Source organism: Meles meles, chromosome 17 (genome assembly GCF_922984935.1).
Source record: "Meles meles chromosome 17, mMelMel3.1 paternal haplotype, whole genome shotgun sequence".
NCBI classification, from domain to species: domain Eukaryota; kingdom Metazoa; phylum Chordata; class Mammalia; order Carnivora; family Mustelidae; genus Meles; species Meles meles.
The window spans coordinates 56367815-56611607 of NC_060082.1; the positions used below are offsets into that span (position 1 = coordinate 56367815).

General features: G+C 41.8%; 2 protein-coding genes across 3 annotated transcripts; one reads left to right on the forward strand and one right to left on the reverse strand.

The window, feature by feature from the left end:
* Positions 1–110367: 110367 nt before the first annotated feature.
* On the reverse strand, positions 110368–150995 carry DTL (denticleless E3 ubiquitin protein ligase homolog). The gene is made up of 15 exons (XM_045981980.1): positions 150842–150995; positions 145202–145327; positions 144323–144421; positions 143224–143285; positions 143018–143138; positions 140099–140164; positions 138394–138506; positions 137072–137145; positions 135354–135457; positions 134979–135083; positions 131854–131966; positions 125242–125331; positions 122460–122595; positions 112622–113454; positions 110368–110478 (listed from the first exon to the last, which is right to left on the reverse strand). The coding sequence occupies exons 1-15, from the start codon at positions 150891–150893 to the stop codon at positions 110380–110382; spliced, it is 2193 nt and encodes a 730-aa protein (XP_045837936.1). The 5' UTR covers positions 150894–150995; the 3' UTR covers positions 110368–110379.
* Positions 150996–151260: 265 nt separating this feature from the next.
* On the forward strand, positions 151261–242990 carry INTS7 (integrator complex subunit 7). 2 transcript variants are annotated; one of them, XM_045983453.1, is made up of 20 exons: positions 151261–151442; positions 163021–163150; positions 165671–165817; positions 172429–172566; positions 179389–179435; positions 182809–183008; positions 183503–183625; positions 199520–199637; positions 205060–205194; positions 208052–208149; positions 210675–210914; positions 212686–212823; positions 213921–214127; positions 225253–225447; positions 225965–226068; positions 227328–227396; positions 233851–233983; positions 237119–237217; positions 238969–239154; positions 241493–242990. In XM_045983453.1, the coding sequence occupies exons 1-20, from the start codon at positions 151349–151351 to the stop codon at positions 241778–241780; spliced, it is 2889 nt and encodes a 962-aa protein (XP_045839409.1). In that variant the 5' UTR covers positions 151261–151348; the 3' UTR covers positions 241781–242990. The 2 variants fall into 2 exon arrangements, with proteins under 2 accessions (XP_045839409.1, XP_045839410.1); XM_045983454.1 differs by lacking the exon at positions 163021–163150 and having other exon boundaries at positions 151306–151442.
* Positions 242991–243793: the final 803 nt, after the last annotated feature.

Genomic DNA, 243793 nt, shown 5'->3' on the forward strand with positions numbered 1-243793 from the left:
CACAAGTAGTCAGAGAGGCAGGCTGAGAGAGAGGAGGAAGCAGGCTCCCCACTGAGCAATGTGGGGCTTGATCCCAGGATCATGACCCACGCTGAAGGCAGAGGCTTAACCACTGAGCCACCCAGGCGCCCCTAGAGCTGAGTGTATTTTAATCAGAATTCAAACGGCAGCATACTTTCTCGTTGCACTGGCTGATGCCTGTGAATTCTCTTTCAACACCTTTTGAACTTTTTCCTCCATGCCATTGACTAAATAAATCAACAGACCAGGTTCACTGTCCTGTACAATGCCCAACAGTCTAGATTTGGCTGATTTTCTCCTTGTGGTATCATTTACAGACCACTCATTTCTACCCTTATACGTTGCCTTACACCGTCTTTAACTTAACTTTTGTGGGAGTATGTACTGCTACTTCCAGTGCAAGTACAAGCTCCCAAAGAAAAAGTAAGTGTGTGTGTGTGTGTGTGTGTGTATCTGTGTGTTTTGGTTTCAGTGTTATGAAGAGTAGTTCACATACCAGATCCTCAATAAATACTTGCTAAAATAGCTTTTTTTTTTTTAAGATTTTATTCACTTATTTGACAGAGAGAGATCACAAGTAGACAGAGAGGCAGGCAGAGAGAGAGGTAAGCAGGCTCGCTGCTGAGCAGAGAGCCCAATGTGGGACTCGATCCCAGGACCCTGAGATCATGACCTGAGCCGAAGGCAGCGGCCTAACCCACTGAGCCACCCAGGCGCCCCTAAAATAGCTTTTATTAAGCTCTATTGTCTGCAGAATTGTGTACTGGAGAGAGACATACAGAAAGAAAGAGACCGATTCCTAACCTTGTGCTTCCAGTGTTGTTAATTACATAGGACAGTGGTTCTCCACCTTGAACAAGCATCAGCATCAACTGAGGGCTTGTCAAAAACCTGGATTGCAGTCCCAGAGCTCCTGATTCAGTGAGCCTGGGATGGGCCCCGAGAATTTGCATTTCTAACAGGCTCTTGGGTGATGCTGCCGGACCAGGGAACTTTGAGAACCACTGAAATCAGATGTGAGCCTCAGAAAACCTTCTACAGTCCCTGGGGCCCGTGATGCAGTTTTGATTCCCAAGGCTGCCTACTTCTGTGACACGGTGGGTGACCTGGATTGTCTAAACCTTTCAGTGGGGAGTAGCTACTTTGAAGATACGTTTTCTGGCGGAGAGGGGTGAAATAAGGGAGCGGACTGTGGATAGAGGAGTGTCTTGCTCACATGGAGGGAAGGATCCGCTAGGTCCTGTGAGTCACAGGAAATTTGAGAGGAGCAGGCAACAGGGGTCTGGACCCTAAAAACCTCAAGCCAGGGGCTCTGCGTATAAAGTGTATATATGCAGCTTTGTCCTATACGGGGGTTCATAGCGGCCGTGAATCCGGACTGTCACAGGCAGGATGGGGCTGAAGCTTTTTGCTCCTGCTCTTTTTCCAGTGTTGCATCCAGACATGGATGGAGAAGATGCCCTTCGGAAGGAGTGGGGGAAAATGAGAAAACTCAAAGTTTTTTTTTTTTAAGATTTATTTATTTTAAAGAGAGAGCAAGAGAGAATGAGAGGAGAGATGGAGAGGAGAGAGAGAATCCCGAATAGATTCCCCACTAAGCACAGAGCCCTGTGCGGGGTTCGATCTCATGATCCTGAGCTCATGAAGTGAGCCGAAATCAAGAGTCAGATGCTTAACTGACTGAGCCACCCAGGTGCCCCAAACTTCAGTCTTTTAAGAACATCCTGGAATCAAAATCATTAAATAAAAAAACCTTGTTACTTTCCCTATCCCAGGCTTATGTCTTTCCCTGAAGATAGTAGTGTTTTCTTTATTTCACTCAATAACAGAATAATTTCTGTTATTTCTTCTTTGTATCCCTTACCTCATTCTTCTGGGACAGACTCCCTTATCTACCTCTTAAATGTGGACATTCACCCTGTTCTAGACTTGGCCCTCATCTCTTCTCGCTATACATCCTCTCCCAGAGAAACATTAGCTACTCTTTAGCTTCAACTGTCCACCCATATGTTCATGGCTCTCCCCAAAATAGCTACAGCCTAGACCTTTCTCTTGAGCTCCAGACTGTAACTCCAGCTTCTTGCTAGATGCCTCCAGGTAGAATGCTCAGTATGTCCAATCTAATTTGGTTTCTCCATCTCACCATTTATCCCTTCCTCTGGCCTTGGAACCCCATCGTCCAAGATGGGGTCACCATCTCTTGAGTTGTTCAAGCTTGAGATCAGGGAGTTCTCTTCAAATCTTCTCTTTTCCTCACCTGCCCTCTATCTAATCATTCATCAAGCCCTATATTTTCACTCCTGTAATGTCTTTTTAATTTCAGATCCTCCCTGCAATCTCCCCGGCCTTTGACTTAGTTTCAGTTCTCATCGTCTCTTTCCTGAATCCTTGCTAATGAGGCACCACATTCTTACTATGTGCCGGGAGCAGTGCTCAAACACTTAGCTACCTTCTCTGATTTAAGTACAAGTGCCACCCCCGTTTTACAGACAAGAAAATCAAAAGGCTTCAAGATACTGAGAAACTTGCCCAAGGTCCCCTGTCCACTGGTAAGTGCCCTGTACTGATGTGGGAGAGTGTCAGGTGCATACTGGAAACAACTGGGGAGATTTTAAAGCCTACTGTTTACCCCATCCGCATCCCAGATCAATTGAATCAAAACACCAGCTACCTCTATGACTTTCTACCCAGATGTTCATGGCTCTCCCCAAATATCTCCAGCCCAGACTTATTTCTTGAGCTCCAGGCTCCTTCCTCAGGTGATGCTCCTGGGCAGTTGGGCTTGAGAACCGCTGCTTGACTGCCCCGTGCATTTGATTGCCCCATGCATAACTAATCACCCTGCTCCCCATGCTGCCCCACTTCAAAGCTGCCTCCAGAATGCTCTCTAGCTGTCCTTTCGAAACCCCACCAGGATCATTCTACTCCAGGGGCTCCCCTGTGCGGGTGCAATGAAGCAGATACATCTCAGTGGTGCATGCAGACCTCCACGGTCTGAATTCTCATCTGTGAGCTCCCTTCCCTTACTCTCTACTTGCAGCCACACCGCACACTTGAGACTTCTAGGACTTCGCACGTGCTGTTTGCTCAGCCTGAAGTGGCCTTTCCTGCTTTTTTTCCCCCCAGCTTAACCCTCTAGCAAAGAGCGTTTCTTTTTTTTCTTTGCATCACATTTAAAATGTCATCTCTACCACTTTTCCTGGGTAGTGTTAATGGCTTATCCTTTGTTCTCTTTGTAATTTGCCTCATTACTCTGAGCTGCATTGATTTATTTACACCCTTGTCTCCTTCAAAAGACTGAGTCTCAAGAAGAGCTGTGTCTTGCTCATGTTTGTCTGCATGATCTAGCCCGCGTTAGGCACTCAGTAATGTTGAACGAATGAATGAATGAATGAACGAACTTCAAGACTCTTGCCAGTGCACGCTGCCTCCCGTTGTTGGGCTGTATGGTCAAGAGCAGAGTCTTTGAGTCAGTTGAGTCCAAATCCAGGTTCTGCCCCTTGACTAGCTGTGCGGCCACTCCCCAGAAACTAACTTTATCCCCTGTTTATGGTTTAGTCTCTTCATCTCTGAAATGGGCATTTTGATGGTCCCTGCCTCACAGAAGGGCTATAAGGGTTCAATGAGATTAGTCCACAGCACTCGGTAATGTCCATTATTATTATTTGCTTAGAAAACAGCTTTCTAGCATATCATTTGATACCACTTATGAAAATTACAACTATATGTGTGCACGTGTGTATGTAAATATATGTGTGTGTGTAGAGAGAGAATATATAGATATCTGTATCTATATATAAAGAGACGTGGAAGAACGCTTGCTAAGGTGACATTGAGTGGGTTTTTTCCACTTACATTTTTATTTATTGTTAGACTGTTTTACAATAAATATTGATTTATACACTTAGCCACTTCAACTCTCCAAATACAGACACCCACACACACATACACACACACACACACATTCTAACCTGTAATTCGCATATACAAACCCCACAAACACACACATTAAACACACAAACCCACATACTTCCTCAGGAGGCAGAAACTCTGAGTCCAGATGTGACCAGGCCTCCGGCACGTGGAGAAGGTGCCTGTGGAGAGGACATGCAGAGCTCGGGCCATCTCTGGCTCTCAGCCAGTAGGGAGGGGCGGGCCCTCTGCCAACTCTGGAACCAGGAAGTGACATTCCAATTCATCCAAGCCTTCAAGTAAACACCCAACCTGGGCATCTGGAGAGAGGGATCCCCCCCCCCCTTATGAAATGATGCCCCTTGGAGGCACAGCCCGGCTGCATGAGTCTGTTTCTCAGGGTGGAGCAGAGGGGTGAGGAGTAGAGACCTCAAGCCCAAGGCACAGTGCACAAAGGACAGTCAGGAAGTTTCCAGGGTAGAAAGGAACCAACTAACTGCTGTCAGAAAATGATTTATTTTTATTCCCAACAGTTCAGGAAATACAAGAGGAACTGGATAGAAGGAGCTCCATCCCACAGTTTAATTGGAAGTTCTTTATTTTTCCACTGAAAGAGAAAACTTGTAATGATTTTTTAACTGGCTTTGATGCTTAAGCCTCAGTCTTGGTGGAGTCTGATAATAGAGGTATTACCCCATCAGCCTGCTCCGTGTTGACTTGTGTCGTGACCAAGAAAAACCAGGTGTCCCACGGCCTTCAGAAATCAAACTTACTTTCCCGTGGAAGGGAGCAAGTGATGCCAAGTATTAGGACAGAAATGAGGGAAATTTCTGGACCTGTGATCCGTCCCTGACCTGTGGAGGAGGATCCAGAGAGATCAGCAGCCAATGGAAGGATGGAAGACTTACCCAGGGCCGGCCCCAGGACTGCATTCAGGTTCGAGTCAGTGTGGAGAGGTCACAGGTCAAGGAAAAGAAGAGGGAATCCCCAGTTCCCTAAAAAACACGATCTCTACCCTCAGATATTTACATTGTACTCAGCGAAATGAAAAGGGCACTTAGGAAATAATTAGAAAAAAGTCTCCTATTTCCTTTAACCTTCTATCTCAGGCAGGGTAGACCCTGGGTCCTGAGAAGTTTACAGAAATATGTCACTGACCAGGGCCACCACCACGTGCATGTCCCACCTCCTTCAACACCTACAAGCCACTAACGATCCCAGTCCTCATCAACTAGAAGAAGAAGGAGTATAACCTGAATGTCCAAAATTTTACTAACTTGCAGCCCTGGTGAAAGAGGACCCCAGCCCCTCCTTTCACTGCCCCAAAGTTCGTTCCTTCCTTCCTTCTTTCCTTCCTTTTATTAAGATATCATTTACACACCACAAAATATACCATTTTAAAGTGCACAGTTTAGTGGATTTTCGTATATTCACAAGGTTTTGTAATCATCACCACTAATTCCAGAATGTCACCATCACTGAAAAAGGGACTCTGCTCATGAAGCCGTCCCTCTTCTTCCTCTCTTGCCGTAGCCCCCGGCAACCACTAATTCTACTTTCCATCTCCCTGGATTCACCTGTCCTGCACCTTCCCTGAAATAGAATCATACACTATGCGGCCTTTTGGGTCTGGCTTCTTTCAGTTGTGTTTTCAGGGCTCATCCGTTTGTATCAATGTCTCAATACTTTATTCCTTTCCTCGGCTCTTTCTGGGCATTCCAGATGGTTGTCCCAATGTGCTCAGGCCCAAGTCTGCTTGGGAACTTCGGCCGGGAAGCCACTCGGGAGAAGTGCCTCACAGATGCTGCCTCTGGCCACTTAGATGTCCTTCTCTCTTCTCAGTAGTGGTATTATCGTCTAGTGTTCTTCAAACTGGAAACTGTTTGGTGTCAAATGATCCTCAGTTCCTACCAGTCCTTCCCTCTCTGCACCGGGGCTATACCGTGTGCGGATTCGGGAACCTGGTCTCCCTCCCTGCCCGGGGGCTGCCCCTGTTCCCCGGGCCTGTAGGAAGACCCCACTTTCAGCGTGTAATGACAGGCTCCTCTCCTGCCTGAAGGGGGGCCTGGCCTGCTCCCTCATCTCTCTCTAGTTCACTCGGCTCCTCAAGACCAGGGCGGGAAGGAGCCCAAGACGAAACAAGCATGCCCTAAAACAAGAATGGGGGTGAAATTGATCTTTACGGATGTGTTTCTGGGAAAACCCAGCAGGGAAAGTAGCCTGGGGTACACGTGGAAGCCAAAAAGGGAGGGAAATCCAGTGAGATCCCACAGAGGGCAACTGGAGCTCAGTCCCGCTGGGGATCAAGGGTGCAGGCAGACCTTGGAGCAGGTGTTGGTCCCTTGCCCCTGTCAGTCACTTGTGGGGGGCTGTGTACCTCCTGGGCCCTGAGCTTACAGGTTCCCCTGGCAAAGGACGTCCTGACAGCCTGAGGGCAGCCCTTTACGGTGGAGACCCAAGGGCTGGTTCTTAGAAGTGAAAGCACACAGGCTCAGCTACCGTCCCGGTCTTTTTTTTTTTTTTTTTTTAAGATTTTATTTATTTATTTGACAGAGATCACAAGTAGGCAGAGAGGCAGGCAGAGAGAGAGGAGGAAGCAGGCTCCCCACTGAGCAGAGAGCCCGATGCGGGGCTCGATCCCAGGACCCTGAGATCATGACCCGAGTCGAAGACAGAGGCTTTAAACCACTGGGCCACAGAAGCGTCCCCTTCCCTCCCATTCTTGACGACTCCTTGTCCCCCACACATCAGCACCGCGCACAGGCCACCGCAGAGCACCACACTGAGACTCCGCAGCTGTTTCTTAACAGCTGGATGAGAGCTCGGTTGATGGCTCGGTTGATCAGCCGGCAGACAAACTTCATTAGAGCCCTCAAAGTCATTTTCTTTACAACCACAAAACCCTTGAAAAACTAGAGGGTATCACACACATCTCTGGCTAACCCTTTGCCGCTTCCAGCACAGACTGTGGGAAAGAATGCAAGCGAAGGCGACAGCTGCGGGGCTGGGATGTAAGTCCGCTAGATGTCAGCCAGATTCGGGCTCAGCGAACTCAGCCCCGTGGGGTTCTGGGTGAGGAGCTCCACGGTCAACCAAGCGCTCCAGGTTTGACAAGCCAAGGATTCAGGCTCACGTTGTAACTCTCGGCCTGGGTGCTAGAAGAGTCCCTCTCTGGCACCTGGAATGGGCATCATCTTCCTCCTTGTCTATGTGCACAGAAGCCAAGGGAGCAGCGACCAGGGCTCTCTGACTGACTTGGGCGTGTGACTGAACCTCGTTATCGTTCTACTTTCTCTGCCGCTTTACCAAAGTCCCGAGGTCAAGGTAAAGATTACATCAGCGGATGTGAAAGGGCTTTGGGGAACAGACTCCACCAAGGTCATGAATTATTTCTTTGAATGGCTTTTGGCTTTGTAAAAGGAATCTTGGGCAACTGAGAAGAGTTTCAAGGAGTGAAGTCGAGAAGCTTCCCTTGAGACCTCGGGGAGGTCTGAACCTCAGCGGGAGGTCACCAGGAGCCCAGACCTGGCCTGTGCCCGCCCACTCACTGACCTGTCAGGCTATAGCCCGACTGCTCAGAAAAGGTCCCCCAGGGGTCCCAGCAGCCCAAAAAGAGGTAAGGAGAGAAGGCAAAGGGAGACTATAAGAAAGGGTGAGGGGAAAATGAAGGAAAGTCAACAAGAGAGGGAAGGGGTAGGAAGCAAAGAAGTCAGGGGCAAAGGAGAGATGGGAGACAGAGGCGGCCATGTTGGAGGGGGCTGGGCACGGCTGGTGGCCGCCCCCCGGATGTCTGCAGCCTGCACTTCCAGTGCCGGGTCGATGATGGAGGCCACATTCGCCACATCTTTGTCACAGTCCTGCCCTCCACCCTCTGGCTACCTTCCCACATCATTTGAGGAGGAAGAAGTCCAGGAGGGTCTCCAAGGCAGTATGACCTTGACTCCCTCCCACCACACCCCACCCCACCCCAGTCGTCCTGCAGGCTTTGGGCAGAAGGTGGCCAGGAGAGTCAGGAAGCTGAAGGCCTGATCTGGGCCGGCAAACAGAGGGCCCTCAGTGAGTGTGCCAGCCCGTAAATTGTCCTTTTGTTTCACAGGCTTTACTGAACACGGTTTTACTTCATGTGACTGTGCTATTTCAGGAGGAGTAAATATTGCCGGCGGTCTGTTTAAAAAGGCCAATGACCTGAAATGTGTGTGTGTTTTCCTTTTCTTTTCCATTTGAATTATCTCCAAAAGACAGGTCTGCCCAAGCACCGTGTTGATTTAATTCCTTGGCTTTTATTTCTAACTTTCCCTTTCTGTCTCGTGATATATGGAGCTGGCAAACAAAGGGAGAAACGAGAAGGGGACAAAGACACAAGAGCTGACCTAGGCCTGAGGGAAGAGGGGGAGATGTCCAGGGTGCAGCCCGGAAGAGGGCAGGAGCCATGGGCTCTCTGCTGCCTTCGCTGCTTCCGGAACTGGTTTCTGACCTATAATTACAGCCTCTTTCCTCCGATTTCCTCTGTGAAAATAGCAACATTCAGACTAAGCGCAGAATAGACAAAAGCCCTACATAAAGGATCAGGGATTTATAAATACAGTTAAAATGATAGGATTGTTGCCCACACACACCCCCCACCAATCCCACCCCCGTCTAGTTCTGCAAGAGTGGGTTGGGAAAGGAGGGCATGGTTGTCGAAACTTGTCTCAGGTCCTAAGCTACCCACACGCACTCTTTCAGGGGCCTTGTCAAGGAGAGGTTTGCTACAGGTTTTTTCCCACTGGATGCCCCTCACTGTAAGAGCGGATGTTGCTTGCCAGACGCATTCCCCTCTCAGGAGTTTTAGGTAGACTTTTTAAGGATTCTCACTCACCATCTGATTATTCAGGGGGAAGAGGATATCCTTGTTTCAGCAAATACCTCCTATTCTTCTGGATTTTCCTCCCAGACAAACACTGTATTCCCATTGGACTTGTCATGTTCTTATAGGGCCTAGCACCCTGGTCCCAGCTTACCCACACAGGCCCTCCCACAAAGATCTCTGAACTTGGGGCAAGTAAGAGATCACCAGGAAAGTTCCTGCCTGGTGATGGAGACTGTCAGGTAGAAATATGGCCATGGAAAGTGGAGTCATCCTGTTGCAGGGCAAGACAATGAAGAAACAGGGTCCAGAGGCAGAGACAAAGGCCTGTCCTCTACTGAAGTCTTTGGTTCTCATGGTTCCTAAGGCCTAGTTCCATGTATCCCTGATCTTCGCATAGTTTAGATACTCAACCTTTCCTTGAATTCCGTGAATTAACACATTCCCTCTTTTGCCTCAGCCAGTTCAAGTGGGTTTTTTTTTTTTAAGGTTTTTTATTTACCTATTTGACAGAGAGAGAGAGAGAGATCACAAGTAGATGGAAAGGCAGGCAGAGAGAGAGGGGGAAGCAGGCTCCCTGCTGAGTGGAGAACCCGATGTGGGGCTCGATCCCAGGACCCCGAGATCATGAGCCGAGCCGAAGGCAGTGGCTTAACCCACTGAGCCACCCAGGTACCCCTCAAGTGGGGTTTCTGGTGTGTGCAACCAAAACTCCTGTCCAATATGATAACAGCAATGCCAAGAATTCTCCAGGGAAGTTGACAAACCAATATTATCCATGCAACTCCTCAAAACTGGTTTCGTGAAGGGCTGAGAACAGTGTTTATACCGTGCTGACTTTGACTTACTGTCACTACTCCCCAGAAAGACGAGCCTTGGGAAAAAGAGCAACAACACTCAAAGCAGCATTCATGACCCAAGTGCTGAAGAAGAGGAAGGAATCTGGGGACCGGACTTGTGTCGGGGCCTCTGTCTTCATGTATCATCACGCCTAAGCTTTCCAGAGAGGAGGTTTCCCGACGAGAGTAGCAGAATTATCTTCCTATCACCCACCACAATGTTTCAACTCCCACTCTGGGGTCTACTGGAGTTAAATCCAACTTCCATGCCTGCCTGTTCGTAGAGCCAAAGAATAGCGACAGATCATGGTCAGCGGAATGGCCCTTCCTATGCTCGGGGCTGTCCCCTCCACCGTAAATGATGGCAGTCCTTTCTGCATCAACAGAGCAGATGTGACGACCTGGCATGACGGGGTAGAATGTGTCCTGGGCTGGGCATCAAAGACCTGCATTCCAGCTGTGTTTGCGCTACCAGGCACTTAGAAGACTAGCTAAGTCCATGGGTCCAGTTTCCTCACCTGCTAAATAAGAAATTGGGTTAGATCATCTCTAAACTCCATTCTCGTTCTCATAAGTCCTTATTCAAAGGTAAGTTCCTGGCCTGGAATCATGCTCCTCAATGAATGCTATTTGCTTCCCACCAAAAGCAGAAGGGACAGAGAGGAAAGACAACAAGACATTCGGACTTTTTTTTTCCCCCCTCATGTTTAAGGTGAGAATTTACAAAATTAGGTTATTTCAACGTACTATTAGATTCTTAACTAATCAAGTTTATTAAACAAGAAATACATGTTTCCTATAGAAAATGTAGATCTAAGTAAAAAGGAAAGAACTTAATCTATAATCCTTCCTATCAAAGATAGCCTCAATTAATATTTTGTGTGTGTAAATGAAAAAATTTCCTGTCCACATATATACATACTTTTATGAAAATAGGATCAGAATATCCATTTTGTTTTTCAAGCTGGTCTTAATGACATACTGAAAACATCTTTCTATGTTAATAAATACACTTAAATTGATTTTAATTGCATTGATCTTAATGGCTGTATAGCAACCTGTTGTTTGGGTGTACCTTAATTTATTCAACCCATACTTTAGGACTGGATAATTTTATTTTTCATTATTATAAAAATCTTATATATATATATATACTCATGCATATATACACTTTGTGTGTGTGTATGTGTATATTTTTTTAAGAGTTCTGAGTGAACAGACAGTACAAATGAATATGATTCGGGTTTCAGAACAGCGACATCCTTCCTTGTGGGCTCATGTGTTATTCAAGCTCTTTCGGGCTGCAGGGAAGCATTTGACTCCTCTGTCCCACATGACCTCCCACCACCCTGGTCACAACTGATTGGACTGGCATTCTCTCCTCCCCAAAAGCAGCCACCTGGAGTCTGGCCAAAGGCCTACGAGGGGCCTGGCAGGAGTCCTGAGCGCTGAGAGGGAGTCCTTTCCTGGGTGCTGCTGGCCAAGCTGAGCAGATTCTCCCTCAGGGCGTCGCATGCTTGATGGATGGGTGACCTCCGTAGGAGGGGCAGGCCCAGGGACAGATCCGTGGGTTAAGCCCCGTGCACTGAAGTCACTAGTGCATTTCCTACCACCTGCCGGAAGAAGGAATCTCTTCCCGTGTGATTGCCAGGGGTCACCTTCTCTGGCTCCAGGTAGCTTACAAAGGAGGACAAACATGGTCTTTGGAGCCTGAGAGCCCGGGTTTGGATCCCGGCTCTGTACTTCTTACTGTGTGATGTTAGGCTCGTCTCTTAGCCTCCCTGTTCCTGAGCTTCCACATGTAAAAATAAGGCCAATAAGGTCAACTACAAAAGGTGCCTGTGAAAATGAAATGAGTTAATATATGTCAAAGCTTTGCGAAGAGTGCCCGGTACACAATGGGAACGGCTCTGCTGGTACGTTTGCTCTACCTAGACTCTCAGGCATCTTAGGAGTTTACAGGTCACTGACATCTGCAAAGACACACTGGTGACTTCAAATACCCTGCTATCATTAGTTTACTCTTTTCCTTCTGCCAGATTCCTAATCTCCTTAAGGGCTTGGCCTCTGCCTTAGTTTCCCCCTTGCCCCCCACAGTGCCTTGTGCAGGGTAAGCGCCCAGTACGTGATCGATTCTGCCATTTAGTGTGAGAGCATTTTCCAGGCAGCCCCAGCACAGCCAGCTTGGACCAGCATAGTGGTCAGCCGGGCCAGCTGCCCAGCCAGCCCCCTCCCCACCGCAGCCTTCCCAGAGCTGCTCTCCCCGGAAGGCAAACAGCCACCAGCAGCCCCAGTGGCAAGCAGAAGCTTGGTGCTCGGTGCAGAGCTGTAATCTCAAGACCAGAAATTGTATCTTATTCAGTTTGCAGACTTAGAAAAAACATCCCTGCCAAAGTGAACCCAGAGCCTCCTTGCCATGAGCCAGAGCTGACAAAATGTGGGGTTACAATCTGTTTGGGGGACTCCTCCCTCCAGGGACACAGCACACCTGCTTGTTTCTAGCTGGGGGGTGTCTCTGAGGCTAGAGTCCTGGACAAATAATGGAATGAAGGCAGTGAAGGTTGCTGGCCCTTCTCACTTCTTAAGTCTCCTCTGGACCCACATGTTCACTGACATAGGCCACCAAACGTGGACCTTTAATGTCTGAGGCTGAGAAGTTCCTGAAGCCCTGGTTTCCTATTAGCTGGAGAGAGGCTTAGCTGAGTAGGGCAACTAGAAAGGCAGGAATTCCGGAGGACAGGCAGCAAGTTTAGTACAAAGGTGTTAGGGATTATTCAGCATTTCCCTCTGCCAGCCTTAGGCTGGGTGTGTTGTGTAGTATTAATAACAATAATAGTAACAGCTAACACACACATACCACCTGCCAACTACTATTCTAAGCATCTCACACATATTAGCTCATTTAACCATTCCTCCGAGTCACTGGAGTAGGTAGGACGATTACCTCCATTTTACACGCAAGGAAACGGAGGCACAGAGAAGTTAAGTAACTTCCTTAAATTCCCACAGCTATTCAGTGGCATAACCAGACTCGTACTTCATCCTGCTCTTAAAGCTTTTTGATTAACTGTTAAGTACGATCGTGTATGCACGCGCACATGCAAATCTCAGAGGAACTCGTAATAGCTCATAGGTTAATGTGGACCCATTTTATGGAGAAGAAAACTGAAGCCCAGAGAGGTAAAACATGTTCAGGTCACACAAGCAACAGGGGGTGGATTTCACCCCAGGCCTGTCTGGCTGCATGACACCTCGACACAGAGAAGACCACGTGAAAGGACAGGAGAATGCTCTGTGGCCTTGGGGAAGGAGGCTGCTGAAGACGGAAAGAACTGGAGATGTGGCGGTCGGGTCTGCTGGAAGTAGCGTCAGGTAGAGCAAAGGAGCTGGACCTCTGACTTCCTGGTTCTTTGCTGCTTCAAGCCCTACCAACGAGCTAGCTGGGAGAGCGGCCTGAAGTCCCGCAGCACATCCCTTTTAGAAAGGTGGACCCAGGGCGCCTGGGTGGCTCAGTGGTTTAAGCTGCTGCCTTCGGCTCAGGTCATGATCTCAGGGTCCTGGGATCGAGTCCCACATCGGGCTCTCTGCTTGGCAGGGAGCCTGCTTCCCTCTCACTCTCTCTGCCTGCCTCTCTGCCTGTGATCTCTCTCTGTCATAAATAAAAAAATAAAAAATAAAAAAAATCTTTAAAAAAAAAAAAAAAAAAAAAAAAGAAAGGTGGACCCAGCGGAGCCAAAAACTGGCTCTAAACGAAGCCAAATCTCCAAATGGAAAAATCTCAAAGCTTTTCTCACTCTCCATGTTCACTTTCTAAGCCATCTAACTTTTTTTTTTTTTTTTCTGTTTTTCTCTCCCTGCTGAGTTTTTTTCGGTCCCCCTTCAAACGATCTCTGGCTCAAGATCGTTGAGATTCTAGAATTACAGAACTGTAGGGAACCTTAGCAGTGATCTAATGTCCTTTGTCAAGGCTTCTCAAGGCAACCGTTGCTTCTCATTGTACGTTTAAACCATTTCTTCCTTAGGGAGAAGACTTGCCCCTTGTTAAGGGGACTGAGGACCTGGTTAGTGGCGGAGCTCCTTCGGCCACTTGTCTGGAATCGTGCAACGGAGGCCGATGCAGAAGCTGCTTCGGCTGCCTCTAGAGAGACGGCTTTACCTGCCAGCTCCTTGCCCCCGCCGGCAGCGGCAGCCAGGTCCTCACCGGGGAGGGTCACAGGATTGAACCCTCCTTTTCCAAATCACAAGAAGATCAGGGAAGATCACCAGGAACACAGAAATCATAGGCTTTATTAAGAAATTCACAGATCCTTGGGGTGCCTGGGTGGCTCAGTCAGTTAAAACATCTGCCTTTGGCTCCAGTCATGGTCCCACGGTCCTGGGATGGAGCCCCAGGTCGAGCTTCCTGCTCAGGGAGCCTGCTTCTCCCTCTCCCTCTGCGGCTCCCCCTGCTCGTGCTCTCTCTCTCTCTCAAATAAATAAATAAAATCCTTAAAAAAAAAGAAATCCACAGCTCCATAATGGTAATACCATGAGACTGTACTCACGGATACCCGTACATAGCTTTATGCAAGCACACAAAGCATCCACAGACCTCACCGAGGAAGGGACCCAGGAAAAGAAGCAAGGCCTAGAGAAACTGCAGGCCTATAGGCAGGAGGGTTTATTAGCTGAAGGCAGGTGACGCGGGTTTTGCAATCCAACTTTCCCTTTTCTACGTGGGGGAACATAACCAGTGACACACCTTGGTGTTCTCAGACTTTGTTCTCACCGGGCAGCTGTCTGATTGCGTGGCTCCCCACACTGAAGAGGAAATGAGTGAGTTATACTTTGTAAAGTTATACTTTACAGATTCTTATCTCCTTGTCACCTTATCAGCACCAAGCCTTAACTGATGCCCCAGCTCCTTTCAGATGGCGTGAGGAAGAGGAGGAGTGGAGGCTTAGGTTGACCTCAGCATCTCTGGTCCCATTCACCGTGGGGCTGGGTTCCCAGCTATGACATTGCTGAGGCTCTAGGCTCCCAGTGGGGAGAAAGGACCATGCACCAATGGGCACTTCAGGACACCCATGACCTTAATTACGCGCCAGTTGTCTCTCCACAGAAGCTAACAGCTAGCATTAGATAAGTGTCTGCTAAGCGTCAGGCATTCTGATGACTGCTATGCATCCCTTCCCCAGTGAACCAGTACCTAGTTATCCCCATTTTGTACATGAGGAAACCATCAGAGGTGAAGTCATTCTCCCAACGTTGTCCCGTTCTATTGTGATCTCCACGAGAGAAAAGCCTGCTTTATTATTGCTGCCTCCCAGAACAGTGCTAGGCGTCGGGACGATGTTTAGGAAGAAGTTTGTGAATGGAAGGATGAATAGGGAATAAATGGTGAAGCAGAGAAGACTATATTTTCCAGAAAGGTTTTCCAGGCTCACTGAAAGAACTGTAATAACCCGCAGCTCTTTTAACCTTCTCTGGCTCCGTGCATTTGCCCATTGATTGTTTTCAGTGGGAAGTGTCTTACTACTCTGGGGGTGTGCAAGGTTGGTTGCTAATTTGGGAACACTTGTGAATCCCGGGCCCAGAGTCATGACCAAGGCTGGTGAGTCATATTCCCCACACGGAGCACCCTACACACTGGCTGTCAGAATAAAGCAGAAGTTGCCATCTCGTCCCCCGCTCTGCCTGTCTCATTTTACCTTCTTGAGATGACGAAGGATGTTCTGCAGAGGGCGGGGTCAGGGTAACAGTAGACTTTGGGATATTCTTGCTCTCTGGAAACCTGCAATTGCACAAGCTCTGTTGGAAGCCTCACATTCTACTGGAAGAGTCTGCCCCCCCCCTCGGATATCAGTGTGACCCTCTAAGTGGCTGTGGCGTCTTTATCGTAGGCAGTGTCTGCAGGAGCTTCGCTAGGCCATTCCAGGCAGGTGCATGATATAACCTGCCACCAGGAGACAGTTAGCCTCTGTAACAAAGGATACATTTCCTCATTCCTTACTCAGAGAGGAGTTTAAAAATATAAGTGCCCCCAAGAGAGGAAACACATCGATTCAAAGTCACACAAAGTTGCAAAAAGCTGACGGCAGGCCCTTCTGGAACAGAAAGAAGACAGAATTTGGAGGAATTAAAACAGGGGCAGGAGAGGTTTGGCATCACAGACTGTTGGGTACTTAAAATACAATCTGGGGTGCGGGGGGCTCCGTCTGCCTTAAGCTTCTGTCTTCGGCTCAGGTCATGACCTCTGAGTCCTGGGGTCGAGTCCTGTGTCGAGCTTCCGGCTCAGTACGGAGTCTGCCCCCCTTATACAAATAAATATTTTTAAAAACCCATCTACTGACTCGCATTCGCATTGTGGGTTATTCGGGCTCCATTGCATGGCTGGGGTAGACGACTGAATCCTTGCCTCCAGGTCTCTCAGGGGGAGAAATATAAAGCCGGAGAGAAAAGAGAAAAGGTCTTTGGCTAAACTCGATCGCTTGTTACCTGTGAGCAATACTAGGATCAAGTTCTGGTAAGCGATGAGGCTAAATGCTAGAGATTTTCATTTTCTCTTCCAATTTGAACTTTCATAAATTCTGCCATCCTCTTTCTTATAGAGAGCCAAGAGTGTGTATTATCTGGGTGTGTGAGGACACGCGGACTCCGTGACTAGCCCCATGACACTCCCAAACACCAATTCCTCTGCCAACCGTGACCCACTACTTTTACTCCTCTTAACCACACTGAATAATGCGGGTATAAAAACAGAGGGAGAAACGATGCTTTTAAAAATAGCTCTGACTTACTGGTCTTTAAATAACCAAGGGCTGTGGTATGAGAAAGGGCTACTTTGGATCTCCATCTCTACCGAGAGCAGAACTTGACAAAATGGCCTCCATGGACTTGAGGAAAGGGATTTGGCCTTTCTGAGTGAGAACTCCTAACGATAAGAGAGCTGCTAAACAAGAGAATTTCCTTCTCTGCCGCAGCATGGATTCTTATTTGGCTGATCTGGTCACTGAAATTCAGCCCACCTTGACCCAGAGGGATAGAGTCAATCCTTGTCATTCGAAGTGCAGTCCCCGCACAGTAGCACTGGCCTCCCTGGGGAGCCGGTTGAAGAGGCAGAGTTGGACACCCCGCACTCGACCTGCTAAATAAGAACCCCCTCTAACAAAATTCCAGGTGAAACACAGCTACCTAACAGACCGAGAAGCCCTCCACTAAATGACCTTTGAGGATTCCTTCTACTTGAGGATCTCATGGGCCAACTCCTGGTGGGAGGCCGTGTGGCCCCTGTGCAGAGGCAGACCTGGTAAGGGAGGTGTGAGGTGTGCCTATGTTCTCCTCCCGAGCACAGCTCTCCGCTCGTTTGCTTCTACAGGACGTATTTCTCCATGACCTCAAACGCACTGCAGCTGCCATCCCTCTGAACACACCCCAGGTTCCCTGTAGCAGAGTCCTGTGGGGCCCACAGCTTGAGATCTGGTGTGTGTTCAGAGGGACGGCATCTGCCGTGCCCCTTGAGGTGTGTCTCCCTCAGGCCATCCATGACACCCAGAGCAAGCAGTGAGGCCATCGGTCAGTGGTTTGTATAGATCCTAGCTCTCCCTACACAGAACCCCCCGTAAACCTCCCTGTTCATTCATCTCAGCCTTATAACAGCCAACATCACATCTGTTGAGGAACGACAAGGCAACTCATACATTTTCCCCAGAAGGATTTGTGAAAGTCATTATTGCATAAATGATTCAGAAATATCAATAAGGGAGCATGGGATCTCAAGACAGGGTGACCCACTCCCTGACTCTGAGGCCCTAGTTCATGGACACACACACACGGGGAGCATGTCTACCCCAGGTGCTGCCCTCAACTACTGATTTGATCCATTTGGGCTGCTATGACAAAATCCTACATCTGGGAGACTTACATGAGACACATCTGTCTTCTCACAGTTCTGGAGGCTAGGAAGTCCAAGATCAGTTCTTGATGAGGTCATTCTTCCTACCTTATAGATGGGCACTTTCTCACCATGTCCTCCCATGGCCACTCTTCAGAGTCTATATGTCAACGAAGAGCTTTTTTGTCTCTTTCCTCTTCTTCTAAAGGCACCAGTCCCAGCATGGGGCCCCACCATCATGTCCTCATCTAACCTAATGACCTCCCAAAGGCCCCACCTCCAAATACCATCACACTGGGGATTAGGACTTCAGCATATGAATTTGGTGGGGGACACAGACATTCAGTCCCTAACAACCACCAGTGTAATAGACTTCAGAGAGCCTCTTTCCAAATCTGTCAAATCGTCACCCTTGAATGATATGCTCTTGGCCAATACTGATATTTTTTAAGTATACTAAGACTAAACTAATTAGAGAAATAAAAAAATTAAATATCTTCATAACAACTAGCAGAGCTGTAAAAATGCAATTCATCAGTCCCTAGGGTCTCTCCATTCCACCATTGCTGGTCAAAGAGGACCTGCACTATTTATTCATGGTAAGGAAAGCAATTAAGATCAGGGGCTCTAGAGTGAGAATGATCTGGGTTCATTGTGATTCTAGGGCTTTCTACCTATGACCTCTCCAAGCTTTGATTTCCTTGTCTATAAAATGGAGGGAATGATAATAACTTCTATCATTATGTATCATTTTACAGGTATGTGAGGGTTAAATTAAATAATACATGAAATGCCCCGCTGCAGAGCAGACACTAAATATACAATGGCTATTACTATTTTGCTGCAGTTGTTATTATTGGACATGATACTTAGGTCTTTCTGGCTCATATGTGTTCTTTCTACCTTTAAGTTGAGACATCCAAGAAGCAAGAGTTAAGTTTCCCTCGATAGACTCCCTCTTACCTTCCTGAATTTATAAAAGGTCTCCTGCTTCCTGTAGCTCATGGAGCAGCCAAGGTAGGGTTCTGCCCTTGGACAGCCTAAGAACTAATGTTCTGATGACTGGCTAGAAGGATTCCTCCCGAATCTTGAACTCCGGGTAAAATGTGCAGCACAAGGTTGGCCTTGTTTGCTAGGAGGCCGGGAGATCTTCCCCTCTCCAACCCCCTGTTCTACTCCAGTGAGCACAGATCTTCATCTATACTTCTTCACCCCTACCTGCCTCCTCCCCGTACATGACACCTCACCCCTGAGCATACATCACGCACTGGCCTTCAAGAGTGATCTTTCCTTCATTTTAGCTTTCATTTCTGCCAGGATGCCCTGGGGTCAGCCATCCGAGCAGGCATCTTAGAACATACCCAGTACTTCATGGATGTGTCACCCGTATATTACTGGAGTAGAAGCAGGTGTCATTTCTCCCCTGCCCACATGGTCCTAACCGTACCCACTGACATCAAAATCTGTTGTACATCTTGGCCCTGGACCCTGCTCCTCCCCCAGCTGATTACCCAATTATGTCTTTCCGGAAGCTTTCTGCCTTCTTCCCCAAGCCAAGGGCGCCTGAATTTACCTCTATCATTACCCACTGCATTGGAGTGATTTGTGTCCCTGTCTTCCTCCCCCATGAAGACAAGTTCCCAGAAGGCTGGGGCATGTGATATCCATCTCTGTATCCCCAGCATTTACCATTGTGCTTAAAACATAGTAATGTTTTAACATGCAATAAATGTTGAAGAAAGAAAAAGAAGGGAAGAAAAAGGTAAGAAACAAGAAAGAAGAAAGGAAGGATAAGAAAAGATGAGAGGCATAGGATGGAGAAAAGAGTGAGAAGAGGCTGGATCGAAATCTGTGGAATTCCCAGTGGCCCTAAGCGTTGACGCTAAAACCCCTCCTCCTCCATATTAAATCTTCCAACTTTTCCCTCCCTGTTAATATAAAAATAGAATGAGTTTATAGGCACTCATTAAAATAGTTGGCTAAATAATCATGATGGTTTCTGGAGTCCATGGCCGTCAGCAAGCCCTGTAAAGGACTCTCTAACTGACAGCAGGGCATAAAAGCGTCATCAAACACAAACACTGTCCTTTTTCCTGGTTACAGGCACACAGTCCATTCAAAGGTCAAGGTCAGTCACTTCTTGTGTACGTGAGGCCTCTACAGCTGACAAACATTTCCACACACATCCAGGGAGAGGGGAGAAGGACCAACAAGCTCTTAGGAATTCCCTGCCGGTCACAATAACCGTACAGATGTCTCTACATACGGAGAGAAGCAGAGAGGTAAACAGCAAAACAAAAAAACGGCCAGATAATCATGAAAGTGTCTACATGTGTGCACACACAGACACACTCAAGGGAGTTTAACTTTCCTGATACTGTTTTGCTCAGATTAATCATTAAATGGCCCTGTGTACCTTGAATAGAAGCCAACTGCTCAGCGAAGGGAGGCGACAGAGAAGCGTATCAATAGAATCAACCTGGAATGCCGATTAGGCAGCCCACCAGGCAGATAATCTTGAGTTTCTTGCATTAACTTTTGATATCTTGTCTGCCTTTGTCTAATTTAGAATTTTAGAGACGGATTAGGTACGAGATCTGGAGAAAGTTTGCTCTACAAACCTTGGCTTATCCCAGTCAATTGGGTCCTTGTTCTCTCTCCACTTAACAGAAATAATAGTTGGACCCTGAAGCCTGAGCTACACTCTGCTGGTTGTGTTTGGAGGACAACTCCTCTTGGCTTTGGGAGCTAACGCATGTGTCCTCTCCTTTCACCAGAGCATGGCTCCTCATTAACATCATGAAATCCCTGTGAACAAAGAGTGTGTATTATCTATGATTCACTTTGCGGTCAGGGATTTCATTACTCAGGGTGGAAATCACGTGGGTTGGGGGTATTGGAAAAATGAGTGTAGTTGTAGAAAAAGGTAAATAACTATAGATTACTTTTTAAATACTGTCACGTGTTAATCTAGTCCCTGGAGAGAGAGAGAGGGAGAGATTAAAGTAGAGTTAGCAGCGAGTCTGACGTGAGCCAACCTAGCGCTCAGGCAAGGAAGGCAGGAAATGGGAGAAAGGGGCATGAGAAGGAAGAAGGCACATGCCACAGTGGGAATTGTCTTCCCCAAATCCAAGGAGAATGGGGGCTTTCAGGAGATCAGGTGGTCCTCCCTCAGGTACCTACCAGGCCTGGATGCAGATGACTACCTGGGCCCACCTCCTTCCCATTCTCTTCTTTTTTCCTCCTTCCCTCCATGACTCTTCCTTCCATCCACTTTAATTAACCATCTGCACATCAGGTACAATGCAGGTCATGGAAATATGGAGGAAACAAAAATTCCTAACCTCGAGTTATTAAGGAGAAAGACTAGTAACCAACGCATTCGACAAATTAACAATGCAGTCACATCCCAGCACCAGTGGGCTTTGCTGGAAGCTGTGGCCCTTTCCACCTGAACCCAAGGCAGCCCTCCATGTAGCTGTCTTCCAGAACAATGAGGTTCTCAAACTTCTGCACACCTACCACTCTAGATGAAAAGAGAACGAGACATTTCAACTAAACTCAATGTAAGCATGTTAATTGGATCTTGTTGGGAAAAAAAATCTATTAGAAGACATAGAACAGGGGCGCCTAGGTGGCTCAGTGGGTTAAAGCTTCTGCCTTCGGCTCAGGTCATGGTCCCGGGGTCCTGGGATCGAGCCCCACATCGGGCTCTCTGCTTGGTGGGGAGCCTGCTTCCTCCTCTCTCTCTCTCTGCCAGCCTCTCTGCCTACTTGTGATCTCTGTCTGTCAAATAAATAAAATCTTTTTAAAAAATCTTTAAAAAAAAGACATAGAACATAAAATAAATCATAAAAATAAATCTTAAAAAATAAGACATAGAACATTTTGGAAAATTTTATGTAGATGGGGAATTAGGTGATTATCATTCATTTTCTTAAGTATAATAAAGACGATTGTGAGTACGTAGGAGAACATCCTTATTTTTCAAGAGATAAGTATTGGAGTATTCAGGAGTCATGTCTACATCTTACTTTGAAATGGTTAAGAGAAAAAAATATATATATATTTTTAATATTTTATTTATTTATTTGACAGACAGATATCACAAGTAGGCAGAGAGGCAGGCAGAGAGAGAGGAAGGGAAGCAGGCTCCCCGCTGAGCAGAGAGCCCGATGCGGGGCTCGATCCCAGGACCCTGAGATCATGACCTGAGCCGAAGGCAGAGGCTTTAACACACTGAGCCACCCAGGTGCCCTGAGAAAAAGATATTTTTATGGCAAAAGGTAAGCAGCTGTAGAATAAATAATTGTGGAATTAAGGAGACGATGGGAGCGCCAACTGTGCTGTTCTTTCAACTTTCCTACACATTTGAATCTTTCCATGGCAAAAACAATGAGAGGATTCTCACCACTGGTTGGCTGTTTCACTAAGGATTTTAGTAGAATAAAGTCATTTCTGCGTCCGTTAACCAATAAATCACCACAGGTCACATTTACCATGTACCAGGAAATTCTGAGTTAACACGGGTTTTCTCCTTGAGGCCACACAGCAACACCGCATGACGGGCTTTTCTCGTCACAGAGGGCAACCGAGGCTTGGCGGGATGAACAGCTCGCTGCTTCTCCCACGTTCCACAGCTGGTAACTGTCAGTGCCAGATCCCAGCTTGGCTTTGATCTGGTTCCAGTCTACCCACTCTTAACTGCTACTCTCCACCCAGGGCCTCCTGGGAAGCACCTTGACATGCAACGTCTGGGTGAGGTAATGGTGCCAGAAATCAGGGCCGCGAAGGGCCCTCTCTCAACCTGTGAGTACAAACAACCTTTGTGAGAGTCTTTCCTCCTTTGATAGAGACAAGAAGGGCCTCCAGGGGCTGCCAGGGTAGGAGAGCCCATTGGTGAGGGAGCAAAGGGTAGAGAAAGAGGAAGTGGGGAACAGAAGCATGGCTAACCCTATGGACCCACAACGGTTTGGGGGCAGATTAAAGCTGTTAGGCAGGTATTTCTGTCTGGAGCAACAGACAAAGTATTTCCTGTGTAGTAGAGAAGTTGCTACAGTCAACGCCGCTCCACATTACTTCTGAAGGCTGGAAAAAAATCAGAACTGAGCCATAAAATGATGTTTTCTTCCCTAATGGTTTCTTTTTATCTTTTCTTTTTTTAAGATTTTATTTGAGAGAGAGCAACAGAGAACATGAACAGACGGAGGGGCAGAGGCAGAGAAAGAAGCAGACTCCCCATTGAGCAGGAAGCCCGATGTGGGCCTCGATCCCAGGACCCGGGATCATGACCTGAGCCCAAGGCAGGTGCTTCACCAACTGAGCCACCCAGGCACCCCACTAACAGTTTCTTAATCAAGGTGTCATTATGTCTCAAGTTCCTACTGCTGACCCACCATCTAGGACACGCACTGTGATTTCTGAGAGTGAGGCTGGGCTGTTTTGAGTCATTTTTACCCTCTCACCCCCTTATGACGAGAGCCAGAAAGAGTGGAGGGCAGGCTGTGCCCAGCCTATTGGCGTCTATAGGATTTTCAGCCATGCCTCGACCTTACTTGCCCTCTGCTCCAGTCTCCTGAGTAGCCCGTGCACAGGGCAAACCACAGCTCGATGGTAGCCTGGCAGACCCACCGTGGAGGAAACTCGGGTCAAGTTCTATTTTGCTCTTGGTGTATGAAATGTAAAAGTTAGAGAAATCATGTAAAAAGTCAAAAGGATGTCAACTTTGCAAACACTGGTCTCCCAGGGATTTGGCATTGGAACAAAAGTCACTTCCTTTGGTGCCCTTTTCAATACAGCCCAGCTTTTCCCATGAGGACAGAGGTACCTCAGAACACCTCTATCTGGGGGGTGTTCTGAGTAACTCGGGACCAACCGTTTATGTAGGAGGGCAAAGGGTCTCCTTGGACAGAACTTGGGGGCTGCCTCTGGGAAATTTATTTTTTTTAAACACACACAATTGTGCCAACTGATTTCAGGGCCCGTTTCTAGAAGCTTCACAGCATTGTGACAATCACAGAGCTTCCCTCAGCCCCGGAACAAGGGCAGCCCATGCCAAAGCAGCCCTCGGAAGACAGAGGTGAGGTCAACTCTGATGATTCCTGTGAAGCAGAATCCATTTCAACTGAGACAAAAAGGAAATCATTTCCCCAACTGCAGAAGGCGACAGAAAGGACAGCTAATTTAACAATCCCAAAATGAAAGGTGCTCCTAGGGGGAGAAATGGAACAATGGAAAAGTATTTGTTGGAATAAATGGTTTCCATGGGGCATTGCCCCCCTCAAGGTCTCCCTCAACCCATCTAGTTCTCTTGCCTGGAACCCAGCTTGCACGCCGCCCAGCTGTGAGCATCCCACGAGCTGCTGCTCTTTCTTCCTTGCCTATAAGCCTCAGTGCCCCCCAACCTACCCACCAACCCCCAGCGCCAGCCCCCTTCCTCCGGCTTCTCTGGGCTATAAGACTCCACTCTATCAGCGATCTTTCTAAACGTAAGCATGAGCCCATTCCTCGCCTGCTTCAAACTTGTAGCTGGCCGCAGATGCCCTACATGAAGAAATCCCACACAGTCTGGCATGGAAGGTCTTCAGGATCCGTCTCCTGCCCCTTTTTCCTAGACTCACCTTCTATCCCAGCCGGCATGCATCCTTTGTTCCAGTTACACAGACTTCCCTAAATTCTCACCCTGTCTTTAATAGGTTGTCTCTGTCCATACCCTCTCACTCACCGTCCCCCCATCCAGAATGTCGTTCCTCAGTCCACAGACCACACTGAAACTTCAAGACTCAGCTCCAACATTCCATCCACAATGGACTCCGCCCAGAACGACCTTCTTTCTCCCTCTCCCTCTTTCTTTCTCTCTCTCTACACCCCAGATGCCGTGCACACACACGCACACACACACACACACACACACTTGCACTCACACGCACACACTTTCTCTCCATGCCCCCAGGTTCCTTCCCCAGCCACCCAAACATCTCACCCCTTTCCAAGGCTCGGCTCTGTCCTCTGTTCACACACCTGCTGCCCACACAGGCTGTGAGCCCTTCCTTGAGGACAGGGTCCACACCGTGCTCTTCTCTGTGTTTCTGGTTCTTAGCACAGTGTCAGCCGCCCAGTAAGGACTTCATCATGTGGAAGGAATCTAGACTCTATATCCTCCCCGGCCAGCAAGGCCAGGCTCAAATTATGCCTTTCTTCGGTCTTCCCAGACACCCGACAGGAAACATTCCTGCCTCCTCAGAACCCTGTATCCTATATTGTCTGTAAATTGTTACTTCTCTCTTCATACACACACACACACACGCACGCACACACACACACACACACACACACAGGATTTGGTAGGATTGAAAAAATTTGTCCTTTGAAACTACACTAGGCTCTCAGGAAGTAATATTTTACTCCCTCTCTTCCCTGATCAGTCTTTGGTTTTGTTTAGGAAATATTGTTGATTAATTAATTTGTGAGTGGTCCTTTAGGACATCAACACCAATCGTTTAAATTCTCTTCGTTTATAGAGAAAATGTAGCCGAAAGACTGACTTCATTTACCCCCTGTTAAGAAGCCCAGTGTTTCGGCAAGCTGAATGCTCTGTTTGCAGGGAAGCCACAGGCTAATAGGATAAAAAGGCCTGGCCCTGGGTCCTGGCCACCTTCTCCATTGTCTGTCCTTCTGCTGGGCCCCTTCCCAGGCTGGGCTATTTCCCTTCCCAGGGCCAAAGGTTTACACACTGAAGTCCTCTTTGATTTTTCTGTGGAATAATCCTTTCAGTGTCTGGTTCTCTGCTGTCCCAATGATGTTTCATCAACAAGGCTGGTAGCTCTCTACCTTACCATGGCCCTGTGACCCTAAGTGGGGAAATTCATAGACATCGCTTCTTTCAAAGTGACCTTGGAGAATTTTTTTTTTTTTTTTTTTTTTTTGGTCTCACCATTTCAGAAATTCTGAAAGGCAGATCTGGGGAAGGAGAAAGCTATGTAGAAAAACTCTCACGTAGCTTCCACCTGCCACTTCTTTGTATCACCAGCTCCCTGAAGAGACCAGTTGCCTGGAGGCCTTTGGCGAAGGACGGTGGTTTGCTAGACAGTGTTCCTGGGCTGCACTGGAACAACCTCAGAGTGGCCTCAGAGTTGGGTCAGACCAATGGGAAAGCAGCTGGTGTCTCTACCGCCACTCTCTCTCCAACTCTATGACCCTGTCTTATCCTCTGTAGCCATCCTGACATAAAGTACCCCTCAAAGACTTTGGCGGAGGGCCAAGTATTTGTTAGTTGATGGGAAGGAGTCTGGTTTCCATGTTAGACATTGGTATAGGCTCCCTCCCACCACCCCTCTTGCCCATATTCTTCACATCCCTGCAATTGATGGTGGGTGAGATAGGAATCCAAAACCACACGGCTGTTCAGAGTCAAGCAGTGGTGAGGCATTGAGAATAAGACGGCAAGGTCTGGGACTACTTGCTGGATAGATGGACACACGTGGGTCCAGGCCAGTCTAGGAAGGCCAACGTGACATAATTACCATTAAGCAAAGATGGGCTCAACCTAGTCTCCAAGAATCCAGGAGCTTCTCCTAGGCAGTCAGCCAGGAGGCTAATGGCATCTTGGGGCTTTGACAGGTATGGGACCTCAAGCTGGGGGTTAGGTCCTGGGGCAGGAAATAAGCTATTGGATCTTATGAATGGAACGTTGAATGATCAGGCAGGGACTTGGTTAAAACAGACTATTACAAAGCAGATTGATAAGGAGGAATCAAGATACTGAAGTTAAATCTTTGCTCACCAGCTGTAGAGCTGCTTTGGTGGTGGGTGGCAAGTGGAGAGACTAGAGCCAGGCCCGGTGCCAGACCCGGGCAAGGCTTGAGTCTGCAGGTGGAGTCCTCCCTATTCCAGATGACCAGCACCCTAAGGACAAGGACCACGTGTGGCTCACTCTCCAGTCAGGAAGTGCCTGGCACATAGTAGGTGCTTGCTAAACACTCATTGAGTGGATGACCCTTGTGTAGGTTGTTGGGGAGAACAATGAGGACGCCGGACAGCCTTCTTCAATCAGAAAAGCAGAGTCAGTCCCTGTCCTGCAGGGAGCACCGTCACCAGAGCTCTGTCTGGACCCTTCCAACTCTAGCCTCTGGACTTATTTTAACAAACGCTGTAACACTTGCCTCAGTCCAGCAAAGTCAACTGACTTAATTCTCAACTCTATGAGGTAGGTTCTTTTATTAGCCCCATTTTATAGGAGACAGAAGCACAGAGAAGTCAAGTAACTTGACCGAGGTTTCTTGGTCAAATGATGGGGTCTGGTTATGAAACCAGGCATTTTGGCTCTAGAGCCTGCGCTCATGTAGACTAGCCTCTAGGGGATCCAGACTCATCACTATCCATGATTTGAGAGCTAGGTAGTGCCGACCTCTGTGGACTTCCAGAACCATTCATTCTTCCCGTTAAGTATCCTGGTTAGTCTGAGCTGCGGGCAGTGGCTACCAGATGTGGAAACGCTTCCCACTGCCGTAGCATGTCTCTGAAATGCAAATAAGACACAGCTTGGCAAAGTATGGCCTTGTAGAACTCCTCCCTGCCCTGGGCCTGGACTCCGTCAGGGCCAGCTTCCCCTGGCTGGAGGCTGTGCGCTCACACAGGTCTCTGCGCTCAAAAGGACCTGCTTGGTGCAACGCTCTTCTGTCGCCACCTTGGAATTCCTTACAATTTTTGAACAAGGGTTCGAGATTGTTACTTGGCACTGAGCTCTATAAATGATGCAGCTGGGCCTTCTTGTGTTTCTATGTCGTCCATCAGATTCAACCGGATTTCCTTTCACTCACTCTCCTTTTCTTGTTTGCAGGAAGGAGACTCATGCCCATAAATTCAGGGCGCCTGGGTGGCTCAGTCAGTTGAGTGTCCGACTATTGATTTTGGCTCAGGTCATGATCTCGGGGTGCTGGCATGAAGCCCCCTGTTGGGCTCTGTGCTGAGTGTGGAACATGCTTGAGATTCTCTCTCTCTCCCTGATTCTCTGCCTCTCCCCCTGCTCACACACTCTCTAAATAAATAAGTTAATTAAATCTTAAAAAAATATATCTGTAAATTCCTCTCATTGTTAGGTGTTAAGAGAACATGCAGGTCAGCTCCAGTTTTTGAGAGTCTCTTATCTTAATCTGCTTCTCCTAGAAGCCAATTTGAATTTTTCTCTCATAAGATCTTTGACGCTGATCCTTCCCCCATCCCTCCCACCCTCTCCTCAAACTGAGATCTTAATCTTATAGCTCCCTGCCCACCCGGGAGAGAGATAAAGGAGTGAGGCCGAGGTGGGCTGTCAGGAAAGAGACACCCTGATTCAAAGGGACCATCCCCAGTGTTACAAGATAAATGGAGGCATATTAAACTGTTCAGAAGTTTAACTTAAACAAAGATCAATTTGGATTAGGCAGCATCAAACCAGAAGTGGTTAGGAGCATGCCACCAAGAGGAAGAAAGATTTTTATGGAGCAAAGTACAGAAACAAAGAGAGAAAATTTGTGGATTGGCGGTAACTTAAAGCCGAGTGGGCTGCTTGTAACTGCTTGTCCTTAAGGTTTTGATTTCATCACCTTGAGGCATTAGATTCTGGTTTGCTTTCACTGGTTGCGGGGGCATTAGAACCACAGAAGTCTGCTGGCCTCCTTGCTTAATTAATTTGACAGTAGTCTAGATTACAAGAGATTTTAGAGACATACTGACCAAACTGTTTAGGTTCTGATTCAAACAAACTGATTGTAAGAAGATATGTCTTAGATGATCAAGAAACACTGAATATGGACAGGGTATTAAAGGATACTGAGGAATCATGCTTTTTTTTTTGCTGGTGTGTAAAGGCATTGTGGTTATGTAAGAAAATGCCCTTATTTCTTTTCGAGATGCAAACTGAATTATTTAGGAGGATTGTGACATGGTATCTGGGGTTTGCTTTAAGATGCTTTAGAGGAAAGAAGGTTTGGAGAAGGAGGGAGATGAAAGAGCTCTGGAAAGCATTGAAGCTTGTTGAAGTTGCAGATGGGGTTTCTTGTACTCTTGTCTTTGTTTATATTTGGACGTTGTCATAATAAATAGTTAAACATGAAAGAGAGGAAGAGTGAGAGAGAGAGCGCGCATCTCGACCACAGTGTGCCCAGAAGAGCAGAAGCAGATGTTCACTGTTGTTCTCTTTTCCTGGCTCAGGGGAGTCTGACCTCTGAATGAGATGTTTTTGTTTTGTTTTGTTTGTTTGTTTGTTTGTTTGTTTTATATGTGTGTAGACTACTCTCAACTTGGCAATGTCCTCCGAAACATCACCTTCTAGAGCCGGATCCGTGACAGCGGGACTGGCTCTGCCCAGCCATCCTCCTCCCTCCTTCTCCTGCCCGTTCCCTCTCGTGAGTAAGAGCTTATGAGGATACTAGTATAACTGGAGCTACAGAGGCTCAAACTTGTGACCTTGACTTAGTAGCCTCCTTCCCTCATTTCATCCTATCCAAATCCTGTTCCTTCCCCCGCCTTGTTCCCATGCTACCTCCTCTGGGAAGCCTCCTGTAACCACCCGGCCTGGCCTGATCTCCTCGTCCTCATCTCCCACAGCAATTACAGTCCAGCACCTAGCACTTAACTCATCTATTTTGTCCCGAGTTGTTCCTGGATAATTTTGCGCAACCCATTCTTCTCTCCCCTGCCTTCCAGCCCGGCGGAGTTCAGGGTGGTCTGAACAGCTCTATTCCGCACTGAGCCAACAGGACACCATTTGTGTGTATGTTCATTCACTCATTGTCCCATTACTGAGCAGCTACTATGTGCTAGGCATGGTGCTAGATGCTGGGGATTTGACATTGAACAAGATAGATCCGGTCTCTGCCCAGGAGTGCTTTCTGTTCAAGGTGAGAGGACATAATTAAGTTCACAACAAAGTAATCCTAAGTGGCGGTGAGTGCCGTGAAGGCAGTGCCCATGGTGCTCTGAGTATGCCGAACCAGGGACCTGGGCTGGTTTGAAGAGTCAGGGAGGCTCCCCCATGAGGAAGTGACTATAGGAAAGACTTGAAGGAAATGTAGTAATTAGCCTGGCAAGGAGGTGGGGATGAACATTCCAGGCAGAGGAAACAGCATAGAGGAGGCCTCTGGGGGGGAGGAGTTTGGCATTCTAGAAGTCCAGTTTTACTGATATGCAGAGACCAAGATTGAACATAAGCATGCTTCTGGAGTTGAGATGAATTCTTAAGCACATTGGAACTGGGTTCTTATTATCATGTGAAGTAGATTATTGTGGTAATAACCTCCCATTTGTTCTCGTCTCCCTGCTTTCATGTCTCTGCAATGTGTTCCTTTCCCAGAAGCGGCAGAATCTGTTTCTCTATCTGTTTAATCTGGGCTTGGCTGTATGACCTTATTGGACAAATGGGATACTAGCAAATTTGACACAGAAGAGGCTCTTGCTGGTGTGAACTCTGGATCAGCATGTGAGCAAACCCGTTCCTGCCACACTGAGATTGAGAGGGACTATAAGGAAAGAAGCTCTGGCCACACCCTTGGTCCAGCATTCCACTTGAGGGCCCCGGATATATAAGTGAGGCCATCTCAGACCATCTAGCCCCAACCAAACCAGCCCAGACCAGAAGAACCACCGAACCAACCCACAGAATCATGAACTATAATAAATATTTGTTATTTTACATCACTAGATTTTGGGGGTACTTTGTTATGAAAAGCTAACTGATACACCATCCTTGCAGCTCCCATCTTAGATACGCCTGGCAACCAACTGTCTCCTACATTCAAGGCATTTGTTAGGGGCCCAATAATAATAAAAATTCAAAGGTTACAATCTAGTCGGGGAGATGTGCTACCTGTAAAAAGATAAGTAACACTGCAGTTCAAAATGGGAAATGCTAAGGGAATTCTATGAATAGTGCTATGCGAGTAAGGAAGAAGAAGTGATCCCCAAGGCAGAGAAAATTTCTGTAGGAGCTGGAACTTCAGCTGGGTCTTAAAGGGCCCTGATTTAATCTTAGGTGACTGGAGAGGAGCGAGGGGGTGGATCTCTAAGACAGAAGAATGCAAACAACATGTGCAGGAAACTGGTGAGCAGTGTGGTTTGGCCAGAGCATAAAGGAAATCAATGAGAGATAAAGTTGGAATGGGGGGAGGCCAGGCTAAGGAGAGCTGGAAACCTGGGGTTAGAGGGGATAGATTTAGCAAATAAGAACACAGGGTGCTCAGCCGTATTTGGGACACACTAATACTCAAAAATGACTTGTTGCTTATTTGAAGCTCAAATTGAACCGGAAGTTCTGGTTTTTAATCTGGCCACCCTAACTAGGGTGGCACTCACTTGCCTAGAGAAAGAGATAAAATGAGTGAGTAACATGGGCAGGATGTAAGGCAATAGAGTAGGGTGGGGACCACGGCAAAACAGTGAGAGCACACTTATTTCACGGAGGGGATCAGCTCGAATTTACTGCTGGCCAGTTGTTGCCAAGTGAATATGTAGGTCCAACATTTCCAGCTCGTCCAATATTCTCAAGAGAAGTTGAAACTTTGCATTTCTATGTGAAATCTCCTAATTCTTGAACATAAACAAATATTTCCATATTTTAAAAAAATCTGTGTGGGAAACAATGAACACTGTTATGCTGTAAATAAACAAATAAAAAAAAAGAAAAGAAAAACCCTGAGAAAAAAAAAAATCTGTGTGGGCAAACCAAAACATGTCTGCCAGCTGTATGTAGTCTGAGAACCTCTGGTTTCCAATCTCTATTTGAAGTCTCATATACCTAGTTTCGTTTTGTTTTGTTTAATCGCAGTAATATATGCCTATAAAAACGTCAAACATCAAAACATTAAAGTGAATGGGAAAGCTTTCCTCCCTCTCCTTTCCTCAAATCCTATTCCCTTTCCCTAAGGGAGCCCCTGTCAACAGTCTGGACACACATGCTAAGGATTTTGAACTTTGTAACCGGAAAGCTGGGGGTAAAGGCAGAATCACAAATTCTGGTAGACCTTTCAAATCGATGTACCAAAGGTATGTGTGTAAGGAAATGTGCACAAGAATGTTTATGGCTGTGAAAAATTAAAAATGTCCTAATTCCCATTTTAGAGAACTGTATAAATAAACTGTGACATATTCATGACAAAATCCTCTAACTAGGTATTTATGTATCAAATGGACAGATTCTCAAAATCATCAGGGGAGTATAGAAAATACATTACCTAAAATTACTTTCCCTATTTTTATCTCTATTTATCAATCTGTCTATCCATTGATTGATCAATTGATTGATCTATCCAGTCCAAGTATGAAAATATAGGCCAGATGGAAACCTGTCTAGTTCCCTATAATGATTTCCTATTGCTGCTCTAACTAACTGATACAAACTTAGTAACTGGAAAAACACCACTCTATTATCTTACACTTCCTAAGGTCAGAAGTCTGCATGGGTCAGCAGGGCTGTGTTCCTTCTGGAGGATCTGGGACAGAATCCTTTCCTGTTCCAGCTCCTGGCAGCTGCCCACATTCCTTGGCTCTTGGCCACATCTCCTCAACCTCTGCTTTCATCATCAGGTCTTCGCTGACTCTGACACCCTCTAATGAAGACACTTGTGATTACATTGGACTCGGATGGATAATCCAGAATAATCTTTCCATCTCAAAATCCTTCATTTAGTTACCTCTGCACATTCCTATTTCCCACATAAGGTCACATATCCCTAGTTCAGCTCATGGATACCTTTAGGGGGCCTTATTCAGCCATGATCGTGTTTATCTGGGGAGAGGGGGGAAAGAGGATCGGGGACACAAACTAAGAGAACTTCAACTTTGTCTGCCAGGTTTTAGTTCCTTGCTTTAAAAGTCTTCTGAGACAAATATATCAAATTGTAGTTTTCTGGTTATGGGTGGTGGTAAGTGTGAGTTACATTGTTCCCTGTGCGTATACTATTCCTGCTATTCATTTTGTTTCAAAATTACCCCAAAAAAGCAAAAGGGGGTTAGGAACGGAATGTATTTTCTCCTACTTTATAGCCATGAAAAGTGTGCTGTGCTACTGTGTGAAACTATAAGGGAAGAATCAAGAAGGAAATCGAAGAAAGAAGGGAAGAAAGGAAAGCAGGAACGATGGAAGGAAAGAAGGAAAGGAGGGAGGGAGGGAGGACGGAAGGAAAGAAAAAGAAGGAAGGAAGGTTTTTTAGACCAGACAGAAGGGGCGGTAGAGAACAGCTAGGCCAGTGGTTGTCTAATAGCCCGGGGAAGGCCTTACCTGGGGCAATACTTCAAGACATTGCTGGGGCCAAGATCAAGGCCTTTAAAGGAACCCCCTCCTTCTACTCACCATTATGCCTCCCCACCTTCAACCAAGACACATCTGTTTTTATCTGATTTTTTTGATGGCGTTTTACACAAGATGTCATCATCCAAAAAGATGTTAAGTAAATACATACACACACACACACACACACACACACACACACACACACATGCACGAATACACAATTTGAGAACCACTCACCCCCCCCCCCCACTCTTCATTATTGTGTGATTGGGGAATCAAAATCTGGAAAGGATGAAGTGACTTGAGACCACATAAAAGGTGTTACTATCTCAGTAAATCTCTTTTCTTTGTGAGTCAGAGACCAGGCTGTTATAAACCCACAGAGGAAAGCCTTAAGATTTTCCAGTAACTGGAATTGTTTTATCTGAACCCGTTTCCTGGAATCATGGATTCCTAGGACAGGGGTGTGGAGACAATGAAGGAGGGGGTGTTTCTTGAGGAGGAAAGATCCTTTGTACATCCTCCCTGCTTCCAGAAGAATATAGAAACTGCTGAAAAGAGGGTTATTAGGAAGGGAAGGATTAGTAATAAATCTTTAAATCTAAAGTATAGTTTAAAAAAAATCTGGTTTCCTCAGAGCTCAGGTGGACACACAGAGTTCTTTTCTCCTCTGCCTCCGTTTCTCCTCTCGCTTTTATTAAATATACGTTTTCCTTATTCTGTCTTTCCAAGCCTGCTTTTTGTCTCTCTCTTTTGTTTTACTTTTTTATTATATTTTATTTGATGTGAAAGGATAGGGCTGGAAATCATCCCTCCCAGGCATGGGTGTGTGTGTGTGGTGGGGCCTCCGTCCCAGAGGAGACTTTGCCAGCTGCAGAAGGAAGGCTGTGTAGCAGTTCAGAGGGTCTGCCAACACAGAGGAGAGCAGAGAAGGCAACCAGTCGGCCCGAGGACACCTGCACGGCGATGTGCTATGTAGCACAGAACACAGAGTGAAGGCATCCCCAACTGGGGGCCATCAACCTCAAGCTTCTGAAGAGATTTTCCCCAGCAGCGGTTGAGTTTGATTTCTGAGTGAAGAGTTGTATTAAGGTGTTGACCTCAAACCTCAAACCAGTATGTATAGATTAGTTTTGGGTGTATTGAGAGAACCAGTAACTAACATTTTTTGGACCTGTAACTGTTGGGTGGCTGCTCTTGTCCTGGGCATTTGTGAACTCCAGTGGGACCTGTTGGTGTCCCCACTCAACTTCCATTTCTCCCTATCTTCCTTGAGAACCGAACCCCGATTTTGTCCATCAATTCTTTCCTCTTGAGAGTCAGAGAAAGGTGACCCGTCTCCAATTCCAAAGGTAGCTATTAATGGGTCTAAGCTAATCATCATATTTCCATTTCCCTTGATAATGACGGGCTTAGGAAAGATCATGTGATACAATTCTGTCAAAAATCATCCTAATTGATGTTTATAGTTAGTATTTATCTCCTTAAAAAAAAATCTCCTTTTGTAGTTAGTATTTATCTCCTTTATTTGAGAGAAAGAGAGAAAGCACAGAGGGAGAGTGAGATGGAGAAGCAAACTCCCCGCTGAGCAGAGAGCCTCATGTGGGGTTTGATCCCAGCACCCTGAGATCAGTATCTGAGCTGAAGGCAGATGCTTAACCAGCTGAGCCACCCAGGCGCCCTGCTATCTCCTTTTTTATAGATTATGGGTTAAGAAATGCACTTAAATTAATACAGTTGATAATCAGCTTAGCCCAAATTCAATCTAGTTCTGATTTGATGGAAGAAGATGGAACCAAGTAGCACCTTAACAGCAAGGGCAGAATTTTGTTCACCAGGATCTAGTACAGTGCTTGGACATAATAGCCATTTTGAATAAATTAGCCCAGATCCCAGGTTTATTTTATACCCTGTGAAACTACATTAGAAGTGACAGGTAACTTCTATTTCTTGCAGTATAGTAGGCCAGATTTCCTAAAAAATCCCATCACTACCAAATACATAAATTATCTATAAATACTAAAAAAAATTTTTAAACTTTAAAAATGTACTGTTGAGCTGATATGCTTGTGTGTGTGTGCACATGCAAACACATGCACACACACACAAAGAAAAAGAGAAACTGAAAGGCAAAAAAAGAATAAAAATCAAAGGAACAGCAAATTTAGAGAGGTAAGTGAATACTAAAGCCAGAAGCACCCTGAGGAAAATCTCTCAATTTCTAGCAACCACAGACCCCACAGAAGCTGAAGGCTCAGATCAGAGACTCCAGCTCAAAGCTGGTCTTCTGAAGGGCTGAACCACAGTGTGAGTGGGGTACCTCCGAAGGGACTTAACAAAGAACCACGTGTGTTGGCTTTTGCTCTCAGTTTCGGAGGGAAAAAAGTGCCCCCGGAGATATGTATCATCATACACCAGCCCTCAACTCAGTCTGGGATCCAGATTCACCCTACTTGTATATTCTGAAAATCTCCAATTGAGAATTTCATTTTAATTGATCCTGGGTACTCAGCCATCAGAAAGGATGAATCCCCAACTTTTGCATCAACATGGATGGGACTGGACGAGATTATGCTGAGTGAAATAAGTCAAGCAGAGAGAGTCAATCATCATATGGTCACTTAGTTGTGGAGCATAAGGAATAACATGGAGGACACTAGGAGAAGGAAAGGAAAAGCGAAGGGGGATATCAGATGGGGAGAAGAACCATGGGAGACTATGGACTCCGGGAAACAAACTGAGGGTTTTGGAGGGGCGGGGGTGGGGGGATGGGTGAGCCTGGTGGTGGGGATTAAGGAGGGCACGTACTGCACGGAGCACTGGCTGTTGTACATAAACAATGAATCATGGAACACTGCATCAAAAATTAATGACGTCCTGTATGATGACTAACACAACACAATTTGAAAAAACAAGTATTTGATCCTGAGTCGATAGTGATTCCGAGTGCCCAGAAGAAGCAGGTGTAAATCCTTGATGGAGGAAGGACACCGCCCTCAGCCCGGCCACAAAGCATTCCACCAGGTAAAGATCTAATAAATATCAACTCGCAGCTTTCAAAAACAAATCGCTAAACACACAAGGAAATGAAATATCATGAGTGAGAGTCAACAGAAGAATCAGGTTACGAAGACTTCAGATATTGGAATTATCAAAGCAGAATATAAATTAAATATATTTAGTGTCCATGGAATAAGAAAGAAGTCTTGGGGGTAGAAAGAAGGTGAGAGAATGAAGAGGATGTGATGCTTGCGTTCTTTTTTTTAAAAAACATAGTTAACAGACACTAAATACTCAAAAGATCCAAGGACATATGCATGTTTTTAAGATTCTAACCATGTAGAATGTAAGGAAATTTGAAATGCGATAAAGAATTTACTAAGTGTTGGGGTCCCTGGGTGGCTCAGTGGGTTAAGCCTCCGCCCTCTGCTCTTGTCCTGATGTCAGGGTCTGGGATCGAGCCCCGCATCAGGCTTCCTGCTCAGCAGGGAGCCTGCTTCCTCCTCTCTCTCTCTGCCTGCCTCTCTGCCTACTTGTGACCTCTGTCTGTCAAATGAACAAATAAAATCATTAAAAAAAAAAAAAAAGAATTTACTAAGTGTCTCCAATAGAAAGCTGTGCACGGTTTCAGGTATTCCCTTTAGGATGATCTGATTCTAGCCTTTCATTGCCTTTGATTTGTTTTATAGCTCTGTGAAGAGTAGAGCGCAGATAGCAAGGCAAAACAATGTTTGCCCACGGATACCTGAGTGAATTCTGGCCAGTGGAGAGACAATATCCCCCTCTCCACGCTAGAAAAACCAGTTTTGCATCCATTTACACATTCTTTTCAATATTCCTGATCCATAAATATGTCGTCCTTTGGATCCCTTTGAGCCAGGTGTAACATCTGCCTCGTCCTCTCATGAGTTATGAGTTTAAACAATCTTTACTATGTGCTCATTTGATATCTGCCGGAGTCACGATTTTCACCTTTTTAAAAAGTCGTCCTTATAACAAGAAGTATAGCAAAAGAGAGTAAAACATGGAAAGTCTCCTTCCTTTTCAAGCCTTGGAAACCCACTAATAACCTGGTAATCCTGGAGAGCAAGTTGGAGAAAAGGTGGCGACCAGTCACTTAGAGGGCTCCCCGCCTTCTGGGCAGAGTCTACCACTGTTTTAGAGGCTGTTCCCAGAGTTAGTTTCGCTCAGTTTTCTTTGGTGTGGGACTGCCTGGGTTCAAGTCATGGCTCCAGCAGTCAGCAATCCAGTGACGCACACAGTGTGGCTTTAGAGAATGCCTCGGCGGGGGGTCCTTCACCAGGCTTTCACATTGGAACCAGCAGGAGTTTATTAAAACACAAAGGCACAGGCCTTGCAGTCCTCATACTGAATGGAAAATGCTAGAGTCTGGGCAGACTTCTTTTCCCAAGAAGGGAGGGGAAACAAACAAGCCACAACTGGCCCCCCACCGTGGCCGGCACTGGTTCACCAGAATATTGTTATCTGTGGGGTGCCAAAAATCCCATAGGACCAGGCGGTATGGTGGGCAAGGTGCAGGCTTTGAAGCCAGGCAGGGCTGTGATGAAGTTCAGACCCAGTCCCTTGCTGGCTGTGTGACTTTGGGGAAGGTGCTTCATCTCTCGGAGCCCGTTTCCCTGCCTGTGTAGTAGAGATCATTAGAGCTTTCTTTAAGCCTTTGGTGAGGATTAGTTAGGCCCAGCGGCACCCGGTGGTCCACCAGTATTAGCACCACTTGTCTTTTTAGGATGGAGACACAGGGAGCTGACCTTTAGGCATTGAAGGAAACTGCATTTTCTGTACGGGAAAGAGCTGCCACGCTGTTGGTCAGAGTTCCCGGTGGGTGGGCCACTGAGAATTGGTACCAGCTCACAGGTGCTTGTAGTAGGGGGGCCGGTGGGACAGCGACAGGCAGTGTCGGCAGTCGGGAGAGGTTCATTGGCTTCTTCCTTATTAAAAAATAAACTCCTGTCCATTTCCAGAAGCAAGGAGCCTTCACAGTAGGTATTCCCTCCCTACAGAACATCCTAGCTCGGCTAAATCCTACTGAAGAGAGGGGAGAGCTCTGTGGTTGGTGGTGGTGGTGGCTGGTTGGTGTTCCCTTCAACACAACCAGGGGAAGAGTCCCTGTGATGTCTCCCTCCATTCGCTCCCTGAGTTACAGTCTTGTCACAAGATGATCTCATTCTCAGCTTTGAATGATGTGAATGACAGATTCACACACACGACACAAAACAAAAAGTAACTCACAGCCAGAAGAAAAGAGGTTCTGAGGCCTCTTTGGCCTCATGGAGACCAAAGTCCAAGCAATCCTTCCCTCCCTATTTCCCAGATCCCACCTCAATACCCCTGCAGTGGCTCCCCATCTGTCCGGGCAAGGAGAAAGCCTTCAAAGGGGAAATCTCCCCCGCAGCTCTTGGGGTCAACCAGCTCAAGATATGGTCAATCTTTACCAACATCTTTCTAGCCACAGGACATTCTAACGGGGGATATTGGGAACGGGGATGGGACAAGGTGGAGCTTGGAAGTCAGTTTCAGTTTCTTTGCTGATGTGTCTGTATTATTCACATTATGACTTTTCTTGCTCCGGGGCTCTCACTGACATTTTGCCTTTATGTCTGATCATTGATGCCTCTTGCCTTGTTTCCAAGAGCACACGCACCCCATCTCTCTGTCAGATGTGCAGCAGAAACATCCAGGAACCCCTAGTGGAATGTGAGCTTCTCGCCTGTCTTATTCCCCTTCACATCCCCAGCACTTAGCATAGTACCCGGCACCAAGATGGTCCTCAGTCATGGGTGCTGAACCAGTGGCTCGTTCCTGCCTTGGAAGTGAGACGCACTTCGAGATGGGCAGCTCTGCTTCTCTAAAAGATGGCTCTGTCCATCTCTGGCTGAACCGGGCAAGCGAAAAACAAGAGGTGGTTTCCAGCTTGAAACCATGGTTTCCACGACCTCCAGCTTCTCCCCCAGGCCGTGCGAGAAACACTTGGGATTTGGAACCTGAAACCTAAATTCAAGAGACAGACTTCCCACTTAGTAACTGCATAAACCGTGGGCCATTTTCTTAAGCCCTCTGAACTTCAGTTTGTTTGCTTGTTTCCAGGAAAATATAATAAGAGTTTCCTTTCCTGCTTCATCATCAGAGAAGTTGTGACCATTACACAAATAAGGTCTATGAAAATGCTCTATCAAAAAGCATATGGGGGCACCTGGGTGGCTTAGTCAGTTGAGTGTCTGACTTCTGATCTCAGCTCAGGTCTTGATCTCAGGGTCTTGAGTTTGAGTTCCACATCAGGTGTGGAACCTTTATTTTATATATATATGTATATACACATATGCGTATATACATATATATGCATACAAAATATATTTAAAATAAGTATATTAATGACAACTGTTATTTTTTTATGAACTGATTTTACTAGAGGGTTCCAAGTGTCATGGTTCCAAGGTATTAGATACCCATTATACGCCAGGGGTTTCAGTAAGTGCCTAACAGAGAGGTGAAAAGAGCACTGTGAAGGCGCCCAAAGAAATGAGCCATTCACAGACCGCACGCAGTCTAGGGGTGTCCTGGATGTTTCTATTGCTAAAGCACCCCATAACCTTTCATCCTGTGGAGTCTGAACCTGTAAATAACACCCAAGTCATTCTTGTTTTGCTTCAGGATGCCCCCAGGCTGAGTCTGTGAATGTCTCCTTTCTTTATACCAGTACCGATCACCATCTCCGGGAATACAGACCTTCCTTGACTTACGATGGGGTTACACCCCAATAAACCCAACGTAAGTTGAAAACATCGTAAGTTGAAAATGCATTTAATATATACCTAACCTACTGGACATCATCGCTTAGCCTAGCCTAACTTAAACATGCCCAGAACACTTCCATTAGCCTACAGTTGGCCAACATCATCTGGCATAAAGCCCATTTTATAATAAAGTGATGAACAGGTCATGTAATTGACTGGATACTGTACTGAAAGTGAATAACAGCATGGTCGTCTGGGTACAGAGCGGTTATAAGTGTGCCGGGTGTTTACTCTCGTGATTGTGGCTGACGTTAACATCACGAGAGTGCCATATCGAATATTGCTAGCCCGGGGGAAAGATCAAAATTCAAAGTATGATTTCTACTGAATGCTTATTGCTTTCTCATCCAAGCTGAACCATCTTAAATCGAGGGCCATCCATATTGAGAAATAACCAAGCATGAGGTCCAGCAGAAACCGCGTATGGCTCATGGACACTGCGTGATTTCAAGCATCAGAGTCCGTTCTAACAGTAAATACCACACTGGGGAAAATTAATAGAAAAGCAAGGTTTTTGATATTCCCCTCCTCTCCCACTTCAAATCAGATGCTATAGATATGCCAAGTCCTCTGCTGGTAGCCAGCCCCGCTGAGTCCTGGCACTCACTGCCTCCTTCTTTGCTCTGCGTGTCGTCCCCCACACAGTTTTGCTCCCAGGAGTCAATCAGAAACAGTGGGCGAGGGAAAAGGAAAAGAAAAGAGAAAAATTAAGAAACTACCCCTTTTGTTAGGAAGCAGTGTGCTGTTTTGGATTTAAATTTGTCTGAAAATAGACCATTCAGTCACGCAGACAATGATCAATCATATGTAAACACCAAACACTCAGGCAGGTCTTATAAACACGGCAGTCAATGCGCACATGACCCGTGTGTACTTGGAGATGGCGTGAGGAGACCGTGAGCATAGCCTTCATGGTTAAGACGTTGGGATTGAGCACTAGCTCTGCTGATTACTAGTTAGGTGACCTTTTCTATGATTCGTTTCTTCCTCTATAAAATAGGAACAATCCAGTACTTGCCTCATGGGCCAACGTGAGGACTGAGGAAAGCAGACTCTTGTTTATAGCGGCCTGAAGGGAAAACAGTGACCCTCATCAGACCCTTTTTCTCTGCTTTCCTCTCCCCTTGTCCATGACTTATCTTCTCTCTCACAGCAACACCTGATTCAATGCAGACTCCTCCTCCTTCAAGGCATCAAGCCCAAAGGACTTGCCCTCTCCTCCTTGTACTGGGCGGGCGGCGGGGAGCTATGTTCTTGGCTTTGAGACAGATTCTTAAACTGTCTTCTGCAGTTGCAAGTGACTCAGTCGTTGCTTGGAGATTTAATTAACCAGCAATAAGAGGCTTGAAACAGACAAACCTCTGGGGACTTTTGCTCTTCTTTGGTTGGCTGTGAGCAGGGTGAGAATGGAACAGCAAGGAAACTTCCAGAATTTCACTGACCAATATGGTAGCCGCAGAAGCTACTGAACACTTGAAATGTGATTGTCCAAATTAAGATGTGCTGTAAGTATAACATACATACCAGATTTTCAAGATTTATATGAAAAAAAGAATGCAAATTTCTCAACAATTTTTATACTGATTGCGAGTTGAAATGATAATATTGTTGATATATTGGCTTTACTTATTTTAGTGTAGCTACTAGAAATTTAAAATTGACCTACGTGGCTGCTGGGTGGTGCTGTTCATGACTTAATAATGACTAATAACATGTCAGCATTTCTAAAAAGTGACTTTAACATAAATCTCCTTTTACCTTTATGAAGTAGATATTATTATTACAAATGATCAGATAAGGGCAGCAAGACCACAGTCCATTCTGTGTTTGGACAATCAGTAGACTTGCCTGGTTGGAGCAGATCTAAGCCAGAGGATAATCGGATGGAAGAACACTGACTTGGGAATCAAACCTGGCTTCTCATCCTTCCTAGAGCATTAAATAGCTGTGTGACTTCCAGCAAATTACTGCCCCTCTCTGAACCTCAGGTTTTACTTGAAAAATAAAGAGATTGGGTAAATTAGAATTTAAAAGCAGGAAATTAGTAGCTGATGGGCCAAATATAGCCACAGATTTGTTTGGGTGTTTTGGCTGACACAGTGTTAGAGAATTTATGTGTTTACATACTCCTAGGTAGGGATCAGGTGCTCCCACTGACCGGGGTTCTGAGCATTCCCTTTGGACTCACACTCCACCACTTTACACACTTTCATTACCTGCCTCAAAAACCAGGAGCCATTTGAGTTTGCAACCCTTGGCTGCAAATTGTTTTTTTTTTTGTTTTTTTCTTAAAAATTTTACTTATTTAGAGAGAGTGCCCATGTGTGTATGTGCGGGTGTGTGCAAGCTGGAGGGCGTGGTGGGCAGAGGGAAAGAGAGAATCCCAAGCAGACTCGAATGAGCACAGAGCCTGAAGCAGTCCTTGATCACTGGACCCTGTGATCAAACCAAACCGGATCCCATGACCGGAGCTGAGATCAAGAGTCAGATACTTAACCAACTGAGCTACCCAGGCACTCCTTAGTTGCAAATTTTAAACTCGGGGTGGAAGGATTCCATGGAAAGACTGCTGACCCTTCCTTCTGTGCATTCTAATGCCACCATTGTTAGAGCTGGGTGGCCTTCAGTAGCGGTCACCAGTCTACTCTAGCCCAAATTTTGACCTCTTCTGCTAGTTTTGTTTTTTTTTTAAATGACGTTACCATCTTGAATTTCTAACAAAAACAGCATTATATCCTCCTATAGAATCATAACTATTAACCTAGAAGGAAACTTAAAAATAATCTATTCAGGGCAAAACTTTCATTTTATAGAGGAGGAAACCAAAAGAAATGGAAGGCATATAGTGCATTTATAACTTGCGTGTGTCAGTGACTCTCTCATCTGTCTTGGCAAATAAGACAAAAATAAGATAAAATTTTTAAGCTATTTTTAATTAAAATATTATGCAATGCCTTTACATGAAATCCAGGTAGAATTTTCTCCTTGTTCTCCTTCTCCTTCTTTTTTAAATAAAAATTCAATGGGATGGCTGGCTAGGAAAAGAAATAGCAATCTAGGACTGCTTCCCTTCCCTCGTGATTATGCTATGTAAAACTTGCGACCAAAAAAATAGGTAAATGTAACCCATGCAATGCAAGTAGATAGCTAAAGGGTTTTAAAGCACTGAAAGAAGCCTTTTTGCAGGAATAATAGCAATTTGGATGTAAGCTACTGCTTCTGCATATTAAACACAAGCCTTTGTCTCTTTCACCTCAGTAGTGTGAGAAAGCAAAATCTGATTTGATAGAGGATTAGGAAAAGACCATAAATAAAAGGGTGTGTTGTTTCCTGAGGGACAATCTTCCTAATGGCATTCTGCCCAGAAGCCCTTTCTTCTTGGCTGACCCACGTGACCAGGATACGTTGAGCAACCAGACTGAGACCTGGGAGGGTGGGGAGAGACCGCAAAGCTGATCGATGCCTCCAGGCTCCAGACTTGAGCCAGTCCTGACTCTGAGGCCAGACTGGTCAGTGCTGCTGTTGAATAAACACTGTCACGGAAACTACACGTGATCTCTGTATGGAGAAGCTCAAAGTCAGTGAAGGAGCAGATCCCTCCCAAGCTTAGCCAGTCACAGGCACCGCAGAAGTGTCTGAAGGAATGACCAAACCCCTGTACCACTCCCAGGCTTCTCTTGCCAGGAGCGGCGTCTCATCTTGGGTACATGGCTGGATTTGGGCAAAGAATAGCTCCTTGTATTTTTCCCAAACACATCACACATCATGACCATGATCTCTACTCTCGGAAAGCCAATGTCCAAAAGGGGAAAAGACAGATCTGTTTTTTGTCCACAAAAATATAAAAAGGTAAATGCTAGAGGTCGCCATAGGGATTCAAGGAGAGGGGGAAGCAAAAAAACAGCCTTTGCAAATGGCAAATGCCACTCTAACCAACCCAAGTTCACAAAAAGAAGAAAATTAATAGTATAATGGCTTGGGGGAGATAAAGGTTTTCTCAACACTCCCTGTCCTTTTCTCCTTTGTCACTTTTCTCTAGCAGCAGGCCCTTAGTTTGCCTGTTTCTCCAACAACCTGTCTTTTAAGATGTCTCAGGGAATCCCACTTCTTTCAAGAAGCTTTCTCTAAGCCTCCAACCCATAGAGTTTCTGCCTTTACTATCTGTACTATTCGCTTGTCACTTGAATATGGCCTTGAGTTGCTTTTCACTATATATATATTTTAAAGATTTTATTTATTTATTTGACAGACAGAGATCACAAGTAGGCAGAGAGGCAGACAGAGAGAGAGAGGGAGAAGCAGGCTCCCTGCTAAGCAGAGAGCCCGATGCGGGGCTCGATCCCAAGACCCTGGGATCATGACCTGAGTTGAAGGCAGAGGCTTAACCCACTGAGCCACCCAGGCACCCCGCTTTTTACTATATTTATACACCTGCGCCTCAGCTTCCTGACTTGACTGTAGACCCTTCACTGGCTGGGTGAAGTGTGAGTGATGGGTCTCGCTGAGCAGAGCACAAAGCTCTCTAAAGGAGACCGGGTCAACAGGCCTTCCATCAGCCACGGCCGGGAGCCTCCCTGCTTCCCCTTCCCAGCATGCCCAGGGACACCGCTTCACTGCCACACCAGGTTCCCTTCTTTGTGGCCAGACAGGAACCACATTCACCTGTCCTGCTTTTTCCCTCACCTGAGGGCCAAAAAAGAGATGTTTATCTTTTTATTCAAGAGATAAGGTATCAGGGAAACAGAAAGTATTATCAGCTGTTTAGGGAGGTTTATAATAACAATTGCCATTATCCAGATAACTAAGATTTTCTTAGAAAATCAAACCTTTCCCTGCTGAACAGAGTTAGACTGTTAAGAAAAACAAAATAAAAAAAATAAATAAATAAAACCGAACCAAACAAAAATAGGAAACAAAGAAAAACCTTCCATAGTTTCCTTCTGGAGGTGTTTAAAAAAAAAAAAACAAAAACACAACAAACTTCTGTTTATACAATCCACAAGTTAAGTGCAGGTAGATTCACAAAATAAGCATTAACAATAAACGTAAGTCTGGGCTGCAGTGTCTGGGTGGCTCCGTTGGTTAAGTGTCTGACTCTTGGTTTCGGCTCAGGTCATGATCTCAGGGTCCTGGAATTGAGCCCCGCATGGCATCGGGCTCTGTGCTCAGTGCAGAGTCTGCTTGAGGTTCTCTCCCTCTCCCTCCCCTCCGCTCCTCCCTCTGCTTTTGTATGCACTCATGCTCTCTCTCATAAATAAATATTTAAATAAATGAATAAAAAAATAAATAAAATCTTTAAAAAAAAAGATACAGTCCAGCCTGAACTGCACACTTAAATGGTTAAGATGGTAAGTTTTTTGTTACGTGCATTTTTACAATTAAAAACTTAAAAAAGTACAGCCTGTATACAACATCAAGCATTACAAGAAGGGGAGCAAGTTGAAAATGGACAACGTGAGGGTACAGACCGAGGGTTGAAGATGGGTGAAGCTCTTTCAGCCTAACTGAAGGGCCAGGGCAGTCGGTATCCAAGCAACACCCTAGGTTAGGTGAGGAGGAAAAATAATCATTAAAATTAAGTATGGTACAAAGTTGGTATAAAGTTAGGCACTTGTTAGGAAATGAAAATTGTCCTTGGAATTCCAATGGGATTGGACGCATAACTAAGTGCTAGATTCATGAGATGGCTGTTTTTATTTATAATTTTCTGCCTTTGAGAAAGAAAATGAGGTGGAGTCGAGAATGATAATAATATTAGTCGACTATGTGACTTCATTCTTTTCCCCCTAAGTTAAAAGTCAGAACGTGCCAAGAACATAAAATTCCAGCCAGACCAATGAGGTAAGGGACAAAGGAAGGAAATGGTCACTCAGACCGGGTGTCTTTGATGGGCACATCTGCAGAGAAAGTCAACAGCCCTCCCTGCTCAAGACATTCTTCAAAAAGCTTCCCCATTAAACAAGATGGGATCGGGAGGGAGACAAACCATAGAGACTCTTAATCTCACAAAACAAACTGAGGGTTGGGGGGGGGGGGAGATAGGGTGGTTGGGGGATGGGCACTGGGGAGGGTCTGTGCTATGGTGAGTGCTGTGAAATGTGTAAGCCTGATGATTCACAGACCTGTACCCCTTCAACAAATAATACATTATGTGTTAATTAAAAAAAAAAAAAAAAGCTTCCCCACTGTTGCAGCATCTCTCAAATATATCTGACTTGGGAACACTTTTTATACATAAGATATTGAGAAAAATACCTATAGGCTCTCCTGAATGCCATCATAATAATGATGATAATAGCTCGCATTTGCTGATAACTTACATACCAACACTGTTCTAAACACTTTAATATATACTAACATTGGGGTGCCTGGGTGGTGCAGTTGGTTGTGATCTCCGGGTCCTGGGACTGAACCCTGTGACATGCTCCCTGCTCAGCACAAAGTCTGCTTGTCTCCCCCTCTCCCTGCCCCTCGCCCTGCCCATGCACTCTCCCTCTCTCTCTAAAATAAATAAATAAATAAATCTTACATATACTGACATTTATCCTCAAAGCAACCTGCAAGGTAGATACTGTTAACATCTCCCATTTTACAGATGAGGAAACAGAGGCACAGATCGGCATGGAGTGAGTTGTTCAAGGTCACAGATTTAGTGAGGGGTCATGTCAGGATTTGAATCAAGGTAAAGTTTGAGTCTAAAGCCTGTGTGGACCTTAACCACTGTTGAGGACTAAATGACTGTGCCCACCATCCCCAAAATTTGTATGTCGAAGCTCCAGCCCCAATGTGATGGTATTTGGAAATGGGAGTCTTTGGGAGGCAAAGGTTTAGAGGAAGTCATGAGAGTGGGGTCTCCATGATGGGATTACCACCCTTATTAAAAGAAGACATAAGAGAACTCTCTGTCTCTGTCTTTGTCTGTCTGCCTGTCTCTCTTTGTGTGTACAAAGAGGTCACGTAAGCACACAATAAGATGGAGGCCTCAGAATGAAACCCACCTCGCCAACACCTTGATCTTGGACTTCCAGCTCCAGAACTATGAGAAGTGAATTTCTGTTGAATAAGGCACCAGTTTATGGATTTAGTTATGGTGGCCCAAGAAGACTAAGGCAACCACTAGATTCCATCCTCCTTCGGCTCAGCACAGGATTGTAAGGTGTGGGTGTGTAAAGGTTCAGGCCACAAGATACACTCAATAGTATTACAACGAATGCTGAAATAATACACAAGATACCTCACTGGCGGTGATTATAGATTGGTAAGCACTGCTACCTCCCTGAGCTCCCACTGAAGTATGCAGTGCCTTGCCTGCCCCCGAGGCTTGCTGGACACATCATTTCTAAAGGCAAGGGGAGAATGTAGGGTAGAAAACCATACAAATAAGTTTAATATCTTAAAAAAAATAAACACTTACATTTAGAGTACTTTTAGAGTGACATAAAAATTGCAAAGATAGTACAGAGAGTTCTTATATACCCCTTGCTCAGTGTCCTCTATTGTTCACGTTATACTAGCATGGTAGGTTTGTTACAATTAATGAACCAATATTGATACATTATTACTAACTAATGTACATTCTAGATTCAGATTTCCTTCATTTTTACCAAATGTCCTTTCTGTATATCAGGATCTCATCTAGGATGTCACATTACACCTCCTTCTCATGTCCCGAGGCTCCTCTTGGTTATGACTCTTTCCTAGACTTTACTTGTTTCTGATGACCCTGACAGTTTTGAGGTATAGGGTTAAGTATTTTGTAGAATTTTCCTCTTTTGAGATTTAGCAGATGTTTTTCTCATGATTAGGAGGATTATAGGTTTTTAGGAGAAGGAACACAGAGGGCAAGAACCATTTTCACTGTATTGTATCCAGGGTACATACTTACAACATGACTTCATCTCTGTTGATGTTGACCTTGATCGCATGAAGTCGTGTTTGTCTGATTTCTCCACTGTAAGGTTACTGCCTCTGCCCCTTTCCATACTCTACTCACTGGAGGGAAATCACTATGCACAGCCCACACTGGAGGAGTAGGGAGTTACTCTTGACCTCCCCGAGAGTGGGGTGTCTCCTTGGCCCTGAGGATGCCTCATCCAGGGAGGAGAGATGCAAATGGAGGAAACATGTTTCTCGGTACAGGACTGTACTCGGAATAAGAAAACTCTAAAGCATGGACCCCAGGCCAGGGTCCCTCTTGCCTGGGCAGACAGGATGCATTTTATAAGAATCTAATCATTGCCATGGATAAACTACCAATGGAACATAGTATGCATTTGGGGCACACGGAAATAATGTAGGCATAATACAACTTTGAAGGTAGCATCAAGCCCACACCTCGGGAGCTCTCCGTCGAGAAAGAACAGGTGTCACAACAGGTGGATGTCATAGCTTTCAGCCCTAGCAGTTACTGTGCTCCCACTGTGGCCCTCACTGACCGGTTCCCGACATGCCGGGTAGGACTTCCGCTGTGTCTTCTGAGACCCTTCCCTACAAAGGCATTTTCTTATTCTTCCTCATCCTTCATTGTTTCTTCTCACCTGCTTCCCCACACTCTCAGAGCCTTTCTTCTGGCACTTTCTCCAGCAGACCCGCCACTTTTCCGGTCCTATTGCCCTTTGCCGTCAGCCCTCAAGCCCACGTGGCCAAGCCCATGCGGCTGGTCCCAGAGCTGCTCCGTCTGGCTCGTGCGCTCCGGAGGCGCTCACCTTTCCTGCTGCTGGAAAGCGCCCTCCCTGAGGCCTGCCTTCCGTACTGTGCAGCCGTCTTCAGCCAATTCCACACGGCAAGGGAAGCTATTTATGCCTTTCGGAAATCTCATCATTTGGGCAGGAAGTGACTGACTTCCTGGCAAAGAATTCCCAAGAACATCTTCCCAGAGGGGAAGAAAGAGAAAACATATCTCTGACGTACATAGATGGTTTCCTTACTTGTCACGGGGCCTGCCCCAGCCCAGTGATACGGCTCAAGGCTGAAGCGCTCCGGCTGGTGAGAGAAGCCCACCCTGTGTGACCCATTTAGGCTTGGGGCCTTGGATGTGGCAAGCGTGTGGCCTCGCCTGAATCAAGCTGAACTTCCTGGGGCTGGAACCCAGTTTCCTATTTACTCTCTCTGCTCCTGTTGATCTTTTCACAAGATGCTGCCAGACGTTGGTTAATGCCTGAAAGTTAATTTTTTGCTACAGCTGAGGATTCAACGTACGTCAGAACGCTGAGTCAAGCAGATCAAAGATGGGGTATGGAGAGGTAAGCGAACTTTCTTAGAAAGAGGAACAGCCTCTCAGGGAGCCAGAAACTACCCTCCCACCCTTCTCCAAGAAAACCCATGAAAACCCAAAAAACAAAACAGTTTACGGTATTGACTGGAACATACGAGAAATTCGTCTCGGGATTATGTAAGAGATGGCAATAAACTAGGCTCTTTCCAGAGGGACATAATGATGTAAAAGGACCAAAGGGCCAAGAACAAGTGCTCTGCCTCTGGTTGTTGGAGAAGCTGTGAGGGTTTGTTATACTCTCGCAATGACTGAAAGTCAAGTCACTGCTGACTTTGGTGTCATACTGAGCCTTAATAATAATTTTTTTCCCAAATATTTTAGTACAAATTCTAGTAGTCAAAGACATGCCTCCAACTGGAAAAGACAAAGAACCACCGCACCACTACCATGAAGACTCAAGAGGACCAGCCCCAGGGGCCAACTGAAACACGAGTGCTGCTCTTCGGGGTAAAATTTCCTCTTCTTGCTGGAACCTTCTTGCCCAGAATTGCTGGCTTCCTGGCAACACAGAAAGCTTGCTGGCCAAAGAGATCTTTCTCCTTGCCTTGGTAGTTCCAAGGTATAGTCTAATCAATCTAATTAACTAATCCATGCTAACATGCAAATGACATTGGTCCCTCCCCTCCATTCACCATACATTTTTGCGGCAGTCTCAGAAGACCCTATCCCTCTAGTGTCTGGGAAGGTGGAAGACTGACACGTGACGAGACCTTGTGGGGCAGATCCTTCTGCACAGGTGTGCTTTGGGACCCTCTTGGTCTCTCCTGGCACACTGGCTGTTCTCTGTATACAAACAGTGCTCACTGTAGCTATGGGCCTGATGGGCTGGCTGATTGATAGACTTTTCTGGATGAAAGATGAAGGTCCAAGGTTGTTTTTCTCAGTGGTGTCTTTTAGGATGGTGTTCAGGAAGATTGTCTTGGAGGAGTGTCTGGTATAGCCATGATTCACACCATAACTCCCTTTCCCCTTGAGAGCCTAAAGTGTGAGCCTGGCTGAAACAAGTGGCTTTCCTTCTCCCAAATCAGGAGGTTGGGAGACATATTATTCACCTGTGTTGGTTGAAAAGTTCCATCTATTGTTTTCTATATGTCCTATTTATTCTTTCATCCTCTTTGTCTTATTTTGGATTGGTAATTTTTTTATGATTTCATTTTATTTCCACTATTGGATTATCAGCTATAGCTCTTTAAAATTTTTTCTGGTAGTAGCTGTCTATGGTTTGCAATATACATCTTATCACAGTCTACCTTCAAATAATTTTATAATTTTACATCACTTCACATATAGTGAAAGCAACTTACAACAGTTTATTTCCACTTCTTCCCTCCTATCTTTTATGTGTTGTCATACATTTCACTTCAACATAGGCTCTAAACCCCAGGATACATTGTAATTATTTTTCCATGAATCAATTATCTTTTAAAGAAATTTAAAAGCAGGATAATTTTATTTTATAATTGTCCTACTATTTGACATTTCTGGTGTCCTTATTCCTTTGTGTAGACTAAATTTCCATCACCTTCCACATGAAGAACTCCCTTCAACACGTCTTCTGGCAACAGTTTCTTTTGGCTTTTCTTTGTCTGAAAGTGCATTTATTTCTGCTTTTGTTTCTGAAAAGATATTTTCATCAGGTATAGAATTCTAGGTTGATAGTTTTTATTTTCAACATCATAAAAAGGGTCTGCTGTCTCTAACTTGCAAAGTTTCTGACAAGAAGAGTGCTATCATTCTTGTCTTTTGCTCCTCTGTACTTTCTTTTTTCCTCTGACTACTTTTAAGATTTTAATTTTTATCACTACCTTTTAGCAATTTGTATGGTGTGTCTTCATACAGTTTTCTTTGTTTATTCTGGCTGGAATTTATTGATCTGCTTGTATCTATAAGTTTATAGTTTCTAATAATTTGGGGAAATTTTCAGCATTATTTCTTCAAAAATTTTTTCTATTCTCCCTCCTTTCCTGGAACTCAAATTACAGGAATGTTACACTTGATACAGACTCATGGGCAACTAAAGTTCTTTTTTTTTAAAGATATATAGTTTTTTTTTAAGATTTTATTTATTTGACAGACAGAGATCACAAGCAGGCAGAGAGAGAGGAGAAAGCAGGCTTCCCGTGGAACAGAGAGCCTGATGTGGGGCTCGATCCCAGGACCCTGGGATCATGACCTGAGCTGAAGGCAGAGGCTTTAACCCACTGAGCCACCCAGGCACCCCTCTTTTTTTTCCCCCACTCTTTTTTCCTTTGACTGTTTCTATTTCTATGTCCTTAATTCATTGATGTTTTATCTCATCTGATCTGTTTTTAATTCCAGTTGGTATATTTTTCCTTTAGATATTGCATTCTTCCATCTCTAGAAACTTTATTTAGATCCTTTTTGCATCTTGCACTTTTCCCTTCATTGTGTTTATGTTTCCTTCTATCTTCCTCAGCACATGGAGCATATTTACAATAGCTGCATTAATGTTCTTGTCTGCTAACTCCCTCGGCATCATTTCTGGGTCTGTTTCTAGTAGCTTACTTTTCTCCTGGTTATGGATGGTATTTCCCTACTTGATGCATGTGTGGCAAGTTTTGATTTGTTGTGGGACCTGGTGAATTGTATGTTGTTGGGTACTGGGCTTGTTGCTATCCTTGAAGTGGTGTGCTGCTTGTTCTGGCATGAAGTTAAGTTCCTTAGAGTTAGTTTGAGTCCTGCAAGGCTTGCTTTAAGCTTTGTTAGGGGGGATCCTGAACAGCAGTGAGTTTAGAGCTAAGTTAGCACCACTGCTATGACAATGTCCTCCTGAAGACTCTCCCTGAAGCTGTGTGTATTATGAGGTCTTTCCACTCTGGCTAAAGGGAAAAGAATTCTGTGGGGTCCAGGAATTGGTTGGGGAGGGTGCTCTTGCTTTCCATGCTTGTGCTCTGCTCTCTAACCACCCTTCCTACCAGCTTCATGTGGGATTCTTTCACACATACACAAATCAGTACTCAGCCAAACCCTTGCTCTATATTCTTTCAGAGCTCTCACTTTGAGTAGGTCTGTTCATTCGGTTACACTGCCTCTCAAACTGTAGCCATCTTGGCTTCCCTGAACTCCAACCTCTCAAGTCAGTAAGACCATTAGGCTGTTTGGGTTCTGCTTCCTCACACTGTAGCCTAGAAATTCTCTCCAGCTAGTAAGCTGAGGAAATATTGGACTGACCTTGTTTTTTGTTTTTTTGTTTTTCCCTTCCCTAAGTGACCAGAGTCATGTGCTATCATCCAAGGCCTGAAACAATTGTATCATAGTCTGTCCAGATTTTTAGCTGTTTAAGTTAAGAGTAAATATTTGGAGTCCCTATTATTCCATTACAGCCAGAAGTTGGGATATAATGATATAACATATGACATTTTATATCATGATGTTTTCACTTAACAGCAGATGTTGGTCATTTTCCCATTTTATTGTATAATTTTGGTAAACATTGTTTTAAACTGTGTATACATTCGTGTACTTATCAAACAGCTATCAGTTGAGCAGCTCCTGTGCTCCAGGCTCTGCATAAAGCAATGAACCAAACAGGCAAGACTGGCACTGTCACAGAGGTTTTGCTCTAGTGGAGGGAAGACAGGTAAGACATAAGAAATAAATGAGCAAACCACAGAGTGATAAGAGCTATAAAACAGGGCAATGTGTCCGAGAGTGACAAGGACAGCTATTGAAGATGGATGTTTAGGGAAGTCCTCTCTGAGATATGGAACCTAAGCTGTGACTGATTGAGGACCAGCCTTGGGCAGAGTGTGCCAGGTGGAGGGGACGTAAGTATAGGAGCACTGGGGAAGTAGCAGGCCCAGCATCCTGGAGGAACAGAGAGGAGACCAGTTTGGTGAGAGTATAGTGGGCAAGGGGGAAGAGTGGTACCAGATAAAATCAGGGAGAGAGATAGGGACCAAGTCTTTATGGGGCAAAGAATACCATGCAAGTGTGTAATTTCTTTACTCAGTTATACCATTATATAATGAACGTCCTTATCCTGTCCTGTTGAAACTTAGTTTTTTTACATTTTGAAATGTTTTATCATAAACGACACCGCAGCAAACAATCTTTGTTTTCTCTCTTTTTTTTTTTCTCTGTAGTTAGTATTCTTTTAATATGGTGACATTCCAGAACTGGAATTAAAGAGTCAGAGGTCTTGTAGTGGAGGCTGTTGGTACCCTGGGATCCCTTTTGCAGTCAGAGGAGTCCTTCCTCCAGCCCCTGTAGGTGTTGCCGACAACTCACACCTTGACCCACTCGAGCCACCTCCCCGCATGTCTGGGAATGACACCCCTCCACAGCCTACCGGCCAGTGTATGGGCTAGTATGGGGATATGAAAACATTCACCACCTTGCCTCCATGCAGGACAAACCATGATGCCATTTATACTCAGGAGCTCCCAGAAGAACCAGGTTAGGTTCACATTTCTCCTGAAGCCACACGCCTGCTTAACTTCTTCCCCTTCCCTATCCTGCTCCCCTCCCTCCTTTCATGACTCTTCTAGAACACTCTCTCCAAAAGTTACCTGCACAAGGATCTGCACATGAGGCCTTCCTCCTAGGGAACTCAACCTGCAACAGGATATGAACCTTCTGAAAATTTCTGGCTTACTAAATCCTAATTAAGAATTCTATCTGTAGAGGGGTGCCTGGCTGGCTCAGTCAGAAGAGCGTGTGACTCTTGATCTCAGGATCATGGGTTCGAGTCCCATGTTGGGTGTAGAGAATACTAATACAAATAAGTAAATTAAAAAAAAAAGAACTCTATTCTTTTTCGTAGAAACAGAAACACTGTGTTCACTGAACACAATATGAAATATACCTTTCCTATGAAGGGGATGAAGGAGGTGGGAGGTAAGTATTAAACGACACTGAAAGGCCCTGAGGTGAAGGGCTAATTGTTGCTGACGACCACATGTAGAAGGAAGATTAAGATTCCGTCGGCTTTGGACAGGTAAGGAACACAAGTCTGTGAAGATTCAGGAATAGCCAGACTCAACCTCAATGAGAGCAGCCCATTTGATGACACCCAGGTGAACCTGTTGCCCCTGTTCTCAGCAGCAATGAGAGCCTGCCCATCACCTCGCTGGTCCCAGAACACATACCTTATTTTCCTCTGAAAGAATCTGCCATTGGATCCCAGAGGCCCCGTGGCTTTAGGATAAGATGACAAGAGAACAGAAACACTAAAGCCAGGAGTGGGAGCAATGGTCAGAAGAAAGCCAGGGATGAGAAGAGAGATGAGAATGAGGGCTCAGTCCAGGGGAGGAAAAGCCAGGGCATTCTGACCCTTCAGTCATGATTCTTTTTTCTCTCTCCTCTGTGGATAAAGAGAACAGTCCACGAAAAGCTCAAGATCAGCCGTGGCTATCGCTCCCACAACCTCCTCCCCAGCCCCTGCTCCTCTTGCCCACTCCCCCCATGTCCCCACCACATCCCCACCATTTGAAGAAAGGATCCTGGACAAAGGACCCCATGCAGAGTGTTTAGAAGTACCCTCTTATTGAGAGTCTGGGCAGATTCCAACCTGGCTTCCAAAGTAGATGGTAATTCTACTGCCAAGCATTTCTGAAGAGGCCAAGGTCTAGAATCATTAACAAATTCATCCAGACATCAGGAAACTGAGAAAAGACGATGTGCAGGAAGGCTGGATTCTTGTGCTACGTCAGGGGGAGGACAGCAGTGAGTAGAGACAGTAATCCCCCCTTATCCATGGTTTTGCTCACAACAGTGTCAGTCACCCTTTGCCAACTGTGGTCCTGGAGCAATGATCCTCCTTCTGACGTGTCATCAGAAGGTTGGCCGTAGCCTAATCGCAATGTCTATGTCAGTCCCCTCACTTTGTCCCATCACAGAGGCATTTTTTCATTTCACATCATCACAAGAAGTGTGAGCACAGCACAATGAGAGAGTGTGAGAGCACGATCACATCCGTATAACTTTTATTACAATGTATTGTTATAATTGTCCAGCTTTAGTATTAGTTATTGTTCTTCATCTCTTTCTGTGCCGAATTCATAAACTTCATTAGAGACAGGTATGTGTAGAGAAGAAACACAGTACCTATAGGGTTTGGTAATATCTATGGTTGCAGGCATCCACTGGGGTCTTGGAAAAAATCCCCCATGCATAAAGGAGGACTGTGAAACACACCCGAATATGCCCCTGTGTGCTGAACACACACTCCTTCAAGCTCTAACACGGCATGTCCCTTGAGTTGCCCAGATCCATGGATGGGTCTCACTGAGCAAGTCAGGGGTCTAGCAATAACTGAAATTTGCACAGGACTTTACAGCTTCCAAAATACTTGCATAAAACATTATTGTTTAGCAGCATCTCATCTGTAAGCTCTAACTCTGGTTATGCTGTTGCTTTCATTTCCCCAGATGAGCACATGGAGAGCCAGAGCAGTTAATAACTTGCCTAAGATCCAATTGCCAAGAAGAGACAACCCTTTTATGTGAGTCTGAATCTTGTATAGTTCTCATTCTGTCTGCCTGCTTTGTTCCCCTCTCTGCTCACTGGAGTCTTTCTGCGTCCTGGTGTTCAGGGTTATGGGATGTGATAGCCTAGAAAAGGCTCTAGGGAGATGGTCATTCATGAGTTCCAGAGCCCGCTCTCTCTCTCAGGGTATCTCCCCATACTTATTGGATGAGGAGCATTCAAGCCCACCCTTTTTATTTTGGGGTACAGCTCCCAACTTCCTGGGCATAAGAAGAACTTCTTTCCCTCCCTGATTTGTGACTCCCAAGATGGCACGGCCTCTCCACACTGATGGGAACACGGAAAGATGGCAAGACCTGAGAACATACCCTTGGGAGCAACAACAGTGAGCCTATGTAACAGCCTGGATAGGAAGTGAGTGGGGGGTTCCACTGGCCGTGGTGAATGTTAAGAGCATTTTTTCTTAACCCTGCCCCACTGGTTGCCCTTTCTTCTGCGCCCCCAGAGCTGCCTACCTAACTAATCTGGGAGGATGGGATGCCGTTTCTTTCTCTCATTACCCTAAATTAAGTATCATTAGGAAGGTAAATGTTCTGCCTAAAACAAATAAATCACCTAACACACTCCAGAGAGAGATGTAAATTATGAGAATTTCTAGATAATCTGTCTCTTCAGATTCTCCACACCACTGTCAATTTCCCTAGCACGAATAATTGAGAATTAACATACAAAACAGACTCACCTGACGCCCAGAGCCTCGGGGTTTACACGGACTTGCAGGCCGGCTGTGAAGCTGCCATGGAAGGAGGTCTGTGGTGATAGCGTTTGGAAGGATTTGTCATCCCAAGGAACTTGGTGGTGGTATTTTCAGCATTTGCACGCTCTGAGTCATAGCAAACATGCTGTGCGGTGGGGATAGACCCAGCTCTGGATTGGATGGCTTCCCAAGGCAGAGTCAACCAACAGGCCCGGGAAGCTCGTTAATCTCTTTGGGGCGTCAGTACCATAGCCAACCCAAGCCATCGGTGAGCAGCAATGCACGGCTAAGATCCCTAGGCTGGGACGTGTGGGGGCAAGACTTGCCCAGGAAAGGATATAGGAGAGCCTCCAGACGGGACGTCCACTCCCCGGCTCCCGGGAACAGAGGCAGCGTAGTCCGGGGAGGGCGATGGTGGGAACAGAGGAGCAGTGACTTGTACCCCCTCAGAGGAGTCATGCCTGCCATTCCTTGGCACCGCAAAAGCAAGTCAAGCAGCCACGCCGGTGCCTGCAGTTCCGTTGGCTAACCTGAGAGGTCTCTGGAGGGGGATTACAGCTAGAAGGTCCTGCTTCTCTGGTCAGCAACGCTGAGCACTGAATTTGGAGCAAAAGCCCTGCCTCGGGTTTGGAGGCAAAGATACAGCGAAGAAGAGGCGTTTCCCCCTAGGAACTGCTGTGGCAATGGGGAGGGGTCTGGGTCAAACGCCGAAGACCCGGGAGGTATCTAGCGGCAGGCTGTGCCGGTGCTTTGCCAACTAGCATTCCTCCCGTCCCTCCCACTCTGCCACTCCAGTCTGCGGGCGGAGATGGGATAAACACGCATCAGAATGTACCAACGCGAAGCAACAGGAAAGGTAGTGATGGAGTCGGGTCTCCACTTTTCCGTCTTATGCGTGATCTTTGTAGGCCTCAGCCGGGCCCGGACCACCGACGGGAGGGCTGAAGCCTGGACACCGTGTCCAGAGGGCCTATGTGTGGGAGAAGACAGGTGATTCGAGTCAAAAGTCCAAAGTGTTAGTTCCACAGCAGACTGGAAGGAGAAAACTCTATGAAAAGAACTCTTTTTTTCTTACCGGAGGCTGAGAATCTGAGGAGAGACTCTGCTCTTGTTTCGGTCAAGATGTGAACTTCCTGAAGGCTGAGAAGATGATTCAGGTGTTCTCCCTGGAGAGGTGATTGGCAGGGAGAGAGGGACAGGTGCAGGTGGTTGAGGGCTGGTTTGGGATTCATTGCCTTGTCTATAGTGACGCAGGCAGCCGAGGGCCCTGCCTTCTGTGGGCCCAAGGCCTGTGACAGGTTTCGCCATGCAAACACGCAGGCAGTTGCCGTGCGGCTGGTCTGACGTGCCTCTGCAACTGCTCCATTCATGTCTCAGGGGACGATCATTTGGGGCTCAAGATAGGGAAGGAGGGACGTAAGGTGTTCTCCAGCTAAGCAGATTCAGCCAGGGCCAGGAAGGTTTTCTAGAAAAGCGGGATTTCAAATCTGCTTGACTGAAAAAAGGAGCTATCTTCCATCTCATGCACCATCTACAAAAGCTTCTTCGTGTACAATTACCTGGTCGGCAGTGGTTGTATATCTTTTAAACATTCCAGTGGGTCAAATCTCCTTTGATGGATCGCGGTGAGCTGAGGTGCGGAGGGAGCTCCCGTTGCCCAAGGAGGCCGGGTGGTACCCTGAGGTGTGCTCGGCTTTGTTGCCAGAAGGAGCTGGCCTCCAGCCCTAACCTGGGCCACTGATGAATCATGGTTCCTTGAATAAGTTGCTTGACCTCCCTGATTCCACAAGATCCTTAATTATAGAATGGAGACAGTCCCTCCATGGGGAGGGAACTGAGAGTTAAATGGGACAGGATACAGCACTCAGCCAAAAGTAGCTTCAGGCGTTTCATTTCTGTGTGCGTGCGAAGAGCGGTGGGAGGGCAGGACCTGGATGGAGCTCGGTGACAGGTGTGCCCGGTGTGGGGCCTTCCCTGTGCTTTCCTCTAACGAAGTGCCACCTGGAGGGGCGCCAGCCTGAACCGAAGTGCCTATCCGAGATGGTAGCTCGTCCAGAGGCCTCCTCCGCATAGAACCAGTGGTGGGGCCGGGGTGCACGGGCTGTGAGGCCCACGTCTCAGCACTGCCTCTGGCAAACAGGGCCACCCCCTGAGCCCAGGCTCTGCAGCTCTGCCTGGACAACACGCGCAACGTAGACGTGGGATCAAGGCCCAGAGGTGATACCTTGGCCCTGCCTGTGGAGTGTCTCCTTGGGATTGATGATAGAGAAATGAAAAATAATATTGAGGGGGGACGGATTAGTTAAGATCACGTACACCAACTTTTAGTAAGCACTCTCATTTTTCTTCTGACTTTTCAGGATGACTTGTGGGTTCTTGCATGAGAACGTGTCCCTCGCAGCTTAGTGTGTCAAGCAGGAAAGAGGAATCCGAAGTCCCAGCTTCCAGCTCCAGCGCTTATAAAACAACAGAGACCTTGGGCAAATCCTTTCATCTTGTTGAGCTTCAGTGATCTCATCTGTAAAACAAGGGGGGGGGGCTGATGCCTCTCTCACAGGGTTGTCGTTAGGATCCAATAAAATAAGGAATGTAAAGGCCCTTGATGAACCGGTGGCCAAAGGAATATACATGGTGGCTAGCTTGTGTGTGTCACAGGTCACTGACCTTCTGCTTGAAGCGTCTGTAATTATCGGGTTGACTTCCTGCACTAACATCTGAGACTATTTCCTTCTCGGCTCCTCAATCCCTACCCCAGTCTCTCTCCCCCATCAGGTCAAAAGAACTGAGACCCCGTTGACCCCACTGTGCCTGTGGCAGATCAGACGTTCCTGAATGGTCATTACGGACTCTTGGGGACAGAAGGGGATGATCCCAACTTGCCGGTGTGAGCAGGAGAGTCTTTTCTCATTGCCCTGCAAACACTCTCAAGACTTAGGTTGTTTCAGCCTTTTCTTCAAGAGGGGTCAAGAGAAAAAAGAAAAGAAAAGAAAAAGGAAACAAGAGAAGACAGAAGAAATAGGGACACAGGAGCGTAGGGGTATGGGATGGTAACTGTCATGGCGTCCGAGTTACTGGACCCACCAACTGTCCATGAAAGCTTTGAATATGACAAATGTTTCATGCAAAGTGTCTCAAGTCCCCTCTCTCTGTCTTGCTCATCAAACACTACCAAGGTTGCAGAAGACAAGGCTATTATAGCCACATGACATGAAAACTAAGAGGGTGTGCGGTTTCTGGCCATTCTGTGTGAATGTGACTTTCTGGTCACTTCCTCATCTTGCTTTTAGCATAAACCACCCTGTCCTACGAGTTTTCTTTCACTAAAAAATTAAAACCATTTTTCTGACTATAAAATAATACTTACAGGAAACCTATGAAGGAAATGATAAAGAAGAAAAAAAGGCTATAATTCCACCACGGCCAACATCTTGGGCGTATCTCCTTTCACAACCACACAATGCGGGTGATGGTACGTATACAATTTTGTGTGTTTTTTCACTTAATGGTTATGCCATGAGAAATTTCCTGTCATGCTGAAATTCTGAGAAAATCATGGATTTCAATGGCTGTAGAATGTCCACACGTATAGATGAATCATAAGTTACCGAACGGATTCCCTATTGTTCAACATTTAGACTGTTTTTTTCCCATTAAAAATAACATAGCTATTAATATCCTTGTACATAAGGGTCCATGCCTCTGATTATTTCCTTAACATAAATTGCTAGAAATAGAACCGGTGGGTCAAAAGAGGAGGAATATTTTTAAAAGTCTTGATGTATGGTGCCAAATTGCCCTCCAGAAAATACGAACCAATTTGCCCTTCCAGGAATAGTGTGCGATAATACTCATTTCCCCACACTACCGACAAGGCTGCATATTATCTGTTTGATATTTATTTTTATTTTAAAAAATTTTTTATTATCTCCGTTTTCATCTTTGCTCTGTTTTTAAGATTTTGTTTATTTATTTGAAAGGGAGAAAGAGAAAAGTGTGTGACCTAGAGCACAAGAGCAGGGGGAGGGAGAAGCGGCCTCCCCAGTGAGCAGGGCCTAGGAGGGGCTCGATTCCAGGACCCTGGGATCAGGACCTGAGCCAAAGGCAGACGCTTAACCAACTGAGCCACCCAGGCGCCCTTTATCTTTGCTCTAGTAAGAAGTGAAATGTGGACATCTATTTTTCATTCATTAATTCACTCAGGTAATAAGAATTACTGGGCATCCATGATATGTCAAGCACTGTACTCGATACTGAAGAAAGGAGCTCACAGTCTAATAGAAGGAGTGGAGTATGGGGAGCATACAAGATGCTCTGAGAACATTAAGGAGAGACCTGAAGCCCAGATGGGAGGAATCAGGGAAGGCTTCCTGAAGGAGGTAGTGGCTGACAGGAGTTATAGCCATAAATAACGCGGTTGAGGGGTTGGGAATTTCAGAGGCAGAGAGCTGCATCTGCAAAGTTATAGTGGGCAAAGAAAGTGTGGTGCTTGGAGCAGTTTCCTACTGCCTTAGAATATCTAGAACTTAGAGAGGGACAGAGAAAATGCAGAGGTGAGGCCAGAGAGCAGGAGCCATAACACGTACAGTGAGAATGAAGGTGACTAGTTTCAGGGTTCACCGGTGTGTGGAGGGACAACCCCACCAGCATCAATATCCTGCTCTCCCGAGCTCTGCATCCCACCCGTTTGTCTAAAGGAAGTCAAGATCATGGCAGAAAATCCATGTTATTTTCAGAGTCTTTTCCCCCAAGTGCTTAGGGGACTCATTATGGAGAACTTCCATGTTTTGATGAACTAGTCCAGGTTATCACTTGCCAGTGGGTAGACAGGCCCAGACCTTCATGCTTCAACAAGGGTGCCAGCGCGAAGGCGGGAAGATTCGGCCTGTCGCTGGCACAGATGCCTGGTAGTCTGCGGAGCTTTATAGTGTCGACATTGGAGCATCCCTGTAAGGACCAGGGATTATTGCCGCGGCTCTAGCAAGTGCTCTGGGGGGAATGCTCCTATTGGGTAAGGTCAAATAAGGTTCCACAGCCAGGCTGCCTGATTGCACTATAATCGCTTTCCAGATGCCCACATAAGCCCCTTTCCTTCCAGGATCCGCACATGCTGCCCGAGTGTCCAGTGAGACAAGTTCCAGAATTAGCTTCTGCCATGAACCCAGAATACCATTCCCCCTGGTCACTCTGGCCTCAGTTCTGGATTTGATTCAACGGGCCAGACGCCTTCTTCTCTATGATGACTTAGTTCTCCACACCCCGCCCCCCCACCACTTTCGCACCCCAGCTGCTTATCATCATGCCTCCTCAGGCACCGCCCCCTCCCCAGGCCAGTCCATTGGAAGGCTGAAACCCAGCCAGGAATAAGCGTCAGACCCTTTGTCATAGGCTGGACTGTTCAACTTCCGTGTAAATCAGTGGGTGCGATTAGATACGTGGAGGGAAGGGAGTTCTCGAACTGTGTGGATCCAAGGCATCTAAATACCATCTCCAGGTCAAGCAGCACACCTGGCTTTGTTAAGCCATTTAGATTTTATTCTGTACACAAAGGGATCCAATAAAGTTTTCATACAGTATATTAGTATACAAATTGCACTATACTAATTAATGATTAATATCCATAATATACAAAGAGCTCTCGGAAACTGATTTGCAAAGACAAACCTGGTAGAAATGGTTAATAATATGAATATGCAATTCATAGAAGAGAACATCCAAATGTCCAATAAATACATCTAAAAATACTAATGAAGGGTATTTCAACTGCCTGGGTGGCTCAGTCGGTTAAGTGTCTGCCTTCGGCTGAGGTCATGATCTCAGGGTCCTGGGACTGAGTCCCACACCGGGCTCCCTGCTCGGCAGGGTGTCTGCTTCTCTCTCCTTTTCCCACTCTCTCTGTCTGTGTTCCCTCTCTAGCTGTCTCTATCTCTGTCAAATAAATAAATAAAATCTTAAAAAAATAAAATGCGAATTAAAATTAAAGTAGTAAAGTAATATCGCTTTATACCCTTTGGACTGGTAAACATTAGGAACAGTGATGACACCTGCTACTGATGAAAATGGAGAGGAAATAGATCCTCATAATATTGTTGGATGAAAATGTGCATTGCTACAATCTTTTTGGCAATCAGGGGAAGACTATAAAATTTTAATACATATGGCCTTCAACCCAGCAATCCCACTGCTAGGAATCCAGTCTGTAGAAATAAATCATAGTACAAAGGCCACACGTACAAAGGCATTTATTGCTGTACAGTTGGTGGTTAGCAGAACACTGAAAACAAAGTGAACACCCACTTTTAGGGCAATGATCGAATAAATTATAGTGTATACTTACCACGGGGAGTAATGTAGCCATTTAAAAAGTATAGGCTAGATGTATAGGGATTTCCATGATGTGTGATTAAGTAGAAAGAGCTCTATGCAAAGATGGACGTGTCCTCTCATCTAATTTGGCTGTTAATAGCAAAACAAGAACCCTAAAATCTTGTGTGTGTGTGTGTGTGTGTGTGTGTGTGTGTGTGTGTGTGTGCGCACGCACCTTTCCCCCTGCCCTGTCTTGCAGAGAGGAGTGGCCAATGAGATGTAATGGGAGTTTGGGGCTGAGTGTTTGGTGAAGTTCTTATTTGCTCCTGGTCTTCCCCTTTACTCCCTCCCTCCTCCCTCCCTTCCTTCTCTTCTCTCTTTCTTTCCTTCCCTTCCTTTCTTTCTTTCTTCTCTCCTCTTCCTACAAATTTATTCAACACACAACAATCTCTTCCAGCAGGAAGGAAGTGGCTGACCACATCCAGGACCAAACCCACTTCTAAACTGGCCTTCAGTTGGGGACACAGGCCTGGCCTCAGCGAGCTTGTCTTGTCGCAGCAGGGAGCCCAGCGCTGGGGCGTAGAGTCTCTGTCACTTTCCCTGCGGAGAGTCTGGCAGGTGGCTCTTCCTCCAGACCTGTGCCTGCTGGTCCCAGGACGCTGCTCTGCAAAGCGGCTCTCAGCGGGCAGGTGGAGGCGGTCGTGGAGACTCTGGCTGCCCTGGCTGGTAAGGGACAGGTCGGAATGTCTCCCCGCAGACCATTTCTTTACCGAGCTCCATGATCTGAAGGACCGCATGGCCTTCATGACGCGAAGATGGGCACATTCTTTTCTACCTGCTCTCATCTGTCAGGCGTGTGGACGTCCTTCTTGGCCACTGTCCCTCCCTCCTTGAAAAGAAGTTCATAAATGGCAATAGGGTTCTTCTCAGGCATCCGCACAGCAGCAGCTGCCCTGTTTGCCTCAGGGGTGGGGACTGGAAGGCCGACTTCCCCTTTTCTTATCTGAAATAAGGATATGACGGCTTTTACAGCCGTTTTATGGCCTTGCAGTTATGACAGTGTGAAAGATTGCAAAGCAGATAGTTGGAAGGAACCCGGCTCCCTGGCCACTTTATGGGGCCCTGGACTTCGTATGTGTGAGGATAAACCCTCAAGGGATGAAAGCTCTGTAGCTGAGTCACTGGTAGGAGGAGCCAAACACAATATACAATGATGTGAACATGGAGAGAAGGTGTGAAAGTTCACAGGCTGAGTTCTTAGCATTGATTCACTGCAGTACGGCTGAGGTGCAGGAAGTAAAGAAAGAGCAGGAAGGTATGGAAAAATGGAAAATGTATTTTTTTTAAAGTGTCTTCTACTTAAAAAAAAAAAACAACCAGCACTATGATATTATTGTACAATTAGATGGTCACTCTTCCTGGGTCCTCTTTGTTCCTACTTGAAATTATTCTTCCCTTAGGGCCATCCTGTGGCATGTGAATCCCAGAGAGGGGACAAGGTTCAGGCTCTTTTCTCATATGTTTGAGCAACATTCAAAGACTGACGAAGAAATAGAAGTGACTCAGGGTAGCAAGATTTCAGGTGGTCATTTCTTAGTTCCTTATCTTTGAGGATTGTCTTATTTTTATATTAATGTATTATTTATATAATCAGAAAAAAAACAGCAAAGCTGTTTTCATTGCAGGACAACAAAAAGGACAAAGAGACTAGAGTGAGGCAAGGTTGCAGGCACAGTCACCTGGGAGGGTATTTTTTTTTTTAAGATTTTATTTATTTATTTGATAGACAGAGATTGCAACTAGTCAGAGAGGCAGGCAGGGAAAGAGAGGAGGAAGCAGGCTCCCTGCTGAGCAGAGAGCCTGATGTGGGGCTCGATCCCAGGAACCTGGGATCATGACCTGAGCTGAAGGCAGAGGCTTTAACCCACTGAGCCACCCAGGTGCCCCTGGGAGGGTATTTTTATAATCCAGGTAAGAAATGATGATGGGCTGGGGAAGCCATTGAGTGAAGGACATGTAGCTGCTTCAAATATTGATGCCTGGGTTTGTTCCCCACTGAATCAGAATCTCCAGGCGCATGTGACGGGATTCTGAGGTACAACCGGGGCTGAGAGACGCTGGTGAAGACCCCAACAAGGGACCGAGAAACAGACTAGGTTTGAGGCTAAGAAAACATGGTCAGCGAAAGAGGAGGAAAGCAAAGGAGAATCTGTCCTAGAAATCAGCAGAGAAGGAGGTTTCTGACAATCAGCACCGTGCTTGGGGCAGAACTGGTGCTCGGTAACTACTTATTGACTGACTGACAGAAGGAAGGGATAATGGTGCAAAATATTGCCAGAGAGTCAAGAAAGAGAAGGGGTCTAAAGTGTCCATTGGCTATGACACTGAAGAGGTCATCTTTAGCACTTGTGGGGGCAGTTTGCGTTGTTGGGTAGTGAGCACTGGGAGCAAAATTGCGGTGGGTCGATGACGGAGTAGAAACTGACCAGCTCTCATATAAACGGTCTTGGTTATGCTTTAGAAACCACATTTCTAAAACATTTTGTGATATTGAAAAATGCTCCCTCTACCTATAATAATATGATTCCGACTGGGGTAAAAAGTAGAGGCATAAGGAGCTAATTTAAGAACTTACGCTCTGGAGCCAGACTTCCTAGGACTGAGTCTAGAATGTGTCCCTGACTCGATGCACAACTGTGGGTGGGTGTCTCACTGGATCCTGGGAAGCCTGGCACTCGGAAAGCATCAGCAGAATGTCAGCTATTAAGTGTTAGACGGAGATCTGTGCACACGGAAACCCACAAATGAGTGGCAAGATTACAAAGTTTCCTTTCAGTACAGTTTGTGCAATATTCTGTAATGATCATGTACTACCTTTATAATTAGAGAAACATGTAAGATGATGTTTAACAACAAGAGTAACAAAAGTTTTGCTGTTCAAGAAAAGATAAAAAGAGGCCAATAGCTAAAGTAAGTAAGATGGATATTTCATGTGCTCCTGATGGGACAGACATTTGCCTGTTCATGACTTTTGAAAAAGCCTAGAAGGGGTTGAGAGTGGTGATTGTGGCAACAATGCTTTTGTAGGGCAAGACGGAAGGGAGCCTGAGTGCAGCTTGAAAAATTAGCCTTGGACAGGATATGTCTTCCTGTGATTATGAAGGGAAGAAGTGAGTAGGGATAAATGCGGTAATTCAGGGGTGCCTAGTTGGCTCAGGCAACAGAGCGTGCAGCTCTTTTCTTTTCTTTATTATTTATTCATTTATTTATATATTTATTTATTTTAGAGAGAGAGAGAGTGAGCAGGGGAGGGGTAGAGGGAGAGAAAGAACCTCAAGCAGACTCGGTGCTGAGCACAGACCCCCGACAGGGGGCTTAAATCCTAGACCCCAAGATCACAGCCCAAGCTGAAACCAAGAATCAGGTGCTTAACCAACTGAGCCACCTAGAACATGCAGCTCTTAATCTCAGTGAGGTCATGAGTTTGAGTCTCATGTTGGGTGTAGAGATCACTTTAAATAAATAAATATATAAATAAAAAATTTTAAAATGCAACAATTTGTAGGTGCAGAGGCAGGAGGTCGAGGAAGTTCATGACTGACAACTTCGGTGTCTATTTTTTTAAAAAAGATTTTATTTATGTATTTAAGTGTGTGTGAGAGAGAGAAGAGCTCAAGCAGGGGGAGTGACAGGCAGAGGGAGAAGCAGGCTCCCCGTTGAGCAAGGAGTCCAATGTGGGGCTCAGTCCCAGGACCCTGAGATGGTGACCCGAGCTAAAGGCAGACGCTTAACTGACTGACCACCCACCCCACCCCGGGCATCTCAACCTTGATGTCTATCACTGAAGCCAGCCAGGGTGTCTTCTGAGAGGGGAGATTTTGATGAGCCATAGTGAGGAAGGAAACGGACAACACAGTGGCCCCAAGCACCCAGCTCTGATGGACATGTGACTCTCCCAAGCCCCTGACCTCTGTTACCTCTCAGGGAGCAGATGTATCCACTGTTCTGTTGCACGGTTCTGGTGTGTCTGTGCCTTGCTCTGGATCTGTGGTTTCATTGCTTCCCCCTGTGAATTCTACTCCATCACCCTCTTATTTATAGAAATGCTACTCAGTCTGCAAGGCCCAGCTCCTTTACTCATTTATTCAGGTCTTAACTGATCCAATTTCCAGTTAGTCTCTCAGAACCGCATCCCTTCTAGGGTCAGGTACTTGCAAAAGCTCCATTTATGCCTTTTCTCTTTGATACCTGGGCTATCTGATCATGAAAGAGTCATTTCAGGACAGAAACTTGCCTTGAAGTCTGACTTCCTGATGATTTTTGATTGGGGGCCAGTATTATATTCGGTCTCGTATGAGTGTACATGTGCTTCCTCTAGTTCTGCTATTAGGGATTTAATTTACTGGAGGGGAAGCACCTGTAACCCGTTTGGAAAATGTTTAATGGCAATTCTCCCGGACGTGACCCACTTGACAGTAAAAGTTCCCGTGGAATCACTGTAGCCCAGTTCATGTGTAGATACAATCAGGCGTTTGGCTGGCTAGTTGGAAATGACTGGGTTCTCTAGAGGACTTAAACTCCGCCATGCCTACTCTCTGATTGTTATCAGGATCTCCAGGGTTTCCACCCCTCCATCTCCACCAACACAGCACACCTCCTAACGGCGCTTTTCTTCCACACCCTGCATGAAACCTATGGCGCTCTTAGCATCCAAGGTCCCTCACTTTCCTGTTTTATCTTTGCTCCAGGTCACCAGTCTTGAATCAATCCAGGCATCTCTTTTGCTTCTGTGTCAGGCTACCGAGCCTTTCATCAGGGCCTAGGTTTTGGGCGCCAAAGTGGCCAGCAGGGATTAGAGGGACCCAAGGACAAGGAGTCAGCCCTGATGTCACTGGTAGGATCAGTGAGGCTGCAGGACCAAGGACTGGTCTCAGAGTAGCCAGGACTTTGGTTATATATAGGTAGATTGAGCAAAAATGTAATATATCGAAGATAATGAGAGCCAATTCTCTCACTGTTAGTGAAGGGAGTTACAAGTATGGAAAAGGGAAATCTAAGATCAACCCTGAAATGCTGGATTGGTATTGGAGGTATTAGTGAAATCTCATGGTTTTTAATAGGTAGATATGGAAATATAGATGTGGATTGTGCATTTATATTTATAGTTATATTTCCTAGCTCTGTCTACTGAGAGGACAGGGGCCTAGAAGCAATGAATGACACTCTAGTAGGAAGAAGCACACTGAGCACCTAAATCCTGGTTTATGAATGTCTATCACCTTGCACAAAAATGAATCGAGGCATCTTGCTGAAATGACTGGTTTCAGGATAAGGGCAGGGAAATATAAGATGATCCTAGGGCCTGTTACAAAAAGTAACAAAGTACTAACATACCAAAAGGACACAGGAGATAATTTGAAGGGATTCCTACTGACCAAATGGGGAACAATTTGAAGATCAAAAATAAAAATAATTATAATAATAGTAATAGATTATAAGTCATTTAATAGTATTCAGTGAGTCCATACAATTGGCTTTTAACCAAAAATTAACAATTTGTGTGGCTTATAACTTATAAAAATAATTAACATTATAACAATAGCATGAAAGTCAGAAGAGTACTACTATTGTATGTTTCTTACCTTATACATAAAGTGATAAAATTTTATAATATTATTTCAAAATATGCCTGTGATAAGTTATGAATGCATATTGTAATTTCTAAAGCAACCACTATAATAAACAAAATCCTATGAGAAATAGCTAAAATAGAACACAAAAATGTTTTTCTATATATGAAAGAAAGCACGAAGGAGGTAAAGAGGAATGGAGAAAAGATGGGATAAATTAAAAATAAATAACAACAGAGTGGACTTAAACCCAGTTGTATCAATAATTACACTAAATATAAGTGGTCTAAACACTACCATTAAAAGATAGTCTGTATAAATCGGACGGTCTAGGAAAGCATCATTACAAAGGTAACATTGAACAAACACTTGAAGGAAATGAGGGAGGAACAGATGCAGATAACTAGGGTCAGAGTGGTTGCAGACAGAGGAAGAACATGTACAAAACAGATACTTTTTTAAAAAAGAGAGCTGATCAGCAAACATTGCTCAGAGCCGAGACTATTTGGACTCTCAATAACTGAAACATCCAGAAATATTCCTAGGATTATATATTGGTAAGTTATCATGGGCTTAATGCTTCATAGAAATAGCCCTTAAAACATGACTGGTTCTACTTCTCAACCGGGCCTTTTTTTTTTTTCTTTAAAGATTTTTTTTTTATTTATTTGAGAGAGAGTGCATGAGAGAGAGATCACAAGCAGGGGGAAGAGGCAGATGAAGAGGCAGTCTCCCTGCAGGGAGCCCCATGTGGGACTTCATCACAGGGGACCTGAGCCAAAGGTAGATGTCCAACTGATTGAGCCACCTAGGAGCCCCTCAACCAGGTATTTTCTGAGCCACTTATTCTCTGTGTTCTGGAGCAAGCCCCATTTGGAAAAGGTACCCGGTCAAGCCTTCAAGGTATATGGTGATAAATGATCACAGAGCCATGGATTTAGGGATTGGAAGATAACTCACAGCCCATCTTGTTCCAACCTCATACCTGTGGCATGGTTGACGGATATGAGTTGGAGTCATACCCAACGGAACGATCTCACATCTTCTAGGGAGGACTCTGCCTCTGAGGGAAGACTCTATTAGAAAGTTCTTTCTTCTGTGGAACACAAACCTGCTTCGCTGTACTTGAATTTTTTTCTGCATGTAAGCAATCCTGATGAATGTCTTACCACATCTAGTGAGACATAAAGTAGGAGGCTTTCAAGTCGACCATAAGTTTTTTGGCTTTCATCACCTTCACAGGGCCTGTCAAATGGTTTAGATTTCAAAACTTAAACCCTTGGCCTTCACTAAACCTTCCCAGTACCTTCTGTCAAGAGGCTTCCTGGACTTTTGAAGGGAAAGTAAACCAAATGGGAGTTTGTTTCTCATCAGTTGAGTCAAAGTGCTTGCAGAGGCCAGCTGGTCTATTTTTGTCTGTAGGTCATGGATGGTTGCCAAGAATGAGCAGAGGGGTTTGCCTGTTGTAAAGACCAGAGACAGGGGTTGGTGAAGATGGTTACTGATGCAGAAGGAAAGCTCATGAACAGGACTCTGAAACTGGGAGTGTTGTTGAAATGGCCCTAGCTCTGTCTTCAGGCTCAGACCTCTCATTTTTCTCCTCAACTGCATCCTCTTCTCTGTGGGCTCAGGACTGCTAAGGGACTCATTTCTCTCCTAACAGAAAGTGGATCTCAAGCTTTTGGTTGGGCCAGATCTTGTAATGCCCTCATCTTAATATATGATGCTCTGATTTTTGTACTCTGAATCCAAAGTGTCCCCTCCATCCTCACTAATGGAGCTCAGCTTTGGCTGGACGCAAAGGCTGGGTGGGAGGACATAGCCACTGGGGGTAGCACTAAATGTCGAAGGGAGCCAAGTCAATCCCAGGGGTTGCAGACTGACTCAGATTCACAAACTGAGTATAGCCCAGAAAACACCAACTCCACAGGCCCCCGAGTGCTGGGGTTTCAGAAGCCATGGGACCAGGTTGAGCTGGTATTAAAGGAAAGCAGTTTAGGAACAGGCCAACACAGTGTCCTGAGTTACTTTAACGTTCACACTTTCCTTAAGGGTCTGTGTGTATTAAATACTTACACATGAAGGAGAGTAATTCAGTGTGACCTTTTTTTAAAATAGGGATTTTTAAATATAGATTTTAAAAAATATAAGTTAAAATATGGATTTCTAAGTCTTGCTCTTAGAAATGCAGATTTGGTCAGCCTGAGAGGGACCCAGAAAGCTGTCTTTTTTTTTTTTAAGATTTTATTTATTTATCTGACACAGAGAGATACAGTGAGAGAAGGAGCACCAGCAGGGAGAGTGGAGAGGGAGAAGCAGGCTTCCCACAGAACAGGGAGCCTGATGTGGGGCTCTGATCCCAGAACCCTGGGATCATGACCTGAGTTGAAGGCAGACGCTTGATGACTGAGCCACCCAGGCACCCCCAGAAAGCTGTCTTTTTGAAAATTTCACCAGATGACTCTGGTATCTGGGACTCGTCAGCTTAAGGAGTTGGAGGTCTGGCAGATAGCTGTGCTGAGTCTTTTGCCTGCGGACATTTGGAATTCCTGCCCTCAGCTTTGGGAATGTGCTCACCTTAACTTGCCTCTCACCTACCTTGCTGTTTCCCATGACTTGATTACCTGCCTGCCTAGTCTTAGCAGGTCTCAGGGCTGCTGTGAAGAGGAAGTGAGCAAATGTTAAAGACTACTTAGCATTGAACCTCATACTCCGTAATCACTCAGTAAAACTCTGTTGTTATTATTATTGTCATTTCTGCTTAAAACTGTATGGTGTACCCAACTGTATGACTCATTGGGCCATGCGATTATATCCCTTAAAGATAGCAGAATTAGGTCAACCTGCTACTACCATTAATCCCTGGAATCCCTGGAATCTCTCCTCCTCTAGGAAACTTCCGTTTGGCCCCACTGGGTTCTCACTTGGTGCCAGTTTGACTTTCTCAGGTTTCCTTTCTTTCTGTTCTTTTGGCAGGATCTGGAGCAGTGTAAGGCCCTTTGTATTTGTTTGGAAATGCTCTTGACTGGCTGGGAGGAGTTGGGCCTCCCACTCATAGTGTTTTGGTGGTTTGTTTCCATTCTTTGGGGTTGTGTTTATGATTGTGGTACAACTACTTGGAACTGAAATGCAGTTTCTTTGGAGACAGGGGTATTCTGTAGACACAGTGTGAAATTCCTTGGGCTGGGAGGGTCCCCAGAATGTAATGCAATATCTCTACTGGTTCTAGAACTACCCAAAGTAGGATAGGATCCTACTGTTACAACTAGAACTAGGGTAAATACAGGATTCGCTAATTTGTTCGTTTTTGTAGCTCATGTTTATGAGTCCTTTGAATGTGCCAGGCCCTGTACTAACGCTGACAAGAAAAAGAGGACCCCTACCATTCCAGCGCAGATCCTCTCTGTACCCCCTCCTGTCCATAGATTACAACATCAACAACAACAACGCCTACTGTGTGCTAGCTCAAAGGTTAAGAGGATATCCACTAGCTTGCTTTTGTCCATGGAGGGTTAGTTCCTAGACACCCAGTGGATGCCTGAGACTACAGATAATACCCAACCCAGTGCATACTGGTTTTTCCCATACGGACACACATCTATAACAAAGTTTAGTTTATAAGTTAGGCACAAGAAGAGATGAACAACCTCCCCAATAATAAAATAGAACAGATACAACGATATAACTAAACATGATGTTGAATGTGGTCTCTCTCTTTCTAACTATGTTGTTGTAACATCCTCACTTTCCTGTGATGACATGAGATGATAAAATGTCTGCGTGATGAGATAACGTGAGGTGAATGGTGTAGGCATTTGCGAGGTAGCGCCCGGCCACCCCTGACCTTCTGATGAGATGTCAGAAGGAGGGTCCTCTCCTTCCAGATCACGCTTGCCTGGGGGTAACTGAAACCACGGAAAAGCGAAAAGGCAGATAAGGGGGTGGTGACCATAGTTCTGGTCGGCCAGGAGTTCCCAGTGTGGTAGGAAAGGAAACTCGGAAGCATATAACTATCCTGTTTCAAGTCCTGCTTGGCAACAGTGAAATGTATGTATTCTACCAAAAGTTTAGTGCTAAAATATAGCTAGAAAAGAAATGTGTGCAAAGTACCAGAGCATAAGAATTCTATGTGTGGTGCTGTGCTTCTCAATACAGCAAAAACAGCCTCTGCTTTTATGGAGCAGAGTCTGAAAGTGTAGACTTAAGAGAAATCAGAAGTTCTATCTTGGCTCTACTACTTACTTAGCAGCTGTGTGACCTTGGGCAAATTACCCTCCCTCTCTGAGCCTCACATCGCTCATCTATAAGACAGAGGAAATAACATCTACCACATGGATTACTGGGAAGAGTAAATGAGACCTTTTTGTTTTGTTTTGTTTCTAAAGAACTTTCCGTTTAGTCCCCTTTTATTCTCATCGACCACCTTTCATAGTATAGACTGTTGCCCTAGACCGTGACTTCCCAAGGACCGTGACTGTCATATTCAGCTTGTTACCTATGGCAACCACTGCGCTGCGTGTGGCGTTGCCCTCAGTTCACACCTGGGTTAGAGTCCCTCACAATGGCTGCTCCTGCTCCCATCCAGGGGCGCTGGCCACTGTCCAGGGGCTTGTGGCTCGGTGGGGTGACGTTGGTCCTCAGCCCAGAAGAATAATCTGTGTGCCTGAGGGCATGAAGCAGGAAGCGGGCGTGGCCAGGCTTGCTCCTCCTCTCCTGCAGGTGCCTGACGGGCTCGCTCTGTTTTAACCTCCTCCCACGCCCAGATTCTCAACCCCAGCCCCTGGCCCTTCTCTTACTGTCCACGTTGCACTGCCTTGTCTCTTGGCTGCTGATTTCCTCCCCGACCTGACTGTCTACACTGGCTCTCTGGGCCTCACTGGTACATCTGCCTCAGAAACCCGTGGTCACACCGGAGCCATCCCAACTGACTTCTAACTCTCTCACCTGCACTCGGTGCCCTCGTGGACACCTTGCCACTAGTTTTTCTGCCCAAGCTGGACTTCTGTCCCGCCCTGACCCATTCAGCAAACAAGCATTGAGCTCCTAAAGTATGCCAGGTTCTCTGTGCTAGGGAACCCCCCCGATGAGAGACACGGTCCTGCCTTGAATGACGTCTGGGACGGCCCCTGTCTTTGGAAAAGGGTTGTCCAGCCTCCACAATGAGGTTTTCTTGCCCAGTTTGATGAGGAGACACCAAGGTGCCTTCTGGTAGGGCCCTAGAGCCCGCTCACTTTTATTTTAAAGAGTTTTTATTTATTCATTTGAGAGAGAGAAGAGCTAGTGAAAGCATGAGCAGAGGGAGGGTCGATGAGGGAGGGAGAAGCAGACTCCCCGCTGAGCAGAGAGCCCGGTGTGGGGCTCGATCCCAGGACCCCGGGATCATGACCTGAGCCAAAGGCAGATGCTTAACCCACTGAGCCACCCAGGCATCCCATGTGTGTGTTTAAGAGAGGATATATTTTCATTGTTACATAAATATTTTTTGTATAAGAATGCATAAAGAACAAATTATTATGGGCATATCTGGGGAGGAGAACAAGAAGGTACTAGGAAGCTATATTTATTTTATTTTTTTATTATCTTATTTTATTTTATTTGGAACCTATATTCATTTTAAACTCTACAATGGGTACTTAAGTTACTTTCATAGTAAAAATACAAAGTTGACAGGGTACATATGTTACTTTCATAATAAAAATGCAAATTCTTATAAAGTCATGGCAAACCAAATACACTTGAATTAGGAGTTTGCTCCCAGTCTCCCTCTGGGGATAAGGTGGCATGCCTCATCTCCTCACTCACTACCAAGTCTGAATCTGACGAGGAGCACAGGAGATGATGGGCAAACAAAGACATAAACACACCAACATCACATGATAAAAAAAACTTCTCTAGGTTTCCAAATGGGACAATTATAAGAGCAGATGCTAAATTTTCTAGAGATAGGTCTCTCTTAAAAAGGTTTGGAAGGACAGAGGGAGAGGGAGGATCTCCAGCAGGCTCCACGCTGAGTGCGGAGCCTGATGCACGGCTTGATATGGGGCTCGATCTCAAGACCCTGAGATCACTACCCTGAGACCGTGACCTGAGCTGAAACCAAGAGTTGGATGCTCAACCGACTGAGCCACCCAGGTGCCCTTAGAGAAAGATCTCTTTGAAGCTGCAGACTCGGCACTCATATTGGAGGGAGCGGGTGCCCTCTGTATTCTAAAAACTATTGCAGGACAGTAAATTCTTCCTCCCACTCCTTTTTCCTTCTGCGCTGAAAAAGGAGTGCAGTTGAAAGCTTTCCTTCTTAAGATAAGTATCTTCCAAGAAGGGAAGGGCTGAGTTTTAGGTCACTTGTCCACCCACTGCCTGAGAACAGGTCACTTCCTCAGTCCTTACTGTGGACCCCGCCTGAGAGCATGGGGGAAGGACTATTCTTTCGCTTGGTGGTTTGGTCAAATGGCCTTTGAGGGGTCAAGTCTGTCTGGAGACCTGTTGAATTTCCGTGGATTTTTGTTAACTTGAAACTTCTCCCTCAGGGAAAAGGAGGGAACAAAACAACCAGGTCAAAAGATTTGAGAGGGTGGAGAGGGTGTTTTTTTAATAGAGAGAATCCCTGTCAGACTCATTCCGTTCCCGCTCTTTTCCTACCTGTCAGGATCACTTAACCTTTCTGGCCTTGGAGAGCTTTCCTTAACAGTGAGGGGGCAGATGGGGGAAAATGCTAGTAAGTGGCCAGACTCTATAGGGTCTGACCCAGTCTTTCTGCCTCAAAAAAACCTGCAGTCTCCTGGCTCATCCCCTCTTCTCCCTGTGGGAATTCAGTGCCCCCTTCCGGTCCGGCTTTTCTCAGCTGTAAGCACCCCTCCCTCTACCTTCCAGACTGTTCTTGAGTCACTCCACACACCACTCCCATCCCACCCACCCCCGCTCCCTGTTCAAATACTGCCCCTCTTTTCAGGTTGCCCTTTCGAACCTTTCATGAGGATCTCCCTGGGAACTGATATTATGCTAAGAAGATACTGGATTTTAAAAAACACTTCACAAACAGTGTGCAAAACATTATTATCACTGATGACCTTAGCCAGGGGGCACATTCAAGCTGTAGGCTTAGCACTGTGGCAGCCTGTGGTGGAAACCGGGCATTCTCCTGGCTGGCTTTTCCACACAGGTGACCTAGAGCAGCAAGGGGGACTGATAGCCTGGTGAGCCAAGAAGCTCTCTCGCTCAGGGTGAGAGACGCCAGCCCCAATCAGTTTGCTGGCCAGAGGTGCAGGGAGAAAGCAGCCTGTGGTTTGCACGTCAAACCCCAATCTGTTTTGCCTCAAATACGAAGGGCTCACCGAGAGGAAGTCAGTTCTTGCCACAGCTTACCTGACGCCACCAAAACTCTTGGTTGCTCTCCCTCTCAGAAGACAGCAGGCTACAGTGTGGTCGCGGGACAGAATTAGGACATTCATTCAACCAGTACCTCTGACCAGGGCATTCTGGCTGTCACCATCTGACCCAACCTCTGACCCAGAGGTTCCTGCTTCCAGGTTTGTTAGTAGAAAGAGAATCTGGGCTTGAGTGAGAGAATCATAAAACTGTTAAGTGGTAGAAGGGAATCGAGGAGAAATCCAACACTCTCTGATTAAGTAAATGAGGCCTAGCGAGATTTTAGAAGTGGTTTCCAAATGTCAATCCTTATATCTGTCTTCTGGTGGGGGGGGGGAGCATAAAAAAAGATAAAGAAGTGAGTTTTAAAAAATTTTTTAAAAATTAAATTTATTCAATTTAAAATATGTGTATTTTGTTCTGATATTGTGGTCTTCTCTGTTTTTTAGGATTTAAGGTACTTTTTAATACTCTAAAGAGTATTACCTCTTGTTTAAAAAAACATTTGTTTAAAATCAAATGTAATGACTGTACTTGAAATTTCAAAGTTCAAATCACCCGGGGTTAGGTAACTTACCAAGGGCCCTATACATCTAGTCTAGGGCAGTGCTAACTTTGAATTTCTGCTACTCATTGTTTTCTTCTAAAGCCACAGAGACACTTAACGTAAGACCTGGGGTAAATGATTTACATCCTGAGCTCCAGATTTTGCCGTCTGTAAAATGAGGGATAAAAAAAATCTGCCCTGGGTCACCAAGTATTCATGAGGCAAAAACGAGGTAAGGGAGACAAAGAAGTCTGGGAAATGAGGTTTTTACGCTGACCAAGGGCTCGGTCAGTCCATTGATTCTTGGGGCGCTGGCTGGGTGGACTATTTGCTTTGAAGCCTCTATTGGTTTCCCAGGGCTGCCGGAACAGGGTACCACAAACGGGGGTTTGGAACAATAAGTTCGAAGCAGTTCTGGAGGCCAGACATCTGATACCATGGTGGTGGCAGGGTCATACCGCTCCGAAGCCTCTGGAAGACGGTTCCTCCTTACCTTGTCCCCTGTTGGCGACCCCGGCTGTTCTTCGGCTCCTTCCAGCACAACGACCTTTCTCTGCTTCTGGTTTTCCATGACTGTCTCCTGTCTCTGTGACTCTGTCTCCTCGCACAGCACCGTTCTTTTCATGAGGAAGCCAGTCGTGACACCTGAGTACGACCCCCTGTTAACGTGACTTCACCTTCAATGAGCCCATTTCCAAACAAGGTCATGGTCGTGACCTCCGAGGAGGGAGGACTTCAACACGTCTTCTTTGCGGGAGGGAACAACTCAACCCAGAGCAAAGACCATCCAGGTACATTTTAAGGTGTGGTTTCAGGGACACCAGCCGCCCTGACTCTAAGGAAAGCAAATTTCAGTCACCCCACTTTTTCAAGCAGGACCGCTATGAGGCAAAAGCAGAGGGACGGGGGAGGTCTGGGGGAGAGGCTGGAGGCAGCGGTGGAAAATGAAAGCAGCTGGTTAATCGACAAACCGGATCCTTGGCTCCTGAGGGAGGGCGCGCTTTAGAGCACCAAAAGCTTGACCACGCTTGAAAGCAAATTCCAAGCTGTGCTCACTCCTCAGAGAACCCTTAGCCAGAGTGCTGCTCCCCCGGAACAATCTGCATTGCCAGGGAAAGGTGAAGCTTTCTTAAGTCAACACACTTGGGCCTGAAGCAATATTTGTTTCTGAAGGGTCCGAGCCGGGCCCGGCTCTGCCAGGAGCGGACACACTGGCGGCGGCGGGGGCGCTGCTGGCCAGTCGGGCCTCGCCAGGCCCTGGGGCCAGTTGAATCCACACCAGCCCTCTTCTTGTCTAGGGGCAAGCCTCCGCTCCCTTCCCAGAGAGGTTTTTTTGTTTTTCGTTCTGACTCAAAGGTCAAAAGCAGCTGGGTCCAATTCTCCCAAGGACTGGCAAGAAGGACACGGTCACAGGGAAACTCTGCTCAGATCTTGCGAAGCGTTCTCTCTCCATGAAGTCTGTGGACCCTGACGGGGGTCAGGAAGACGGGGCAGCGTTCTGGGTTTTGCTGGCCGTTGGCACTTTTGCCTTTATGGGTTCCTCCCTCCACACAAAAATATTTAAAAATTATGTTTTATATAGTTGGTATAAAGATTAGCATAATTCAGTCTGGATTCTTTTTATATATATATCCATTATTTTATATATATAAATTATATATATATATATATTTTTCCTTCTGGTTTTAAAAGAAATTAAAATGGAAACATTTTTGTTGGTCCCTAAAATATCATGGGCCCTTGGCACTATGCCAACTGTGCCTATGGCTAAGTCAGCTCTGGGGCGAGGCTATGCTATTTTTAAGCATGTGGCCAGGGGTACAGTGAGGGGCGTGTGTCTGTATCTCTGTGTGGTGTGTGTGTGTGTGTGTGTGTGTGTGTGTGTATGTGTGTGTTGTGTGCATGTGTGAATGTGATTTAGATCTAGGAGATAATTTAAAATCAATCCAGTCTGGACACAGAGGAATGACCAAGATGACCTCTTGAGGCCCATGTAAGCTGAAGGCATAAGGAGTAAGAGACCAAACCCTTTCTCTTTAGAGTCTGGTGCTCCCTTTCTGCCTATGAACCCAGATATATATCCACATCTACCTTTCAGTGGTTCCCTCACATCCAAGTTCAATATCTGGATACCTTGCCTCAGTGTCAGTAAAAAATGTAGAGGTAGATATGCAAAACAGGGTGATGAGAAAGGGAGAAAGCCAGAACTGATTACCTGGACCGCTGGTGTAAACACGGGCCTAGGGCCTGAGATTACTGCATATCAACGCAAAACCTTCCTTGTGGAGGGTCCCCAAAAGCATTTTTCACTGGGGCCAGAACTGTTCATGGTTTTGAGCACAAAGCATTTCATCTTCCATCTAACCTAGTGCTTACCTACCTTCTCCTCCGTCTAAGAAAGTTGTACTAGTTTTAGTGAGTCTAGGAAGCGCTCACTGAGTCATTAGACTCACCTGTGTATGGCAAACCTCTAAAGGACCAGGTAGTACATATTTTAGGTGTTGCAGACCTTACAGTCTGTTGTAACTACTTAATTCTGCGGTTATAATGCAAAAGCAGTCATGGATACTATGTAAAAAAGAAAAGGTGGGGCACAGATGTGTTCCAATAAGACTTTTTTTTTTACAAAAACAGATGGAGGGCCAGATTTGGCCTGTGGGTTGTAGTTTGCCAAACCCAATCTTTTTCTTCCTGACCACATCTGTTCTTTCTTTCCAGAACATTTCTTGACTGTCTATTATGTGCTTTACACTGTCAGGGACATTATTAGGTCTTGTAATATTTAAGGTTTCCTGTTTATGCTTCCTGTTTCTTCAGTGAAGTCAAAGGCCCGTTTTCGTCTGTATCCTCCACGAGGCTTAAGGTCGTGCTGAACTGAGCATGGTTCGGCTTCTTGTGATATTCTTTGCTTACATATTTCGTGTCTTGAAATCAATGGGGAAAGCATTAGTTAAATTCATTAAAATCCACAAATTTGTATCCAGCCCTCAATTACCTTTCCTTTCAGGCTTCTGCTTTCCTCATGGAGCAACCTCCAGCTCTTGTCTGCAAGGCCCATCCTACGGAGCTTTGCTGGCAGTTCACTACATTCAACACTTCAGTCAACAAATATTTATTTAGCACCTACCAATATAGTCAAGACTACGATTTTTTTTTTTTTAAAGATGCGATCTCTACTCTAAGTGTTTATAAAGTGTGGACGTGGGCGGCACACCAAAAAACCACATGTCCCTCTAGTGGTAACCTTTTGAAGTCCTTTCCCACATTGACTCTTGGGTTGGCTGCTTCCTCAGCCAATAAGATATTAACACACGTGAAACAAGTAAGTGAATAGTTGCATATTAGAGCTCTGCTTCTTGAAATACTCCCTTTTAGAACTCAGCTGCCATGCTGTAAGGAAGCCCAGGATAACCTGCTAGAGAGGAGATCATGTGGAGAGGCCCCGGAAAATGAGGCACCATATGGAGGAGAAGGGCCAGCCAGCCTCCAGTGGTTCCAAGCTCCTCCGCTGAGGTATCAGACATGTGAATGAAGCCTTCTTGGATCTCCCATCACAGCTGAGCCTCTAGGTGACGGTGGCTATATGAAAGACATGGAGCCAACCGGCAAAAGAACCACCCCACTGATTCCAGCCCATATCGTAGAGTTGTGAGTGATCATCATTTAAGTCACTAAGTTTTGGTGTGGTTTGTAATGCAGCAATAGACACATTAATTGATAATTGATAGGCAGTAATTAAGAAGAGTGTACACATGACCGCACACACACACACACACACACACACACACCCCTGCACAGAGAATCTAACAAAGAAGACGCACCAGGCCATACCTGCTCGATCAAAGACTTGTACCAGCAACTCAAAGCCCAAAGACGAGGGCAGGTAAGGCTGGAAAACACCACTGAGGAAGAGTTCTGAGCCTGAATGACAGATAGGATTTGAATACCCGGAAAAGAGCAACCTACGCAAAGAAACAGTGAGAGCAGAGTCTCATCTGTCTCCGGACTACACGCCTTTAAAAGAAGACTCTGATAAAAGCATCCCTGAGGACAGACTCTAATGATGGACTTCCAGGAAAGGTGATGTCAGGAGGCATTTTGGTATGTGGCCGAGGCACCCTCTCGTTTCTCTCAGAACATACACGCGGGTGGTATCCTACTCCACTTACTCATAAAGCAAAAGCCCTGATAAAAATAATCTATTATCGATTTAGAAAACTCCGAGGGCAAAATCCCCAGGACCCTAGTAGGAGGTCCTCTCTTAGGAGGAATAGTCAGGAACAGCTAAGTTTTCACTGTCTAGTTTATAAAATGGTCAAATGCAAGGTTTCAGGGTCTTGTTATTGTCCATCCTGGTCCATCTTGTTTACTAATAATTTGGTTTCTCGTTTATCTATGTACTACCTAATTTTTGAAGGCGAATCCCTTCTCTGCCGGCTGAGTTTTTGGTTCCCTGATGGCACACCACTGGCTGAGATTCAGAGCTGGGCAACGATCACACTGTCTTGGAGTTGACTGTTGTCTTCTCTGCAATCCCCAGCACAGCAGGAGATCCTCAAAGGCAAAGATTTCTTCTGTTTAGTGTTGTGTCTCCAGTGCCTACATATTGCTTGACGTATAGCAAGTGTTCAATAAACATATAATGAATTAATGAGAAACCCAGGAATATGACAACCACAAAACCAGGCACATTAGAGTGGAAGATACAATGGGCATAAAAGATTACTAACATTTATTGGCACAACTCTATTCCAGATTCTGTATTAAGCATGGGATGAAACTTTGGTTCGCTCATAGCGTTCAGCAAGTTTTAGTTACATCTGGAAGGATTAAATTATTTATCTGTAGCTAGAATTCAACCGGGCGCCTCTATTCCCAAATCCATGCTGCACTTCCTAGCTCTCCTCTTAGAGGTTGACTACTACCCAGCCTCTCCTATCTGAGGGTTCGCCGAATAGGGACAGAGATGGAGAAGAGATTGACAGGGGGGCTCCCTCAGAGAACTTTTGCTTGGCCCTCAGGAAGGAGCTCGCTTAGGACCATTAGGTGCAGACAGAAGTGGTCCTCAGAGTCTCTGAAGCCTTTTCACGGGCACAAGGAGGCAGGAGTTGGCACTCAGTCTGTGGTGGGAATCAGGGCAAGTCCCTCCCCGGCTGTTCTTTTCTCCTTCAGGACCGAGTTACTGTTCTCTGGAAGGTCTGACAGGCAGGAGAGGGCAGCTCCAGACCTGCCTACTCCTAGGGTGGGCCATTACAACTTGACTCTATTTCCCCAAGTTTCGTGATTAAGATCGGGAGCTCAGGGTGGGGCAGGGGCTTGGCATTGGGGATGAAATCCGTGAGACAAATCCAGGCTCACAAAGAGCAGGGTGGAGCCGGGGTGACTCAGGGGGCGGCACCCAGCCTTTGGCAGGGAGGGGCCGATCGGAGGAAAGTGTCTAACTGTCTCCCTGTACCTGCGGCTTTGCGGGCACCATTTGTCAGCTGCAGTGCGATAAGTTAACCTGTGGCTTGGTCTCCAATGGCCTGGGCTCAAATCCTAGCATATGGTCATTTACTCTTCCCATGGCCCCGGCAAAATCATTTAAATTTTCAGGGCTTGTTTCCCCTTTATGGCATGGGATTAAAATGCTCGGTTGGAGTGACAAATAAATAAGAAAGCATGCTGAACATCTGATCTGTGCCCCTCCTTCTCCCTGTCCTGCTGGTCCTATCAATCCCCAGGACCGTAAAGGTGAGCTGTGTCAGGCAGGGCCATGTTACGCCTCTTATGCTTCCCTTTTGCCTTCCTTGGTTGCTTCTTCCATAAAAAAATACTAAAAATTTTATAACTACATTGGTATAAAGAGCGATATAATCCAAACTGGGCTTATTATCATATAGTCATTATTATTACACTCATTTTCCTCTGATTCTAACAGAAATTAACATTGTAATTTTGTGGGCCCCTAAAAGTATCATGGGCCCTCAGCATCAGGCCATAAGCTATTCGTGCAGGCGTGGGTCTCTTCCTTGTTCCTGAAATCGTGGAGTCTCACTGCAACCAAAATGGTTCAGGACAGGGGCGCCTGGGTGGCTCAGTGGGTTAAACCTCTGCCTTCAGCTCAGGTCATGATTCCAGGGTCCTGGGATCGAGCCCCACATTGGGCTCTCTGCTCAGCAGGGAGCCTGCTTTCTCCCCCTCTCTTCCTGTCTGCCTCTCTGCCTACTTGTGATCTCTCTCTGTTAAATAAATAAATAAAATCTAAAAAAAAAAAAAGGTTCAGGACAGTAAATTCACAATGGAAGAGACATTTTCCCCCTAAGATTCACTGGGTCAGTGAGGGTGTGTGTGGCACGTGACTGTGGGTATCTCTGCAGTGGCCTTGGTGTGTCTGTGCCTCACGGTGTAGCTGTTTTGGAGTGGAGGCAGGGAGTGTGAAAGCCTAAATTATAAAGTGCCTGAAACTTCATTCATTCATCCAACAAATATTTTTTTGGAGCATTTATCACATGACAAAGTTCCTGTTATAGGAACTGGAGATACAGTACAACCATCAAAACAGACCAAGTCCCGGTCTTCACGAAGCTTACCTTCTGGAGGAGGGAGAGACAAGAAACCAAAAAACTATGTCAGGTGACAAGCGTTAGGCAAGGTGTGTAGGGAGAGCCAGTGGTGATAAGGTGAGAGGGCAGTGTCTGTTACTCGGATGATCTGGAAACACGTCTTTGGTAGGTGATATTGGAGCAGAGCCTCTAAGGAAGTGAGGGATGGAGCCACGTGGCTGTCTGGGGGGACAGCATTCCAGGCAGAATGAAAGGCAGGTACAGGGCATCCGGGTGGTGCAGTTGGTTAAGTGAACGACTCTTGGTTTTGTTCGGTTTGTGGTCTCAGGGTCGTGAGATCGAGCCCCGCATTGACTTTGCCCCCAGCATGGAATCTGCCTGGGATTCTCTCTCCTTTTTCTCCTCCTCACGCTTTTGCTCTCTCTCTCAAATAAATAAATAAATCTTAAAAAACAAAAAAAAGATGAAAAAGAAAGGCAGGTACAGAAACCCTGTAGCAGGCTTCTCAGTGAGCTTGAGAAACAGAATGGAGGCCGGAGTCTGGAGCAGTGTGGCAGGAGATACAGTCAGGCAGCGCAGGGCCAGATCACGCAGGGCTTTGCAGGCTGTTGTAATGACTCTAGCTTGTAGTCCAAGTGTGATGAGAAGCCTCTAGAAGAATTTGTTGGAGGAGTGTCATGATCTGGCTTAGCTCTTAATAGTATCACTTGGCTGCTTGCATGGAATAGATAGGAGGAGGCAAGCCCAGAAGCGGGGAGGCCAGGCCAGGTAGGAGACCATTTATATGGATGTGGACCAGAAGGTTAGCAGTGGGTGATGCTGAGAAGTGGTCAAAGTGGGGATATGAAGGTAAAGCCAATAAGATTGGCTGGTTATTCAGATGTCCGGGGACCTGAAAAAGAGAGGAGTCAGGAAAACTCCCAAACAGGAAACACGGCATATTGGCATTTACTAAAATGGAGCAAGGGAACAGGTGAAGAAAAGATTCTAAGAGTTTTGTTTTGAATGAGTTAATTTTGAGATTATTTTCTTTCTTTCATTTTGTTGTTGTTGTTAGTCACCACACAGTACATCATTAGTTTTTGATGTCGTGTTCCATGATTCACTGTTTGTGCAACACGCAGGGCTCCATGCAATCCATGGCTTCCTCATCCCCGTCTCAGACTGAAGCTCTGGCCAGGGCTTTGTAGGCCCACAGGGACCAGTCTTTGGATGTGGGCTGCCACCAGCAAGGGGATGCCGAAACGAACCGAGGAAGCTCCCTTTAGCTGACAATATTGTCCAGAGAGGGACAGAGCTGTGGGTCATCAATAGGCAACGCTCGTGGATGCTGAGGGAACGCATGTCTTAGTCCCGAGGCGGGGGATCTGGATGCCGCCTCACAGTGTCCACTACAGGCCACCTCGTGTGCTGTTCAAATCCACTCCATCTGGGAACAGTTTCTCTAGAACTGTAATTGGTCTGTTTCCTTGGGGAACTTAGGGAAGGTTTGTGGGATTAACCAGCACACCTCTCTTTGTCTCCACTACTGCAGCTAGTCTTGAGGCCACAATGAATACTCATCCTCCCTCTCCTGTACTACGCATTCAAGTCCCCTCATCCCTGGCTGGCACCTTTGCTGCTCCAAGTGGCTCACCTCGTGTTGTGACGCACACCCTCGTCCTTAAGGGATCTGAGCAGTGGGTCACCATACCCTTCCCAGATTAAGGCTCCTGCACTTTTCCATTTACCTTTACAACCAGGAGAGGGAGTATCAAGAGACACCCCAGTAGATCACATGAGTGCCAAGATAGTTTTCATTGCTCCCAGAGTGTGACACGATGCCCTGAAGACTAGGGTTGATCACCTTGGCCAATGTGATCTTTTTTTTTTCTTGGAGCTTGCAGTGAGCAGGCAGCAGCCATGGCTTAAAGCCCACTGGAACTCCTACTGTACGTCCTCCTGGTGGAAGCCCTTTGGGAACCAGGGCTTCTAGATCCACAACGCCACAAGTTGTCAGGGCTGGAAGCACCCATTCCCCAAGGAGGTCACTGGAGTGATGGTGAATGTGTCTTCCTCTTGATTCCTGGACCTGTGTATTCTGCCCATTAGAGACACAGTATCATATAATGGTTGCTGTTCAGGATGAGATCGCATCCTGGGGAAAAACAACACAACTTCGCAGTGGATCAGTTCCAAATTGGTGCCTCAGCTGCATCTTTAAGCAGCCACTTTGGCCCCCTATCAGGCCAGCAGCGTCTGGGTATGAGACAGGACAAGGGATCCATCCCACGGTCATGTGCTCACTCCCATCTCTCCTTCACTGGAAAGTGAGGCCCATAGCCCGAGGCAAGGTCACGTTTGATCCCATGTAGTGAATCTAGTGTTCCATAAGACTTTGGATTGTGGTGTTGGCTCAGGTTCCATAGGCAAGAAAGCAAATCCAGACATGAAATACCAACCAGGAATATGTTGTTTTTAAATTAAATCTTTATTTGATAAGTGGAAATACACATGTGGTTGTGAAAATTAAGAGAGCCTATGAACACTTTTACCCAGTTTCCTCAATGGTACATTTTGCCAAACTATAGCGTAGTGTCACAATTGGGATGTCAACACCGTTGCTCCCATTTTACTTGTACTCGTTTGTGCGTGTGTGGTTGGCACATGCACTTAGTTCCACACAATGTTATCACCCACGTGGGTTTGTATACTACTGCCACAGTCAAGATACAGAACAGTTCCATCCCCATAAGGATCCCTGAATTGGGTGTACCTGGGTGGCTCAGTGGGTTAAGCCTCTGCCTTCAGCTCAGGTTATGATCCCAGGGTCCTGGAATCGAGCCCCACATCGGGCTCTCTGCTCAGTGGGGAGCCTGCTTCCCCCTTTCTCTCTGCCTGCCTCTCTGTCTACTTGTGATTTCTCTGTCAAATAAATAAATAAAGTCTTAAAAAAAAAATCCCTGTATTGGTCTTCTATAACCACAGCTGTCTCCCCCTTCCTTCCTCATCCCTAATGTTGGACAACCACGGATCTGCTCTCCATTTCTAAAATTTCAAAAATATTTTATAAACAGAATTATACGGTATCTAAGTTTTAGGAATTGGCTTTTTTATCACTCAGTGTAATTCCCTGAAGATTCATCCAAGACCCATTCATCAATAGTTCATTTTTTTGTTGTTGCTGAGTATTCCATGGTACGAATATACCACAATTTGTTTAACTATTTATTCACTGAAGGACATCTGGGCTGTTTTCATTTTTTTTAGTTGTGATGAATAAATCCTCTTTGAATATTTGTATACAGGTGTTTGTGTGAACATAAATCTTAATTTCTCTGGGATAAATGGCCAAGAGCGTAATTGCTGGGTCATCCAGTAATTATATATTCGGTTTTATTTAAAAACTACCAAACTGTTTTCCAGTGCAGCTGGACCATTTTATAGTCCCCCCAGCAATGTGGGGGGGATCCAGTTTTTCTACATCCTCACCAGCATTTGATGTCACAATTTATTTTAGTAAGTATGTAGTGATATCTCATTGTGTCTTTAATTTGTATTTCTCTGATGGCCAGTGATATTGAACATCTTTCTATGTGCTTATTTGTGTCTGTATACCTTTTTCAGTGAAATGTCCGTTCCTATTTCCGCCCATTTTATAACTGGATTTTTTTTTCCCAAGTGTTTCTTTTATTTTTTTATTTTTATTTATTTTTAATTTTTTTTTATTTGTTTATTTACAGCATAACAGTGTTCATTGTTTTGGCATCACACCCAGTGCTCCATGCAGTACGTGCCCTCCCTATTACCCACCACCTGGTTCCTCAACCTCCCACCCCCCCGCCCCTTCAAAACCCTCTGGTTGTTTTTCAGAGTCCATAGTCTCTCATGGTTCATCTCCCCTTCCAGTTTCCCTCAACTCCCTTCTCCTCTCCATCTCCCCATGTCCACTGTGGTCTTTGTTATGCTCCACAAATAAGTGATACTTGACTCTCTCTGCTTGACTTATTTTGCTCAGCATAATCTCTTCCAGTCCCGTCCATGTTGCTACAAAAGTTGGGTATTCATCCTTTCTGCTGGAGGCATAATACTCCATTGTGTATATGGACCACATCTTCCTTATCCATTCATCCGTTGAAGGGCATCTTGGTTCTTTCCACAGTTTGGCGACCATAGTCATTGTTGCAATAAACATTGGGGTACAGATGGCTCTTCTTTTCACTACATCTGTATCTTTGGGGTAAATACCCAGCAGTGCAATTGCAGGGTCATAGGGAAGCTCTATTCTTAATTTCTTCAGGAATCTCCACACTGTTCTCCAAAGTGGCTACACCAACTTGCATTCCCACCAACAGTGTAAGAGGGTTCCCCTTTCTCCACAGCCTCTCCAACACACGTTGCTTCCTGTCTAACTGGATTTTTTAACTGTAGAGTTTTAAGATTTTTATGTATGTATATTTTTAGATACCACTTCTCTGTCGCACATACGTTTAGCAAACATTTTCTCTCAATTATTGTTTGTTTTTAAGCCGTCTTTATAGGGGCTTTCACTGAAGAAAAGTCTTACATCTTGATGAGGTCAAATTTATCAATTTTTCCTTGTGGGTCATGCTTTTGGCGTCAAGTCTAAAAACTGTTTGCCTAGTTCTAGATCCCAGAGATTTTCTCCATTTTTTTAAATTGTCGTTAGTTTTACAGCTTTACATTTTATATGTAAGCTCGTGATTCATTTCGAGGTAATGCATGAGGATATGCATATGCATTTGAGTTAATGAAATACGTCTTAATGCCGGTCAAACTGGTGTTTCCTCTTCCAAAGTGAGTAAATTCCAGTGTAATCAACTTGCCGCAAGTGGCTGGCTTATGTCCTTGAAGGGTGGTCTCGTGGCAGTTGTTCTCTGGTGGCCCTTAATATGTGGCAAAATACTTCACACTTCATTCCTACTTCCACAGGTCTATCCACCTGCCTCTCCCCCAGACTTCCCCGTCCCTTATCTTTGAAGCGTTGTCCTTCCCAGGGCCCTGACCAATATGGCCACGTTATTCATCACTACCTAGACATTCTTTACCTCAGGCAATTTATCTTTTCTTACAAGAGAATGACAGGTGCATGGAAGCTCTATCCATTATGAAGGTTTCCCCTCACCAGTCCTGCAGCACCAGTCCACTTGTGGCGTGACCCATCTGTGACCCAAGCTTGGCTTCTTCCTCCTCTATCAGCTGATCGTAAGAGACCCACCTCATGGCTCCAAGTAGATGCTGAGGGCAATGTGGTAGTTGACACCGGTATCTGGAAGCTACATAGCTTTTCCAGTCTAGCCTCAAAGTCAATACAGTATCACCACCTTGTTCAATTAGTAGAAACAGTAGCAAAGCTTCCCAGATTAAAGGACAAAAACAAAATCAGACTCTCCTTCTTGATATGGGTGTAGCAACTCACATTGTAGAAGACCATGTGGTATGGAGATCTTGGGTCACCTTCGGAAAATACAATCTGCCACAAGGTCTCTCTATTCTGGCTGGTTTAAAACTTGAATGATTCCCAGCCCTGCATGAGTCCTGGGAATTTTTCAGCTTGTAGCTCCCAGGAATTAGTCTTTCTCCAGTGTTTTTTCTCTGGTCTGGTCTTGTGAAGTATTATCCTGTGCATGTACAGGCAGGTGTTCATCCAAAAGGTCAACTCCTCATCCAGAGCTCCTTCTCCATGTATCTCCTTCCTTTTTGGCATTTATCTAGCAAATTTTAACCCCCTTGGCTTCCCCCAAACTCTAATTTGCCTCCTTAGTTCAGCAAGACCATTGGTCTCTGTTACGGTTTTCCCAAAAAATCTATAAAAAAACAACGCTTCCATAAAGGAGGCTGAGTAATCTGAAAATTTCCTCCACAATTGAGGGTTATCTGTTTCCCTTCCCTCAGGGACCACAGTCCTATTCTGCCTCTTGTCCAATGTCTAAAAATAGTTGTTTCATACCTTTGATCCAGTTTCTCAGTTGGTTACGGTGAGAGAGTACTTTCCACTTTTTCATGGGTGGAAACAGAGCCTGCATATATTTTGAAGATAAGGCCAATGAGATTTGGTGATGAGTTGGACATAGGTTGTGAGAAAAAGAGGGATATAAATCAAGGATGACTTTAAGTTTTGGGGACTGCAACTGGAAGGGCGGCATTGCTATAACCTGAGGTTAGATCAGAATTGGGATTGGGGGAGTAAATTAGGAATTTAGTTTTAAAAATGTTAAACCTAAATACCTATTAAACATCCAAGTGGGGCTGTCAGCTTCTCAGTTGGATATAGGAGTCAGATGTTCGGGCTGGAGACTGGGCTAGAAATATATCATGCGGAATTGTCTCTGCACAGATGGTATTAGAAGCCATGAATCTGAATGAGATTACCAAGGAAGACAGTGTAGATAGAAAAGTGAAGTCCAAGGACTGAGACCTGGGACACTCCAATAGTAAATATTTGGGGGGACAGAGAGGATCCCTGGATTCGTTTGTACTAACTCTCCCTCTCCTCTGTCCCCATGCTTTCTCACTCCCAAGACTGTGCCCCATTCTGTCTTACTGATTTGCTGGCTCTGACTTCTGCTGACCTGTGTTGTCCTGTGGCCATCCTAGTCTGGGCCTGACAGATCAGTTCCAGGATTGACACTGGGCCTCAGAAACTGCTCTAGCCAATCCCCGTCCTCAGAGTACTCTGGAGTCACTTGAGATCCACCTGGCTCCATCAGGACTGACTCCTGCCAAAGTATAGAGTAGGAATAAGGCAAATGGCTCAGGACTTCCAGAGTGAGCAGTTCCTTGGCCAGAACCCCTTATCATCTGTGATACTACCTCCCATGTTGAAAGCTCAGAAGAACAGGGAAAGAGCAGATAGATCATTCTAGACCAAGCCAGTTTCTTCTGCCAAAGATTCTGTCCTGCACAGTATTGCTGTGTGGGCAAATTCGGTTGTGGTATTCTATGCTATTGGCCTCAAAACACTAAGTGTATATGTTTCAAATATCTCTAATTTCCCCATAACAAATGATTATTGACTGGATGGTAGTAATCAATATTAACATCGTTCATCTACCCACATGTGAAAAGGATTAGATAATTTTATCACAGTACTATTTATAAAAATTAATAAAAATTAATAAAAATATTAGAAATAACCTACAATAACTAACAATAGGAGACAAAATAAGTATGTTGTGGTACACCCATAATAAACACACAATAAAATAATTTTGCAGATATGGGAAGATGCTTATGATATATTATTGGTTTAAACGTGTTTTTTTTTCCCCAGAGAGGGAGAGGAGGGGAGGGGCAGAGGAAGTAAAGAGAATCCTAAGCAGGCTCCGGCCCCAAGCCTGACACAGGGCTCCATCCCACAACTGTGGGATCACAACCAGAGCTGAAAACAAGAGTTGGATGCTTAACTGACTGAGTCATCCAGGCGGCCTGATTTAAACATTTTAACAAGGCAGTACAGTGTGGTGTTTAAAAGCACTTTCAAATAAACAGATTTAAAGAGAACTCCATACCTCAAACTCTAACAACTACTGGCTACGTAGAGGATGCCAAGGAAACTGAGCAAGATCGGGGTCAAGGATATTAGAAAAGCATCGTGTCATAGAAGGCAGGGGAAGACTTTTTTTTTTTTTTTTTTTTAAAGAAAAAGGAATGGTCATTCAACCATTCAATAGAGTTAAATGCTGAAGAGGCAAGATGACAAAAGATGACCATCGTATTGACCGCTGATGACCACTGCCAGAGCTGTTTCAGCAGGATAATGAGAGTAAAAGCCAGACTGGAGTGGGCTGAAGAGTCCATGGGAGGTAAGAAAGTGGAACAGGAATGAGATGTGTAGGGGAAGAGAGGCAGAAGGCCACAGATAGAGGATGTATGTTCAGGGATTCTTTTTTATTCAGAGAGATAGGAGTTTGTTTAAATGACCATAAGGTGGATACAGTAGGGAGGGGAAGACTGGATATACAAGAGCAAGACGGGATCAATTACAGATGAATTTCATCGAAAGGGGGGTGAGGATGGGCTGTAACCTAGGAGTGTGAGAACTGCTCTTGGTTTGTTAGTGGGAGGAGGGATTCTTCAATTGCAACAGAAAGTGAATGTCTGGGTAGGTTTAAACATTTGGTAACACAAAGCAAGGACTCCATGACGACTTGTGTGGAGGGCATCAGAGGGGTCAGGGGAGTGGGGAAGGTTTGAAGCCATTGATAGGAGTTGATAGGATTGTGAGTTGATCAGAGACAAGGAGTAAATTTTCAACCACCCTTTTGTCCCGTGTGGGTCTGGTGATCGTGAATCGTGGTGGAACCCATGTCCCCGACAGTGAGACTTTCTTCAGTAGTATTTTGTTGCTTGGGTGCAGGCAAGAAGGAAGAGGACAGGATGGTTCATCCGTGGTTGGGGCTTAGCCATAAAGGACATGAAAATGTCTCCCTCCTGCTTGCGGGGCTGGGTGGGTGGAGATGAGCCCAGCTCTTCCCCCGAGGGAAGGGGAAAGAGGGTATTTCCTCTGTCCCCACTAAATGAGTTGCTCCGAAGTCCACCGTCCAAACTTCCTGTCCCTGGGAAAGCCTGTCCTTTGTTAGCCTGACGGATTTCCCCCACGTAGAGCTCAGCCTCCCGTATGCTCTTTGCTGTTTCTGCAGGCTTGTCAGGAACAATCCCTTTTGGTTTTCAGAGAGGTCTTTTTATACGTGCGGCTTCTTGATCCATATTGTGCTTGTGAGTGCACGGGAGGGACAGGGCTTGACTCCCTGAGGAAGGTCACTGTTAAGCTCTAGTGAGGACAAAACGGCCGCCTTTCATGCTCCACTCGCTTGATACTCTGGTGCCAACACTTCCTATAAGAAGCCACGGGGCTTCTCTTTCCTCTGGCCCTTCGCTTCTGCGGAGAGTAAAATAGAATGGAGCCACTTACTTTCCTCAGGTCTCGGCTTTTTACCCAAGGAGAAGAAAGAGGGCAGCCAAGTTATAATTTGTGCATGTGTCCCATTCCTAACCTGGTTGCTGGGCCAGAGTTGGCACTGGGAAGGGCAGGGCTGGTGGAGTGGAAGGACTGAGGGAATCAGGTTCCAGTTTCCGCGCAGGCCTCAGCTGTGACTTCTACTGCTTAGAGAACAGAGGAGAGAGGCTGAACACAAGGTGAACCACAGCTGGCTCTGCTGAAGAGTGGACGATGCTCCCCAAGATGACTGGTTTGGGAACAGGCTGGCCTGGGAAGAAAAGTCGCACTCCCCCCCCCCCCGACATCCATGCTCCAACCAGAAAAAGGCCAACATGTGTTTCCGACGTGTCTTTGCTCCCTCTGAGCAGAGGAACCTCGTTTAAATAAGCTACTGGCTGGCGGACAAACTGGGAGATCACTTGTCATTTCTGGCCCTGTTACTTCATCCACAACGTGAGAGCGGAAAGGGATGATATCCAAGACTCTTTCTGACTATAAGTCTGATATATTCATCTGATTGAACCGGAAGGACATCAGATTTTCTTGTTTTATGAGCACTGGATCCTGAGGTCTTAACATATATTGGATGATATACACAGAGTCCCAGCACTAGTCCCAGCACTGGTCCCAGAGGAAGGGATCGGGGGAGAGAGAATAATTTAGGAGGGCCCACCCTGAAGAACGGGTTGCAACCCATGGCTCTGATTCTCCCTTTTTTTTTTTTTTAAAAAAAAAAGATTATTTATTTATTTATTTGACTGAGAGAGAGATCACAAGTAGATAGGCAGGCAGAGAGAGAGAGGGAAGCAGGCCCCTGCTGAGCAGAGAGCCCCATGCGGGACTCAATCCCAGAACCCTGAGATCATGACCTGAGCCAAAGGCAGCGGCTTAACCCACTGAGCCACCCAGGCGCTCCCTGACTCTCCCTTTTAAGCCTCAGTTTCCTCAACTGTAAAATGAGATTCTCAGCCTAGAAGACCTTTCAAATGCTGTTCTGATTTTCTGGGCCCTGTGTCTCTGTCTTCGGGTACTTTTGAGCCCCAGTGGACAAAGACATTGTCCTTACTGAACTATTTGCTTGGCATGTGTGCAGAGCTATAGTGGAACATGATCCCTATCTCCAGGAGCGCACAATGGATTTTGAGAACTGCTAAGCCACACACATAAGAAAGTACAGTTTAACGGGCAATATCATTCGTGGCTAAATGTGTAACACAGACACCGCAGGCTGGCTCTCTCTGGGCACGCTCATGCTGCAGGTTGGAGGAGCCATGGTTACAGCTTGCTTCCCCCACAGCCCCCTTCTACTTCAGCTCTCAGAAGGGGATTTGTGGGGGTCAGACTGCTGGGGTCAGTTCTGGCTTTGCCACTTGAAAACGCTGGGGAAGCTACTCAACTTTTGTAAGCTGTAAAGCCAGTTTCCTGGTCTTCAGGATGGGGTTAATAAAAGGACTCCCTTACCATGTTATTGTAAATATTATATGAATTCTCAATAACTGGGTAGAGGGAAAATGCACCTCAACATAATGAAGACCATATATGATAAGCACACAGCTAATATACTCAACAGTGAAAAGCCGAAAGCTTCGTCTTTAGGATGATAGGGCAAGGATGCCCACTCTTACTACTTTAATTGAACATAGGGTTAGAAGTTCCAGTCAGAGCAATCAGGTGAGAAAAAGAAATAAAAAGACCTCTGAATCAGAAAGAAAGAAGTAAAACTGTCTCTATTGACCGATGACATGATATTATTTAAAGAAATCCCAAAGACTCCACCAAAAAAAAAACTCTAAGAATAAACAAATTCAATAAAGATGTAGGACACAAAATCAATATACAAAAATCAGTTGTGTTTCTATACACTAACAACGATCAGAGGGAAATTAAGAAAACAACCCCATTTGCAGTTGCATTGAAAGAATAAAATACCAAGGAATAAATTTAACAAAGGAGGTGAATGTTCTGTATGCTGTAAACTATAAACCACAGATGAAAGAAACCAAAGACATAAATAAATGGACAGATATTCCATGTTCATGGATTGGAAGAATTAATATTATTAAAATGTCCATACCGCCCAAGGCAAGCTACAGATTCAACGCAATCCCTATCAAAATTCCAATGGAGTATTTCACAAAAATAGAACAAACAATCCTAAAATTTGTAGAGAACCACAGAAGACTCCAAATAGCCAAAGAAATGTTGTAAAAGAAGAATAAATTTGGAAGCATCACACTTCCTGATTTCAAACAAAATTACAAAGCTAGAGTAATCAGAAGCAGTATGGTATTGGCATGAAAACAGACAGAGTTCAATGGGAACAGAAGAGAGAGCCCAGAGATAAACCCAGGCATATATGGTTAATTGCTTTTCACCAAAAGACCCAAGGATATATGGTGGGGAAAAGGACAGTCTCTTCAATAAATAGTGCTAGGAAAACTAGGCAGCCCCATGCAAAAGAATGAAACTAGACTCATATCTTACACCATACACAAACACCAATTCAAATAGAGACTTAAAACCTTAAAACAAATAGACTTAAAACCTGAAACCATAGAAGTGCTAGAAGAAAACATAGGGGCTAAGTTCCTTTATAGCAGTCTTGGCAATAATTTCTTTGGATTTGACATCAAAAGCAAAGACAACAAAAGCAAAAATAGGTAAGTGGACTACATCAAACTAAAAGCTTCTGTATAGCAAAGGAGACCATCAATGAAATGAAAAGGCAACCTACTGAATATAAAATATTTGCAGGGGCGCCTGGGTGGCTCAGTGGGTTAAAGCCTCTGCCTTTGGCTCAGGTCATGATCCCAGGGTTCTGGGATCGAGCCCCGCGTTCCGACTCTCTGCTCAGCAGGGAGCCTGCTTCCTCCTCTCTCTCTGCCTGCTTCTCTGCCTACTTGTGATCTCCGTCTGTCAAATAAATAAATAAAATCTTTAAAAAAATTTGCAAATCATATATAAGGAGTTAATATCCAAAATATAGAGAGAACTCATACAACTCCATAGCAAAAAAACAAAAAGCCCAAAAGATTCAATTAAAAAATGGTCAGAATAACTGAATAGACATTTTTCCCAAAGAAGACAGATAGCCCATAGGTACATGAAAAAGTACTGAATGCCACGAATTATCAGAGAAATGCAAATCAAAACCACAATGAGTTACCAAATCACACCTTTACAGTTAGAATGGCTATCACCAAAAAGACGAGAGAGAAGTGTTGGTGAGAAAACAGAATCCTTGTACACTGTTGATGGGAAGGTAAATTGTTGCAGTCACTACGGAAAATAATATGGAAGTGCCTCAACAAATTTAAAAATAGAACTCCCATTTGACCCAGCAATTCCACTGCTGGGTATTTATGCAAAAGAAGTGAAAACAGGATCTTGAAGCAGTATCTGCACTCCCATTTTCATGGCAGCACTATTCACAGTCTTCAAGGTATGGAAATAAAAGCGTCCGTCAAACGTGGATGGAACTAGAGGGTATCATGCTTAGTGAAATAAGTCAATCGGAGAAAGACAACTATCATATGATCTCCGTGATATGAGGACGTGGAGACGCAACATGGGGGGTTAGGGGGATCGGAGAAGAATACATGAAACAAGATGGGATTGGGAGGGAGACAAACCATAAGTGACTCTTAATCTCACAAAACAAACTGAGGGTTGCTGGGAGGAGGGGGGTGGGGAGAGGGGGGTTGGGTTATGGACATTGGGGAGGGTATGTGCTATGGTGAGTGCTGTGAAGTGTGTAAACCTGGCGATTCACAGACCTGTACCCCTGGGGATAAAAATACATTATATGTTTATAAAAAAATAAGAAATAAATAAAAAATTTTTAAAAAAGAGGAAGGAAAGACTTAATGAATAAGAGATAAAGGTAATGTATGTAATAAAGAACTAGGGTGAAGTAAAGAGGAGAGAAGAAAGGGAGGAAAAGTCTTAAGAGGGAAAGTAGAGTAGGAGAGGGACTTTTGTGAAGAGGCTGGGGATTAAGAAATGAGGTGGTGCTTTGGGGTTGATTTAATGTGTTTTAGCATTGGAAAAGAGTCAATAAAGATACATTTTTCTGGAAAAAAAAAGTGTCCGTCAACAGATCAATGGATAAAGATGTGAGATACACACACACAAACACACACACAAACACACACACACACACACACACACACACACACACACACACAATGGAATACTATTCGGTCATAGGAAAAAGGAAATCCGGCATCATGGATGGACCTCGAGGGCATTTTGCTAAGGGAAAAAAAAAGTGAGATTCAGAAAGACAAATACTGTGGAATCTAAAAACTAAAAAAAACTAATCTAAAAACTAAAAAAAGAGAGGAAAAAAAGTCAAAGTCAGAGAAACCACTTTTCTATGGTTTGCCAGAGGCCTGTGTCAGAAAATCTCTTAGTGTAATGATAATGTCACCCTGATGCAGTGATGCCCACGCCCGTCACAGAGAGACAGGTGGCAGTGATGGAGAAGGAGCCCACAGCTGTGGCCATCACTGGTTTGCTTCCCGGACTGGCACAAACCAGAGGCAGGCAGGCAGGGGGTGAGTCAAGTCAAAGGGGCAGAGCTCCCGTTGGATTCTCATCACTGCTGTGCTGTAGAGCTCCTGAGTTCACTGCAAACCAGTCAAACCTGTTGGACCCCAATTCCTTTATTTCTTAGGGGTATTTCATATAAAAAGAGAAAACTTGAATTCCTAAGAAGAAATCCCAGGAAATTAACAGGGTTTACTTTTTAAGAAAAGGGGGAGGTATAGAGGAAGTCAAGGTATTAATGGGGATTCCTTTAGAGTCGAGACTTGGGAGGCCTTGAGTGGATCTAACGGAGGTTGGAGGGTTTAAGGCAACCAGACTTACAATAGAAGAGCCACAGCATCTCCAGGGCAGAGTCTTAGGACCTATCTGCTCAGTAGCAACTAACCCAAAGGGTTGTCCTAAGGCCCCTCGGGGCCCATTAGTTCAAGTTGTTAAAGCCCTGTGCTGATGGATCACAGGTGTGACCTTTGTGTCCATGCGACTGTTCCCGCCTTAGACTGAGTCCTCGCCCCAGTCAGTAGTCGCACACGTACTCGCCAGGCACACAGCGGGGGACTGGCTGGGAGAGTACAGGTGAATCCCTCCCTTTGGAATCTAGCTCAAAGTACACTTGGCTCAAACCCCACATGTGGATACCTCAGGTTTGGCGCAGGTTTGTATGGTGTCCTGCATGTCATTGGCATTTCATAGTCATTTTGAAAGAACATGTGAGCAGAGAGAGAAGATAGGATTCTCCTCTGAGGGCCATTAAGCTGAGGCACTAGCCTAGTGGGTTGACCAGTTGGCCTGACTGGCAATTCTCCTTCAGGAACTCAGTACTCAAGAGTTCTTGACCTTTGAGGAAACCACAGCGCTCTTCTTTCTTGAGGGCTCCCCGGGCATCTCAGCCAGGCCTGTGGGGCTGGTCACCCAGGCTCCCCGTGAGAGCTGTATCTGAGCGTCAGGCACGCAGAACTAGAGGGCTGGGCCTGTGACGGCAGGTCCCAAAATAAGGTGCCAAGCCCTACTTCTCACTTTCCCCTTGTGCACTGTGAGATGCCGGCACTGCCTTCGGAGCCATTACTCAGCAGCCAGAATGTACAGAAATAGGCCTGGGGCACTGACCCAGCAGGCCACAGTTCTTTCCTCTGGCAGACTCCTGTCCTGAGGTGGTAGGCCCGGGCAGAGCTGTGTGGGGACGTGACCTGGCCTCCCACTCTCACTTCCTGTCAGGCAGTAATCTTACCAGAGGACTGGGCTTTATTTAACTGTTTCTAGGCCGTTGAACATGTATCTCCTTGCTCGTGAACACACTTCCTTACCTTTCCCACCTTTTCCACACACTCTTCACACCTTCTTATCCTAAATGAAAACCTGACCTACCTTGTCTCCCTGCCCTCTCCAGAGGACGCCGCTTCTCCCTCCCCCGGTTTTCAAGGTCAGGACAATCTGGCGTTCTGAGTTCCCTTTGTTTTCCCTAAACTATGCTTCTCCACCCCTCTTGAGCACACCACGCCACCCCACTTACTGGCCACCTTGTCCATTCAACTGTTCACTGATTTTTTTGGCATGATCTTATCCTCCTCAGTGACTTAACGCCTGCCTCACAGCTTTCCTCGCCATTTCATCCCTGAGAGGCAAAGGGACCCTCCAAATACTCTGGATTCACCATCATTTTGAAAACTACAAATGACTAAATTCCGCCCAACCCATCACTCGCTGTGATGAAGAAAATTTGAACATGGGCATCAGAATGGCACGTCACCTCAAATTCTCACAGTCCTACTGGGACTACAACCTGCTTAATTTCTTTCTACCTGTCAAGGTATTTCTTCCTCATCTGTTCACCCTCCCCAGAATCTCTCCCTTCCTGTGTCCAGTCTGGACCTACTGGTCCGCCATTTCCAGATGCTCATGGATCCCTTTCTTTATTCTTCCCTGGGTCCTTTCTTGCTGATTTCCTATCTTGGCTAATCTCTAACTCAGCTTTCTTTGCCTCTCCTCCCAGATTGCAGAGCTCTGCTGGAAATATTTAATTTCTGTGCTGCCTGAGCCCTCAACAAACCATACTGTTAAGATCCCATGTGTCTTTCTTCCCCACCATTTGCTCTTTATTTTTTAAGATTTTATTTATTTTTATTTTATTATTTATTATTTTATTTGACAGAGAGAGCAAGAGAGGGAACACAAGCAGGGGGAGGAACAGAGGGAGAGGGAGAAGCAGGCTTCCCGCCGAGCAGGGAGCTGGACGCGGGGCTTGATCCCAGCACCCTGGGATCACGACCTGAGCCGGACGCAGACGCTTAACGGACTGAGCCACCCAGGAGTGCCACCCCCCTCCATCTGTTCTTCAGGGTAGGAATTTTGGCACCCAGAACAGCTATAGAAAGTTAAAACTTAGCACATGCCTCGCACTTGTCTAGGCACTTTATACATACCAGCTCACTGGACCCCTACCCGTTGACAATGAGGAAAATACTCTGAATGCTTTTCTCACTTGGTGAGCAAACTGGGGCTCAAAAAGAGTCAATAAATTGCAGAAGGCCACAGAATTAGCAAGTGGCAGAGCCAAGATTAGAGAATCTGGGTGAGACATTATACTGTGTCTCATCGTGAGATGATCATAAACTTTGCACAAAGTCTGTTGACTTTCATCAGAGCTCCTGTTGCAGTCCAGCAATATTTTAAGTCAACCCTTGTTTGCCCCTAATTGGATGCGTTTGTATTTCAACTCCCTTATTATTTTTGGTCAGTTTTGATCAGAGACCAAAGGCATCACCTCAGAAGTCCCAGTGAGCATCTAGAACTTCAGGGTATTCTCTAATTTTCTCCTGACTCATTTCTGATTGAATCAGCTCCCATAGAGCATCCCTCTGGACAACATATACCACAACCCTGGGTCCTTCCAACTATTTCACCGGGCTGCAGTGTCCTGGTCTCCATACAGCAGGGAGGGGAGAAGACACCTTAATTTTCGTAATTGTTATGTCAGGCCACTTCCGTGTGAACTGGCTTTGGAGGCTGGGACCGAAATCCCTGCTGCTTACTAGATTCTATAAGCAAATGATTTTAAACTCAGAGGTTTAGTTTCTTTTTCTGTAAAGTGGGGGATAATAAAAATATCCTTAAAAGGCCTGTATTTTTAAGGAGCCTAGCGTAGAGCCTGGCACAGATCAGGCACTCAAAGTATTTGTTCCTTTCCTTCTCTTCTCCATACCCTTTCACCTTGCCTATATATACATTTACTCCATCCTTCCCAACCAAAGCCCTTTTCCTGACCATTGCTCACTTCTCTTCTCAGCCAGATTCCTTGGAGAGTAAACTATATGGGCTATCTCCCATTTCTCCCTGATACTGGCCCCTGGTTCCAATGACCCCTCTAAATGATCAAATGCAATTGACATCATTTGTTCATCTTGCCTGATTTTATTCAAGTTTATTTCCTGAAATTTTATCCTGACTTACTTTCTTTCTTTCCTTCTTTAAGACTTTATCTATTTATTTGACAGAGATCACAAGTAGGCACAAGACTTTATTTGACAGAGATCACAAGTAGGCAGAGAGGCAGGCGTGGGGCGGGGTGGGGTGGGGGGACAGGCTCCCGACGAGCAGAGAGTCCGATGTGGAACTCGATCCCAGGATCCAACCATGACCGGACCTGAAGGCAGAGGCTTTAACCCACTGAGCCACCCAGATGCCCCCTGACCATCTCTTTCTAAAATGACTCCTTCTCACTCACTTCTGTCACTTCTTATTTCTTATTTATTTATTTTTTATCTTTTAGGGATTTTATTTATTCATTTGAGAGAGGAAAGAGCACGAGAAGGGGAGAGAGGCAGAGGAGAAAGCAGACTCTTCAGCCAGCAGGGAGCCTGATGCGGGGCTTGATCCCAGGAACCTGGGACCATGACCCAAGCCGAAGGCAGATGCCCAACCATCTGAGCCACCCAGGCACTCCCCCCTTTATTTCTTTAATCACCCACAAATGCTGGCTTTTCTCCATATGTTCTCCCAGCAGCAGCGGCACGGCTTGGGAACTTGTTAGAAATGTAGATTTTCAGGTTCCACCTCAGACTCCCTGAATCAATAAACAATGGGGATACTCGCTCCAGTTTGAGAACCACTGTGCCACACATTTTCTCTGGCCAATCTCTATGAGCTCCCCTTTTAACCATTCTTTTCACGCCTAATACTCCACAAATTCTTTCCACTCCAGACCACTCCCCAGAGCTCCAGTTGTGCTCATACAACTACCTACGGGGCATCTCCACAGGCTGTCCATTAGGTGTCTCCCTGGAAAACAGCTTCTCAAAATCCCATCATTTCTGTATCCGCTTTCCCCAAATGATACCACCTTTACCCAGTCGGCAGCGCCAGGATCCCTGGGATTCACAGTTCCTCGTTTACCCACCAAAGAAAACACTAGTTTGCCATTTTAGGAGCAGCTCTCAAATTGGCAGTGTCCTCTACTCGGCACCATCATTACTTTCCCGCGGGCCCATCCTCCTCACCGCTTGGATTACTAGTGTCCTTCTAATTGGGTCCCCGAAGTCTGGTCCCTTTCCAGACTTCCCAACCCTCCACATTGCCACCAGAATCATCTAAAATAAAAATTGGATTGGGCTTATCCACTGCTTAGTCATTCAGAGCTGTCCAAGGCCTTTGAGGTAAAGTTCAAACTCAGTATGGCCGCACTGTAGGAGCATTGCTGCCCTGACCCCTGCTTGCCTCTGCGGCCTCATCTGCTGCTGGGTCTTCATGTGTTCTCTCTGCTCCCACTCTAACAGGAAACTGGAACTACTTAAAGAGTTCCTCAGTCAGCCACTCTTTCTCACACCCTCAAACTGTTGTTCATGCGTTCTGCTAGTTCCTTTGTGAGGAATGTCCTTCCTTCACTTACCATCTGGAAAACGTTCTTCTCTAGGGTTTGGCTCAGTCAGCTTTGGTATGACCCCCCTCCGCCCCCGGATGTGCATGCTCAGTCTGGTGCGCGCCCACAGCCCCCATGTGGTGTCTTCATCGGAACCCTTATGACACTGTGCTCTGCCTAGTACTAGGCAACTGGGAGCAGCTTGAGGACAGGCCTGTATGTTAACTTTATTTAGTGCCATGCTTGACACACAGTAGGTATTCAGCAATAGCTGCTTGGTAAGAAAGATTGCTTTCTCTTTTCTTGAAATGCATCTACATTTACTGCTGTTTCCGAACTGCCCCATCCTTTCATTCCTGACAGTTTAGCCTCATGATGCTACGAGAAAAGCTCTTGAGAAGGACAAAGATGTGGCTTTATGTCTCATTTTAACTTATTCTGCCCCAGCGAACCGCTTGTTTCTCAAAAACTTCTCTTCCCCAAGTTCCTCAACTGATGCTTTTGATTCTCTTTACTTCATGGTCTGCATATCAGCACTGACTCCGCTCCTTCTCCAGGGTTGTTACAACTGCTCTGTATGACAGAGGGTGGCTGGTGGTGCCGGTAGCGGGCTCGGTGGGAGAAAAAGGCCCTGATTTGTGGCTTTTGTTTATTCCATGATGTAAAGACTCTCATCAGGATCAATTTCAAGCTACCAGCATTTTAACGACCAGCTCACAAAATGCCCGAGTATTTCATAACTGGCTCTCATGAACATACCATTGGGTATGGAGAAACGAGTAAGACTAGTTTGACCTCTAGGAGGATACAATCTGGTGGAGGGAATATGGAAATAATTATAAGACAAATGTGATGAGCACCACTGAGAGCATTTAAACAAGGCACCAGGCATGGGGCTGAGTGAAAGGCTTCATTAGGAAAACCTGTTAATACCTCCTATGGGAAGGTAGGAGGCTTTGAACTGAACCTTAAAAATGGTATGTAGAAGAATGGCTAGTAGACCATTAAGACTGGGGTGCAAAGAATGCGGGGTACCAGAATGGATTCTGTCACTAGTTTTGTGACGTTAGTCAAACTGATTAACTTTCCCGGGCCAGTTTCTGCATCTTGAAAATAAGAATTTTACTTCCACAGCCCATTCTGCTTAGACTTGATGATGGTCCTTGGGAAGAGAAAAATATGAGTGGGGGAGTAAGGAAAAAGGAAGAAATACACTTAGTGTGAAGCTTTTAGGAGGCCAAATGCTGTGGGAATCTCTCTTCTAACTAGTCCTCCCTACTAACTTCTGGCTCAGTCCCCATTATGAAAATTCCAACCCCATGTCTGAATGATTGTGTGGTTTGCTGAAAGCTCAGTTCTTGTCTTTTCACCTGAAGGAATATAGTGAATCTTGATGGTGTATGTGGATGCAAGTCAGTTCATTCTTCTGTGTTGAGGGAACACAGGATTTTCCTTCTCCCTTAGAAAGTATTAAAAAGATCCCATAAACTTCCCTAGTATTTATTCCATTTGAATAATTGTTATTATCTAATCTATCTACAATTTCCCCATCCTTGCTTCTTGCCTGATCTTCTCTCAAGAACTATCTGATCTTCATTCCTTTTCAAAAACATTTAAAAAATCATGAATCATACAAGATAGAAATGTGCATAAAACATAAATGTAAGACATAATTATAAAGCAAACACCCATGTAACCACCAAGCATAACCTAGGAAATCTTCCCTGTGTTACTCCCCGAGTACGACCTTCCAGGAGGGATCCACTGTCTTGATTTATTGTGATAATGATCTTTGTTTGCCTTTTACCACCCATGTACGTATCCTTCAATCCTTCTTCTGTATTGCATTTTTTATTAACATTTGGTATGAAGAGAACCATACTGCATGCGTTCCCTTGTTTCTTGCTTCTTTTGTTCACCATTCTAACATTCATACATGTTGTGTGTAGCTAGTTTAGTCTTTTTTTAAAAGATTTTATTTATTTATTTGACAGCGAGAAAGAGATCACAAGCAGGCAGAGAGAGACAGGAGGAAGCAGGCTCCCTGCTGAGCAGAGGCCTGACATGGGACTTGATCCCAGGACCCTGAGATCACGACCTGAGCCGAAGGCAGAGGCTTTAACCCACTGAACCACCCAGGCGCCCCATTGTTTATTCTTTTTCATTTCATGGTTACACAGTGTTCTACCATGAGTATTCCAGTTCACCAGTTCAACTGCGGATGGATACTGGCATTGCTTCCAGCCTTTGGGCAGTATAAACAACGCTGCTCCGAACATCTTCGTCACGCCCAGCATATGTGAGCTTCCCAAGGGTACAGAGGTTAGAATCATTAGGTCACAGGGTATATACATCCTGATCTCCATTCTTCATTCTTTCCCCAACATTTGTGAGCAAGACTTCTTTTCTTTTCTGAAGAATTTTAACTTCTGTGCCTTTGTTCCTGTTTTCCTAAACTTCAATCATCTTTGTTAATCTTACGTTCCTCTAACACACATAATCATTACTGATTCGAGCTTCTAGCTCTGTGTATCACCTTCCTCCAGTAGTTGTGAATGGTGCCCTCTCCAAGAAGTAACATTATTTCATTTATGACTCAAAGAGGAAATGTATTTGGAACATTTTGAGAGTTCTTCTTGTTTGAATGTGTGCAAAACAGAAATCCTGCATTTGATTATTAATAGAGGTCCAGGGACAATTTCTCTCTTTGAGGCATTATAGTATAGGAATTAAAAGACTATGGGCTTTGAGTCAGACCAAATCCATAAGCTGCTGGCTATGTGTCCTTAGGCTAATTACCTAACTTCTTTGTGCTTTAGTTTCCTCATTTCCACATTTCCTGTCAAAATGTGGCTAACAAATTATATCCACCCATAGGGTTATTGTGTACATTACATGAAACGATCTACAAGATCGATCAAAAGAGGTTAACTTGGTCTTTAGAGAGAAAGACCTGGAAAGACAGGCTTTCAAAATGCTTACAGGTTATGAAGTGAGGACATATATTATGAGTTTGTCTCCGGTGTTTATACTGAGCCTAAACACTTTTTCCACTCCTCTTTCTGGAACAGCTGGTTAGGACAGGTAAATGAGATGCTGCCAAGGGCCACAGAATGGAGTGAAGTGAATTGGCCTATTTAGGAACCAAATCCACAAATGGCTTTAATTACCATTCAACTGAGTTCAGTGGGCAACATAACATGAAAAAGGAGAAAGTGACTGGGACTAGAAATACTGTCAAACAGGAAGGCAAGAGGACACTATAGAATAGCTCAAATTAACAAGCTGCTCTAAATGGCATCCTCTCTTTTTGAAATTTATTGTGCAGGAGAGTTGGCTGTAATAGAAAGCATTCCTACTCATCAAAAAACCACAATCTAATTTTCCTTATCCTCCTGACTCTCCATGTATAATTCTAGACTTTGTTGCTTACATATCCTGGTTTTAGGATATAGTTTTCCACAGCTAGAAACTTAATTATAGGTTCCGCACTTCAAGGCCAATACCTAATTGCCTAATTAGGGAGCTGAGAAATGTTTAGCATAACCACCCTCCTTCCTACCCCTACCCTGAAGTTATTAATGTTCATTTCAAATTGTTTGCTAGTCAACCCTTGTGAAAATACTGATTTTTGGACTCTGAGTCTCTTAGTCCTACATAAACCTATCTAGATTCAATAAGGCTTTTGAGGAAGCAGAATTTCCAGCTTGACATTAACTGGTGGGCAAATAATGACCCATTACAGAGACAAAACTGCTTCCTGGAATTTAATTTTAATTCTTTCAGTTCCTGTACAACTGTTTATTTCACAGTTACACATAATAAACTCTATGATGCTTCTTATTGAAAATTCTTGGAAAATTTTGAGTACATGGTAGGTTATGGAAAAAAGGTGGAAGAGAAAACGGGGAAGAACGGTTCTGAATGATTACTGAATGATGTGGTGAGACACTACTTGCTAACTTCATGCCCACACAGCAAGGCCAGATGATTCATTTATAGTTTACTTTTCAGTTAACATTTATTATCTGGTAGTATATTGCTGGGGGAAGGGCTGATTTGCATAATTATTTTACTTTTACACTATGACTTGAAAAATGAGTAGGTTGATAACAGGAAAACAAAAAGGTGCCCTTAACATCTTCATTTGACTTGATAGTTTCGGCACCAACCCAGGAAGGGGGTTGAGCATGGTAGGATGATCTGTTTGCGGAGGTGCAGATGCCAGGTCCGAATAAGAAAACGCCACACTCTGTAAATTCCTGTAAATGTGGAAACCAGGATCCTGGACAGGAGCAGCGGCAGCATAATTTGGTGCTCAGATGCTAAGTGAGACCCCAGTGTTGTGTTTGTCTGCCACAATGTCAAAGAAAGCTCCATGGCTGGTATTTTGGCACCGATGTGACACTGACCGCAGGTAATGGTGGCGTCAAAAAGAAGCCCAGCGAAGCATCTCATTGAGTGAGAAGAAAGAATCTTGGGTCTGCGCATCACTCCTCAACCAAATGTGTGAATCTTGTGACCTACACAGTCAGTTACTAAGAGAGCAACACGACCTGCTTTGCGCTTCATCTCTGACACGCTCACTCACTGGCCATGGAACACAACAGCCCAACAAGTGATCAAGAGTTGGCCCTGGGGGCGCCTGGGTGGCTCAGTGGTTTAAGCTGCTACCTTCGGCTCAGGTCATGATCTCAGGGTCCTGGGATCGAGTCCCGCATTGGGCTCTCTGCTCGGCAGGGATCCTGCTTCCCTCTCACTCTTTCTGCCTGCCTCTCTGCCTACTTGTGATCTCTCTCTGTCAAATAAATAAATAAATAAATCTTAAAAAAAAAAAAAAAAAAAAAAAAGAGTTGGCCCTGAAGGCCAGCCAGCTGCAGCTTCCTCCCCAAAGGTGAACACATGTTGAACAATGTAGCCGAGCTGGGACAGCAGTCAGGAAACGGGCGTGTGAGCCAATGCTTTGGCGTCCAGGATACAGATTTGCAAATTATAACCTCTCTGAATACTGGCTGAGACCACATATGAAATAACCTCTGTAATTTTAATGTGTACTTTGTAGGTAAGAATCATGAATCTCAAACACCGGCGGAACTGGAGTTATTTTTGTTTTCATTTTGTTTTTCTAAAGGTCTACTTGCTCCTTTTGAAAAGCACTAGGACTGGGAGGCTTAGGCAACATTTAAGAAAAAAAAAAAAAAAAAAAAAAAAAACTTCCCATGTGATTCTTACTTAGTTCCCATACCTTTGAGGACCATGGCTCTAGTGGTCTGAGTGAACAGGAGTGAGTGAGTGAACAAGAATGAGTTAGAACTGAAAAGTTAAACCTTTATGCCTATTTATCAAATAACGATAGAATCCCTTCTTTTCCTATCTTGAGACTAATAGCTAACAGTAATTGGTCAATAAATGTAGCTAGTGTGTGCCAGGCACTGTCCTAAGAGCTATCTTTGTGCGATGACCACATAATCCCATTTTATAAATGAGAAAACTGATTATCAGAGAGGTTAAGGAACTTGCCCAGGGTCACACAGCTAGGGCTTGGATTCAAAGCTAGGCAGTTTGGGCACAAAGATCATGCTTTTAACTATTATTCACAATACTGTAAAGAATATAATAAAAACATGCGCGAGAAAGTCATTTTACTTTGGAAAGTTCCGGCGCTCTAAGCAGCTGTTGAATGAAGTTCCTGGAAGGAAGAGTCTGCGTCGCATCTAGACAGCACTTTTGCTACATTAAGAGCTGCTCGCAAACAACAGCTCTCAAAGGACTTGAAAATCTGAACTTTGCCTATTTCTCTCAAATGCTGACTTTACCCACCGAAGCACCATAGATAAAGTGACTCCTTTGACAACAAAAACTAAAGAGAAGAACTCCGCAGACCAGGTGCCTCACACAGGGCTTGGCCCCCAGGTGAAGAATAAAATGGTGCCTGAATTGAAAGTCTTCCAGGTAAAGGCATTTTGAAATGTGGTATTCAAAGTCCACAAAATGGCTTGAATACAAATTATTTAGAATGTCAAAACAGGAAGGGGCATGTGGCAAGTTAAGGAAATTGAGGAGAAATGAAGTATAAATGGAATACTAAACCTTTGAAATTCAAAATAAAAAACCAGGTTATATATCCTTGAAATCCTCTTTCTTAGCTTCGCCGGGAAATAGAGGGATAAGCTTTGGGGATGGAACAAGCCTATTCTTTAATAATATAATACTTCTTATTTGCGTACTATGTGCTTGCTCTAAGCCTACTGATCTGAACAAGCTACTTAATATGCTCAGGTGATTTTTGTGAAAAGGTTGACTTTCCCCTACATCATCCCTAACAACCCTCATGGTTTTTAGCAGGCACTCAAACATAGCTCAGAAATAAAACAGGTTTCTCCACGTCTTTAGACAATGAAATGGATCCTTATCACAAGCTGGACCTGCATTCCTAGTATCGGATCTAATGAAGCATTAGACTCACCTCATGTCCAACGTATTGTGTCTGGCCTCCCTATAACTTTCAACCAGTACCTAAAGAGCTAATGCATAAAGCAGGGTTTTCCATAATTCCCAAGAATTTAAAGACTGGTTATTTCATGATGTGGCTTGATCCAAACCTGAGGCAGCCAAAGAATCTCCTATGAAGACCTGTTGAGAAGTAGTGAGACGTGATGAGCAAGAGCTCACGGGGCCCACATTCAGCCCTTTGACTGCCTTGAGGAGGACAACGACTCCGTTTCCCCAGCATGACACTCTCACCCCGTCTCTCTTCCGCTGCACATCTGTAAAATGTGCGTGCTACCTAGTTGTGGATCTGATTCTATGAGACTCCTTGGCCTTTGCTTTAAGAGCAGTGTGAAAGGAAGTCCAGACCCTCTTGGGACTAGGAAAAGCAGAGAAACAGGCCCGAGAGCGACAGTTTGTCTGCTATGATAGGCTCTCAAAAAGCACATGTTGCCCTGATATGTGACCTATACAAGATCATGATCATAAGCTATTCCAAGCTGGGGGATAGAGCAACATACGCACACAAACTTTTCAAAAGTCATCTCCAGGCATCCACATTGCACAGCTGAGGATTTAAAAAATGATTCCTACACAGGGTGTTCCAAAAGTCTTAGTGAAGTTTTAAGCTATTGGGGCTGGAGATGGGGTGGTGAACTGAACTCGCCCTCTGCCAATCCAGCAGAGTAGGGGTAGCTACAGATGGTCTTGATTTATCATCAGTTAAATGTGCAGCCCAGATTAAAGGAAACATTTTAAAGGACTAATTAGTCAACCCTCACAAAAGTCAATTAAGGGCCTGTGTTGAAACAGCCAAAGGAAACTCTAATACAGCACTGTAGCAATAATGCTTGGAGTGTATTCAAATGGAAAAGCTTGGGCTGGAAATACTTGTTTAGAAAAAGAACTACATCACTCCACCCTACTTCATCAAGTAATCCAAGCCATCTTAAACACTCAAGGTCCGACCAAGCAAGATGGATTTTATTAAAACCTCTTTCAGCTTGAACTAGATCATACCCTTGGGAATAAACAATTTGACTCAATGAAGAAGTAGAAAGGATTCTTGATTACTACTATAGTTCTTTGGTAGACTGCTTCTAGGTTAATGCAAAAAGCTCAGAAAAGGATCTCAGATAAGGTAAAAGGCTTTATTATTCAGGATCAGCTCAAGTCTGACACTCACAGAGGCAGGAATAATTATTATCTCATTACATTTGACCTTCGGCACCCATTTGAAGTACTAGTTTTCCAAGTGGGACATGTTACAGCCAGTAGACTCTCAGCACAGTTTCTGTCAGCCACATTTACCCCAATTTTACTCAGTAGAGCTGTTAGGAGATGTTCAAGGATACAAAGAATATAATATCTACTTTAGCTTTTCCCCACCCCACCCCACTGGCTTTCAAAGCAAGAGATAGGTAGCATTATTAGCAGATATGGTCATAAATAACACCTTTCCACAGCCTAACATTAGAAAATCAAACACCAATTATAAGCAGAGTTTCTAAATATTCAGTTAATGCTGTGGAATGCTTTGTTTCAAAAACAGCAATTCTGTGGCTTCTCTTTATTTCACTCCTTGCATAAAACCAAGGAGAATCCATGTTTAATTCACATACGTAGTTCTGGTTGGTACAAGCTTAACTTATAGGAATCAAAGGAATTAAAATTTGTCATTAAGAAAAGATTTTTAAATTATGACAAAAATATGAATAAAATCTACATATTTCTTAGGGATATGGATAAAATGAATCAAGTTTCATGATTGTTAGGGGATTCCCTTTCAAGGACATAGTACATAGAGGGTACAAGGAGCTTGTGTCTCTGAGGTTATAAAGGGGGAAATTAGAAAACAACAGTTCATTTCAAGATGACTGATATGTAACTGCTGACTAAAGGGAAGATGTTCAAAATATTTTGCACATTATTAACTTAGAATCAATCTAAACACCTTCTATATTAAATATTTAGAGAAATTTCCATGACTTTTCAGCTCAGGGCTATACTAGGTTACTATTTTTTATGTATTTGAAGAGAATCCAAAAAATGAAACTAAAGCCAAGAATTATTTTTTAGGTTCTGGATTTTCAGTTCGGAGCTATGTTCTTTTATTAAAATATCAGTAAGAAATTACTACTTTTTCTTAAATTCAGTGACTTACATTTTTAAAAAGCTGCAGCCCCTAGAGAACTGTATTCAAGTTGAATTCAAACCCCAACTTTAATGTATGACTATTGATTTTATAAATATCTTTGTCTAGTAAATGGCAAAAATTGTAACTTCTTATAGAACATGATGTTGAGTTGGTACCATAGTAAATTGCTTAGTAAAAATAGAAAGACTTTAAGTCTCATGTGAGAGATTGTATTTGGGGGAAAAAAGACAAGTAAAGTTTCTAGTGTTATTTTCCTAGTTTCTCCAAAGAGTTGATAGTTATCACTGCTCTTAAAATAAAGATGATTTTAACTTAAGAGACTGTATTTTAACACTGAACACTGAATCAAGATAAATGCACTTATCTGAACATCACATTTTTACACATACTAAAAAAACAAAACAAAAAACTCCCTAAAGTGTAGTGAAAAGATTATATAAATTGTAAATGAAACTATATTTGAGGCAGCACAGAACCAGAGGTCCCCAGCAGAAGACTTCTTCAGCAACCGCCTTCACAGACAGGCCTCCTGCCGTGACCTGCAGATACCTTTCACTGTGCACCCACAGTCTCAGAGTAACAAGAGACAAGTCTTGCTTTTTGCCTCTATGAACTGGGATGTCATTATTGTAGAGAAGAGGCATAATTTAAAGAGTGAAGACTACTCATCCAAAAAGTTACAGAGTGTTAAACTTACTTTATGGAATTAAACACAGCATTCATCCCAAGGAAGCTGCATATAAGCTATGGTAGTAGAACCAGAGCAGGTAAACTTCAGAGCTGAAAGGATTTTCTCTGGAAAAAAAACAAAAACAAAACAAAAAAACAAAAAAACACACAAAAACAAAAAGAAAGGTAACTTTCTTAAAGATTAGAGTTATAGAATCATTCTGTTGTATTTTTTGTCTTGTTTTAATGGGCCAAAGTTCAGTTAACTCACTCAGATTAGAATCTATAATTCTGTTGACTGTTCAGGACTGCAGTAGTCGTCTTGGGATTTTCTATGGAAGTATGTACAGATTTTCCTCATGGAGCTGGGAGTAATAGTGACCTAGAAAAAGAAAGTTTAGATTTCAGAGATTTTCCAAGATAAAGTTCAGCTGTTAACTCGAACAAGTTATCACTAAAAGGCATTTTAAATTACAATGTCTAGAAATTGGATTATTTAGTCAGTGAGCTTTCAGTCCCAAATATTTTGATGGCAATGTGTCTTCTGGCTGATTTGTACTGAATTTAATAAAAACTGAACAGGTAGTACACAAGGATGGAAGGAACAGATTTTTCATGTGAATGGAAAATATTCACCAGTTAAACCTTCTAGTAGGAACCAAAGGTTATAATAACCCTCCTCCTTAAAATCAATGAGTAAATCACCCTCCCAAATTTACAAATGGGATAGTGATTCAAATGGCAGCTGCTACTCTCTTTGGAAGAAATCTACATTATCATCATGCACATAAAGCAGAAAATTCTTTTAAAGAAATGTTAGCTTCAAAGACTGAAATTATAAAACCAGAAATGTATGGGACCAGCACACTATTTTTGAAAGCCTTTAAAATTAACACATTAGTGAAAACAATTTTTCACTGAAATTATTTTTCTGCTAACACAAAGCTGAGAACAGTTCCTCTGGAAAAAAATAAGAAATTTGATTAGGGGTAAAAAACAGGTACAGTGATAATTTTGAAAGAAGAAAGGAAAGACTGCTTATAGCTAGTTCTTTTTTTTTTTTTTTTTTAATGTTCTGTAGCAAGGTCTTGGTTGGAGCTTGTGTTTGAAGTAATCTTTAAAATATTTCTGGTTTATTTTTCCTCTAATTATGGGTTCATGACAGTAGGAGGGGGATATGAACACTTATTAAACTAGAACTGGCCTGAGGATATCTTGCCTTTGCCTTTTAGATTCTTGGAATGGATTTTAATCATTCTACCGTCTGCTCCTTAACACAGAGCAAGAGCTACTGTGAAGCACAGCAGAACTTCCCTTAACCCATCTCGCCTAAACTTGCAAAGTGATTACCTAAAGATTTTTAGTTTTTTTGACTGGTGCCCAAACTCACCCAATGCTCATAGCTACTCCCCCCACCACCATTAATAACGAGTCACTTGCTTTCCAAGGTTCACAAACCTATTTTCTGTCAGCAGTACATGTTTTTGAAATTGTTTAACTGAAATTTATGCCAGTCTATGAAATGAGTCCTAAAAAGGTAAGTGAAACTAAGGTGAATGTTTTAAAAGTACAGATAGAGGTGAATTGCCAAAAATACTGGTGTGAGCAAGATGACTGTAAAAAAGATCGGAGAAAATCATAAAAACCTGGAAGGATTCTACATTGAAATTGCTTTGTAAGGGTCTAAATTTCACTGTATTTTAAATAATCATAAACTGTAATTACAAACTGGGTTTTAATTTATGGATTTTGGCAACTTGCCCACAAATGTCAGCTTTATCTATAAAAAGGAAGGGAATCCATAAAAAGTGGTGGCCAGGGGCTGGGGTGGGATGGGGAGGGAATAATATCAAACAATGAAGAGGGAATCTTGGAATTGATATACTAGAGGATGATGAAGGCTTTGAAGAGTCAAGCAACAGGGCTAAGGGCTATAGACCTTGACAAAAGTTTTTTTTTTTTTTTTTAATCAATTAATTTATTTGAAAGAGAGGGAGAGAGAGTGAGAGTACGCACCCTCAAGTGCAGGGTAAGTGGGGATGGGGGAAGGGGCAGGGGAGAGAAGACTCCCTGCTCAGCTGGCAGCCAGGAGGGCTGGAGATCATGACCTGGAGATCACGACCTGCACCGCAATCAAGAGTCAGAAGCTTAATGGGAAGAGCCATTCAGGCGCTCCTGGACTTGGACAGAAGGCATTTTGATGGGAGTAAATAGGGTAGCTAAATAATGAAATACAGCAACACCCTGTTCCATTTGAATTTCAAATAACTTTTTAGTATAAGGAATTTTTAGTATAAATATGTCCCATGCAATATCTGTCTCAAATTTTTATGTGCTAAATCTGGCAACCCTAGGTATAAATAGATTTACCGAAAAAAAAAAAAAAAAAAAAAAAGAAAAAAGAAAGCATCCTGACTTCTGAGAAGGGATTTGTGTCTGACCTTTCAGAAAGAAGTTAAGGAATGTATCTTCTCACTGGCCCCTTTCGAGTTAGGAAATGCATCTTCCCACCACTGCCAACTTACCGGGCCCGGAGAAGTCTTTCCGCTCTGTCTCCTGGAATTGGGGGTCTGGGAGGATGGGCTCCGCGGAGACGAATTTTCAGCCTTCCGTTTGGCTGCCATAGCCAATAACCAGTTTTTATTCTCTGGGGAGCTATTCTCTTTGCCTACCACCTCAGACCCTTCTCCACAAGATCCCAAAGGAAGAGGTAGTGTTCCGCAGCTTTCTGAAGCATAAGGACTGGCAGGAGAAGGAGGCTCTGAGATACTCATACTAGCTCCTTCAATCTTGCTTGGTTTGGCGGGACCTAGAGAGTCCTTACCAAGGTCTTCCTGGTTACCAGCAAGGCAACAGAGATCCAAGTGAAGCTTTTCAACCGGGTCATCAAGCTCAGTCACACAGTTGCAACTCTTCACACACTTCTGTTTCACACTCTCCAGACAACTTGAGTCTAGCCTCCTCTTTACTCGATTTCTAGACTCTGAGCAAGCCACTGCTTGGGAGGATTTCAGACTCACAGGAATGAGGGCTTTTCTTGGAGATGTGATTTTGGTCTCAGAAGCAGGTGGCGTGATGGGCGGTGATGAGGATGGTGTTCGGGTCATCCAGTTTCTAATGGACATCTTGAAAGACGAGGGTGGCTTCGGAGAGACGGAGGAGACAGAGCCTCTTCTGCTGACAGGAGACCGAGCTTTGGCAGGAGGGGTTTTAATAGAGAATGTAGGAGTATTTGAAGGAAGAGGGAGGTCTCCTGCACAGCTTGGAGCACAAGCTGCTGATGATGGGGAAGAAATGGATGGACTGCTCTTTACTCTGGGTGCTTTGGCAGGAGTATTCTGGCTACTTGTCACTGTCACTGAAAAAAAAAAAAAAAAAAAAAAAAGAGTCACAAAAATCAGAAGTGAAATTCAGAAAATTCCTGAATTCTCATCAAGGAAATTTATAACTAACTTACTCATACAGGAATGGGTTTCCAAGTGAGTAGGTTATATAAATCATTGGATTCTATCACTGTGATAGAATCCAATCACAGTGATGGAACTCTTCTCTATGTCTCTTGTTTACAAGAAACAGCAAGTACTTTAGGCAAATTCTTTAAAAACTTCATGCTTCTTCCCCCTTGTCCCCCTTGGGCCCCACCACAGACAACTCTGTATTTTCTTACTTTCCTTCTGAGCTTTTTAGATTGCTGAAATAGTGTTCTTATCTCCAGTAACAAGGAAAGGCCATCAGTTTATTTTCTAAGTCACAAACTCTTTGAATTATAACTCTGATATTTAATTCAGTTTACCGAATTGCATTCATATGCAATTGAATTCAGGATGAGCTGACATAAAAATACAATCTCTCTCTTAGTTAGAGTACAGATTTACAAGCATTAATTTCAGGCATTTAGTTATCCTGTATGTTCTACCCTGTGCTTTTTTACTAATGAAGCAGTTTTGCCTTGAGATAGAGAAATTCTACAAACTGACTTTTACCTGAACTTTTCCCATCAACCATATTTTTAGAAATGGCCAAAGTGATACCACTCCTTCAATAAATCATTCCTGGAAAACCCCATTTTTTTTTTCTAAAGATTTTATTTATTTGACAGAGATCACAAGTAGGCAGAGAGGCAGGCAGAGAGAGAGGAGGAAACAGGCTCCCCACGGAGCAGAGAACCCGATGTGGGGCTCGATCCCAGGATGCTGGGATCATGACCTGAGCCGAAGGCAGAGGCTTTAACCCACTGAGCCACCCAGGCACTCTAAGGAAAACCCCATTTTTGTCGTAACATGATATATAAGGGAAGTTAGTGACAGGACTTGTCCCTAAAGCATCTGGTCATGGTTCTCATATTCATGTTCTAAAGCTTGATTAGCTATTACTTCAGGAGAACAGAAACTTTTCATTTTTTCACTCCTCAGAGCAGATCAACAGTCACCACACAGCCCCTATAGTCATTAGTTCTATTAACGTGGGCTGAAGGATATGGTTAAGGCAGAAAGTCCTAAAATAGTATGGGTTTTACAACATGCAGGTTCTAAGACAGAATTAGGGAAGAAGGAAAAGCTGGGCCGGGGCAGCTGGGGTTGGGCCACACAGATAGCTAAGTTTCTGATACTCAGGCAGGAGACCTCTGAAGTATTTACTGAAGGTCAGCGGGGTATCTGATATGGGGGAAAGCTAGGGCATTTCTCTTTCTTTAGGATGTTAGAATGAAGGAAGGATTGGACAATGGGGGTTCAAAGAGAAGATTTTATTAGCTTGTAAGGTTAACAAAACTCTAGGACAAATTTAAATCTTTTTAAAAAAACAGTAATTAGATTATTTAGATAATAAAAGTTCATGGTAACAAAACAAAAAACACAACCAAGCAGTTAACAGAAGGGAATAAGGTGAAAAGTCAAAAGTCCTCTTTTTTTTTTTTTTTAAATATTTTATTTATTCGACAGAGAGAAATCACAACTAGGCAGAGAGGCAGGCAGAGAGAGAGGAGGAAGAAGGCTCCCCGCGGAGCAGAGAGCCTGATGTGGGGCTCGATCCCAGGACCCTGGGATCATGACCCGAGCCGAAGGCAGAGGCTTTAACCCACTGAGCCACCCAGGCGCCCCAAAAGTCCTCTTTTTAATCTTCCCATTTTACTCATATTCTTGTGCAACCCACAATTTTCTATAAGCCTGTTAGTACACACGAAGGTACATCATACCTTAAAAACCCAACAATGGATTATTACACACATACTCTGCAATTTGCCCTTTTCTCTTAAAAGTGTTATCTTTTTCTCTGTGTCTCCTCATCTACATTAGATGCACTGCATTCTTTTTAGCCGCTATTCGGTACATCGCTATATTGGCGCATCGATTTAACACGACAGGCCCAACGAGCACATCATCTACTGACTCTCCGCTGACCCTAAGCACTGCATGAGATCTGGTGACCCGGGAGCATAAACTGTTTTACTATCCTAAAAGCTTCCTGAAAGTCAGTTCCTTTGAGGAATTAGAGGAGAGCTGACTAATAATCAGTCACTTTGCAGCTCCTTTCTGTATAGAAGTTTGCCACCTGGCCTCACCCCACCTTTTCAGTCATATCATGTACTCGAGATTCTGGGATCCTGTTGCAGGAGAATACTACTGCTTCCTGAAAAAGCTTCGCCCTGTCACATCTCTGTCTTTGTTCATGTGGCTTTCTTGCCAAGCCTGCCCTTTCTTGGCCAGGCAAAAATTCTCATGTTTCAAGCTCTGATGACATCGGTAACTTCATTGTTACACAATTCACAAACTTCTTTCATTGTCAAGAATTCACAAACTTCTTTCCTCCTCTCCCACAGTAAGTAGGTTCCTTTTGTTTATGTAGCTAGGAGCAGTGTTAATACTGTGCCAAAGCTTTTGTATCTGCCCCCTGGACTAGACTGTGAGCACCTCGGGGCAGGTGATGATGATTTACTCATTTTTTTAAGCCTAGTGTCCCTATAGCACCCAGCAAGGAATTATTAAACAATTTTTTTTAAAATGTCATTACTTCTGAGACAGATGATGGTGAGGTACCAGGCATCGAAAAACAGACTCTAAGTATTCTGCTGACTGGTGAGACTATAGCAAGCACACGAGATAGAACAGGTAAGGTTTCCTTCTCTTTACCATAAGGACAATCATCTTTGTCACTAACGCCTAGACCAGAGGTTCTCAATCCTGACTACATACAAGAATTACTTGGAGCTTTAGAAAAATACAGGTACTTGGTCCCCATCCCAGTCCTACTGAACAATCTCTGGGGATACACAAACTTGTAAAAAGCTCCACCACTGGTTACGATGCACAGCCGGGCTGAGAACCCTCCACCTTGACAGTGCTGAGATTGCTGGCTGAAACGGCGACACAAGAGCAAGTGACAGAGCAGGTGCTGGCTGGGAAAGTAGGGCAGAGGGAAAAGGGGCCGTGCCTTCGGTTTAAAGTCTCCTGGCTGGTGTGCTAAAAGGGCCAGAGAAGATATGAAGCCTGGGACAGCAGTGAAGGTTTGGGGTGGCAATTAGAGTCAGGAAAGCAGAGAACCATAATTTTCAAAATGGAAGTGTGATTAGCGGTAGCCCGTCTGCTGCTGGAAGCTGGGTTACAGGGTTGAATAGCCAATGTACCAGCCTTTGCCTTTCAGATGGGGTTGCTGCTCTACAGAGCTCTTCAAGAGAACTCTAGCAGCGTCCAGAAATAGAGAAATCTAGGTATAACTCTTGGTCAGCTTTTTCTTTTCTTTCTTTCTTTTTTTTTTTTTAAATATTTACTTATTAGAGAGAGAGAGAGCGCACACAAGCAGCGGAGCGGCAGAGGGTGGGGGGGGGAAGCAGGCTCAATTCCAGCACCTTGGGATCATGACCTGAGCCAAATGCAGATGCCTGACCAACTGAGCCACCAAGTGCCCCCCTTGCTCCAGTCTTAACTCGATCTTTGCTTTCCTATGTTGAGTCCTAAAGGAGGCAGTAAGGCAGAGTGCTTCTAAGCATGGGCTCTAAACCCAGACTGCAAGTGTTTAAACTCTGGTTCTACGACAACTTGATGGCTGTGTGACCTTAGACAAGTCCAACTTCCTTGAGCTTCAGTTTTAGTGGTTTGGCGAACTAAATAAGATAATCCATGTGGGTCCCTAGAATGATTGTGCCAATACTCAATAATGGCTAAATGTTGTTGTTGCTATTATTTTGGTCCAAATGTGGATCAACATGTGTAACTTCTTTTGTGACTTGGCTTCCAAAACTAAATAATTAATGACACACTAAAAATACTTAGTTAAGCAACTCACTTTTCATTAATATTCTTAAAATGGTTACTGCAATTAACACAGAAATGCCACCCCTGAGAATCTATTTTAATGGGATGGGGGAACACTTAATTCAGAAAACAATTTTCACAAAATACTGGAAACATAATATCCAACTATGACAGAGTAAATGAACTATGGAACATTTACTCAGTGGACTATTTTAAATATTTTGCTATAAGGTAACATAGAAAATACTTAGGACATAAGTTCAGTGAAAACAACCTCAAGAAATCCAAGTGTATTTACAGTACAAACATGATTCCGTTAATAAGAATCTCTCTGTGGAAAAGGAGGAAAAATCTCAAAAAATAACTTAAAGTGTCAAAATTGTGAGTGGTGGAAACACTGATGGCTGTTTCCTCATATGATTCTTCTCTTTTTCATTTCCCCAAATTAGGGAAATATAAGTAAATATAAAGACAAGGCAGCAAATAGACATCCATGTTCATGGGTCACAAGACTTAACACATCATTAAGGTGGCAATATTCCCCAAGGTGATCTATAGATCCAATGTAATTCATATCAAAATCCTAGAGGATTATTTTGCAGAAATTGACAAGCTGGTTCTAAAATGTGTATAGAACTATAATAGGACAAGAATAGTTAAAATAACCTTGAAAATGAAGAAAATTGGGGGACTCAGCCATTCCGATTTCCAAACCTGCTACAAAGCTACAGTAATCAAGACAATGTGGTATCAGCATAAGGACAGACATACACATCAATGGAACAGAAATGAGAATCTAGAAATAAACCCTTACATTTATGGTCAACTATGTTTTGGCAAAGGTTTGAAAACAATTTATGCGGTAAAGAATAGTCTCTTTTAAAAAGTGATACCAAGAAACCAGGATATCCATGTATAAGAATGAATTTTGAACCTTACCTCATATCATACACAAAAATAAACAACACAATGGACCAGAGGGCCATAAAACTAAAAAACTCGTAGAATAAAATATAGGAGTAAACCTTTAAGACCTTGAGTTAAGCAATGGTTTCTTAGATATAACAAAAGCGCAAATGACAAAGGAAAAGACAGATAAATTAGATTTCATCAAAATTAGAATTTTTTTTGTCAAAAAAACACCATTAAGCAAGTAAAAAGACAACCTATAGAATAAGATAAAATATTTTCAAATCATTGTATGACAAGGGACTTATATCCAGAGTATATAAAGAACACTTTTTTTTTTTTTAAGATTTTTATTTATTTATTTGACAGAGAGAGATCACAAGTAGGCAGAGAGGCAGGCAGAGAGAGAGGGAAGCAGTCTCCCTGCTGAGCAGAGAGCCTGATGCGGGACTTGATCCCAGGACCCTGAGATCATGACCTGAGCCGAAAGCAGCGGCTTAACCCACTGAGCCACCCAGGCGCCCCTAAAGAACACTTTTAACTCAACATTAAAAAGACAAATAGCCCAATTAAAATGTGGGCAAAGAATCTGCAGAAGCGTTCTTCCAAAGAAAATATACAAATGGCAAATAGGCACGTGAGAAAATGCTCTATGTCATTAACCATGAGGGGAATGAAAATCTAAACCACAATGGGATACCACTTCACATTTACTAGGAGGGCTATACTTAAGACAAACAGTAAGAGCTAGTAAGGATAGAACGACATTGGAATCTTCATTTTGGATGCTGAAAAAACTCTAGAATGAGATTGTGTTGATGACTGCCTCATTCAATATCCTAAGGGCCACTGCACTCTGTACTCTAAATGGGTGGGCTTCTGATATATGAACGTATCTTGACAAGGCTCTAATAAAAAGCCTCAAGGGGGAAGAAAAGTATAGGAAATAAAAAGTAACAGCAGTTTACCATGTAACTCCATTCTGAATAGAAAAAAAAAATAATACTAACTCTTGATCAAACCAAAATTATGATCTTGTATCGGAAAGACAGGGGAATGGGGAGCGAGCAGGTATTTGGAGTGGTGGAGATACAGAGGGCTAAACCCTCCTCTCCCATAGTAAGAAGCCAACAGATAACGTTGAAAACTGCACCAAAACAAACCCCTAAAGAAACAGAAATGTACAAATATTATTTAGAGACGTACATATCAAAGAATCAGCTATAACATTTGACAGTGGCTACCCCTGAAAAAGGGGAACTGTGGGGCAGGGTGCCTGGGGGATGTTTTTTATCTTATTCACTGCTGTAGGACTAGTTGACTTGTTTAACTATGATACAAATAAAAAACCTTTTTTTTAAAAGAGAGGAAAAACCAAAAATAAAAGCATCAAAGGTTTTACTGAAGTAGACTCAGAATAAAAGACCCCTCTGGAGTCCAGTTCTGCTTATAGCAACTTGTAAGACTCTAAGTAAGTAAGTCATTAGAAAAATGAGTATATATTCCGTCTCACCTTCAACTCCCCATTACCTTAGGCCTTGATGGCTAATGTAAAATTGATCCTTAAGCTTGAATTTCAAGCTTATTACTATGTATCTATTGATAACATCAGAATCCCCTCTGGCTGGCTCAGTGCTTGGAAGACTTCTGCTCTTAATGCACTGTTCCACTCTTCAACCCCGTCTCTGTCAGTTTATGGTTGTTACAAAATCCACATACATGATCCTTCCAATACTTTGCTTGCTCAGTCTCTGCCTCCTTCTACATAGCTTTGTCCTTTCACTCACTCAAGCCCCTTATTTCTTGATGTTACTACTACCAACCTGCAAATCCTCCATTTTCTCCATTTCAATCACCACCTATTTTCCAGCTCACTTTTGAGCAATTCCAAATTCCAGTTCTAAAATTCCTTCATCCTCTGGGGATCCTCAATTTATTCATCTTCCCACTTCAGTACTGTCCCCCAAGTGCCACTATATCCTCACTTCCCTCCTCACCCAGTTTCATTCCTACAGTCAGTCATTATAGTCATCCTCTCCTACCTCCCCTCAGCTCCCTTGCCCCTCACCCCTCACTTCACACTCGTGGACTTAAACCACATCCCTTAAACTCCCCACCTACAGTGTACTTGTACCTGGGAGCAGACACACAACCACGCTGACTGTTCAACTTTCAATTCATGGCTACCAGCCTCCAGTTGACCCACTGCCCAATAACCGTTATTTCCCCAGTCCCTTACTCTTCTTTTCTCTGCATCACTCAGGTTGGACTTTCTTATCTCTCCTTGGATCTCAACCACCTCCTTCCCTATCCTTATTTTCACTTGAAGATCCTGATTCCTATCTCACTAAGAGAAGCTATCAACTTCCACAGGTTCTGAACATCCCACCTACTTCACTGTATTTATATTTTCTACCTTTTCTCTAGTTACTATGGATGACTTTCCATACCCCTGGCAAAGGCCTACCCTTTACTTGTAAATCTGGTATCATCCCTCTCATACTCGAGAACATTGCTCCAGCAAATTTCCCTGCATCAAGTCCCACCTACCACCCCCCCCACAGGATCCTTCCAGTCACACACAAAATGCTGTTAATACAAAGCAAGAACAAACTGTAACACTGCTTCTTCCCTTGGCTACCACTTCATTTCTCTCCTTTCCTTTCTAGCAAAACTCCTTAGAGGAGCCCTCTATTCTTGTAGTCTCCAAGTTCTCTTCTTTGATCCTCCTTAACACCCATCAGACGATAACACTCTGCCAACTGCTCTCGTTAAAAGTCACCAAATAAGCCTGATAGTGCCAAATCTAAAGGCCAATTTTTAGCCCTTGTCTTACATGGAGTTCTAAAAACATTTGACCAAATTCATCCCTCTCTCCATTATTTACTTGGCTTCCAGGATACAATACTCTCCTGGTTTTTCTCTATTTCTGGTTGTGTCTGCTCTTTCAGCCCTCCAATCTCTAAACATTGGGGTGTTCCAAGGCTCAGCTATATCCTCTTTTCTTAGCTATAGCTTCCTTCACCTACATGTTGTTGAATCCCAAACTTATAGCTCTAGCCTCAAACTGCAGAATTAAACGTCTAACTACCTCTCTGATATCTTCATTTGAATGTCTAATAATCATATCAAACAACATATCCAAATGGAACTTTAGCTATTCCCTCCCAAACCTGTTTCTTCTGCAATGATTCCTGTCTAGGTTAACAGCAATTCCATTCTTCCAGCTTCTCAAGTCCTAAACTCTGAAGTTATCCTCGATAACTCCCTTACATTCTATATCTGATTCCACACTATATTTACAATATATCCAGAACTTGAAGACTCCTTACCATATCTTTTGCTACCCCTCTGTCCAAGTCACCATCATTGCTTTCTGGATTATTTCAAAGGACTTCAAAATTAGCTTCCAGCTTTTACACTGATCCCTTTATAATTTGTTTTCAACACAGGAGTAAAAATAATCAAGTTAGGAAAAGTCAGATCATGATACTCCTCTATTTAAAACTCTGCAATAGTTTTTTAATCTGTCAGAATAAAAGCCCAAATCATACAAGAACCTCATTTTCCACTACTATTCCCCTCCTCTCCTTAGCTTGCTCTAGTCACAGGGGCTCTAACCACATTAGCCTCCTCGAGGAACAAAAAATATATCAGGCCTACTCCTGCTTAAGGGCTTCCGTGCTTGCTGTTTTATCTGCCTGGAATGTTCTTCAAAATGTCCACATGGCTCACTATTTCACTTCCCTTACTCAAACGTCATCTAAACATTGAGGCCTCCCTGGGCACCTAATTTTCCAGTGTTCCTTTTTTTCATAAGTATTTATAGTTACCTGCCATAGTACATATTTTCTTTTCTTGTTCATCTGCCTCTCATACTAATCTGTAAGCTTCATTTACATCTTTGGGATTTTTGATTCTTTTGTTCATTGCTAAATCTCCAGCAACTCAGAGCAGGGCCTAGCACATCACAGGTGTTCGATAAATACTTTGGAAATAAGTGATCCACCACTGTATTCCAGTGTCTCTTGTAGATGATAAACATAGTAGTGCTCAGAAAATATTTATCGAAAAGAATGTAAAGAAAGATGGTGCTTTCCTTTAAAAATATATCAAGCAAGATCAAAATTAGCTTATCACTCTGCATTGTAGAATGAAACCAATCAAACCATAAGCAACATAGAAAAATGCATGGGATCCTTACCTAGGTCAGCTCTGGCTTCTTTTTTCTTCTGAGAGGCCCAACCCACTATGGAGAGTTTATCTCCTCCTGACTTCTCCTCTAAGCCTCTATTCAAGCGCCAGATTTTCAGTGTATTGTCATCAGAGCAGGTAGCAATCTAATGAGAATCAGGAAGGAAGTTAAGAAGTTTCAATCAAAGATTTATAACAAAGTAAAAAGTAGATCTTAAGGACCCATGACTAGAGAATTATTTTGTGTGATATACCAGGATGTAGAAAATGAGATCTAAAAAATCATATACTTCATCCCTTGCTTTTAGGAATCACTCCAAATTTCCAAAGGACTCTATTTTCTTTATAATTCTGATGGTATGCCTTTCGTTACCAGTCACATCTTACCTGACCTAAAGCCCTACTATAAAATCAGGTTCATTTCGTTTTACTCTCAAAAACCTGGGCAAGTCATTATCTTCATCACTTTCTATATAATTATGAAATATAATTATGACACCCTTTTTTATTTCCTCTCTTAAATGATAAACCAGTATATGCCACCAACATTCAATTTCTACCACTTTCTTTTGAATTCTACATGTTCTGGCTAACTGCTAAAGTAATGGGATCATTTCCAAGATCAGGCTTAGTCCGTGACTCTAGTAAGCTGGGACAAGTAGAATGAAACCATTCTTTGAGATTCTTTTTCAGATAGGTAAAGGAGCAATCTGGGAAAACAACAAGTTCACTAGGCTGAAAGAAGTTAAAAATAACCTTTGCCCCTTTAAAAATATCTGGCCATTCCCGATCTTGGTCCCAAGCCTTTTATGGCAGAGAAAGTCCAGCTTGAAGAGCTTGTGGCAAATGGCCACTGGTACCAGAGCTGTTCCCCAGCATTTGTTTATATAATTTCTCTATTTCAGTCACTGAAGAGAGAGAAAAAAAAGAACACATGTTCTCTTAAGTCTTGGCCCCCAAGAGACTGGCAACTTTTTCCTTTCCTTACTGGGAGGCCAAAAGAAGACATACATATTTAACTGCTCAAGAAGAAATGCCTGGAATCCCCAGTTACTCTATGGTCTATTAACAAGAATTATTTCCAGAGCACCTACTGTGAGTGTGACAATTTACATTGTTTATGTTGTTTAATTCTCACAATGTGAAAAGCCTTGAACTCCAATAACCTCATCTACAAAATAAGAATAAACTTATTTGCCCAAGGTCACCACAATGAAGTGGCAGAGCTAGAACTGAAAATTGTTCTAACTTCAAAGGCTAGATTTTAAAACCTTATTTTACCTTCTTAACTCCAGGCTAGGAACAAAGTTATTTAACAAAATTTTTTTTAAAGAAGTATAGGTAAACAGCCCTGTCATTACCTATGAGTCTTTTCTGTGCACATATAGATAAGGGCAATATATGATAGTTGAAAAAAGAGAACGTAAGTGAGTAATTGAAAAACTCTCTTAGTTCTACAAAGATACAAAACTCCATGTTAAAAGCAGATTATTTCACTGGGAGGTACATCGAATCAACCTCAGAAGAAAAATGTCATTGGGATGTAATTATTGGTGAAATCTGTAGGGCTGACCACAGCAATGGTTATACAGATATAGAAACAAAAAGAAATCCACAGCAGTACTGGAAAGCTAGCAGGGATGCCACGAATAGACCAGACCGTAAGAAGTTTCTAGAAGATAAAAAACAGATGGGAACAAAACCTCAAAACTTCATAAATGAAAGCGGAGATATCCACAGAAGTGATATTTCTTGTAAACCCCAAATAACCCAAAGACCAGAGGCAGTAGGGGCTGGGAGAATGAGTGGAACTTGGGCCAGTATTTATGAAATCCCTACATGTACACAAAGTTCATGTTTCTTGCCTTTTTACATTTCAGGTATTTTATTTGTCTTTAAGTATCATTGTCAAAAAAATTTTTAAGTGAGAAACGTCTAAAACATCTTGGAGCTACTCATATAGGGTAGCCATAGATAACCTACCATATTACAACTTCATAGTAAGCATGTTTAGGCATGTGAAAACTAAATTTGACTGTGAAGAACAGTCAAGATGTTACAACCTTTAACATACCATGTTGATAGTATGTAGAAAGTTCATAAAACTAGTTTTCCACCTTAGATTTTCAAATGAAATTTAATTACATTAAAAACTTAATTCTATGTTTAGGAAAGGAATTACTCTAGGGAATCAAGAAATCCATTCTTATCTCACCATTTGCAATGACATGGTTGGAACTAGAGGGTATTATGCTAAGAGACAACAAGTCAATCAGAAAGATAGTTATCATACAATCTCACTTATACATGGAATTTAAGAAACAGAACAGGATCATAGGGGAAGAGAGGAAAAAATAAAACAAGATGATATCAGAGAGGGAGACAAATCATAAGGGACTCTTAATCATAGGAAACAGAGGGTTGCTGGAGGGGAGGGGGATAGGGTAACTGGGTGATGGACATTAAGGAGGGCATGTGATATAATGAGCACCAGGTATTATTTAACACTGATGAGTTAGTTGCTGATCTCTACCTCTGAAACCAATAATATATTATATATTATTAATTGAGTTTAAATTAAAAAAAAATCCATTTTTATTCCTTAGGGTAAGTTTCTCTATTGGTAGAGAAAAGTAGAATATGTATGGTTAACGCAGACATAGATCCCGGATGGCCTCTAGATCTTTCAATCCCTAAAAATAAAAGTCTGTGTAACTCTCAAACTAACCTTGGGAAAATCTACAGCTCTGTGATCTATTTTTTAAACCAATGACAGAGATTTATTTACAAACCTTTGTGAAGTCTGATGGACACCAGCACACAGATGTGACCTCTTGAGAGTGACCCTGGAGCACAGTAGGAGGATGCCAAGGTGTGGAGACCTATCACACCAAAAAGAAAAAAAGTAAGTCAGCAGAGCAGTATTAGGTCTCTCAGATAGAGCCTTTGAATCTCTCCACATTTGTGTCTTACAGAGTTGTTACCAAAGATCTCTAGGTACACCTAGTTATAGCTCAGGAAAGAGTCCTAGTGGGCAATAAAAGTATTTGTCATTAATCTAAGAAAACAGAATGAAAATAGCCAAAATCAGTTAATAATATCAATTTAAATACCAGGGCAGGTCTCATTTCAATTCAAGACTACGTAGCTACATATATTTTGACTGAAATTCAAGAATGACATTGTTCCTCACCCCTTAGCTGGAAAACTTTCTATAAGGATAGGGTTCAGCTGTTAGGTAGTATGAATTTCAAGTGGAGTCCTGTTTTTACATAGCCTAGACATTTTCAGATCTTTTCTAATCAGCTACTTCCAGGAACACTACATTAAATAAATCCTGAAGGCACCTCGGACATACTACCAGTTCTCTGGCAACAAGGGGACAGTCTTTCACCCAAAAGACTCATGGATTTTTACGAAAGTCCCTAAAGTTATACCCCTTCATTTTGAAGGAATATAAACCATATACTTTTACATGGCATTTCGGTATCTTTTTTTTGGGGAAAAAAAAAATCCTCTAAAATTTCATTTTGGTAAATTTGTTTAAAGAAATCTTAAGTTTTCAATTAAGTACTGCCACATCTTAATGAAGCACGAAGGGTCATATCGTGCAGTAGTATACACGTGACAAAGGATCAGATTTCCCCTCTCACCGCATGCCACTAGTGATGCATTTGACAGTTGACTCATTCAAGAGTTGTCAGTCCCTTTCAGAGGCCATGGGAATTAACCAGCACAATATGGCATATAAACTCACGTAACTATTATTAGCACGTGTTTGAAAAAGAGACATTATTCTCTTTTCATTTTCCTGAGGCTCTGAATCATTGCTCATCTGTATGAAGAAAGTGGAGGCGACTCTGGAAAGAATATTTGCAGAGAATGACTAAGAAAACCTAATAGATGCCTTCAATTGTAGTGAAGCGAGTCAACACACTGATTCATAAGGTCATCCGACTCAATTATATTACTACTCCTCTCTTGGGTTAAATGGCAGATGTAATGATTCAAAAAGCAAAAGAATAGAAAGAGCAGAGTCTAATTTGCCTTGCTGGGTTAATTAGAGTTTAACAGAAAAAGCTTTTTCCTGAGTATTATCTAAAAGGATCTCACTTTCTGCCTCCTACAATGGCACAGAGAACAATAACTCATTCTCTCACAAGGTAGCGTATTTTAGAAAAGACTTTCAAGATAGTCTCTTAAGTATTTCAGGAGCCACAGAAATTCTCCTTCCTCCTGCATTTGAGATGGCCCCAGCCTATTAAGTTTCTCTTCACCCAAGGCTCAAGCAGGTCTGTTAGCAGCAAATTTAAAGGGTGAGAAAATCCTAATGTCCCCTTGACCGACCCTCCCTGGTAGCAACACATTCTTCTACTCCACTGGTTTACTCTGGTTGTGGCGTTTAGCCTGTCATTTCAAGATATTGCCTCTTCTTCAATTTTCTAGGCATTACAATACCTAAGGGAATCTAAACATGTATACAAAGGATTAAAATAAATTTCAAGAAAAACCATCACATTCGCCAACAGAGTATATGCACATTTTTGCATTTATCTATAAGGTCTAAGAGAAAAAAAAAAAGACCCCTTGGGAAAACTTTTTACAAACTGATAATAAGGTAGAAATAATAATGACAATAAAAGTCAGCCTTTGTTGAGCCAGACGCTTAGTATAGCATTAAAGTAGGGGGAATTTAAAAGTTAAACACAGAATTATTATATGACTCAGCAATTTTTCTAAAGATCTACTCATTCGTTTGACAGAGAGATTGAGACAGTGCATGTGCATGTGAGCAGGGGGCCAGGAGGATAAGATAGGGAGAGAGAGAGAGAGAATCTCAAGCAGACTCCCTGTCCAGCAAGGAGCCCAATGTGGGGCTCAATTCCACGACCCTGAGATCACCACCTGAGCCGAAATCAAGAGTTGGATGCTCAACCGACTGAGCCACCCAGGTGTCCCAGGATGCAGCAATTCTCTTCTTAGGTATACACAGAAATATGTGTCCAAACATATATATATGTTCAAACAGAAACTTGTACATGAATGTTCATTGTAGCTTTATTTATAAAGCCAAAATGTGGAAAAATTCACATGTCCACCAACTAATAAATGGATAAATAAAATGTGGTCTATCCATATGAAGGATATTCAACCGTAAAAAGGAATGAAGTACTGATACGTGCAACAACACAACAAATCTGGAAAACATTATGTTCACTGAAATAAGCCAGACATAAAAGATCACATACTGTCTAATTCCATTTATAGGATATGTCCAGAATAGGCAAATCCATAGACAGAACACAGGTTAGTGGTTGCCAGGGGTTGAGGGCAGGGGAGAATGAAGAGAGACTCTTCAAGGGTAGTGTTTCTTTCTGGAGTAAGGAAAATGTGTGGGCATGAGACAGTGGTGATGGCTACTCAAAATCAACTGTACATTTAAAAATAACTATAATGATGAATTTTATACTATGTGAATTCTATCTCAATTTAAAAAAAGGGGTGGAGGGAAAGGCATATTGTGGGCTGAAATGAGTACTAATCTCCAACAAGTTTGTATGAATGGTAGTTACAGGAGCTTTCACAATTTTAGGACTATCCGAGCATGGCATAGTGTACTTGTTGACTATTTCAAAGAAGATGAATTTCCCCTAGTGAAACTCAACTTGTTTTTAAATCCTTCATTTTTATTCAAATAAGTTATTTATTGTCACTTCATTATGATAAAACATTACCATAATTTCATTTTTTAAAAAGATTATTTATTTGAAAGAGAGAGAGAGAGAGATCACAAGTAGGCAGAGAGGCAGGCAGAGAGAGGGGGAAGCAGGCTCCCTGCTGAGCAGAGAGCCCCATGCAGGGCTCAATCCCAGGACCCTGAGACCATGACCTGAGCCAAAGGCAGAGGCTTAACCCACTGAGTCACCCAGGTGCCCCTAATTTCTTTTTTTAAAAACCTCCCTCTACTTTTAAATAGAAGAAACTATTAAGTCCAAGAGACATTTACACCTATGCATTCTGAAGATGGCCAAAACACAGAAAACTGTCCTCTCTTATATATTTTAGTTGTTATACAGACTTTAATTCAAGACATGAAGAATCCCCAAGTTAAAACTCCTACAACTATGAAGGTTACTACTAGAAATAATTGGCTCTAAGCTACACATCTAATAAAACATTCTGTATCCTTAAAACATGCAAAAAAGATCAGCAACTTTCCTCAAAAAATCCCCTTACTCTGCCCAGGCAGAAACCAAATCTCATCTTTATTTCTGCCATGAGATCATTTACACTTCCTAAAGTGTCAGGCTCAATGTTTCGCCAGTCAGCGGTAGAATGACTGTGCCAAATGAGTTTATTTATAACCACTTCAATACTATTCAGTGGCTATAACAGAAATCAACCAGGGAAGGGAAGGGGGTAGGTAAGGGTGGGACAAACGATAAGAAATTAAAAGGAAAAATATATATTAACTGTTTTTATTTTTAACTCTTGGTCCTTAGTATCAGAGAGTCTAACTATATTACATCTCCCTTTTGCCGAGCAGCGGTAAAGATTAAAAGGCCATTCTCTTCTGTCTTGAGATCTGCAACTCTTTTCTTTCACTCTGTTTTCTTGTGCCCATGGGTTTTTTAACATAGGAAAAATCCCAACACTTGAGAGATTCTGACCTTTTGGAAACATGGCAGAGCAATGAGATAACCTAACGGTGTGAAACTCAGCTTGCATGGGATGGTTTTTAAACTACACCCCCACCGTTCTTCTTCATCATGGAAAAGAGAAACTGAGCCACCTCACTAGGCAAATTCAATTTTAGGAGCAGTAAGCTTGCCAGGATCTCAAATATCAGAGCCTGCACACTGAGTTATGTGTGGACAGGCAGGAGAACATCATGTCTGAACCACATCACTCAGCACTGACATGTGACCCAGCCTAGGAATTTAAAAAGGGTCACCCATGTACGTGATAGCCACTGACTGGATGTCTGAAAATGGGTTACTAACAAGAGCCAAGTCTCTTTACTGCATGTCTTTAGAGAGAGAAACTATACCTCAAACCTCATTCCCTGAAACAAACAAAAAAAAGCCTTTGTACTATAGAAGATAGCTAGAGAGGAACTTTCAGTTGATAATACAACTGTGTCTGTATACACATGCAAACACATATATGTAGAATATATAATCACATGCATAGTTATGTATACATAACTAAAAATTGATTTTAAATGATTTCCATAAATGATCAGTGCAGGGCTATTTTTTGCATAATCTTTTTTTTTTTTAAGAATTTTTTTAAAGAATTAAAAAAACGTAAAATGATACAGACTTTGATAGGAATAAAATCTTCCTACTTGAGAGCCATAGTAAAAAAAGGGATGAAGATAAGACAGAGAGGAGTTATGCTGAGTCAAATAAGTCAAGCAGAGAAAGTCAATTATCATATGGTTTCACTTACTTGTGGAACATAAGGAATAGCATGGAGGACATTAAAGAAGGAAGGGAAAAATGACGGGGGGGAATCGGAGGGGGAGACGAACCATGAGAGACTATGGACTCCGAGAAACTGAGGGTTTTAGAGGGTTTTAGAGGGTGGGGGGGTGGGGGGATGGGTATTAAGGAGGGTTATACATAAACAACGATTCTTGGAATACCACAACAAAACCTAATGGTGTACTGTATGGTGACTAACAGAACATAATAAAAAAAGAAAAAGGAAAGACAGTGAGAGAAGGAGAAAGGAAGAACAAAAAAATAGTAAAATAAGAAGCATTTAGACCAAATTTGAAACTCAAAATTTAAAATATAAGAACAAAGCATTAATGTTAGTAACATGTATCATTAAAAAGTTTAAAACTCAAGTCAGAAAATTTTATAGACAAGAAACTAGGTACAAACTTATATGGGATCAGTCTCAGGTATATATTTTATAAGCAAATTTTCATTTTAAAAATATACTCACGAAAGAAATGTGCTTATAGAAAGAGGCCAAGTACAACACAAAAGTATCTTGAATAGAACAACGTCTCCACCATGTGACCATCTAGGATATAATCTCTAAAAACTCTTAAGTTAGTGTTGTATTTTTGCACCTCTAGGTACACAGAGAAGTCACTTTTAGTACATCCTCCAGGACCAGATGAAATTAAACAGAATTATGCTTCATACTTGACAGGTTCTATCCCACCCTAAGCCAACATTAAAGATAACGACTTTCTAGAGGTTGGCAGGACTAACAATGATATAATTTCCTCTTGAAAAGGGATTTGATAACATTGAACCTATGAATCTATCAAGTTTTAGACATTATCCTCTAAAATCCAAAATGTGGGGCGCCTGGGTAGCTTAGTTGGTTAGGCATCCAACCTTCAATTCCAGCTCAAGTCATGATCTTGTAGGGCACTGCACTCAGCATAGAGCTGCTTATCCCTCTCCCTCTGTTCCCCGCTCTGCTCACTTGCTTTCTCTCTCTAGTAAATAAATAAATTTTAAAAATAACAATAAAAAATAAAATCCATAATGTGTGAACTCTGATCGTTCAATTCATTAGTGTCAAGGACATTTTTGATATCACAGGGCAATCTAGAAGATAATTAATTTCTAGCCCTCGGAAAACTACGCCATAATGCTCTTATGTCTCTGAACTCCCAGACCTTTCTATAATTAGTTAGTCCCACAAGAGCTATTTTTCAGTAGTCAGCAAGTGCTACTCGTGTGATATTTCAGCTTTCTCCACTGAACCTCAAATGGACAAATTTACATTTCTTAGCTTACAGTAGTCACTTTAGGAATCAAGTTAATTAAGTTGTTAATTAAGTAAAAAAAGAAAATAAACTTGTGAACAGAAATGGAATCTGTCAAGTAAACTAAGTAATGCCATTAAATACATAATAAAATTGATAAAAGTAGTCACATCTATTCTAGTAACCTTAAGACTGGCCACCTATAAGAAAGTAAAGAATACAATTACCATACAAATATTTTTTAGTGTTTTGTGCAAGGTGCTATGGTTGATTTGGGCATAGGAGCCTGGGAATTAAAATACTGTATTCTGAATGAAGAGCTTGAAAACTCAGGGCAGAAAGATAATCCAACATATTTTTCCAGGAAACAGGACAAGGTAGTTAAGGTTCTCTCTAAGCTTCTGAATTCACAATTTTCTGATAATCTGTGAAACCGCTGGAGTACATGGATGATCTATTTCTGAGAAGCTCTGGCCTTGAAAGTATGATATATGGGTCAGTCAGAGCGAGGTCTGGCTGTGTTAAGAAGCAAGAAGCAACTTTTCTGAACATCTAATGTGGAAAAACTTAATAGTATGCATTTATGTTAAACTTACTCATCTGAGAAGAAATATTTGTAAGAATACTTAGTTCTCACATTTGTGAGGGAAGTTTGGTAACTTACTTTCCAGATGTAGGCAGCTTCATCACTTGAGCCACTGACTAAAAACTGGTCATCTGGACTGAGACTTGATTTAACATAAAAGGTGGAGTTCTGATGTCCATTGAAGATAGCCACTGTCAGAGGAAAAAAAACACACACATTACTTGGCTCTTGTTATTTCTAGTGTTCACTTAAATGCAGACACTATACATGTCCTAACAAGTTTTATTAGTGTATTGACTACTGAATATTGAAACAGATAGTCAAGCTTTATTCACTAAATTAAAGGGAACTGGACATTGGCAAAAAGTAAGGAAGTCTCAGAAAGAGGTTTTTATATTAGATCCAATCTCATGATCTAAGCCCAGATATTTGGTATGGAGCTGGCTATGGAAAAAAGTGACAGAAAACATTCTTTTTTTTTTTTTTTAAAGATTTTATTTATTTATTTGACAGAGAGAGATCACAAGTAGACAGAGAGGCAGGCAGAGAGAGAGAGAGAGAGAGAGAAGCAGGCTCCCTGCTGAGCAGAAAGCCCGATGCAGGGCTCGATCCCAGGACCCTGAGATCATGACCTGAGCGGAAGGCAGAGTCTTAACCCACTGAGCCACCCAGGCGCCCTGAGAGAAAACATTCTTAAAGAGAAGAATGCAACCAGGGTCCACTCTTTTAGTAAATGCTTTTATTAGACCCTCTTCTCCCACAGTAGCATAGGGCTTTCCCCGTTGAGTAATACATTGGTTCTCTTCCTCTTAGACTTCAAATACTGAGGGTAAATTTCATATTTTATTCTTTCCTCACTAGACCTCACAGTGCTTTGAAAAGAGATTTCCAAACATCTGTTGCATGAATAGGTAAGAATCAGTGGGAAGAGTTAAGATTTATGGATAGCTCATTTGGGATGTAGGAATCAGTTAATCTATTTATTTATTTATTTATTTACTGTGGGAATTTTTTAATCCAAAACTTTAAGAAGGCTGAAAAGAAGGAGCTAGTGGGGTAAACTATATATTTGTATGTAAGATACTCCAACTAGGTTAGGATTAGCCTTTAGGTTTATTTAGACTTCTTAATATCTGTAATAAAAGGGCAAGCAATCCAGTCTAGCACAATGTGCCTGATGAGTTCTTCTATCCTAAGAAGACCAAAACCTGAGGCCTCTGGTACCAGAATACTAACAGGAAATACAAGAAAAAAGTCTCAGTTTTTAAAGAATTTAGGGATACATTTAAGCAGGGAAGAAAAGTTCACTCTAATCTTTAACAGAAAGGAAGTAAGAATTATCAAGGGACTTAATAGATTTCCTTCAGTGCTCACAGAAATCTTTTCTTTTTGCCAGAACAAAACTGGAAAAAGACTATATTTTTAGCTTTTCAAGAAAAAGCATACATATCAAATACTCTCTACACCAACGCTTCCACTGTAGACGTTAAACAGAATATGAACCAATTCAGATACACATTTTATCTACTATGATAGGTAAATCCCCACAAAATAAACAGGCTCCTTTGCTCTGAATACAACTCTAAAACTATAATTGTTTATCTTTCTTAACTCTAACTATGAATGGAAAACTACAGACCAAATTTCCCACTAGACCTGTAAGTATTTATTGCCCTCTGCTGGTCTAATCAAGTACACTATAAATGCTTCAAACCATTCAAAAAAATCCTAAAACCTGTATTGGCTTTGATTAGCTCAACTTTATCTTTCTTTGATAATTTGGACTCTAAAAATGCTTCAGTGAATTGCTTCAGAGTCATCCTTATGAACATCACTTAGTATAATAAAACACTGTAAATTAAAAGTATAGGAGATAAAATATTAAGCCCAGGACCGTTTCTGAAATTTGAAAAAGATAAGCAATTACCCAATGTCATACACATGGCTGTCTGTCACTCAATCTCTAAAGAACGTATCTACCTACCTATCTATCTATAGGAGCAAACAAAATCATTTTGGGAGCACAGGAAAAAGGTTACTAAATTTTTAGTAATGTAGCCTTAGGCATATTTGTTTGACTAATCTCAAGACTCCCTTTAGGGCCAGACTACAAAAAAAAAAAAAAAAATGACACAGAAAGAATTCTTGTATATTTATTTGATAATATAATTAGGATTATGCTTTTATTTTTTGGAAAGATTCTGAAAAGTGTATTTTATATGACTATCTAAATTAGAAGCTGTTCAAGTTCTGATTCCATTCAGAAAACAGCAAAACAAGTTATAAACTGCTTCCCTTTTCCAAATACCCTTGCTCTTATTTAGACAACATCAGATCTAATCTAGGACATTGGGAACACCAACTGTGAAGCTGTCACAGAACTCAAACTCCTAATACTGGCTTAGGGCAGTCTTTGGAAAGTTCTGTAAGTCTAGTTAAGTTCTATACTATTTCAAGGTTTCTTATTTATCAGCACATCTTACTTTAGTGGGAAGTAGGTAGCTTTAGGGATTATGGAACCTGTCTGTTTCTGACAGAGCTATACCTTAGCAAGAACAAGGTTACTAATATGTAGCTTGCCTAAGTAATTGAAAATGTTCTTAAAATTATGTAACCCCCTAAAATCTTAGAGTATGCCTGAGAAACCTGCATTTCTTTTTTTCTTAAAGTGCCATGTATCAACTTTAAACACCAGATTCCAATTTTAATTTTCCTGAAGAAAAAAAAAAAGGTGAGGTTGGGGAAAACTAGAGATAAAATAGACACTGCCCAACATTAAGAAGGCTGAAATAGATAAAAACCTATTTAGGGACTTAAAAAATTCAGCCCCCTAATTTTAACAAACAACCCCGAACAAGACAGAACCTGAGAACAGCCTTCTAGATCCTACAAAACTTGAGACAATTCTGAATATAGTCAAAGGGACATAATTTCAGAAAGACTCACTGTTAAAATACAATTAAGTCACCATATACAGCAGGATTCTGTTTACTTGTGAAATATCACAAGGAAAATACACCCAAGAAAACATAACCGGAACTAATCAAAGACACCAAAGCCCTCCTATGTCTTAAAAAATTTGATTTAGAAAAAAAGATCAATAAAATTATCATTAACAAAAACCTCTGCATTAGTTTCTGGACAAGAGATTTTATTTTATTTTATTTTTCCAGGGTAGAGATTTCAAATGGGTAAGATCTTACCTGGAGAAGTCTTTAATCCGGTCATATTGAACATGTAGATATTGTCATCTGTGCAGTTAGCGAATAAAGTAGAGCCCGTGGAATCCAAAATCAGACTTGAGTATCCTAGAAAAAGGAAACTTTAGTTAACTAGCATGTCCTGATTACAGCAAGTAGAACTGAAGTGACAGTGTTGAGGAAAGAAGATCATTCCACAAGATTACCAGAATTCTTCTTCCCCCAAATATACACAAACCAAAAATATTCTGAGTTTTTAACTTCTGAATTTCCAAAAGACACAACCACATGTTAATTTCAAGTCTATGTTGCTGAAAACTAGCTTGATATTTATTTTGAAAATGTAAACAAAAATTCACAGGGTATTAAAAGGCTTACCTAGTTTTCGAGTGCTGCTACCTGGGTACAAGAAAGACTTGGATGCTATGGGTTCCTGTCGATAAGCAGTATAATTCTTACGTAAATCCCATATTTTGATTACCCTAAAAACCAAGGTAAAGAAAGTTATTTTGTAGCCAACCCCAACTCCGACCAGTTTCAACTACATTGAACTTCATGAAATGAATTTTAATCTAACTCCTCTGGCACATCAACCAGATATAACGAGGAGATCTCACTGGGAAACAGATTGAACTATCTCATACTATAGTTTCCAATTTCAGGCTAACAACTCAGGCAGAACGGAAACAGATGTGATCTGACCTAGCAATAGGTTACCTTGAGTTTACTTCAAGGGAGCGGAAAAGGAAGATGAAGGTTGGGTTCTGATGGTCATTGTTTCATTGTTTTCAGAAAAAAAAAAAAAAAGAAAGGCAAAACAAACGCTTCCTAAGCCTTTAACACTCTGCATGTAACCTCTAACATTGTAAGTAACAAGCTCTGTCCCTATGGTTTTATCTCTATGCGTAACTCCTTAAGTAATCTGGTCTAAACAACTTTTCCTTTTTTCCTATGAAATATTTTTTCATTTCGTCTATTGGTATAATTGTCTTAATCCTCAACATGTAGTTCCTTTTTAAAAAAAGATGTTATTCATTTATTTATTCATTTATTTATTTATTTTTAGAGAGAAAGAAAGCGTGAGAGCAGGGAGAGGGGTAGGGGGAGAGAAAGAATTCCAAGCAGACTCCCTGCTGAACACAGAGCCTTGACTCAGGGCTCGATTTCACCTCAACCTGAGATCATGACCTTAATGAAAGACAGGAGTAGGTTACCTAACCAACTGAGGCACCCAGGAACCTCCTCAACATCTAGTTTATTGGCAACATGAAAACAAAAGCTTAGTCTAAAAACGGCACTATCATTGGAAACAAACAACAGGGTTTCACAGTCACTTCACAAGCATAACTAGTAAACTCCTTCATCCGTGCCTGAGGATTTGGTGCACAGATGAGTTTTAGTGTCCAAAAGACCACAAAAGAAGTCCTAGTTCATTAAGCCATCATGTTTTTAAATTCGTTTCAAAGGGAGGGATGTCTTGAGAGGTATCATAAGCAAATAAGCAAAGGAGTGTGCTTAAAAAACGCCCAGAGATTTATTATAACAAAGCAATCAATGAAGTACCACAAACTTATTTGGAAGCCAAACATTCAGACCAATCACAGATGGCAGGTATATGAAAGTCATTGGGCCTTAATATCAATATAGTTAGATTACTCCCCCAAATGCCCATTATATACCCAGAATGAGATTTCTTCTTTTAGGGTATTACTAAACCTGAGAAGATAAAAATCCAAAATAGAAATTTTATTCCTCAAAAGCTTAAATTAGACTGCACGTACAAGTGAGCTGCCCATCCAGATTCTCGACAACAGCAGCAGCAGCCAACACTGCTCCCGTGTGCTAGATAATGTGCTAATTTTATTACCTCATTTATTACTTCATAATACCAAAATGGATTACCTCATTTAATTATTTGAGCAAGAGTCCTAACTAGATATTTTTCAGTGTGATCTGTAGTTCCTCTTCTCAGCTGGATATTCACTATGTGGAAAGTTAAAAGCATACATATTCGATTATAATGGGACTAGGTGACTTCCCTATCACAGTTTATGAAAGAGATCTCATCAAAAGAACCAAGAAATAAAAGCGCTTACCCATCCACGGCTCCTGCTGAGACTAATGTATTCTCATCTTGAAAGAGGACCACAGTAACACTCTGTTGAAAATCCTGACAGCACAAGGCAGAAAAAGATAGAAGAAAGTCCTATTTTCAGTATCATAATCTTCACCATCAAGAGACCAAGGTGCTAAAATGATGGCTTCCCCCTGACCCAAATTCTGAGTTAAGACTAAATCTTCCCTCACCAATAATCCTAAGTCAGATATTTATACTGACCAAGAAGTCATTTTAGCATGAAAATGACCTAAATATCATTGAAGTATAGTACATAGTGTTGACTTTGACTTGTACTCAAAAAACAAACAGGTGAATAAAAGCTTTGTCTAAACCTACTGGTTTCTACTTAGAATCAGTCCTACTAATAAGCTATGTCTCTGTAGCAGACTTCGTTTAACTTTCTTGTGCCTGTTTCATCTACAAAATGTCACCACCTACCAACACTGTTGCATAGGGGTATCTGAAGAATTACTGATGAAAGATGATTATGCGTTCTGAAAAATTTAAAGGAGCTCAGTGGAATTTCATCTCCTAATTGCTGTTAATGAGTTTTCCTGGCTCAGAATCTGATTGTCTGAAAGGATATTCATTTTAACTCCATCTGGCCTCCAAAACCCACTGTTAATCCTGCCAGTTTCCACTCATGCCTGTGTCCTATTCTTGGTATGCAATTATAAGTCCTAACATTTTTAATAAACACACTTCTCCAACATACTAATTTGGATCTTACAGACCAGGAATTTTAGAAAAATGAACACGTTAAAGTAAAAGCCATCTTTTACTTTTAAAAGAAAGAAGATGTATTATGGGCAATGTTTAACTTTGAGTACAAGATGCTAGACAGACATAATATTCTATCTAAATGTTTCAATGTATTTAAATATTTTGGCGACTGTTTAAAAAAATATTAAAAACTCACAAATTTCCTATAGTTTGTGTAACATAAAAAACGGGGATTACCTCCCCTTATAGAAAATTGCATCACGGTATTTAATATGCTTCTTCGAACTATCACCCCTTTCCTAATAAATTATGTTGTAGACAGTGTACACATGGAGATCTCTATGGATGAAGCTCAGGAAGATGAATTTTTAATATGCTGCCAGGTGACTGTGTTATATGCTAGAGTTCGAGAACTACTACTGTAGGTATTGAGCAGTAAATAATAAACCACTGAATAAAAACTCTCATTCACTTAATCTATAGCTCCTATTTCATGCCCAACAAGTTACCTAAAATGAGAGCCCATCCTACTACATGTTAAGATCTGCACACATGTGTACAGCTCTAAAACCTTACCACAGAAGGAGCAAGTCCTTTTGAATTCTGTTTCTTCTTGGGTTTTGATGGAGTTTGCTTGTCTAAAGTATTGTGAGCTCCACTGATTTGATTCACTTGTCTATAAAATCCATCTGAAAGATATTCCAAGCAAACTGATTTAGGTTTCAGAACTTTATTCCTATGCCGAATGTAACATTTACACATAAGATTTCAGAATTATATTCTTAATAGTAAAATTAGAAGCCAGCAGAACTACTGCATTACATTTTTTGGTGCCATTATGATGTATACAAGAGAAATAAGCATGTGGATATTTATAGCAGCTTTATTCCTAACTGCCAAAACGTGGAGGCAATCAAGATGTCCTTCAGGAGAGGAAAGTAGGAATAAACTGCGGTTTATCCAGATAATGGCACATTGTTCAATGGTAAAAAGAAATGAGCTACCAAGCCATGAAAAGACAAGAGGGAACCTTAAATACATTATTAAGTGAAAGAAGCCAATCTCAAAAGACTACATGCTGTATGATTCCAACTATATAACATTCTGGAAAAGGTAAAACGTTGGAAAGTAAAAAAAAAAAAAATCAGTGGTTGTCAGGAGCTGGGGGAGGAAAAGACGAGCATAGGAGATTTTTAGTGTTGTGAAACTACTCTGTATACTATAATGTAGACACATGTCATTACACGTTTGGCAAAACCAATAAAATGTGCAATACCAAGAGTTAACCCTACTACAAAGTACTGAGGGACATTGGGTGCTTATGGTGTATCAGTGCAAGTGCATCAGTTTTAACAAATGTCCAACTCTACCATGGGATGATAGTGGGAAAGGCTGTGGAGATACAGAGTACATTAAAACTTGGAGAACTCTCTGTATTTTCTGATCAATTTTGCTGCGCATCTAAAACTGCTCTGAAAAATAGTCCATTAAAAATAGTTTTTAAAAAAGATTTTATTTATTTATTTGACAGACAGAGATCACAAGTAGGCAGAGAGGCAGGCGGGGGCCAGGGGAGGGGGAAGCAGGCTCCCTACTGAGCAGAGAGCCCGATGCGGGCTGGATCCTAGGACTCTGGGATCATGACCTGAGCTGAAGGCAGAGGCTTAACCCACTGAGCCACCCGGTCACCCCTAAAAAGACATTATTTTTAAAAAAGGAAGTAGGCAGGGATGACTGGGTGGCTCAGTCAGTTAAGTGGCTGCCTTCAGCTCAGGCCATGATCCTAGTGTCCTGGGATCGAGTCCCACCATAGGGCTCCTTTCTCGACAGGAAGCCTGCTTCTGCCTCTGCCTGCCTGTGCGCTTGCTCGCTCTCTCTCTCTCTGACAAATAAATATTTTTAAAAAATAAAAAAGGAAGTAGGCAGTGAGATGATCACTGCATTCTGCTTAATGACATCATGGGGGCAATGTGAGCATAATTATGTTTAATTTAATCCAATTCTTTAAAGTTAAATAACTTTTTAGAAGATCGTTTATCACCAAGCCCATGTACTAATAATCCCAATTCTATCAGTAAGTGACACAGTTCAGAAGACAATGTGAGGTAAATACAGAGGGTGATGCTTCCAACAGTCACAGTAATCCTGTCAGCAGAAGAAATGGGGGATTATGAACATGTGCCCCCTGCCCCCTGGTGGTAACTGGGTGAAATCGCCAACTCATTCAAAATAAGTATGAGGTGATCTCACACTTATCAAAATTAAAATGGAACTAGGCTACCTTTTTTGTTGCACCTGGTGTCCCAGACCATAATGTTTCCATCTCTTCCACCTGTACAGAACACAGCTATGGGGAAATAAATAGTTTATCAAGAAGTTAATAAAACCAGGCCAATAATGCATGCATTTCATTTAAGTTTCCTAGAGCATCTATTACATGGTTAAGTATTGTAATTGGCAATTAAAAATGAAACAATCTATGGCTCAACAACAAAGAAAACAAAGCAGTGAAGGGAAAGGATTAAAAAGAACTCAAAATACTTATGCTCTAGAGAATAATCCCTCTGTAAATATTCTTAACACCACATAAAATACTACATGAAGTACACATATGGAAAGAATAATGAAAAAGCAAATAACGAAAATATACTGAGTTTACTAAGTGCTATACACTATCCCATGTGCTTTATATACATTATCTCAACTCTTGTTATTAATCCTGTTAGGTGGGTATTATTATTCTCATTTTATGGATAAGAAAACCAAGACATAGAGAGGATAAGTGACTTATAAAGGTATTCCTAGCAGAATAAATCCAGAGCCCACTCTCCAAATCTCCAAGTTTTACTGTCTTCACTATAAAAGTATGTACCAGACCCATACAAAATGGTGAAAGAGGATGCCTCTAGGGATGGAAAGAGAGCAAAGGGACTGGAGAAGGGAACATAGGGGAGCTTCAATTTATCTGTAATGTTTTATTCTTTAAAACAAAACAAAAAAAACCTTGCTTCCTGTGTGGAAGAGTGAGCACTTATGAAAACAATCTATCTGCATGAGCTAAAAAAACTCTGGACAAAATATAAAAACCAATTACCTGAGGGTGCTTTAGAAACTGAACAAAAACATGCAATTTTTGGAGAGAAGTCAATACCTGAAGCAAGTGATTGGTCTCGGCTAATTTACTGGCTTTTGTAGTTTTACCTTGAAGGCAGCCACAGTTGCAGCATTAGTACCAGGCAGCTAAGATGCCAATACAGAACCTGCCATCTTTCAAGCCAGAGGAACAAGGAAAACCAGACTGAGGAAACAAGAGCTGCCAGAGCCAGAGTGAGGGGAACCCTGGAGAGAGCCAGAGAAAGGCTAACTCTAACACTGTGTTTAAAGTTAGCACAGGTCTCTGGTTGATCCCTGAACCATCTACGCAAGGGAAAATCAAAAGAGGCTTGTAACTGAGCCTTAAATTAAAGAACTGAATTGAGATCTGACCTCTCTGTAGGTCTGACAGTTTGCAATTTGACTTTTACTGAGTTAATTCCCTGTTAAAACAAAAACATTGGAATGCCTGGGTGGCTCGGTCAGTTGAGCGGTTGCCTTCGACTCAGGTCATGATCCCGGGGTCCTGGGATTGAGTCTTACATCAAGCTCCATGCTCAGTGGGGAACCTGCTCTCCCTCTGCCTGCCGCTCCCCCTGCTTGTGTGCTCTCTCTTTCTCACAAAGAGATAAATAATTAAATCTTCAAAAAAAAAAATCAACGGATGAAAGTCCAGAGAATAAAAACGACTTTGCCCAAGAGTTTAGAGGCAGAAACAGGAATAAAACACAGGGGTTCTATGTATGATTATAAAAATGTGCCCTGTACAAAGGCATTTGGCTAAAGATCTAAAATCTAATGAGTGTTTACCAACCAAACTATGTGGCCATGGGGGCAGTGTCCAACCAGGCAATTCATGCTAGAACACTTACAGACTACTAGGAGCCGTGATAAAAACTACCAGCCCCAATTTCTAATTCAATGCTTTTTCTACTAGATTTATGGCATAATGGCATAGATTTACTGTATAGAATTTTAAAAATTAAGCAAAGGGAAAAAAAGATAGTGCTTTTTTACTTTATCCTTTAAATAAATTTACTTTAGTAAGGTTAATTTTCATGCTCTTGCATTATTTTTAGAAACTCAGAGTTAACTCTGACACAGTAGTAAACTAGAACATAACCATATCTAACTTTATATAATACACGTGTTAATGAAAACTTATGCAGAGATAAAAACTATGCCATATATTCTTCAACGTTCCACTCTCAAAAGCAACCACAGTCAATTAAAATTGACCTTTTTGGAGTCCAGATCAGCTCAACAACTCAGTTTAATATTTCTGAGTGCTCACGTGAATAAATGAAAATGTTTCTTTTAAAAATAGAGTATTTCTTAATGATAAAGAAGACTGTAAAGTTTGTCCGTTATTGAGATTAAAGCCAGATTAATTCAGCCACTTCTTTAAGATGAATGTTTGTTGGTCCATTTGTTAAAAAAAAAAAAATTATTCAGTGAGAAACTAATGGAGGAAGGAGAAAAGAAGAGCTAATTCAGACACTAAGTTTTTTCCTAGTGCTATAGTACTGTGCTGTACTATATCATTCTTTAAGTCTTCCTTCTCCATTATAATAATAAAATAAATACAGAAAGATCAATTATGAGTAAATAATAGTTGAAAATATACTAGGGAACTGGGCCACTTAAAGTAATTAAATGGTAAGTTTTTAGGTGAGAATCATGTCCATTTTAACAGGTTTCCCACTCCAGCGTCACACTCCACTTAATTAAAATTTCACTAGGAGAGTTAAAGTAACTCATTTACAAATAGAGTTAATCAGTGTTCAGTACAGGGTTTTGACTTTAAAGGACACTCAGAGTTGGACAGAGGTATTATAGCTATTTATAAATGTTTACCTTATCTGCAGGATTATAGAAAAAAGTTATCTGAAGATTCTTAACTTACAGGGACAGGCTGGAGATAATACCCATAAGAATGGGACCAAAAGTCAGCTTAATTTCATGGAGGATTTTGGTCATGAGACTCTCAGTCTCCAAGTAGGGAAAGTAGCACTCTGACACGGGAAAGGGTGGAAACCATCAAAGCTTCTTATTAACTCACCGCAAAGGAGGTTAAGGACATGAAAGAGGATAGGCACAGACCTACCTTTCTCAAACTTAGAAAAGGCAACTGACTTAAGGCTGCACTGATGCCCCTTGCACGTTCCAATCAGCTCACCAGCTTTTACATCCCAAAATTTCGCTGTTTGGTCACCTGCTGCTGTAACCTTTCAAAATATAAGGTATCATAATTTAATAAATCAATGCTTTATCATTATTTAACCAGATCCCAATAAAATAAAAGTCACTTACAAGTTTAAGTTCACCAGGAACCCAGGCCAGGTCAAAGACAGCATTCCAGTGAGCCATCCATTCTAAACAAAAAAAAAAATGGTGAATGTAAAATGTCTAGACTACGTTCAGGGGTAGCCTTGTTATTAGCAGTTTGAATTTCTTAAAAGCTAGAGGGAAAAAATAAGTCATCAGTGCCCTATCATCCATGGGCCAAGAGAACTTATATACTCACAGAACTTACATATTTCCTTCACTATTGCAGAGAACTATCATTTGATATCAAATTTCTTTTCATGAGGTGACTAGTAATATATTCTCCAAAATGGAATCTTTCTGAAACATTCTCCAGTTCAAAAATCTTCATCATGCTCTCTGAATGGAATCTGAAGTAGTTTGACATTTAAGGTTCTGCATGCTTTGGCCTTTATCTCTGTTGTACGCTTTATCTTTGTCTCCACATACCTTATTCCAACCAACTGGATCCCTCCCCATTCCATAATTATAGCCTATGCTTTCTTATCTCTAGGCCTTTGCTAATGCTTTCCCTTCCACCTGGCATATCCTATTCTACCTCCATAGGTTTAAATACCTCCATAGGTTTAAATACTACAGTCCCACTTAAACGTTCTCTTCATGAAAAATTGTCCTTGCCATCTTTACCACATGAGAGCTCTCCTTTTGACACCCATGGCATTTTTTGGGTACATCTTTATCATTTATAGCCTGTTTTACTCATTTCCACACTTGATATAACTAGTTCCAGATTATTAGCTTCTTAAGATCAGTATAACTTTGCCTTATATAAGGAAGATGCTTGGTCAAGATAAATATTTTAAAGTAATGTTTCCTCCAACCACATTAAGTGTAAAAGATTTAACTTTTTAAAAGAAGAACTGTTTTAATCCTAAACTGTATTTTTTTTTCAACTTTCAGTGAAAGTATTGCCATACTTACAATATTATTGACAGAAGGGCCATCTACCATTTTCTTTTAGCCTGGTCCCTAAACAGACTTCATCAGAAGTGAATATAATTGGAAATCTATTCAAATAACAATTTACTTGAAGCTTTATGAACTTAAAATAATGTTAAAACAAAAATTTTAGGCCTAGACTTACCTTTGACACACTTCTTTCTAGAGGCTTGTGACTCTGTGTTGTACAGTCTAACGAAGCCTTCTTCATTGGCAACTGCTAGTATATGCTCCATATTGGGGGCTAAATAAGAAATAAAGAATACATAAAGAATAACACAAAAATTTTAAAGCTGAGCATAAAGCTATAAATACAATACAATACAGATTAACTGAAAGCTACAAGTTAAATACAAAGAATCTGAAGAGGGAAGATGATTATATCCAAACAGCATTTGATTATGGTAGAGAGGTAATTTAAATTAAAGATTGCTTAAAATTTGCCTTAATATCTAACTCAGTAAATGACTCAAAACCACCAAAATTATCTCAGATAATCTCTTATTTAGAGAAGGGTAGGACTTAAATAAAACAACAGTGACACTGACCAATGGCGAAGAAAAGCATATGATATAGACCACCAGCAGGCTTAGTCTATTAGTTAAATTTCTTTTTCATACCCTTTTACTTTTCCCCTCTCAAACTATTAACAGTGGGGACAAGTACTCTATTTCTGTTCATATGTTCCCCAGTGCATTACAGAGATTCCATCAGACCAAAAGGTGTATCCATTGGGCAAAACAGTGTTCATGATGGTTGAACCTTTGCAATCCTTTCCAAGTATCCATCAAAAAGAAAAGAAAAAAAAAATGCTGTAATTGTCTTATGCTTTAGAGGAAATATATAATTATGCATAGAGATTTTCAAAAGTCTTATTTCATAAATCAGAAAACAGCTATTAGAAAAACTACCATCTATCTAACCTACTTTTTCTTAAAAGGGGAACATCCCAGTATACATATATTTTTTAAGTATGACATAGATCATTTCTGAGCAAGCCTAGCTTAGATAGTAATTCTCTTACCAGAAGAGAAGGTACATCCAAAAGGAGGAACTGGGACTCCTGTTTCTCCGTAAGAAGTGTGCTCATCATTACAGTTGCACTGATAACCAGTTAGAAGGGACTGTAGAGGGTACTGGGAAGACCATCCTAAAGTAAGACATAATTCTTTATAGATTTCAATATATCACCATATTTCAATATTTTTAACAAGTGCAGAGGTAAATATTTGTTTTTAAAAGCTTTATTTATTTTATGTAAATCCACTCACTATTCAGGGTCTTCTACAATACAGTTTCTGGTATTTTCCTAAGGGGTCCTAAGGTAGAAATAAAAAGCACTCTCAACTTCTGGTGAGGTACAGCTTTGGGCTTACCATCTAAAATGGAGACTCTTGCTGGTACACTGAAGATTTTAAGAAACAAGTGGCCTTTGTACATTAAAAAAGATCTTACCCCTCCTACACCCTTTGGTGACAACTACAAAATACAACCAAAAAGACTACCATAACCATTAAAACTGCCATTCTCTTCAATCAACATTTTGTTCCCAGAGTTTCTAAATCAACATTACTCAAATTCTTTAATTACCTGCAACATCATATACAATCCAATGGTCAAAGTGTTAAAGGAAATAATGAACATAAATTTGCCTACCTAGCTACTAAAATATTCACAAGCAAATTCTAACTTCACTTCCTTTTTCCAATACTGAAATTCTAGGATTCTTTTTTTTTTTTTTTAAGGATTTTATTTATTTATTTGACAGAGATCACAAGTAGATAGAGAGGCAGGCAGAGAGAGAGAGAGAGAGAGAGAGAGAGAGTGAAACAGGCTCCCTGCTGAGCAGAGAGCCCGATGCGGGACTCGATCCCAGGACCCTGAGATCATGACCTGAGCTGAAGGCAGCGGCTTAACCCACTGAGCCACCCAGACGCCCTAGGATTCTTTTTTTTTAAAGGTTTTTTTTTTTTAAGATTTTATTTATTTATTTGGCAGACAGAGATCACAAGTAGGCAGAGAGGCAGGCAGAGAGAAAGAGAGGAGGAAGCAGGCTCCCTGCAAAGCAGAGAGCCCGATGACGGGCTCAATTCCAGGACCCTGGGATCATGACCTGAGCCGAAGGCAGAGGCTTTAACCCACTGAGCCACCCAGGCGCCCCTGAAATTCTAGGATTCTAAAATGTCAACAAGTCATAGTATCTTAAACTATATTAGAGCAATTTTAAAGTGAGGCATTATGTACCCACCCCTAGAGTACAATCAATTAAGCCCTGGTTAGTAATAGGGTCAGGGAAGTCTTTAGAGTAGGTGAAATCAAACGCGTCAAGAGATGAGTTAAGTCTTCACTGAATATACAAGAGAGAGGAAGAAATTCAGGGTAGAGGGAGCATTTATTCTGCTTGGGTCAGAGATCGAATGGGCACTATGGTCCTAAATAAATAGTATGCCATCTTCAAAGATTCATTCTATTATTTAGATATATAGGTCAACACATTTTAAATACATAAAAGAAACATTAAATAAATGGTTACTGAGAACTAAATGTTTATTAAGCATCAGAGGAAACAATGAAGTTACAATCTATTGAGAGTTGTTTAAATAATAAACTTCCACATTTTAGGGTACTTTCTGTGATCACTTTTCATCAAAATACTCTTTGGAGAAGACATCTAAGTCTGATATAGCCTCAGACAATTCTAGCTTTGATGTTCCTAGAGATAACCTGAAGGAATCAGTACAAAAGAGGCAAAGAATACAATCCAGATTTAGTAATTATTCCTGGGGGAGTATTACCCCAAGGCCAGGTATCGTGTAAACAAGCTATTATAAAGAATAAAATATATTGTAGAGTTCACAAATATCCATCTACAGAATGAATTTTAAAACAAAACCTCTGTGGGCGCCTGGGTGGCTCAGCGGGTTAAAGCCTCTGCATTCGGCTCAGGTCATGATCCCAGGGTCCTGGGATCGAGCCCCGCATCGGCCTCTCTGCTTGGCTGGGAGCCTGCTTCCTCCTCTCTCTCTCTCTGCCTGCCTCTCTGCCTACTTGTAATCTATCTGTCAAAAAAAATAAATCTTAAAAAAAAAAAAAAAACAAAAAAACCTCTGTATATATACACTTGTGGTTTGGGAATAAAAATAATAATAAGCTACATACAAATTCAAAAGGACCAAATCTTGAATAATTCAGGCAGAACTGAACACGATAAACTTTGGATACCTAATTCTTTACAATTAAGCTGACTCCTCAACTCTACCTCACTGTCTCCTGACTAATATTCAAACACCAACAAACAGCCTAACATGGCTTAATAACTTATCCCTATCTACCTCTCCATTTCTGTACTCCCTACAACACACAGTTGTGGACTGGTCTCTTGAGCAAGTTTTGGATACGCACTGTGCTATATACAGCTTCCAACATGAACAAGTAATTCTTCCCCCCATAACACTTATTTGGAAAAGCCTATTCTCTCCTCAATGTACAATTTAAGCCCCTGGGGTTACACACCAATTATCCAAGGAGTATCCAAAACTCAAAGACATGACTTTTCAGATAATCAGTTGATATAGGTACATTTCTACTACTTATCTGAGAAGGTTGAGGTTCTTTTTCCTCCTCTCCCTTCATCAATGCTTTTCTTCCACTTTTCAAAAGAAAGGCATTCCCCTGCCCCAATCTTATACCTTGCATTGATCCAAGGTACAAAAACTTCTGGGACTCCAGTTAAAAGACAATAGGATAATTCCTTTAATAAAGGCATCATAAACAGCAAAATCCATCTCTTTAAAAGATACGCTTCCAATAAAATTTTACTTTTTGCTTCATTTATTTATCAAAATTAAGTCTATATTGTTTTGACCATTTGCATACTAGTAATTGTAACAATTCAATTCAGAGGAAACTCTTCACACTTAGAGCCTTATGATTACAGAAAATACTGAGTTTATTTTTTTCACAGAGAAGTATGACAGCGTGATCAATAAGGATTGAGAATAACTTTTCAAACTTAGACTCAAATTACATTAGGATAAATTCTTTGGGAAAAATAAAGTGGAAATAAAATCAAGGGAGAAAAAGCCATTATAGTTGACCCTCAAACACAGGTCTGAACTGTGTGAGTCCACTTATCTGTGGATTTTTTTCCACAAATACAGTAATGTACCTGTATTTTCTCTTCTTTATGATTTTCTTAGTAACATTTCCTTTTCTCTAGCTTTATTGTAAGAATACAGTAAATAACATGTGTAACATAAAAAGTATGGATTAATTGACTATTTATGTTATTGGTAAGGCTTCCTTCCAATCAACAGGAGGCTATTTGTAAAGTTTTGGGAAAGTCAGAGTTATAGGTGATTTTTGACTGTTCGGGGTTTGGTGACTTTAGCCCCTATGCTGTTCAAGGTTGAAATATACATTGAAAATCTGGCATTTAAAGAATTTGTTTATATTTTTAAAAAATGATTGTTATGATCATCAAATTACTATAATGTTCATATTCTATCAGATAAATTTTAAATGACACAGCATTTTTATTTAAAAATTTTAATAAGTTTAAAACTATGATAAAAAAAACTTTCAGATAACAACTTAAAAATAAACAGAAGAGTAATCAGATTTCCACTTTAGAAAGATTGTTGGCAGCAATGTGGAGAATAAACAGGAGAGAGGGAAACTAAGAGGCCACTTGGGAGCCTTGTTATAATAGACAAGTAGTTATTAGGGCCCAAACTAGGGAAATGGAATGGTAAGCATAGATCCAAGTTATAGTGATGAGACAAAATCAGTGGGAACAGAGAGGACAGACTCAAGAGATTGTAAGGGACCTTTAAGGGAACTTTCTGTATCTTGAGGAAAACAGAGGAATTTTGATTGACTCAGGTTTCTGGCTAGGAAGACTAGTTTAAAATAATGGGGCCACTTCCAAAGGTAGGTAATATGTAGCAGGTTTGGGGAAAAAGTGAATGCAGTTTTGAGTACTTGAGTTTGAGATGTTTGTGGCACTGACCTGCTGGATGAAGATGGTCGCGCGGCTTTTATAGGAATAGATGTAAAGTACAGAGAATGGAAGGTTGCAAGTATAGTGGAAGATGCCCTGGTTGTGGCTCATCCGTGAGAGCAGGGAGAAGGAGAAAAGGGGCCTAGAGTGGAACCAACATGGAAGGAGAAAGAAGATGGTCCTATAAAGTTCACTGCATAATCTACACCAAAGAATGAATTTCAGTGTCTGACACATAACAATAAATGAGTATTTGTAAATGAGAGAGAAGGGGAAGTAGACAGAAAGACTGGAGAATTAGGAGATTATCTGTTACAAAGTAGAGGCTAAGTATAAACAGCTTGCCTCTGGTCTTGCAGGCCTCTGGTCTTGCAGGCCCCTGGTCTTGCAGGCCCCTGGTCTTGCAGGCCGTAAGGAATGAAGCTGGAATTAAACCTCTGGCAGTTTAATTCCAAGACAGATCTCTTAATCACTGGGCACTACTGCCAGTCATGACAGAGCACAGAAGTCACCCAAGCAAGTTTCCAGCAGAGTCAGAGAGGGGCATTTAGAGTATAATCAGAAAGATTATCCCGAGGGGAAGTAGGTGAGAACGGGTATAAAGCTCAAGTTGGAGGCAGGAAGTTGTGGGACTACTCAGTCTACTTCTCAATATCCTCTTCCTAGACCTTTGCCTTAATATAAAAAGTTCCCTTCTCAGATTCTTTTTTGTTTTCCACATGGTTTCAAAGAAAAAGAAGACCTAGTCCATTTTTAAATGAACGCGGTTTCATTTGTATCCAGCCTTAGCCTGGGTCGTTAACTCCCTCCTCAGAAACTTACCAGGTTTCAGGTCGATGACACCCAAACCTAAACTCAAAGCTCCCACCGCCCGTCGTTTTATCTTAAAGATGTTTTAACCCCAAAAACTGTAGCGAGGAAGTCGGATTTCCACTTACTACGGAAATATCCCCCAAATCATACCGTTACAGTGAAAAACAAAACAAACATAACGTTTTGATCCCATTTCTGTAAATAACAATATAGTACCTTGGCACTGAAAAACATTGGGTGTAATCTACTTTAATCGATCACGAGTGGTTATCTCTGGGGCCTGCGGTTATGGGCATTTTTCACTCTGTAATTTCGTATTTTTATGCACATGCAGTAATCAGGGGGAACATTTTTCGGACCATGCTGGAAGCAGATGTTGTCTTCTCGGCTGGAATGAGTTCCTTAATAGCGGATCACGCTCACAAGTACATATAAGCGAATAGTAGGGCTCACTAAAGTTCTACAACAAACTAATCAATGAATCGACAAATCAATCAGCGAACACGAGTCCTGACGATCTCACAAAGCTGTGGAGCCGCGCGCACACACACAAATGCACGCATTTTCCAGTTACTGTGCAACACAGAAGCCGTAAAGAAGGCCGGTCGATTCGACTCTCTTCCCTCCGTCAGCCCACATTACGATTTTAAAAATCCCGATTACGATTAAAAGTGTCCCAAGGGCAAGAAAGTGCAGCTTGTTTCAGCAGTCCTCGCTAACACGAACTCACTCCGGCCATGGGAGAAGTCGGGGGCTGGGAAACAGAGTTGGAGTCGGCCTTGGTCCGCCGCGTTGTTCGGGGGAGGCGAAGCCCGCCAGCAAGAAGAAGCGGTTAGGGCCGTTACTCACCATTTCTCGGGACGCCGAACTGGGGCTGGCGGAGCACCGAATTGAAGAGCATCTGGGCCAGAGGAAAAGGTTCAACTGACAGAAAAGTCGTGAAAATGCCCCCCAGCTTCAGCAGAAATCGTATCTTGCGCCCCTCAGAACACGACTAGTTATTGCCTCCAACTCCCGCCACTGTAAGCCCCGGCCACCAAACTCCCCGCCAAACTGACGTCACGCCCTCTGATTGGCTCCCGCCGCGGCGTCCGGGCGCCTCCGAGTCACTTCCCCCTTCCAATCCCCGCCTCCTTTTCTCCGAGCCGCGGGAACCCAGAGTTCAGGAGCTCCCTGAGCGCCTGCGCGGGGGGCCGCAGAGGCGCTGGCGAACGGCGGGGTGACCAGGGCGCATGCGTAACAGGGCTTGACAGAGCGCGGAGGAAAAATCCGCGAGAAGGTGGTGGAAGAAGATGGCGGTGCTGGGGCAGAGTTTGCAATCTTTTTAATTAGGCTAGTCGAGTGACTATTCGGGTCATGGCGTCAAACTCAACTAAGTCTTTCCTGGCAGATGCCGGCTATGGCGAACAGGAGCTGGATGCTAACTCTGCCCTTATGGAATTAGACAAAGGTATTCGAAAGAGCGGGCTGAGCGGGTGAAACGGGCGTGGGGGGCAATGGCGCCACCAGGCGGTAGTTGCCACCAGTCAGGCGCATGCGCCTAGCTTCCCTGGGCGGGGCGAGGGCGGGCACCTATGCTTTCCGAGAGTCCAGAGCTTTTGCAGGTTTGGGAGATTGCAGGAAAATTGCAGCGTTGCTGATTTGGCTTTGCACCAGCTGAATAAGTAGAGAGCTCCAGTGACGGGCCGTGTTTGACCGCTTGAGGGCACAGTCCCCCGATTTTCCAAGCAATTTGTAAAAATGCTACATTTAAATTGTGAAATTATTTGTCAGTAGGTTCAGTTGAAACAAGGTCTTCATCAAGAGTGCTGAATAATAATCTTGCACCCACTTTATAACGATGTATTTTATTTCTGTAACTCTTAACCTACGGGATACTAGACATTAAATACGACCAAGAAAATCCGAAAAGCATAGCTCCTCTTTCGTGTAAGTTCCACGAGTTCTGTTTTCCTGTGGGAGGAGGGGTGGAAGGTATAGGGCTGCTTGGTGTAGGGCTGCTTGGTGTAGTGAAAGGAGCTTGGGACTTAGACTGAGTCGAATTATAGTGTCACCAATTTTATGATCATGGGCAGGTCACCCAACTTCACCTAACCTTGTCTTTTTTGTCTGCAAAGTAGGTCCAGTACCACTGAGCTTGCAGGACTGTTGTAATATTAAGTGATATAATTGTATGCAAAAGAATCCATTATTAAGTGCTAAAGAGATATGCCTTCTTAGATAAGTCTATGGGAGGCAGATGCAAATATTTGACAGTAAAGAACTCAAGTACTTAACCTTTGTTTCAGTGATTTTTATTGAATGGGGGAAATACTTGTCAAGGTATACAGTTAATTTTAACTATAACCAATATATAATACATTGAGAATTGGGACTACAGATTAGAAGGATCTGTCTTTAAGTCCACTTTGAGCCGGTTCCCAGCTAACTTTTTTGGGATTTCATTTTTTTGTTTTCTAACCTGTAAACATTTCTAGTGGGTAGGTCTAGATAAGAGTTTCTCAGACTTTTTAAAAAGCTTTTAACTCCTTTTGATTAACATAAAAATGTCACAGCACTCCAATGAGATATTCCCCTTTGGTTGAATCACTTAGTGCATCCCCTTCAGTCAAGAAAATAATGTTGAACTTTTTGCTTTCTTTTACCAAAGCTGTAGGGCTTTTCCCTTATGAAATATAAAATTATAATATTAAATGTGTTTTTTAAACACTGCATAACCTTTTACTTTCCAGTCTGGAAATTTCTTCCTTATTCCCCAGAGAGAGTTGCAGATCCACATATCTAATACCCCACCAAATCTAAAGATGCTACCACTCTGAGCCAGGTGGGGTTATATCATAATGATGGTGAGACAGGGGTTGGAGAGCAAAGATCAGGATCAGACTCTGAGATGTCAGAAAATCTAGAATTATTTAATACCTAAAAATTTGCCATTGTGTTAAGGAAAAAAAACCCACAATTTTTGCTTCTTAGAAGTTGAAATAGAAACATTTCAGAACTATAAGAAATAAATGGATGGCCATTTAGTGTTTAAGTATAAACCAGCTGTCAGTCATAGGAGTTAAGTGGTCACTTTCAGTTCTCCCAGGAATACCCCAGGTGAGTATTTCCCAGGTAAGTCTCAGGCTCAGAAAGAAAATTTGAACAATATAAGAACAAAACTTTTGTTCTTTTTCACCTCACCATGCTATATACCTTTTAAAGCTGTTAAGAAATTAGATTTCAGAAATAGCCAGTTTCATTAGAATATAGTTTAGTATTTTAACTATTGAGTCATTTCATGCTTTGTCTGTTAAAATATTTTTTTTTTTTTTTAAAGATTTATTTATTTGACAGATAGAGATCACAAGTAGGCAGAGAGGCAGGCAGAGACAGAGAGAGGAGGAAGCAGGTTCTGCGCCAAGCAGAGAGCCCGATGCGGGGCTCGATCCCAGGACCCTGGGATCATGACCTCAGCTGAAGGCAGAGGCTTTAACCCGCTGAGCCACCCAGGCGCCCCTAAAATATTTTTTTTTTTTTTTTTTTTTTAAAGATTTATTTATTTATTTGACAGCGAGATCACAAGCAGACAGAGAGGCAGGCAGAGAGAGAGAGAGAGAGGGAAGCAGGCTCGCCGCGGAGCAGAGAGCCCGATGCGGGACTCGATCTCAGGACCCCGAGATCATGACCTGAGCCGAAGGCAGCGGCCCAACCCACTGAGCCACCCAGGCGCCCTAAAATATTTTTGTTTTATGAGTGGACGTTCATAAGGTCGGAAGGCTACAAATTCTAACTTTCTTTTAATTCTAGAACATCTGGACGGGAGTTTCCCAGAGTGCATTCCAAGGAATACTGTTTCTGAAGTGTTTTAATAGGAGTTTCTTACTCCATAGCCTCTCTTCCTGTTCTTCCCACCCTCCCCCCAACACATACAGACACTCACATCCATACATCTGACTTACTTCCTCAGGGTTTTTACTAGGGAAACAGCCACAAAACAAAACAAAGCTCTTGCCTCTAGAATTTACCTTTTGGACAGAGAAAACAGGCAGCAAGCAAATATAGTAAGCATATATTTTGACAAGTAGTGATAACATTCTGTAGAGAAAAATGAAACTAATGAAGGGGGCTAGAGAAAACTGGGTGTGGGGTTGGGGTTGGTTTGTTATCTTATGTAGGATAGTCAGGAAAGGTCTTACTGGTCAAATAGAGGAACAGCAAGTGCAAAGGTCCTGAGGTTGGAGCCTGTTTTGCATACTGTTCCTGGAGTAGAATGATAGACATTGAAGATAAAAAAGATAACCAGAAGCCAGTTCTTGTAGGGCAGTACAAGTCATTGAAAGACTGGCCTTAATTCTGAGTGAAATGGGACACCATGGAGGATTTTCAGCAGAGCTATGGCATAGCTGACTTAACATTTGAGAAGATCAATTTGGCTGTTGTGTTGAGGCTACATTGACACGGAGGGCCAGAGATGAAAGTAGGGAAACTAGTGAGGATGCAATTGTAACAATCCAGGGGAGGAAAATAGTGGCTTGGGCCAGGCTGGTTTTAGTGAAGGTGTGTGAAGTGCTGAGGTTCCGGATATATTTTGAAGGTAGAGCCAATAAGATTTGCTAATGAATATGCTGAGAATGTGAGAATTAGCGGTCAGGAAAAATTTAGAGGTTTTGGTCTGATCTAGAAGTATATATTGCCATTTACTGAGTGAATGAAAGTGAAATCAGTTTGGGACTGCTAAATTTGAGACATCCCTTAGTCATCCAAATGGAGGTGTGGAGTAGGCAGTAACAGATGTGTACAGATGTGACACTTGAACTCCAGTGTAAAGAAACAACTATGGCACTAGTGTCCCAAGATACACACTTGGGAAATGTCATTGATAACCTGTTGCGCTTTGTTCTGAGCCTTTGAACAAGCATGGCAGTAAGCTATTTGGTTCTGATCTCTCTAGGAATAAATGGATGCTGTTTTGAAGCTGAGTCAAGTCCATTCCTTCAGGATGTAGTTAGCAACACAGGAAAATACTCACGTGATAGCCATTCATTCATCCAGCAGATATTTGCGGATCACCTACATTGTGTTAGTCACTGTACTCAGAGTTGGGGCTATATTAGTGAACAGAGCAGCTTTTAAGAAGAAAGCAGGGCTAAATGAAATATGGCTTTGTTGGTCAGGACAAGAAGTTTGGATTTTATGCCAAGTGCATTGAGAAGACACAAAGTCTTTAAGCAGAGGATTGATTCAGATTGGTTTACAATTGTATAGATCACTCTAGCTGCTACATAGAGGTCTTTCTATCCCCTTTTTAGAGTTTTAAGCAGTTAATCATGCTGACTGAGTTTCTGTGAAGACTAAGCATATACAGAGTTAAGTGTCACAGTCAAGTATGACTTCTATTTATCTGACACCTTTAATAATATGGATAATCATTAATGTAGGCATTATAAAGGACATATCTGACATAAATTACTCTAAGCAGTATAACTCTCACTAGTGTAAGTTCTGCATAGTCTGAACTGACTGAAGGTGTCCTGATGATTTAGGGAAACCTATGCAAGATCTCCTTCACCCTGAGTGAAAAGGAGAGAGTCTCCCTTAAAGGACATCACTCACCCTTTCTCATTCCTGTGAGGTGGCCTGAAAGGTGAGGTGAAAGGGAAGGAAGCGAAGGGAGTGGTTCCTTTTCTTGCCCCTGGGCTATGGGAAGGGAGGAAATACAGAAGATGGAGTTGTACTTGAGGTGTCGGGGAACTTACCGCTGCAAGAAAAGTGTGATGGGGTGTTCAGTGAAAGATTAAAATATGAAATGGAAAATTGATATAAATCAGGACAGCTCTGTATTCCCCGTATTTCCCCTCTCTTATCCTAAAACGTGAATTTTCAGACTGTGAAAGAGACCAGTGATTGCTGTTACAGGATCCATATTGCGACAGATGTGGTTGGTATTAGGATGAACAAATAGGAAGCTTTGGAAGTATCTCCATACCCGCTACTAAAGAGAGAGAGGCCTCTGCAGCGAGGTCCGTACAGGCGACTAATTCCATCCCATAAGTGAATGATTCACAGGTGGACATGTGTCCCACACGGAGTCAACCAAATTCTCGAGAATCTGTGCCACCAGACCATATTTTGTCTGACCGTGTCAAGAAGTGGACCTGTAAGGTCGTGTGGAATCGACAGTCTTAACATCTCAACTCCTGATTGGCGGTCACTTGATGGGTCATGAGCGAGTCTGAAAACCCAAGGTCCTTTTTCAGTTCTTACTGAAATCCGCAGACTCCTTTTTATAGATGGCTAAGAGCTACTATCTTGTAACTTACAAAATGAATTGTTAAATATTCCTGAAAGTTGGTATTCGTGTATAAACTAGCTTGTTAATGGTTCTAAGTCAGTATTCTGTGTGCGTGCCGTACAATATTGCACATTCCACCATGTGCAATTACAATTTATGAAATTCGGGTGAAGGGTGTTTTATTATTATCAGTTGAGTTGACTGTCATTTCAGTTTTTTTCTATTCCTGCTTTTTAAATATAATTTTCTGAGACTTGCCATTATTGATTTACTAAATGATGGGTTGTTAGGTTACCTTATAATGTGTGGTGCATATTTGTGTTGGTATTTTTCCTGCTCTTACCCCCATTTTTAATGAGTACACTTTAAGATATATATGTGTTATGGTTATTTTTTGAGTCATCCTCACTCCTTAGCTGAAGCGAATGTGTGTAACAAACTCTCCTAGAACGTGCTTGTAAGGTCATGTGCGTTAGCAGTGTTCCTTGTAGTGGTACTCGTCGTGGTGGTGGTTACTTAGCATCTTGGGATCATTCCTCCCGCGCTTGAGGAATGACCCACATTATATGCCCACCTCACTAGGGTGGGAGCAAAAGCTCACCTTCCCGGCTTCCTTTTCAAGAGCATAGGATATGACCTTAGCCCTGCTGGTCAGACAGAACTCCTCTGGGCTCTGCTCAGGAGTTCAGCAGTGTAAGAAGGTGTAGTTGGACAGCACGGTCACAGGTCTGTGCCCTGGCAGCCACGGCAGCTGTGATGTTTCTAGGGACAGTAGCAGCAATGGCTACAGGGTTCCTGGGTATCAGTAGAGCTGATTTTAGCATCATCTGGTGTTTCCTAGCAACAGGACTTAACATCTCATCAGTCTGGCAGGGTGATATTAGGTGTTCTTAGGTATTTAGCCTTGAAACTGTTCGTTAGGTTTTTAATAAACTCATGATCAGCCAGTAGCTTACGTTGCTTGAAGCTAAGAATCCTGGCTGATATATGTTACCTGGAAAACTTGATTACTGTACATAACAGTCCCCGAGTTTACCATCATTTATTCTCCCTCAGTTCCCTAGAATTTGTCTTTTCCTCAGAATTACATCACTCTAAAATCGTAATTTAAATACCCCTTTTAAAATCTTAACCTCTGTCCTCTAGTTAGTTACTTTCTCGAGATGTATTTTAGCATAATAGTTCAGGACCGCAGGCTCTGGAGCCAGATTGCCCGGATGTGAATCCCATGTCTGCTATTTATTGGCTATTGTTCTTAGGCACGTTACATACCAATCTTTGCCTGTGTCTGTCATCTTTAAAATGGGAATAATAATAGTACCTAACTTCTGTGATTGCAGTGAGAGTTTAATTCATGTAAAGTGCTTCGTAGCATGGCACAGGATATGAGCCATCACCACCATCATGAGTAATTGCTGTATTGATCGTTCTTTACTTTCATTCAGACCTCCGTACATTCACCTGTCTCCTTTGCCCTACGCATCAGACTCTTCCTGTTGTTTACGCTGTATCAAGCTTCGATTTCATGGTGCCACATTTTATTAACTTCATTAACTTTCTTACCTGCACTTAATTTTTTTTACTTTTTTTAAAAAAGATTTTATTTATTTGACAGACAGAGATCACAAGTAGGCAGAGAGGCAGACAGAGAGAGAGGAAGGGAAACAGGCTCCCTGCTCAGCAGAGAGCCTGATGTGGGGCTTGATCCCAGGACCCTGGGATCATGACCCGAGCTGAAGGCAGAGTCTTTAACCCACTGAGCCACCCAGTCGTCCCTTATTTACTTTTTTAAAAAAATTTTATTTACTCATTTGAGAGAGAGAGAGAGATAGCATAAGCAATGGGAGGGACAGAGGGAGAAACAGACTCCCCTCGGAGTAGGGAGCCTGGTGTGAGGTCCAATCCCAGGACCCCAGGATCATGACCTGAGCCAAAAGCAGACACTTAACCAACTGAGCCACCAGGTGCCCCCTTGCCAGCACTTTAAATTCTCATCCAAGATTCTCTTTTAGTTATGTGTGCCTCAAGGCAGCCAAAAATTGCTAGAGAAAGATTGTAGGTATGTGGCTATTATCAGAAATGATTGCAAACCCAAATGGGCCTCTAACACAGACCCGTAACACTACAGTGTTTCTTTGGTCAAGATTCCCACCTTCTTTAGTGACATTTCAGATCTTTAAAATTTTCAAAACTAGAAATTCTGGGTTTTAGGTGAAGTCTCACTTCATTTTTAAAATTTGCCAATTAATTCAAAGCCTTTAAGAAACATTGTCATCTAGGGACACCTGGGTGGCTCAGTTGGTTAAGCGGCTGCCTTTGGCTCAGGTCATGATCCCAGCGTCCTGGGATCGAGTCCCACATCGGGCTCTTTGCTCGGCAGGGAGCCTCCTTCTCCCTCTGCCTCTGCCTGCCACTCTGCCTGTCTGTGCTTGCTTTCTCCCTCTCTAACCAAAAAAAAAAAAGGAAACATTGTTATCTATCAGATGAAATTTGTCTGAGGGCCAAATTCAGCAAACTATTAGCTTTCTAACTCCAGTACAGGCAGGGCCATTAAATACAAGGGAAGTGGTAGAAGATAGCTTAAGGCTCTTTAAGTTCCTGCCTCCTCAAAGTAGCTAAACAGATCCTTGGGCGCCGGCCTCAGATTTGGTGGGTTTGAGTAGAAGTCTAGCACAGGTACATTTGAGAAGTTTTACAGATGTTTCTGATGAAGAAGCAGAGCTGGAAAGCACTAGCCTAGCGAAATGTTCTGCACATATTAAGTGCTTAAACAGTCTAGAATAATGAATTTCACCGCTGCCAAATGCAATTTGAATGAATAAACAATTTATAGACAACCTATTTTAGTTCTCCCTAGCCTACTGGCATGTTGCAACTGATTTAAGCACTGTTTAATTACAGGCACTAAAAAGAAAGAGAGCTCTGTTTCTTTGGTGGGAGAATACAAAGAAAGATGTAGAAACAGCAGTTGCATCCCCACACCTTAATTTCTGGTTTTAGAACAAGATCTGACTGTGCTGAGTGCCTGTTTTCAGGTGCTTGCATTATTCTAGAATTGAAACTGGCCCAGAGCAAACACGATGGGTACATACCACCCCAGCCTAGGATTCTTGCTGAATCCTAGGTCTTAATACATTTCTTCTCTGGCACCTTAACTTCTGTCCCTCAGAGCCAGTCTTGCTTCTTATTTCTTTTTCCTAAAGCTGTTTTATCAGTTGTTAAGCAAGAAATTTACTATTCTTTAACTTTATCAGCCCTATTATAGGAGTGAGGGTCTATTTTATCTTAAGGAAGTAAAATTTGACAGTATTAGAGAAATCAAAACATTTCTCTGGCCAGATTCAAAATTATCTTTGGTACACTTTAAGTCATCATGTTTAAACCAATGGATGTGGTCTGTGGTTGTGTTTTTTAAGGGAAAGTGAAGCGGATCATCTTCTGTCAGCCAAACGCCCTCTGCACGGGCTGCATCCTCCTTTACCTCTTTCATCCCAACCACGGCTAATTCATTACAAACAGAATGTTACTCCCTTCTGCGTCACTCAACTACAGGCAGCAAGAAGAGGACGAAAGTCCAATTACTGTGGATCGTCCCACCAGATTCCCGCAGCACACACACACAAACACATCTGTTCCTTTGTTTCCTCACCTCCATCTTCAGACTTGGCCCTTCTTCTCCCCTTCCCTTTTGTCCTTACTGCCCTGTGTGTGTGTCCTGGGACCCCTTTGTCAAGACAGGTCTTTAGAAAAGCTTTTAAAGCTCCGTGAGCCACTGCCAGTTACCTACAACACTTCCATTGACACTGTGTTTGGTGGGAAACGGACTCCAGGAACTTTAGTGGCAGTTTTTCTGTGTATGGAGGTGGAGGGTAGGGGAAGAAAGGAGCAGGCAAAGAAGGGCTATGTTCTAAATATCTCAATTAGAAACTTGAATTAATTTCCCCATAGGAACTTTTACTATAAGTGGTTATTGGATTCTGGAATATGATGAGCGCTGATAGTGCTGTTTTTTTCCTGCAAAGAAATATATTGCAAGTACAAATAACCAATGTGAGTGCATTTACGGAACTCAAATCATTAGTAAGTTGTAGGAATTGACTGTGCAGATTTACTCTATGGTTGTCTTTTCTATTGAAACATAGTGATAATCAATAAAGAGTCCTCAGATGAATATTTCTTTTGTCATTTTTTAAAAGTGAGTAGAGTTTATTGAACAGAATATTCTCGGGCACTTATTCTGCTATGAATATGGATATAATTAGCATTTTATAAGTGCTAAAATACTAAAAAATATTTGAAGCTTACTCTTAATGCCATATCATGGTATTCATTCTAAATGTATATTTTTTAGGGATTGAATGTTATCTTTGTTGGGTTTTTTTCTTTACATTTTAAAAGTCAGATTTATTTAAGTATAATTTATAGATCATAAAATAGATACAGTCATGAAACCACAACCACAGTCAAGACACAGAACATTTTCTTCGCCCCAAAAACTTTGCCTATATTCCTTTGCAGTCTATTCCCTGACAACCACCAATCTGTTCCCTGTCCCAAAGTTTTGCCTTTTCTCTATTGTCCTATAAAATAGACATGCGGGGGGGCGCCTGGGTGGCTCAGTGGGTTGAGCCGCTGCCTTCGGCTCGGGTCATGATCTCAGGGTCCTGGGATCAAGTCCCGCATCGGGCTCTCTGCTCAGCAGCGAGCCTGCTTCCCTCTCTCTCTTCTCTGCCTGCCTCTCTGTCTACTTGTGATCTCTCTCTGTCAAATAAATAAATAAAATCTTTAAAAAAAAATAAAAAATAAATAAAATAAAGTAGACATGCGGTATTATAGTCTTTTCTGGGTCTGACTTTTTTTACTTAGCACAGTGCTTTTGAGATCTACCCTGTTGTTGCTGGAACGCAACTGTTTCCTCTTCATCGCTGGGCGGTAGCCCGTTGTATGGCTCACTCACAGTTTGTCTCTTTCACCAGTTGATGGACATTTGGGTGGTGTCCAGTTTGGGGCTATTACCTGGCTGTGAGCCTTTGAATACAAATCTTTGTATGGACATAAGTTCTCAAAGCACTTGGATAAATATTTAGAAGGAGGATTGTTGATTTTTAGTTGAGTATATGCTTATCTTTATAAAAAACAGCCAAACTGTTTTCCAAAGAAACACAGTTTTACATTCCCACCAACAATATACGAGAGTTATAGTTGCTCTGTATCCTCCTGAGTACTTGGTATGTCAGTCTTAAAATTTTTTTGCCATTCTAGTGGGTATGTAGTGGTATCGTAATGTAGTTTGTAATTTATATTTCTCTGATGACCAGCAGTGTTGAACATCTGTTAACTTCCATGTATTTCCATGTATATGAAGAAATTCATATTTCTTTTTTAATGAAATTTCAAATCTCGCCCATTTCAAAAATCAGGGTGTCATCTTGTTGAGGCACGAGAAGTGTGGATGCTGCCTGTGGAGGTATTGGGTGGAGCCTGGAGTCATGGGCTGTGAATTCACCCCAGGCAGAACGAAGGAGACGTTCAGTTCACTGAACACGGCAGAGGACACTGTGATGCGGCAGTGCTGGAGGGGGGGTGTAGTGTAGTGGGGGAAGTGAGCAGGCATGGGAACTATGGGATTTTCCTTTATCGGTGCCTCTGCCTGGTTGTAAGTAGCCGTCGGTCAGCTAGGGCTTATGGATATTCTGAGGTGGGTCATTCAGCTCAGTGGTCACTGTGGGCCCCTTTACCTTTCTCAGTTTCCACTGCTCAAGCCTGTGGCCTAAAAGCGGCCTCCACATCATCCTTTATGATAGGTGTTCTGTAAATATTTTCTTCTGGTGTGTGGCTTGTCTTTTCATTCTCTCCGCAGTGTCTTTTGAAGAGCAGAAGTTTTTAATTTTGATGGAGTTTCTCACTTTTTTATTTTATGACTTACGCTTTTTGTGTTTTATCTAAGAATTCTTTTTAACCCAAGCTCGTAAAGATTTCCTGTGTATTTTCTTTTTATGGTTTATAATTTTAGCTCTTACATTTGGGTCTGTGGTTCATTTTGAGTTCATTTTTGTATATGGTGCAAATTAAGGATCGAGGTTTTATTTATTTATTTTTTTTGCTTATGGATTTCCACTTGTTCCAGGACATTTTGTTAAAAAGAGTATCCTTTCCCCCATTGAATTATCTTGGCCCCTTTGTTAGGCCATTGGTTTGAGACCTTTCTTCTTTCCTAATATGAAGTACTTGATGTTATAAATGTTTCTTCAAGAACTGCATTGGCCGCATCACACAGATTTTGCTTTCGTTTTCATTCAGTTTAAGAGATTTTTCTAATTTCCCTTTCACCTATGGCTCATTTAGAAGTTGTTCCATTTCCAAATATTTGGTCATTTTCTAGATATTTTTCCTTCTAGCAATTTCTAATTTAATTCCACTATGGTCAGAGAACATAACAAAGTATAGTTTCAGTCCTTTTAAATTTGCTGAGATTTATTTTATGGCCCCAAGTATCCTTAAAATACTCAACCTTTTTTTGAAAAAAAAAATCTTATTTCCTTTTCATTGTCTTATATCTCAGGTGGCAGTTTACCAAATTATTATTTTATAGGCCGTGTTTTTTTGTTTTTTTTTTTAAAGCTCATGAATTACAGTGGTACCTCACCTAATCGTGAATGACTCTTATTTTATGGCTGTGGGATGCTGTGTGGGTATTTGCTATTTCTGCCTTCTTGTAGCCACAGGTTTCTAAGTTGTTCTCCCATTTTCATAGGTCTAAGATCTGGCAAACTTGGTGAACAGTGTGAAGCAGTTGTTCGCTTTCCCAGGCTTTTCCAGAAGTATCCATTCCCTATTCTCATCAATTCTGCGTTCCTAAAGTTAGCAGATGTTTTCAGAGTTGGGTAAGTCTTTTTAAAGCCTCAGTGTCCTAAATTACTTTGCTCAGATTTCTCTGTTTATGATGCTATGGTCTTTATTATAGTTTTTGCCCTTCTGGACTTCCACACGGTTTGTGACCATTTTAGTGGATGTATGGGGCAGTCTGCAAAACTTTTTGTGTGAAATGTAATGGCATTTTAAGCAGAAATGAAGTGACAAGTCAGAGAGGACTTATTTCTTTGGGGAACAGAATAAATCCAATTAAGATAATCTTAATGTATTTATTATTGCATCTTTTGGAAGTATCTGTGGTTTGCACATTGTTCTGAGAAGTTCCTGATTTAATAACTTATTTTATAACACAAGATTACATGTTACTGTGAAGTGGCTGAAACATGGAAAGACTGGATAAATACCTTTTAGATTTTTTTTTTTCTCCCCGCCAGTCCCCCTTCTGCTTCTTTCCACTGTTTTCCATGCGCTTGTGTGTTTATATACACATCAAGTCAGACTTGAAGAAGAGATGTGTAGAATTAGCTTGAGGGTAGAGGAAGATCATCTGACCTCTTGGCCTTGGTCATAATATGATGGAGGAGATTTAATTCATCCCTAGGGCTTCTCTTTCTGTCACTGCCATCTTGCTATCCTGCAGCAGGACTGCGGGCATCGCTAACTGCTTATGCTTCATATTCTAAGTGTAGGCTTCATGCCACCAAACACCGTACGATTCCTCCTTGGAGCCCCCGTTTTCTCTAAGTACATCAGCAGAGCAGTGTCTCCAAACTCTGACTCCTGACAGCTCTCACATGATCTCCTCTGATCTTGAGTATGTTATTTTGGCTCCACATTCCTTTCTGATACTTGAGTGTTTGTTCCTTTGTGTTCTCCTTTCCGTAATATATGCTCAGAGCTCTTGGCCTTGGCTTTAACCTTTCTCATCCTTCCTTCTAATACATGTCTGAGGATGTCAGATAACATCCAGGCAACTGATAAAATAGGACACATTGGAAAGGATTGAAGCTGGAATTAGTTCTGTCCACTGTGGGAGGAAAGAGAGACAGAGCTGTAAATGCTGAGTTACAGGACATCTGCTCTCCCCTATAACAGACTTGAGTTTTTTATTTCCTTTCAAATGTATTGTAAATGTTTGCCAAGGCAGTTCTATCAGTTCATACTTTCACCAGGCTCGCACACCTACTGACCACAACCTAGTCAGCCCGGGCTGTTAGCTTTATTACTTCTGATTTGCTAGGTATAAAATGGTACTTCATTGCTGTTCTAACTAGCATTTTATAAATAACTTGCGAGGCTGAATATTTTGCCATAGGTCTCATTTTCTTTACTACAAATTTTCTATGTATTTGCTTCCTTAGTTTTTGTCTTTTATATAATCTTCTTTAATGAAAATCCTCAAACATACTAAATTTTTGTGAGTAATGTCTGTGTTCTTTGATTAGATGAAGACGTGATGGGGTAATGGGGACATTTATTTCACACATCGGTAATAATATGAGTAACTAACGTTTACTGAGCTCTTTCTGGGCATCCAGTGCTCTTCTCATTTGCATGTGTTTTCACGTGTGAGTTAAGTACTGTGATCAGCATTAGATAATTGAGGATACTGAATTGAGCAAACAAGTTAAAACTTGTCACAGTGATAATACAGTCAGAGAGAGAGACAGAGCCAAGAGACCAGTCTTGGCAGTTGGTCTCCAGAGTCTGTGATATATTACCTTTCTGACAGTTTGAACATTTGTGTTTATTGTACATAATAAATTTAAGACATACCTGGATGAGCAGTGGGCACAACATGAGAAAATTACTGTTTTTAGGAAGACTGTCAGACATTCGAAAAGGATTCCTTATGTTCTGTTTTGGCATTTCAGGTACGCTAACAAGTGCAAAAGCAAAAACTTGAGAATCCCTCTTTTAACATGGTGAAGTAATCAGATATGCTAACCACTCCCAGAATCATGTCATCTGCAGATCTGGGCCGTTTCTGTTCCTTTTTGATCTGTGCGCTATTTGCTCTTCTCAGTGCACTAGCTTGAACTTCCAGTGATACGTTCTGTAAGAGTAATGAGAGGCCTGTTTGCCTTTTCCCCAGGATTCTGGGGAAAGCATTCATTCTTTTGCCACTTAAATATAAGATTAGCTTATATACAGGCTTTTGGCTTATATTCTTTATCAAGTTCAGTTTTCTTCTATTCCAAGTTTGATTGTCATGGATGAGTTATTGAACTTTGTTCATTGTTTTTTCTGCATTGATATGATCATATAACTTCTTTAGCTTGTTAATATTATGAATTACATTGCTTAATTTTTTTATATTAAACCAGCCTGGTATTCCTGGATTAAAAACAATAACACCAACAACAAAAACCAGAGTATAGGCTTCAGCTCTTTTAATGATGAGAAATAATAATAGATTGAAAAACATGAGCCTGTTGCTAAAATTTAATGTTGTTTTGGTTGCTTTGATTCCTAATTAAATATTCCTTTCCTAAAGTGGTCTAATTTACTTTGTCTCTGGTTCTTCACAGAAACAATTTCCTGAGACTGTGTGTTCTTAAAGTTACTCAACAAAGTGAGAAGCATTTGGAGAAGATTCTGAATGTGGATGAATTTGTGAAGAGAATTTTCTCTGTGATTCATAGTAACGATCCTGTAGCAAGAGCCATCACACTCCGGTATATACTCTGTTGCTATAATGAATCACCAAAGATTGTTCGAGTTGCAATTATGTACTCAAAAAGGGCATTATGTTTCCTTTTTTCATTTTGAATGTTAAGAATTTGTTTTTTCAACCAAGACTCCAGGCAGAAATATGGTAGCCACCCCAATCTATACCTGCTCTTCTGATACCACTAGGATTCTGTTTTGGTTGTGAATTATTGCCTGACTTGTGTTTGAAATGTACCTTTTTGTAGGTTGACATTCTGATCAGCTAACTGGGGTCTGAATCTAGCTTAGCCTCAGCTCATTTTGAACTCTTACCTTCCTGATCTTGTTCTGTTTCATGTCGGTTTTTCTGTTCACCCTTGGCTGTGTGCTCATTTTTATATGCAGTAACTTATATTTGAACTCCTTGGAGAATGCCAGATGGAACCACTATAGTTTCTCCAGCCCTTTCTTCTCTTTCCTGGAATCCAAAAACATTTTTTTTTTTTTTTAAGATTTTATTTATTTGAGAGAGAGAGAGAAAGGGAGCAGGGGTAGGGGCCAAAGATGAGGGAGAGAGAGAATCTCAAGCAGACTCCTCACTGAGTGGGAGCCCAATGCAGGGCTTGATCCCATGACCCTGAGATCGTGACCTGAGCTGAAATGACGAGTGGGATGCTTAACTGACTGAGCCTCCGAAGCACCTGCCCCCCTCCCCGCATTTTTGTTTAATTTTGTCAGCATTTCATATTGTAAGCCTTATATTCAGTTTGAACCATATTGTCTTTTTAGGTGTGCTATCTATAGAATGAATGTGTAATTTTTAGACTTTTGAAATTCACTTTCCTAAATTTTAGGGCTCACATCTGACTTGCCTTGTTCAGAAGTGAACCTTCTTTTTAATCATGAAGTCTAGGATGTCACCACTTCTCTGCTTTCCCATCAAGAGCCAGGTCTTCCGTCTTGTGCAGAATTAAGTGCTTTTGTAATTCCTCTGCCTTTTGAGTGATTAAATTATGAGCAGAATGTAATATTTTAAAGTCAGTTAATTGATTTTATCTTTTAAAAACTATATATAATAGAACAGAATTAAATTTAAAGATAGTTTTACCTTTTGATTCAGCAAATTCACTTATCGGAATTTTTTTCTATAAATCATTTCTAGAAGTTGGTGAATATATGTGTACAGGTGATCATAGTATCTTTTTTGTAAGAAGTGAAAAATTGGGGCAAAACCGTGTATCGATAGGGGAATAATTTATGGGCCACTGTATAACTTTCAAAGGATGAAGTAAGTGTGTATTTAACAGAGATATTAAGGGGCGCCAGGATGGTGCAGTCGGTTGAGCGTCTGACTCTTGGTTTCAGCTCAGGCTATAACTCAGGCTGATGAGATTGACTCTCTTTGGGCTCTGTGCTCAGCGTGGATTCTGCTTTCTGAAGAGAAATTTTCTCTCTCTCTCTATCCCTCCCACTCGTGCGCTCTCTCCCTCAAATAAATAAATAAATCTTAAAAAGAAAAATAAGTAGTCAAGTGATGTCTGTTTTTAACTCATTTTTATCCATAATATTAACATATGTGTTTATATAGGCTCAGAAAAGAATCTGGAGGCATATATATACTATTAACAGTGATTATTTGTGGGAGGGGTTATTGGGCTATGCATCACAAGAGACTTTTCTGTGTGGTTTTGCAATGTTTGAATTATTTTCCACAAGCATTGGTTTTTTGGTTTGCTTTTTTTTAAATCAGAAGACAAAAGAATAGAATTTAGTGGAATGATTCTATAAATGATTTAGAGCTAGTTTGAGTGTTTTGAGAAGAATATAGATTAATATTTGAATATTCCATTCATTTTGCTCTTTCCAAGTCACGGCAACTGGACTTTGCCACAATTCTTCATTGAAGAACTATTGCTGTTGATAAAATGAGATTTCCAGAAAGCTTCCAGATGTATTATTTATTTATTTATTTATTTAGAAAAAGCACTTTAAAGGAAAACAATCAGATTGAAATTATATTTTTCAACATTAGCATTTGATGCAAAAAGTATTAAAAGAAACTTGAATTGGGGCACCTAGGTGGCTCAGTTGGTTAGGCGTCGGACTTCGGCCCAAGTTGTGATCTCAGGGTCCTGGGATCGAGTCCCACGTCTGGCTCCCTGCTCAGTGGGGAGTCTGCTTGTCCTTCTCCCTCTGCCCCCTTGTCTTGTGCACGCGCGCACACACACACACACTCTCTCTCTCTCTCTCTTTCTCTCAAATAAATAAAGTTGTAAGAAAGAAATTTGAGCTAAGAATGTTAAGGAGTCCAATTAACACTTAAAGCACAGTACGGGGTGCCTAGCTAACTCAGTTGGTGGAGCATGTGACGCTTGATTTTGGGATTGTATGTTGAAACCCCTCTTTGGTGTAGAGATAACTTAAAGATAAAATCTTAAAAATAAATAAATAATAAATAAAATGTAGTACAGTTAATAAGATCTTTAGATATACAAGGCCTTAGATGGTTTTGCCAAATAAATAGGGACATGTTTTTTTTTTTTGTTTTTTTTTTTAAAGATTTTATTTATTTAACAGAGAGAAACCACAGAGAGGCAGGCAGAGAGAGAGGAAGGGAAGCAGGCTCTCCGCTGAGCAGAGAGCCCGATGTGGGACTCGATCCCAGGACCCTGAGATCATGACCTGAGCCGAAGGCAGCGGCTTAACCCACTGAGCCACCCAGGTGCCCCAAATAGGGACATGTTTTAAAAACATTCTTGGTGTAGTTATTTTAGGAAGAGGAAAAAACTTGAAGATCAGGAATGAGGGGTGATCAGATCATTTTGTAAAGCTTGCAGAATTATAAAGTGAATATCAAATACCAAAAAAATGTATTTGTAACAACTCAAAACTAAAATTCTAGTATCAAATTTTGATATGAGAGTATCAAACCCTTCTCACAAAAATAGAACATTTTTGAGTAGCCTTAAAATTTTTTTCCATGATTTCATTTTTCATGATTTCATTTTTTCATGATACAAAAAATGACTTAAAGTGAAAAAGTATTTTTTAAATATATTATTTGATGTTATATTATTATAACATTATAATTATAAAGTTTTGAAAATACGATCTTTTAAAAAGTGTAAAGAAAACTAATTTTGCCATTAAAAAAGTCATAAGGACTGGGGCACCTGGGTGGCTTAGTGGGTTAAGACTCTGCCTTCGGCTCAGGTCATGATCTCAGGGTCCAGGGATCAAGCCCCACATTGGGCTCTCTGCTCAGCAGGGAGCCTCCTTCCCTCTCTCTCTGCCTGCCTCTCTGCCTACTTGTGATTTCTTTCTCTGTCAAATAAATAAATAAAATCTTTTAAAAAAGTAATAAGGACCATGTCATTTGCTACCTTAATTATGTAAGAAAGAGCATGATTTATCAAAAAAATTCTTTATTTTTATTTTTTTAAAGAATAAAAGTATTCACTTTTTTTTTAAGATTGCTCCTAAGAAGCCAGAAGCCATTGCTCTTCTGATTTTTTCTCATTACATGGATAAAATTTTTGTCTGTTTTCAAATTTCATATAAGTGGGCTCATACAGTGGGTATCCTTTTGTGTAAGACTTCTTTCACTCAATGTTTTTGAGCGTAATCTACTTTGTGTGTCAGTAATTTGGTTCTTTGTATTGCTGAGTAGTTTTCCATTGTGTGATTGTGAATCTATCTGTTCTCCTTCTGATGAATGCCTAGGCTGTTTCCAGTTTGGGGATATTATAAATAATAAAGTTGCTGTGAAGACTTGTGATCATGCTTCCCTTTCTGCCAGATATATATGTAGGAGTAAAACTGCTGAATCATGGGGTAGGCGTGTATTTAATTTTTAAGAAACTGCCAGGCCTCTTTCCCAAGTGGATTTAAACATATTTTTTTCTGTGAGCTCTGGTTGCTTCACCCTTTTGCCAGCCTTTGGTGTTGTCCGTCTTCTTCATTTTAGCCATTCTAATAGGGTTTATAGTGGTTTTGATTTGCATTTCCCTAATGGTTAAGGATCACTTTCTCCTGTACCGTTTGATGACAGTTTATTCTGTCTCTATTTGGGAAGATCTGTTTGAATTGTTTGCCTGTTTTCTTTCATTAGGTTGCTTAGATTTTATTATGTTACTTGGCTTTTTATTACAGAATTGTAAGATTTCTTGATCTATTCTAAATACCAGTCCTTTGTCAGATATATGCTTTACAAATCATATTTTAAAATAGAAACTTCTTGCAGGGCTTGAAAGCCATCAACGAAATGCCTACCATTTTTATACTCTTCCTTAAGTTATGTATTAACATTAGTGTTTCTTGTGTTTCTAAAATAACATCTGCCTCAGAATAAGATCATTCCAAAGTGGGTAAGTGTCAAAACCAGCCCAGAGGCTGGCAGTGTGAGAATAAGTGAGTGTGCTTCTGTGATAGCCACTAACCACTGTACATTGCTTTTAGTTTCTACTACGAGGTCTTCAAAATATTCTGCTTTTAAAAGGGAAAAAGTGCTTTTGTAATTGAAAAAAAAGATGTCAGTTTTTTGAAATCTGATTTGGGAAGCAAGGGCCTGTTCAGCTGAAGAGAAGTTTGGCTGGATGTATAGGGGAAACTCTCTGGTCCCAGTTCACGTTCTGATGAGTTGACATTTCACAAATCGCTTTCCTTGATGTCAAGCGAGAGAAGTGATACCAGCCCTAATGGAGTCACTTATTTCCTATACGGTAAAAGATTTCCTTTTTTCCAAAAAAAAAGTTTCCTGGTCACTATAGAAATGTAAGAACCTGGCTATTAAAATCCGTCTTTGAAAATTACGAAGCACATAAGTGAAAGAATGAATATTCCTTCTATCATGAAATACTTGACTACGATACTCTTTTTTTTTCAATATTTTATTTATTTGACAGAGAGAAATCACAACTAGGCAGAGAGGCAGGCAGAGAGAGAGGAGGAAGCAGGCTCCCTGCAGAGCAGAGAACCCGATGTGGGGCTCGATCCCAGGACCCTGGAATCATGACCTGAGCTGAAGGCAGAGGCTTTAACCCACTGAGCCACCCAGGCGCCCCTACGATACTTTTTTTTTTAATAAAGAAAAAGATATACAGAACAATCTTAATATTTTATAGGAACATGATTTTTCACTGAGGAGCATTGTAATAATACGATGAAAAATGAGTCTGTTAAGGAGAAAAACAAAGTCTACAAAGAAAAGATGTGACTGATAAAAGATAGATCAACATTAAGTACTCTTGAGTACCCATTGCTTAGAAAATTTGGTGTGTGTTTTTAGGAAGATAGATTAAAGCGGGACCTCTGATCTCAAGGAGCTCGCTTGCTGGAAGAATGTGTTAATAAGATTACAATACATGAAGGAGAGCAAAAAGTGATGCCTCTCCAACACTAAGGAGTTCTTAGAGTCAGAATGATTTGAACTTAAAGAGGAGAAAAGACAAGGAAGAGATGATATTTTAAAGGTGTTTTCTTTTTTTACCCATTACTTTAGACTTCGTAATTGAAACAAGTGGAAGAAGAAGCTGGGAGGTATTCATAGTGTTTGAAATGTAGAGCTATAAATTATTTATAATATTACCAGGAATATTTTCATAAAGTAGTGACAAATGGGATTATACCTTTTTTTGCCCTTTTATCTTTAAATAGTTATAAACTGTTAATCAGAATGTGTTGATATTAGCCTAATCTAATCTTTCCTTATATAAACTATTATATTATAAGCTATTTATTTCTTTGGAAAAATATAACTCATCTAATTTCAAAACCTCATTTTCAAATGGAATGCAAATGACATATTTAGCCCATTTTAGTATTTTGTTTGGTATAAACTCAAATAGTTATGTCCAATCAAATCTCCATAAGGTGGTTAGGTGGTGACACGTCGGGTTGGAAGGTTACTTAGGACACTGACCAAGAAAGGTTGTCACTGTAGGAACTCTGTTTTGTTTACCGCAGCATTTTGCAGCCCTCAAAAATCCATGCCTTTCTGCTGAAAACATCTTTTCAGGCTTTATCTTATGTAATTTATGTTACAAACAATAGATTTTTTTTTCCTTTTCCAAATGTTTCCTTTATTATAAAGTAGACTGTTTTTCCAGAATGCTACCGTCCTCGTCCTTGCAGACTCTGAAATGAGGCCCAGGGAGTCTCCTCTGCCTTTGTTCTCTTGATGTTGAAGACAGATTTGAAAACCATGGTATCAGTATTTACTGTTGTAGAAAAAAAGACTGGGAGTCTTACCTTTTTTACTTTCTGGATCTGCTTAAAAGCAAAAATGTGATTTTGCTAAAATGGACTTACTTAGAGAACATTGGAAAATTGATATTTTGATGCTTTAATAATTGAGAAGTTTCTGGGCTCTATTTGGTAACTGGAAATTACTTCAGGATGGTAATTTTCAATTTTGCTTATGTAAGATAAACCATGTTAATTTTTCTGACATATCAGTGTGAAAAGTGTTTAGAATTTGAGTCATTCCTTGATTCCTAAAGTTGATGTTTTATTAACCCGAGATTTAAGGGATTATCTGCAAATTTTAATTTTGGCAATCTAGGCTTTTCCTTGCTTCTTCCTCTCTTGATCTTTTGCTTACTGTGTTTCTATTCTTCTTGGATCTCTGTCTCTGTAGGATGTTGGGAAGCCTGGCATCAATAATTCCTGAGAGGAAGAACGCTCATCATAGTATTCGTCAGAGTCTGGACTCACATGATAACGTGGAAGTCGAAGCTGCCGTTTTTGCTGCTGCAAACTTCTCTGCGCAGTCAAAGTAAGCATCGGCCTTTTAATCATTTGTCTTAGAATAGGTTTTGAAGAAGAGGTTTTGAAAGAATAATTCATCAATATACATAAACACTAAGTGAAAAATGTAAATGGCAAGGTGGTTTTTCCAAGAGGGTTTACGTCCTGTTGGGGAAACAGAACTTCAACACGTAAAACAGAATGCTTAGGTACGTATGTTAGCATTGACTGCACATGAAATAAAAATTTCCAGAAGGACAAATCAGTGTAGATTTCAGTTAGGGAAGGCTTCATTGGGGATCAGTTTTGTCTGCTGAGGCACCCTTTCCGAACATATATGGTTCTAATGCTGAATTTCTGCTTTCTTACTGTCTTCTCAGGGTTAGCTTTTTAGCATTAGAGCTGTATAACGGTTTGGCAAAGGTAGTAATTCGAGCTGAAACCAGTTTCACATATTGGGGATGTCATATCCTGTACTATTATATTGCAGAACAGTTTGTTTTCTTGGATGCAGTGCTGACCATGGTTATGTTGCTATGTTTGACTTGTTTGGCTACCCTATCTAAAAGTATAAATTATCCCCTTTACTGACTGATAGCAAAGTAGCATTGCTTTCTGGAAGGCATTTTGGTAGTATGCATTTGCCTTAAACGTGATCATCAAGTGGACCTAGAAAATCCACTTCTGAGAACTTATGCAGAGGAATCAGCAATGTGTACTGGTACTTATTTACAAGGACGCTAGTTGTGGTGTTATAAAAACAACAAAAAAAATTATTAACAACCTAACTTCTAACTAGTGTGCTTAGATAAATATGATCATACAGTGAAATATTATGTCAGCTCTAAACAAATATATTTTAGAAGTATATTTGGAGGGGCACCTGGGTGGCTCAGTGGGTTAAGCCACTGCCTTCGGCTCAGGTCATGATCTCAGGGTCCTGGGATCGAGCCCCACGTCGGGCTCTCTGCTCAGCAGGGAGCCTGCTTCCCTCTGCCTCTCTGCCTACTTGTGATCTCTCTCTCTGTCAAATAAATAAATAAAGTCTTTAAAAAAAAAAGTATATTTGGAAACAGGTCACATCACAGCTTAGAAGACCTTACAGAATATATTTTTTAAGAAACAGGTATTTGTATTGATGAAATATAAAAAAGACAAAGGATATATATCAAAATCCCATGTCTGGGTGATAAGATGGTACCTTATTTTTATTTTTATTTTTTTAATAAACTTCTTTGTATACTGTCAGGAGCAAGTTTGAGCTTTATAATCAGATGATGTAATTTTTAAAATTAAAAAAGATAGCTTTTCCATTAAGAATCTCTGCTAAATTTGAATAAAACTTCGAACAGTTTATCACCAACTTTCTCTCTTCAGATTTTAATTATATGCATATTCATCTCTTCAGTTGCTCCTGTCAAACCTTCAGAATCCCAGGATTACTCACTGGAAAAGGAGAATGGAGAATAGAAAGCATGTAATTTTTTAATGTACTGCTCAAAATTAGTAGGTGTGGCAGTGAGTGGGGAAGAGAAATACTGAGTAAACACAATCCTATTTGTGCTTTTGAAAACTGGTATTTTTTTTCTTATTGAGAGTCATTACTATCGAGAGAACTTTTTTTAAAGATTTTTATTTATTTATTTGAGAGACAGAGATCACAAGTAGGCAGAGAGGCAGGCAGAGAGAGAGGGGGACGCAGGCTCCCCTCTGAGCAGAGAGCCCAATGTGGGGCTCGATCCCAGAACCCCCGGGATCATGACCTGAGCCAAAGGCAGAGGCCTTAACCCACTGAGCCACCCAGGTGCCCCGAGAGAACTTTTTTTTTTTTTTAAGATTTTATTTATTTATTTGTCAGAGAGAGTGAGCACAGGCAGACAGAGTGGCAGGCAGAGGCAGAGGGAGAAGCAGGCTCCCCGCTGAGCAAGGAGCCCCATGTGGGACTCCATCCCAGGACGCTGGGATCATGACTTGAGCCGAAGGCAGCTGCTTAACCAACTGAGCCCCCAGGCTTCCCCCGAGAGAACTTTCTAAAAATTGTTTTTATTGGATGGGAATTATATCTAGTGAACAGTTACCTGATTACCACTGTCAAGGTGTCAGTACTTTATAATCTGCTTAAGTAAACTTGCATTTCCTATAGCTCCAAAAATAATTTTTTAAATTTACTTTCTAAATTCAGATCATAAATTTATAATTTAGTGATTATATCTTATTTAATGAGAATCATTTTTGGTTCAGGTTCTCTTATGTTATTATCAGAAGCTAATTTTATTAGTTGTGGAATTTCTGATCTGTTTTGGAAAAGATTAAGACTAAGTAACACAGAAACATTATTCTTCGCTTATAGAATTGATGACCAATAAACATTTAAGTTAATAGTTTACATAGAAGCAGTTTTTAACATAACAGGTTTCAGTTTGCTGTAATTTGTGACATTTAAAAATATCAAATTAGTGTAATAGGAAAGAATGAAGGGCATATCAAAATGTATCAGAGTATAAAATTAACTAATTGTATAATGAACTGTATCTTTTTGAGATTAGCATTTACCTCTTCCCAAATGCTGACCTGGCTGGAAATCAAATATCTTGACCAATACCGATGGGTTTTGTCTTAGTATCTCTGTCAGTTTTGGATCTTAAACAAATTAGAGCATCTAGCAAATTAAGACCTTAAGAATTTATTTAATACTGTTATCCCTTTGTCTGTTAGCATAATCACATCTAACTTGTTCTTAAAAAGGTTAAGATTTTATATATTTAAAGAGAGTCCCTGTATCACAAAGCAGGAGTTGGAAACCCAAATGCCTTCAGAAACTGGGGAAGCGTTGTTATTGAGAGAGGCGCCCTCTAGCGGCCAGTGCCAAACAGAACCGCGCACTGACAGTCCAAAAGCGGTGGCTGCTTACTCCTTCACCCCAGCTGATTGTGACAGAGCAGGAGTGTATTCCCAGTGTTGTGAGGTCTGACTTCTTTGGCGGGAGCAGGCATGGCCTGGGTGGAAGCTGGAAAATCTGATTATTCCGTTTATAGTCTTATTACCATATGAGACTCTATATTCACATACATTCTTAATATTAACATTAAGGATTTTTAAAAATAGTATTAGACAAAGAAAAGAAAGAAAACTGCAGCCTTCTGATTTGCAGTTTATTGACCCTGAAGGCCCATAACAGATTTTTAAATTTTGAGTTGCATAAAGTTGTAGTTACTGAAGAAGTGCTTATTGAATATCTGCCATGTGCAGATGGTATTCTCAGTGCCCAGGAGGACAGGGGTGGAGAAGATAAAAGCCCTGTTGTTGTGTAAACACAACAACAAAATAGTTTCAGATGTGTGTGAATGTTATGAAAAAATAAAACAATTTTGTGATAAAAATAATACAGTTTCATCACTGTGATAGTGAACCGAGTGAGCTGCTTTAAGAAGAGTGATCAGGGAAGGCCTCTCTAACCAGCTGACATTTGAGCTGAAACCAAGTGTTGCAAGTTAGAGGAAGAATATTCTAAGAAGAAAGAATAACAAGTATGAGAGCACGCTGATCGGTGAATGCGTCGTTTATACACGCCTGATAAACCTCCTATACCTAAAAGACGTTTGTAACCTAACTTTTTCTTAGCAAGTATGAAACTGATACCTTAGAAAAGCAGTTTTCAGACTATTTGGCATCTTTATACTTTTCATTATTGAAGTCCTCATGGAGCTATTTTGGCTCACATGGGCTATATCGATAAATAGAGTATTAGAAATTTAAATGGCTAAATTTTAAAAATACATGTTCATTTTTAAAAGAACAATTCTCTAAATATGTTAATGTAAAAATACTTCTATGAAAATCATTGTTTTCCAAAACAAAAAAGCATTTTTGTGAGATGAGTAGCGTTGTTGTTGCCGTTGTTGTTGTTTTTACATTTTCCAACTCTCTTTCATGTCTGGCTGGATTCTTATATGTTTCTGTTGTCAACATTTCTGTTGTAGTATGTTACAATAAAATATATGAAACAAATCCAGCCTCACACAGATACAGAGTTGGAAAAGAGAAGAGTATTTTTAAAGGCTTTATAAGTAGTTATGGATATTTTTCTTTGATGTTATACAAAAACTAGACAAGTGGTAGTTTCTTAAAGGGTAATTGCAGTGTGGACTCTAAAATTGTATCCATGAACTTGTACTATAGTACATTGAAATCTTTCGGAATCTTTTATCCATGTATGGTTTTATAATCTCTGCATTGGCCTTTTTGGAAACATTGGTTCACTGCATTATGCAGGTCTTCCAAACGTCGACCCATTTCATTGTATCATATCAAAGGATGATATCAAAGGATCCCATTTGTTACTTGCCACCAGTCTTATCAGGAAATTCTTTAGATATTAAGTTGTCAAGCTCATAATGATAGATATGTTTTCCGAAATTCTAATTTTTGCTTAGAAACTCAGATCGGCAAAAAGTTTTCCCAGTTATTTTCCATGAACTGACAAGCCGGCTTTACCCATCTTTTGAGAAAATGTCTGCCAAATAGCCAAGTCTGAATAACCATGAGGTTGCATGGAAAAAAAATGACTAGTTCATCTTATAACTCAAATAATTACGTGGCACTTTTCCTGGAGACAACCACTGTGTACCTGATGTGTGGCTTCTGTTCTGTCAGAGAATATTAAAAAGACACTTGCTCACAGGTTGAAATTCAATAAAATTAGTAATTTTTACTGTTTTATCAAGGACATTTGTAAGTGCATCTGGCTTCCTTCCTTCCTTCCTTCTAGTGTGAGTGCACAGTGGTAAAGAACGCAGTGACTGCTCGGACAGTCGGACACTGCCTTGGTTCTTGCTAAGGTGCCAGCAATTTTACTCATTGTTTTGGTACCAGTGATGAAGACAGCAGCATTGATGTTCCAGGAAACCCATGAGATTTTAAAAAACGTTACTCGCTTTGAAAATTTCAGCACAGCTACGGATTGTTGCTGAGAATTCACATAAATGATGCTGCTCTCCTGTTAGGTGATGCTCATACAAGCAAAAGAGCACATCTAGCCATGTTTGTAGATTTTCCATTTGGGAGGCAGAGATAAAATTCTGCAGGCGAGCTGTTGAGTGAGTCTTCATGTTTGCAGCTGAATCTTGTATGTGATAAGTTACTCTAATGCTGAAAAGTGACAGCGCCTTGTCTCTGGTACTGACTTTCCACCCGGGTATTCAGCGTGGTCAGCTGCAGACCTTCCTTCGCTGTTACGTGCACTTCTCCAGCCAGTGCGTTACGATAACTTACCCTCTTACGATTGCTAGTTTAAAAATCAATATTTTGCTTTTAAAGAGCACATTTGAAATATTCAGGCTTTTTTTTTTTAATTCTAAATAATTAGTCTCAAAATGAAACCTTAAGTTAACTGGTACCATATAATACTTTCTGAAACATCTCATTTTATAAGGCACAATAACCCAAATTATTAACATCTGAAAAATTGTAGGATAGCTTTAGTCATATTTTTTTATTTAAAGTTTTGCTTTTCTTTAGAATAGATTCTTTACTTCCATGAATTAGGAAACTCTCTGATATGTCAGTTTTATCTTTTTCAGCATCTTTAGACCTAGACAGTACAGCTGTGTGTTCAGAAGATGAGTCTTCTAAACTCTTTGTCAAGCCAGTGATTCATTTTTAAGTATAAAAAAACCTTAGCAAATAAACTTTATTTGGAATAAAATATTGTTAAATTCTAAAAAGGCAATTTTAGATAAAATCTTAGAAAAATCTTTCAGAATTCTACTGCAAAACATGGCAATGTGTACTTCCCAATATGTTTCTCTATAAGTGTAAGGAAAACTTACAGATTTCAAAATAATGTATTGGATGATAATGAGGTTATAGAAATAATAGTTATGTCAAATACAGTAAAACACAGGAGAAGAGTTGAGAACTGAGTTAATCTCAAAAAATATATTTGTATACTAAACCTAGAAAATTCTAGAAAACTAGAAAATTCTAGGAAACACAAGAATGCACAATGACACATTCCATTAGATGATGTCATTATTCATCATGTAGCCTCTGGAAAACTTCACTATTCGCTTATGAGAGAATGGAATTGAAAATGGCAAATAATATCTTAATGGCAGAAAATATTTTATGTAGACATCCATTGAACTAGTGAGGGGAAGTATTTCCTATCTTATATATCATTTATCATGGCTAAATGAGCCAAGCTTGATCATCTTGTCTGTATTATATTTCCTTAAATATAATGTGTCTTATCCCAAATATTCATGTTATTAATATTGTAGCACTCAGTGTCATTTTTAGTGGGTCAGAATCAAAAGCAGCACCTTGGAAAACACTTCTCACATGCATAATATAAAAAAAGCAGTCACCAACATTAAATAGTTTGGCTTTTGGTAAGATTCTGCCCATATTTCCTACTCCATACTTAGTCTATTTTTCTAAAATGTAGAATATTCGAGATATATTTTATTGCTTAAATAATTAGTTTTTGGTGCTAAAAGCTTTTCTTAATTAAAAACACATCCTAAAATGTCGTAGATTGAGATAATGACCTTGCATCTTTCAGACAGTGGCACTCAGTGATGCAAACTGCGGCAGCACCCATAAATCAGAGCATCTTGTCTTGAATACTGCTTGGAAACGGTGTTGGCATGAGCCCATTTGCTGGTGGGAGTTTCGGTTTCAGTTGCATTTCTTACCCTCCCCCCAGTACCTGACATTTGGAATATGAGTTACGATTTGAAGTATTATGTTTCTCCTGTGTTGATTGTGTTCTATTTATGTCCTTAGAAAACTTAGGCAAGTATAATTTTTTTGGTTTTAAAGTTTTTGCTCTTCTCTCTTTCCAAAGGGATTTTGCTGTAGGAATCTGTAACAAAATCAGTGAGATGATTCAAGGTATGTATGTTTCATTCAGTATTATGAAGTGACTTATTGGGATTTATGTTAATATTGATAGCTCTTAACATTAAGTACTTATTATGTGCTTGTCACCGTTCATTCACTAATTCATTTCAATAATATTAAGCATCTTCTAAATGCCAAAATTGTTCTGGGTGCTTAGGATACAGTAGTGAACAAAACAGAGTCCTTGCCCTAATGTAACCTACATTCTGGTGGCAGAAATGGGGGAGGGGTGTCAATAGACAAATAAAAATATAGCAATTGCTATGGAGAAAAAACAAGGTTAAAAGGATAGAGTCCCCAGAGTAGAGTCCGCACCCCGAGGTGGAAGGGGGCACTTTATATTTTGTATATGTTGATGAAGGAAGGCCTCTAATGAAGTGATGTTTGTGTGAGAAATACAGATATTTAGCGGAAAAGCACTCGGATCTAGGAGAGCAGAGGGGTGTTAGAAGCTCTGGCACTGTCTCCGTGCTCTCTTAATGTTCTTCCAGTGTCTTCCAGTTGCAAGTAAACTCAGATCCAAACTCCTTGCCATAGCTTTCAAGGCCCTACTTTTCGAATCTCATCTTCCATGCTATGCTTCGCGTGTATTGGTCCCACTTACTCCTGTCCTGGTCCTTAAAGGGAGCCCTGGGGCTCCAGCACCGCGCAGCTCAGAGAACACCACCTTCTTTGTATTTTTCTATGAGGCATTCCTGTGAATTATGCAATTTGGCATACTTGGCTAGGAAATACTGTTATGTCTGTTTTACAGAAGAGGAAATAGAGCCACATTAAAATTATTTGAAAACCAAGATATAGTGGTTGAGCTCTGTCTTGTTCTCCTTTCCTTTGTCCTTTTTTTCTCCTGCCAGAAAAGGGCTCTCCTGCAGAAAGCTGTCATTCAAGGGAAGCACCACTCATTCATTGAGCAGTTTTTATTGAACACTGGCTCTATCGGGCAAGATCACAGCAGGAAATAGATGTCATGCTAAAATTAAAATAATCCAAGGAGGGTTCAAGGAAGGAACAATTACAAAGGTGTAAGCAGGACAAACTGTAGGGGATAATGTATCCAAAGGTGCAGAGAGGAAATGGTTCCCAGAAACTTGGAGTCGTGTGCAGAGGCCACTTTGAAAAACTGAACTTCAGTGTGATAGGACCTGATGTGACCCCATAGAGAGGGATCCAGAGAATAAATACTCTGTCCTCTTTCTTCTCCCTCCTATCCCCTGCTGGGGCTCTTCACTGGCTAAACCCAAACAGTGGGCAAATAATAAGGGAGTGGATGGAAGCTGGAGAGGCGAGCCTCTTAAGGTGCTGGACTATTGCCTGTTGGGTGATGGTTATTTGAGTATATTGATGTGTAAGAACGTATTGATTTGTACACCTAAGACTCATTATTGTTTAAGTTTTAGCTATAAAAAATTTAAAGCAAAAGAACAGGAACTAGGGGGTTGAAAGAGAAAGGGGAAAAAAAGTCCAGGAGAGGCAGTGAGGGCAAGTGGAGGAAGGATGGAGCCCAAGATAAGGAAATGGTGGGGGAGTTTGAGGAATAAAGTATCCTTACACTTAATTTTAAGTTGCTTGTGTTTCTGCAGAGTAAAAGCTCTTGCGTGTCTCTGAACCAGTAACAATGTCTGTGAACACGAAGAATTCCATGGATTTCTGGGAGGAGCACAGATTTGCCGAGGAAGAAGGGAGGGATAGGAGACAGGAGTCTGCCATGGGCAAAGGCCTAAGTAGGGAGAATACTTAGGAGACTTCTGCGATAATCCAGTCCAGAGGTGGTGGTGGAAGTGGGTCCATGTGATAGCAGTGGAAGCAGAATGGCATAGTCAGATTTGGGTTCTATTTTAAAGATAGAACCTAAAAGCTTTGCTAATAAATTTGGATGTGGGGTATGAGAAAAGGGAATCAAGAAAGACTCCAGGGTCAGAGGAGTGATAACGATGAGGCTATCATACACTGAAATGGGAAAAATTGCAGTTTTGTGGTGAAGATCAGAAGTTCTCTTTGGCCCTAATTACAGAATGCTTCTAACCATACATCGCAGCAGAGGCGACCAGGAGGTCATGGGATTTCTGTTATCTGAAGTTCAGGGGCCGGGTGGAGGGGTACGAGGTTGTCTTTAGCGTGCAGCTGAGAATGGAAGCCATGGATCATAGCACTTCACTCAGGAAAGGTATTGAGGGTGAGAAGGAAATGTATCACCATCCCCAAGGAACACCAGAAATCATCGTGTGGGTAGAAGAGATGAATACAAAGAGATTGAAAAGGAACAGTCAGAGGAAGGACAAAAACCAGGAAGAGTATGCCTTTGGGAGAGAGAGTTTCAAAGACAGAATGGTCCCCAGTGTCAAATGCATTTGGTACCTTAAGGGCAAAATACTAGTAACATAAGCACCATATGTATGACTGAAGAGAGAAAACCAGGGAGTCAGTACTCTGACCTCATTTTTCTACCTGCCATCTCCGGTGGCTCTCTGCTTTGGCCAGACTGAAATAGAGGTCAGATAGCAAGGGAGTTTAAATTAGCTTTTGGCATATATGCAGTAAATGGTGACTGACAGTTTTTTTGTTCCCTGTGATCACAGAGCCATGTTGTAGAAGAACAGAGTTTTTTGTTTGTGTCGCTCCAGTGTTGACAGTAAAAGGTGCATTGGAGTTAATCCCCGTGGAGTCCCAGCTGTGTAGGCAATGAAAAAAGGCATTGCTACCCCAAGTTCAGAGAACCTCAGAACCCCTCCACGTACAGTCTCTTCACATCCAGATCTTGACTTAGTGTTGAAGGAAATAAGTAAAATTGTAAATATAATTGTAGCCATTGAGTGTGTGCATAGTGGGTGTATTTGTACACATACATATCTTTTTAGCCTGGCATGAGAAGGAATAGACAGCAAATATGACTTTGTTCTAGCGTGCCTTTTAAAGGAATTATCTCCTGTCAGCATGTCACCTTATATTGTCACCGAAAAACTAATGTTAATATAAATGCTTTTGGGGGGAAAAAAACTATTAAACTTAATTGGGTTAGCTCTAGCATAATTATCTTTAATGTCATAAACATAACTTTAGCACACTTTTTGTTTTTAAAGGGTCATGTTGCTAATTGAATCACTTTTTTTTAAAGATTTTATTTATCTGTTTGAGAGAGACAGAGATCATGAGCACGGGGTAAGGGGAGAGGGAGAAGCGAACTCCCCACTGAGCAGGGAGGCCTGATACGGGCCTCCATCCCCAGACCCTGAGATCATGACCTGAGCCAAAGGCAGATGTAACCCACGGAGCTGCCCAGGCATCCCTAATGGAATTCCTTTTAAATGTGAAATGTTACCAAGGGTGACAGTCAGGAGTCTGTCCCTAACGATTCCTCTGTGTCCAGGTTTGGCCACACCAGTAGACTTGAAACTGAAGTTAATCCCCATCCTCCAGCACATGCACCACGACGCGATCCTGGCGTCAAGTGCGCGGCAGCTGTTGCAGCAGCTGGTCACGTCCTACCCCTCCACCAAGATGGTGATTGTCTCTCTGCACACCTTTACTCTGCTTGCGGCTTCGTCCTTGGTTGATACACCTAAGCAGGTAATTTCAGTTATTCTTTAAACTGCTTTTTTTTTTTTTTTCAGTAAACTATTGCATATTAAGTATAAACTGAAAAAAAAAAGTAACCTGTAAGTTTTGATTATATTAAAGTGCCTTCTCTGGTAAAGATTGCTTTCATTTTCTTTCGCCTGCTTTTTTCTGTTCTGTATTCACAGTCCTAATTCTTGGGGGCCTTTTAGGAACAAGAAGTGGAAGTAGGGGTACATGGCAGAGTGTGGGGTTGGCAGGAGAGAAAAGAAAGAATCGAGCATTCAAAGCCAGGTCCTGGGCTAGAACCTTACAGGTTAAGGAGTAGTTTATTTTTATGCATGAAGAGAAAGTCTCCCAAACATGGGCACATGTCTAAGAAGTGACAGGGCTGTGACTGAAAGGGAGTTTGTCTCAAATCTGAAAGTTTTACTAAATTATACTACCCATCCCTGATGGTAATTTCAGTGACAGTACTGTTCATGAAGGGCTTATTTTTTTCATAGATTCAGCTTCTGTTGCAGTATTTGAAGAATGACCCTAGGAAAGCAGTAAAGAGACTTGCTATTCAAGATCTGAAATTACTTGCCAATAAAACACCACACACTTGGAGTAGGGAAAATATTCAGGTATGTGGAACTTTGAACATAAATATTCTTAGAGAAAAATAATACAAGTAAAATACGTTATTTTACGCTTTTTGTATCATCTTTGTCATCTTTTAAATATTTGAATATGAAAAATAATTAAGGGCATTGTTGGTATTCGTGGCAGATGTTGTTTTTTTAAAGTGGCAAAGTAAATACGTAAAACTTTGATCCTTTCATGTTTTAGTTTCTTTTAGTGAGTTAGACTTGCCTCTCAGTTTCTTAAGAATTTTCCCATAGCAGCACTAAGGCTGATGATAGAAGCCCAGTGAAATCATTTATTTAATTCCTGTCTCCTTTACTCACTTTAGGGAAAACAGTTGGCGCTGATGGTGATTTATTAGAGAGAAGGTGCTGGAAGCGTAACTCAGCAAAGTATATTTTTCCTTTTCATGGAGAGGAACGACAGTCTTAAAGTTTTCTTTTGTAAATACAAGAGCAGATCTCAATCTCTAGACATTTAATGTAGCATCTTTTATAGGATTTTTTCCAGGTTAAGTTAATGTTTAAATTTGTTTTTTCTCAAAACAGTTTTTTGTTTGTTTATCCATTACTCCTAACAGATGCAACATTTCTGAAAAATGCTTTTTAAAGTGAAATGGAAGATGTTAGAAGTTGACCTTTATTTTCATGGATTTTATTACCTCTTGATGTCATTATTATAGCTACTGTGCAACAAAAACCTTTGAATTTCAGATTATGAAACTAAGCTGCTGTGTTAATTGGTTTTTTGCAGTTTTCTAAACATATTTCAGTATATTGTGATTGAGAGTCACAAATATCCCAAGAGATAAGCAGCTGTTAGTATTTGCATTTAGTAGATGAACAAATTAGGGTTCAGAGAGACTTAATATGCTTAAGAGAGCTTCCTAAGAGGACTTAATTAAGATTTTAATTAAGAGAGTTCTGTCCTCTAATGCTTTCTCTACTAAATAGTACAGTCTTTCTGAGAAGAGAATGTACTCGGCCACTGGAGGGAACCGAACCCGGTGAAGGCACTAGATCATCCCTTCTCATTTTTCTCCTTATTGTATGACAGCTCACACATACATGAGAGTATGTAAAATAAATATTTAATAGTTTGAATAATTGTAAATGAAAACAAGGTAGCCACCCTCCCACTAGAAACAGAACACTGCAGGCTCACGGAAGCCTGCCACCTTCCTTGGCATAGTCCTCCCTCATCAGAATCATAAAGCCAGCCTAAAGGAAACCACTATTTTGACTTCTGTGATGATCATTTTTTCACTCTTTATTGTTTTATCACCTATATATGCTTCCTTAAAAAATAGTGTTTGCTTTTTCTTTTTATTTCTTGTGCTTCACATTATACTGATGAGACTCATACATGTGGTTGCATGTTTTTTCCCTTTAATTGCTGTGTAGTATTCCATTATTATATGGAATGGACCACAGTTTTCCTGCGCTTGGTGGGTTATTTCCAACATGTAACATGTGGCTTTTGCAAACAATGCCGCTACGAGCATTCTTCAGTTTATCTCCTGGCACATACGTGCCCGAGTTTCTTTATATGCTTAAAGAGTGAAATTGCTGACTTAGAAGATATGTATATTTTTAGCTTTACCGGGTAAGTTCAAGCTGTGTTCCAAAGTGACCGAACCAATTTACATTCCAAATAAAGAGAATACCCATTGATCTACATCCTTAGATTACATTTTTACCAGTTTAGAAGTTGTAGTTTTAACTTCTATTTCCTTAATTACTAAAGAAGTTAAATATCTTTTTAATGTGTTCGTTGATGATTTGGATTTCCTTTTTTGTGACATGGCTATTCAGGTCTTCTTTTTCTGTTGATTTGTAGTCATTCTTTGTATATTCTGGATACTTGCGCTTCAGCGGCCATTGGCAGACTATATAAATTTCAGAAGCAGCTGATCAAGTTTCACTTAAAAAAGCCAGAAAAAAAGTTGATAATTTCAATGGGATTCCATTGAATGGAAAGATAATTTTTAACAAGTTGGTATCTTTACAATGTTAAGTCTTCTAATGTATGAACATGCTATATCATTTCTTTAGATATCTGTTCTACAGCTTTTGCCTTCCTCTCTTTTGTCTGATGTTAATGTAGCTACTTTAGTTTTCTCCTGGATGTGTCTATGTGATAGATTTTCATCGTTTTAGGGGCGCCTGGGTGGTTCAGTCAGCTAAACATCTGCCTTTGGCTCAGGTCATGGTCTTGGGGTCCTGGGATCAAGCCCCACATCAGGCTTCCTACTCATCGGGGAGTCTGCTACTTCTGCTTTCCCCCCATTCATGTTCTCTCTTTCTCTCAAATACATAGATAAAATCTTAAAAAAAAAAAAGATTATCATTGTTTTACTTCTCATCTTTCTTTAATGCATCTTTATGTTTCCATTGTGTCCTATATCAGTTCTGCTGCACAGACCTTATAACACACTACTCATTCATAACTCTCTGTGCCTTAATTCTATCTTATCAAACAGTTTTGTTTTATAAATTCATTTGATCATTTGGACCTTCCACTGTCTTCGCTCTTCTTGCATCTCTGGCTTTCTCTCTGGGGTACTTTTTTCTTCTGTCTCTGAAAAGTCCTTTAGTGAGGGTCTGTAGTGGTAAGCTCTATATACTTGTCTTAAAATGTCTTTATTTTGCCCTCAACCTTGAAAGACACTTTCTCTGGGAGTAGAATGCCCACGACATCGAGGCTACCATTCTGCTGTGTACGGATTTCCATTGTTACTGCTGAGAATAGCAGTACTCTTTTGTAGGAATTTTTTTTCCTGCTTTAAAATTTTTCTCTTTGACGTTCTGCCCTATGAACCATCTGATTATAGATTTCTATTTAAACTGTCTAGACTATTGATTTCTCGTGAATCTTAAGATTGGTGCTTTTCAGCGGTTCTGGGAAATTGTCAGCCATAATTTTTCTCAGATGTTGCCTTTCCTCCTGAATCTCCACTTAGTTACATACTGGCCCTTCTCTCAATCCCCCATGTTCCTTATATTCTTCTATCTTTTCATCTCTTCGGGCTGCGTTGTGAATAACTTCTCCCATTTTAGTTCAATAATTATTTCTCTAGCTTATCTAAAGTCTTTGCAGATATATCTCTGCTCTCGATTTCTACTGGCCCTCTTTCGTAGTACCCTTTTTCCTTACATACTTGGCTGTTCTTTTACCTTGAGCTACTCCTTTTTCTTGGAAAAGTGTGTGGGAATTCTCTGATGAAGAATTTCCCTAGAGAGGGCTTGGATTAGCTTCTGGTAGGTGGAGAGGCTGGACAGTGATACAGACTGTGGAGAAAAAGGCAAGGGAGGGGATGAGTGAGTGTGGAAGGTGGAGGCTGCCGTGTTGCACGAGGTGGTCAGGGGAGCTCTCGCTAAGAAGTTGGCACTTGAGCAAGGACCTAAAGGAGGGACCAGCAACTCCATGAGCCTCTGAAAGAAGAACATCACCAGCAGAGAGAATAGCAAGAAAGGTCCTGAGGTGAGAGCACTCATGAGTGTGAGGTCACTGTGACTATGAGGGGAGCGGAATCAGAGATGCTGGAGGATGGATGGAGCCGCTTGCAGGTCATTTAGGGCCTGTGAGTCCTTTGGCACAGGCCATTATTCTTTCTTAATTAAAATATAGTTGACATATAACATTGTGTATGTTGACGTGATACACTTACATATTGTAATATGATTGCCATTGTAGTGATAATTAGCACCCTATTACATTGCATAACTATCATTTCTTAATTTTAATGGTTGGAATAATTAAGTTCTAGAGTCTTGGCAAGTTTGATGATTCTCGTACAGTATTGTTGTCCATATTCGCTCTACTATACATTAGATCTCCAGGACTTATTACTCGTAAGTTTGTACCCTTAAACAACGTCTGTCTTATCCACCCCCCCCAATCCCAAGTTAGACAGAGAAAGACAATTACTGTATGATATCACTTACTCGTGGAATCTGAAAAGGCCAAAATTATGAAAACAAAGAGTAAAATAGTGGTTACCAGGGGTTGGGAGCCTGGGGGCAGAGGACATTAGCAACTTGTTCTGAAAGAGTCTCTCTGACTTAGAGGTACTGAGATTAGATTGTAGGGACATAAGGTCAGAAACAGAGAAAAACATTTACGAGGTGACTATATAAATCCAGTTAGAAAATACTATGGTTATCTGAACCCCGGGAAGCAGTGAAGAAAGCAGGGAGAAGTGGTAATATTCTGGATATATTTTAAAGGCAAAGCTGACAGATTTACTGGCAAGTTATTCACAGAGTATCAGAGAAAGAAAGGATGATTCAAGGTTTTTGGCTTCAACAAATTTACTTGGAATGGGAAGATTCTGTGAGGTTTACTTCTTGAAGATCAGGAGTTCATTTCTGACCAAATGAAGTTTACCGTGTCAGACATCCAAGTGGAGGTGTCAAGGAGTTGGAGTTTAATGAACAAATCTAGATGAAATTGTAAACATGAGAGTCATCAGCTTATAGGTGGTATTTAAAATCATGAGACTGGATGAGTCACCTAGGGAGAGAGAATAAATGAGAAAATTCAGGGAATGATGAAATGAGAAGTAACTAGCAAAACAGCTTGCTAAGAAGCAGCCAGTGAGGTAGGAGACAAGTCGAGATAGTTTTACAGGAAGATGCAGTCCATTGTGTGAGATACTGCCCTGTATTTGTATTCTCCAGGAGGTGAGGACTGTATTTCGCCTTTGCATTTAGCAAAATGAAGTCATTGATGACCTGCATGAGAACAGTTTCATTGGAGTGTTGTGAGTACAAGACTGATCGGAAAAACAGGAGAGATATTAGAGACAGTAAATACACAGAGTGTTTTTTAAAGGAGCTCTGCTTTACAGCGTTCATCAGTCAGAGAAAGACAGATATCATATGATTTCACTCATGTGGAATTTGAGAAACAAAACGAGCGGTCATATGTGGGGAAAAAAGGGAGAGGCAAACCAAGAAACACTCTTAACTGTAAAGCACAGACGGATGGGGGCGGCTGGGTGGCTCAGCTGTTTAAGCATCTGCCTTTGGCTCAGGTCATGATCTCAGGGTCCTGGAACGGAGCCCCGAGTCAGGCTCCCTGCTCATGCAGGCATTCTGCTTCTCCCTCTTCCTCTGCCTCCCCACCCCCCCACCATACCCCGCACTTGTACTCACTTGCTCCTCTCTCTCTCTCACACAGCTAAATAAATAAAATCTTTCAAAAAAATAAAACAAAACTGGGGGCACCTGGGTGGCTCAGTGGTTAAAGCCTCTGCCTTCTGCTCAGGTCATGATCCCAGGGTCCTGGGATCGAGCCCCGCATCAGGCTCTCTGCTCGGCGGGGAGCCTGCTTCCCTTCCTCTCTCTCTACCTGCCTTTCTGCCTACTTGTGATCTCTGTCTAATAAATAAATAATCTTAAAAAAAAAAAAACTAAACTGATGGTTACTAGGGAGAAGGTGGGGGTGGGTGGGGCTGGGTTGAACAGGTGATGGGGATGAAGGAGGGCACTTGCTGTGCTGAGCACCGGGTGATATATGGAAATGTTGAATCACTAAATCTGACTCCTGAAACTAATATTAACACTATATGTTAAGTAACTGGAATTTAAGTAAAAACTAATAAATAAAAAATAATGGAATTCTGCTTTAAAGAGCAAAGAATTGAGATTGTACTGCTAAAGTATACGTTGTCTGTTTGCTTTTTGTTTTTTTCATGGGAAGAATTTAAAGAAACATAGAAATGCCATTAGACTAGGGGAATAGAGGACTGCCAGGGAGTTAAGGGATTTGAGTGAAGCCATGTACATACATACAGTGTCTGGCATATACATAAAAATGCTTAAGAGTAGCTCTAATTAAAGGTAACATTATTCTACAGTTTTCCTTGTTGTATACTTTGGCAGATTGTAGGATGGGGGTAGTGCTGTCTTAGTAAAACGAATTGAAGGCTTTCTCTTTCTATGTTCTGGAATGGTGAATAGCTTTGACATAGAAATTTTCTGTCTCCTGAAGATATTGCTTAAAATGTATTATAAGTCCATCTGAACCTGGAACTTTCTCCAGGGATAGTATTTTGAGAATATTTCCAATTATTTACATGGATGTTGCCCTCTAAAAGTTTTCTACCTCTTCTTGAACCAGTTTTGATAATATTTTCCACTTAATTCACTTCTCAGGTTCATTAGTATCAATATAGAGAAGCTTTATACTTTTTTGGTATTTTTGTGTTTGAAATCTTATTTTTATTTTTTTCTTACTGTTTATGTTTATATCCCCATTTTCTTAATTAGACTTTGCAGAAGCATGGCTTTCTTATCTTTTTTAAGTGCTTGAACGCTTATTTTTATTCTTATTTAATAATGAAAGCACTTAAGACGATTAATTTTCCCCTTAGTGCAGATTGCCCACTTTTCCATAAATTGTCTTCTAGTGCTCTCATTGCCCTTAACTTGAAATGCATTTTTAAAAAATATTTTATTATTTACCTGAGAGAGACAGAGATAGTGAGAGAGAGCACAAGGGGGAAGGGGAAGAGAAGCAGACTCCCCGCTGAGCAGGCAGCCCAATGTGGGGTTGGATTCCAGGACCCTGGGATCATGACCTGAGCAGAAGGCAGACACTTAACCAACTGAGCCACCCAGGTGCCCCCGAAATGCATTCTTAAAAACCAGATTTATTTTGGTATAATTTACTTTCAGAAACCTTTCTAGGTATACTGGTCAGTGAGTTCTGAAAAATGTCTGTAGTTATGGAACCACCACCACAAATGAGATATAGGACATTTTCCTCACTTTTGGGGTGAGGAAAATGTCCTATATTCCTTCAGGATCCTCTGCAGTCAGTTCTTTCCCCAACCCCTAACAGCCACCAATCTGATTTCTGTCCCTGTAATAGTGCCTTTCTGGAGTGTAAATGAAATCATACAGTGTGTAGCCTTTTAGGTCTGACTTCTTTTACTTTGCACAGTTCTTTGATATCCATCCATGTTGTTGCATTAAGCAGTAATTCATTCTGTTTTATTGCTAAGTGGTATCCCAGTGTATGGACATGCCACAATTTGTTTATTCATTCACAAGTTGACAGACACTTGGATTTCATACTATAAATCAACCTACTATGGTAGAGTTCTTTTGGAGACATTTCTTGGGTCAATATCTAGGAGTTGAACTACTGTGTTATATGGTAAATGTATTACTAACTTGGTAAGAAACTGCCGAACTGTTTTCCATAATGACTGGAACATTGTACATACTCACTAGCAGTATATAAGTGTTCTAGTTCTCTGCCCTTGCTAGCACTTTCTATTCTATGACTGTAATTTTAGCCGTTTCAATAAATGTATTGTGATATCTCATCATGGTTTTAATTTGCATTTCCTTAATGACTAATGATATTGAGTATCTTACAGGCTTGTCATTGGTATCTCATTGGTGAAGTGCTTATTCTTTTTTTTTTTTAAGATTTTATTTATTTGACAGACAGAGATCACAAGTAGGCAGAGAGGCGGGCAGAGAGAGAGAGGGAAGCAGGCTCCCCACCAAGCAGAGAGCCTGATGCGGGGCTCGATCCCAGAACCCTGGGATCATGACCTGAGCCGAAGGCAGAGGCTTTAACCCACTGAGCCACCCAGGTGCCCCGGTGAAGTGCTTATTCTAATCTCCTATGCATTTTTTTTTTTGGTTGTCTTCTTGATATTGCATTCTTTATATATTCTGGATACAAATATTTTATTGGCTGTGTATTTTGTAAGAATTTCTTACTAGTATGTGCCTTTACTACAGTATCTTCTGGAGAGTGAATTTCTTTTACTTTGATGAGATTTAGTTTTGGGTTGTTCCCCCCCCCCTTTAGGGGGTGTTTTATCTAGGAACTCTTTACTGAACCAAAAGTCACAAGACTTTGCCATGTATTTTCTTCCAGAAGTTTTGTAGTTGTGGTTTTATATTTAACTCTGTGTGATTGATCCTTTTTGAGTTGCCTATTTTATATACTACAAGGTAGGGATTGAGTTGTATTTGGATAGCCAGTTGTTCCAGCAACATTTGTTGAAAAGACTGTCCTTTCTTCTTTGAATTACCTTAACATCTTTGTTGAAAATCATTTGACTGTATCTATGTAAGTCTATTTCTGAGTTATATTGTTTCTTTGATCTGTATGTCCATTCTGTTTTTTTTTTTTAAGATTTTTTTTTTTATTTATTTGACAGAGAGAGAGATCACAAGTAGGCAGAGCAGCAGGCAGAGAGGTGGGGGGGAAGCAGGCTCCCTGCTGAGCAGAGAGCCCGATGTGGGGCTCGATCCCAGCATCCTGGGATCATGACCTGAGACGAAGGCAGAGGCTTAACCCACTGAGCCACCAGGTGCCCCTGTATGTCTATTCTTAAGTGAATAGCATGTGGCCTTTTTTTTTTTTTTTTTTTAATTAATCTCTACACCCAGCGTGAGGCTCTAACTTATGGCCGTGGGATCAAGAGTCACAAACTCCTCCAACTGAGCCAGCCAGGTGCCCCAGTAGCACACCATCTTGATAACAACTGTAGCTTTATGTAAGTCTTAGAATCAGATGGTGTGAGTCCTCTACCTTTGTATTTATCAAAATTATTTTGGATGTTCTAGGTCTTTTGCATTTTCATACAAAGTTTAGAGTCAGTTTGTCAGCTTCTGCAAAAAAGCTTGCTAGGATTTTGATTGGTATTTTTATCTATAGATCAATTCAGAAAGAACTGACATCAGTTCTTGAGTATTGAGTTTTCTGATCCATGAACATGGTCTATCTCTCCATTTATTTAGGTCTTCCTCAATTTCTCATCAGCGGTTTTTAGTGTTCCACATACAACTCTTGTACACATTCCATTAGATTTATTCCTAAGTATTTCATGGTTTTTAGCAGTATTATAAATGATTGTTTTTTTAATTTCCAAGAGAGCAATTTGACCCTGAAGTTAGCTTTTTTCTTCTTTACTCATATTGAGATGTAATTGACACACATCTGTGTATAAGTTTAAGGAATACGGCATAATGGTTTGATTTACATTTGTTGTGAAATAACTGCTTCAGTAAGCCTAAGTTAGCATCTGTCATCTCATATAGATATAGTAAAAAGAAACAAATTTTCTTATGATGAGAACTCTTTAAGATTTCTTCTCTTAACTTTCCCATATATCACACAACAGTGTTGATTATAGTCACTATGTTGTACATTACATCCCTAGTTACTTATCTTATAACTAGAAATTTCTATTTTTGAAGTGATTAGTTTTTTGTATTCATGGAATTTTTGTTGTTGCCAACCTTTTGTTATTAATTTTCAATTTTAAAATTTCTTTGTGGCCCATATAGGAACACTTCTTAAAAATACAGTTGACCTTTGAACAACATGTGTTTGAAATCCATGGGTCCACTTATACATGGATTTTTTTTTAATAAATACTCTACAATACTGCAAATGTATTTTCCCTATGATTTTCTTAGTAACACTTTCCTTTCTCTAGGTTAATTTACTGCAAGTATGTTATACATATAACCTTCAAAATATGTGTTAACTAACTATTTATGTTTAATGGGTAAGGCTTCCAGTTAGCAATAGGCTATTAGTAATTAAATTTGGGGGGAGTCCAAAGTTATATACAGATTTTCAACTATACAGGGAGTTGGCACCCCAACCCCTGTGTAATTCAAGGGTTAGCTATAGTTCAATGGTCAGCTGTAGTTTGAAGGATTTGAAAAGAAGGTATATTTTCTATATAATTATATTACATATGTTATATGTAATATAACATAGGTAAATATATACTATATAATGTGTTACATATTATGAGTATGTATTATATTAATATTGTATATTACTAATATTTCAATATAAAGTTATATTGAATCTACTTTATTGATGATAGTACCCACATATGCTGTCTTAAATTAGTTTTTTTCTATTTTTGATCTGTGAGGTTTTGATGTTTATTAGCGTCTCACACCAGTTTGTATTTAGCCATTTTAATTTAGAAATCTTAGGGGCGCCTGGGTGGCTCAGTGGGTTAAAGCCTCTGCCTTCGGCTCAGGTCATGATCCCAGGGTCCTGGGATCGAGCCCCGCATCGGGTTCTCTGCTCAGCAGGGAGCCTGCTTCCTCCTCTCTCTCTCTCTGCCTGCCTCTCTGCCTACTTGAAATCTCTGTCTGTCAAATAAATAAAAAAAATCTTTAAAAAAAAAAAAAAGAAATCTTAATGCTATCTTGTTGCACAAATAGAACTGTTATTAATATGAAGGGATCCTCTCTTCCTGTTTTAAGGTTTTTGCCTTAGATTCTTTATATATCATTAACATTGTTACATGTTTATTTTTGTTAGCATGTATTTATTAGGTCTACCGATTTTATTATCCTTAACCTTTCTCTGTCATTTAGGTTCCATCCTTATGAATAGCATCCAGTTAGAGTTACCCCCTTAGACTTAATCTGAGTCTTTTTAAATAGTTAACATAACTTATTTGCATTTACTGATACGCCTGATGGTTTTTACTTCTTCCTCCATCTAACTTTATGCTGTTTTTATACATTCTTTTTGTTTCCTTTCTTCCATTACTTCCCTTTGTTACCTTGATTGTTTTCTTCATTCTTTTATTCTCTAGTAAATTAAAATAATTTTTACATGCTAATTAAACTTTTGTTTTTACTTTACCTTTCTCTATACTCAATGTATATTAATCTAGGAGCTTGAGTATCTCTATTAAGCCTGAAAAGTGTGGTCCTTGAAATGTCACAAATGTTCGTAGATCTGAATCTCTTCTTTTCTTCTGCCTTTAACTCCTCTCTCCCCCTTATCTTATTAAAGTAGTCTACAATTTAATGATCAGTTGTCTTTTTTTTAATGCTATGCAGTGGTTTCTTTTTTGTAATAAATTTTTTCATAATATATGCACTGAACTTCGTAACCGCATTAACGGTGACTTAAATGTTAAATGTTTTGTTGATTTCACAGCTTACTAGTATTTCTTCATTAAACCACATCTTCTCTTGAGTTTTTTATTCTCATTTATCTTTCCTATAACTTTTTTCCTTTGGTTAATTCTAGTTGGAAAAAAATAGATTTTTTAATATTCATCTCTCTCACAAAGTATTTTTTTGTGTTCCTGTAACCTGAGCGTATTGATTTTATTTAAATAGATGTGGTCAAATAATCACTACTTCAGAGCCTATATATATTTTTGAAAACATTGAAATAGAGCAGAGGAAAACAGTGCTAATGATAAAACCTTAACAAGATAATAATTTGTTGATTTCAAATTTGAATTCAACTCCCAGTTACCAAGAGTAATTATTTTTCTTCTAAAGTTCATTCTTCCTTCCTTCCTTCCTCTCAGTCAATCTTATCCACCGCTGATTGATTTTTGAGTTTTGGTGTTTCAGGAGTAATTGTGTCTTTTTCATTGCACTTTTACTGGTATATTGGTAGGCATTATAATTTCCATGTGGAATCATACCTTCTAGATTTAAAGAAAATACTTTGATTCTGAATGTTAAAAACCCAAAATGAAGGCCTAATATAGTACATTATTATTAAAGTAGTCAAAAACAGAATAATTTCAAAGCAACAAAAATATTTTCTCATATATTTATAGTTTTGTTTGGATTTTTTTATGCCTACCATAAATATCCGTTTCAGTTGGTGTTAATTTGTATCAATAGTTTACACTATTCTGATGTTATGGTCTTATCTGAAGAAGTTGATTTATACAACCTGTCTGTTACAAAGTGAAAGATTACTGTTCTGGATATAATTTTATTTTTGGCTTTATATCTCCGGAGAGTTCTGTTTTGTACCTTACCTAAGACTAGGAGGAATGACAAGGTAAGCCTAAGAATTAGTTCTTTTAATCATCTTTTTCTTTATGGGTTAGTACAATGGAAACAGAAAATTTAGAGGGGTTATATCTCTGACAGAGTACTTTTAAACATAACATTTTTCTGTACCTTAAAGATTATAAGCTTTTTGCTATGCTTTTCTAGAACTCATCCCTGGTGGCCAGTCCATTCTAGGGTAGAGGAGAAGCCCCTATTTAGGAACTGACCCAGAAAACAGTAATTCAGGACAGAGCTTCAGTTGAACAGTGAGGTAAGCCAGCCTAGAGAGAGAAATTCAGACCAAATAGCCAGTGAAGAAGAACATGGTAGTGAGTGAGAAAGGGGGCTGTATGTGAAGATTTTTCCTTTTTATGAATATAAAAAATGGACCTGGTTAGACAGTTTTGTAATAGATCATGTCCTTGGAACAGAAATGAGCCAGATTTCTTCGTTGAAACAGGATTGACATGCCATCTCTGGGGAACTTTGTGATGTGCTCTGTTAGGCTAACTGATATGAATTAACGAACCTTGAAATCAGTATGTATTTACGGAGAATATTTCAGGTACCCAGTACTGCTGAGTGATAAGAAATTAGAAGATAACATGGCAAATAATTTTATCAAAAATTTTTCTAACACTTTCTCTCAGTTTTCTAAATGGTAAAATTCCTTTTGTTTTTTAAAAATTATTACTCCTGTTATCATAAATGTCTCACATATGCCTTCTCGATTATCCCAAAAGGTTATATATCTCTCTTTTTTTTTTTTAAAGATTTTATTTATTTATTTGTCAGAGAGAGAAAGATCACAAGTAGGCAGAGAGGTAGGCAGAGGCAGAGGGAGAAGCAGGCTCCCTGCCGAGCAAGGAGCCCGATATGGGACTCGATCCCAGGACGCTAGGATCATGACCTGAGCCGAAGGCAGCCGCTTAACCAGCTGAGCCACCCAGGCGTCCCTATATATCTCTTAATACACAGAACACTCTATGACAATTTTGAATACTTACAAATACAAGACATAGTCCTTAACTTCTGGGGCTATTGGGCTGAGGATTTTATTCCTAAATATAAGCTAATTAACAGCATAAGGCAGGATAATTTCAGCAGTAAGACATAGGTAAATGGAAATGGCTTATTTATTATAAATTTATTATATTATATATTTATTTCTATTATATATTATATTTATTACATATTCTATATTATATTTTAAAACAAAATATATTTATTATATTTTGTTATAAATAAATAAGACTATGGTATTACTTAAACACAATCACTCCTAAAAAAACCTGCTTTCTTTTGCACTTCAAAAACAGCCTCCGTGTCTGCATTTCTTTCTTTGTCCTTCACTCTTTCTTTAATACACTGGCCTTTCGATGTGTTCCGTTACTTTCGCTTAGGCATTTCACATGACACCAGTGTTCTTAGTGCTAAGTCCGGAGGCTTGTCTGCCATTGTCATCTTTCCTTTTAGTGTATTTGTACTGTCAGCCTTACCCATTCTCTTGGTTTCTTTGCACTGAACGGTCCTCGCTCATTTCTTCCCCTGCCAGAACTGCATCCTGTCTGGACTCTCCACGGCCCCTTCTCTTCAGAATTGCGTCTTTGAGTTGAGCCCGGGTGCTTCCTCCCATTTACTCTCTGCCGTTCTGACGGCGTCCCCTCCCATCAACGTGGGCGTTCTCCAGCAGTCTGGTCCTTCTCCCTGAGCTTCTGAACTGCTCTTCAGTGTAGTAGCTCGGGGGCTACTTTGACTCTCAGGAGCTTTTCCCCTTATATTTTATTTTAAAATTATTTTTTATGCCTACATGTTCATGTGTCAGAATTCAAAAGCTACACAAAGATATATATCGTCAAGTGTTTCCCACTACTTTTCTGCCATCCACTCACTGCTTTGCCCAGTGGCAAACCAGTGCCTAATTTCTTCTATGTTTTTCCAGAGATGTTTTATATGAGAACAACAGTTCTGCAGGGCGTCTGGGTAGCTTAGCCGGTTAAGCGTCCGGCTTGTGATTTCTGCTCAGGTCATGATCTCCTGGGTCACGCACTTAAACTGTGTGAGGCTCCACACGCAGTGGGGAGTCTGCTTAAGGTTCTCTTCCCTCTGCCTCTCTCCCCACTCACACATCCTCTCTCAAATAAATAAATCTTAAAAAAAAGAAAAAAAAAACAATTTGGTATAAACCTTTACCCCCATTTTACAAAGGAGTTGAGACTTAGAGATTTTAGTCATTAGCTCAGATCACAGAGGTGGTCAGTGGCAGAGCCAGAATTCTGATGCGAGTCTTCCAGTTAAAAATCTCTTACATGTCAGATTCCAAATGCCTGGTAGATATTTCTTCTCGGATTTCATATTTTTTCCTATTTCTATCCTTCCTCTGAAATTAACTTATCCCCATAATTCTCAGTCTTCATAAATGGAATCAACATTCTCTGGTCATCAGGTTTGAAATTTTGTAGTAGTCACTGAGTCCTTGTTGATTCCCTCACAGGGCGTTAGTTTCAAAACGCCTCTCATGTTCACCCTCTACTTTCCATGCTGACCCTTAATCTGTAGTTCAGGCCGTTGTCCATCAGCAACTGCCTGGATTACTGCCCTGGGCTGTAGGTTGGCTCCTTGGCCCTCACCTGTTTATCTTCCCTCACACTTTCAGTAATATTATTCCTCTCCAGTGGCTTCCTTTTTCCCTTCCCATTAAGGTTAAATCACTCTCCCTAACTTCTAGGGCCATCTTTAATTTGGCCTAATCTTCCCTATTCAATGTTTCTCTCTCTTAGCCTTCATCCCTTTTGGACATATCTCTTGTTAGGCCACAGATAAATACTTCATATTCTGGAGTGTTAATTTAGCGGGACAGCTATGTGACCATTTATATGACATGTCCTAAGATGTGCAAGATAAGGCAAGAGTCACCGGAGCACATATCCATAGTTGTCGTTACTGAAAGAAACATGAGCATCTTGTTTCTGGTAATTAATTCTTTAGACCGCATCAGTCAGGAATAGAGTGGATGATCCGAAATGACAGTACATTCACTTACATACAAAATAGATTGCCATTCTCTGTTATTTTAAAAAAAAACAAACCATATATGAACTAATATTTTTATCTCTACATGAAGCAAAGTATAGTGGATGTTCTGCTTATGCGGACTGAATAGTACATAATTTCCAGTGGGCTTAATAAAAAAATCAGTCATGAGAGACGCCTGGGTGGCTCAGTCAGTTAGGCATCTGCCTTCAGCTGGGGTCATGATCCCAGCATCCTGGGATCCAGTCCCATATCAGGCTTCCTGCTCAGCAGGGAGCCTGCTTCTCCCTCTGCCTGCCGCTCCCTCTGTGCTTGTACTCTCGCCTTCTCTTTCTCACTCTCTCTCTGGAAACAATTTTTTTAAAAAAGCAAAGCGCATTAAAAAAAAAAAAAATCAGGGGCACCTGGGTGGCTCAGTGGGTTAAAGCCTCTGCCTTCGGCTCAGGTCATGATCCCAGGGTCCTGGGATCGAGCCCCACATCGGGCTCTCTGCTCCGCGGGGAGCCTGCTTCCTTCTCTCTCTCTGCCTGCCTCTCTGCCTAGTTGTGATTTCTTTCTGTCGAATAAATAAAATATTTTAAAAATTTTTTTAAAAAATCAGTCCTGATGACTTTTTTTTAAATAGACTTTATTCTTCAGAATGCGTGTAGATTTACAGAAAGATAGAAAAGATGGTACAGAGGGTCGCCGCACACCCCACACCCAATTTCTCCTGTCGTTGGCCTTTGACATTAGTGCAGCACATGTGTTAAAATTAATAAACCAGCGGTGGTGCATCATTATTATTAACCCAAGTTCATCCTTTGTTCTGGTTGCTTTAGTTTTTACTTGGGGTCCTTTTTCGATTCCAGGATCCCATCTAGGAAACTGCGTTATATTTCGCTGCGTTATATTCCTGATAGTCTTCTTGGCTGTGGCAGTTTGACTGCAGTTTTTATTATGGGCAAAAAGATGGATTTTTCTAAAAGCTGGAACACTTAAAACAAGTGGACAGTTTTAAGGTATTTCAACTTCTGTGTTCCCTTTTCTTCTGTATTCCAGGCACTCTGTGAATGTGCCCTCCAGACTCCTTATGACAGCCTGAAACTCGGGATGTTGTCTGTCCTTTCCACATTGTCAGGGACCATTGCCATCAAACATTACTTCAGCATAGCTTCAGGTAAGGAGAAGAACGGAGAGAACATATGGATAATGTGCTTTTCTCCTGTTTGATGGTTCCGGTGGTTTCTTCTGTAAAGCCTTGGAATCCAGAACAGTTTCAGTCCTGTACTCTGTTTATATGCCAGTGACTTATCTGCAAATGATTTCACTAATGCCTGTGGTCATAACATTTTGCATCCTTGATCATAATTCAAGGGTATTTTCTTTTCTAGATTTGCCCTGTTTTGAATTATATGTACATGAGACAATATTTTCGAGGCTACTTAACATAGCTTGTTTGCCTTTGTATGTCTCTGAGTCAAAGTGCCCTTTGGATTTAAGTACATTTCAAAGGCCAGATGGTGGCAAATTTTAAAAGCAAATGTCACAAGCCTTCTTTTAGGTATATGTTATCCCTTTGGAAAACGATTAAAATAAAACTTTACCCCAGTTCAGTAACACTTTCCTGGTTGCCTGTTACAGATGGGTTAGCTTCAAAGTGCCTTTATTACACTTGATCTTAGCCAAAGGCCGAGAAGCGATCAAAGTGCCTTTATTAATGCCTGGCCAGGAGCTTGCCTACCTAACAGACACGGTTGAAGTGTTCTGTTGTGTTTTAATGTGGGTTTTGTGGGATCTCTATTGCTTCCTGTGTTAGTCCATTAATTTGAATTGAGGTAGTTAAACAACTGCAGTGTCCCTTTGTCCTTTTTATGGCTTCACAGCCGGGGAGCTTGCTGGGTAAAAGGAATTCCCTCCCTCTATATATATAAGGCTTGATAGGAAGATGAAAGTACCTGGTGCTCTGTCTGCCAGGCCTCCCTGCCAGCTAGGGTGCCGCATGTGGCCTGGACTCAGCTGCCATGTCGTACCACAGGCCGAACTGAGAGCCAGTGACGGTAAGAAGTAGGGGACTGGGAGAATTCGTTCTCGTGCTAGAGCCGTGACCGGGGCCGCACATTTCCGGGGCCTCCTGTAGCGGCGGGCATCTGCTCTGTCCCAGAACCTCGGGCAGTGGCGTGGCGGAATCAGTACAGTGGTGGTCATGCCTTCACTGAACTAATTCTGTGCGTGGTTTGGGTTGTGATCTCGGCTGGTCGCTTTTCCAGTCATTTTCTGAACTTAGTTTTCTAGCCTTTCCAGTAATTCTGTGAGGTATTTCTGTGTCAGTTGTCTACTGCTTTGCAGTAAGTCACCTCAAAACTTAGTGGCTTACGGGACACATCGGTGGCTCCGTCGGTTCAGTATCTGTCTTCAGCTCGGGTCATGATCCCAGGGTCCTGGGACTGAGTCCCACATCAGGCTTCTTGCTCAGCGGGGAGCCTGCTGCTCCCTCTCCCTCTGCCCCTCCCGCGCTTGTGCGCGCGCTCTCTCTAACAAATAAATAAATAAATATTAAAAAAAAAAAAAAACTTAGTGCCTTAAAACCATCACGCTTAGATTTGCTCTGATTCTGCGTATCAGCAGTTTTGACTGATCTCAGCTGGGTGCTTCTCCCAATCTCACGTGGGCTTTTACTTGTAAGACTGCAGTCGTCTGGAGCCTTGACCATTCTGGATGGTCTCGGGGCTCTCATCCACCAACTGGAGGTTGAAAATCTTCCAGCAGAGCAGCTTGGTTCTCCTCCTCCTGACTCAGCAGGCTAGCTTGGCCTTGTTTCCATCATGGTCTCAAGATTCTAGCAGCAGCCAAAAGAAGGCAAGCCACCAGCGGCCCATAAGCACTTCTTAGTCTTTTGCTTGCACATTTCTTAATGTCTCAGTAGCCAGAGCAAGTGACATGGCCAAGCCCAGATAAGCGGGGACATAAACACCTCTTGAGGCAAGGAATTAGAAAAAATTGCGTTGCAAAGGGGCATGCCTCAAGGCTCGGGATGTATTATCACAGCCCTTTTTATCAACAATCTATCATATACTTGTTGTACTTTTGAAGAATTCTTCTGCATAAATCAGCCAGTCTCATTTTCTCAGCTTATAGTTACTATCCTTGACTGATGTCCTACTTTAAAAGAAGCTGCAGGAGTATTATATCTTATAATTTGTAAGTGTCTTCCCATGGAAAGTCTCATTGCTTCTGTACAAGTAGCCTTTCAAGTGAAGCACATTGAAAGTTTGTAAGTATTAAAATTGAGGCTTACAAAGTTTCAACAAGGGGCACCTGGGTGGCTCAGTGGGTTAAAGCCTCTGCCTTCAGCTCAGGTGGTGGTCCCAGGGTCCTGGGATCAAGCCCCACGTCGGGCTCTCTGCTCAGCAGGGAGCCTGGTTATCCCTCTCCTCTCCCTCTCTGCTTGCCTCTCTGCCTGTTTGTGATCTCTGTCAAATAAATAAATAAAATCTTTTAAAAAAACAAAACAAAGTTTCAACGATACGTCCGAAGTCACATTCTTAATGCCTTAGTCTAGACCTGAACCCAAAGGTTCTAACCCGTTGTTCATTTTTATACTAAACGGCCTAGAAGCAGGATGACTTTCTTTTTCTTTATTTTCTAATTCCAGAGTCACTTGTAAGCCTTTGTCAGGATATAATATTCAAGCACTTCTTGAGCTTTGTCCTTTTATCGAATTTTAAATTTTATTAAATTGCAGCTTGTATATGGAATTAAGCAAAAGGCTTAAATAACCAGACTAGGTAATGTTCACAAGAAATGAAAGTCAAGGATTTTCCAAAATTAGATTTTCCCTTAGGCAAAAGTATGTTTTCATTGATTAGATTTTTTCAACATAAGCAAGATCGTTTATAAAACAAACTTAAATTTAGTGTCTAAATTATCACTAACAAATGGCTCTTAAGCACATAAGATATTCAGTATTACACATACCTAAGAAAAATGCCCCCCCCAAAAAAAACCCCACTAAAATACTTTACAAATCCGTCAGATTGGCAAAGATTCAGAAGTTTAATAACATGCTTTTTTGACAGTGGTGGGTGAACAGCCATTCACTGCTGGTGGGTTTGTGAATTATTAAATGTCTGCATAGGTGACTTGAAAGTATTCATCAGAATTACCAGCGACCCAGAAATTCCAGTTCTAGGAGTTGAACCTACTAGGATAGTCACACATTTGAGAAATGACAGAGGTATAAGGTTACTCATGGCGTCATAGTATGTAATATCGAGACATTGTCCATCAGCAGGGACGTAGTAGAATAAAAAGAAATCCATCAATAGGGATCTCATTCAAGGAATTATGATCCATAACTGCAATAGAAGTCAGTATAATTTATTAAAGAATATATGGCATGGAGTAATCTACATGATATGTTTAAAGGGCAATAAAGAAAGATATAAAACTGTGGAAAAAGGAAAAAGAACTTGAGAATGTTTGCTTGCAAGTGTCCAGACTCTGGAACGATACGCAAGGAGCTGATAACATTGGGTGCGTGAGGAAGACTCTTCACTCCCTGACTTTCTAGCTTTTTCTACTAGTTATTGAATCTTTGGAACCAGGTGAATTTATCTGAGTAAATACTTCTTAAATTAAAAAATTAAAAATAGTTTTGTCCCTAAAATACTAAACAGAAAAATGCTGCAAAATATATTTTTAAAGACAGAATATTGGCTACTATCTGCCTATTGTGATTATGTGTGAATTTTTAAATTTTGAATTTTTCTGATTTTTTTCCAAATTTTCTATGATGAGTCTTCATAGAAAGAAAAATGCATGTTGCGAAACACGTTAGTAAATCTATTAATGAGTCTGTATTGTCCAGATCACACAGGCAAGACAAAGAATGGAGGAAATATAATTTCTGCAGTCTTGAAAAAGCTTTTCTAATATTTTGCCTATTTTAAAAACACTGAGGGTTTACCTTAGCTAATACTTTTATGTTAAACTGGAAGACACAAGTCCCCCACTGCCTGGGATGGTCTTGGTTTATGCCTGTTGTAATTAGGAACTGGACCCCCTTCAGCCTCAAAAAATATGATCACCTTTGGTGTGAGAGGCAAGGTTGAAATCGATGGTAATCGTGGAAAAATAAGCAAGAATGGAAGAAGGAAAGCAGGAACAAGAGACTCTGCTAGAAGGCTGAAAAGCTTTAATCTCCTGATTCTTCTTAAAGTTCATTCACTTATACCTGAGAGTTTCTCTACTGTAAATACAAATATTCACAATGTAAACATTACATTACAGAATTTCAAGTGTGAATTTTGAAAGTTGCTGCAGGGACACCTGGGTGACTCAGGGGGTTAAGCCTCTGCCTTCTGCTCAGGTCATGATCCTGGGGTCCGGGACTGAGTCCTGCATCAGGCTCTCTGTTCAGTGAGGAGTCTGCTTCTCCCTCCCCTGTTTGTTCCTGTGCGCTCACTCTCTGTCCATCCCACTCTCAAATAAATAAAATCTTTTAAAAAATAAAAATAAAAAGTTGAAATTTATAGTATAGAACTTGAGGTATAAAGCACAGGGCATAACTAATACATTTTTTTATCTCAGGGGCAAGATGCTTAAAATCTTAGTTATGCCCTACCCCTACCCCTGGGCTTCAATTTCTTCTGTAAAAAGTATTGAATCTCGTGATTCCACAATCCTTTCCAGTTCTAAAATCATTAATATTGGGGACCCCTGGCTGGCTCAGGCAGTTAAGCATCTGCCTTTGGCTCAGTTCATGATCCTGGCATCCCAGGATCAAGCCCCACATTGGGCTCCCTGCTCAGCAGAGAGCCTGCTTCTCCCTCTGCCCCTTACCCTGCTCATGCTCTTTCTCGCGCACGTTCTCTCTCAAATACATAAAAATCTTTTTAAAATAAATAAATAAATAAAATCATGAATTCTGTGTAAACCTTTTGCAATATAACTATCTGCCAGCATTGAGGTGGGAAAAGCAAACTTAAAATTTTTGTTTCTCTTTTTCTTTCCTCTCTTGAAGGTAAGTTTTATCTGATAAGAGGCCTAAAGGTGACATCCATTTTAATGAGAATCTGTTTGCACTCCCAAGGATACAGTCTTTAGTTTTTTTGGCTTTGCTATTCCTTGGTCAGTTTTGTTAATGTTTTTGTGGGAAAGTCCTATATTATTTTAGATCCTAATCAGTATAGACTATTAAGACATACACTATTCTGAATGCCTGGGTGGCTCAATTGTTTAAGCGACTACCTTCGGTTCAGGTCATGATCCTGGAGTCCCGGGATCGAGTCCCATATCAGGCTCCCTGCTTGGCAGGGAGTCTGCTTCTCTCTCTGACCCTTCCACTTCTCATGCTCATTCTCTCTCTCACACACTCTCTCTCAAATAAGTAAATAAAATCTTAAAAAAAAAAAAAAGACATAATCTATTCTAAGTTCCTTGACAGAATAAATAGGAATGATGGTTTATGTGGATGACGGAGTAAAAGTAGATGGAGTACAGATTTTCTCTTGAAAGTGAGAGCAATGAACCTATACATTGAACTGCTTTTGAACTTTGTAAGTGAATTAAGTCTGTGCTACTTTTCCCTTCTTGTTTAGGAAATGTGGGTTCTTCCCCCAGATCCTCTGACTTGGTCAGATTAGCCCAAGAGTGCTGTTACCATAATAACAGGGGCATTGCAGCTCATGGAGTACGAGTCCTAACTAACATAACAGTCTCTTGTCAAGAAAAAGGTAAGTTTGATCAGGACGGATACTATGTATAAACTTTTGGATTGAAGTTTGGGTGGAATGTGTGTGTGTGTGTGTGTGTGTGTGTGTGTGTGTGTGTGTGTGAATCCCTCCTTTTTAGCACATACGCTCTTACCTACTGGTTGCCTCCTAAAGTCTTCTTAGAGCAGGTTTTCTCAAAACTACTTAATCCTATGAAAAATAAAAGTATATATATGAGGGCCTTGGGATTGGGATTGGGAAATGGAGAGGTTTCGTGGAGCATTGCCCATTTCCTCCAAGTGCTTCACTTCGCACGCATGGTGCTGTGGGTAGGGAGTACTAATGACTGCCCTGTGGTGTGAAAATTGGTTCACATGTACAAAAACCTGGAATATTAAAGAAAAAATACCTTAAGTTATCAAAGGGCTTAAGTAACAAATAGTTTGACCTAGGGGCAGATGAATTAACAGAGCAAAATAAATTAAATTTGCCCAGAATTTGTCTCTAGGTATTTAAAACATCAAGCTGATTTGCATAATTTAGGATGTGAATAGAAAATAATGCTTATATTTTATTGTATTCCTAATATTTTTGACCTAAAGGCTTGAATAAGTTCAAGCTGGTATTTAAAAACAGATGTTTTGGATGTTTCTTCTGTTCCGGTGTTCATTTTGATCTCCATTAAGGATCATAAGTGGGGAATCTTATCCCCACTAGACGTCAGCCCTACCCATTCCTAGTACCTGTTTTTTTTCTAGCACTCTGACCTTCACTAGACTTAGCACTGTCAAGTCCTACACTAACTCAGGTGACATTTCTTTAAAACTGTTCTTTAAATGCTGATTCTTTTTTGAATAATTAAACCTGTTTTATTTTTTAGATAGTAAATGAGTATTTTCTACCATGTAACATAAAAAACTCTGTGTTCTCAGAGCTCATATATATTGACCTTAATATGGTTAATATATTCAGAATTTTCTAGAACTTCTAAAGAAATGTTAGCCCTAAGGTAGTAGAAAGATGCTATAGTACTGCTATTACATAGAGACACCTTAAGGGGTTGGTTCTTTGTGGTCTGACTTAAAACATTAATAAGGTTATGCAGGGTTTTCATTACTTCCTAAAAGGGTTTCAATTTTCATTAGAAAGTTACACTGTAGGTGAAAGTGGACAAGCATAATTTATGTCTAGATATAAATTTTTAATCTTGTTAGGAAGATTTATGTCTGGTTAGGAAGGTAATACATGGTTTGCTGTTCCTAGTATTTTCCTCAGCTAAGCTGGCGACACTGTTTTCAGTTATGTTTTATTTATACCTTTGTGGCTTTAGCTCTTGATTTAATGTGGGTATACATACCTTTTTCTTTTAATATTAGTTTTGGGTGTACAACATCATGATTTGATATTTGTATATATTGTGAAATGATCACCACAGTCTAGTTTAACATCAGTCACCATACATAGTTATAAAATTTTTTTCTTGTGATGAAAACTTTTAAGATCTACTCTCTTAACTTTCAAATATGAATGACAGTATTACGAATCATACTTGACATGCTAAGGCTCATTTTATAAGCAGAAGTTTGCACCTCTCAACTCCGTTCTCCTGGTTTGCCTACCACCTGCACCTGGCAGTCACCAGTCTGTTCTCTACACCTTGAGCTCAATTTTTATTTGATTCCTCATGGAGGTGAAATCATACGGTATTTGTCATTTTCTTGTCTGACTTATTTCACTCGACATAATGCCTTCAAGATCGATCCATGTTGTCTCAAATGGCAGGTTTTCCTTCTTTTTATGGCTGAGTAATAATCCTTTGTGTATCAGTACCACATTTTCTTGATCCATTCACCCACTGGTGGACTCCTAAGTTGTTTCCGTATCTTGGCTATTATAAATAATGCTGTAATGAACATGGGGGTGTGTATGTCTTTGTGAGTTAGTATTTTCATCTTCTTTGGGCAGATACTTGGAAGTGGAGTTGCTGGGTCATATGGCAGTTCTGTGTTTAGTTTTCTGGCGAGCCTCCACACCGTCTTCCATAGCAGCTGCCTCATTTCGTATCCCCACCATCAGTGCACAAGGTTCTCCTTTTCTGCCAGCTTGTTACTTCTTGTCTTTTTGATAATAGCCATTCTAACAGGTATGAGGTGATACCTCATGGTCGTTTTTTTGTGTTTTTTTTTTTAAGATTTTATTTATTTATTTGACAGAGAGAGATCACAAGTAGATAGAGAGGCAGGCAGAGAGAGAGAGAGAGGGAAGCAGGCTCCCTGCTGAGCAGAGAGCCCAATGCGGGACTCGATCCCAGGACCCTGAGATCATGACCTGAGCCGACGCTTAACCCACTGAGCCACCCAGGCGCCCCATCATGGTCGTTTTGATTTGCATTTCCCTGGTGATTGGTGATGTTGAGCATTTTTTCATGTACCTTTTGGCCATTTGGAGATCTTCTTCAGAAAAATGTCTCTTCGGGTCCTCTGCCTGGTTTTTAATTGGATGGATTGTTTTTTTGCTATTGACTCATATGAGTTCTTTATATATTTTGGGTATTTACCCCTACCAGATACATGATTTGCAAATATTTTCTTCCATTTTCATTTTGTTGATGGTTTCCTTTGCTATGCAGAAGCCTTTTAGTTTGATAAAATGCATATATTTTTAGAATCGTCAGTAAAGTAGTGGAAAAACAGAAGTCCGAAGATAGCCTTTACATTTCAGAAGTAATGGCACGTGTACTTTTTCAAGAAGGTTAGCTTTACACATGACATAGTTTCTTATATCTTCGACTCCTTAATGTTTTCTCCTTCTAAGTGCGTGTGTGTGTGTGTTTATCTTCTCTCCTTGACCGTTGTAAACCGTAGTGTTTTTCTTCTAGACCTTTTGGCACTGGAACAGGATGCTGTCTTTGGCCTGGAATCCCTTCTGGTACTTTGTAGTCAAGATGATAGTCCAGGTGCTCAAGCCACTTTAAAGGTGAAAATATCACTTATTTTAATATAATTCCTATTTTTATTGTCTAAACTAGGGGTTGGCAATCTCTCTGTAAAGCACCAGATAGTAAATATTTTAAGTTTTGTAGGCTGTATACTCTTTGTCACAACTACTCAATTCTGCAGCTGTAGGACGAAGTAGCCGTTGGCAGTGTGTCCAGGGAACATATAGGCAGCGTGGTGGGTGGCAGTAAAAACTTCATTATATAATGAGGCCGGAGTTGGCCAAAGGGCAGTGCTTTGTCAACTTCAGCTCAAACAAACATTTACCCTTGATCTTCACTTTCCAAACTATCCCATTGACCATTGTTTTTCCGAAGGTTAGACAAAGTAAAAATCTGAGCTTTTGCCTGAGTTGACGGTGTTTATTAAGTTGTAGTAAATGCATATGAAAGTCCTGGACAATATAAACCAAAGGGAAGTGGGCAGAGCTCCTGTACTTTACGAAGTTCATAATCTGAGGTGACACTGAAAGGAGCTATTTAAGATTTATTATAATATTTTTATCACATTTAAAATACTAGAGATACTTAAGACTTTAAGAACATGAAATGAGATTACTCTTATTGGAGTGAGATATGAAATATAATTTGTAATGGTACAAAATTAAGAAGAGTGGGATTAGTGTGATTTGAAGGAAGTCATAACTTAGTTTCAGCATGTTAAAGGAAGGTTTGATGTCAGTGATGAAGAGTAAAGATATTAACACCATTAAGTAAAAGCTGGTAAGAAGTGGAAAGTAGGCAATATGTGTTTGGCAAGTGATTCATCCCCAGAATCCCTTTGGAACCATAATACATTTACTTAAAAGTTTAAAAAGAGAAAGAAGGAAAACAAACCAGATCCTTTTCCCACCAGTTGTAGGTGTCATGAAACACTGGACTCTGCGCAGTGGAACATATGTAGACGGTCATGGGGTCCCGGTGTCAGAGCAGTTCCTCATCTGGAGGATACTGACGTTTCTCTGAAGGACTAGAGTAGGAAGCAGAACGCACTAAGTTCCTTGGTAGTACAAGCAGAAGTGCAGTTCTAGAGAGAGGACAGTTGGGAGTGATGCCTTCAACTGAGGATGTTAGCGAAGACTTGAACAAGGAGATAGCATGTGAGTTAAGCCTTGAAAGATGACGTAGAATTTCAGCATTGAGGAAAGATGATTTCAGCCCAGGGGAACCACTGTTACAAAAGGCATGGAAACAGAAATGTACTTGTTTTGTTGGAAGAATGGTGAATAACCCACTGTGGCTAGATGACTTAATAATACATAAGACTAGAAAAAGAGTTTGCAGCGCTGTCATGGAGGATTTCCGATATCATGCCAGGGAACTTTGTTTTGTTTCTGTAGGCAGTGAGGAGATACTAAAATTTTAAAGTAGTGGGCATGCTGTGACCTTCTTTGCAATTGCTGTTATTTAAATGTGTCTATTATGTGCCGAACTTTGTTGACAACTTGTATATACATTTCTTTCCTTCTTTACAAAAACGCACCTAGTGGAATTTTCCTCTTTACTACTCATGAGGGGATTAAGACCCAGAAAGATAAAATAACTTGTTGAAGGATACCTAGTTAATCAAAGGCAAGTTGATCTTCAACTCTGGACCAGTCAGGTTCTGAAGACATCATTGTGTCTTCCTAACTTATCCTGAAAGCTACATGGCTGTAGTGTAAAGGATGGGTTAATGGGCCCATCTTTTTAAGAGGCTGGAATTAGGAAGAGATTTATATGTGGTAGAGAGAATGGAAAGGACGTGGATATTGAAGACTGGACAAAAGCAGAAATGACTAGATGTAGCCGTCAGTTGGCTATGTAAAAGTGAGAGGACTTCTGGTTTCTAGTTCTGATGGCGGGGATAATAGTTGATGCTGTTAACTGGCCTGAATAGAAGTTCTAAAGCCAATTGGTTTTTTTTTTATTTCAGATGAGAAATAAGAAAATTAGAAGCTTCTTCCCACTTCTGTGTGCTTAAGAGTCACCTGGGACACATTTTTTACTTAGTTTTTTTAACTTCAAACTATCAATAACTCAAATATTTTTTAAAAAAGTAATTCATTAAGTTTTGAATAGGTAGGGTCTGAGAATCTATATTTTTATTAACATCTTGGGTGATGCTGGCATAGGTAAGTTTACAAACCATATTGTAGAAGCAATTTTTGAAAAACCGTGGAAGTGTAGGATGGTGAGATCCCATTTGGCGTGTATTTTGCCTCTTTACCACTGTGATTTTCTCTTCAGGTCTTTTTTTTTTTTTTTTAATAATCTTAGATTGAAAGGAGTGGTTAATATACAGTCCTGACTTTATTTTCATTTTCAATATGGCACATTTCTAGATCTTAATAAGATTCAATACACCATGTGTTCCTTATGAAGGAAAATGTTATGCCTACAAAAAGACCTTTCCTTGATTTTTCCTGTTCCTTGATTTTTCCTAATAACTGTACAGAGTTCTTTCATTAAAGCTTCAGTTAATACCTTCAGGGTATAACTGGTCCATTTTCTATTCAATGTGCAGATTGCTCTAAATTGTATGGTGAAGTTGGCCAAGGGCAGGCCTCATCTTAGCCAGTCCGTGGTTGAGACCTTGCTGACCCAGCTGCACAGCGCCCAGGATGCTGCCCGGATCCTGATGTGCCATTGCCTGGCGGCCATTGCCATGCAGCTGCCGGTGCTGGGCGACGGCATGCTTGGGGACCTCATGGAGCTCTACAAGGTGATCGGACGATCAGCCACAGACAAACAACAAGAACTTCTGGTAAAGAGCCACTTTTTGAACCTCCTGGGGATGAATAGGTCTGGTTTAGTGGGAATTACTTAGTGGGAATTACTTTAGGAAGTCCAGTGTTACTGTTTCATTTTACTTAAAAAGATTAGAGTAATTGGGGCACCTGGGTGGCGCAGTTGATTAAGCATTGACTCTAGATTTCGGCTCAGGTCATGAAATCAAGCCCTGTGTTAGGCACCATGCTCATTGCTCAGTCTGCTTGAGATTCTCTGCTTCTCCTTCTGCCCCTCCCCCTGCTCACTCTCTCAAATAAACACATCTTTTAAAAAAAAAAAAAAGATTAAGGTAATTATGTACAATCAGGAGTATGCTGAAGTCCGAATAGAACTGGAACCATGAGCTTTGACTATTTCCACCTTTGATCCACAAGGCTCTATTTAGTCCAGATCTTAAACTGCCTTTACTTCTAAGTCCTGTCAAGTCAGTTTAGTGTACTAAGTGAGAGTAAAATTTTTTCTTTCGTATACAAAGCAAATAATGAACTAAGCCCTGTTTTATACTTTCAGAAATGTAAGTTAAAGACCTAATGATTGACAGCGACCATAAATTAGCCCAAATTGCTTTTTTCCAATTCAGGACCTCTTTAGCTGTTAGAATCCAGTTTAGATTTCCGGATAGTCCTGGGGTTGGGAAAGGTGCTTAGAAACAGAAGGCTCAGAAGCTGTATAATAATGTTTGGTTGAAAGTTCTCCAAGGCTGAGAGTAGGTTTCATTCTAAATAAGCAGAAATGAGATATAAGTCTTAATTAAGTTGGCCACTCCATATTGTGGTCATCTGAATTTAGGGCTTGCAGGAAAATGAAATGAGATTTCTTCCTCAAGCCCGTTTTATATTTTATCCTCCAGGGGGCGGTGTATAAAAGAGTGCTCCCATCTCATTCCCGTCTTGAAAGGTTGCCCTGATGACCAAGTGGCAGTGGTCATGGGAATGACATCATACAGTTTTCACAATATATATGGACCTTTGTATGTATCAGCCTCAGAATCCTAATAAGTTTATTTCTTTTGTTTTTTTTATTGAAATGGCATTTTATTGAAGTTTATTTTTTATTGAAACGGCATTTTCAACTAGTATTCTTTATCCCCCTTTTCTTAGTACTGTTATGAGCAGTTTTAAATTGTGAAACATAATATTCAAAAAACGTAAGGAATAATATGAAAACATTTGCATCCATCACCTAGCTTGAAGGGAAAAATGTCCCCAGTCTAGTTAAATCGTACCTCCCTATGTACCTCCCTTACAGTATCTTCTTCCTTCTTCCAGAGGTAACCACTATCCTGAATTTGATGTTCATCTTTCCCATGCATGTTATACATTTACAAGCTTAGAATATATCCCAAGTAATAAGCAGTATTATTTTGCATATCTTTAATTTTATATAAACATTTCCTTGCTACATGAAAATCTTGTCTGTCTTTGCCTATTTTGTGTGAATCATCTAGACAGAGCAGTGTACCTCTAGTTTACCCATTTCTCTACTATAAAATATTTTATCGTGTGATTATATCATAATTTACCTACCTGTATTTATGGGCATTGTTTCTAATTATTTGCTATTGTAAACAATCTTCTGAGCAATGGAATAAATTGCTTAGTGACCTCAAAGTAGAAAATTAATAAATGTCAAAGGAAAACAAATTTGATGGGCTCTAGTTTTTGTCACATTTTGGGTAAAGTCATCTATGACATTGATAAAATTACATGTTTTCTTCATTTCTCTTACTTCTCGCTCAATATTAGGTGAGTTTGGCCACTGTGATTTTTGTGGCCAGTCAGAAAGCACTATCTGCTGAAGTAAAGGCAGTAATTAAACAGCAGCTTGAAAGTGTCTCCAATGGATGGACTGTTTACCGAATCGCCAGACAAGCATCCAGAATGGTATGTATTATCCTTCTCTAGGACCTAGGTTGGCAAAAATGGCAAACCTTAGATTGTGTGATTCTTACCCGTAGTCAAACCTACAAATAAATATGGAACTATGTTTTAGTCATGGGATTGAAAGATGATAGTAAAAAGGACCTCATTCTTTTCTCACTTCAGAATGGCATGTGTATTGTTATGGGGCAAGTTCTGCAGGATTCCAAAAATATGAGCTCTTTCTGGCTGAAGGTTATAGTGCCACTTCATTTTGCCCTATGCTCTCATTTCCACAGTGGCGTCCCACCCGCCACTTGTGTCCGCCAGCATCAGTAACCCCTATCTTTCTTCCCCCGTCTCCCCAGCTTTGTCATTTTTACACGGGGACGGGGGCAAGTTTTGGTATGCTGTTCCTTTCTCAGCCATGTGGAAAGCCTACCAATTTTTATTTTGTTTGAGAGGAAATACAGAGCTTGGGTAATATAGAAATCCTTTGGATATAAGTCCACATAGCAAAGCTTGGGAAGCATTATTCTAGGTGTTGTAGTGCATGTTCTCATTTTACCTCGTTTCTCAGATGGGGGGGGAGCTGTATTGGCAGGACAGTTCTTTCCTATACCCAACACCCCCAAACGTCCAGGTGCTACGGGGTACTGAGCATCCCCGGCCCCCAGGCCTTCCGTGGCACTCACATTCCCCCCACCAGCTCCCCTCCCCAGTCATTCCAGAGGCGGGTGTGGTGCTTCTGATAATCACTTCTGGGAACTTGCTGGAGTTCCCCCGCCCGTCCCCGCCCCACTAACTAGCTCATACAGAGTGACACACACCAAGTGTTCACACTTTCTATAGTTTGAACTAAAATTCTAGACTTGAGTTATAGTGAATTCCATTTATTTTCTCTTTGGAACTGTTTTAGAAAAGAACTGAAGGCATTCTGTTACATAAAAGCAGCTCAGCATATTTTCTCTGAAGAAATACTTAGACCGAGCCTTAAAAAATTACATAATATGAGGAATGGTTGTTAAAACTTATCCAAGCATTTGAGTTTGTCTTTCAGCTGCCTCATCAACTAATTCAAGTATAAGAATCTCATCATGTGCCCACCCCGTCCTTTTCAGGGTAACCATGACATGGCCCGAGAGCTTTATCAGAGTTTGCTGACTCAGGTTGCCTCGGAACATTTCTACTTCTGGCTGAATAGTCTAAAGGAGTTCTCACATGCAGAACAGTGCCTCACCGGGTTGCAGGAGGAGAACTACAGTTCAGCACTTTCTTGCATTGCTGAGTCTTTAAAATTCTACCACAAAGGGATTGCTTCCCTAACAGTAAGTCCTCTTGATTCTCCTTTGGTGATGACTTGGGTGAGAATGGTCTTGCCTTTTTTTGTGGGTTATTCTATTTGAACTACCTTGACAAATCTACTGATAAGTATACTTAACAATATTAAATAATAGGACACGGTGATAAATCCTTAACCCTTCCCCCACTTTTTCGTATTTATAAATGGATGAAAGTTTATCGTTTTGTTTCTATCAACGAGCAGGTCCACATATGAGGTGGATTACTGAATCCATGCAGAAAGGGTAGGTAGAGGATAGGATATTCCCTTTCTAGACTCCTGTTCATAAGAGGTATTGGGTCAAAACAAACCATCAAATGTAAGCCCCACCACAACCCATTTCTTGCCTGGCAGCTTCTCACTCAGAAGCTAGAGTTTTTGTAGATAAAGAAGAAGTTGTCAAGGATGCTAGTGTCCCACTTTTTACCCCTCTGTGATACCCTCCTATTCTCAGTTAACAGTCAGCCAGCTACTATTCTTGTTTTCTCTGCTAGAAGACCAAAGGGGTTGCAAGAAGGGTAAACCTACTTTAACATTTCTTGTGTTTCCTTGGAATTAGTTATATTCTGAAGTAAGAACCTACCAAGATGAGCATTTTCTGTATTAATGCAAAGATTTCTTTTCCCCTTGAAAGTAGTTTATGGGGTGCCTGGGTGGCTCAGTTATTAAGCATCTGCCTTTGGCTCAGGTCATTATCCCAGGGACCTGGGATCCAGCCCCACATCAGGCTCCCTGCTCAGTGGGGAAGCCTGCTTCTTCCCCTCAAACTCCCCGCTGCTTGTGTTCCCTCTCTTCCTGTCTCTCTCTGATAAATAAATAAAATCTATAAATAAATAAATGGAGTAATGACACCTTCATTTAAAAAAAAAGTAGAGTTTATGTAATCAGCATTAAACATTTTATAAGTATTGTCACACAGCTTTTAAAATTGTGTGTATTTAGATGGAACCATAAAACTTTTGGTACCTGTTTATATACATTTATCCCATAATCTAAAATATTTTTAGTGGTGGGCCATCCCAAAAGAAGTGCTCTGAAGTAGAATAAAGAATAAACAGATGTCACAAAAGAGACAATATCCAGAATACTGTGGGTACGTATCTTTTGAAGTGTAATTTTTTTTTGGCTAGAACTGATCAGCTGCTGTTTTAAAACAGCAGTATAGGAATGGCTTCTCTCCATCTTAAAGGGTAGCATTGACTATTGTGATTCTTTCCTCTTGATTATTCTGGGAAAAGAGTGTTCAACCTATATCAGGCTAATAAATGCCTCAGAAAATCAAAAGGTACAATTATTGGCTGCAATCAGTAGAATTATTTCATTTTCTAGTTCACATGGAGCAGAAAATTGTTATCATTCAGTACAGTAGATGGTTGGAGCTGTGAAACAAGCCCGCAGAACAGCGAAGCAGATAGAATTAGTATTATGAAAACCCTGTTGCATATTTAATAGTGTTCTAATGATTTGTGTGGTATGTGTATTTAATGAGGCTTGGCAGTGATTAAGGACTGAATTCTGACATAGAAAGAAAGTACTCAGTTGACCGAAGTCTCTTGTCTTGATCTCTGTTCTGCCGTTAACATATTATGACCTACGGCAGGTGATTGGGCCTTACATCATCTGCTTTTGAAATGGAATTCTTTTATTCAGCAGACTATAAGCACTTACTGTGTTCCAGACACTGCTTTGGGGGGGGGGGGGGAGACTAGGATAGAGAGGAAGGCAGTATGATTCTTACAGTCATTTGGAACTTACTACATTTCTGATTGTAATGTACCATAAGGGTCTTTTCAATCATTTTTTTAAGGGTCTTTTAATCATTCATTTGGCAAGTGTGGATTTGACAGTAGCTTTGTGTCTTTGTAACTGAGAATGTATGAGTGTGGACTGACCTTCTACTCCTGCCACATGAGTGACCCAACGTGAGATTGGACAGCTGTGAGAATTCTGCTTTTTACCTGCTTCAGCCAAAGTAAACAGAAGTTCAAGTTCTGTGCTTATGGGGGCCCCATAGTAACATTGGGTGTCTAATTTCCCAACAGTAATTAATGATGGAGTTACCTTGCTTCTTAAGAATAAAAATTGTAAAAGGTATTTTAGTTTTCTGGGCCGTGTAACTAATCACCACAAAATTAGCAACTTAAGACAACACCCCCCCCCCTTTTATTTGAAAGAGAAGGAAGAGAGAGCATGGGAGCACAGGAGCAGGGGAGGAGGAGAGGGAGGTGGACAAGCAGACTCCGTGCTGAGCACAGAGCCTGTCATGACGCTCCACCCCACGACCCTGAGATCGTGACCTGAGCTGAAATCCAGAGTCCATTGCTTCACTGACTGAGCCCCCCAGACGGCCCCCATTTATTTTTTCATAGTGTCCCCCTGAGCCAGAAGTGCAGGCATGGCTTAGCTGGGTCCTCTGCTCCTGTTCTCAGAGATGCAGTCACAGTGTCATCCGGGGCCGGTCTGGTCTGAGGCTCAAGGACTCTCAGGGTCCTCTTCTGAACTCACGTTGGCAGAATTTATTGCCTCACGGCTTCAGAGTTTGTGAAAGCTTCAAGGCCTGCAGGAAAATCTCTCACCTTCAAGACTGTCTTTTAATGGGCTCACCTGATTAGGAGAGATTGAGCCAGAAAAATCTCCCTTTTGATTGATATAAAGTCACTTCATTAAGGATCTAAATTATATCCCCCAAATTCATCACCTTTGCTATATTCCATTGGTTAGAAACAAGTTACAGGTATCATCCGCTTTCAGATTACTGAAGATGTGGATACCGGGGGATGTGAATCAGAGGAACCATCTTAGCATTCTGCCTATAGTGGTGGATTGCTAATTGTATTTATTTTATTTTATTTTTTAAAAGATTTTATTTATTTTAGAGAGAGCTGGGAGTGAGGGAGGGCAGGTATGCAGACCAAGAGGAATAAGCAGACCTGACTGAGCGCAGAGTCCTTCTTAGGGTGCAATCCCAGGACCCTGAGATCATGACTGAGCCGAAGTCAGATGCTTAACTGAGCCACCCAGGTGCCCCATTATTATTCATTTTAAAAGAGTAAATATGTAGGACATTTCCATATATAGGTAGAGGGTATATTTAAAAAAATACAACAAATATCCAAATATACCTAGTATCTTTAGGAAATGGGGCATGACCATTGCCTCCAAAACCCATGCATATTCCTCCATGTTTGTATTCCATTTCCTGCCGCACAAAGGTAATCGCCATCCTGAATCGTGTGCACCATTCCCTTGTTTCTCTTCATAATTTTAACATGCATTTTTAGAACTCTGTACAAGGTACTGTTTTATGTTGTTTTTGAATTTTATATAAAAGAATCATATTTTTCTACTAATATCTAAATTATGTTCTCAAGATTCATTCATCGTGTTGCATGAAGCTGTAGGTCAGTTTCACTGCTGTTATTCTTCCATCATATAAATACACATCCGTGTATTTGCCCATTCCAGTGCTGATGGAAGTTTTGGTTTTCCCAGTTTTTTGCTATTCAAAACAGTACTGCTATGACCATTCTTGTACATATCTTTTGATACACATATGTAAAGCTTTTTCTAGGACAGAGATTCTCAACAGGGTATGATTCTGCCCTTCCAGAGGACATTTGGCAATGTCTAGAGACATTTTTGGTTATCATGATTTGTCATGGTGTCACTGGCATTTAGTGGGTATAGGCCAGAGATGCTGCTCAATGCCCAGCAAGCGCAGGACCATTCCCCTCACCCAAGAATTACTCGGTTCAGCATGTAACTGGTATACTGAGAATGAAAACCCTTCTCCAGGGCAGTAGACCTCAATCAAAGCTGTTTATCTGTCCCTTGCTCCAATTTAGAAGTGTGTTGGGGTGTCTCTCTTTGTCACAGGGTAAGGGGGACTGCTATTGGCTTTAACGTTGGATGTCTAATTGGAGAAGTTGTCTAATTTGGGTCAGTGGCTAAAGATGCTTCATCTCCTGAAATGCCCAGGACACTCCTGCGTCTGCTAAGAGACACTGCTCTGTATACCACCTGGGAGTGGAATGGCAAGGTTACGTACACCCCAGCTGACTAGCTAATACCAGGCGGCTTTCTATAGTGGTTCACAAATTTATACTCCTCCCAGCAGTGTATAAGAGTTCCTGTTACTCTCCATTTACCCCGTCACTTGCTGTGTTATAGACATTCTGATTGACATTTCTCAAATTACTAACTCAATTAAACAGTTTGTTTATTTACTGGATACAATTGACATAAAACATACTGGTTTCAGGTATACGGCTCCATGATCGAATATTTGTATATATTGTGAGTTGATCACCACAATCAGTCTAGTTCGTATCTGCCACCATACATAGTTAGAAAAGGTTTTCTTTTTTATGCTGAGGACTCTTAAGATCCACTCTCTTGGCACCTTTCAGACATTTACTACAGGATTAACTATATTCATATACTATATACTACATCCCCATGATCAATTTATTTTATAGCTGGAAGTTTTTAGTTTTGACCGCCTTCAGCCATTTCACCCACCCACCACCTCCTCACGCCCCTACCTCCCTATCCCACCACTTCTGGCCACCTCAGATCTGCTCTCTATCTATGAGCTTGGAGTTTTTTTGGTTTTTTATTCCACATATAAGTGAGATCACACGGATTTTGCCTTTGTCTGAACTTGCCATAATGTCCTCAAGTCCATCTGTGTTGTTGCAGAAGCAAAATTTCGCTGTTTTATGGCTGAGTAATACTTCATTGTATATACATACCACATTGTCTCTCTCCATTCGTTGATCGACGCTTAGGTTGTTTCCATACCTATTGTGAATAATGCTGCAGCGAACATGGGGATGTGTATGTCTTTTGGAGAATGTTTTTTATTTCTTCAGATAAATACCCAGACACAGAATTGCTGGACCATTGGATCATGGGGTAGTTCTGTTTTGAGTTTTCTGAGGAACCTCCATATGCCTCAGGGGCTGCACCAATGTATATTCCTGCCAGCAGTGCGCCGGAGTTCCCTTTGCTCCACATCCCCGACAACACTTACTTGTTCTTGTCTTTTTGATGATGGCCTTTCTAACAGGATAGGGCTGTGATTTGCATTTCCCTGGTGATTATTGATGCTGAGCATCTTCTCGTGTGCTTGTTGGCCCTCCGCATGTCTATGGAAAAATATCTAGTCAGATCTTCCGCTAATTTTATAATCAGATTGCTGTTTGCTTTGTGTTGTGTTGTTGTTGAGTTAGTAGGAGTTCTTTACATTTTTTGGATATTAGCCCCTTATCAGATATAGGACTTGCAAGTATTTTCTCCCATTCAGTAGTTGCTTTTTCATTTTCTTGAAATAGTTAAACATTTTTTTCATTTTGGCTGTTTGTGTTTTGGCTTTTTTCTGTTAACTGAAGTTTTTTCATTTTCCTAGCAGATTGTTTGTCTTATTGATTTAAATGTTTATTTTATTTATTTATTTGACAGAGATCACAAGTAGGCAGAGAAGCAGGCAGAGAGAGAGGAGGAAGCAGGCTCCCCGCAGAGCAGAGAGCGCTACGTGGGGCTCGATCCCAGGACCCTGGGATCATGATCTGAGCCGAAGGCAGAGGCTTTAACCCACTGAGCCACCCAGGCGCCCCTGTCTTACTGATTTATAAGAGTTCCTTATGTGTTCTGGATACTAATTTTTGTAGGCTATATGAGTTGCAAATACCATCTAATTTTGTAGCTCCCCACCACCACCACCATTTTCTATCTTTTGATGAACAGCCATTCTTAGTAGTCTAAGACTTAGTGGTCTTATTGGTCTTTCTTCCCTTATGGTTTCTGGTTTTTGTTTTTTTTTTTTAATTTTTTTAAATTTATTTGACAGAGAGAAATCACAACTAGGCAGAGAGGCAGGCAGAGAGAGAGGAGGAAGCAGGCTCCCTGCGGAGCAGAGAGCCCGATGTGGGGCTTCATCCCAGGACTCTGGGATCATGACCTGAGCTGAAAACAGAGGCTTTAACCCACTGAGCCACCCAGGCGCCCCATGGTTTCTGTTTTTTAAGAAATTTTTCCCCAGTGCATGCTCCCTTCACCTTCTCCCCAGGCGTAAGCACTATTTTGATCTCTAAAACTATAGATTAGGCTTGCCCTGTTGCTTATCATTAGCTAGGGAATCATGCAGTATTCTTTTTTTTTTTTTTAAAGATTTTATTTATTTGACAGATAGAGATCACAAGTAGGGAGAGAGGCAGGCAGAGAGAGAGAGAGGAGGAAGCAGGCTCCCCGCCAAGCAGAGAGCCCGACGCGGGGCTCGATCCCAGGACCCTGGGATCATGACCTGAGCGAAAGGCAGAGGCTTTAACCCACTGAGCCACCCAGGCGCCACTCATGCAGTATTCTTGTGATTCTAGCTTGTTTTGCTCAACTTTTTGTTTGTGTGAGTCATCCATTTTGTGTCCTTGTTGCCTGTTGCGGTAGTTCATTCATTTTCATTGCTCTGTGATACTCTTTTGATGACTGTCCAAGCAATCTGTTTATCTATCTATTTTCATCACTGGGGAACATTTGGGTTATTTCCAGGTTGGGACTACTCAGAGTAATTTGTGAACACTCTTAATGCACATCTTTCGGTGTAAGTGTACATTTCTTCTGGATGGTAGTGCTGTGTCCTGAGATATACTTAGATTCAGCTTTGGTAAATACTTTGATAAATACTGCCAAAAGTTGCCCATAAATACTGCCCAAAACTGCCCATTTGGCAGTTTCCAGCTTATACTCTTACCATTATGAATGCCTTTTGGGGTTTATAGTGCTTCTTGAATCTGTGGCTTGATAACTTTGATCAGTTTTGAAACATACGGTCGTCTCTAGCTATTGCTTCTGTCCCTTTCTTGCTCATTTGGGCCTCCAAATACAGAGATGATAACTCTCTTTACCATGTCTCTTTTATCTCTTACGTTCTCTTCTGCCTCTTCCATCTTTTTATCTCTCTATTCTTTTCTTTCTTTAAGATTTTTTTTTATTTGACAGAGAGAGAGCTCACAAATAGGCAGAGAGGGGGAAGCAGGCTCCCCTGCTGAGCAGAGAGCCCGATGCAGGGCTCGATCCCAAGACCCTGAGACCATGACCTGAGCCGAAGGCAGAGGCTTAACCCACTGAACCACCCAGGCACCCCATCTCTCTATTCTTAACTCTAAATTTTTTTCTTCTGACCTATCTTCCACTTCAGTAATTCTTTTTTTTTTTTTTTTTAAGATTTATTTATTTATTTTAGAGAGAAAAGATCGGGCTGAGGCAGAGGGAGAGAGAGAATCTCAAGCAAACTGCTCTGAGCACAGAGCCTGTTATGGGGCTCATGGGGCTAGACCCTGAGATCATGACCTGAGCCAAAACTGAAAGTCAACGCTTAACTGACGGAGACATCCAGACACTCCCCACTTCAGTAACTTACATTGTGTCTAATCTGCTGTCAAACCCATTCATTAAGTTCTTAATTTCACTTATTGTGGGGTTTTTTCAGTTCCAGAATTTCCATTTGGTTATTTTTTTTTTAAATATTTTATTTATTTGACAGAGAGAAATCACAACTAGGCAGAGAGGCAGGCCGAGAGAGAGGAGGAAGCAGGCTTCCCGCAGAGCAGAGAGCCCGATGTGGGGCTTGATTCCAGGACCCTGGGATCTTGACCTGAGCCGAAGGCAGAGGCTTTAACCCACTGAGCCACCCAGGCGGCCCGGTTATTTTATATTTTCCAGTTCTCTGCCAGGATTCTCTGTCCTGTCATTTAATTTCCTTTAGCATATTAATCCTAGTTATTTTAAAATTTGTATCTTATGTTCTGTTTTCTGGATCTATTGTGGTTTGTGTCTTCGACTTTTTTTCCCTCACTTGCTTTGGAGAATTTTGTCTTTTTGTGTGTCTTGTTATTTTTTTAATTTGGTTTTGGACAATGTGGATGAAAATTATAGTGATTACATCATCCAGAACCTTACGTATCTTTTTTTGCCTTTGGCAGGCAGTTAGGCTGAGATCCAACCAAGTACTGAACTGATTTAAACAAGGCTTCAGTATTGGGAGGGCCAGTGTGTTTTTGGGTTCTCCTGACTCCTAGGGCGTAGCCCTTTGACGTTACAGCCAAAAGCCTGAAGTGTTTCCTCAGCCTCCCTCCTCGTCTTAAGAGATTGCTGAAACTTCTGCTCAGCTTCTCAGACTCTCAGGAGCAGCTTTCAAGTTAGCAAACATCTCAAGTGAGAAAATGTCACCAAATGTCAGTCTTATCTCCTTGCATTTCCTATCTCTCCATGATTTTTGGCTTGGAAATCCTTTTTGCCTTAATAAGCTCTTTGGTGCTTTCAAATTTATGTTCTTAATATTGTATTCACTTTTCACAGCTGTTGTTAGTAGGAGGGCTGGTTTAAAATGGTCTAGTCTACGATTGCTTTAGGCTTGGTTTATTCTTTCAAAATCTGCAATTATACTAAGTAAAATGAGCCAGTTGCAAGAAGGCAAATACTATGTGATTCCACTTTTATGAGATATCTAAAGAAGTCAGATTCATGGTAACAAAAGTAGAATGACGGTTATCGGTTTACATTATGGTTTACTCTTGATTGTTGTGTGTTCTTTCCCACTTTGTGTGCTCAAACACTCAAACACACACACACACACACACACACACACACACACACACACATTTTTTAACTGAGCTCATCAGGTAAATTTCTTTTTAGCCATGTTGATTCCTTTGGGTAGCTCCATCAAGTCAGAAGTTCTGTGAAGTAGCATCATATGCATGTCTAACAAAGATTTAACTTTGGGACGCCTGGGTGGCTCAGTCAGTTTAGCATCCAACTCTTGATTTCGGCTCAGGTCATGATCTCAAGGTCATGAGACCCAGCCCTACATCAAGCCCTGCATCAGGCTCTGCTCTCAGTGGCAGTCTACTTGAGGTTCTCTCTCTCTCTCTCTCTCTCTCTCTCTCTGGTCCTGCCCCCCACTTGCATGCATGCATGCTCTCCCTCAAATAATAAATAAATCTTGAGGGGAAAAAAGGATTTAACTTTATATGTTTAGAGGAAAAGAAAGAAAAAATGAATAAGGAAAAATGGAAGGAAAGAGAAAAAAATACTATTTAAATAATAGGGAAGGAAAATAGCAATCCAAATAGTAGGGATAGTTCTTCTCAATGAGCTGATAACCCAGAATGAGCATTAGGGAGAGCTCTGCGTTTGTTGCTCCTTCACCGGCCTGTGTTGAATTCATTGAAAATAATTCCTCCCTGAGAAAGTTTCAAGGGTGATACTGATCACATACAGTTTTTGTTTTACCTGCTAACCTTAGATTCCCAACCTGTGTTTAGGCTTTAGCTTCAATACAAAGAAAAAGTAAATAATATCCTTTTTATTTCCCATTGGCATTATTCATAACAGCCATAATCTAAACTTTATTTCTTATACATTTTCTTCTACAGACGGTATTATGTTTTAAAGTCTTCGATAGGACAAATCTATCTCCTCCATGTTCTTTTGGACACGTGTACTCTATCTAGCCTTGCTTTCCTTCGCCATAAAACAATCAAGACGCACAGTCACTTTCAGAGTTTCCCTCTTACGTCATCAATAGGATACTCAAAATTAAATCCAGAGTTGCAGTAAATCTCCCTCATGATAACTACATCTTGCTTCTCTTTCAGTTTTGTAGTGTATGTTAGGACAAGACGGCCGGGGTTTTGTCTGCTCAGACGGTCTGTAGTGAATTTATAGAACAGTCCTGTACACACCTCCTTGTATCCCTGACCGTTGGAAAGTCACTGACGAGCAGTAAAGTAAGCAGCTCACAGGGCAGAGGAGGGGCAGAGTCTACCTTAGAAGAGCAATTAAATCTCCAAGGAATTAAAAGCAATTAAAGTGTTCTCTTTAATCTCCTGGTCTGTGCTGTTTCGTGATTAGAACAGGCATCCTGAAAGAGAAAAATCACAGAATTCAATATACCGAGTATAATTATTACCACTAGCTCATACAGCTCTATTTATATGTAGCATATATATATATATATATATATATATATCTCATCGGGGGCTTTGTAATTTGAGAAGGATACTAGAGCAGGTGGATGTTCTTATAAAGGATATAGGGAGTGGCTAATTATTTCGCAGAGTAAAATATGAGTGCTACCAAATAACACAACTTACCATAAGGTTAATATGTGGTACTTGGCCAGATGGTAATACCGTAACCAACTTCTGGAAACCCAAAGTCAAATGGCCTTGCTCTCCGGCTAAAGGAATAGTGTTAAGTAGTATCTGAGGCACAAAGAGCATCAGCATGTTTTAAGCTCGTCCTACTGGAGAGAAAGTTGTTATCACTGTTTCCATTGATGTTAGTTCAGCAGATTTTTGGTACGCCTTTTCTTGAAAGCACCATGCTAGGATCTCTGCCGGAGTAGTTGCTGAGTAGATTAAGGTGGTCCTAGCTCCCGCACACACCAGCTTCACTTACATTCCCTGCCCCGTCCGCCTAGCTGATGCTGCTCTTTGCTATCCCAGACTCAGCCCTGGCGCCTCTCCTCCTCGCTGAAACTTATTTGTGCGTTGTAAGCTGTTCTTCCTTGGTAGCCTCTCCGTGTGTGTGTCTGCTCAGAAATTCTTTTTAAAATTAATCTGGGCTCACAGTGGAAAACTACAGCCATGAGGCAACACGTGACTGTCAACCACTGTATTTCTCCCGTCCTTATCTTTCTTTCCTCCCCACTCCCAGCTTTGAAAAGTCCTGTCAATGATTCCAGTGATGAGAATTTCAGGTGAGAAAGGTAGGAAGGCGGTGATGAAGGGGGTTTTGGAAGACTGATGATGTCCTTGAAGTGTCCCTCAAGTGATATGTTACTGGTGATAATCTAGCCAACCCAGATGCTGTGGGGTCTTCGTGAGTATAGGGCGTAGGAACCTGAATATGGATGAGACATATAGTCTTTCACAGCTGGTGCTAATAACTTTCTCTCTAATACTTCGTTGTTTCTCTTATAACGTAGGTGTTTATCCATCCGTGTTAGAACTACTGCTCTTTTGCACAGACGGTGACGAATACTTTGTATGGTACCATCTGGCTGTTCTATTTACTTTTGTCTTATATATATCTTTTTCTCCCCCCAGGCTGCCAGCACACCACTGAATCCTTTAAGTTTTCAGTGTGAATTTGTAAAACTCAGGATTGACCTTCTACAAGCCTTCTCTCAACTTATCTGTACTTGTAATAGCCTCAAGACAAGCCCCCCACCGGCTATTGCCACGACAATTGCCATGACCTTAGGGAATGACCTTCAGAGGTGCGGCCGCATCTCCAATCAGGTGTGTCTTCACTCTGTTTTCTGTGCAGTTTTTATTTACACTTTAGAGGTTTTTGAGGTTAGTCGTGAGATGAAAGATCCTGAGATTTCAAAATCAGCTGCTTGACTAATGGACATTAACCATCAGATGCTTAACTCATCTGTTTGCCAAAAATAGGCTTGATGTTTTATTAGAATGACAAAATGACTGATGATGTCTCACTGGATTCTACATATTTATAACTGTTTTAATTGTTTTAGTGTTTTAATTGAAGCTAAAAAAGCAGGGTTTTTTGTTTCTGTGTGTCATGTGTATTATTACTGTAATTTTGTGAACCTTTAGAATTTCATTTCCCATCTTTGTTAATTTTATTTAACAAAGTTTATAAGCATGAATGGAATGGAAATGGAAAGCATTGAACTACTTTTTGGATTTGATTGAGGATAGTTGTTTTTTTTTTATGTTTGGTTTCTATGGTATATCATTATATAATAATGATAGCATGTTCCTTGTAATTGATACTTTTCCCTCTTTTTAGATGAAACAGTCCATGGAAGAATTCCGAAGCCTTGCTTCCCGATATGGGGATCTCTATCAGGCATCTTTTGATGCCGATTCGGCCACGTTGAGGAATGTGGAACTGTATCCTAAGCTGCTTCAGTGTTTCTCGTTCTCTGGAACTATTCTTTTAAACGTAGAGTAAATGCTCTAGATACGCTTAACTGAAAATATGTATGTTTAGATAAGCCTATAAATTTATTATAATTAATAACTTCTCTTTTGAAACCTAGTATGAGTGGCATAATTTTACTTTTTAACTTCAACCGGACTTTTTGTTTAAAAAGTGGGTGACTCAGTGGTGGTCCTTCTCCACCACTAGGACGAGCCTCCCAAACCCAGGTCCCACCACTGTTGCATACTTCGTGCTCCCTCGAGCTACACTGGAGAAGGCAACACATTTTCCCACCAGAAAACCATTTTCCCTTTTGTTACCTCTGTCTTCTTCATGGTGAATACCCTGGTTCCCATCACCTTCCATTGGTGATCTCCAGTTGCAGTCGTCACTCTGGCTTCTTGAGTCCTCCTCTTTGAGCTCTTCATATTTTATTAGCAGCCTCAGATCCTTTTTGGAAGAAGAGCAGAGGTACATTGTTTTTAAGTTGTGGAAACTATAAATCCGTAGTGCTTGGCACTTTGGTTTTTAAGTAAAAACCTAGTGAATGCTATGGACCCTTTCCTCTACAGAATGCATTTCTGCACACACCCCGGCACATTTATATCGTCCCAGGAGGGTTACCAGATCCCTGGAGCTCCCAGCTTCAGAATCTCTGGGGTAACTACAGACCATTTTTTTTTTTTTAAAGATTTTATTTATTTATTTGACAGAGAGAGAGATCACAAGTAGGCAGAGAGGCAGGCAGAGAGAGAGGAGGAAGCAGGCTCCCCACTGAGCAGAGATCCCGATGCGGGGCTCCATCCCAGGACCTTGAGATCATGACCTGAGCTGAAGGCAGAGGCTTTAACCCACTGAGCCACCCAGGCGCCCCATTACAGACCATTTTTATTGTTGTTGCTTTTAACTTTTATCGACGAAACTCCTCCACCAGAGCAGAGGAGAACAGTTTCTGTGATTGAATCATGGAGCCTGCTGCTCGGTTCCCCCTTCCCACATTAGGCAGCCTCTGAAGTACTCTTCCTGGAGCAGAATTTAAGAATCACTATTAAAAACAACATACATCCCTTAAAAAGGAAAAAGAAATAATGAAGTCTCAAACTACTTGATTTGATAATATATGGTTTCCGTAACTAAAAATATAGTCCTCATTTTGACTAGATATTCCGGTAATATAAAGTCTACGTGGATTTCTCTGTTTTCTTGTATAACCTTAACACTAACCCAGACAGCAGCAGAGCTGTTTACTGATATCTCATGCAATAGAAGCCCTGATTTTGGACCCAGAATCAGCAAGGTATTTCTAGTAATAGTTTACATTAAAGTATATTTTCCAGTGTTACCTTACCTAGTCATCACAACACGTGTTTTGGAAGAGGTATTATATGTGTTTTGGGAGAGCTTTTATAGAAGAACAGAGAAGAGGGACTTTGTTAGTGTTTGCCTGAGGTCACACACCTAGTGACAAAACTTGTTTTTTTCTGATTCCATGGCTTATTTACCTCTGCCTTTTTTTTTTTTTTTTTTTTTTTTTTTTTGGAAAGGATTTCTTTATTCATTTGAGAGAGAAGGGAGAGAGAGTCTCAAACAGACTCCCCCAACAAGTGTGGACCCTGAGGCAGGGCTCAATCTCAGGACCCCGAGATGGAGAGCTGAGCTGAAATCAAGAGTAGGACACTTAACTGACTGAGCCCACCCAGGCACCCCACTGCCTCCTATTTTTAAAACATTGACTTGGAAGAATAACTGGGAAGAAATTCTTTGAATTTGAATATTTTCTTCTTATATACTATAGCTAAATTTTGGTGTGAAAAATTGGGTTAATAATTAAGCTTGAATTTTTTATTCTTTGATTTCTTAAAAAAATATTCCTGCTTTTGCTTTATTAATATTCTTCTCTCCTCTCCCATTAACTAATTATTCAAAATATTTTATTAAAGAATGATCTTTTTTTTTTTTTTTTTTTGGTATTACAGTATTCTGTTTTGGAATGTGCCTTTTCAACTGTCTATAATTTCCAATTTAGTAAGGCCTGTGGTTCCAAGGTCAGCTTCCTCAAAGAGAATATATCAACAAACCAGAGATTTCTCTACCCTAAAACATTGACTTACCATTTCTTTTCAGGACAATAGCAAGATCCTTGCTTCTGTTTTAAAGTTCTGCCTACTCTCAGACTAGACCACTTGGCTATCTTTGTCCCCACTCAGCCAATCCTTTTTAATATAATATTTGCTTATTTTAAAACAAAAAAACCTTCCTTTTAAGTTTCAAAATGTTCTTAACCCTCCATGTACCTTATAGAATCCTTGCCAATTAATTGATGCTTCGAGGATCCCATCATTTCTTACTGTGGCATACTCAGTTTACTTCTTAGCACCCAGATATCATCGTACTATTGTTTGGCTTAATAAGTATAAATAAGTGTTTTTCTTGACTGACTTTTTACCGGATTGGGTGCGTTGTCCGCAGGGATGGGGTGAAGGGAGTTCCCCAGCCAGCTTACACTTGCTACTCTCTCACTCTCTGTCCTTCCTGCCACTTTTTTTCACTCCTCTCCCTCCCCTCTCATCCTCCAAACCTATTCCCTTAGCCTCTGCCCTTCATAGAAGGGAAAAACTAGAAAGGAAAGCTTGCACCTTGAAGGAGTATTCTTTTGGTTTCATCCTCAATAGTATACAATCACAGAGTGTGGATTCCTTCTAAAACTTCTGTTCTTGATGTTATATTCTGCACTTTCCAAATAAAGACTAGCAGCTAAGAAGCCTCAAGAGTGAGGCATAATTTTAGTATTTCACTAATCTGTCCATCTTTTTCATAGCCTAGGAGCTTTTTGAGGGGAAGAGACCTTGTTTTCTTATCTCTGACACCTAACATAGTGACTAAGCCAGTAACAATAAATACGGATTAGGACAGGGCAAATGTCTATAATTATGAATATGATCACCTCATCCCAACTTTTTAGAATTATCAAAAAGAAGTATTTTGAGAAGGTTGTCCATTGCCATTTTTCTACTGTAGCTTTTTATTTGCTCTGTATGATTCCTTTGTGCTTAATCTTTGTGTTACTGCCTAAAAGGTGAGGGAACAATTTGTGACAGTGACACAGTAAATAAGACTGGACTTTTCCTTTTGTTGAAAACAGCTAAAACCTGGATAAAACATATACATCAACTCTTTTCAGATGTTGGGCAATAGGAAACTCAGGAATGTAATCCCTCAGAGGAGGGAAATAAGTAAGGTAAACCCTACAAGAGTCTTCACATTCCTCTCCCTGGAGGCACTTTTTAGACTGCCTCTCAGGGAGGAGTAACCAAAGCAGAACCTGGTGGTCTTGCTTAGTTGAAGAGATAGGGATCAGGGTGCAGAAGAAGCCAGAATTTGCAGGACAGAATACAGGAGAGATGAAGATGCTTCCCCAGGAAAGAGTTCCAGAAATTTCACAGGCTGTGAATCTTTGGCCGAATGCTAAGGTACACATACATAAGGTGCAGCTCCCCAAGGCCAGGCAAAAAACTACAAGGGAAAGAATAATTACCAGGAAGCTGTAAGCTGAACAGAGCTCAAACATGTGAACTCACACATATTATAAGCTCCTAGAGCCCACACATGTCTGAGAAATGTTTGAGTTCCAACGAGCCAAATGAAGAGATCTTATTAATATTATTATTATTAATTATAATAATAATTTATTATTAACACTGAGAGCATTCAGAAGAAACACCAGAAGGGTCAAGAAGACATAATTGAAAAAAAAAAAAGAAAAAAAAAAAGACATAATTGTAAATATTTATGTACAAAGTAACAGATCTTCCAAATATATGAAGCAAAAACTGAAGAAGAAAAAAAGCAAAGCAGAACTGAAAGAAAAATAAATCCACAATTACAAAGTTCCCAACACCGTCCTCTGAGCAATTGATGGAACAACTTGTCGGAAAATTTCTCAGGGTATAGAAGACTTTAACAACACCTCCAATTATTTTGATCTAATTGACATGTATTTACCAACAGCAGCATACGTGTTCTTTTCAAGTGCATTTAGAACATTTAATGAGATAAACCATATACTAGGATAGAAAGCAAATCTCAAATTTTAATTTTTTTTTAATTTTTTTTTTTTTTTTTTTTTTTTTTAGATTTTATTTATTTATTTGACAGATAGAGATCACAAGTAGGGAGAGAGGCAGGCAGAGAGAGAGAGGAGGAAGCAGGCTCCCCGCCAAGCAGAGTGCCCGATGCGGGGCTCGATCCCAGGACCCCGGGATCATGACCTGAGCGAAAGGCAGAGGCCTTAACCCACTGAGCCACCCAGGCGCCCCCAAATCTCAAATTTTAAAGCATTGAAATCATATAGAATATATTATCTGACAAATTAGAATGGACTAACAAAAATGATCTCTAGAAAGTCCCCACATATTTAGAATTAAATGAGACTTCTGAATAACCCAGTTGGTTAAGAAATCAGAAGGGAAATTAGAAAATATGTTAAACTGAATGAAAATGAGAAAAGCACCTATCAAAACTTGTGGGATGCAGCTAAAGCAGAGCTTAGAGGGAAATTGATAGCTTTAGATGATTTTTTTTTTAAATAACAGAAAAAGAAAGTTTTAAAATCAGTGATCTAAATTTCTGCCTTATCTGAAGCTAGAAAAAGAAAGCAAACTCAAAATAATTTGAATGAAAGAAATAAAAATATAAACAGTAATCAGTGCATGAGAAATAAATAGTGAGAAAATCAGTGTTTCTTTGAAAAGATCAATAAAACTGATAATACTAGCTAGTCTGAGCAGTAAAGGAACATGAATTACCAGTATCAGAAGTCAAGTAAGAGTACCAGTCCAGGGGCACCTGGGTGGCTCAGTGGGTTAAAGCCTCTGCCTCTCAGGTCATAATCCCAGGATACTGGGATCCAGCCCCGCATTGGGCTCTCTGCTCAGCAGGGAGCCTGCTTCCCTTCCTCTCTCTCTCTCCCTACCTACTTGTGATCTCTGTCTGTCAAACAAATAAATAAAATCTTTGAAAAAAAAAAGTACCAATCCAAATCCTATAGCTATTAAAATCCATAATAAGGGAATAACAACAATCCTGAGCAAAGGTATAAAGATCTTTAAGAAAGCATGTAGAAATTGAATCCAGGAATATACAAAAGATAGTACATCAAGACCAAGTAGGTTTTATCCCAGGAATACCAGGTTAACAGTAGAAGATCAAACAGCGTAACTCACCGTATTGCAGAATAAAGGAGAAAAGCTGAAGTGGAGGACTTAACAAACATTTCAAGTTTTACTATAAAGCTATAGTGATTAAGACAATGCAGTATTGGCTTGATGGTAGAATGGAGAGCCCAAAATATGGAGAGACCACTCACATATGTAAACATTGGATTTTTGACAAAGGTACCTAGATAATTCAATGGGGAAAGGATAATTTTCTTCAACGAGTGATGCTAGGATAGCTAGTTTATCTATATGGGGGGGGGGGAAGAATCTTGACCTTGCTTCACACCATACAGAAAAATTAATTCTAAATATATCATAGACCAAAATATAAAAGATAAAACTGTAAACTTTCTAGAAGACTACATTGGAGAAAGTCTTCATGACCTGGAGATCCATAGAGATTTCTTGGGATACAAATAGCAGTTACCAGAAGAGAAAAACTTGCTAAATTGAACTTAAATTTTTAAATTTCTGCTGTTCGGAAGATGCCATTAAGAAAATGAAAAGACAGGTCACAGATATTTGGTAATACCAAATATATTCTATCAGAGGACTTGTATTCAGGATATTAAGAACACAACAACTCAAGATAATTCAGTTTTTACAAATTGACAGATTTGAACAAATGTTTCAGAAAAGGAGATATGCTAATGTCTGCTAAGCAAACAGTGCTTAACATCATTACACATCAGAGAAATGCAAATTAAAATCTCAATGAGATACCTACAAACACCCAATAAAATGGCTAAAATTAAGAAGACCTTCAATATCCAGTATTAGGGTGTGGAGGAGCTTGACTTCCTACCATTTGGGGAATACAAAATTATTCAGTTCAGCCACTTTGGGAAACTGTTGGCAGTTATCATATGACTGGTACATATTTCCACATAGAAATGTAGTGTAAAATTTCATATGTGAAATTTCATATGTAAGATTTCATTGCAGCTTAATTTGTAATAACAGAAACTGTAAAGATCCAGATGCCTCTCAACAGGTGAATGGATAAACTCATACATCCATTACATCCATACGATGGAATACTACTCAGCAATAAAGATGAACGACCTATTGATACATGCAAAACACATGAATGACTCTCAAAAACATGCTGTGAAGGAAACCAGACACAAAATAGTGCACGCTTGGGGACTCTTTTTATATGAAATAACAGGAAACATCCCACTTACAGTGATAGAAAACACACCAGTGGTTGGCTTGGGTCAGAAGTGGGAATTGACTAGAAGGCGGTATTTCGGATAGGTGTGTCCCTGTGCTTTTATAACTTACGTCTCAACGAAGCGTATTTTTTAAGTACATGAATCTTTATAGGTAGGGCAGTGTATTCTGAATTTAGACCCTCTTAGTAGCAGATATAAAAGACTTAAATGTCTTTAGGCTTTGTGTGTAGAATTTTTCTTAGAGTCTTATAAATGAGGTTCAGGTCTTGTCTTGTTGGAGCTTGAGGTATAGTACAGAGCAGGGAGCAAAGCTTTGGAGCCAGGCAGTTACAAACATGATGAATCCTTTAGCATTCACTCTAGTTGTAGAAATACGTGCCTGAAATTTCATCTCCCTGAGCCATATGTGCGTGGACTACAGGTAAATAAGGATGCCTGTCTCCTGGAGTGCTTGTGACAGTTGTAGGGAATAACCTGTATAAGGTACCTGGGGGAAGTGCCTTCGTGGTGCCTTTCAACACACACAGCGGATGTTAAAAGGGTAATAAGGGAAGAATAAGAACAGTCTGATGCCTGGTGTGGCTGAATTATCTATATTGCGTTTGCAAGTACTCCTGTGAAAGTTTAGTTAGAACACAAAAGCTTTGCTTTCTTTTCTCACTTAGAAATACTTTCAGAAATACTTTTTGGGGTGTGAGGCAGTAGAGGAAGAAGGAGGAAATCTAGGTCAAACTTTCCCAGCATGTTCTGTGTGCTCGCTCTCCCCTGAACGTTCCCGCTTTTTCCCTGTCTGTGCTCTGGATTCATGCCATTTCTGCAGCCCTGGGCGCCCACCACACTTCTTCTCTTCACATCTTATCTGACCTGCTTGCTCAGTGGTTTGTTCAGGACCCATGTCTTCCGTGGCATTCCCCACTCCCCCCACATTCTGATCTTTTATTTATGTATCTTCACTGGTTACGGGGCATTTAGCCTGCACGCTTTATGCTGCTGGTTACCTTTTCAAATGTCTTAGGTCTCCTTCACCTCATGGCAGAGGCAAAGGTTAAGTATTTTTCTACCACCTAACAACCGAAGTGATCAGCCTTACATAATTTGAAGTCAGGTCTGGGTGTGAATTCCCGGCTTGATACTCACTAGTTGCGTGACTGAAGGCAAGTCACTTAACGTCTTCAAGCCTCAGTTGGCTCATCTGTAAAATGGAAACAGCGGTGCCTACTTTGTTATTTTACCAAATAAATGAGAATATGTAGAAAGTGTCTAACACGTTTAGACGTTAAGATGGTGACTGATTGGTTGGGTTGATAAGGGATGACTGATAAGATGGGTTGATTAATTGCTACTGATCTGACCTCAGCTTCCAGGAATCTGGGTCTGCTGGAGCTGCGCACGCAGACAGTGAGTATGAGCGGAGAATGATGTCTGTATACAGTCGCGTCTTGGAGGAAGTGGACTCACTCGATCGGAAATGCACCCCTGTTTCTTACATGGCAAGTGGCCTTTGTTTCATCGAGTTTTTATGACACAGACGTGGGTTTTTATCCAACTCGGGCACTTCCTAACCCCGTGACTTTAGTCAGTTCACCTGCCGGTTTTCTCCACGCTGGCTTCATACAGGGCTGCTCTCATACCTGCCTGGCAGCATCGCCGTCCATGGCGGTGCCCGGCACCTCTGCGGCTGCGGCACACTTAAGTAATGGGTCGAGTCTGCTCCCCCAGAACACAGGAAACTTCTTCGCCTCCCCCCCTTTATAACAGTTTAGCTGAAATTGCAATAGTCGTCAACCCTGACTATACACTGGAATCACTTTGGAAGCTTTTTAAAAAAATACGTCAGTACCCAGGCTCCACTCCAGATCAGTTAACTCAATCTCTGCAGTTGAGGGCCAGACGTTAGTATGTTTCAAGACTCCCAGGTGATGCTGTCCTGCCACCGAGGCTGAGAACCACTAGCCCATGGAAACGAAGAACGGGGCTCATTGTCTACCTGGCAATGAATCACTTCTACCAGGGGATGCCACCGATGTCCTTTGGTGCACTGCTTCCCCTTTGGCCTGCTGAATCTCTGCGGCCTTGGGGCATGTTGAGCTCTTGTTCTTCTTCAGTCTTTTAAACCACAGGACAGACTGACACACACTCACCCAGATTTTCTCCTCCCTGCCTGGGCATTCCCCAGTGTCTTAAGTCAGCTCGGGCCCCTATACGAAGATCCCTCTAGACTGGGTGGCTTGAACAACAGATACTTCTTTTTCCTAGGTGTGGGGTCTGGAAAGTCCAGAATCAAGGTGGCAGCCAGTTTGGTCCTGGTGAGGACCCTCTGGCCTCTTCCACACGTTCCCCCTTCTCACTGTGCCCTCAGACCAGGGAGATGAAGGAACTCTGGTCACTTTTTTTCTTATAATCCCATCATGGGGCCCCACCTCTAATTACCAACACACTGGGAGCTAGGACTTCAAAATAAAGTTGGGAGAATACAGACATTCAGTCCCTAAGACCAGGCCTCTGAACTCACACCCTGGGGAGCTGTCCCGCCCTGCTAGATGCTGATATCCCCTGCAGCTCTCTTCTGGCTCCCACTCTTCTCACTCTGTCCTCTCACCTTTTATCACGTGTGTAAGAAGAAATTGACAAGGCGAGTTGCAGAAGAGTTAGATCAGATTTCAGGACAGAAACTTTTCCTGGACATACCGCTTTCTGCATACGATCATCAGTAAATATTTGCTGAACTGAATCAACAGGGGTAGTTTGACATTGAGATTTGGTTGCTAAGGGACAGTAAAGATAATCTTTGAAGGAGATATACACATCTGTGCAAGACATTGATTAAATATCAAAAAATACAAAGGCTGGAAAGTGCCGGATTCAAGAAAGAAGAGAGTGCTGGTGCTCTGCTCGTCCTCCTGCGGGTTTACTAACCATAGCATGGGACTTCGTGTCTCCAGACGCTTCCTGTGTGGTCATCTGCTGCTGACATGGAGGTGTGCCCCAGGTGCCGGCGGCCGAGGCCGTCCACACTGCTCCTGTAATTAGAAAATCTGCATCCATTCTTTCGAAAGGGAGAATGGTGCCTTTTTACCAGGGAACAGCCTGAGGTCACTTTTGGTCGGCTTTAGCCCATCCTTGAAAGAGGTGTCTCTCCTCCAGTACTCTTGGCGTCAGACTTCCACTCCTAGTAGGATGTCCCTGCAAATGCTTCCCAGATCTCTGGTTGCGGAAGGATGAATAATGTTGCGTTGGCAGTTAAACCTGAAGAAAGAGACCCAACGTGTTGGAATCTATGTTGTGGTTTTCTCAAGTAACAGATCTCCCATTTGTATTATGGGCCTATTGGACACAAAGTGTTCAGCACCATGAAACCAGTAAGGGTGGGATCTTCCCGTGTGCAGCCTTAATGCCCAGTTGTTCAAAACTGTTTACGACGTAGGCAACTAGGGGGCACCCTGCTTGGCATCAGGAGCTTGGAAGGGCAGCCTGCAGAGTAGAGTGGTTTTCACCCTGAGGTGCTTTGGGACCACTGATGGGGAAGTAGACTGAGGAGGGGAGGGTAGACCAACCAGAATAGTTCTGGGTCCCCCGAAGTTACACGTGTTCTGACGGCACTGTAGTTTTTTGTCTGTTAAGCTGGTGAATCATTAGTGAAATAGAACGAAGTCATTGAACTAAGAGACAACCTAGGTTCTAGTTCCAGCTTGTCCTGTTGCGGTCTGGGTGACCTGTGTCATCAGCAAAATTAAGGACTGGCCTGGGTGACCTCTGTAATATCTTTGACGGCGGCCGGGGCGATACTCATCTCCACTCATCAAGTTGGATACAGTAAATAGGTACAGACTTTTGTATGTCAGCCGTACCTCAATGAAGTGGTTTTAAATAGATAAATGTGTGTGATATCTTAGAACTCTTAAATGCTAGTTGTATGACTCCCTTTACTAAGCCACAAAGGATTCACTGTGGTGATTCTCTTCTGCAGCTTTTCTGGGAGTTTCAAAACTCAGTTAAGTTTGTGAAATGGATTTTTGAAGTAAGGTACTCTTACTGAAATTTCGGAGTTCTGTAGAGTTGAACTGTATAGTCATTCTTGCTCAGAATTCCAGTAAGTTTCCACCATCGCTCACTCTCCAGGACCCCTGGCCACAAGGACAGGCAAGCCACCCTCTGGATATGGGAGGGAAGAGCAAGGCAGCAAGGCTCCCCGTGGGGTTTGGTGTTAGGCCTCAGACATCAGTGTACTGCGCTGGCTTCCTTATCATATGTTCTTGATCCTGCTTTACCGTCAGAAAGTGACCCTATATTGTAGTATCTAAACTAATTATATAATACTGTACCTAATAGCTCCAATGCTACAGAAATGCACAATTTCTGCATTATTTGGCCTGCAAGATTTTCTCCTACATTTCACTTTTTATTAAATATACTTAAAAATGAAGTAAAAATCTGCAGTTGTACTCCTTGACACGAATGATTTGGCAAACATTTGTGTGTTCTGCCTGTTTCCTGATGGGTATGTACCCTTGCAGTGTTCTTCAAAAGACCATTTGTACTTTTTAAACTTCTTCCTGAAAGTACCATTTGTTGATGAAATTTGGAAATTTCTTTTCATTTGACTTAGTTTCTTTTTTCCCTCCCAGCATACAGCATGCCTCTGCGATGCCATCATTTCCTTGCTGAAAGTTCCTCTTTCGTTTCAGAGATATTTTTTCCAGAAACTGCAGTCTACCAGTATCAAGGTAACACTACCAAAATACAGAGGTTAATATAGATTAAAAACCCAGTTACCTTCTGGAATACATGGGCTATAGCTCTGCTTCAGGATCTTACCTTTGGTTTTGATAAGACGGACACCCTTTTGGGGCACCTGGGTGGCTCAGTGGGTTAAAGCCTCTGCCTTCGGTTCAGGTCATGATCCCAAGGTCCTGGGATCAAGCGCCACATCTGGCTCTCTGCTCAGCAGGGGGCCTGTTTCCTCCTCTCTGTCTGCCTGCTTCGCTGCCTACTTGTGATCTCTGTCTGTCAAATAAATAAAATCTTTAAAAAAAAAAAAGACGGACACCCTTTTGTTATAAGTTTTTTATACCTTTATCAAGTGGTTTGGTGAAGGTAATGGGATTTGGGAGTTAAGTAAGCCCTTTCCTTCCTTACCTGTCAGTGCTGGGCTTGGTAGACAGGTGTTTGGCTACCTGCAGCTCTGTCCCTTGTCTCCAAGAATAAATTGAAAGGTTTTCTTTCTTTTTTTTTTAAGATTTCTTAAAAAGTTATTTATTTATTTATTTGTTTGTTTGTTTGTTTGTTTATATTTACTTGACAGATCACAAGTAGGCAGAGAGAGGGAGGGGGGGAAGCAGGCTCCTACTGAACAGAGAGCCCAGGGCTCAATCCCTGAGCTCCATGAGATCGTGACCTGAGCCGAAAGCAGAGACTTAACAGACTGAGCCACCCAGGCATCCCGATAGGTTTTCCTTATAATCCTCTACAAGGATCTTGAGCTGAGTTCATGTCTGATTGGGCTTTTCCGACCCTATTTAGAAGAATTCGGTCTGGCAAAACGTTACCAGTCCTACCTCCAGAGCGCTTTTGTCTGTGAGTATCACGTTTTGAGGAGCTGGCAAATGAGTATTTGAAAATATTTGAGCCACTCCAAATTCAAAAGCTCTTTTTGATTCAGAGAATGGAATTGTTGGAAGAGGTGGAAAACTAGCCTCCAGGAGATTTCCTAGATTATCCCTCTGTCAGTAAATGTCTTCAGTGCACTTTTGCATATCCGTTTGAATGCTTCTCGTTGTAAATAACAGAGTATTCCATTTCAGAATGACCTGGGTAATACGGAAAATTGATTGTCTTAGATAAGAGGTCTTCGGGTGGGATGTGCATGGGGTTGACTGACGGTGTTCAGCATCATCAGAAAGACCCACCTCTTCCATCTTTTCATTCAGCAGACTTTGGGCTTTCTGTAATTTAAAGGTATTTGGGATTTTTAATACGTTCTTAAATAAAAATTAATGAGAAGTTAAAATGTCATTTGGTTCATTTGTGCAAACTGACTTTTATCCCACTATGACTTGATCATATATGTAATTCTTGAATTTTAAATTCACTTGCCCTTGAATTTAGCCTTTTTAACATTACGTAAGACCAAAGAGACAGCAGCTAGATATGAAAATTTACATAGCACATTTCCCTGCTGGAATTGGTTCGTTGTCAAAGAAATGCCCCACTGCAGAAACGGGGAAGACTAGGGCCTTCACTGTTTTCTGTTACCCTCACACAGAACTGGGGTTTGGGGTAGAAGACGAAGTGGTATTTAGCAGAGACATTAGGGAGAAGGAACCCTTGACCTGCAAGGTGCATTTGTTTGGTTGTCCCAGCGGTCAGGTCCTTAGCTGTGTAACGCTGTAACCTATAGACAAAAATCAGCACAAACGTTTGCTGGCAGAAAGCGTGTTCTTGCTAGTGAGCGTTGATCTTCACGTTGGTCTTCCAGCTGGCTCTGTCACCATCACCCCGCAACCCTGCAGAGCCCATCGCTGTCCAGAATAACCAGCAGCTGGCGCTAAAGGTAGAGGGAGTGGTTCAACACGGATCTAAACCAGGACTGTTTCGCAAAATTCAGTCCGTCTGTCTGAACGTTTCTTCCACGCTACAGAGTAAATCCGGACAAGACTACAAGGTAATTTAGAAAAGAGGCACAGTTGTGATGTGGATTTTATCAGCTCATTCATGGGAGTTTTCCCGTCGTTTTCATGGTTTAGCAGATTGCAATTAAACCTCCCAAGGGGAGACGTGGACATACGTTAAAAGCACATATTGGGGTTTGAGGAGCTGATAAATAATACCTCTCTTTTCTCTGCTTGAACCAGTTGATAGAGAGCATCCAGGCAGACAGAGATCAAAATATGAGCCTTCTTTGCCAGCACTGATAAGGCTCAGGCTTCATTCTCTTGCTCTCTTTGACTCCTGTAACACAGATTGAGGTGCCCTATGTAGCCCCATGTAGCAAAGATGTGATGAGTGATGACAAAAGTCATTTCCTGTGTGTAGAGTATAAGTGTTATGTTTGGGCGATCCTTATTGTCATGGAAGGTTGTGGTGAGAATTTACATAGTTAACCTACCCCTGTCTGCAGCTGTCTCCTCATTAGGGTTGAAAGAACAGTGATTCTCTTTGTTTCTTGTATACACTGATTTCGACTGTTAAGAAAAAAAAAACCATTCAAGCCAGTCTTCTGCTTATTAACTTACCTCTCGAGGCATTGCGTAAAGTCAGGAAGCCAGTAGAATAAATCATACAGTACAAGGTTCGTCATGTCATTTGCAGTGAGTTTTCCACTTGAAATGCATCATCCATTCAGTGATCAGGTTGCTTAGGCCTATTTCTGATCCTTTTAAGGAAGTTCCTGGTTGTTAGGCATATTCTTTAGGGATATAAAAACCCTACAGAAGTTGTGCAAACAAAACAGGGCCTATAAATAATTCTAAGATCTTGAATTGGCCAGTAACTTCATCTCATCGGCGTTATAGGTAAACGTCTCTCTGGAAAACTGACCTCATGATATGCTCATTTAGTGACAGAGCTTTAGGGCATGTTTATGTCATTGATTGTGCAACAAACACACACACATAAACCTAGAGCAATCCGGCCACATAGTCATTAAGGCTACCTTCATATGCGTTCCAGAATCAGTATCTCTCTTAGCATGCTTCACGTTGGGTGCAGGTCAGGTACCAGCAGGTGCTACTCTGTTCCTTGAAGGCCAGAGACATGAGTGTCTAGCTAAATAAGTGAACAGACCATGAACTTGTGTTTTAGGATACATTGTGCTTCCAGTCTGAATAAGATACTGATTATTAGGTAAGCACTGTACAAGTTCTAAAAATTTGTGGGAAAATTGTGAAAATTTGTGTAAGAAAGATTGCATTACTGAAGCAATACAAGATCAGACTTGGTAAGAGAAAGAACTCTAACTTGTATTGACTTTGTGTTAGGTTCTTTTTCAGTCTCTTAGATTTTAAACTCCCTGAAACAGGTGATTGCACCCTGTTTCCTCAGAATCTGTCTTCACAGAGTAAAGGAAGCTGGGGATTGGAGTTGGGGTGGAGTAAGCAAGTGTAGGAGAGGAAAATTTTCTCTTCCACTGTCTTAGGGTCTCCAGCCAGACCTAAGACTAAACTGACATTGAGGCAGATTAACATAAGAAAGGCATACACATTTCTTCCAATGGTACACGGACATGGAGTCTTCACAAGACTCTGGAAACCCAAAGAAGTGACCAGAGCAGAAAGCTTATGTGAGTTTTAGACAAAGAAAGGCTAAATTTGGGAAGACAGAAGACGAAAGGGTTGAGGGGCAGTAAGCCAGGGAAGTGACTGGGAGCGAAGCGGGGAAGAGCAGGGGTGGAGGTTGGGGGGCACCTGTGGGAGGTGGGGGTCATTGGAGTTTATTTGTGGGGTGCATTTCAGCGTTGACTGCCAGTTTCTAGTGATGAGGACGTTCTCCTCTTCTTGGTACAGAGAAGGGCACCTTTCTCATGCGAGACTTTATGGCCTGTTTGAGGTAAAAATGGGGAGGTCGGCGCCATTCCTCCATCTGCTGTTTCTCCAGTGCCTTCAGCTTGAACTAATGTGCCAGTGCGGCGTGTCATGAGGTGGCACGTCCGGAGCTCCTCCACAGGGGAGAAAGGGCGGCATGTGAGGGGAGCCGGGGGAGAGGCTCGTTCTACTCAATGAGAGTGAGGGGCCAGGATCACTTAATACTCAAGAGTGTCTGCTCTGGAGTTAGCCTGCCTGGGTTCAGATGCCATCCTCACCTCTCATCAGCTGTGTGACCTTGGAGAAATTACTTAACCTCTCTGCCTCGGTTTCCTCATCTATAAGGCAAGGGTAAAAATGGTACCTAAACCTCTTGGTTGTTTGCAGGGATTAAGTAAGCACTTGGTATGGGGCCTGGCTCACAGGAAGCACTGAGCGAATGTTAGCTCTTACTGTCATTTAACAGTTTTTTCATTCCAGATACCCATCGACAATATGACCAATGAGATGGAGCAGAGGGTTGAACCTCATAACGATTACTTCAGTACTCAGTTTCTGTTGAACTTTGCCATCCTTGGAACACACAACATTACAGTGGAATCTTCAGTGAAAGACGCCAATGGTATTGTGTGGAAGACAGGTCCCAGAACTACCATATTTGTCAAATCCCTGGAAGACCCTTATTCCCAGCAGATTCGCCTGCAGCAGCAGCAAGCCCAGCAGCCATTACAACAGCAGCAACAACGAAACGCCTACTCTCGATTTTAGCCACATGAGGGATGCACTCCTGGCTTTATAGGAATTGATCAAATGGGCAAAAACAATTTGATTTTCATATGGATTCAGATATAGAAGTTAGAATGTGGACTTTGTTTTATTCATTGCTTTCTATAATGTGATACTCTGATGAGGAAGAAAAGGGTTTGTTTTTCCTTAGAAATTTAATTTGAGAAATTACTGGGCTCCTAGCCAGCAAGATTTTTTGTCCTTGTTCCTTCTTAAACCAAGCCCCTTATCATCTGTTTGACATTTTCATTGTTTCATTTTTGTTTTTCTATTGCTGAGCCTCATCTTTCTTGTTCAAGAAAAGTCATGTGTTGGGACCACTGAGTTAATAGACTTGCCTCCCTGTCCATCAAAGTACATCACTCACCACCTGGCACAGACCTCTCACTCTGAGCCAGGCATCAGGAAGTTCTCACCGGTCAGTACAAAGTGGACCTGTGGCCACAGAAAACAAGTTCTGCCCTGGATGGACCTCACTGTGTCCCCTGAAATCCATTTTCTGGATGTTGAGAGCATGCAGTCTCGCCGAATTGAAACATCCTGCTATATTATTTCAACTACTTACCTGTCTTTTCCATGCTAACACAATCTTAATTTATTGATTTAGTATTTTATTGACACCCCCCAAAACAGCTAACAATCACATGCAAAAATTGGAGACTAATCATTTGTGTTTTGTAGTATGTATGTGGTTTTGTTTATAGTATAGACTTTTTACACTATTTCTAAGAGTGAAAAAACTCACATTTACTATCTTAATGTTTTAAATTAGAAGAGCAGATCTTTGGATTGGTTTGGTTTCTTCTTGGCAAGTTATGTAATTCTAGACTTGATAGTCTAGAAAGATCAGCCTCTTTGTAACACAACCTCGATTAGTTGGGATGCTCAGGGAATAGAAGTTTTCTGGTTAGTCAGAAAACCCCTTTTTTTCAATTCCAATACTGATTGAAAACCATTCTAAAATACAATAATAATAAACTCTCTTGTCTTAACAGGGTATACTAGATGTAATTTACCTGTTCGTTCTCATTTGAATCATCCAGTGCTTGGGATCATGGATTTCTAAACATCAGGGATCACAGGGCTGCACACGATGATGATACGGACAGTTTGGGCTGTAAGCAGATCCTAGGATGAAGCAGGGCACATTCCTGGGAGGCTTTCTTTTTAAATAAATCTCTCATTTTCTTTGCTTCTGTTTTGTATTTTTTTTTCTTTAAAATCAATATTAACTCAAAGGGGAAAAAAATGAATTGGTTTTTCTTTTTTCCTTGTCATGTTGCCTCTAGTGGTGAGAAATGGTTGGCGACTCAGATTCCTCTGAGATTGCTGGGTTCCATGATCTCTTGTCCCAGCAAAACACCCTCCGCTGCCATTGGCCAGAACACGGTCATAAAACATGGAAGTCCACAGCGTCCGCTGAGGATGACATCACTTTAACTGTAGCCCAGTTGTACACTGCACAATGTGGACAGCCGTGACAGCATCTGGGAACATGGGCCCAAGGAGGAATTGCCAATGTGGTGCGGAGGAGTATGCAGGACCCCTTTCCTGCTCACCAGGCGTGGAAAAAACTGGACCAGAAAGCACAGGTTGTACTCTGATAATTAACTCTGTGACCCCAGGCAAGTTACTTTATCTCTCTAGAGTAGTTTCTTTGTAAAATGACTGAATTAGACAGGATCTCTTGACTCCAATCTAGAGTTTTATCGGGTGACTAAAAGACCAAAAAAAGAGCTCTTAAATGGGGGGTGGCGGGGGGATATTTTATAATGTCGATTTCAGGTTTCTGGTACTGTTTCAAGACAGAATTCCCAAGAAAAGAAGCAAATCTTGTAAACCACCAATTCTCCCCCAGTTCCCTTTGAGATCTTCCCAGATTTTATGTTCTTAAAAGACTTTTTTGAAAGCTACCGTTATAAACTCTTTGACTTGGTGTACTGGAGGGCTCCTGGCACAGACTTGGAAAGGAATTATAATAAAAACAAATCCAAG

Bases quoted from the DNA above. Each gene is read 5' to 3' on its own strand.
- DTL (XM_045981980.1), bottom strand. From the start codon at position 150,893: ATGCTCTTCAATTCGGTGCTCCGCCAGCCCCAGTTCGGCGTCCCGAGA. The intron at 144,422-145,201 runs GTAAGAGAATTA...TTTCTTATTTAG, and splicing joins TGGATGTACCTTCTCTTCTG to CCCCCAATATGGAGCATATA. The intron at 143,286-144,322 runs GTAAGTCTAGGC...TTTTTTGTTTAG, and splicing joins TAGAAAGAAGTGTGTCAAAG to AATGGATGGCTCACTGGAAT.
- INTS7 (XM_045983453.1), top strand. From the start codon at position 151,349: ATGGCGTCAAACTCAACTAAGTCTTTCCTGGCAGATGCCGGCTATGGC. The intron at 151,443-163,020 runs GTATTCGAAAGA...CCATTTTCATAG, and splicing joins CCTTATGGAATTAGACAAAG to GTCTAAGATCTGGCAAACTT. The intron at 210,915-212,685 runs GTAAAGAGCCAC...GCTCAATATTAG, and splicing joins ACAAACAACAAGAACTTCTG to GTGAGTTTGGCCACTGTGAT.